Source organism: Talpa europaea (assembly GCF_964194135.1).
Source record: "Talpa europaea genome assembly, chromosome: 5".
NCBI classification, from domain to species: Eukaryota; Metazoa; Chordata; class Mammalia; order Eulipotyphla; family Talpidae; genus Talpa; species Talpa europaea.
Window position 1 is genome coordinate 25,589,358 of NC_140071.1, and position 205,900 is coordinate 25,795,257.

Consider the following 205,900-nt stretch of genomic DNA (forward strand, 5'->3'; position numbering starts at 1 on the left):
TCTCCTTAGATGTCCAACTAATATGGAGATGATCACCATTGATAGAACATCATGGTTACTTGACATTCTGGCACTCAAGTGGATGATCCTGTGGTTTTTCTATAATGAATTGTATTTTTTATATACAGTTTAATACCAAATTCAGGAATTTATAAATTGACTCCTTACATAGTGGCTTTTCTTTGGGGATGTGCCTACTACTTCTTCCCAGGCCTTCTTCATGTCTCCTTAAAGTGCTGAAGTAATAATAAAGTGATAAAGTAACAATATCCTTTCCTTTCTAGTTTATCTTTCCCTGATATTACAGTCCACTTTTATCTAGATTTGGTTCTTGCTAATCACAAAGCCCATCATACTTGTTTCATTTGACATATCAATTCAGATTTTGATATTTCAGATTTGTTCAGAGGAGAGTGCAAACGTATTGAGTATTTTTAAAAAAGCTAATTATTAGACAGATATACAAAATGATGCTAATGTGATATTGTTACAGGACAGGGAGAGGGGCACCCCAGACCCCACAAACCTGCCTGCTTGAAATAGGTTCTGCCATCCTCCGCATCAACAAAAAAAATATGAGACTCTAATGAAAAGGAACTTTAATACAATTAGTAAACAATTTAATATAATTAGTAAACAATTAGCAAAGAATATAGTTTTTAAATCAAGCACCCAAAGTTACCCATCCCCTCGTGGGTAAAAGGCTACCCAAACAGGATTAGCCCAGAGCAAGGCCCAAAAGCCTGCCACAAGTCTAAAGCACCTTTTAGTGGAGACCCACAGAAGGATCAGAAACAACTAGACAAGTCTGGGAGTGTTAGGGGGAAAAGGATGTCCTAAAGCTAATTCCATACAGGCTTTGTGGACTCCAACCCCACTCCAGACCAAAGCCTGCATAGTCACAGGTGGGCAGAAGTATTGCTGCCCTGAGCCTGTGCAGACACTGTACTGATATAGTCCTCTTCTCTTTGGGAGGGGTCACTCCTCCGTGGAGTGGCTTGTTTCCTGCTGATTTGGGATAACTAGGCAAAACCAGGAAGGGACCAGAGATTCCAGGGTGGGCCCAATCTCCATATCTTTACCCTCAGGTCTGTGCTCCACTCCCTGTAGCATCTGATACTGCTTGGTCTCATGCCTTGTGATAAGGCCCTGGTGCCTGAGGTCACAACCTCCACAGCTGGGTTAATGGTCATGTTAGACCTCCACAGATGGGTTAATGGTCATGTTATTCCCCTCAACCCCCACCTCCTTGTGTGAGTCAGGTTTCAGTCTTGTGAGGCCTCCTTTCCAGTTTTTCTATTCTTGTCCTCCTTCAGATGCATTGGTGAAGGAAAGTCTATGGGGACTACACCTTACGGGGTGGAGGAAGCGAACATTGTTTAAAAATGAACAATAATTAAAAAAAAAAAAAACTAAGTTTTTTTTAAAAAAAGGAAATGTATTTCTTACTCAGACACACACACATACACACTTTTATACCACTTTCACACAAAAATTAGTCTTAGAGTAAACAAAATGACCTTCAGGTAGAGATAGATTCTGAGGCTGCAGAGTAGCAAGGTAAATATCACTTAAGAATGTGACCCCTCCCCGAAATGTCTACCTTTGGTCTTACAAAAATAAGCTTTCTTTAAAAACTGGTTTGTCCACAGAATGATTGAGAAGGCCTGATCTCCCTTTAACTGGTCTCTCTTCGACGTCAGTATAATTTGGGTCACAAACTTTACGTGGCCTGTTCTTTGGAAAACCTCTCTGCTCCGCTAGGTGTGGAGAGTAGGAAGGATTCCAGAGAACAGAGCCAGCGTCACTCTGAGTCAGAGACTGAGGAAAGGACTGTGGGAAAAAAATCTCTCCTCCAGGGCCTTCTTAGCTAAATGCTCTTCTAAACTACCTCTTTATCCCACCACAGGAAGGAGGGGGCTGAGTCCTGCTGCCACCAGAGGAGATCAATCAGGATCCCTTTGGGCAGGGACAGACACACACCCCAGCTTGCCAATGAAAAAGGATGGATTTCAAAGGGACAGATATGGCAAGTCATCAACAAGTCAGTCCACATGTTTGTTTGTTTTTTAACCAGAAAAATAGCTTAATTTTAAGTTAAAAACTATCATATGTTTATTATACAAAATTCAAATAACACAAGGACAAAAGTGTGAGAAACTTATCTGAAATAGGCATCTAAATCCTTGAGAGCAGTTTATGCGCCCAGCTTTATATTAAACACTACTAGTAGGAAGGAAGACATATAAAATGATCTCAAGAGATTTATAAGCTGGTGCAATCCTGGTGTTTGAGAAAATATCAAAAAGATAACAAAGGAGATCACAAGACATAAATTAAGCCCTCAGGTTATTTGTCAAATCATCCCAGGACTGACTGAATGCCAAGGGAGCAGGAGGCATTCTGGGTAATTTCTCTTACTCCTCCCAAATAGGACACAAACTTGTAGAAACCCAGAATGGGGAGAGAGGGCACACCAGCTTGTCCTCCATCTACCTGTATATTTTTAATGACACTAAGGAAACATTAAAGAAGCACTGACTCCTCTACACATAGAAGTGTGACTTTTTTTTTTAAGATTTATTTATTTATGCATACAAGAAGTGGGATATAGGCCAGAGGTGTGGGGGGTGAGAGGATTCACCAGAGACAGAGGGGAACAGAATAGGCAGATTGACCGAAGTACACTGCTGAGGAGAACAGTGGGTGTCAGGAAGGATCTGCTGCGCCACGTGGGTAGCTCCCTGGCAGGGGATCGAACTCATGCTGCAGTGGTTGCAGACAGCTTCATAGGTTGTGTCTTAACCCCTTGCACCACCAGGGAGGCCCACCAGTGTGACTTTAGATGCATCTCTTAAATTGACTTTGCCTGATTAGTTAAAACAAGTATAATAAATCTCCACAGAATTATAATAGAAGTCATTTAATCTTCTGTGAGGTAACTACTTTGCTATTGCCAATTTATGCGTGAAGAAACTGAGGCACTGAAAATCTGTGTAACTGGAGGTAGGTGACATACATAATAAGCAGTGGAGCCAGCGCTTGAACCTGGGCAGGCAGCTCCAGAGTACATGCTCTGTAGTGTGGAGTACATAGTCACGACTGCCTCTTGCAAGTCCCACATTTTAATAAAAGCCCAATAACTGTCATTAGAATCATAGTTTGGTTTGGTGAAAAGCAGATGGAGTGATTTTTTTTTTCTTTTGAGTCCAGGGAACTGGCACCATAGAATAAGTTTTATAAAGTCTAAAGTAAACAGAATAATCATAATATTTGACATGCTTTTCAGAAAAACATTATTTCAAGTAATGGAGGTAAGGGAGCATTCATGTGTGCAAATGATCGTATTTAATCCTCACAAAAACCTATCAGTTATGATTGACTTTCATTGTTCTATAGTTGTAGCAACTGGAGTTCTGTGGGTTTAAGTAATTTTCTAAAGTTAAAAAGTATAATACAGAAATTAGGATTGAGGTGTTTTTGACCAGATTCTCAATTCTCTCTCTTTTTTTAAGATTTATTTATTTAATTATACAAGAACTGGGGTACAGGTCAGATGCATGGGAGGGTGAGAGGATTCACCAGAGACAGAGCAGGAAACAGAACAGGCAGACAGACCGAAGACACTGCTGAGGGGAGCAGTGGGCGAGACAGGAGAGGTCTGTTTCGCTATGTGGGATTCTCGCAGGCCGGCTGGGATCGAACCGGCGCTGCAGAGGCTGCGGACAGCTTCACAGCGCTGCGCTCAACCGCCTGCCACCAGGGGAGGCCCCAGATTCTCAATTCTTGATACTAATTTTTTTGAGTTGAAGTGATATGCAGGTACTATTAGAAGGAATTAAAAAAAAATAGGAATGGAAAACATTATCTTCCTACAATGTGTAATAGTGACTTATAGTGACACAAGGATGCCGGGGTACTGATCCTAAGTCAATCATTCATGAACTCTACAGTGATGAACAATCTATCAGTGTCTGTGCTATGGTTTCTCCAACCATCTAGTGAGCAGGGTATAAGAGATTGCTGCTTCTTCATTTCTTGTTGTTCATAAACCACTTCCATGAATCCAATGAAGTTAACTTCCAGAAAAATGCATACGAGAACCATAAGAAACATAAACCACTGCATTCAATTCAGTGGAGGCATCGCATTATATATTACTTGATGGTTTTCTCATGGAAATGTAATATCCATGAAGGCAAAGGGCACATATATATCTCCATTTACTATAACAATACTTGGAACATCATAGGCTCCCCAAAATTATCAATTAAAGATAATAGGTAAAACCTGGAAACAACCCAAATCCCCCCAAAATAGATGACTGGATCAAGAAGATGTGGTGTATATACATAATGGAATATTACTCAGCAATCAAAAAAGATAAACTCATGCAATTTGCAGCAACATGGATGGAGCTGGAAGGAATTGTGCTCAGTGAAATAAGTCAGAAGGAAAAAGAAAAATATCAGATGGTTTCACTTATAGCAGGAATATAGGGAAACCAAATAAGACATCAGTGTAAAAAAATAATAACAGTACAAAGCACAACAAAGCAAAAACAGACAATTATAAACCAGAGACATCCTGCAGGGGAGGAGGGAGAGGGATCAGAGGGAGGGAGGGAGGAGCACAGGGGACTGAGGTGATGGTGCACGGGTGCCTTGGTGAAGCAAATTCTATGGGAACTACACCCGAGGGGGGGAGCAAATATTGTTTAAAAATAAACAATGATGTAAAAATAAATTAATAAATTATACAAAAAGAATGGATTGATGAGGGCTTCTGGTCTCTTTAAAGATGATCCATATTAACCTCAGGTTAAGAAGTCTTGGACTGAATTATTTTCAAGGTCCTTTTTGTTACTGAAAGATTTTAAATTGAATCAAATAATATTACTAATATACCATAGCCTCTGATCAATACAAATGAAAATAATAATATATTTTAACCTAATAAGTTAACATATTACTCAATAGCCAATGTGTGTATATGCACTTAATACTAAGTACCAAATATTTTTGTTCTAATCTTTTTTATCTTGACAGCTTTACCTTGCATTACCACATGATAAAACCCAGGCAAGCAGTTAAATAGGTAGTATTTCCTGCTTCTGTACTGCTTATGAATGCCAACAGTCCATTTCCGTTTGAGAGTCAATTCAGTTGTAGTTTTTTGAAATACATGATTTGAATTTATCAGTGCTTATATAATTTCAAATAGCTTCTTAATGAGGAAAAACTAAGCAGGTTAAGAATGGATTTCATAGAAATAAATCAAACTTCTGGACTGATTATTAAAACCAGAAGTAAAACTTTGAATGCAAGGCAAGTTTAGACTTTGCATTTGTTAAAATTAGAATTCACTGTGTAATTTCTATATTAAATCATAAAGCATTGTGCTTAACATTTATTCAGAATTCTAGTATCTGATAGCATCTCATATCCACCATTCAAGCATTATCTATTATGAATTTTTACAAGTAGTTATGCCTTCTTTGGTATTAAAATTTAAAAATAAAAGATTGAACAGAATAAAATTTGGTGATCTACCTTGCAGTTTAATTGTGGCACTATTTCTGACATATGCTATTGAATATGTTGCCTAATTAAGTCTTACCTATTACTTACCAATGGCAATATCAATTTATTTGGGTTTATAGAAATATATCCAAATGGAAGTCATATTGTATGTTAACACTTCTGCCTCTTCTTAACCATAACATTTAATTAGAGTGTTTCGATGAGAACTTCATCAGCCTCCAACAAGGAGGCTTTTTTTCTTCTCTAAAGGACTGTTTCCAGTAAGATAGGTTGAGCTCAAGTCAGGTAGAATTAAGATGAAAAGAATAAACATAAGAAACTTCCTGCAAAAAAAGTGAAAGCTAAGAAAAGTCCAGTGTGAGGCAATGCCTGCCACATAAAAGAGGAACAGAAGTAATGTGACATGAATACGATAAGCGTATCATGCATTCCCCCAAACCATTCCAACTATCTGCTATATTCATTAAGAAGTTCAAAGTGGGGGAAGAAATTATTTTTTTTCATCTTACTTTACTGGCTGCAGTTTTCAAATATTTGGCCTGTCCATTGCTAGTTGGAGGTGCCCAAAAAATGATAGAATTGAATGAAAGCAACAAGTACTTGAATCCTAAAGCAATTCAAATTCCTCAGTGGTGTGTATGTGTGTGCATGTGATGTAAGGGAGGGTATTAAAACAAAGGCAATAAACATTGTAAGCAAAATATTAACATTAAATATAGCTATTCCTCAATTGAACTAGTAAATAATAGAATTATCACTATTATCAAAAGGTACTGAATAGAAAGGAAAGGAGAAGCGGAGAGATTGGACCATCTTAACTGAGATTGACCCTACTAGCAATCTTCCTTTAATTCTCTACAATTGTTTCATTATCATTTTGTCATGTGGAAGCAGATCTGAATCTATTTTCTAGAAAGTGATAAGTCATCATACACATAACTCTAAGATTGTTCTTTCAAAAAATAATATCACTATGTAGACTTCAGTACCCAGTAGGGTAACATTTACGTGGACTGACATGACCAAAGGGGGAAATTGATGGAAATCAGATTTACTTATAAAACATTCTTAGAAGAAAAATGATAGGGAGAAACCATTGACTACAATGAAGTTTGTGAATTATTTGTTAATTTTAAGTATTCTCTGTATTATCTCCTTTATTACTGATAAGGTATTGTCTATACCTGATACAGGTAAATGCAATTATTATGTCCAGAATTTAATTCTACATTTACACCAACAAAATGCCTTTCAAAGTAGTGACTAGGGTTCAAATTGTAAAATTATTAACTGCTTTATTGGTGTATGTATTGCCTACTGTTTTAAGAGCAGTGGCCCAGAATTTCTTCTAGCCTCTAGTCTCACCTCTCACAGATCTCCTTAAATCATTAAAAATTCTGGGAAAATATGATAAAATTAAGTATTTTCTTTTTAAGCATATCAACATTCAAAATCATTTTAAAAATAAAAAGCAGAAGGAAGAGAAAACTAGGAAATAGGATTTTTTTTTCTTCATTGGAGAGAGTACAAGAACCACAGAGTTCTGCTTCTGTGAGGTCATGTGTGAAAGCAAAAGTATTTTTAAGAAAATTCAATATTTGCAGAATCGGAAGTCAGAGCATGGGTCTATCTGGGACAGTGCTGTCCCTCCTCATTATCTTATTTCCAATGTGAAACAAAGCAGAAACCAAGGCCAGGGTCCTGCCTCAATCAGAAGCCAGAAAACCAGTCATAAAGAAGAAAAGACACAATTACCCTGGAGGAAGATGTTTAGAAGATACTACATTGTAAGTTAAGATTACCAACCAGAACGTGTAAAGTTTGCATTAAAGGAAAAAAAAAGTCTCAAAAGTATCAACAAAAGAAAATGGGAAAAAAGAAAAAAAAATACTTTTCTAGAAAATAAAATGTGAAGCATACTAGACTAAAAAAGTCATTTTATATGGCCATATGACCTATCCAAGCATATAGTCTTGATAAAAGATAGATTACTCTATTTTAAGTTGTTGGAGCCATGTACTGCATTAATTTGTTTTGTGGGGGACTCAGGCTTATATTTATATGATAATTCTTTACACTTCCAAAATAATTCTTCTCATCCTTATTTCTGATCTAGAGTAATTGCCTCAAGCATTTGGCCTGAATATTTTTAGGTAGTCCTAATAAACATATTTTTCCTCCTGTTGTCAGATTCTATCTATCAATATCTATCTCAAAATAAACCAACATGACAAATTTTTCCTTGGGAAATATAATTACAAATCAATATATACCTTTAAAATAGCTGACTTATGGCCTCCCTGATGGCTCAAGGGGTTAAGATGTAAGCTATGAAGCTATCTGCAGCCACTGCAATATGAGTTCGATCCCCAGCCAGGGAGCTAAACCACGTGGTCTAAACCTCCTGTCTTGCCTGCTGCTCCCCTCAGCAGTGTTTTCAGTCAATCTGCCTGTTCTGCTTCCCACTCTGTCTCTGGTGAATACTCTTACCCCCCACACCTCTGGCCTGTACCCCAGTTCTTATATGCATAAATAAATAAACAATAAAAATAAAATGACTGACTTAATCTGAGCATCTCACAGGGACCTTCTGCCCTAACCATATCCTCCCTACCCTTGGGATCTATTAGGATGGTGATTTGTTGAGGATGGTATTGATATTAACCTTTAAGGCTTTGGGATGCTTTTGCTCTGTAAATTACATCAGTTCTTTCTTGCTTCAGCAAGGGAAGAGATTTCCTGTGAACAATACTGTGTCTTGGTTTTAAAGCTCTCTTATCTCTTAGGCATGTATCTGTTGCTTTCCTAGCAATTTTTCTGTGACTTGGTCTTGAATCTTGAACTCTGGTTTTTACCTGTTTTCTTGCTCCTTTTACTCAGCTACAATATCCTAGTTTTGATCATCAATTTTATTTATCCTCATTTCACTGGCTATTCCATTTCATGCGTCTAGTCTTGAAAAGTTTTAGCATCCTTACTCGTGACTCAGACTAACTCTCACTTCCTGCTTTGAAATTCTGTGCCATAGTGACTCCCACCCACAGACCTTATCATACCCTCTCTTCCCAGCTCCAAACACCCACCCCCTTCTTTTAAGCTTCTGTTTTAAACTTTGATTTTTCTCTTCCCTTTACATTCTCAATATTTCCCTAGTACATGTCTTACTATTGAAGCTACTAGTAACAAATTTGCAAAGAAATGAATCTCCCAGGAAAAATGAAAGTAAACCTGGGAGAAATGATGATATTTAACTCTGAGAAGTTGGAGCTCAACTTCAAAAACTTGGGGCTACACATGAAAATTGAGAATTTTCTCATTCACATACCAGTTGAACTGTTTTGATTTGTTCTTCAGTTAAAACAAATATTTCGTTAGTAGAGAGTAAAATTAAGCATTTAACTGACATGGGTTTTTTAAATCAATTTTTTTTTTCAGACAATTTGATAGGAATACTCAAACTTGGAGTCTGTTATAGAGCATTTTTTAAGCTATTAAATGTTAGTTTAAATTATTACCCAGGGGTCTCTCCGGTGGCGCAGCGGTTGAGCGCTGGGTGGCGAAGCTGCCCTCAGCCTCTGCAGCGCCGGTTCGATACCTGGCTGCTCCCCGGCCACCGGAGGAGGGTCCCTCATGGCGCCAGACCTCTCCTGCCGCCCGCTGCTCCCCTCAGCAGTGTACTTCGGTCCTTCTGCCTGTTCTGCTCCCCGCTCTGGCTCTGGTGAATTCTCTCACCCTCCCGCGCTTCTGACTGTACCCAGTGCTTGTATAAATAAAATAAATCTTTAAAAATAATAATAATAAATTATTACCCAGAAAAAATAATCAGGTACTTTCCAACTTTTTGAATTACAAATACATTCCACTGCACATATCCTGCTTATTACTGTTTTCACCACTTCTATTTAATATCTAGTCTATCATTCAAACCAAAAACACTGATGCCAACACCCATTATTTTACACACCACCATGATATGTAAATGAGGTAAAAATGCTATTTCCATCTAAACAAACCTCTCATAACAATGATATTATGGGGCCTCCCTCATGGCACAGCAGGTTGAGTGCTGTGCTGTGGAGCTGTCTGCAGCCTCTGCAATGCGGGTTTGATCTCTGCCAGCCAGGGAACTACCCGATGGCGCAGCAGACCTCTCCTGTCTCGCCCGCTGCTCCCTCAGCCATGTATTTCAGTCAATCTGCCTGTTATGTTCCCCACTCTGTCTCTGGTGAATCCTCTCACCCTCCCGCGCATCTGGCCTGTACCCTGGTTCTTGTATAAATAAATAAAAATCTTTAAAAAAATTATATTAAAAAATGATAGTATGATAAAAACTGAGAACTTTTCCTTTGAGAGCAGATGTCTATTTTCACCACTTCTATTTAATTTAGAATTGGAGTTCTTACCCAGAGGAGTTAGACAGCAACAATAAGTTAAAAAGTACTACAGATTAGAAAAGAAGTTTAATAATCATTTGGGGATAATACGATAAATATAACATAAAACCCTAAAGAGTTCACAAAAAACCTATTAGAAATATGACGAATACAGTAAAGTGGCACTACAACATCATTACACAAAAATCTTATATGGAAATAACAAGTGAGAAGAAAAGGAAATTTTAAAAAGATCCCATTTACAACCACATCAAAAACAATTAAAATATGACAGGATAAATATAATAAAGGATGTGAAGGATATATACTTTGAAAACTATAGGACACTTAAAAAACAGAATCAGACTCAAAAAGAAGGAAAGATATCCTGCATTCATAGCACTTCTTTGCCAAGACTTGACTTCCAGGAGCATTGAGAAATGGATCCTACCCTTAATAAATACCAGGTGTCAATTTTTTATGGAATCTGGAAAGCAATTAAGAATAGGAAATATGAGATCCAAGGAGTTATTTTGGATTGGGTAGGAGTTATAAATTTCAGTTTGGCACTATACCCTGGAATATGGCCAAGGAAAGAGATGATATTTGTCACTCAGTCTTTCCATCGGTGTTCAAGAATCCAAATCCCTGTGAAAACATAAAGCCACCATGGTGCTTAAAACCCTAGCCTACAACACTTCAAGAGTTGCCTATGGCTCTAAGATTTTATGGCTCCCTCTCATTGTCTCCTCTTCATTACTTTTAGCCACCCTACTGTCCGGTCATATTCAATTTCTTGGCAAATTCTTTATCTTTTCCAAGCCTTGGTTCTATGCTTTGCATTCTTGCTGGATCATTCTCTGCTATATTCTCTCCATTAACCACACAGCTACTCTGGCTTGCAAGGACATCACCGTGCCCAAGTATTCTTCCCTGATTCCCCAAGTCTATGTTAAGTTCCTACCCAGAAAGCCCCACTTTCTCTATACTTATAAGAGTTTATTGTAATTGCTTGTTATATAGTTTCTTTTAACAACCATACATTTTATAATGGCAAATACTTCTTGCCAACAATCAAATATTTGTTGCATGTCCACTCTCTGATAGACATTTGGGATACATGATAACCTGAATGTATAAGATTCTCTGTCTTCCTTGTCCACTATTACATCCTAACATGAAGCACATGCTTTTTTCCACAGACATGATGTATTTATGAGGCAGGAGAACATCTTGATGATAAAATCCTCCTCTCCTAGAACGTGGAATCACAGTGGTCTAGAGGGCAAATATTGGAGATTGCCTCTTGTCTGGGGGTGCATCAGGCAATCCCAGTGGTAAAACACTTTAGTGGGTCTTGGGAATACTATTGCCGAGCACTATGCTAGGAACGAGAAAGATAATGTCCTTATCTTCACGAAACCATATGTTTCAAAATACTCTAAGCATGAGTCCTGGTAGACTTGATATTTTTTCCCCACTAACATTGAATTCATTAAATAGAATTAATCCATCACAAGGTAACTTTCCTTAATAATAGCTAATTTATTTAACAGAACTCTTAATATGTGATATATACACCAGTAATCGGTAAGACTAGAAATGCAGCAACTTAGAAATTTTAAGTGTAGAAAGAAGGTTACCATTTCTTTTTTTTTTAAAGATTTATTTTTTTATGCATACAAGAGCTGGGGTGCAGGCCAGAGATGTGGGGGGGGGGTGAGAGGATTCAACAGAGACAGAGTGGGGAGCAGGTTGCCATTCCTACCCCATACATTTACACATTTACATTTAGACTCCATCTCTCAGGTTTTATAACACCTAAACTAAAGTAGGCCTCCTATTTGATCATTCAAATACACTGATATGTAGATCAGGCCAGTAATGAAAATGAAGTGAGATTAGCCCTTCAGCACTCTGAACTTTGACAATTCTTTCTCTTCTTGCTGTAATATGTGCTGCTTTATTAATTCAGAAACTATTTGCCAAATATGTAGTGAGGTAAAGGAAGTCACTATGATCGAGATGATTCACTCTAATTTTGTGTTACAGTAACTCATATAGGTAAGAATATTCACCCATTGATCATGTAACAGAGTGATCCCTACGAAGGGGGAAGGTTCCAGGTTTCCTGCCCCACCCAAAGAAGGGTGGAGCTAAGTAGAGAGAGAAGAAGCTGCAGAAGAGACTGAAAAGGAAGGAAGCAGGATGGAGAGTCAGAAGGAGACCTGGAGGAGGCACATGGAGCCGAGAGACACGTGAAGAAACTGCGCTTGCATTTTGGTCATGGACTGGGTGACACAGATGTGGGTGAGAGACCCACAGATGTGGGTGGGGAGATAACAAATGACAGCTTTTATCCTGATTTTGATTTTGCTCTTTTCCTTCCAGACTTGTCTGGTTGTTTCTGATTCTTGTCTGTGGGTCCCCACTGGAAGATGCTTTAGACTTGTGGCAGGCTTTGGGCCTTGCTCTGGGCCAATCCTGCTTGGGTGGACTTTTACCCATGAGGGGATGGGTAACTTTGGGTGCTTAATTTAGAAACCATATTTTTTGCCTTTTCTGTATTGTTTACTAATTGTATTAAAGTTCCTTTTCATTAGAGTCTCATAGGTTTTTTGGTTGATGTGGCGGATGGCAGAACCTATTTAGAGCAGGCAGGTTTGCCGGGCCTTGGGAGCCACTCTCCCTGCCCTGTAACAATCAGATAATATCATCTTTACATCTTTCACTCAATCTAAGGGTCACTGATAAAATGGAAAAGAGGTTGGAAAAGATGGAGAGATGGACAGAAAGAAGATGAATAAAGAAAATAGAATATTATGCTAGATGCTTGAGATGAGAACTAATGAGGTTACCTTCTGGGTGGCTTGGGGCGTTATGCCTATGTTAGTTTTGAGTCCACAAGAAAAAAAAACGCATGATTTTTTAAGAGAAGAATTTTATTTTTGAATGAAGAGGATTTACTGTTTTTCTATATTTTAAAATATCAATCAGAATAACATATGGGTTAGGCATTGCCCTCTCGGTTCATAAGTTCTACCTCCTTCATCCACAAATTGCTTACCAAGAAAATTAAATTCGCAGATACACCACCTTGAACTTGCTTTGTTCTCATTTCCATTTATTAGTGTTTTGACCTTGGCTTCACCCTGGTTTTGATCCTTAAATGGGAGAAAATTTGGCAACATTCCTAGTTATATTTAGCTTTTGCAAGTTGAGACTTCCTTAGAACTTCCTTTCTTCCTCCCTAAATTCTCAATTCAGAAATAGTTTACTAACTACCATTTTTTTAATGTCTATACATTTTTTTCAGCAACTATTTGTAAGACCCCCCCCCCATGTTAACTAGGCATGCTGCTTAGGTAGTGGAAATATATCAGTGAGCAAGAAAGAAACTGACCTTGTAAAAAACCGCCTGGTACCTGGTTGTGGTTTACAAGAATCTAAGTGTAACCTTTTGTGGCCTCATGTTTTGGTTATCTTCTTTTTGCTGCAAATCTACTTGGTGGCTTTAATGATATCCCTGTTCAGGCATGATTAAGTATCTCTTTGGTACAAGGAGATCCTGACATACTGGGTATGCAAAAGTATGGAATCAAGGTTTTTTCCATGCTGATATCCCTAGTATCCCAGCAACCCAAAGGCACTTCTTTGTTTTTTTATTGTATGGGGGTTTTTTTTGTAATAAATGCACAGTTTAAGACAATTTTCTTGTTGAAATTTTCAAGAATTTTCCTATTGAAAAGCTGTGGTTCTTTTTCTTATCCATCCTCCAGAGACTCAGTTTAATAGCTTTTTTCTTTTACTATTTTCTATATGTTTATAAATAATATTCTTAAATGATATTTCTTGATATAACAATTCTATATATGGTTTACTGACTTTCTGATGTAGCAATTGAAAATTTCACCTTTTTAGCCCTCCCTTATCATACCCGTCCCAAATTTCTCTTCTTTTCAGCCTCCCATTATAGTTCTATCACACATTTTGGTTAAACAGGCCTGTTAACAATGTTATAATTATGTAAATAATGGGTCATTGTTGTTCTAAGTTTCAGCAATCAGTCCTACATCTACATAGTAGCATCAATTGTGGTTTTTTTACATTATAATTTTAAAGAGATCTGAAAAATAAAAGAAAATCTAGAAAGGAATGAGTCAGATCTCCTGATCATCCCTTGTCTTATGGAGAAGTCGTAGGACATCTTGGGACCAGGACTTTGTGTGATATACATAAATGTAGATTGTTCATTGTTAGTTTGTCTATTGCTGCTACTGTTGCCAGCTCTAGGCTGTGCAGTCAGTGAAAGAGCCGGCAAGAGAAGCACTCAATGGATCACTAGGAAGGGTGTGAGTCAAAATCAAAACCACAACTTCTATCGTTGACCTAGTTTTAAGAAAAGAAGATAGTGGAGTTGGAATGTAAGATATTAATCTTGGTTTTACTGGATAGTGCTCAATGTACTTAATTTCATGTGGAAAATGAACTAATGTCTATGTAAAGTCTGTTCTCTGTTCAATTTTATGTTACAATATTTTTTAAAATACAAGGACAAAACAATTATAGAAGCTATTTGACATTGCCATATCATTCTCTTGTTTATTCCAGAAATGTTTGATATAATTGTTTGGCTATTTTTGCTCTCCTCATTACAATATTTATTTCATCAAATCAATGTTCATCACTTTCCATTCTCTGAAAGGCACTAGTGTAGTTTGTGCTCTTGTACTCTGACCTTTGAAATAATTCATAATTGAAGTAGTGAATATTGTTCCCTCATTTTCCAGTCTCAAAGCTGGTGAGAAACTGCTAGATTAGTCTGTGACCTATAAGAAAGAATGCTAAAAAGTTTATAATTACTGAAAAATGGTAGTTTTCCACAAAGAAACTAGACACTGAACTTCTTGTTCTAGAGAAAGTAAATAATAGGACTAAAAATGATTCCTCTATAAATTTCTTTATAATCCATGACTATACTTTAGCTCATTTAGAAAATAGTTCATCATTTATCAAACTTAATATGTCCCTACTAGCTATCAGCTCTGCTTTAGAAAGAGATTCAAAATGGCAAAGTATCTCGCAGCTTAGTGTTGGAGACAGACATATAAAAAAATTTTTTTTAAAGATTTATTTATTTATGCATATAATAACTGGGGGACAGACCAAAAGTACAGGGGCTAAGATGATTCATCAACAGAGTGGGGAACAGAACAGGCAGATTGACTGAAATACTCTGCTGAGGGGAGCAGCAGGTGAGTCAGGGGAGGTCTGCTGTGCCATGTGGGTCACCTCCCTGGCTGGGGATTTAACTCGTGCTGCATTGGCTGTGGATAGCTTCATAGGGCTGCATCTTAACCTCTTGAACCACCAGGAAGGCCCCCCCCCAAATAAATTTAAATTCATACTGATAATTTCACAACATAATCGTACACAGTGTGGAGAAGGGAGTGTTTAGTTCTGTAGAAATGCCAAGGAAATCTCAACTTGGCCAAATTTCCTAATTACAAGCTCACGGAGCACTGTGACTCTATTGGTGGTGGCCCCCAATGCAACTTTCACTTCAGCAGTGGACCTTTGACTAAAATGCCTATCTCCCCCACTAATATGTATGTTCCCTTTGGGCATGAGCATCTGTTCAGGCCCACTATTAAATTTTCTATTTTTTTTTACTATTAAATTTTCAACAATCAGCATAATATGTATAAAAAACCACCTTTCAATATCTCTTAGCCATCGATTGTTCAGTACCTGTAGGAAAAAGGAATACATTAGCATACCTGATTTGACTACTGAAAGTAGATTAAGAGTTTGACAGGAAAACTAGTAAAAAGCAGGAGGACATTGTGGCAAAGGAGAGCAGTATGGCAAAGAATGAAGACATGATATGTACATTAGAGTAAGCGTGGTAGAGAGCAAGAGAACAAGCACACAGATTTTGAGTCACATGCTGAGCAAGCTTTTCTCTCATAGGTATAAAATAAGGAGTCATGAAAGGATTTTAGACAAGTGAGAAACGTTGGGGGGATTTCCTTATAAAACAGACCAGGGCCTCCCTGGTGGCACAGGGAATTGGGTGTTGTGGTGTAAATGGCTTTCGAGCTTTTCTGCCCTCCCACCATTAGGATTGCCCTGCATGATGGGGCACCTGCAGTTGTTACATTGTTATAAGCTATCTTGTTTACTTCTGTGGGCCATGGAAAGAGTATTTAGATAGTCACCAAGAGAAGCAGAAGCAGGAGAGAGGCAGGAGAGAAAAGGGGAGAAAGAAAGGGGAGAAAGAAAGCCAGAAGAGAGAGAAGTCCAGAGTGAAGACTTGCTGGGGGCTTGGAGGCCTACCAGCCTCCTGGCCCTGGGGACCCCTGCCTGCTGTGTACCTGTTTGCTGTACTACATGTAAATGCTCAATAAAAGCCTGAGAAAGCCACCGAGGGCTCCAGGACGCCTCCTTTATTCGGTCTGTTTGAATCATAGAAAATCTGCTCAGTGCCCTTCCTGGTGCTACAGCATCATGCACCTACTGTGGCATGAGTTCGATTCCCAGCCAGCCAGGGAGCTAGCCCTCATGGCGCAGCAGACGTCTCCTGTCTCACCTGCTGCTCCCCTCAGCAGTGTGCTTAAGTGGATCTGCCTGTTCTGCTCCCCACTCTGTCTCTGGTGACTCCTCTCACCCCCTGCACCTCTGGCCTGCACCCCAGCTCTTGTATGCATAAATAAATAAATCTTTAAAAATAAATAAATAAATAAATAAAACAGACCAGATGTTTACAGCGCTGACTTCATTAGGAAGTTGTAAGTTGCCAAGAACACAAGTTTACTTGTATTACATAGAGAGGCTTATTATAAGAACAATCATAAAAGGGGATTTTCTGAAACAATCAGATAATGTAGAGAAAAGATAGATGTCTTCCATGACTTGACAAGAGCTATTTCATTGATAGTGTGGGAGCAGACACTTGATTGCAATTAGAGAGCTTAATTGTGAGGGAAAATAGAGACACTTAAAATGGACAACTTATTCAAGAAACTTGAAAAAAAGGAGGCTTCTAGGTCACCATGAAGCAGAGAATTTATGCTTCAAATAACACTCTTCTCAATACATAGCAATAAAGTATAAAATGTTAGATATGCATGTATTCCCAAATAGCTTATAGGGACAGGAACTTTAAATGTGATTATAACCTTTAGTCCTACACTGGAGATTCGAGTTAGTACAACGGCAACTACAAAGTCTACCCACCCTTGCATTCAATCCACTCACCACAGTCACACTCACATATACACTCATGTACTCAAAAACACATATATTCACACTTAGATACACATAATAGCTCTTGTTCAAAATGTATTTTAGCTGTAATGACAAGTGAAATTGGAAGAAAAGTGAAAAACTTGATTAAAATATGTTAGTCAAGGGCCTCCCGGGTGGCCCAGGGATTAAAGTCTCAGCACTATCAAGCTATCGCCAGCCGCTGCAGCATGAGTTCCATCCCTGGCCAGGGAGGTGACCCACATGGTGCAGCAGACCTCTCCTGTCTCGCCCACTGCTCCCCTCAGCAGTGTATTTCAGTAGCTCTGCCTGTTCTGCTCCCCACTCTGTCTCTGGTGAATCCTCTCACCTCCCGCATGTCTGGCCTGTACCCCTATTCTTATATGCATAAATAAATAAAAATAAATCTTTAAAAAAATATATTAGTCAAATAAGTTAGCTATTGACTAAAAATAACTTCTTAACTTTAAAAATAAAAAACCCATGAAATTGTAATTCTAAGCAATGATGAGGTGAAAGTGGTGGAGGAATATTCAATGAGTAATTAAAGCCTGCTAGAGCTCTTGTCATGAGAAAGGATAGAAATAATGTATAGTAATAAACCCTTTAGATAGTTTTACATTTAAATATACTCCCACAAATTGAAGTTTAATTATTAAAAGAAAAAATAGAAATTCAATCATGAGTCAGAATAGATGACACATTATCACTGATCTTCTCCAAGGTTTCTCTAGGTTGATATGTGATTTCTCAAAAAGTATTGAGATCATCCCCAAAAAATATGATTAGCCACAAAATGACACATGCTTCTGTCAAAGATAGCAAATTTAAGGGATGAAAGTTTCTCTTCACAAGTGAATGAAGCTGGCCCTGCAGGGCTGTATTCTTGGCAATGGCTAATACTGTAAGTCCTAGAGTGGAGTTTTGTATACTTTTTTTTTTCAGGAAGTGGGAAATTCCCTCCAAGTCTTCCTGGGCCAAAGTTGACAGCTCTTTGGACGGACTCTTGGATTTTCTTTTCAAATCCTTAATCAGGGCACACACAGTTCAGTCGTTGGAACACTAGGTCAGAACTGGACCAACATCTACCACCATAGTAAGACAGAAATACTGTTCCCTTCCATACTTCTGAAAATCCATTTTTTTCACTGGAGTCAGGCCAAAAGGATCTTTCTGTGGTTCTCCCATTCCAGACTCTCACATCAACTCACCCTATATTTCCCTTACTGAAGTCGACTCTCTGTGATGCCAGGATGACATTCTATCCTTGCCTGTAGTTGGATAGAGGGTTGCATATCGTGCTACGTTAGAGAAAAGTATAAGCAGGCTCCTATCCAGGCTTGGAGAACCCATCCCTGATGACGGTACTGGACCCAGCTGGTTGCAAGCACGGAAGGGAGACAGAACATTATTTCTAAAGCATGGAGTTTAAAGCCATAAGGCCCCTACAATCCCCAGGTCAAAGAGCAGTACTGTGCAATGGAGACAACATTAAAAGAAGGATATTTGGGACTGAACTTGATCCAAGTTCCCAATTCTGATTGGGCTGAATGCTCCCAAGCCTCAGGTTCCAGATTGGTGGGAGTGATAGGAAGGCGATTCCTACTTGAGCACAGAAGGTATGACATGATGTACAAGACTGAGGGTTTTTAAGATGAGAAAAACAGGATGCTTCAGTTTCAAACTCATTGTTGTTATTTTGCATTATCCCATGATGTTGATTACTTTAGTGCTCATGTCCAAGATTATACTGAATATGAAAAAATTGATTGCTACATCAATAGGTGCTATTTAGTTATTTTGGCTTCAAAAAGTTACAGGAATATTTAATAAAATAGAAGGTTTGACATGGCAATATATTTTTAAGGAGCTGAAGCATGCAACAAATGGTGACATGAGGTCAAATGCCAATAGCTTTATCTCAAATGAACTGTAAAAACTGCCCTGAAATGTACTCCTCAGAATTTGCAATTGTAGTGAAATGGAATTTGCAGTTAAGGGAAAAAAAACTAATATAGTGTACAGAACTGGAATAGAAATCGTCAAACTCCAATTTATTTTTAAGTATAATACAAAGGTAGATACAGAACTAACAGTAACCTGAAATCTGCTGAGAGCTTACTATAGATCAGAGAGTATATTAGGCCGGTTTTCTTTTAGCATTTAATTGGAAGTCATATAACACAATGAAGAATTAAAATAAGTAGGAGATATAAGTTTTAAAATCATACCATCATTATTCTTCAATGAACAAATTTATTAAAAGGGGTTGTGGTGATAAAGAACACCAAATATTTTCAATAGTCTATAGTCAGACGTATTGGAGGACAAATCCAGGATACTGCAACATATTACAATCAGATCTCAGGGAAGATTAAAATTCTTCCAAAAGCACATAGAGAATTTCCTAATAGGAGGTAGTTACTGAAATTAATGAAAAAAAAATAAATTAATAAAACTTTCGGGATAGAGTTTGATAAACTCCTGAAATGGAATTTGTTGAGACAACATTTACATGCATTCAAATTGTTTCACTTGTCCTCAAATGTCTGTTTTTCAACTTCAATTAACAGAAAGTAGCCCACAACTATATTTAATTTTAAAGAGAAATTCTCCCAATTAAGAGTACATGGATCTTGTTGGGTCACACTTGAAAAGCATAGATGCATGGGGTGTTACAGCTGTACAGGGCTTTAGGAACCCACTCCAGGGTCTTAAAATATGTTCCCACAATGGCTAAACCAAAAATTTCCCACCATAAAATTAAATAATGTAGTATTTTTTTGCTATTTGAGGAAACCGAAAGTGTAGAAAAAAATTTTCTCAATTAAATTTTTTCTTAAAATATTGGCAGTACATTTATCAACTAATAAGGACTAACAGATGTCAAAAAGCAATAAATAAGAAGCAAACATAAGAAAAAAGTAAAACCCAGAAGTTTTCATTGTAATAGCTTGATTTATCATGGGTACAAAGAAATGGTTGTGATTACATTAGGCCTCTATAAATCATATTTTCTATTTTTTATTTTTATTTATTTATTTTTTTATTTATACAAGAACTGGGGTACAGTCAGAGGCGAGGGAGGGTGAGAGGATTCACCAGAGACAGAGTGGAGAACAGAACAGGCATACAGACCGAAGACACTGCTGAGGGGAGCAGTGGGCGAGGCAGGAGAGGTATGCTGTGCTATGTGGGTTTCTCCCTGACCAGCCAGGAATCACCCGCTCTACAGAGGCTGAGGACAGCTTCATAGCGCGGCCCTCAACCCGCTGCGCCACCGCAGAGGCCCATATAATCATACTTTCTACTAATACAATTTCTCTTTGACAAATTTAAGATCACATTTATAAGTTATTCCACTAAAAACTATAGTATCTAGAAAAAAGAATTCTAACTGTAGATTCCCTAGTATTGAAAAATTTTGAATTTCCAATTATGTCTAGTTCCTTGAACAGATTCAATAACTTTACCCAAAAGAAATGACTTGACCAAAGTCACATGGTGACAAAAATATATAACTTGACAAATGTTTTCTGCTAACCTCTTTTCTCCTTATTTCAAATCTCAAGGATTCAATCCAGTTTTTTAAAAGTTCTATCACTTACTTTATTATGCAGTGGTCATGTACTCAAAAATCTATTATGTAGGCTGGACATTTCTTTGCACTCAACTTCCTTTCTTTTCCCCAAGCAAGTCTGTTATGAGTAATATCTTTTCAAAAACAGCACGTTACAAAACTTGAAAATATAGAGAAAAAAGGAAAGTTTGACCTCATCTTTTCCTAGACATAATCATAAACTAGAGACCCGGGGACAGTTTCCAACCCCCAAATAGGTTTTCTTTGAAGACTGTCGACTAAAGAATTTGGAAGAAGTTGAGGGAAACCAGTATATAAAAATTAGATGATCTTTCAATTTTAAAGTATTTTAAATTTCTGACTTCTCTTAAAATACTAAGAGATATTGGTACACAAAGCTTATATTCTTGAATAACAAGTAACAGCTATTTCCTTTATACAAGGTTCCTTTCGTTTCCTTTTCACCCTAAATCTTTCTACCCTTTTACCAACAAATGTCAGTTTCCATTTATCATCTATTTTGGCCTGCATTTTTATTACATAATAGTAAAATATTTATCACCAAGTCACCATCAAAATTGAGGGGAAAAAAAACTAAAATGGTAATAAATTGGAAGAATTGCATTTGTTTTATGAAAATGAAGAACATCACTATATGTTTCAATATGTGTACGATGTGCATCTGTTGATGACAACTTAAGATGGATTTTGTGCACGCTCCAGTCCATAACCTTATTTGAATATATGGTTTCTGTCTGATAGTCACGATTGCTAATTCACTTCATAAATAATAACAGAAAACCATTGATTACTGCTTGCTTTTCTCTTCTGAAAAATCTTACAAGACTGCTAGCCCATATGTGTCATGTCTATGTCTCTGAAACTTCTTAGCTCACCACCAATCCACTTCATAACACAAACACCCATAAACTACAAGTTCAATGCATTATCATTAAGCTGTTCTCTACAGAAAAACAGTCATTCTCTGTGGCATTTCTGGGTCCTTAACTCAAGAGCAGTGTAACTTGGATTAAACTCTGAGTCATGAAGTAGCTTGAATCTCACAAAGCTACCAGACATGGTCCCTTTGGAATTTTTGATTTTGGAAATTTTCATTTTTTATATTTGTAAAGTTTCAATTTTTAATTTTATGAGATTGGCCAGATAGTAATGAGAAAAGAAGAGACAGAAGCAAATGGTCTCAAATGAGACCATGAGGGCTGTTTAGGACTTAGTGTTCTTTAAAGCTGCCTCTGTGCCATGTGATTTTTCCTTTTTAGAATGTGTGTGTGTGTGATATGCATATTAGCTTAAATTACGTCGTAGTAATAAAAAGAACCTTATTTACTTTTTAAAAATATCTTAGGGAGCTCTCTTATGCCAAGTGACAAGTGATTCCTACCTGGGTGAATGGCCCTTGGTTTTTTTTTTTTTCTCTATAGTAAGTCATGTGATCAAAAATCCTCAAGTGTGGCCTACATGAAACTTTCATTGACATCATTGGTAAAATATGGCCTAATAAAATAAATGGGCAAAAACATGCCAAAGTAATCCAAAAGTGGTTTAATTAATTTCTTAAATTTGTAAGTTTTCTATGATTGACTCAGTGTTACTAACTGATAAATTTTGATCAAGTAATTTTGAGAACGCAGTGTTGATGATTAAAGAAAGTAAAGCATTTTAGGGAAGGTTCATTCACTTCTGAATCTAGGTTAACTTCATTAACTGTGACTTTCAGAAAATTTTGGTAGTTTTACTAGGTGTATGCCCGGTTTGATCATAGAACTGAGTATTCCATTAGTTTTAAGATTTATATATTCATCACTAGAATTCCATAACTAGTGTGTCATCTTGTTAAGAAAAGTTCACTTACAGCTTCATAGATTACTTTGGATGCTGAGGCATGCAGCTCAACTAGATTGGTGATTATTTAGGAAGATCTTAATCATTAGTTTTTTCCTGTCTCTAGCTTAAATCATAATGTTTAATTCTCATCTTGTGAGTTTCTTTACTTCTTTACCTTCTGATATATACTATTCTTGTGTTCTCCTAACTACTGAGCCCAGTTCAAGGTACACAGGGCAGTGCTGATTATTTCTATAACCCATGGTCACTTCTTGAGGATCTGTGGGGAAGATGACATTAAAGATGAACTTTAAAGCTGATTAAGATTCTAGTGAACATCAATTAGGCAAAGTTGAATTTTCTATTTTAAAGATCCTCCAAATATGCATGTTTCCTGGCGGTCATTAGGTGATCTTATTTATCACTTGTAAGACTTACCTTGTAAGCCACAGAACAGATAATCTGACCAGTTTCCTGGTAAGGATTTGCAGGCATTGATTTCACATATGAAGTACAAAACTTATTATTAATTATTAAATTGCTATGCCTGATTAAATGAGACTATTCTCAAATATGGCACTTCAGAAAATCCAAACAATTTCTTGCAAATCAGTCTGTTCAGTTATATCTTGAAAAAAGTTAGAAAAGTTTTATTGTACTTATACAAATAACTACATTATTACTAATATAGCAGCAAAAGAAAAATTAGTCAGTTGATTACTTTCTGAATTCTGATGGTAAGTTAGAACAAGAAACCATTTAAAGAACATTCCACTAAATTACAATTAAAGAATAAAGAGAAAGCATGTTCAGCTGGAGTCTCATGCATATTTATTATTACAGATGGGCTTCTCAGGTCTCTGTTTTTAGGTGTCAGTTTAGAGGTTGAAACTTCTGAAAACTTTACATGGACCTCCTGACCGGTTTATGTATCCATCATGTGTGTTTTTATTGCACTCTGTTTACTCCTGATTTGGTCCTTTAGACATTGTTTATAACAACACAAATTGGAAATGACTCAAGTGATCAATGGAAGAGAATATGGTAAATCTATGCAGGGAAAAAATAATTCAAAAATGATGGTGGCGATGCATACTCAATGGCATGAAAACATGTTCATATTGAAATACAGATTAATAAATAAAAATAAAAGATGTGAAATTACATAATGAAAAAATAGATAAGAATATATTATGCATAGAATGATCACAATTTAATAAATATACACATGTACACAGAAGTAACTTAAGAGCAATTAAATCCTTTATTCCAAAAATAAAATTCTATAAATAGCAATATAATGTGACTTAAGTTATACACTTAAAATGTATTATTGCACTCCCACTAAGTCATCACCACCCTAAAGAATGTCCACTGTTAAATGACAGCTCCTTCTAGCAGGAATAATTTGGGAGGCAATCATTAAGCGAGGCATTGTTATGGTTCTTAATTCTGATTCATAAAAAAATGATTAAATATACACTTAAACTATGAGTGCAGATTTTAAATAATAAAGTTTGGGGGGCACCTATGAAGTATTAATCTCTACATCTGGATAGTTTCATAACAAAACATTTCATTGGTTTTTTACTTGACACTGATACATTCTATCTATTTAAGATATTTGATTTCCTCTAAATGTAGCTCTAGAGATTTGATCCAAATACTAAGCATCTTATCCAGTGACCACCAGTTATTCAGTGTCACACTGCATTTCAACAAAAGCCATTACATCCTGTGTCACAGGAAAATGGGTGGAGGCCCTTGTATATCAAACTTCCAGAAATCCTTGTTTACAAGGCTGACTTTTTGTATTACTATGTAGCTGTCCAAAATTTTTCAGCAGGTCGTGACTTTTTTCTAGGAAAGTTATCTTTATAAAACATTGATAATTCTTTCCTTTTCATATTACAAAATATGTAACACACACACCAGCATGAAATATTTATTCAATTAAAGGTTCTGGACTAGGAAGAAAGTTGATACTAAATGATAAATATTTTATAGTGGCTTATAATGCTTTGCATGTGGTAAATATTCCACAAGTATTTATTAAACCACTGAATGGAGAAATTAAAACACAACTATCCATACAGTCTTAGCTGTTTATATTCTGAACAGTTCTTATAGTTTCATGAATAAAATCCTTTGTTAGCAGAAGAGGCAGATCTTCCTGATAAGCAGATACAAAGAAGATATATACTCATTAGTTTTAAATCGCACTTGCAAACTAAATTTAAAGACAGAAACTGTCGCCCTCCAGCTGCTCCATATTCTGTCACAAGAATCCTTCTGCCCTGACAAGTTGACTTGTCCTGTGTGCCTCTCTGTAGTTCAACTTATTATCAGCCTCACCCAAATAGATAAAGCACTGACTTGTATTCTGTTTGCTCCCCACCCAGATTTTTTCACAATTGAAACAAAAGCCCCAGATTCCTATCCCTGCATGAGAACATTTCATAACCCCTCTTGTTCAGCTACTTAGAAAATGCACTCACTGTTCCATACGTCATGCTCTCACAGTAGCTGTGGAGCCTCTGGTAGCACTGATCTCTCTTCTGTTGCTTTTGTCTCCTAACAAACCAGACCTCCCCTTTACCTGCCTCCATTCTGCTTAATCATTCTCCATGCCCATTTCTATCCCTAACCCTATCCTAACACTTAATAGACAACTTACAGTATATATTGATAAATGAACCATTTAAAAATGAATTTAAAGACAAAAGAGACTTTGTGATAATTTCCTATATACATCTTGACCAAAAAGATAATTTTTGGTACTAAACCATCAATTAGCAGAACATCAAGGGCAGCTCACTCTATAACAAAACAATTTAGGGCCTCCCTGGTGGCGCAGGCGGTTGAGTGCAGCATTGTGAAGCTTTCCACAGTGCTGGTTTGATCCCTGCCAGCCTCAGAGCAACCCACATGGCGAGCAGACCCCTCCTGTCTCGCCCACTGCTCCCCTTAGCAGCGTATTTCGTCAGTCTGCCTGTTCTGTTCCCCACTCTGTCTCTGGTGAATCCTCTCACCCTCCTGCGCATCTGGCCTATACCCCGGCTCTTGTATAAATAAAAAATAAAAATAAATCTTAAAAAAACAAACAAAAAATAATTTAATATTCTTATTTGCTTAAATTTGCAAATTTCCAGTTTTCTTTTTAAGCATTCTTTTATTGCATTTTAACTTCAGTTTTATCACTCCATATTTGACATATGGGAAAAACTACAGAATGGTGAACTGTAGTAATAGTATTCATAAATGTTGGTCATAATTTCCTCTATATTTTGAAAGTATTAATTGTTCTAGAGTCTCATTGAATCAATGGTGTCATTCAGTAGAATGTAGCAATTAATTCCCGTGTGTTGGTCATAATTTTGTTCCTGACCCTCTTAAAGAGGTGAATTTAAACAACATTCAAAACATGGGAAAATAAGATTCATTAATAACATTTAATATTGTTTAATTATCTTCATATTCTTCCATGTCTACATGATACCAAACAGATGGATTTTTAAGGATGATTCCAGGCAGGGTCTTTTGGCAAGAAATTTCCTTTCCTAAAATGAGAAAAAGAACCGCACACAAATATAACATAGGAAAACTTGTTGCAGATGTATTTTTCCACCTTATTAAAGAGTATATATGAACTAAATCTACAGTGTTAACCTGAATTGAATACTGAATTTTGAATATTGAAGGATTTTCACTTTAAAGAAACATACTGTTTGAGAGTTTTGAACAAGGGCTCTTCAAGACTGATGAATTTTCATCTAACTGGAATATGCATGCCAGTATTTTGCACACATCCAGACTCCCTGGGGACCTATGAGGTGGCCCTGCCTCAGCTGGAGACATAGATCAACATGATCATGAAAGTCCGGTTGAACTGAAGTGAGTTCTAAGGGCTGTCACCTACCAAAATGAAACAATACCAAGTTGTGTATAAGAACCCCCAGGAACTCCCCTCCTAGTTAGAGCCCTGACATTATTCATCCTTGAAAATTAATTCTGGGACATAGCTTAAAAAACAATCATTGCTCCCAAGCAGCACTACCACCAATAATATGAAGTCCTAGGGGTTGAGAGCAAGGGCAGTTTGAGTGGTGGGCCCTACAGAGAATGCGTGGTCCCAGTGCAGGGAAGGAATGTTTAAGGTAAAGCTTTGCACAATCGATACACCTAGCAAGTTAGGCAGTCAGATCAAGGAAATGAATTATTGGAGATGGGGATTGGTTATTCCCCACTTGTGCCCCGAGGGCCCAAGTTTATTTTTGCCCTCCCCCACTCTTCTTGGTGTACCTTGGGAAGACTGCCCCTAAGGGTGTCATCACCTGTGCTTCCAGGCCAGTGAGAGCCCTTCATAGGATACTGGAAAGCAGAAGTGCCCTCTCTGGTTGCCTGTCATCTTAGACTCTAGACCCACCTACCTCCCACAACACAGACTGCCTCTTTCTCTTTGGACAGCTTCTACTGAACACCAACTCCCTTCCCTGCTCCAACTCTCACTGTTAATGCTTTCTTTTTCTTTTTCACCTTGAAACCTACAAGTGGGAATAGCCCTCAACCCTAAATACCTTGCTGGTTCACTTGACTTGAATGCATGTCTCTATAAAACATGACTTTTAGTGAATTTTATTTGAACCTCCCAGTTGATTGTTAGTTCTGTTATCTTCTGGGTCATAGCCGACATGAAAGATGAATGATGAATGCATGCATGCATACAGGCATTTATGCTTGTGACCAGAGAGGCCTCATTCCTAGCGAGGGATCTTTGCTTTCAAAAAATGCAGAAAACGGGCCTCCCTGGTGGCGCAGAGGTTGAGTGCTGGGTTGCGAAGCTGCCCGCAGCCTCTGCAGGGCCGGTTCAATCACCTACCGCTGGGCGAGGGTCCCACGTGCCCCGTAGACCTCTCCTGCCGCCCGCTGCTCCCCTCAGCAGTGTACTTCGTCGGTCTGCCTGTTCTATTCCCGGATCTGGCTCTGGTGAATTCTCTCACCCTCCCGTGCTTCTGACTGTATCCAGTGCTTGTATAAATAAATAAATAAATCTTAAAAAAAAAAAAAAAAAGGCAGAAAACTTCCCTTGAAGGCAATGAGAAGAAACTAACTCTTTGCCTTGCACATATTTTTCTTTAATTATTGAAGTCTTAATGTGTGTTTAAATGTTACTTTGACTCCACTTCAAATTAGGTAATTAGAAATGTTTTTCCATCAAAGGAATTCTCATTCTCAAATCCTTCATTTAGATTTTTAAGATCTAAATTAAGATTTCTAAAATTAGCAAATTAAAATCATAGAGGGATTTTATTAAATTTATGTCCAAGTCAAAAGATAGTAACCTGCCCCAAATCTAAGATTATTTAAAAGCTGTGCACCATTTAGGTAGAAAATGTGCTCTAGTGCTGCAACTACCCATATTATCTGAAAGATAAAATAATATGTGTTGCACACAAAGAATCAACTTGTAACAACATCATAAAGTTAACAGAAATCAGTATGAAGAAAGTTAGCATTTTTTTAAAAATCACTGAATGATTTGTTAAAATTCTATTGCTATTAGAAGCCATATCACTTCCAGGTTTATTTACTGACTAGTTTTCAAGGTTTGCTTTATTTTACAAAAGCTTTGAGATAAAAAATCAGTTCCCACTTACCAACATGATCCAAAAAACATCATCATTGCTGCTATTGTCATTTCTTGAGGTTTTCCAATGTCACTTTTCATTTCAAAGCTTACAGCATGATATGCACAATGAACAGGAAACAGATGTGTCCTAGAGATTTATTCCCATATTTGTGTTTATGATAGACAAGAATTAAAATACCAGCTTAACATAAATTCTCTAAAAAATTATCTTAAAAATGTTCCCAGATTGTGGGTACACAATAAAATGAAAACACACACACACACAACCAAAATCTCCAGAGCTAAATTTCAGTCTTGGCGATTATATTTATTGTAGCTCTAAATTTAAATAAAATTTAAAAAATTATAGATAATTTTTATATTAAATTAAATTATAAATGCCTAAAAATCCTTTTTAATGGAGAAATAATAAAATTCAAATATAATAATAAATGGGAAAATTCTCAATAACTATAGAGTCATACAAATACTATTTATGAAGCTTTTCTTCTCTGTGAGTTTTTTCTTGTGAAGTATCATCAAAATTTCTCTTACATTTTAAGAGACTAAATCTTTGCAAACAATGGCGAACGATAATCTCATTTAGAAGCCTATGAAGCTATAATGTAAATGTAATAAAGAAAGCTAAATTCTTCCTGAGTCCTGCACAGACAGGCGTCCTATTGTGGGTGATGTGAAAGTGTGTGAGTGAGGACGCACGCTCATAGTCACACATGTGTTTTAAACATTAGGACACAATTAGACTCACTTTATTCACTGACTTCATTAGTTTTTAACTAAAGCAGTCTTTTTTTTTTAAGCCATTGTCAGAAAATCTTAAGACTTCCCCAGAATACATGGTCCCTTCAGATCTCTTTCATGTTGTCAACTTTGGATTTCAGTTAATTGTTTTATAAATAAGATAGAAATAAGTCTTAAAATAAGCAACTGGAGTTAATTACAGACAGAAGTTGCTTACTTGTTGGAGTTTTAGCTCCAGTATTTCTTCCTGTTTTTAACTTTAAGGCATCTAATTTAGTAGGACAGCTATGATCACCGATGCAATGGCCAGGCAGAGAGCAAATGGACAGACTTTTTCTGTAATGACCTCTTTGTCCATGGCCTCATGTTGATATCTGGACTTCTTTCCCACCGAATATGTTCTGTCCTTTTTGTTTTCTCATTTACTCCATGTCGGTGCCTTAAAGTTCTGTCGGCAACAGAGAGATTCTGGGTAAATTTTATTTTATCCAACACTCTGTTCTAATTAGTAGATATTGTTGAATTAGTGCCTCAATCAATCTCTGTCATTTAAACAAACAGACAGATTTTACTTTGAAGAAGCTGTGATTTGTTTTTCCTGTTTTATAACGCTTGTCAATATAGTACTTCATGCTGCTCTCCAGGATTTTTACATGCATCAGTTTGAGAACTGAAAAAGCACATTATTCTTCACTTGTTTTGCATCTGTATGCATAACAGCCAAATTGTGGCAGAATATTTTGTGGTACAATTTACAATCAAGCTATTCTGCTGTAAAATATCTACACATTACCAAATAGTATAAAAGAGCGATTGTGAATCACTGACTATTCCTGATACGCCAGTGAAGACACAGCCTGATTAGTTTCACCAAAAGTTAAAGAAGACACAATTCTTCATTAATTCTACTACTATTCTTGTAGACTAGGACTCTTGGGTACCTACCCTATCGTGGTTTGTTAGCAGGATATTATGTTTTTAAATAAAATCTTTATTGAGATAACTAAAACATAACCCTTTTAAAGTATAACATTCCAGGACCTCCCTGGTGGCGCAGCGGTTGAGTGCTGGGTTGCAAAGCTGCCTGAAGCCTCTGCAGTGCCGGTTCGATCCCTGGCTGCCGGGCGGCCCACATGGTGCACAGACCTCTTTTGCCGCCCGCTGCTCCCCTCAGCAGTGTCCTTCAGTCCTTCTGCCTGTTCTGCTCCCTGCTCTGGCTCTGGTGAATTCTCTCACCCTCCAGCACTTCTGACTGTACCCAGTGATTGTATAAATAAATAAATCTTTAAAAAAAATAATTAAAGTATAACATTCCAGTAGTTCCTACTATGTTCACAATTGTGCAGCTATCACCATTATATAATTTTAAGATATTTTCATCATGCTAAGAAAAATGTCTCCTTATATATTGATAGTCATTTCTGATTCACTTCTTCTCATCCTAACAATCATTAATCTACTTTCTTTCTTCACAGATGTACCCATTCTTGATACTACATACATTGAATCACATAATACATAGTGTTTTGTGTCTGACTTCTTTCACTTAGTGTGTTCTCAAGGTTCACCCATAATGAAGCATATTTTAATATTTTATTCATTTTGATAGTTGAATAATAATCAAATGTGTGAACAAACCCCCATTTTATGTACTCATTCACCAACTGATGGACACTTGGATTACTTCCAGGGCCCGGTTATTTGTTATTCTGAATAAGGATACTATGGACATTGTGTATAGTTTTTACCCACGTGTGCAGACATATGTTTTCAATCCTCTTGTGTGTAATAAAGATATATATGAAAATTACTTCCTGAATTGCCATTTATATTGTTTTAAAAGTCCAATTTCAACAAAAGGAAGACATATAGAAAGAAAAAGTAAAGTATTGCCTAATAAAACCCACTCTTTTGGTATATTTTGTATATGTTATATACCCAATCAGTGGCATTTCTGAGTCATAAGGTAAATTTATCTTAAACTTTCTGAGAAGGTGCTTAACTATTTTCTAAACAGGCTGCACTATTTTACAAGCTATGAGTGTTAATTTCCCCCACATTCTAGTTAACACTTGTTCCTGTCATAACCATACCCGTAGGTGTGAAGTAGTAGCTCGCTGTGGTTTTGATATGATTTCCTAATAACTAAAGATATTTAGCGTCTTTTCATATTTTTTATTGGTTGGGTTTTTCTTGTCTTTATATAAATGTATATTCACAGACTGTCAATTTTTAAATTGAGTTATTTATCAGATTTCTTCACAAAAATCACTGAGTTGTAAAAGTTCTTTACATATTCTGGGTCCAAGAAAACAATTATTTGTTTTATAAATATTTCCTGACATGTAAGTTACATTCTTGGGCCTCTCTGGTGACACAAGGGGTTAAGACACAACCTCTGCAGCATGAATTCGATCCCCAGCCAGGGAGCTACCCACATGGTGCAGTAGACCTCTCCTGACTAGTCCGTTGCTCCCCTCAGCAGTGTATTTCAGTCAGTCTACCTGTTCTGCTCCCCACTCTGTCTCTGGTGAATCCTCTCACTCCCCACACCTCTGGCCTATACTCCAGTTCTTGTATGTATAAATAAACAAATCTTAAAAAAAGTTACATTCTTTATGATGTCAGGTGAAGTATAAAAACTTTAAATATTAATAAAATCATTTTTTTCTGTTTTTTTTTTAATTGTGTTATTGGTGTTGTAATCTAAGAAACCATGGTGTAACTCAAGGCCATGAAGATTTATTACCATCTTTCTAATAAACATTTTCACATTTTAATTCTTACATGTAGGCTTCTGAGTCATCATTTTGAGTTAATTTTTGTGCATTGTATAAGGAAATTTCTTTCATTTCTACATTACTGCCTTTTTGATATTTTATAGTATATCATAATTATTTCATTTGTTATTTTATTCCCATTTTTTTTAGTTATTTTCTTCATAGTTATCCTAGGAATTACAATTAGCATCTTAATTCACAAAGTCTAGTAGGGAATGATCTTTTTGAAACATAAAAATACTTTGTGATTTTCAAATATAATAAGAAGTAATCTTCATGTTTTAAACTCTCCCAAGACAGTATCATTCTTCTCTCTCTTAATCAGATGTGTTTTTCTATTTTTTCCTATAAGATTAGGTTAGGAAAATAAATAGAACATATTTGCTTACTATAAATATAGATATTCCAAAACTGTGTAGATATACATGTTGGTGCCAGTACCACCAAGTTTCTGGGCCGTGAGGCGCTAGGACAGAGAGTCATCCTCATGCTCATGACTGATTTCAGTATTTTGCTTATCCTGGGACTCAGCAATTCAGTATTTCAAAAAGGGTTTTGGAAAAACAATTTCTAGAGCAACATTTCTCAAGTCTGGCCACACATTAGAATCATCTGAGCAGAATTTTTAATTCCAATACCTAGATCATACCCTATATGTATTAAATAAAAATTTAGTTGGGAATCATTTTAATAGTATACAAAACACTGCTCCAATATAGCCCTATTCCTTCCTTTCTGTGTGTGATACTATTTTTACACATATTGTATCTTATTAATCAGAAATTTATCACAGCTTTATAATTATCACTCTAAAAGTAGCTTTTAAATATGACAAAAGAGAAGCAATAAAATATATTTGTAGTCTTTCACAGTTATAAATACAGTTTTCTTTATTGGTGGTCTTTAATTCTTCACAAGAATTTGAGTTACCGGCCTCCCCTGGTGGCGCTGGTGGTTGAGCGCCGCACTGTGAAGCTGTCTGCAGTCTCTGCAGCGCAGGCTTGATCCCGGCCAGTGGGCGAGGGTCGCACGTGGCTCAGCAAACCTCTCATGTCTCGCCTGCTGCTCCACTCAGCAGTGTATTTCATCAGTCGGCCTGTTCTGTTTCCTGCTCTGTCTCTGGTGAATCCTCTCACCCTCCCGCGCATCTGACCTGTACCCCGGTTCTTGTATAAATAAATAAATTAATTTTAAAAATTATTAAAAAAAAGAATTTGAGTTACTGTCTAATGTCTTTTCATTCAGAATGGGTTCTTTCACTATTTCTTATGGACAGGTCTGCTAGCAACAACATATCTCAACATTTCTGTGTGTGGGAATATCTATTTGTCCCTTTAGATTTTGAAGGACAGTTTTGCTGGATCGGATTATCCTTTTCTTTCAGAAATTTGAATATGTCATTCTACTCTAGTCTGACCTTAATGATTTCTGAAGAGAAATCAACAATCTTACAGAGAATTCCTTGTACATGTTAGGCAATTTTCTCTTAAACTTTGTTATTCTCTCTTTTTTCTTTGATTTCAACAGTATGACTACAATGAGTCAAGGTACGGATCTTTTTGGATTTTAAATAGTTTGTGTCAGTAAGCATCTTGGATATGAATATTACTATTTCACATCAAATTTGTAAGCATTCAAGCATTATTTATTCAAATATCCTTTCTGGCCTCTCTTTTTCCTTCTTCTGGAACTTCCATCATACATATTTTGGTATAGGTGATGTCTCATAGTTCTCTGTTTACTTTTTTATTCTTTTTTTTTTTTTTTCTATTCCTCAGACTGGATACTTTCTTCAGCTTCAGATTATATAATTTCTTCAGTACAAATCTGCTGTTGAGCCCCTCTAATCAATTTTTTATTTTAGCGATGGTACTTTTCAATTTCATTATTTCTATTTTTTAATAATATCTATTCTTTACTGGTATTCTGTATTTGGTGGGACATCATTCTCATATTTTATTGAATTCTTTAGAGATAGCTTCTTCATTTCATTAAAGACTTTTATTATAACTCATTTAAAGTTTTTTTCTATTATGGCCAACATCAAGATTTCTAAGTGACAGTTTCTATTACTGCTTTTTATGTGTGTACATACTTTATTGCACAAAATTTTCACCAACACCAAAAAAGTGTTTTTTTTTTTTTGTGGAAATGAGACATTTAAGATATTATAATAATATCTCAATTCTAGAAATCAGATTTTTCATTTCTTAGTGAGACACAGGGCAAGCTAGAAATTAGGCAGTTTTAGGGACAGTGCAGGAGGGGACCTCTGAAGAATTTAGGGAGGCTTCAGAGATAAGGACAACCAAGGGAATGTAACCAATTCCACTGGGAAAAACAAACATCCCAGAACCATTGTTAACAAAATGGGAAAAACAAACATTCCAGCACCACGGACAATATCCAGGATGGTCCTGGTTTTCTTCAGGTGATAAAGTGTGGAGATGCTCTCCCAGAAGACTAGGCCATAAAGATAAAAATGTAACAAATGGGGAAAGACAAACCTGTTAGATAAGGAATGTGAAGATTCCCCCACTCAGTAGCAAATTAAGTGAGACAGCCGAGAACTGACCAATCACAAAGAGACTAGTGGAGCTTTAGAATAATCAGGGAAAGAAAGTATATATTCCCTGAGACACGACTCCACTTTGGCTTCCTTGCCTCTCCCAGGCCTGGTTCCCTGGCCTGGGAGTCCCACTTTATTTCTGCTCTTTTTCTCCTCAATAAACTTTTTCTTTCTATAAACGAACCTGCCTCTTCTCGCTTGCTTGCCTGAGCGTCTGCGAAGTTCCTGCTGCGGCTTCGTGAGACACCAACCCTTGGGGAGTCTAGTGGCTGGGGCTCTGGCGTTGCCCTGTAGCCTGGGATCGGTTCCTGGCTGAGAGACTAGACCTGACAATTCCGGTATCATTAGGGTTTTTTGTTCTTGCTCACTGTTGTTGCTGCTGCTGCTATTGTGTTTATTAAGTGACTTTCCAGGACTAATTCCGTAAGGTCCTTATTCTTTGTTTTTTATGATATCTGAAATATCTGATTAGCTTAATGGTCACTTAATGGTTAAACAGATATTTCTGTTTAATACCTTGAAGCATTAATTCTTTAAGTTTTTGCTGAAGCAATTTCTCTGTGCAAGTTAGGACACATCTTCAATGATCTAGTAATTCACAACTCTGCCTTAGCCTTCATTTCCTAATTGCATGTTTTAAGGTCAATCACAAAGCAAAATTAGGCTCTTTATAAGTTTTTTTCCAGAACATATATGTAGCCCTGCACATGCACATGTATCTCCAGAGTCTGAGAAATAGGTAGAATCTGCAAATTTCCTACAGATAGCTAAGGCCCCAGTTTTTCCTATTATGTTTTTATCAGCTTCTTGCTACCCCTAACTGGATTGGTGCCTCTGGCTTCTCTAGTTTTAAACAATGACCACTTATTTTTTTTAACTGATGTCCTTGAGATAAGTCTCCTTTCACAGAGACCAAGTCAGGCCAAAAAAAGATAAGTGTTGAAAATGAGGCTTTAGCTGGAGCTGCCATTCAGGTCAAACAGGGGTAAAGCTCTTGGGACCCTGCTTTGGGAGGGATCCAAACTTGCTCTGCCACCTACAGTAACAGCTCCACTGCTGGTTTTCATAGTTACTCCAGTTGTGAGGCCTTTTACTTCTAAGCTACCACAAAGCTGCTGAGGGGAGGTGGGGGAGCTTGTGAAAAGTGAAAATTAAAGTGCCCTAGAATTTGCTGTTTTTCAAGAATCAGCTATTTTTCTTGGCTTTTTTCTCGTTTCAAACTCTTAGTTTAATTCCAGAATTCTAAAGAAATTGATTTTGACTATTTTTACCAACTTTCTTATGGCTACCACAGAGGAGTAGGTCTTGGAGGCCCTTACTCTATAATGCTGGAAATACTTCTCCCTTTTCTTTGTTCTAATATTGTACACCTGTACCTATTATGTCCATACTAAATGATCTCCTTTCAGTAAAGGACCTTTAAAAGTAGTCTTGTCACATAGAAGACTTGTATGATGATGCGTTCATGATTCCTTTCATCCCAGCAATTAGCCTTAGATCCAAAAAGCAGACAATTGCCTGTACCACAGTATATCTTTACTAATATACAAATACCTATTATATGATGTACAACTAAAATGTCCAAAATTCCTTTAGACATCATGGTAAGGGACTTTATTTTCATTTTCTTCAAGTTTCTAAAGAATCACCAAAGATTATTTTTTCAGATTGTTTATGATTTTTTGTCAGAGACAAATGTCAACTCTTCCATCTTTATTCTGGTAATGCATATAATTGTACTTATTGATGTTAAAAATATAAATTTCCTTAAAGAAGGCTTGCATAAAAATTAAGGAGATAAAATTTCATAGTATGTTTCCTGGCTTTAATCTGTTTCATTTCTTCTATAAAAATGAGATCACATCAGGGCCTCCCCGGTGGCGTAGCAGTTGAGCGCTGGGCTGCGAAGCTCCCTGCAGCCTCTGCAGCACCCGTTGGATCCCTGGCCTGTGGTGAGGGTCCCACATGGCGCAGCAGACCTCTCCGTCTAGCTCGCTGCTCCTCTCAGCAGTGTATTTCATCAGACTGTCTGTTCTGTTCCCCGTTCTGGCTCTGGTGAATCCTCTCACCCTCCCGCACTTCGGACTGCACCCAGTGCTTGTATAAATAAATAAATAAATCTTTTTAAAAAATGAGATCACATCAAGTCACTTCAGCAAACAAATAAGATGAAAAAAGAGAAACTGAGCAAAAAAATATGTCTGAATGTGTCATTCAGACTGTGAAAATACTCTATGCTTATAAAAATTCCAAATTTCTTGGCAACCTTTTAAGATCCTTTCAAATATGGACTCAACTTCATTTTCCTTGCTTCACTTCTATTTTAATCTATTCCCCCATTTCACATTGTGTCTACTTAAAGTGCCCAAATACCATTTTTCTCTGTCCATGAACTCCTTGTCTACTCTCTGCAAGGTTAAATTCTATCTCTAAATGACTTTTACCTCCCATTGACGTTGTCCTCTATTGCAAGGGGCTCATCGTTGTAAATAGAAAGATCGTTTACTGCATGTATCTAGGTAGCTTGTGAATTTTCTTGAGGATATGGCCAAGCATTATGCTTGTAAAGGCAGAGAATCCCCAGAACATAGATGTCCTGCTGCAGAGAAGCAACTCCATTGATGTTTGAATGAATGAATGACATTGGGGCAGAAGCCCCAGGTACTGAAAATGAGTCATTGACTGTCTTGGTATAGATTATGGTCTAGCAGAGAAAATGAAAAACAGCCACATAATTGCAAAAAAAAAAAAAAGCTACTTAAGTGTTATTATTTCAGAGGCAAATAATAGACTCCCCTTTCCTTGATATAATTACTTTCTGTTAAACAGGGTGTTTTCCCATGTATATATTTAGTAATGGAGTCTTACTGCAAGGATACCAATCTTTTTGGTTTGATTAATAACTAACCATTTATTTGTTGCAATCTTGGCATTTTAGGGCCCATTTACTTGATTTATTTTTTTCACAAATTAGTTAAAATAACCAAATCAGGCTGCCCAAATAATCTGAGCGTTTACCTCAGCTTAAACAGCTTAAAATATAATTAACTCCTATTTCAAATTATGGGATCCAGTAATGCAGCTCAAATGTTCCTGCCCATCAGAGATGGTTATTCTGAGTCAGAGAGTACCACGAACTGAAAATTTCTGCCAGGGTACCACCCTGTTTCTCCCTCCCCTACTGCAGCCTTAGTGTGTCATTCATTTTGAAGTCTTCCAATAAATTTTAGAGAACTTTCCTACAGTTTTAAGAATTGTGCCTCACCAGGACTCTAAAGTCATTTTTTTTTTTTTCATAAGCACCAGTTGTCCAAATGTCTTTGGATCAGGTTTCTGGCACATACTTGTTCAGGAAATAGGGTGGAGGAACACCTATTTTATATTTTAAGTGAAAAAACATTCACACAAGAACATTATGCAACAACAAAGAAAAAAATAGTTGGTTGGTAGTGAAGTTCAAGCTCCAGATCACTGGGACTTTATTTTGGTCATGAAAGAAGCAATAGGAGAGTCTCAAGTTGTAACAATTAATACGGTAAGTTCAGTAGACTGTTTAACTGAGTTAAACTCAAACATGTCAGTGTTAGAACTGAGAATTATACTGTTTGTTTTCTGTTACTAATTACAAATGAAGGAAATTAATGGGCAGCAGATTTCAGTAGAAAAACAACTGTCCTACCCATTTTTTGCCTTTGCAAAACTTAGCCCTGGAGTCAAGTACATAGCAGAACTTAAAAATTATTGAACTAGACAAGGCTTCCCATATGGGTTAGACCTTTGAGTTAACATCACTGTCTTGGAGTGTATCCTCCTGACTACAGAATAGCAGAATCTCTAAATCTAAATTTTTGTGAAATCTTGGTAAAAACAAAAGCTGCTGCAGAGCTGTGGACATCATCTCTCATTCCAAATATTTCACAGTGAGGGAGGGAGGGTAAAAGCTCACTTTGATGCCACCTTAAAATTTATTTGAAATTGCATATATAACATTGTTAAAGCATCATTTTGCATTTTTCTTATAAAAATCTGTTATTTTAACATACAAAAATTTAAAAAATATTTACTATGGAGTAAAATTTATACCATTCCCCTATCCACATGCTGTTGCTTATTTATTCTGTGGCTTTAAAAATCCATGATCTTGCCACCAAAGAACCCTGGCATATACCCGAAGCAGATCATAGATCCTCTTCTATTTCCAAGCCCTTGGTGAAAATTTCTTCTCTTGTTTTTGGTTTTTTGTTTGTTTGTTTGTTTGTTTAAACCCTTTGACAGCTAGCTAATTTGAAAAGTAAATCCTTGCTAATATCATAAGGTGTTCTGATATATTAATGTGTACCCACTTTATAGGGATATAATCAAGATACATCCCTAATCCAAAGTAAATATTCTAAAAGCAAAGACTCCAGAAACAATAGTGGGAGTTGTTGGAGATGTTTTCAGCCAAGCATTCAAGTTCTATTTGTGACTTTAATCAAATTAGATCATTTCCCATATGCTCAGCTTCATTTCTCCTCCTATTTTCTGAAGGGCCAATCCTCATCTGGGAAAAAAGTCAGCCTCACAAGAAGGGGGAAGAAGAGTAGGAAGGAAAATGAAAGGGGGAAAATATATATATATTTATCACTTCCTATAGGGCTTGCCCCACACGGGGCTTGCCCCACACGGGGCCTGCCCCGTATTTCCATTGTATATCTGACATTAATTCTCCTCCTACTGGGAAAAAAGAATGATTCATTTCTACTAAGCACTTATTTTAACAGGGGCATTGTGCCAAGTGCTTTTGTTTGTGTCACTTAATCTTCAAACAATCTTCAGAGAGAAACAATATTATCATCCCCATTTTACAACTGAGAAAACTGAGGCTTAGAGAAATTAAGTCACTTTTCCTGAATCACACAGCTATCGCATGGAAGTTCCAGGATTGCAGTGCAAGCAGGGTAACTCCAAAGTCTTGCTTATTCCAGTCATTTATAGCATATAGCAGAGCACCTCCAGTGAGAATACAGACCATATGGTTTTGGTACAGAATATATGGTTTTAATTCTGAGATTATTTGTCAGTGATCCCAATCACTTTTACCTTACTTCATAAACTCTACTTTCCAAATTCTTAATCAGTCCACTCTCTAGCCAATTGGTATACTTGTTATTTTTCATGGGGAGGAGAGAAGACATATACTTTCAACTTTTTATTAAAGTAGCATTGCATTCTAAAATTATATGAATGTTAGATGTGAATCACTATAAATCAATGCTTGCCTATATTGTACCTTTAATTTTCACTCCTAATTCCAAACCCTAAAAGAGATTTGATTAGATTAGATCTCATCTATAATAGAAAAGCATATGCTGAAAAGTCTAGAGCTTAACATTTGCCATCAAGTGACCTCAACTAAGTTCTAGTTTGTTAGCCTAGTTTTTAATTTTCTTTTGGCTTCAGTTCACTCAGTAGCAAGGCTTCTTATCCATCAGGATAAGACTGGTTAACAAAATAGCTGAAGTGGCATTGAGTTGTGTTTAGATTTATTGAAGTTCAGAAAATAAGCACTTGTTCTAAATATCAAACATCAGCAAGAGCTTTTATCTCGATCTCTACATTTGCATTGATTTTACATTAAGATCAATAGATGTTGCCAAAAGATTCACAAAACATGAAAATTAACAACCACAACAGTGGTAGTGGTAGTTACCATTACTTGTTTGTAAGTTTTAGCAGAGATATTTTAAAAGTTAGAATTAAAAATATTTGTTAATCCAAAAAGAAGGTAAAATTCCCAATAATGATAACCTGATCATATCATATCTTAACCCTATTATATTTCAATTTAATGTAATTTTGTAATTTCTCTTTCATTTTTCTAGTTCAATCTATTAAAATTTTGTCAAATTCTACATATATGCACATGTATGTATATATACATACGTATACACACATGTACACACACATACACACTCATCTGTTCCTGAAAACTGAACATTTTTGGAGAAATATTTTTGGGTATTTATTGTGATTTTTAAATGTCCTTACTGATTATCATGCAAAGTACTATGGACAGGGACAATTGACACTATAGACAGGGAGATGAGATGGACACAGGGAAAGCATCCCAGGCAAAGCTTTCCCAAAAGGGGAACAGTAGGAGGCAGTTTGTTGATAGCAAGTTAATGAAGCTGGGAGAGAGATAGGAAAGACAAACTAGGCTATCAGAGCACTTAAACGCAGGCAAAGAAGCCTAAATAATCTCTAAGCAAAGTTCTCTTTGGCAATCTAATTCAAGCAAGCTTGTGTGCTTTTCCTTGCCCTTCCATTGGGTTACCTGTGCTCTGCCACCTGTGTTACGTACCAGTCTATGTGTCCTCCTTTGGGTGGCACTCTTGTTCTGCCTAGCCCTAGTCCTGCTCCACTGAGATACTCAATTAGTTATTGCATTTCACTGAATTTTATTGACCTGAATTGAATGAAATGTATTCTTTCCACCACCTGTGTACACAAATCCACTCATTGGCTTCTTCTACCAAGACACAGCTGCTTTAAAAATAGCAGTAGTCAGTGAAGTTTACATGTGGCTGTGGCTCTTGACTCAGGGAGGCTGTACAACTCACCAGACAAGGGAAGCATTGCAAAGCCCTGAGCACTTCTTCTGGCCTCATCTCCAGGGAAGGATACCAACCCCAGCATCAGTCAACTGAACTTCCCAATTCTTTGATCCCTACAGTGGGGGGGGGGGGGGGGAGAGTGGTAGAGGACAGAGTAACATGAATACAATTTAATACACTCTTACTTATAAAAATCTGTGGCAAGAAGAAATGAAACAGTGTTCTGCTTTCTTTATTAAGGTCAGTTCCCATGTACAAACATCCTAATTCAGCTTAAACAAAATAGCCCACACACATTCCATTTTAAGGAGATGGTTTTCCTCTCTTCCTTTCCCTCTTGCACCCCGCTTTTTTTTTTTTCTTTTTTTCTTCCAAACTTGTTTCTCTTTTTCTTTGGCTTACCCTAATCCTCTCTCTCTCAAAAAAAAAAAAAAAAAAGAGAAGCTTATCTGCAGGAAAATCTCAATAAATGCAGCAAATGAAGCATAAGGGAAAAGCAGCAAAACCCTAAACAGAGCTGGACAGGGTGGATGCCCCTCCACTTAGTGGGAGATGATGCCACAGCGAAGTTCGAGTGAAAGGGACAGTCAAATCTGCTCACTTACGCAGAAGGTCTGATCCTTGCTGCGCCATCGGATCCCCAGAAAGCAGCCTCCCCCTGAAGGGCCTAGGAACCCCAGCACTTGCTAAGTGCGCTCCGGGCCCGACCGGAGAGAAGTAAGGCGTGCAAAGGCGGAGCTCCGGGCTGGCGACACCCTCCGAACGTCCAGCCTACGCCCGCCTTCCTATCACCTTAGGGATTTGGCACCGAGAGGGGGACACCCTCTCAATGAAAGGCAGATGTCCCTTTAAGGTTTGTTTTGTAGCTCATGGACTTTAGCCTAAACACGGACCCGCGAGGCTGGCTTTATTTGTCCATGTCTCGAACAGACCCTGGGAAGCTGCCAGTGGAATTGCAGAGACCCGGAGCTCGAAGGGGCGGCGATGTGGCAATCCTTCTGGGATATGAAAAGCGTGGAGCGAACTTAAAGGCATTTGTCTAAAGCACAGGAAATCACTCTGCGGCTTCTGGGCGCCGCGGCTGACAAGGGCCGGACACTGAGTCCCCCGGCGCAGTGACCAAGAGCGCGCGGCTCCGGCGCCCAGCCAGCTCCAGCCCTCGGATCCGGCGCGTCCTCGGGCGCTGCGCCCTCCCCGACCATGGCCCCTCCGCGCCGCCCCTGCCCAGGGGTCGCTGTCGCCTGCTGCTGGTTCTTCACCGGTGAGCCACCCCGCTTTTCTCTGAGCATCTTCTGCGCGCGGTCCTCGGGCTTTAAAGTGGGGAGGGAGGTACACAGAACTGAGACCCAGAGAGGAGTTGGGGGGCGCAGATCCGCTTTCTGGCGCTCCAGGTAGTCGGGGCAGGTTGGGGTAACAGAAGGAGGCTTTGCGCTTAAGTTTTGCCAGGCATTCGTTTTCCTGTTTTCAAAACCCTTCCCCATTGCAATGGCAGAAGAGAGTATTGCTGAAAACTTTATAAGGTTGAATCGACTTTTCCAATTAAAGTTGTTTTGACAAAATGCATTGTATTTTAGGACCTGGTGGATGCCTCCTCCCACGGTCCCTTTTTTGGAGGGAGGTAATGCGAGGGCGCCTGATTCATAGGCAGAGTTCCTACCCTCAGGTTGCTCTAGAGTAGGCATTTTCCTGCTGTCAAGTACTGACGATCTTTGTGTTCCAGAGCTAGGGAAGAGGGACTAAGCCCAAATTTTCCTCTTACCGAGATAATATTTCTATATGAAGCACCCAGGAGGAGGAATATTTTTGAAATTGAGGAAGTAAGAGCCAGCATTCACACTAAATATCTTTTAGAATACAAAATGTGGTGGTGTTAATTTCACTTAGTTAGGTACTTTTAAAGAAAGGACATGAAAATACTAGATTAGATTGGAGATACAAAGTTATATCCACTTTAGAAAAAGGCTGAATCATAGCATTTTCTCAAGGTTTTCCAAATTATTAACCCAAGATCAGATCTTTTTTCATCAGTTACCGATTAAGGGGGGAAAAGTTGCAATGGAGGAAGAAAGAAGGCAAATGAGTGAATCTTTGTGTGAAAGCAAATTACCTGGTTAATAGTTTAATTAATGGCAGACTTGGTATATCATCAATATTCATTTGTTCAGTGTTTCTACTGCTGTTATACTTGTTAGTACATATTAATTTAGCATTTTAGCATTAAAAATAGAGAGGATCCAGCCAGTTTAGGCTGGGTTGGATGATCAAGCGTTGTTAACTATTATGAAGATCATTTAGAAATGAATTATGGGCAAGCAAAAGTGTTTTTCATTGTAAGGTGGCGTAAAAATAATTAATAATGAGCTTCTGGCTTTTCTTCTAAACATTTTCCACTACTCAGGAAATGTCCAATAATCCAAACAGTGGTGAGTTCTGAACAGCTTTACAGCCAATGAATGATTTAACTTCATGAGCTACTGTTACTGTTAGGGGGAAAGGATTAACATTACTACACTTTACACATATTTGAACTGTCCAATTCCAGTTTTTTGGAGGTTGTTTGCATTTTTTTGGTTGCTGTTGCAGTGAAAAATCTGGATAGTTTGCTAAATACTTACGTTGTAACTTTTTTATTCTACCAAATCAACAGATGCTCATACTGAAATGTTCAAAAAAAGTTTTCATATCCTTTGAAAGGACAAGAATGAAACTTTAAGAAAGAGGTTGACAAGTTATAATTTCATATATGTGTATTTTTTTACAGTCACAAGGCATACTGTAGGTTTTCTACAACTGTTGGGGTAGAAATGTACCTTGCTGAATACAGGAAGGGACTCAAAAATAATTTATAGATATTTCTAAATTATAATATTTAGTTCCCTTTTGTGTATAGGTAGATATCTATTTATGCTGTTCAATTATATTGAAATTTAAAATTTTAAATGCTATTGTCTCAGAATCAACAGGTTCCTCAGATAGTCTATATTTTTGCCATTTTATAATGCAACAGTGTCAGTCATCATATTGGTTTCCTTGGAAATTCCTCGTTAATTCATAGTGTCCACACCTAATATGCAGTCACATTACCACATCCACCCATGCTCACCACTGTAGAGCTCATTTTATGTGTCCATTCTGAACCCAACCACTCATCCATCCTCCAGTACACAATTTTCACTATATCTTATTATTCAGTCAAAAGTCTTTGATGGCTCTTTGTTATCTTTCCGATAAACTACAAAATTCTTCACTGACCATGCAGAGTTTGCATTGTTACCCTTTTTCTTACCTCCTGTATAAGAGTTTACTATTACTGTTGTAACAAATTGCCACAGATGTATTGGTCTAAAATAAGACAAATTTCCAATTTTACAGATCTGTTGGTCAAAAATCCCACTGGACTAAGGTATTAGCAGAGCTTCATTTTTTTTCTGGAAGCCCTGGGGTCAAGCCCTTTCCTAATCTTTTCCAGCTGCCAGAGGACACCTGCATTTCTTGGTTTGTGGCTCCCTCATGCATACCTATAGTCAGCGGAGTAACATCTTCAAATCTTTTCTTATGACCCTGCTTCATCATCACATCTCTTTATCTACTGTTTCTTTCTAAGAACCCTTCTAATTACATTGGATCTACCACCTGGATAATCCACGATGTTTTCTGCATCTCCAGATCTTCAATTTAATCACATCTGCCAAGTGCCTTTACCATAAAAGATAACATAATCGCAAATTCCAGGGGTTAGGACATAGATGTATTATTCTGCCTTCCAAAGCCCCAAAATATAAACTGTCCGTGATAGCCAGTTACATTTCCTTACCTTTCCCATAATCCTCATGCTCACTTTGCTACCATGGATATGATCTTGTTTCATGTATCCAGAAAAGCACTCCACCCTTCCTTTCCACCACCCCCTGCTATCTAAACAAACACTCTCCAGCCTTCAAAACTGACTTGACATCATAATAACAAACTACCGACATCCCAGTAAACTTCCCATTAGATTTAAAACTATATTGTATTTGTTTTTAAAAATAATTCATCTAGAAAGATATCTTTAGTTATGTCCCAATGAAGTCCTTTTTATTTATGTATGTTAGAATCTCATCAGAAAAAATGGCATATAAAGAGTTTAACTGAAGAAAATTAAATAAAGGGGCTTAGTGCAGAGGCATTTAAAGGAGTGACCAAAAATAGTGGAGTGCCTACCAACGATAATTAGCAGTGGGAGGAAATGTCATTCCCACACCTAGGTCTAAAGAGGTATCAGTATCAGCTTGACTGTGAACTTGGGCTCTAGGAGGGAGGCCATGGGAAGGAGCTCTGGTCATAAAAGAGCATTGCAGCTAGTTCCAAAATTGACGTATGTCTAGCTGGGTGAGAGTAGGGGAAATAAACATCTCTCTTTTCCCTCCCACCCTTTAATGTCTTGGTCAGCCCTCCCATTGGCCGTATTTAAATAGCAGAATTCAATCTCCCAGGGAACAAAGGTCAAGACAAACAATAATGGAGAAAACTAGCATAACTTCATGCTGACAACAAGACATATTTTGAGAATGTATTGTGTGTGAGAACCCAAGCCAAGAACTGGGCATGTATTACTTCCTTAATTCTCAAACAAGGGAAAATTTTGGAATGATTATTGATGTTTTTGAGATGAAGAAGCCAAAATGCTAAGAGGTTAAATTAATTTGTCCATAGTCACCCAACTCAGCTCAGAACTCTGGCCTCAAACTTCATGCTTTGAAATAATATGCCATTTAGGCTTGTAATACGTCCACTTTCATCTCACTCAATCCTGTACATGTGAAATTCAAGCATAAGTGTCCAGAAGACTTTGATAAAGATCTAATTAATGATGCAAGTGGGTCTGTTATTTCATTTCTTTTAGGTATATAGTGAAATTAGAAGATGTCTTACCGTATATTAATTATAACTCAAATAAGACTACTATTGTTGGTTATTAAGAATATAAATATTGGGGGCCTCCCCGGTGGCGCAGCGGTTGAGCGCTGGGTTGCGAAGCTGCCCGCGGCCTCTGCGGCGCCAGTTCGATCCCCGGCTGCTCCCCGGCCACCAGAGGAGGGTCCCACATGGCGCGCAGACCTCTCCTGCCGCCCGCTGCTCCCCTCAGCAGTGTACTTCGGTCCATCTGCCTGCTCTGCTCCCCGCTCTGGCTCTGGTGAATTCTCTCACCCTCCCGCGCTTCTGACTGTACCCAGTGCATGTATAAACAAAACAAACAAACAAATAAATAAATAAATAAAACATGCCTCTATAAAAAAAAAAAAAGAATATAAATATTGGGCCTCCCTTGGTGGCGCAGGCAGTTGACTACAGCACACAGTCTACTACAGCTGTGCGCAGACTCTGCAGTGCAGGTTCGATCCTGGCCGGCCAGCGAGGGTCACACGTGGCGCAGCAGACCTCTCATGTCTCTCCCACTGCTCCCCTCAGCAGTGTCTTTGTCCATCGGCCTGTTCGGTTCCCCACTCTGTCTCTGGTGAATCCTCTCACCCTCCCCACAAATCTGGCCTGTGCCCCGGTTCTTGTATAAATAAATAAATAACTCAAAAATATATATATATAAATATTGAACTACACCCCATTGAATTATATGTCTCCTCTCTCTAGAAATGTTTTGATTTGTCTAAGATCAAGGATCTTCTTTTGGTACTTTTTTCACAGACAAAGTTTCCTATGTAAAATGAAGTCCATTGAGATGACTGATTGAATGTGGGAAGTCAGTCATTTATCCGTAGTATGGAAGTGACCGCTAGTAGTACACAGTGGATTGTCAGGACTTACTGAAGATGGTGATACTCTTTAGTTACTTTGATGTCTGTACATGCAACAATAAATTCATAGATTTTTTTCTGTTTGTTTAGTAAATAGGCAATAAGAATAGAGAAAAAACCTATATGCTAAATAGTTTGCCTATTTTTCTTCCCTGCTGCCATGAGGCTATTTTGATTCATGGACTTTTGGACCTCAGATGTAACTGTTGATATTACTTCCTTAGAGGGGTGCTATTCTGTATGCTCCTTCACCCCCAACCTAGCAAATTGCCCATGAGATTTAGAATTTGATGAGTTTCATATACCCCTTGATAGATGTTATAAAGTAGCTAATGTTTAAAATATGTTCACAAAATTAGTGATCAAAATGCTATTCTTTACCTACACGGCCCTTCTGTGTATGAAACACAAAATAGTGTATTTGAATGATGCTAAGAAATTGAAGTGAAAGATATTTGGTATTGTGGCCACAATGTTAAAGTCAGAATAGATGGCTTATTCGGAAGGGTCTGTGACTGAGTAAGTGTATGCTGTCTCAAAGAAAGTAAAGTGTCAAGAAATGTAGATGAACTGAATACATTCCTCTCCTCAAGATTATTGAGCTTCTTTCAGATCCTTTGTTGTGTTCACTCTTCTGAAATTTCTGGACCTTTACATAAACAGCTACTTACATTGCTACTGATCCTATAGTCCAATGATGAATGTCATTTCCAATAAACCCACAAGAGTGGATTGAACTCCCTTCTTTCCATTTGTGTATACCCCAACACCTTTGCTTCTACAATACACCACCTGATATTATAATTAAATATTTAATTGTCTGTTTTCCCATCTTGCAATATATTCTGTGAAGGCAGGAATTTTGTCTATTTATTATACTTAGCATTTAAGAATAATGACACTTGAAAATTTGATTTAGAACCCATGTTGAGTCAAAAAGAATAGACTATACACAAATTCATAACATCTTAAGGGATCAGATTGTGTTACTGAATTGTATTCCCAGCTGGACTATTTACATTTGCCCATATTTATTTATTTAAAGATTTATTTATTTATGCATATTAGAATTGGGGTATAGGCCAGTGGTGAGGGAGGTGAGAGGACTCACCAGACACAGAGTGGGGAACAGAACAGGCAGATTGACCAAAGTACACTGCTGAGGGGAGCAGCGGGCAAAGCAGGAGAGGTCTGCTGCGCCATGTGGGTTGCTCCCTGACCGGCTGGGGATCGAACTCGTGCTGCAGAGGCTACAGACAGCGTCATAGGTTGTGTCTTAACCCCTTGTGCCACCCGGGAGGCCCCCATTTGCCCATATTTATATCAAATTCAATGGAAGACAGCATCAATTGAATGATGCATCATTTTTTCATGCACTGAGAAAGAAAAGGTCTGCCAATCCAATTATAATTACTAAATTGTTAGAAGTCTCCTAGTTTCAGAATTGTTGAAATATGGGAAAATGTGCATCTAAAAATTTAATCAATAACGTATAGTATATGTACATGACAATCTTTTGTTGTGTTTCTTTGTATTTTGAATATCTGCATGGAAAGATTTCAAAAACACTCTTCTGGATACAAAGATATGAATGATGTTGTTCTTTAGTTCTCTTCTAGAGCCAGGTTTATATCTGATTCAGGGAATAATTGCTTGTCTGGCACCAGCAGCCTCACCAGATCCCCAGAGCAGAGCTTATTCTGAATACTCTACCTTTAAAAGGAAGCTTTAGGAGAAAGGTGACAACAAAGTAAATTAAAGGATGTTCCAGATGCATAGGATCAGCGCCTCTAGTTTTGGCAAACCCTAACTTTCTCCTTTCATGCTGGTAGGAAATGCTAAGGATATATTTGTGAAGAGAACTAATTTTTATCTAATATCTTCTATAATTTAAAAAGTTTAAAAAGCCAATTAGCTCTTAAGAGATTAAAATAGATGTACTGGTTCGTGTTGAGAATTCACTTTATGTGCAAAAACATTAATATTATTTTATACAAACAGTAAATCTCTACAAACAAGTAAGAAATCTGAATAGAAAATCATTTTATTCAAAGGAGTGAAGACATTTGTCTCTTTAAATGATTATCTGAAATTTGTTGCAATAGATGCAAATTCTCAAATATGAATAGGACACCTAGATCATATTAGAGTGGTAAATGATTAAGATGAATGGTCCACATATTTTATTATAAATCATATATTCTTAATAAAAATCACAAATAGCAATGGACTTTCAAAATTGTTATGGTAACTATACATTAGCTTGCCAAACACTGAAGTTTGAAAATACATGAGTATTTAATAGTCCTTACAATTATACACATTATTGTAATATTTTTGGTAAAATGATTCTGTACTGTATAGGGATACATACAAACACTCACAACCACACTTCTGTTGATGAGCTTTTGTTTATTTGGTAGCAGGTTTTGTATTGTTTTATAACAATTGCAAGAAGTATTTTTAATCACAGGAAATTTAGATAGTGAGTACAAGGTCCTTTAGAGATTTCCCTTTTCCCTTTTACCCTTTTGCCTGAATTCAAACTGAATAATCCTCCCAGTTGTCCACTTAACTTTTTGTGGGAGGTCACAGGGTATCTTTGTACAATCTGAAGTTAGCACATTCTCTCTAAATAAATGATTGCATTTATCACTAGATATTCATAATCAAAGATCTGACTGTTTATTCTGTAAAGATTTTTTTCCAAACCATATATAATAAAACTTAAGGGGCCTCCCTGGTGGCGCAAGGGGTTAAGCACTGCATTATGAAGCAATCTGAAGCCTCTGCAGCAGGAGTTCAATCCCTGACTGGCCAGAGAGCAACCCATATGGCGCAGCAGACCTCTCCTGTCTCTCCCGCCTGCTGCTCCCCTCAGCAGTATACTTCAGTCAGTCTGCCTGTTCTGTTCCCCACTCTGTCTCTGGTGAATCCTCTCACCCACCCCCCCTGCATCTCTGGCCTGTACCCCAGCTCTTGTATGCATAAATAAATCTTTTTAAAAAAGTTATGCTTTATTTTGAAACATTTAAGATCCTTTTTTCAATGTTAATAAAAAGAAGACATGTTTAGAATAATCACTTTGTTGGCATGAATATCTCAAAAACTGAAAACTTACATAAAAGTTATATAAAAATTTAAAGGTGATCCTGTTTTGAAACTTTTAGTAACATTATAAAAGAGAATGGAATTTCCCAATGTCAAGAAGTCAGTGATAGATTAGTTAAAAACTGAATTAAAGGAGAATTGGCTACTCATTCTTTCACATAGTAACTAAGTTCATGTTATAATTGTTGTATATTCCATTCCAAAAACACAAAGACAAAAGGTAGTCTGTGCTCTTAAAAAGAGCATGGCCTGGAAAAATAGACAAGCAAAGAAGCAATGATGGAAGGTGCTTCTAAGATGCTGTGAGCAGAGAAAAGAATAGTTTTTTGTTTCAGAAAACTAAGTCTTGCAAAAAAGTACAACATGGAAACAAAAATATATATATGCCGCTGCTACTATTTAATGGCTGCTATGTTAAGTACAAGGTTTTCACACAAGAGTTCCCTCCTTCAGAAGCCTATAACCTAGGTCTTTGTCATAAAAAAAATTTTAAACATATTATTATTATAGGAAGGATTGTAAATCAATTAGCAATAAAGTGCTTGAACTACTCTGTGCAGTAGGAAAGCCTTAAATATATCTTGGAAAGAGATGCTAGCATAAATAAATGCCCCCAAAAGATTTACTGTTGGTGAAGTATACTAAATTAGGTATTTTTTCTAAAACTGAATTATGATCACATTAATATGAATCCTTGCCCCTTGTCTTTTCTAACCAGATTTCTCTTTTGAAATCAGGTTTTCTTAGAGGTTTTCATAATACCTTAGAGGTATATAAGCTCTATAGTTTACAAAGTGTTATAATCTCATTAGGAACTCATAAAGATTTTCCAATGAGAAAGAGAGGACAGATAATCTTACTTACAACATAGGCCGAAAAATTTAGGTTTATAGAGGTTAGACTTATCTGAAGTTGCTAAAATCCAACTATAAAAGACCATAACTCAGATCTACTGATTCTCAACCTGCCAGCATTCAGTTTAGAATCAGTCTTTTACCTTTAAAATGGGATTAAGGGAGTATTGAATTCAAAAGGCAGTATACAATATTAAAAAATAATGTACTAGGTGAAATTATGGATATCATTTAAAAATTTTAAATATTATTACAGTACTATTAAAACCATTTTAATTCCTGAATCCAAATCCCTCTGTTTTCAAGTAAAAGAAACTGGGTTTCCATGAGACTGAGTTCTGCCACAAGTTGCAGTGAAAATGAGTGACAGAGTAAGAATTGTAATCCAGGCCACTTGACTTCTACCCCAGTTTTCTTTTTGAGACATTGGAAATGTATGAAAAAATTCTAATTGAAAACTTTTGGAGATTAGCAACACAAACATTTTTTTTTTTCCTGGAGAGAGTAATAAAAATAAAATGTTATAGGACAAACAGATAAAAAGTTACTGATATAGAGGTTTCTATTTTCCAAAAGCCAGTAAATAAGTGAAAATTGGATTTTAAAACAACAAAGCTAAATCATGATTTTGCTCAATCAAGCTAGCAATGATTTTGCTAATTTGAGAAAAGACTGAAAATAACATTTATTGCTGTATACCATATAACTGCTATAAACATACTAGTTTTAAAATAAGTGGAATTACTTTTTAAATATCATTATTAGATTAAAGGAGCTATGGTTGATAATAATACCAGTGCCTTAAGAGTTGTCTGTGATATTATCATTATAACTGCCATACTTTACATCTAATCTACTTAGCTTACCATTCATATGCAAGGGACTTTTCAAGAAATAGTGGATGGATCCATTCAGAATTCAATAAGTAAGAAAAGATAGGTGTTCCAATGAATATAATGCATGGTTTCAAGTTTGAGATAATATTTAAATTGGTCCTTATGGATAAATAGAATTTATACAAGTAGGAGTGAGAAGAAATGAAATTTAAGTAGGGACACAGCAAAGCAGAAAGATCCCAGGATGTATGGGGAACGAAGACTAGTCTAGTGGAATGTAGGATGCCAAATGGGACAAGAGGGAAATAAAGCTTGTAAAGCCAGATCATGAAGGTCTTAAATTAGGAATTTGGATTTTAATTAATAGAGAATGGGAACACCAATTTGAAATAAAAGATAACAATTGCCCTAGAAATACCACAGGTTACAACAGAAAATATGAGAGAAAACGTGATCATTCAGCAATTAAGTGCAAGTTATTTTTAAAAAGTTCTGCTACAGATGTTTCAGATCAAATAGTGATTCTATGAAAATTTTGCAGTATGTTCAATCACTCGAGTACATCTGCATTTAAAAAGATAGCCCAAAGCAGTTTGCCCTCATAGTGAAATACACACACACACACACACACACACACATCTTACCACAGGTTTTAAATGTAGAAATATATGTATTTTTCTAAAATAGTAGATCTTTCTCAAGCAGATTGACCTAGACTGGGCAAATTGATAACTATGTTGGAAAGAGGAATATTAAATATTTTTTAAATAATAAATGTGCAAAGAAAGGACTGGGGCTTAGCAAATTCTTTAGGTTGGTTCCTAAGCTGTTGGACTGTAACTGGTAAAGGTGACAGTTAAGGGGAGGTGGTAGTGGATAAAAGAAAGTAATTTATGATTGTAGAGATGATTTCAAGCATCCATAATAAAGTATTGTGGTAGTGGAAAGAGAAAAGAGCGTGGTGTTAAGGAGGGCTGAATTTGAATATTGGTTGTGTGATCATGAATACATTTCTCCTCTGTAATTCTCTTTCTTAACATATAAAATAAGGTTAACAAATATTTACCTTTGAGGTAAGGATTAGAAAGAGCATAAGAAAGTACCTGGTAAATATTCAAGAAATGATAGCTGCTCTTCTTTTACTGATGAAAATAATGTAGTATGTACACATGTTAATTTGCAGTGATGCACAGCTGAAACTTGTATGCTATAATGCAGTACTACTGCAGTAAAGAAAATTAAAGAATTTTACAGTTTATAAAAAATGATACCTCGGCAATAAAACCTTAACATGGATTAAGATCCTATGTGCCTGCCTTATGATTTTTTAATCCTTGGCATACTTTGGAGTAGAAATTGTGTGGAAAGATATTCAAGGAACACCTAAAAGTGTGCTCATTCTCTCTCTCCCCCTCCCTCCCCCCCACCTTTGGAAATGAGCTAGGAACTTTGTGAGGGCACTCAATATGGTGGGAAGGTGAGGAAGGAAGAGGTAAAGCAGTTAAGGAGAGGGAAAGGAAAGACAACAGAACCATGATTAACTGTTCTAATGTGCACAAAAGCTGTAAATAGGACTTTTCTGTTCTCTTACAATCTCTGAGGAAAGCAACTGTCACTTGACTATCAAAAGACTTGTGCCAAAGTCAGATACCTCTGTTTTAACCCTGTCTCACAAGTCCAGGGTGGTAAGCTTCCCTTTCATGGCATACACAGTAAAGTAAAGAAGAGAATGGGAAGATATGTATATAGCACTCCCCTGGCCTCCACCTCATTTTAATTCCCTAAGAAACTTTGTGGGCTTTTTCAATTCATTGGTCTTTTTAAGAGGCAATCCTCATTTCTCAAACTCCAAACTCCCCCTCAGTACCCCCGCAGGAAAATAATCCTAAGTGACCTAAGGAATTTTTTTTTTTTTTTCTTTTCAGATCACATCTGTATGGCTAGATGCAGTAGATCGGGTTTTCTCCACTTCCCATAGCTCAGCTCTCAGCTCAGCTTTGGAAGTGAAGCTCCCGCCCTAAGCTATTGCGACCCAACCCCCCATCCTTAACATTTCACAGGCTACTGAGCTGCGGAAAGCTGAGACTGCCAGCTTTGGGTTCTGGGATTCCCAGGACATCAGGTCCAGCCACTGAGAGGTCCACCCGGGGGTAAATTCCACAGATAGTTTCTTTTCCCTCTGGGATCAGTGCCTTAACTTGTGGGTTAATTAGATCCTGCAGACACGGTAACTAAGCGCAGAAAACAGCTCGGCAGCTTGCTCAGAGCCCAGAACGTCCATGAGCAGTTATTTTCAGGAAACTTCTGGACACCCCAACTCCATTAAACATGGAATGTCTGAGTGAGGATAAGGCAGGAGCAAAGGCGACCATCATTTGATGCTAGGGCCTAAATCTGCACTTTTGAGTGTTCCTTTTACTTTTAGTTAAGTTTGCAATTGGATCGGAGAAGAAAGTGCAAAGTGTAAAGTAGCAGCTGTATGCGGCTGAAAAAATATATATATATATTTGCAACCGCATACTCCCCAGATTCCTCACTAATAGGGACACAAAAGTCAATTCAGGAAGCCCAAGCTCAGCATCAGAGTAAAAGACACGCCGCCAAAGTCTCCGGGCACTGCCCTCACTCTCGGGAGCGCCTCCTCGCTTAGTGCGCCTGCGCGCCCGCCTCCCTTTTGGGGACGTAAAACGTGCGCCGAGAGGCGGGACGCGGCTGCGCCTGCGCCTTCGTTGCGTCAGCAGCTGGGTCCCTGCTGGCTGCTGAACCGCAGGGAGGAAAGTGTTCGCCGCCGCGTTTCTCGCCGTGGCTCGGCCCGCCGCTCCCGGAGGCTGAGAAGAAAAGGGCTAAAGTAAGTGTTCCCCGGGGCCTCTTGCGTCGGAGTTAAGAGTGTTCCCTTCCTACCCGACAAGTGCCTATTGGAGCCGGACCCCGCCCCCTTCCGGGCCTAGACTCCCCATCCTCTCCCTGCCCCTTCCCGGTTGGGGACTTCTTGGGTTCTTCCAGTTTGGCTCAGAGCCTTGCCAAGGTCATGAAGCTCGTGAGGAAAGACATTGAGAAAGACAATGCCGGCCAGGTGACCCTGGTCCCCGAGGAACCTGAGGACATGTGGCACACCTACAATCTAGTGCAGGTGGGCGACAGCTTGCGCGCTTCCACCATCCGTAAGGTGCAGACCGAGTCCTCCACCGGCAGCGTGGGAAGCAACCGTGTCCGCACGACCCTCACTCTTTGCGTGGAGGCCATTGACTTCGACTCTCAGGCCTGCCAGCTTCGGGTCAAAGGGACTAACATCCAGGAGAATGAGTATGTCAAGATGGGGGCTTACCACACCATTGAGCTGGAACCCAACCGCCAGTTCACCTTGGCCAAGAAACAGTGGGACAGTGTGGTTCTGGAGCGCATTGAGCAGGCCTGTGACCCAGCCTGGAGTGCTGATGTGGCTGCTGTGGTCATGCAGGAAGGCCTTGCCCATATCTGCTTAGTCACGCCTAGCATGACCCTCACTCGGGCCAAGGTGGAAGTGAACATCCCTAGGAAACGGAAAGGCAACTGTTCCCAGCATGACCGGGCCTTGGAGCGATTCTATGAACAAGTGGTCCAGGCCATCCAGCGCCACATACACTTCGATGTTGTAAAGTGCATCTTGGTGGCCAGCCCAGGATTTGTGAGAGAGCAGTTCTGTGACTACATGTTTCAACAAGCAGTGAAAACCGACAACAAAGTGCTCCTGGAAAACCGGTCCAAATTTCTGCAGGTAAAAGTCTTACCTAGGGATAATTAAAAATGGGGAGAGGGATTGGTGTAAACTGCTCCTAAAGTTTTAAAACTGGGGAAAATAAAAGGAGAGAGAGAGAGAGAGTCATTGTACTTGATTGGTACTGTGAGATTAAAAAAAAAAAAAAAAGAACTGTAAAATATATGACAAGTTTTTAATAATAATTTTGCTGAAATCTGTAAACATAGAAAGCCTCATTAGTGCTTATGGCTTGGGGCCATTTGTGGACTGATTAATTGTTGCTCTAAGAGATTTTTTTGTCTTAACTTTTGTAATTGTGATTCCAGGTACATGCCTCCTCTGGACACAAGTACTCCCTGAAAGAGGCCCTTTGTGACCCTACTGTAGCTAGTCGCCTTTCAGACACTAAAGCTGCTGGAGAAGTGAAAGCCTTGGATGACTTTTATAAAATGTTACAACATGAACCTGACCGAGCTTTTTATGGACTCAAGCAAGTGGAGAAAGCCAACGAAGCCTTGGCAATTGACACATTGCTAATCAGTGATGAGCTCTTCAGGCACCAGGATGTAGCCACACGGAGCCGTTATGTGCGGCTGGTGGACAGTGTGAAAGAGAACGCAGGCACTGTTAGGATATTCTCTAGTCTTCACGTATCTGGGGAACAGCTCAGCCAATTGACTGGAGTAGCTGCCATTCTGCGCTTCCCTGTCCCTGAACTCTCTGACCAAGAGGATGATTCCAGTTCTGAAGAAGATTAATGATTGGAACTTGAAGTTGAATCAGCCTTGTGTCTCACTCCTTCATTGTTTCAATAAATTTTCTCAGCTTCCTGATGACAGAAAGCTGTCAGAGTGGCGCTTTGTGATTCTTACAGGGATGTCTCATTTACTTGGTCACACTAGGTATTTTGTGGTGGGCAGGGCTTGTATTCAGTTGGCAGGATATGTATTCAAACTAAACAATAAACTAAAGGGAAACAATTTCCATGTATTACAATGTCTTTTAATTGAAATGTTTTTATAAGGAATTAGGAGTTATAGTACTCAGCAGCAAAAGTTTTATGTATTTAATACAAGTGCCTATATATTCTTAGGAATAGGTCATGAAATCCTGTACTTCATGCTATGAAAGCTTTCCTTAGGAATACTTTAATAGATTATACTCAGTTTACATTGTGTATTTTCATTCTGCATGGTGTTTTTGCACTGTTTAGTGCTCCTTTTTCTCCCTGCTTCTACATTCCATCTTTCAGAAATTTTATTTAGTATTTTAAGTGATAGCCAAATGATAAGTAGAACTTTTCTTGAAGAGTAAAATGTTTTTCTTAAGAGAATTGTTAAACCAATGTTGCTAAAAGTATACTCTTGGTGATTTTTTTAAGTATTCAATGTGCATTTCCAACTCTCAGGGAGGAGACTTGGAATGGAATTGCGTCTTGATCTTTTACAAACCCCCACTTAGCAAAATAATTAAGAAAGGCTGTATAAATAATGATACAGTTTATAACTCTAGGATCACTGTGCCTACTTCAAATAGGGATACTAGTATACTTTTGATTGTTCTTTCTGTGTGAGCCTTTCTTCTGATAAAAGTGCCATGATGGGATATTTTATGAATTTTTTAATCTGAAATTTTTTATCAGTAATTAAGAAAAGATGTTTCTGTAGACTTTAAAATCCTGTATTTTCATCTGTCTGCCTCCTAATCTAAAAATAGTTCAGATTGTCATCTGATTCCATGAATATTTGACTTTAAAATATCATTAAAAGTACATTATAAATTTGGTATATAAAAGTTTCAAAATGATACCACTAAGATTCTTAACATTAGCATCTGATTGATAGTCATATTCTTAGCAAAAATTTGGAGATTTGGAGCATCTAATACTCATAGCCTGTGTAATACTGATTATTAACATGTTTGTATTATTCCTGTCTTTATTAACTATAGTAATAGAAATCAGGAGAAATAAAATCAACTGATAAATTTAACCAATATGTCAGGCACAAATTTAGCTGCCTTTTAGCCTGACCTGAGGAACTTTTAAAACTCAATACCCATATTGGACCCCAGACTATATAATCATCCCTAGAAATGCGTTTTGTTTTTTTTTTTCCTGCTGCTCCCCAAATGATCTAATAAGCATCCAGGCTGATAACCAGTGACTCAAGCCTTGCTATGCGAGCCTACTTCATGAACCAGCATCTCCCGAGAGCTTGTTAAAAACTAGCATCCATAGTTCTACCCTAATTCTACACAGAGACGCAAACTGGAATTTAATGACCTCTCCATTTGATTGCACAATAAAATCAGGTAAACATAGGCAGTATCTTATACAATCTGTGCTAGTAAATCTCTGTCAGGAGTCACCAATCATAGAGAAAAAATTTGCGTTTTAAGCTCTTTTAAGAAAATTAGCTAGCCAATATTCAATTTACTAATAAAACTAAATGAAAGCCTGTTCTTTTGCCTGTCAAGTATTTAGGACATCTTTTAAGATTGCCTATTTTTATAAACATGTATTCTCTACAATTAAGACTATAAATCATTCTAGATACATAAGTGATAGAATGTGATAAATAGTGATAGAAGCATGTAAGATTAGTCCATTTGAGTATTTTTTTTTTACAATTTAAAAAACAAAACCATAGGTCTTTAGAATCATATATATGTAACAGTCTAAATCCAAATGCTGTAAATAAGCAATGGCGGTGTGGTAACACTATCAATAATTAATATACTTCTTAAAGTAATGTTCTATAAATTTCTGTTTACCTGAAGGTGCTAGTAAACAAAGGTTTGCTACCCCCAGTAGGCCCAATTATGAGACATTTGCAAATTACTTTGTTTTAGATAGGATACAAATCAAATTACATTTTGTTATTCCCGGTGCCTATTTATATGTAAATATTTTGCTAACTTTATATGTATATTATTGGTTCTAGATCTCCTTTTTATTGCCTTCTTATTTACAGTGTGGCTTTTTCCCTCTCAAATGCCATTAGAGTAGCTTTGTAAAGCTTTTATCTCAACTTTCTGTCACTAATTTTACTTTCCTCTTTAACCTCTATGATCAGTTCTTCAATTTCATATCTGTTACAGAGATGACTCAATTTCTACAACTCATATTCTAGAACTGAAATTCTTTATTGCATATATATATATATATATATATATATACTTGCAGATGACACTGAGTATATGTAAAATTACTCACAAAGCAGAGTAGTAGTAGCAAGCTGTTAGTGGATACAGCTCAATAGAAAGGAGTGCTCTACTTTTAGATCAGATGGCTTTCCAAGTAAATAAGACTTTGTGTTCTGTATAATGTTGAATTGGGGCACCCATATTATTAAAAGCAATACTTTAATTTTAGCTATTAATTTTTTAATGTCCATTTTTGAACCAAATACTGAGCTGGGTTTTAGAAAGATGAACATTAAACAAGACTTTTAAATCTTTTTTTATTAATTTGTAAGTTGTTTACAGTCTATATATGTAAACATATATTTTTATTCCTCCATAGGAGCATATGCTTTGCTTACTCTCCACTAAACCTCCAATGCCAATGTCTTATCCTTTTCCTTCCCTGAACCCCTTCCTTCTGGTAACCAGTATATTTTTCACAGTCTAAGAAAATTGTTTTTGCTGTCCTTTGCCAGTATGTGGGGTTTTTTTGGTTATTTCTATCCCAGAGATAGTGAAATATGCAATATCTATCTTTCACCTTATTTATTTCACTTAGCATAATCACCTCAAGGTCCACCCATTTTTTTTTCCCAAAAGGCACTATTTCATCCTCCTTAATAACTGAATAGTATTCTACTGAGCATATAATCCACAATTTCTTTGATCCAGCTGTCTGTTGTTTGGCATTTAGGTTGGTTCCATGACTTGGCAATTGTAGAAAATGCTGCTGGAAACATAGAAATACAAAAGTCTTTCCTGTTAGTGTTTTTATAGTCTTTGGGTAAATACATAACAGAGGTATTGCAGGTCATACGGAATTTCCATTTTTGTTTTTTTAAGGTATCTCCATACCATTTTCCATAGAGGCTAAACGAGATTGCATTTGCTTCAACAGTGGATGAGAGTTCCTTTTTCTCTACATCTTCATCAATATTTGTTGTTTCCATTCTTTTTGATACAGGCCATTCTCTTAGGAGTGAGGTGAAATCTCATTGTGGTTGTGATTTGCATCTCCTCTGTTGTAATTGAAGTCACTGTTACAAAAGTAACTTGTAGAAAGACAGAGTTAGAAGGGGCCACTTGGTGAAGAACTTTCTGTATGGCCACTAAATTCACTTAAAATGGTAAGGAGAAACTTGGAGAGGTTATACAGAAGAGCAGGGGGGACAAAACTAGTGTGCTAGTCATATTAGACTCTACGATAAAGAGTGAGTTTTACCGTAATAAGTAGCTACTAAAAAATTAAGCAGGAAGATGTCATAATAAACTTTGCATTTCATAAATACTGTTTGCAACATTAAGGATGGATTGGAGGAGGCTACAGATTGTTGTTAAGAATTAGGGAAATAGAGTCTGGGGGTAAATCTCAGATTTTTTTTTTTTTTTTGAGTGCTGCGAGAAATGATGGCATAATTTATAAAGGAATTTGAGGAGGAGAAGTTGAACTTTGAAGAAAAAAATAATAAGCTCAGTTTTGAGTATCTATAGGATATTTGGAATGCTTTTCCACCAGATTTCTCTATACTCCCTTACTCTCTTTAGGCCTTTGCTCATATGTCACCTTTTTAGTGAGATCTTCCCAAACCAGCCTTTAAAAAGATGCAGTTTTCTAAGATTCCTTTCCAAGTCCTTTCTTGTTTTATTTTTCTCTATAATGCTGATTTTATTCATTTTGCTTATTATCTGTCTAGAATGTAGGTTTCATGGAGGAAGAAATTACTATCTGTTTGGTTTGTTTCTATATCCCAATGCTCAGAACAATTCCTGGCATAGAATAGATTTTCAAAAGCTTTTGACTAATGAATGACAGTGAGTTAAACTACATGAGAAGATACTTTGGGCTATTGTGTGCACAGGTCTGAAGTTCGGAAAAAAGCAGTTGGCTGGGGATAGAGACAAGAGTTGTGACATGTTTGGAGACCTAAAAAATCATGGAGAAGAATAAAATGACCTAGCAAAGATTAACAAAGGTGGGAAAAAAAAGGGCCTGGCACAGAAGCATTGGGCAAAAGCACTATTTAAGCTCTTTAAATGCTACTTGGCTCTGTTATCTGGAACCATTTGAAGCAGTGATGTTTATTTAGTTTAATGATAAATAAAGTCACATAATTATTTTTCTCTATAGACCTCTCAAGTACACTAGAAATGTACATTTAGAAGAACAAAAATGTTGATTTCATAGAAGTTGAGTTTTCAGAATTTCTTAAGATAAAAAGTGCCTAAGTTTTGGGGAAATAGCCAAATTGGCTTTTGTATATGTATTTTTTTAAGTTGTTCAATGTACATGTGCTTGTATAGATTTAGTATTTTAGTATATGAAAATTCCAGTTTAAAAAAAAGTGTATACTGAATACATACATATGCATACATATACACACATATATATACACACACACACACACATAAACATAGGAATGTATATATTAGGGAATGATGATTGAATTTAAGATATTTATTCAGGGATTCCCACAGCACAGCACAGGGATTACTAACCCTATCTGAATCAGGCCAAAGGATTACTACTATTAGGTTACTAATCCTCATGCTCCCTGTCCTAATGTGGTGTCTATGATTTCCCTCACCTCTTTCTCTTTTACTCCCTGGATGTCAGAAATGTGGCATAAATTTCTCAATGTTCTATTTATAATTGTGTTAAAAATGAATTTTGATCAGGTGGTCATTTTGTTATTACACATTTTTCAGTAAATGAGTTCCCAAAGGGAAGTTCCCATAAGAGTTGCCTTAGGGCCTCCCTGGTGGCGCAGCGGTTGAGCGTTGGGCTGCGAAGCTGCCACAGCCTCTTCAGTGCCGGTTCAATCCCCGGCTGCTGGTAAGGGTCCCACATGGCACAGCAGACCTCTCCTGCCGCACCCGCTGCTCTCCTCAGCAGTGTACTTTGTCAGTCTGCCTGTTCTGCTCTCTGCTCTGGCTCTGGTGAATTCTCTCACCCTCCCGCACTTCTCACTGTTCCCAGTGCTTGTATAAATAAATAACAAATAAATCTTAAAAAAAAAAAAAAAAGTTCCCTTAAGGAAAGACTTGCAGAGCAACTTAAAAAAGAATCAGATTTCAGATAATTTTAAATTCCTAAATAAAATCATTTTCTTCATTTTGATATAAGCATATGTGAACTTGAATACGTGAACTTTCATTTTATATATTCTAAGAGATTTAGTGTTTTTGAAAACTGCCATTCAAGAGTGTCTTAATACATTATGTGTAGCATTGATAAACTGTCAATTTGGAAGTTTAGTGCAAAAGTGTCACTGAAAAATAAAAGTGATTTCTAAAGGAGTTGAGATGCAAGTATAATTTTGTGTGTGTCTATAATAACCTTAGAATTCAGCAAGGAAAACAATTTAAGACGTTATTTAACATAGTCATAAAGTAGAAGGTAAATGCCACTAAAAATAAAAAATAAATTGACCAAATTCAGTGAGGAGATAGATTAGAAAGCCTAAGAAAGACATTGGCAAAAGATATATGGTAAAGTGAAGTGGAGATTGTAAAATCTCATTTTTTTTTTTTAGAGAATTCCTCCTTTTTAGGGAGCATTTGATATAGTATCACCATTTCTATTCTTATACATATTTCAGAATGTTCTATATATAATTCTAAGTGTACTAATTTGTAAAATAGACTATTTAAAAATTAACTTATTTTAAGAAACTTGTTAGTATATTCTGTTGTGATAAATAACATGGGAAGAACCTAAGAAACTTGGAAATTTCTTCATTTAAATTGAGGAGATATGAATGTATTCCCTCAAGGAAAATTCACTTTTCTGTGCATTACTTTCTAATTGCATATAAGTTCATGGCTAGTTTTTTTGCTTTTGACAATAAATATTTTAATTCTATAATGGAAGATCTTACATTACCAGAAGCCAGTTTCTAAAGATCATGACATTCATGATTAATTGACTGGAATTATCAGTCTTTTAAATTTCCTTTCTTTCATCCCTTAATATTATCCACATTAAAATCCCATTCTTCACAATGCTAGTGTAATGGAAAAGCCTATTTTCTATAATGTAGGAGACTTAAAGGACTGAGTTTATTTTGATTAGGGATATCACATTCATTCCAAAATACCCAATACTGAAGCAGGGCAGTACCTGTTAGGCAGCAAATATAGCAGCAAGTGTCTTTGCAGCCAGGTTGCCTGGCCATCCACAGAGTGGACACCATTGTCTCAAACCCTAGGAAGGGCATCATGCTACAATTAAAGTAACTATATACTTATTAAGGACTACGTAGGCCTGTGGTAAATGCTTTAAAATAAGTTATGTAATTCAAGACTCTTGTGAAAAAGGTTTGTAGTTACTATTTTCAGACCAAAAAAAGTGAAATTAAAAGAGGGTAAATAATATATCCAAAATCACGTAGTTTATGGATGTGATGAAGTGATTCATCAGGCAAGTCCCTAAAAAAATATAAGGATGCCAATTACATTCCTTAGTCCTTTGTTTATAGTAAGTCAAACATGTGCCTAAAAGAAGAAAAATTTTTAGATAACACTAAGTTTTATATAATTGGTAAACATTTCATAAGTTGTTTTTTTTTTTTTAACTTCCCACTATTATTTTTCATCTGTCAGGAAAGTCAGTAATGAAATCCTTAGGTACTCTGTTCTATCTGGAATATACATGAGAATTAGAAAGTGTACAGAAATTGTTGCAAGCTTATATATGTATTCAAGAAAGGCCCTGAAGCCTTTATTCACCACCTGTTATTCACACCTAGTTTTAGAAAATTTGGTTTGTTGTTGGTTTTTTTTAACCTACTGCATCAATTCACACATTATTTCAACAAATATTTACTAAGTACCTTAAGTAGCAGGAATGTTTGGATATATAAAATTGAATTAAGAGAACTTTCCCTGCCTTTATTCAGCAAATTAGATATCAATGAGAAATGACCACAAGTTGCGAAGTTGACAGGGAGGTGACAGCAGTGAGAAGTAACAACTGACAGCAGAGGTGGATCTGGAAACACCATCAAAAGAGAAGAGACGAGGGCACAGAGTTTTTCACTGGGGTTTGAGTACATTACTATGTTGTAGTAGAACTGGTGTTCATATGGAAAAGCAGATTGAATTACATTCAGTGAATTTTGGTAAAGGAGTCAACAAAATATAACATGTTCAAAATGATTTTCATGAAAAATTGTTAAAAAATTGTTAAAAAAGATTTTCATAAAAAATTGGTTCTTAAATCTTTAGCTAGCTGTCACGTCTAGAATGGTAATGACAAATAGCCTTAGTTTTACTATATCATAATAATGTCAGTAAGAAAACTACAATAATTGTTGAAAAATGATTTCTTATTAAGGAAAAAAATCCTAGTAGACTTTAGCTATAAAATTTATTCAGAGGTGGGAGGTCTTCTGAGTTCAAGTCTAAGTTCCAGAAGTTTTATGTCTGGAATTTTTCATCAAGTCCTAGTGTAAACACAGCTAGAACTTTTTGTCTGACACTGTTGTGAAAAATTGCTCTGTGGATATAAAACATTTTAATCTAGTGTTACAGCTCATTTGATCCAGTGACCATAGTTACAGCTTTTTTTTTCTCCAAGTCTATTGTTGGAAGTGGTAGAAGTCACTTGGTTTTCTTTTTTGTTGTTGTTTTTGATGAGATAGAAAGGAGAAAAATGGAAAATACATTGCAATACATGTTTCAGAGTCATTTAGAATCCTAGGAGGTTTCTGCTGTAAGGAACCTTATTTACCATTTGACCTTTTCACTTTACAATTCAAATGCAAACTGAGTCCCTGAGGGGCTTGGTAACTTGCTCAAAGTCAACAGGTTTTTTTGTTTTGTTTTGTTTTGTTTTTTTAAGATTTATTTATCTATATGAGAACCAGGGTACAGGCCAGATGTACAAGAAGGGTGAGAAGATTCACCAGAGACAGAGCAGGGAACAGAACAGGCAGACTGACGTAATACACTGCTGAGGGGAGCAGTGGGTGAGACAGGAGAGGTCTGCTGTGCCATGTGGGTTTCTCCCCTGCCGGCCGGGATGGAACCTGTGCAGCAGAGGCTGCAGACAGCTTCACAGTGTGCTGCCAACAACATGAGGGAGGCCCAAAGTCAACAGCTTTTTGTAGGGTATACATTGCTGTGTGATCCATCCCATTCCAATTTCTTACCCATTCTCCTGTCACCAATGCATGTTGGGAAATGGTAGGGAATGGTGTGGCATTTTAAAATACCCTAAAATTGATCAAATAACTCTTTATCTTGGGGAAGAGAGAGTTTCTCTCTCAACAACTTCACTGAGACACAAACTCAGCTTTGAAGTCCAATTGTCCATTCCTTGGAAAACTATCTTCTGCTCAGCAAAAACTGCCCCTTGCCTTTCTTCTGAGGACCATTTCATTCTTCTGACATTTATTAAATACCTTCTATTTAGTAGGCACTCTGCAAAGCCCCAGTAATACAAGATGAATAGAGAATACAGTTCCTTCCTCCTAGGGATACCCAGTCTAGTATGGATAGGAAGCTTAGAGGGCTCTCCTAACTCAGCTTGGCTTCAATGAGAAGGTGGTGTCTGGACTTAAACTGATAAATTCCAGAAACTCACATTGATCATCCATTATGTCTGGAAAGATAAGGCAAAAGGAACTTAGAGCATTTGTTCCTCTTTTAAAGCCTCTCTGATATCCTTGGTAATGTGTTTTCTTCTATGCAGTGGCCTCTGGAATCCCCAAGCTTTCCAGGTGTTAGTATTTGAAGTAGAGTCAACAAACCAAAAAAGAGACGACATGGAGAAAGGAGGTTACATCGCTTCCTTCCTTAAAAAGAAGTGAAAAAGGCATAGAGTGGTTCCATACAGTGGAACCAGAGACCGTGACTGAAAGGGCTTTGAAATATTTTGGAATTCTTCGTATTTTCATGTTTTTGTTATCTCCTGTTTCTCTCTTATGACTAATAGCAAAACAATTAAACCAGAAGAGAGCTTGTGTTTTTCAGGACAGCTAGAAAGGAGGTAGTGAAGAGGGAGTATGGAACGTTATGTCCCACATTCTTGGAAATGAGGATGTCCAGAATCAAGGGGGTGGTGGGGCCACCTTAGAGCAAGTAGAACTGCTGGGCCTGCAGTCAAGAAGGAGGTAACAGGGAGTTAGCTTGGACCTGGGGAAGGCACAGAGGCCCGCTATTAGGAAGATCTAGTATGTTTTTCTTTCTCGTTATTCCTCATTTTCTCCTTAGTGTAAAGGAAAAGCACCCTTAATAAACAATAACAATCTCTCAGTACTGTGTGAAATATGGATGTAACATTATGGCGGAAAGAAGAACATTTTCTGCAAAGGGAGAAAAGAACACAATCAATATATTTTATGAGGAAAATGAACTCTGGAAACAGTCCTCTGACCCTGCGTGTCTCTGGCATTCTCAGCCTGGGTGAAAGGAAATGGAGAAACATGTGGAATGTGGGGAAGTGGGAAGAACAGAGACAAATGAATTATCTTATTAAATGTAGTCATACATTTTTTAAGAAAATGAGTCTTATCACCACTATAAATTTCTCACTATGGAACTACTAACTGTTTGCATAGAACTTGATAGAGCTTAGTAAGTGTTAGAATTCTTCCTGGCTTTTCATTTTCATCTCTGGCTCCTATAATTTACTTAGGTCACAGTAAAATATAGTGGAAAATGGAGTGAATAGGCATGAAATATGGAGAAAGACACAGCTTTTTAAAATTTTATTTTATTTTTTAATTTTAAAGATTTATTTATTTATGTATACAAGAGCTGAGGTACAGGCCAGAGAGGCAGGGCGGCGGGGGTGGGGCTGGGGCTGAGAGGGTGGTGGTAGTGAGAGGATTCACCAGAGACAGAGCGGGTTGCAGAACAGGCAGACTGACTGAAATACACTGCTGAGGGGAGCAGGGGGTGAGACAGAAGAGGTTTGCTGCGCCATGTGGGTTTCTCCCTGGCCGGCCGGGATCAAACTCGTGCTACAGAGGCTGTGGATTGCTTCATAGCGCGATGCTTAACCCCTTGCGCCACCAGGGAGGCCCAGACACAGCTTTCTTTTAAAATAATAGTTTGTTATATATTGAAAGCTCTTAGATTTGCATTCGATGCATGGGTTCACACATGTCCATCTAAATGAATTAAAAAGTTTATCAGTCTTAAAAATGTAATACAAGCAGATTTTATATTGAGACAATGAAAAGGATACCACACACTAAAATTTATGATTTAATTTACATTATATTTGCTACAGTTATCAATGATGTTTTATAAGCATTTGGAAGAACATTAAATTTATGAATAACCAAGGAAAAATCACGGAAGAAAATAATCTATGCCACTTTCAGAGGACTCTATGGCTATGGGTGGGCAAACATGAGATCTGGTCTGGGAATCAGAACAACAGTATAAGCCTAGGTCCTGCCGTAATTGTGTGACTTGAAACCACCTCATCCTTTTGAGCTTCTGTCTCAGTAGAATGAGGGAAGACATTGACCTTTTGATTCCATAGTCACTGTTGCAGAACCCTGCCTCTACTTGGTGCAGTAGCAGGAATTGCTTGTTATTTTTAAAAGTTGTATCTTTCCAACAAAATAAATCTTCAGTGACTCTCAGGTTTTAAAAGAATCTATTTTGTACCATATTTCAAAAGCTGCCAAAATTGGGTTTGGCTGACAGCTAAAGAGAGCAGTCTGCTAGAAGGAGCAAATTCCAGAGATGAGGGACATTTATTTAGAATGCTTTGCCAAATACTCCCATATTTTCAAAGGTTGGGGGTGATGGTATTTAAACTTGAGCATGAGGGGAGAAACAGTTGTTCAAAGCACTTTGTCAAGGGGTGCATAAAATTTTTGAGGTTTCCAAATATTTTTTAAGTTTACCACATTCCAATAGGCATGCCAAGTCTTATTGTCCTTTCACTTTCCTCCTTGTTATTTTGCTCTCTTATCAACTTTGCTTGCTGCCCCAAAGAACTTGGTTGTGAGAAAACACAGGTCTTTATTTTTCCTGGAATGTACTTTAAGTATGGCTGGTAGTTTTCAAACCAGGCAGCACATTAGAATCAAGAAGGACTTTTAAAATCACACTGACATGTGGGTCACACCTCAGACAATTCAGAGTATTCAGGACAAGATCCCAGACATGTGCATACACAAAAAGTCTCCAGGTGCTTCTTATCTGCAGGCAGATCAAACCATGATGCTTCAGCACCAAGTAGATCATTTGGCCTTATTGTGTTCTGTGGCCACAATACTACTCAGCAGTCTGGCAAAGAATAAAGAGAGCATAAGAAAAGTTGTGAAGTTGGAGAATAATTGATCTCCATTGCTGAAAGGGCAACTTAAAAAATGTTGACAAGGGGAATATATTTCTTTAGTGTTAATGTTATAATGTGGAATTTGTCTACACTTTTATGTATCTTGGACTTGCTATAATAAATTCACAATCAGAAATAATGCTGATCAATTTGTGATGCATGCCATTTGCATGCATCATATATGAATGTGAAAGATGTTGCTGGATACAGTGAGAGTGGGTATAACATGTAGGAACGGTTCCTACTCCTTGAAGGATGGAGCTTATAAATCTTGGAATGCAAGAATTATGTTAGATAGAACAAAGCTGCAACATCATACGTAGTGCAGAGTTAGAGCTAAAATTGTTGACAACAGAAACACATTATCATTGGCTGGAATCACCTTGGAAGATGGTATTTAAGTCTTGGTCACCTTCTAAATGTATCTGCTGTCACTAGAAAATCTTTTTTTTTATTAGATTTATTTATACAAGCACTGGGTATAGTCAGAAGCGCAGGAGGGCAAGAGAATTTACCAGAGCCAGAGCAGGGAGCAGAGCAGGCAGAAGGACCGAAGTCCACTGCTGAGGGGAGCAGCGGGCAGCAGGAGAAGTCTGTGCGCCATGTGGGACCCTCCTCCGGTGTCCAGGAGCAGCCGGGGATTGAACCGGTGCTGCAGAGGATGCGGGGCAGCTTTGCAACCCAGCGCTCAACTGCTGTGCCACCAGGGAGGCCCATGAACTAGAAAATCTTAGCTCTGCCACCTCTACCAGCACTGTGATCCTTGACAAGTTATGTTACACTCATGATTAAATTTAGACTTATGAGTGCAATCTGTAAGATGGGAAAATGATAAAACTTTCCTTATAGAGTTGCAAGAAACAAATGCTATGATTTAAGAAAAATACCTGCAAATGAGTAAGAGCTCTATTTAACTTAATTTTATTCCTCCTTCGTATTGCATCTTTTTACCATATGTACCACCTGGCACCAGATCAGACACTGGCGTATGACTCAAAAGAAATGCCTCATGACTCTTCCTATCATAAATTCCTACCATCTGTCAAAGATGGTGTTAAAGCCAGAAAAAGTAGACCCACTTCATCTGGAGTTACCCTCGGCAAGAGGTGGAGTAGCCAGGTCATTCTCTGTCTTCATAATATTTTCATTTCTTTTTACTAGGATACATATGCATATCCCACTTTATTACACAAAGGATGAAGATGAAAACCTCACTTTTGTAACTGGTACAAGTCATTAAGGAAGAGAAACACAGAAGAGCACATTTCAGTTGTGTAATTCATGCTGGTTCAGCCCCTTCTAGGAAACCATTATGAGCACATAGAGAATCTTAACCACTCACATAGGAGGTCCTGATGATGTGTGCTGGAACCAGAGAAGCTCCTGCCATTTCACAATGCTGAGGTTGGATTTTATCAGCCATAATCCGTCATTAAATTTCCAATCAAGTAAGATTAATGTTAACTCTTAGGGAGAACAATAGGTGTTGTCTTTCCCTCCATTTAACCACCTTCAGGGTATCTTTAACGATTATTTACATTACTTAAATGCTTCTTTATGTGGGTGTTTCAGACAGACATAAGTCATCAACAAAACTGCAATTCTGTTACTGATTCTTAGTTAGCTGCTAACAACAGAAATCAAACCTACTGTAAGCAATAAAGGAACATTTCTGAGGAAGACAAGGAGTCTCACATAAGAAGAGATAATTCCTGCTACAAAAATCATCTATGTATGACAAGGCAACCTAATGGAATCACCACTCCCAGACAGCATCACTGATCCACTGGACTTAAAACTCTACCAGGTTTCCAAGAATAATCACTAATGGACATGAACAACCGAGTGGTCATCTGGAGATTACATGCTCATATTCTGTGAGTGGAGAGGCAGGATGAAGAACTGTTATACACTCCTATCCTTGGAATCCTATCCCCTTCCCCAATTGAGGAAGCATGTGTGGGTTCTGGAGAGCCAAAAAAAAAAAAAAAAAAAAAAAAAAAAAAAAAACTAACCATTTCAGAAGAGTAGATGTAAGAAAACCAATCTCCAGCGTCCCTAAACCAGATAGTCACCATCTTGGTGGTAGGGGCACAGGCCTGGCAGCCGACAGGCATTGTGTAAATTCCAGCTTGGTTACTTGCTGGAAAAAACAATGATGGTGCTAAGACTGGAACCCAGGTTAGTCTGACTCCAGAGCCTGATGTCTCGTCACTTGTTCATCTAGTCTAATAGATATTTTTTAACTCTTACGTTCCTTATCAGAGCAGAGACATTTACTAGTTAGGAAAATTTTAGACTGTATCTCTTTCAGGCTTCATAACTGCTAAAGAAAAAATACCCTGGCCTTTTAAACTAGATGAGTAAGTGACAAAATTATTTTTTTTCCTTTTGCCTGATTTTTCTTCTTAATAATTACCTTAACTCTTGACTTTCATTTATTCGTGGGCTCCTGATATTGAAATGGATATCTGATTCACCAGCAAGATCTATAATCCATTCCTATTGGTAGATTTTTAAGTAGTAACTCATTTAAATACTAAAAGTCAGGAAATCTATGAATTTTTGGCCAGGGCAAATTCGCAGCCAGAAATTCAGCATGAGTTGTGAAGCTCAAAGGAAGTGCGGGAGACTTAAGGAACACTTGGCCTTTACTGTGCACCCTTATTGAGGTCACCTCAGGTCACTTGCATCTCTTATCTCTGCTTTTCTCCAGCTGATATTTGCTTCTGGAAGGAAATGGGGGCCAGGAAAGAGGAAGATGTTGAGCACCTTCCAGCTCCCAACTTGTCCTTAGCCTAAACATTGTTTAGTCCAGCTGTCAGACTCCCAGCATGGAAGAGGAGGTCTTAGCAAATAGATCCACATTTCCTGTTGAGTACTGGATGCTGGGTTCAGTGTCTAATTCTACTTCAGTGACTCACTTCAATTTCCTCACCTAGAAACTCAGTGGAAACTAATCCAGTTTTTTGAAAATTAAGTGAGATGATTAACACTTTTTATCATGACAGACTCAGAGTAAATGCTCAAGATTTTTTACCTTTTTCTACCTGATGCCGAAAATTTATCTCCTTGGGACTCAGTACACATCCATGAACACTGGACATACTTTTAATTCTGAAAGGAAATCAATCTGCCAGTGGAAATAAAACCAGAATCCCTGTATTTTTTTTTTCCAGATAAAGACAGTTTCTTTATGGGAAAGATGAAAGCTGCTATCTAACTGACAGTTGATTATGTCAGCTATTCATAGTTAAAAGCTTAAACCATGGGCTAAAGGTTTATTTCTATTGTTTCTGACCCATGGCATAAAATTTTCTTGTTATTTGTCCCTCCTCCCCCCATATCCCACAGCAGGTTAGGAGGGTATAGGGCAACCCCAATGTGAAATGGGTGGCCTGACTATGGATCCTCACCTGCATGCTTACAAGGGACTTATAGTGAGACTCAACTACAGGTTCACACATGAAAGGGAAATAAAGTGTTTATTTACAAAAAATGGGGAAATGAAGAAATGAATAACTCAGGGAGAAAGAAAGAGAGATAAATTGGAACCCCAATAGCACACTGAAAGCCAGTGAAAAACCAAGGACTCCCAAGGCCCACATGTCTGGTTATATACCAAATCTGATTGCTAACTCCAGCCCCAGTTCCCAGCAATCCTCACTTCAGTGTTGAAGACATTATGGGATTTGTAGTCGTTGGTGTCTTGGATCTCTTTGGTCTGGGGTGGGGGTGGGGTCCATAAAACCTATTTGTGGAGTTTGTTCAGAAAATCCTTCCCCCCAGTAGGAGGGGTAGGGAAACTGGGTTATTGAACAGACTGTTGAGTGAGTAGATAGTCAAATAAGGAACTCGAGTATAGGCTGAAAGAATGTTGGTAGGCCCAACATCAGGTGCCCAGCCATCCCCCTCTTAAAGACCAGGATCCGGGGTACCAAGAAAGGCCCATATGACTATGTTCAGAGGAGAGGAGCAGGTCTCAGAGCCTACTGCCTTGCACATGTCCTCTGAGAGTGTAGTGTGGGAAGTTTAACCCCCCTGGAAGAGAGCTCTCTTCAGCATTCTGCATTTCCAGAAAGTGGTGTATTTATCCCTCCCTCCCCCCACCCTTTCACTTTTCTTCTGAATCAAGGGGAAAATAATAGTAGTAAAATTCTGACTATATTATGACTGGCTATAACACGTGGGGGTTTTCTTCAAATTGTTTTCAAAGTAGTGTCACCTAGCAGCTGGATTCATTTGCCTTCATAGAATTGGCACCCTAAATATAAGAAAAAATGGAAGATAAACTTCTGTCAGCTTGGAATCAATTTAGAATAGTTTAAGCCCTCTCAAACCCAACAAATTCTAAAGATTTAAATGCTGTCCGCTAAGAAATAATATCTGAGGAATTTTTTCCGTTAAACATTCAATCTGGTTTAAACCTGATAAGATGCTAATCTTTTTGAAACTTGTTCTCCCTTATTTGGCTTTCTTATTTTTATAGAAGTTGGAGTTTAATATACCAGAATTGCTGAAGTGCAAGGAATGAAATAGAAAGTGCCCTGGGTTTGGTTTTCAGAGACTACTAGGTCTGAATCTGGATTCTGTAACTAAGTGAATTTGTAACATGGGCATCTCTAAGGCATAGTGAGCCTCATCTATAAAGTGGGGATGATACCATCTGGAAATGTGAAGATTATATTATGAAAGCTTTCTATAAGTATTCTCACAAAGTAGGTGCTCAATGTTTTAAATGTTTTAAATCTGTGACCTGAGGAGGATCTGGCACAAGCTTTGTTAGCGCTCCTAATATAAAATGAATGTTATTTTAAAGCTTTTATATTCTGACCAAAGAGAGATTATCTTCCTCCCAAAGAAACAAAAATGGTTGCGAAAACATATCATTCTAGGATAATAGAAATCTACAGTGATACTTTAATATACCAAAGACTAATACCATGCAAAGTCAGAATAACTATTTCTTCTGCCAGAATGTTACCCTATATCTTGCCTTGATTAAAGTAAAGAAGATTCAAATGGAATAGACTTATGAAGATCTAAAAATATTTTTAAGTATGTATCTTTGCATATGCAAATCATAATGAACATTTTAAAATGTTTCATCTTTATTTATAGCAGTGGTAGGCATTCTTTATTAGGGGGGCAGAGAGTAGATTGTTTTTGATTTTCAAGTCACAGTTTCTGTAGTGACTGCTTAACTCTGCCACAGTAGTACAAAAGTGATTATAGAAAATAGGCAATGTTGTTGTAGGGGCAGGATGGTCACTGAGCAGGTTTTCTGATTCCGCAGATCTGGTAAAGGAGACTCCTGTAGCCCTCAGTGGCTTTCTCAGGCTTTTACAGAGTGTCGGCCTCCAAGCCCCTGGCAAGTCTTCACTCTGGGCTCCTCTGGCTTTTTTCACCTCTTCTCTATCCTGCCTCTCTCCTCTTGCTTCTTCTGGTTCTTTTGGTGACTATCTCAATACTCTGCCCATGGCCCACAGAAGTAGATAAGATAGTTTACAACAATGTAACAACTGCAGCCCCCCCTCCCCCCATCGGGCAGGGCAATCCTGATGCTGGGAGGGCAGAAAAGCCTGAAAAACCATTTACCCTGAAGTTGTGTTCCAACAAAACTTTATATACAAAAACAAATGGTGGATGGCTTTGAATCCATAGGACACAATTTACTGATCTATGACCTAGAGCATGATATTGAGTGTATTTACAAATCAGGGATAATTAATAGAACTTATCTAAGCAAAAAATGTGTATGAATATAAACTCACAAGTTATTAACTCAGCAGTTATATAAACATAACCTCAGTATATCCAGCTATTCTTTTGGCATCGTGGCTTTTTAAACTTTTTTTTAAAAAAATAGTGTGGTTCTTTAAGTATATTCAATCGAGACACTGGTATGTAAATCACATAATCAGCTTCCATCTCACCAGTTCTTTTCAAGGGGCTAACACAGAGCTACACATGTTTGCACAATAAGCTTTACTGTTTTTCTGTGGTGAGAAACTTTCAGAATTGGAATCAAACCCATTACATGAATGTCCAGTACAAGATTTCCTTCTGCTGCACGAGAATATTTTGTGAATTTCCTGGGAATAACATTCAAGGATGGCTTACCTGAAAGCATCTGAGAATTTCCTGTAGGTGTTAAATCGGTTAGGCTTAGACCTCAGTCTTTTATAGCCATTTTCCACATTCATCTTTAAAAATACCATTGAAGAATGCTTTTGTGGGATTCTTTTCTCCTTTCTCCAGGACGAGGTTGAAAGTGGTGAAATACCTTGGCCATTAGAGAATGTTGAGAATTAGAGAAGGCTAGTGCATTCCTTTTTAGGTATAATAATGTAAGAAACCAAGTAAATCCTCACTGCCTTAGCAAAGCATCTAGCATTAACATTGTGCTTTGCATGTTATAGTACATCGCCTCACCATTTAGAGATTCTAATTCTAATTATATAAATTATATAAATTATATAAATTCTCACTCTATTATATTTTTTGAAAGTATCTAAGAATCAAGCTTTTTGCAATAGTAGTAATAGTATAAATATGGTTCACAGTTAAAGGCTCCAAAATGTCAGCTCATTCATAACTCATGAATAGGGCAATGGTGTCACTATATGTGTCACTGTAATGCAGTCTTTCCTAGCATCTCAATATTTATGTTGCCAACTACCAGCACCTGAATACCACGCACACTAAAAGCAGGACACAGCAAGCTTGGACAATATATATGCAATGCCCATTTTCCTTACCTTCTTCCTCCCGATTTAGTTTTGCATATGTGTGATTTTTTGAAGGGGTTATTACATGTTAGTCTCAAACTTAGTAGTTCATTTTCCCTGTAACTCTTTTTTTTTTCATTTTTTTATTTATATATAACTCTTCAGCTTCAATATTTTTTACTTTCCTCCATTGAAGTCCTATATTTAGTGTAGTGTTTATTTACTAGGAATTTAATATGCCTTTAAAATCATGCTGGTATTTTTATTTGGGTTGTTATTGGCTCTGTTTGTGCTTTGACAAGAAAAAAGAAGTTGTGTAGGTTTTGAATAGGTAGCCCCAAATCTATTTTTACTGTAAACGCTATTGTTTTACATGTGACTTTGTAGAAAACATGAAGTTGCTTTTAGGAATGACTAGAGCACATTATAGTAGATATGCCTGTATTGTAAGAACCGAAATTTCATACATTTTGTGGAATGAAAGGATGTCAATAGCAAAATTGGCACTGCTATTTGACAAGTTACCACATGGAGGTAGTTTTCTGATATTTTATTTTTTCTGTTTTAAAGTGCTTTAGAGTTCCCAAATGGTGTTCATATGCAGAATCCCATTTCAAAACCACAACAATACCACAAGAATTATTGTTAGCATTTCTGCATGCTAAACTTGGAAATCCAGGCTCAGAGGAAAAAATATTTTGCCTAAGGTAGATTGTTGACAAAGTCATGTCTGTAATTAGTTATTCTAATGAAATAAACATATTTTGGGCATCTGTCTTATGCAAGGCCCTACAGATACAGAGATAAAATGAAACACAACTCTCCTCCAGCTGAATGTAGGGACTCTTGTCAGCTTGAGTTGGGCAGGACTAGGCAATTTATCCAATCCCAGAGAAGTTGCAAGTTTCCTAGAAGAACTGGCAGCAGAGTACCCTGCCTGCTGTGCACAGGGCTGAAGGACACTTGGATGGCTCTAGGCCAAGGGGCCTAAGTCTCTTGCCAACTGGAAGTCTGTCACTTGACTCTGCTCACTCACCACTTGCTTTTCTAGTTTACCTCTGACTTTGTCATACTCTGAGGAAACACAGCTGCAAGACTTGAAGAAGTCTTGATGCCTCTAATCTAGCTGCCTTGTATGGGCTGTAATTGCTTCTTAGGGATGTGCAGTGAATATGGCTCATCTTTGTTTCATGAGCTTCTTAGCATGGGATAGTGGACAGGGAACTCAGATAAGAGCAAGGAAATGGATTTCTCTAGGTTCCATCAACAAACTTGCCATGAAATTGTAAGCAAGATATTTTAATTGTTTAGGCCTCAGTGTTGCCATCATTTAGATTTTCTAATGAGATGGTCTAAATAGGCCTTCTGAGATTCTTCAAGGGCACACTTGAGTTCGTTCAGTGTGTGCTCCAAGAGGGTTCCAGGGAATCAGGTCCAAAGAACTGTATCATGAGTCCAGACTCTCAGTGGCGCTGACTTTCCTGAGGTCCTTCTGACTCTTAGACAAATCTCACAGCCAGATACAGAATGAATGATCAAAATGGCAGCACTTGATTTCTGTGATATATTTAAGCATTTTAAATGATCATGAATTTTTAAAAATAATGTTGTAGGGCCTCCCAGGTGGCACAGTGGGTTGAGCACAGTGCTGTGAAGCTGTCTGCAGCCTTTGCAGTGCCGGTTCAATTCCCGGCCGGCCAGAGAGATTCCCACATGGCATGGCAGACCTCTCCTATCATGCCCGCTGCTCCCCTCAGCAGTGTATTTCAGTCAGTCTGCCTGTTCTGCTCCCTGCTGGTGAATCCTCTTGTATAAAAATAAACAAATCTTTAAAAAAATATAACGTTGTAGAAATTACAGAGCTGTTTAAGATAAAGAGACATTAATGAAGATACATGTTTGCTGCCAATTCAAATTATTTTGATGAATAAAACATTGATGAAAACAGGTCCTCCCTGGTGGCGCAGGCAGTTGAGCGCCGCACTGTGAAGCTGTCTGAAGCCTCTGCAGCACGGGTTTGATCCCGGCCAGCCGGGGAGAATCCCACATGGCAAGCAGACCTCTCCTGTCTCGCCCACTGCTCCCCTCAGCAGTGTATTTCTTCAGTCTGCCTGTTCTGTTCCCTGCTCTGTCTCTGGTGAATCCTCTCACCCTCCCGCGCATTTGGCCTGTACCCCGGTTCTTTTATAAAACTAAATAAATCTTTAAAAAATTGATGAAAATAATTTTTAATCATTTACAAAGTATCATATTCATATTACTATAAATTTCATTACTTGATTATAGATATGTAAATCACACATGTTTAAATGTACCCATTTATATTGAGTGACATTGAAAGCTATCACATTCTCTCTGACATCCTAGTCTTTTTCAGCCTTAGGAAAATGGAGGACACTCTTGAGATCTCTTCCAATTGTAGTTTTGATCTTGTGACCCTGCATCAGCAGAACCCACACCAGTTAAATGTTTATTTACTTAGTCAGTGTTTAGCCTGTGACTGAGCATTTAAATATCCCAATGGAGACTGAGAAAGCAGTGCAGACAGTAGTGATATACAAGCAAAGGAAAAGAAATAATTAAAAGCTAGGAGAAAACAAGGGAAAATGAAGGGAAAAAGGTGACTAGTGCGTTTACCACTTCTTTTTGCATTCTCCCTCATGCTTAGAAAATAGAATTGGTTTTTGTATGTCTAATAGCAGTCTTAAAAAAATTAAACATATCATAGGCACTTGCCAGTTTATTTCACAAGTATACAAAATATCATTAACACTCCCTAGACAGATGACATGTTAGATGTTTGAAGAATTATAGCTTGAAGAAAATGTGCCCTATCTTAAGAGTATAATATTTGTTTTATATTTTCATGCTTCATGGCCTGTGACCTAATAACCGTCAGCTTTAACTGTGCTTTATTCTGTGGGTTAAAAAAAAACCACTTATCAGGGCCTCTCTGGTGGCAGAGGCGGTTGAGCGCCGCACTGTGAAGCAGTCTGCAGCCTCTGCAGTGCGGGTTCGATCCCAGCCAGCCTGCGAGAATCCCACATGGCGAAGCAGACCTCTCCTGTCATGCCCCCTGCTCCCCTCAGCAGTGTATTTCGTCAGTCTGCCTGTTCTGTTCCCCACTCTGTCTCTGGTGTATCCTCTCACCCTCCTGTGAATCTGGTCTGTACCCCAGTTCTTGTATAAAAATAAATAACTATTAAAAAAATCACTTATCAAAGAAATTAAATAGGGAAAATATATTTGAATATGTACATGACTCATCCAAATTTTAATATCCTAATTTCTGTTTTCTGTTGTTTCTCATTAAAGAGAGAATCAGCTGGGAAGGTTGTTCTTTTTTAATGGGCTGATAAGTAACTGAGTAAAACATATTGTGCTTTTACCCAGTTCTCGTGGCAAGAAGCCCAATTTGTAGCTGCTCAACTATAAAATTCTATATTTGCCACCAAAGTGAAGATTTTTAAATTTTTTTTTGTTTTAAATAGCAAAAATAAGGACAGGAGATTATTTAGGAAGAAATTGGTTAAAGACTACCTGGAAGTCTTATGTATTATTTATTAAAATTGCACATAATCTACAAGTACCTCAAAGTAAAAAGTTTATTTTAAAAAGAAGCATATTGGGAACTCCCTGGTGGTGCAAGGGGTTAAGACACAATCTAGGAGGCTATCTGTAGCCACTGCCGCACTAATTCGATTCCCGGTCAGGGAGCTACCCACATGGCACAGCAGACCTCTCCTGACTTGCCTGCTGCTCCCATAAGTGCCTATTCTGTTCCCTACTCTGTCTCTGGTGAATCCTCTCAACTCTGGCCTGTACCCCGGTTCTTGTATGCATAAAGAAATAAATCTTTAAAAAAATAAAAAATAAATAAAAAGAAGCATATTGTTGCATGATTACAGAAACTAATTAAGCCACTTTCTAGTTTTTTTACTGTGACAAAATATACACAAAGTAAAATATACCATATTAAAGTTACAATTCAGTGGCAATAAATTCACTTACAACGCTGTGCAACACAATCTAGTTCCAGAATTTTCTCACCATCCCAAAGAGAAACCTTATATCCATGAAGCAATCACTCTCATGCCTCCTTTCCCTCAGGCCTTGGAAACCAAAACTCCGCTTTTTTGTTTCTATGAATATGCCAATTCACTATTTTTCATATAAATGAAATGATACAAGTGGTGGCTTTTTGTAACTGGCTTCTTTTATTTAGTATAATGTTTCCAAGATTCATTCATGTAGTAGTATGAATCACTTCTTCATTCCTTTTTATAGCTGGTAATATTCTGTTGTCTGAGTACATCATATTTTCTTTATCCCTTAATCAGTTGATAGATTTTTAAATTGTTTCCACTTTTTGGCTACCATGAATAGTACTGCTATGAACAATCATACAAGTTTTGGTGTGAAATTCTGCTTTAAATTCTTTGGGATATTGAACCTGGAGATAGAATTGTTGGATCATATAGTAGCTCTTTGTTTAGCATTTTCAGGGACTGCCAAACTTTTTGATAGCATTTGCACCATTTTATATTCCCATCAGTGATGTACAAGAGTTTCAGTTATTACAAATCCTTGCCAAAACTTATTTGCTGTGATGTTATTGTTGTTGTTATTATTATTTTACCATCTGACTGGGTGGGAAGTGATATCTCATTGTGGCTTTCTATCTGCCTTTTTGTTGTTGAGTTACTTTTATCTTAATAGGATATAAACCCAAGGGGGCTTCAGCTATGCTGGAAATGTTCTTTTTCAGACTTAGGTAGTAATTAACATGGGTGTGTTCATTTTTGTACTTATCTATATTTGTCAAAAATGAGGATGAGTGCCCTTTTCTAAATGTATTTGTTTCCTCTGACTGCCATAAGAAATTACCACAAGCCCACTGGCTTAAAACAACAAAGGTGGGGCCTCCCTGGTGGCACAAGGGGTTAAGACACAATCTGTGAAGCTATCCGCAGCCACTGCAGCAAAGTTCCTTACCCAGCCGGCCAGGGAGCAACCCACATGGCCCAGCAGACCTCTCCTGACTCACCCGCTGCTCCCCTCAGCAGTGTACGTCAGTCAGTCTGCCTGTTCTGTTCCCCACTCTGTCGCTAGTGAATCCTCTCACCCTCCCACCCCCCACACCTCTGGCCTGTACCCCAGTTCTTGTATGCATAAATAAATCTCTAAAAAAAAAACAGGAAAACCCCCAAAACAACAAAGGTACTGTCTCTCACAGTCCTGGAGGCCACGAGTCCACAATCAAAATATTGCAAGCATTCCATTGCTTCTGAACGCTCAAGAGGAGAATCCTTCCTTGTCTTTTACAGTCTGGTGGCTCCTGGGCTCCTTAGTATTCCACAGCTTGTAAACATCTCTCTCCACACTCTGGCCTTTGTCTTCATATGTCCTTTTTCTCTGTGTGTCCTGTCCATGTCTCAAGTCTCCCTCTTCTTTCTTTTATAAGGATACCAATCTGTGGATTTAGAGCCTACTCTAAATACAGGATCATCTTGTCTGGAGATCGTTACCTTAATTACATTTGCTATAGTCCTATTTCCAAATATGGTTCCATTCATAGATGCCAGGGGGTGGGACTTATTTTTGAGGGGACATGGTTTATCCTACTCTACTGAATATATGCCATGCTCTAGTTATTCTTTAAGTTTTAAGAAAAGAAATGGTAAAACAGTTTTACAAAAATATAGTAATCTTAACTTCTGTGTCAAAAGATCTGTAAGTTAAGAGATAAAATAGGGCCTCCCCGGTGGCGCAGCGGTTGAGCGCTGGGTTGCAAAGCTGCCCGCGGCCTCTGAGGCGCCGGTTCGATCCCCGGCTGCTCCCCGGCCACCGGAGGAGGGTCCCACATGGCGCGCAGACCTCTCCTGCCGCCCGCTGCTCCCCTCAGCAGTGTACTTCGGTCCTTCTGCCTGCTCTGCTCCCCGCTCTGGCTCTGGTGAGTTCTCTCACCCTCCCGCGCTTCTGACTGTACCCAGTGCACGTGTAAACAAAAAAACAAACGAATAAATAAATAAAAACACATGCCTCTTTAAAAAAAAAAAAAAGAGATAAAATACATGCATAATCCTACCACCAAAAAGAAGAAAGTTTTGATCAGCTTTTGAAAAAATTCTTCACTAATTATCCATCCTGAAGAGAACTTTCAAATAAGGTTTACAAAGGACATTGATTTTTTTTTTCTCAGTTCTTAAGAAGCTAATGAGAGCAATCACACTCACATGAAGAGAAAATACCTGTGTGTATTGAGATACTAAGGAGGTTTTTTGTTATTGTTGTTTTGCCAAATACAGGTATCTATTAAAATGTCCAGACGGCATATATTTTTTTTTGTTGATACTTTTGCCCATGATGCACTATTGGTTTTAGGTTTTGGTCCTTAAATCATCGATAATGCTGAGATTTGGGCCTTTTGAATATTGTAATCCCCAACTTTCATCTGTTTTCCACTTGGCTGAGGATTCAAGTCACAAAAAGAATGTCATAGTTAATGCTTAGTTAGTTCCAGCACCTTTTTATTTTAGCATTACATGTAGCTTATGACAAACTTGGTTGGAGTCTTTTCATGCTTCAGTTAAATAAATATGTAAATAAAGAAATCCTTTCTTCTCAAGAGTGGTACTTGATCCAATATATTAAGTTATTTGAGTTCCTAAATGTAAAGTTACTGATAGAGTATGGTAGTTCTGTGAAAAACTGTTTTAGTATGAGAACATACAAATTTAACCATTCAAACAATAGTCTTATTCAGAAGACTGAAAGATTAGAAGCCCACTTTTCTGACTCTGCTGCTATTCTGGATTCTTTTGTTTTTTCTTCTTGGATAATGCTATCTGTTAAAAAATAGATGAATCACCACATTCTCAAATTGCCTCCACTATAAAACATGTCTTCACAGATAAATTTGGGAAGCTTAGTTGTGCAGGATTGTGTGAAGTTTTAAGTAAGTCCTCATTATTTTACCAAGAAATATATCTTTAAAAAAAGCAAAACCATTTTTTTCTTTCTTTGCTTAACTAGTTTTTTGTTTGCTCGTTTGTTTGTTTTAAAAGAACCTAAAAAGCACTTATGTACATCCAGAAAAGTCATTATTCGTTGGTAAAAGGTTAAAAACTAAAGAAGTCCATTTTCACAAAGCTCTTTATATACCTCTAAAGTAGTAAAAGGCCAAGTATTTATAAAATGTTGACACAATTTATTTTACTCATCTTTCATCATAATATGGAATAGTAGTTGCACTCAAGACATGAAGGAAAAATATGCTTCAGATGTTGGCTGTGAAATAACTGACGTGCAGCAGGATCACTCACCCTAGTAGATTTCCCCTCCAGACACCAGGCGGGGTGTCAGTTTGTGGATGGGCAAATCGGTGCCTCTTTCAGCTCTGAACTCTTAACAAGACCAGCCTGACACAAAGCTGCAATTATTCTGTGGTGACATCATCACCATCCTGCCCTTTCACTTCTATTTAAATGAATTATTTTTATGTTGCCTAATGGAAGATTTCAACTTTAAATCTGACCTGGCAATGAATATCAGTGTGAGTTCTGTGCCATGCTTTCATCCTGCTTTATTTTTACCTTCTGGCCATGCTTCTAGCATGGACATAAAGTTCTGTAAGTACATGGAATGTTGAGTCCTCTCAGGAAGTTTTTTACATATTTAATCACTTGCTTAATCGTCTAAAAAAAAAAACAAAACAAAAAAAAAAAAAAAAAAAACGAGCCACACGTTTACATAATACATTGAGGATTGCCCAAGTTAAGTCCCAAGATAGCCGTTGGCAGATTTCTTTTAGATCGCACAGATCTTTTTAATACTTAAATAGGAAAGAAAAAAACACCCAAGACTGTTAAGATTTATAAAATTAGCATAAAATTATAATGATTATGATTATAGTAAAAACATAAAGCCCTTGAATTTTTTTTTATTTTAAAACTCCATGCAAATTATTTGATAATGCCTAAATGTCTCACAAGTGACTAAAAATCTTGAGAGGAGAGCTGAAGATTTTTTCACCTTTTAAACGCTCAGCTCTTTCACATTACCTGTCCCATGGTGGACCTTTATTACCACCATGGATATATATATATATATCATGTTCCTAATGTAGTCATAGGTACTGTACATTTCTGCATATAGAGCAGCCCCAGTCCTTCCCTCCTAAATTCTGTGTTTTTAAACTTTTTAATAGCTTTTGGAAAAAAATAGTAAAAAGTAAACATTGAGTCAAGTCATTGTGGCCTTCTGTTTTTCTGCCTCATTCTTCCCATCTCCTTCCCCCAGCCACAGTGGAGCAATAAAGCTGGCAAGAGACCACTAATTTGGTTAGACAATCTTTCGGTTCCCCTTTGCATGTTAGAACTTCCTCTGTGCCTCATCTCAATGTCACTTACTCGAACTATAAACTTGCTTCCTGGCAGTAATCAAGCTCAAATCAGTTGCTGAGTCTCCACCAAGACAGGAATCTGTCTATGCGAGCTGCCAGCCTGAGCTGAGATCTAGAGTTAATTCTGCTGATTGCCCCCTAGAATTAACCAGCTGTGCCCAGTAGGGTGGGACTCCAATGTCTCATCGTAGAGCTGATACTCATTCTGAAATCTTTGGTTGGTGTTTAAAAAAAAGGTGCCAATAGACAGTACTTGCCAACCTTTGATGAGATGGCGGTGGGGAGGGGCATATTAAACAGTAAGAGAGGAGTCACAGATTTTTTTTTTCCACTAAGATAGTTCAGTATTAGGAATTCATAATTCTATGAAGATCCTCCTAAACTCAATGGTTTGATCTTGGATCAATCCAATGAACTTCTTTTGCAGGAATTACAATATAGAAACACATTTGGATATAACCTATGTTAAAGTAGAAAATTAAAACTATCACTGAAAATGGATGTGACAAATATTGGAGATGTTGACATCCTTTTTATTTTATCAGAAATATCTAAATCCATGTATATTATATATATATGCCATTACTCAAATGCCGTTATGCAAAAGAATTTATTTTTGCTTTTTTTTTAAGTTTTTTTTTTTTTAAGATTTATTTATTTGTTTATACAAGCACTGGGTACAGTCAGAAGCATAGGAAGGCAAGAGAATTCACCAAAGCCAGTGTGGGGAACAGAACAGGCAGAAGGACCGAAGTACACTGCTGAGGGGAGCAGTGGGCATGGCAGGAGAGGTCTGCGTGCCATGTGGGACCCTCACGCGGCAGCTGGGGATCAAATCGGCGCTGCAGAGTCTGCTTGCAGCTTCTCAGCCCAGCGCTCAACCACTGTACCACCAGGGGAGGCCCATATTTTTGCTTTTTTTTTCCTTAAATTTTTAGTTTACTTTTAGCTGTCAACAGCTTTCAAATTGGAGTGCATTGTTACCTTTGTGTTGTATAAATAGATGGAAAAGACTATCTTTGAAACAATTGTAAAATGGCCTTTAACAACAATAAGCTACTATAAAGAACCCTCAGGATCCTATTGCACCTAAAAGAGTACATACGGTCTAATGCCATTAATTATCTGTGCATTTTTATATGATGTACTCTTTCTACAGGACTTTAAAAACTCCTCATAACATAATATAGTGCATGTGAGCCCCATAAAACATTATGGCAATATATTTTCTGGAAAGATGTTTCCTAGTGAATATGTATATACCAAACACATTGCCTTTCTCTTAAATTATTCTATCTGATTTTACTACCCTGATCTTGGCCAGAGTTAAGAGTTTTCTGAAAGCTGTCCACTAATACTTCTTTTCTAGGGCTATTATTTAGGTATTGAAGTTTTTTTTTTTTTTATGTGATCATAAAGTTGTAGTTTAGTCCAAGGTTATTTTGTTGCACAAGTCTACTTGCAACAAGTTTTTAAAGTAAATTGAAGTTCTATAAATGTATATTTAAATTAAAGTATAATTTAAATGAATCAGCTGTTTAAAATGGAGGTATATTAACTTAATTTGGCTGAATTTTACCATTGAAGACAAAAAAGACAGAAAAAGAAAAAGAATGACCAGGTAAGGAAGTATTGAATCACAGAATTACATGAGATAATAAATAGCCTCAGTAAGAAACCTTTTTATTAAAGCAAATTACTCATTCACTCAATAAGCTTGTTTTAACACTAATTATATAACAATGAATCTGTTAAGCTTATGTTTCTCTGCAACTGACAAAACTGCGGCTGTAACTTAAATAGTGTAAAACAGTAACTTAACGAAGGGAATTCCATTTGAAACTAGTTCAGTCATCACAATTCCATGCTATTATTTTTTTTCTACTTCAATACACTATTTCCACCCAAGATTACCCAATAGTCCAGCATAGCAATTGGAATTTATATTAGTTTCCTTGGGCTGCTGTGACAGAATCCCAATGATTTATGGATTTAAACATCAGAAATTTATTTTCTCATAGCTCTGGAGGCTAGAAGTCCAAGATCAAGATAGCAGGGTTGATTTCTGGTGATGCCTCTCTTTCTGGATTGGTTCTGTAGTACTAGGGCCTCAATTTAATCTTAATTGCCTCCCTAGAAGCCCCATCTCTAACCACAGTTGCAATGTATGAATTGTATGAATTGGAGAGGGCACAATTGGAGAGGGCTTCAATGTATGAATTGGAGAGGGCACAATTCGGTCTGTAAGAGAGCTCTACTGATTGTGTAGAAATTCATAATTCAGAAAGGTGATGCGCAAATGAATGATAAAATGGAATGGCAAAAAAGGGCAAACCTTTCAGGTGAGTCAATTCTGCTTGATGAGCTTCCTGGATGTCTCATACAATTCTTCCATTTATTTTCATTGGCCAGTATATAGCTACAGATCTCCCCAAAACTACAAGTTGTCTTTTAACCATGTGCACTGCTGCCCTGAGTAAAGATCTTATTACAAAAGAAATGGAATTAGGGTCAACAAGTCATCTTTGCCGTATCCAGAAATAGTGCTGGGCATTGAGGATAAGAATATGAGCTCCTAACCTTTAAGTAGTTTATAATTCTTCGAGGAAATAGAGTATGTACAGTGCTTATCTGTAGTATAGCATAATATGTCCTCTGGGTTAAATATGTAAAGTTTCCATGGAACACTGAGGAAGAATGATTATCAGTGGGGGCAAGCGGGGAGAGGAGTCTTCAGATGAACATTGAAAGCTGGATAAATGTTCATCAGGCTAAGAAGTAATTCAATATATATTAGGAAACTGCACATATTAAAAGGGGGCATAGTTTGATATTCTTAGCCAGAAGTGGTAATGAAATTGGAAAGGTGACATGAGGGCTCATTTTAATTGGTATAAAATGCTATTTAGGGGGGCCTCCCCGGTGGCGCAGTGGTTGAGCGCTGGGTTGCGAAGCTGCCCACGGCCTCTGCGGCGCTGGTTCGATCCCCGGCCGCTCCCCGGCCACTGGAGGAGGGTCCCACATGGCGTGCAGTCCTCTCCTGCCGCCCGCTGCTCCCTTCAGCAGTATACTTCGGTCCTTCTGCCTGCTCTGCTCCCCACTCTGGCTCTGGTGAATTCTCTCACCCTCCCGCGCTTCTGACTGTACCCAGTGCATGTATAAACAAACAAACAAACAAATAAATAAAAAAAAACATGCCTCTATAAAAAAAAAAAAAATGCTATTTAGGGAGTTGGACAGCATGTACTGGATTCTAGTGGATTCTAGAGAGAATAAGATAGTGTTATAACCAGATACGTGTTTTAAAAATATACGTCTGGCAATAGATAGGAAGGTAAATTGATGAATTTATAGACAAGTGTGTGTGGGTCTTAACACAAGAAATGCATTTGAAGAAATTAGATATTGGAATCCATTAATGGTTTAGTTTTGTTGTCACTATTGATTGAGTTATGCTGGTTTCTGCTCCTTTAAAGATCCTAATAATAAGAGCAGAGAGTAACAAGAATGGTGAGAAATGATGAGGTCAAAATTCTTTCTACAGTTATAATACTTGAGGAAAATCATCAAGCATTCATTCTCATTTATCTATCATCATCTTGCTATATTCTGCTTAGCCTTGCTTATAATTCTAAAACTCCTAGATATTTTTTCCTAATTGTGCTGCCTTCTATCTTCTGTTAATCCCCTATCCCAATTCTCAATGTTACTGAGAGCCATGAGATTGTAGGAAATTGAAAATGGGTAGAGATGGTTAAGGTCATCCATTCAAATTCTTTTATGTTGTGCGTCTTTGTAGCTCTAAGAAACAAGAATGTCATTGCATTTGTTCTAATTTTTTTGAGTTATGAAAATAGCAAAAATAATTAGTGAAATTCAAAGGAATTAGAGAAGTCATATCATGTCAGTGCATCTTTAAACATATGATAATTATAACACAGAAATGTATAAACTTTTTAAAACCATGAAATACATCAAACAATTGAGAACATTAAAGGAATAACATAATACACACAATTATGACCAATACTCAGTTTTGTGAAATGTAAACATTTACCCATACTTGTTAAATTTTATAAGAAATGAAACACTATTAGGATTTTTGAGAAAGCCCAATAATGAGCAAATCTCTTCTTCACTTGCATCAGAACCAATTGGGAAATGACAATCAGAATCAAACCCAACTGATAAATGAAGTTCCTATTATTGATCTTTGGGTGAAAATGACTTTCCCTCCAGCCCCAGATGAGAGGCTGATATGGGAAGAATAGAACAAAGCTATTTTATTCAATGGATAGGTTCATTCCTATAAAAAACTCATAGAGCTCCTTACAAACTCATTCATCATTTAAGTGTGAAAGGAGGGCAGACATACAAACAGATTAAGAGTGACAGCAAGTGAAGCTCCTGCCACATGAAAGGAAACATCAGAAATAAGAATTTTCCTCTAAAAAGGCAACAAATTAAAGTCACATTTTATCTCCTTTTCTATCCTATGCACTTCCTTTTCAGGTAATCTCTACCTGAATTTTTAAGATCCTTATAGTTAACAAATACTTAGTCACTGGAGTTGTGATTCTGAATACTAGAATGCTTCCATTTAAGGAAAATATTAGCAGCCAGTTCTTGGAGTTATTGATATAACATCTGTATTTACTTGAATTTCAAGATACCGTAGTGGACTAATGGAAAGAATGTAAAAGATGATGCTACCAGATAGGAATAGAGTTTGGATCCAAGGATGTTACTGTTCAACTAATGTTCTAAGTGCTAGAGATCATCATGGTCTAAGAACAATTATAGCTGAGAACACAAGTTTAGAGCTATCTCAAAGCAGAAAAAAAGACATCAAAAAATTATCTCTTTTCCCTGAAAAGAAAAACAGTATTCCACTAACCCTTGCCATCTGAAATATTTCAACATTCCAGGCTACTGAGATTTGCCCTTATAAACAAACCCCAGTGTCCTTTCAAATAGTTTCTAATTTATTTTCCAATAGTTTTCAGGTGAATAACAAGTTATTTTCATCTTGATAAAATAGCTTACCTTATTTCCTCTTGATAGTTTTAAATTGAGGAGAAGTACCAAAAAGCTTTGTGTGAAGAGAATGTTTGGTAGTGAGTAATATAATGAAGAATATAAATAACAAGCAGCTAGGGAGGGAGAAAAATTAAACAGAATCATTTTAGTTTAAGTGGTAATGTATTATTAGAGACAGTACTCAGCCATCAAGAAAAAAAAAATTAGCCTATCCAACAGTATGAGAGAATCAATAATGGCATCTTGTATATCCGGAGTTTGAAATTGCCAATTGAAGCTATGGGGTAACTCTAGGATGAGCAATCGTTTTCTTACACATTTTGATTTGGAGGATGTACTATCGGAATTGACACATTATTTCATTTTGTTAATGAGTTTCATGAAGCCTTAACATAATAATGTTAATGACTGACCACTGGTACATTAAATAAAAAAATATTTAGAGAATCATATTCCTTCAGAAAGGAAATATATTAAATCTGCATAATTTGCCTCCTGCTTCAGAGTAATATGGCAAATTAAAAAGGGAAAGATCCAGGCAAACTAAATGTTATATCCCTTTGAGTTCCACAGCAAAATAAAAATATATGAGACTTTATTTTATTTATTTTTTTTAAAGATTTTTTTTTTAATAGAGGCATGTTTTTCTTTATTTGTTTGCTTGTTTGTTTTTGTTTTGTTTATACATGCACTGGGTACAGTCAGAGGCGCGGGAGGGTGAGAGAATTCACCAGAGCTAGAGCGGGGAGCAGAGCAGGCAGAAGGACCGAAGTACACTGCTGAGGGGAGCAGCGGGTGGCAGGAGAGGTCTGCGCACCATGTGGGACCCTCCTCCGGTGGCCGAGGAGCAGCCGGGGATTGAACCGGCGCCGCAGAGGCCGCGGGCAGCTTCGCAACCCAGCGCTCTACTGCTGTGCCACCGGGGAGGCCCGAGACTTTATTTTATGTGTTAGTTTTGATCTTGAAAATATGCATTAAGACATTTTTAAAAGTCTAAGCTAGCTTGCTCTTTGAAAGAGTATTATGACTGGTAAATGCTGGTATTACTTTCTAGTCTAAATAATTTAACTGATTTGTATTTTCAAGTTTCACTATATGAGGTATATCTTATGTCTTATAGGTTATAGCATATTATGGTTATAGGTTATAGATTATAGCACATTTTTAAATAAGCTTTAAAGTTTACTCCTCAAATTTCAGCAATCTAAATAATGCTTTCAAGTAATGTGTGTACTTGAAATTTCTATGATTATTCTTTTCCATTAATTTCTATTTTATTTTCTGTTACACCTGAGTTTTTACATTAGCAGTGTTAGCTACAAACTCTAATTTGTACAATTAAGAAAAAGAGAGTGTACTATTTATACATTAGGTCAATTGATAATCCTTTTTTCACATTTTGGTATGTCCTTGATTCAATCTCAAAGTTAAAACTTATCCTGCTACCATTATGTAATCTGTTCATTGGTATATTAGAAGAAAGAACCCGAATAAAAAGCTGTGCCTTTATTAACAGATTCTCTTCAATGTATTTAATTAATTTATATATGTGTTCTCAGTGATATATATATATATTTGTGTTTATATATATATATATATATATATATATATATATATATATATATACACCACCTTGCTAACCCTAAGATTATCTTTGGTGGCAAGTACAACAGGTTATTTCAGGGGTGAGAAAAGCAAAGTAGTGTGTACACTGATATGAGTGATGTTCAATTCCTGATTTTCACTGGAGCAATTCAACTTCCAAACAAGCAAGAAAGTAGGATTAGCACACTGTTCCCAGTGAAGCAATGGAAGTACTTCAGGTAACTGTGTCTCACACTCTAAGACAGGTATATGGTCTTCAAAAGCCAGCACCCAAGAGATCCAGAAAAATGAGCCAATTCAGTAGTACGGGAAAATCAATCAATTCAGTGCCTGGAATTCAAAATGATTAACTACCAGGCAAACTGAAAATTACTTTAGAGTGTGTGCTATCTCTTTGATTTCCTGGTCCTCAACAATACCTACTGGGCACACTATCAAAATGAACCGTAAGGCTGGCAATGTCTTCCCTTCTCACTAAGAAGAAATATGTCAATTAATAAAAGCATAGAGAAGTTTTCACTAACAAAAGTACAACTTTCTTCACATTATTAAACTTCCAAATATGTTGTATCTTATATTTCTGGGTCAGCACTTGAATAGGATGCAAGCCTGCCTGCTTTGAAGTGGAATATGCCTTTCCATATGCAGCGTCCATGCCTTGTAGTCACAGAAAATAATGAGTTCAACTCTCAGGATTGCCAGGGCAGCTGCAGAACAGAGCTCTGTGCTCATGTTGCTTCCAAAAACACACGAGTCAGTGTTTCCCACAGTGAGATCCAGGGACCCCTGAGGTTCTGCAGCTTTTTTATCCTGTAATACACAGAGCCAGAAGATGATGCCGATAGGGTGGAGGCAATGAGTTCTGACACTATTTAAGAATTTCAGGAGAAGGGCAGGCTGAGAGAAACTGGCAGAGATGGCAGTTATTTGTGGTGGGAGGATATGGGAAAAGAGCAGATGTCTGTAGATACTACAAAGGAAAACAAACACTGTGGAAGAACAAACTTATGTAGAAAATTTAAAAGGGGATTTTTAACAAAGGATGTTTGGGAAACACTTAATTGGAGTTTAGCATTCTGGGCAGCACTTATGAAAGGGGATAAGTTCTTACAGCCAGAATGACCTTTATTCTCGAAATCTTCATTTCTCTGTTTATTACATCCTGCTCATCTAGCAAACTTGTATTAAACACCTACTATGTGCCAAGAATTAGAACTCTGTGCCTTTTCCCCATCAGTCATACACAAATACACACGTATATACACATTCACTTTGAAGTTCAAACACCATTTGTCATAACTGGGGGTCCATAGGATATTTCTATTCAAAGCTAAAACAATTGGCTCACTAAAGCAAGCTGAAGTTAAAAAGCAGCTTGCTGGGATGGAACTTGGAAAATGCTTGAATACCGAGGTGTTTATTTGGATTGGCTTTTCTGCACTTGCCGATGGAGGTAGATATCTTGCTGGCATATTACATCATTTCTGATGAAAGAACTTTAAATGGTGAAATTGATTGAGCCAGATTTTTTTCTTATATAACCACAGGGAAGTTTCAGTTGTTTGAAGGAGATGCTGAATTTGATGCAGTATTTTTTTTTCCCCACAAAATATTGACTTCCTGTGTTTGAGATTTTGATGTAATTTCCATCTAATATTGTTTGTTTTATTTTTGTTCTATTTTTATCACCTGTGTGTTCACCATTAGACTCCTTTAGCTCCACCCCAAGACTACAGTATTGTAAAAATAACCATCTCTGATTTCAAATGAACTAGAATGATGTAGTACTATAACTTTTTTTTGACAGACTCACATACTATTGGTCAAATTTTATCTTTTAAAGCAACCATGTATGCCAAAATTGAGATCTGTTCAGCCTATTAAGAATAATTTAACCAGTTAAACATACGGATAGAGCTAGAAGGGATCATGCCCAGCGAAGTAAGTCAGAAAGAAAAAGGAAAATACCGGATGGTCTCACTCATAGCAGGAATTTCGAAAGCCTAAATAAGGGACCAGGAAAAAGACTAATTAATACAAAGTAAAAATCAAAATCAACAAGCAACTATAAACCAGAGACATACTATGGGGGAGGTGGGGTGGAGAGGAAGGATTAGGGTCAAAATAAGGGGGGATGCAATTGGGTTTTTTTGTTGTTTTTTATTTTGTGGGACCCTTGCCAGTGGCCGGGGAACAAACTGATGCTGCAGAGGCTGCGGGCAGCCTCGCAGCCCAGCGCTCAACCGCTGAGCCACCAGGGGAGGCTCTAGGGGGCTGCAATTGTATGGGGATTATAACCAAAATGAAAATGCATACATTGTGCAAAAATGAAAAATCATGTAAGAATTATATAAAATAAAATATTAAAAAAATAAAAATAAAATATCAGATCCACAGCACTGATATTATAAAGATGGTTTACTATATATTGCAAGGTAAGGAAAAGGGTTTTCAATTTTTCCCACCTCTTGTCATTAAGATGTTTTTCTTTCAATTCTCTGGAGTGCTTCAAAGTTGACTATATATCATCTAAATTTGAGAAAAAGCAGTAAGTTTAGAGTCATATAAAGTACCTGATGGATCACATCATTAATTATCATGAGCAAAAGTGACTTTAGCTATTCATATCCATTTGAGTAGGGGTGGATGAGCTCTTTCCACAGCAAAGGTAAGTGGTACCCAGATTGTACTCAGGTTTAGGGAATATAGTGTCTCTACACCCCTGTAGCATAGGGGTTGCACTGCCTAGGTGTACTTTCTGATTTTCGGGTAGTTCAAATCAGTGACTTAATTATCATGACTGAATGTATTAGAAGAGTTGCTGTTAGCTCATCTTGCCCTCGGAATAGACTTGTGATATTTGAAGTGAAATAGGTTATGGGGGGTGGTTGTCACTGGAGTCAGAGAAACCTTAACTTGCTATTGATTCAGAACCTGGGTGGTATCATAAATACAGAGCACATCTGTGAGACTGACGTGAGTGTCCTAAGGATCAAATTGGAAGGCGGGGGATGACTTAACACTCCTCCTCAGCTCACTCTTCCACTTGGAAGACACTTATTCCAGATTTTCTTTACATATGTCATTGCAGTCAGGTTTAGAAACAGGAAATTCTCTTTGGAAATGAGTCAATGAGTCCACTGTACTACCCCACTGATCCCTCACATCTGTATCACTTTTTAAGATATAAATGGTCATCAGAATGGGGGGATATCCTCTTTCCAAAGAAAACTCAACAACCAGATGGTACCCTGGCTCTGGAGTCCACCTATGAAAGCAGTTTCACTCATTAAGCATTCTTTACTCCGACATGTGTAATTTGTATTCCTCAAAGCAGTTAATACCGGGAAGGCTGTTGTTAACTCATTTTCAATATGATAAACTGAGGCCCACTTGCTATATTTTTTTCTTAGCTGGCCGGTAAGATCTCTGAAGGCAGGAGCATTGTCTTTTTATAACTATATTTCCAGAGCCTAGCAGATGTCCAACCCCAAATAAAGACTTGATTAATGTTTGTGGAATAGTTTAATACATATGAATAACTAACTAAATAATTAAGTGAAAGAGCCAGGTTTAAGTCCCTAATTATGTATGTCTAAAAATCACCATCTTTCTATACTGCTGGGGAATTTACCCTAAAAACTAATTAACTGCAATCACGCAATTATTATTTCTTATCCTAATATTGTGTAATCATTCCACTCTTTCATAGTGTTAATGGCATGATTTTTCCTGTTATTTCTAGATTGAATAAATGTGTGTAGGAAGTTGTTGTAAGAGCAATAACATTTTAATATGATCCCTGATCACCATTTATTTGATACCCTCTTGCCTTGGGCTTGGAATTTAAGATACTCAGAATTCACTTAACTTTTAAATACTCCAATCTGGATATGCCTAGTTTAAAATTTCTGAGCCACCCAGTGAAAGACAGACTTTTTTCATTAAGAAGCAGATAAGAGGCAGCGATGACTTTTCCTAAGACTTAGAGGAGTCTATGTCCTCTGGAGGTGCCCAGACTTTGCCCCTTCAGTCATTTTTTTCCTGCTGGTCCTACCCTCAAATATTCCAAAGCATTTGAGGGTTGTGCTGAGCTGGGTGGCTTATTTTTTATTAATCTGACCAACACAAAAACACTATAATCACAGGAAGTCTATGATTTGACCTTAAAAAACCAGAGCTGAAGTCCATTTCTGCTACTAAGACAGACTGATCGTGGACAAATCACTTAGCCCCTCCATGCTCCAATTTCCTGACACATTAAAAAGGAAGATGGAACTCCATCCTGCCTAACTGCCAGGGTTTATTGATGATGTCATCACCATTATTTACCTGAAAATATTTGCAAGTGGGAAAATGTTTGTGAGCAGAAAACACTGTACCACTGTAGGTTACGTCTCCCTCTCCTTCGTTCAGTTATCTCACACATCAAAATTCTATCCTGGAGTTATTCACAAAATGATCTTTTTTAGGGCCTCCCCTGGTGGCGCAGCGGTTGAGCGCTGGGCTGTGAGGCTGCCCGTGGCCTCTGCAGCGCTGGTTTGTTCCCCGGCCGCTGGTGAGGGTCCCACCAAAAAAAAAAATCTTTTTTACAAGAAACAACCTTCAATATTGACAATCTCATCTTCCTTTTCAGTCTCAGCCCTTAGATACATAACACATAAAACCATTTTTGAAGAGGAGCAAACATGTTCATTTCTTTTCTACCAAAAAATATGATTTACCTGAAATCCCTTCTGAGGCTTTGTCTGGCACTCAGTGGCCATGATTCTCTCCTTTCTCCAACTTTCCTTTCATTGCAACACCCTCCTAGCCCAGCAACACCACCGAAGAGTTTCTCCCTCAATCTATTTTTGGGGAGGTGGAAATACATCAACTAATATAATCTCTCCTCTAAACTTATTCCCATGTCACCTTCTACTAGCTTTTCGCAGTTTTAGGACTGTATATAAAAATTGAACAATGTCAATGATTTGGAAATCCTGGGGCAAATTTCTCTGCAATCCTCATCTGAGAATAGCTTATTGAATGGTATGGTAGTTGGCAAATTAAATTGAGTAACACACTGTAATGCAACATAGTTGTTACTATTAGGAAGGGGGCAAAATCTTTTCTAGTACATGTGAAATCAGAATTTACATTTGGACTCTTGACTGTTGTTTATGTTTTATGTTTTAATTCATTTTAACCCTGTAATGCCCCATAAAGCACCTTTGTATGTTGAAACATTTTTTGTTGTTGTTATTTTGCTTCTATTGAAAATAAGTTTAATTGCTTTACTTCTGGCACTTAACGTTCTGAGACAACTTACTATAACAAAATGAACATTGAACTAAAAGTTATGAGAAGCTGCTTTTACTGTTTATACACTCCTTTAAATCAAAAGAACAAGATGTAAACTATTTTTTTATGTCATCTCTTGTGCTTCAGTCTCTTTGGTGCCTTAGGAAACATGAAAGAGATTGATTTACAATCACTTTGGGCAAATTGCCTTGTAGAATTCTGAGGACAGGAAATGAAAAAAAAAATAAGTACAGCACACACCCCCGGACATTCCACACAACATGTAGAATAAACAAACAGGCCCAAAAAGGAAACCAAAGCTCTTGTTCTTACGTTGATGGGTACCATGAATGGCCTTTGGGAGAGCAGACACTAAAGATGATGAAGTACTGGAAAAATCCTTTGAGAGGGGTGACATTCATTAAAGTGAATCCATCTCCCTTTTTGCCTAAAAGTTGGTGAATGCTTTTAATTTAGACAAATTCTGTAACCTGTATCACATTATGATAGAGGGCTACCATATTCCATGTGCTTCTGAAATCTTAACAGGAATCAGACTTCCTTCCTGGGGATCTTGTTGGGATAAAGATACCAATTCAAGAAATCTCTGTGGGGCCTGGGATTATGGATTTCTCACCTGCTCCTGGGTAAGGTAGATGCCACTAATTTGCAAGCCACTATTGGTTTACTGTCTGTCACCTTCTTCAGCAAAGTCACCAGTGATATTGTTCTGGTCCTTATCTGTTGTATAATGGATTTCAACAGGAGATGAATTTGGTCCCTGGGAAATTTAGCAGTTTCTGGAAATATTTTTGTTCTGTACAACTCGGGAGGTATTACTGTCAGGTGTATAGGTTATATGTTTTAGTATAGATAGTCCCTCATAATCATGGATTTTCTTATCCAAAAGGTACATAGCACCAAAAATGAGAAATTCTGCTGCAAAAGAACTGGTTGGTTTTTTTTTTTTTTTTTGGTATTTCATATGTTAAAAATAATCTATTGAAAGTGTAAAAAAAAAAGAGGAAAGATGTAAGTATAGCTTAGGAGAGTGAAATGAAAAGTATTTAAAACTATCTTCAACTATATGAAAGATTATTATGGAGAAGATGGAAGCCAGCTGTTTTCCCTCTCCCTTGAAAAATGATTGGGAAATGTACATAAATGGACCTGGGCTACCCTTCCCTTCTTTGTCGGCATCTTCCACCAGGCACATTTGTCTCATCTTATGTCTCATCACTGACAGACTCTCCCAGTCATTATGATATGTTTTTGACTCGCTGCCAACTTGCCTTCTCTCCCACCCCTTAAAAATCTAAGTCAAAAACTGCTATCTCCATAAATCTTAACTAAGATGAAATAGATCCCAGTTTGCCTCTGACTATAGCTGTTATGCCTCCTTCTTCCATGGGTTGTCTTTCATTCTACAAATATGTTGCTGTCCATGTGTGAAGGAGCTGTGCTAGATTTGAGAAGGGACAAGAAAAATAATTTAGAGAGTTCCTGCTCTTAGGAATTTTCCAGTCACTGAGGGAGAGGGAAACTTCACCAATAACTATAAGATAGATAATATTTAATGATTATTTCTGAGAAAATTTTTTTAAATAAAAGAGGAGAGTTTAGTAGCAAAAAATTATTCCCAGGTGGTAAATCAGGAAAGACTTTCTAAATAGGTATACAGAAGTATCTTTTTTTCCATAAATAAATATGCATAAGTATTTTTGAAGATTAAATTTTTTAAGTTACATATAATCCTATGCATCAGATAAGTACTTAATATTGTCATTAAGATTTGAAGATATGAATTAGAGCACAGGATGAATTTAGCATAGCATTTGGACTTAAACTATATTTATGAAAGAGCTTACAGTAAGAAAAGAAATTTTCAGAATACTTTTAGTTAGGTTATGGCTTTAACAAAGGAGAGTGAATTTAATCACCTCTGAATATACCTGATGACACTGTGATTTTTAAGTGCTCTTACACTCACTGGGAAGAATTCTTAATTTTTAATTGCATGTAGGAGGGGAGTACTTTGGAACTTCACAAGTACACTTGAAAATCCAGTACCAAAGGCAGAATTTGAAACTATTCTGAGACTTTCTAGGAGTGAGTTTCTTATAAAAAGAGTTTCATTTACTTGAGCGACAGAAATTAAAGAGAATAAACCCTCATTTAATAGGTAAAAAGTGTCAAACATTGAATAAACTGCGTAGATATATCATCTGATTTAATCTCACCAGTAACCTGCAAGGTTATCACTGACAACACTTTACGGAGACTAGTGTGTATGAAGTTCCACTCACTGTTTGATAAAAAAAGAAAAGAAAAGCCAATCCCAGTTCTGCATAGGAGTCCATCTCTGAGTAGAAATAATCAGCTTGCCTTCTCTTTGGAAGCAACAAAGAAAAGCTTCCTCTCTGAAGGCTTTAAATGGTGATACTTGCATCCTCTGTAATCAGAACAGGAAAAATTAAGTCGTTTACATTTCATAGAGGCCATGGTTTGCTGTAGGACTCACTACTTGCACGCTGTCTACAACTGCTATAGTCATATGTAAGCCCTTTTTCTCACTCATTCTGAAATCTTTAGCTTTGGGAATGGTACTAGAACTAAATCACTATGGGATTTGTTTGAATGTCAGTACTTGTATTTTTCAGTCATTATGTTGATTTCCAGTCAGCAATACAATTAGTGTCATAGACCTTCCTTTAGTTCTCATTCTGTGAGTGGCATTGCTCTTTTTGATAAGAGCACAGTTATCAATGAGAACTTCAAGAATGCATGCCATAATTCAAACCCTGCTTGGCATCTTAGTGAACTCTGTGTAACTGGACCTTATCTTCCTTCTTAGTTGTTCTAGGCTTCTGCATATCATTCAATGTTGATGTGAAAAATTCAATGACTTTCAGTGGCCCAGTGGAGGACATGTTTGGATATACTGTTCAACAATATGAAAATGAAGAAGGGAAATGGTAAGCCCTGGGATTTTTGTCATTGTTATGATTTGATGTTTTTTGGTTTGTTTTACATGATAATGGAAAGTGTTATTCAGCTGTAGTTGGTTTTATGAATGAGACATCCACAGAGTGAATCACTTATGGCAGAAAATGCCAGCTAATCATTTGATAATGGAAATTGAAAAATGAAAAAAAGAAAAATTCCTTGGCAATATTAGAGGAAGTCATTAGTGATTTCTGTTGGAGTCTGGGTTGACCTCAAAGAAGGTCTTTATCCAAAATATTCTTGTTTTGTAATTATGCTATTCTGGCAAGAACTCTTTAATTGTTCTCATTTTAGAGTGGCTTAAATTCAGCAAGAGGGATTGGAAAGCAGAATAAATGCTGTCTTATAAATTTTAATATAACTTCTATAATATGGGCTTATATTTTGGTCTTTACTGAGTTTGGTCTATGAGTCATAATAATCCTTACTAAATTTCTTTCATACATTTTAGTATCTTTATAATGACTAAGTGCACTTTAGACATGACTTTTAAAGCATATTTAACTTATTAAAAAATACCCCAAATTAATATTACAGTGTTTTTGGTTGTTTTTTTTTTTTAATAGAGGCATGTTTTTTTTAATTTATTTATTTGTTTGCTTGTTTGTTTGTTTTGTTTATACATGCACTGGGTACAGTCAGAAGCGCGGGAGGGTGAGAGAATTCACCAGAGCCAGAGCGGGGAGCAGAGCAGGCAGACTGACGAAGTACACTGCTGAGGGGAGCAGCGGGTGGCAGGAGAGGTCTGTGCGCCATGTGGGACCCTCCTCTGGTGGCCGGAGAGCAGCCGGGGATTGAACCGGCGCCGCAGAGGCCGCGGGCAGCTTCGCAACCCAGCGCTCTACTGCTGCGCCACCAGGGAGGCCCACAGTGTTTTTGTTTTATACTTAATGTAATTTTAGTATATTTTAAAAAACTGAGCCTTATACCAAAAAAAGAACAAAGTTAGTTAAACTTTGTTTCAGTTTAATAACTTAAACTAAACAAACCCATTTTTCTACTAACTATAATAATAAACAAAAAGGGATTTATCCCTACTTGGAAAACAGTGATTTATTACTTTGGTATATTTGGCAAATGAAAGATTTTTTTTAATATTCTGCCTTATCTTTTAGACTTAATTTTGTAATAATCCCATAAATACTATTAAAATGAGAATTTTATTTCCCACATTTTGTATGTACATATATTACATCCTAGTTGTAAGCTAGGGGGTGTTTCATATATCTTATCTCCTCATAAGTATCTCAGGTAAGAGATCCAGTCATAGACCATAAGTTTTTAAATCCTTCGTATTTACATCCTATAGTCCTACTCCCTCCTCTTTTTTAAGGTTAGACAGGTAAAGTCATCCCTTTAGACACCAGTCTCATTGTTTTAGGCATTATACCTGCAATTCATGTAGCTCTAAAGGTGGGACACAATGCTGAATTGACTAACTGGCCAAATTTCTCTGTGTACTTAAAAAACTCTGTTTTTCTTAAAGGATTAGCATTTATGACTAAAACATATAAAAAAATTTTCACTAATTACTAATAGTACATACAGTTAAAAAAAACAATATACTAAATAACAAGCCGTGAAGACTTAAACTACCTATTTAAAATAAACTGGCTTTTTAAAATTGTATTATTTTTTATTGTGGTACCATTGGCTTATAACACTATATTCTTTAGGGGTATATGTTCATATCTCTCAGATGTATGTTACTATAGCATATCTACCACCAAAGTAACCATAACTCTCTACCATTGAGCCTTCTCCCTTATGTATACTCCACCCAATCCCCTCTGGTAGCCTCAGTTCTGCATCAGATTTATAGGGTCTGTTTGGCTTAATTTTGTCTGTTCCTTTGCTTTGTTTCTTTATAGTCTACATTTGGGTGAAATCATCTGGTATTTGTCTTTGTCCTTTTGACTAATTTTACTTAACATAATCCCCTCCAATTCATCCATGTTGTTGCAAATGGAATGAATACATCTTTTATATATATATATATATATATATAAACTAGTATATATAGGGTAGCTTAGAACAAATTATATATATATATATAAGGGTAGTGTGTGTGTGTGTGTGTATATATATATATATATATATATATATATGGGGTAGTATTTCATTGTGTGTGTATACCACATCTTTCTCCACTCATCTGTCTTTGGGCACTTAGGTTCTTTCCATAACTTGTCTATTGTTAATAGTGCTGCAATAAACATAAGAGTGTATATATCCCTTCAAATTAATATTTTTGTGTTCTTCAGATAGATATCTAAGAGTGAAATAGACCTATGGTAGGTCTATTTGAGAAACTTTCATACTATTTTCCCTAAGGGCTGGACAAGTCTGTACTCTTATCATTAGTGTACAAGGCTTCCTATTTCTCTACACCTTTGTTAATACTTACTGTTTCTGTTCTTTCTGATATGGGCCAGCCTCACAGGTATGAAATGTTATCTCATTGTGGTTTTCATTTGCATTTTCATGATGACAAGGATGAAGAATTTTTTAAAATGTGTTTATTGGCCATCTATATGTCTTCTGTTTAGAAGTGTCTATTTAGCTTTTCTGGCCATTGGTTTTATTAAGCCTTTTTCTTTTTGTTGAGTTGTCTGAGTCCTTTGCAGATCTTTGATATTAGCAGTTGTCACTTGTATGATGTTCACATATATCCTTCCATTCAGTTGGTTGTCTTTTCATTTTAATGTTTAAGAGGTCTTAGTTTAGGGCAATTAGGCAATAGAAAGATATAAAAGGAATACAAATTGTGGAAAAAGAAATAAAGTGATCACTATTTAGAGACAATATGATAATATACACAGAAAATCCTCAGTACATCACTTAAAAAACTATTAGAATATATCAATACAGGAAGATGGCAGGCTACAAAATCAATATACAAAAACTGGTTGAATTTTTTATATGCAAGCAATTCACTGGAAGATAAAGAAATAAAAAAATCCCATTTGCAATTGTGTCTAAAAGAATTAAATACAGAATAAAGTAGGTAAGGACCTGTACAATGAAAATTGGACTACATTATTAAAAGAAGTAGAAGATTCACAGAAATGAAATCATTCCTTTTGCATGGATTGGAGGAATTAACATTATTAAGATGACAATTTTATCCAAATAATATACAGATTAAATGTAGTCCTTATCAAAGTTTCAGTGACATTCTTTAAAGAAATAGAGCAAACATTACTGAAATTTATGTAGAATCACAAAAAGAGCTTGACTAGTCAGAATAATCCTACCAAAAATGAAGACCAGTGGTATCACACTCTTGATTACCACATCTTTGTCATATAGTTTTAAGTAAAACAGTATGGTATTGTCATAAAAATAGAAACAGATCAATATAATAGAATTAAGTGTTCACAAGTAAATCCATAATTATATGAGCAATTAATTTATAACAAGTGAACCAAGAGTATATAGTGAAGAAAGGAAAAAATCTTTTAATAGTTCTGGGAAAAACTGGAGAGTCACATGTAAAAGAATGAAATTAGACCACTATCCCACACCATTCACAAAATTTTTCTCCAAATTGGATTAAAAACTTGGATGTAAAACTTGAAGCCTTAAATACATGGAAGAAAACATAAACAAAACTTTCCATGATACTGGCTTCAGTGATGTCTTTGGGGAATTGATTCCAACAGCAAGGAAAATAAAAGCAAAAATAAATAAATGAGATTACATCGAACTAAAAATATCTTATGCAGAGAGAAATTATCATTAAAATGAAAATGAACTGTGTTTTTATTTTTCTTTATTTTTTATTTATACAAGCACTGGGTATAGTCAGAAGCACAGGAGGGTAAGAGAATTCACCAGAGCCAGAGGGGAGAGCAGAGCAGGCAGACTGACGAAGTACACTGCTGAGGGGAGCAACGGGCAGCAGGAGAGGTCTGCGCGCCATGTGGGGCCCTTGTTTGGCAGCCGGGGATGGAACCGGCACTGCAGAGGTTGTGGGCAGCTTCGTAACCCAGCGCTCAACCACTGTGCCACTGGGGAGTCCCGAAAATGAACTGTGTTTTTAAAGGATAGTCAAATATTAAAATATTTTATGAAAGTCTGGTTTTTGATCTCTTATATAAGGAAAACCTAGCAGTTTCCTTTCTCATCCAGCCCCATCTTTCTTATTTTAAGGCAGTCTGATATCAGCATTACTTAAGTATTTGAGTAAATCTTAGTAGAGTAAGAAGTGGTTCACAGTTTTTTGTTGTCCACTTGACATCAGGAATGGGGCCTGAAATATACTATATTTTCAGTGATTACTTGATAATAGCACAACAGAATCTACTTTAGTTTCCTATTATTATAGGTGAAAAAAACAAATGCATCTCAAATAAAGTTAAAAGTGACTCTCCTATGATTATTTAAAAATGAAAATGATAACAAATGTTGGCAAGTTTGTAGAGAAGAGAGAACATTTGTAAACTGTCAGTGTGAATGCAAATTGATGTAGTCACTACAAAAATAAGATAGAAATTCCCCAAAATTGAAAAGTAGAACTACCATGTGATCTAGCAATCCCACTTCTAGATAAGCAACCAAAGAAACTGAAATCAGAATCTTGAAGATATGTCTGCACTCTGGTGTTCATTACAGCATTATGACAATAGCCAAAATATGAAAGTAATCTAAATGTCCATTGAAAGACAAATAGGTAATGAAAATGTGTTATATGCATATAATGGAGTATTATCCAGCCTTAAGAACAAAGGAAATCTTCCTATTTGAGATAACAAGGATGATACTAGAAGATATTGTGCTAAGTAAAATAAAACAGACACAAGACAAACAGTACACAGTACCACTTACATGAGAAATCTAAGGAGGTATTTGTCAGAGGGTCCTCAATTGCAGTCATATAAGATAAATAAGTTCTAGAGATCTTTAGTTAACACTGTATTGTGTATTATAAAAAATGCTAGAAGGGCAGACATTATTTTATTATCATAACATAATACTAATACCAGCTAAAGAGGACAGAAAAACTTTTAGAAGTGATAGGTATGCTGATGGTATCCATTGTAGTGATGGTGTATATAATTATCTCCAAACTCACCAAGTTTTATACATTAAATATGGACAGCTTTTTATGTTATTCATACTTGAATAAAGTAGTTTTTTTTTTTCAATAAAAATAATACCCCTAGGGAAATGTAACTACTGAGGGCCAGAGTTGAAAACAGAACTCAAGTCTCTTCAGTCCCAGTATAGTACTTTTTTCTTTATTAGAACTATATTAAAAAGTAACCATTAACAGTAACTATCTTTGTGGTCAGTATCAGACTTTACATATTAATATGTGCATGTGTGCATTTGTGAGCATTTAAAAACATGTGGATGTTTAATTCATTTACAATGATTTTGTGGAAAAGATAAGAAAGCTCAAGGCAACAAAAATGATGAGGCCTACTGAAATTATAAGTAAGGAAATTGTAAAAATCAAAATTTTAAACATTTAAGGGTGGTATGGCAGTGGCGTATTGTTCTAAAGAGATCCAGGCACTGCTAATTCAAAATGAATTTTAGAAACATGTTTGGATAATAATCTGTAAGTGCTTATAAAATCAGAAGCGATGCAGACGTGCTTTAAGAAATAAACTATAAGAATTATATAAAATAAAATATTTTAAAAAAATAAGATGCTTTCAAACCACAGGCATTATTAAATTCTTGTTCCTAACCATAAAAAAAAAAGAAAGAAACTATAGAATAATTGACATATTTGGGGGAAGATGGATTTTGTTGTTTTATTTTCTCATGAGGTAGTCACCTTCTTAAAAGCATATTTACTGCACTTGTTTTTGGAAGTGCATCTTTCTAAGTTACTTTTTAAAGTCTTTCTGACCCATCTTACATCTGAGCCAAAGAACATTCCTAAAGGAGTGCTCAGTCCATTGCAAGTGCAGTCTTTTCAAAGAATTGAAAGCTAACAAAAAGGCAATCTCATGCCCCCTTTACCTTTCAGACATTACTGTGAAATGAATTTTGCTTTCTATCATTGGATCAGAAACCACGTTTCCTCAGTAACACATGACACTTCTGATCAAGATCATTACTGTTTGTTATGGTTAGCATGAGCTGGCACAGCCAAGTACAAATTGCAGTGTGGTTCAGAAAAGTTCACAATAAACATAATTGGTTTAATAATTTTGCTTTGAACAGATGAAACTTAAATGTGCTCAGCATTACACAAGCCTTCCAGATTGTGATAATTGCCAGTATGGCAAGGACTTGGCCAAATGGGAAAATGTGAGATGTTGGTTCAGGGTTTTCCACTCTTGTCCTTTTGCTTCACCCTTTTGTGTGTGCCTCCACCCTTTTAATTGCTGTTCAAGCAGCTGTGCTTGGGGGCTTCAGTGACATCAGTAGACTTTGTCATCTCAAAGTAGATTTTCAAGATGGAGATACCAATTGGCAATGGTGTGTGTGTGTGTGTGTGTGTGTGTCAATTGGCAATGGGGTGTGTGTGTGTGTGTGTGTGTCAATTGGCAATGGGGTGTGTGTGTGTGTGTGTGTTTCATGCCCTTTCCCTAAAAAACCCCTACTTTATGCCCTACTTTTTTTTCTAGGGGGTTCATGTGATTGATGCCCTGTTTCCAATGTATCATGATTTAAATAAAGCCTATTCAAGCTTGGGGTAAAATGACTTTTTAAAAGTTCTGTCAAATTTTCTGTTACAGATTTAAATAGAACATTTATTGTGCATTGTTTATAATGTCTTTTGAAGCTGAAATTTCCTTGTTGCCAAACTTGTCATTTCTGTGGCTCACATCCTCTACCTTTCATGACCAAGAGAGAGCCAAGCAGCTATTGGGGCCACTGTTTATCTTCATTCCTGAAAATGATCATTTACTCCAAATATACTTAAACAAAAAAATTGGTGGGCAGGGGGTGACTTACCCTCTGACTTTAACTTTGATATCAAGAAAGAGTTAGGTGGAATGTGTATTCATGAATAATGTAAATTTGAGACAATGATCCCTAGAAAATTTTTTTACAGAGGAAAAATAAATATGCAGCAGAGAAGTCACAGATCAGCTAACCTTTAAAATAAATATAATAGTGGTGATAATGACTATTATGAATAGCAAATATTTCTCAGACTTTGTTGTAACTGGAGCTTTTTATGGAGATGTTTCTCTTACTTTAGTGATTTTTTAATTCATTAGTTGTTTCTCTAGAGACCAGTAATGAGACCCAGAACTTTCTTTAGTCTCTTAATTTTCAGACAAATTGTGGCAAAACACGACATTAAAAGCAAAAATCAAATGGAAATAAAATATAATGAGCAAACTCATTAAACTGGAAAATAAAAGCAAACCTATTAAACTTTGATATAACAATATCTATAGTTCATGAAACAACGTGCCCCAGGTCTTCACATGGGCTCTGGGGGATTGGGCGAGAACATTGTTATCACCCTCATTTTTGAGACAGAAAACTGAAACTGCAAGAATGAATTGCCAAAGGTTTACTATGTCAAGGATGTGACAGGGCCAGGATTGGGATGCCAGCTTTCTGACTTTCAGCTTGTTCTCTCTCTCTCTCTAACATCGAGATTCTCTAGCACCTCGACTGGCATTTTGCTTAAGTAAATATCCAGTCTCTAATGACTTCACTGTTGGGACATCTTCGCTGGTCACATGAATCTAAAATTTCCAGGTTTGCCTTATCCAGACTCTTAGATTATTTCACAAAATCATTCATTCATTCATTAAATAAATATTCATTGAATGCCCATGTTGTAGTTAAAATTGTTATAGATACCTAGGATATATGAGTAAGCACAGCATATTAAAACTTCTGCTATGGTGGAGCTTATATTCTATTGGGGAGTGGGAACCAAAAACAAACAATAAACAGGAAGGTTATAAATTTATAAGGAAATAATAAATACTATGAGAAAAAAAAATAGAGCAAGATAATTGGGATTGAAAATGCTGGGGATTCCTGAAATTTCAGAAACTCCATGCCTATACTTTCTGGATCTTGTTATTTTTTATAAATTGGGAATGATGAGGATAATTTAGGATGAATTAATAAGATGTATGTACTTTCCAGAGCTGCAAGTTTGACATCAGAATAAACAGCTCCTAGGAAAATGCACAATTGTCTTATGTCCCATATCCTGCTAACCTGTTGTTTATAATTGGTTCCAAGTCTCAAACCCTTAGTCTCAACCCAGGCCTGCTCTACTGGACCACTTTCTGAATTCTCACATCTCCTTCTGTTTATCCAGAATGCACAATAAGTCATGGTTTTAGTTCTTTCCAATAATCACTATACTCTTGTGGCTTTCTGTTGCCCTAGAGACCCATGATAAACTCCAACCCTTTCCTTCAAAGTTCCCTGATTGCCAATCTCAACCACCCTGTTCCAGTTCATACAAAAACTTTACCCTGTGTTCCAGTCACCCATCCTTCCTTATCACCTCCTCCTACCAGCCCTCAGTCTCTTGTTTCCATGATTACCCTAGATTTCCCCCAGTTAATGGTACACTTTTTCCAGCTAATCAGTTCTTGTTTACACATTTGTAATTTTTTTTTTTCTGTTTACATGATGGAATCTTAAATTGGAAGGGTCTTTGGGGGGCCTATCTTCTGTGTAATGTGGAAACACCTTCCAAAACATCCCTTGAGGCCTGTAACCTGCCTCATTTTGGCCAGAGGGCTGCCTGACCAGTCTGTGTATGCCTCATCCATTAAAATATTTATTACTCTCCACAAGTCCACCACCCTATTACTTCTCCTAAATCTCACTAGATGCTGACAAGTACTATTTTCCAAAGAAGGGAAGAACTATGGAGGGAGGGAGGAAAGAAAGGAAGGAGAGAGGAAAGCAAAGAGTGGAAAATGGAGATGGAAGGAGGGGAGGGGAGAATAAGGGCAGGGAAGGGAGAAAGGACCAACTAATGGAGCTTCCTGTTTCAATTAGCTATCGCTGCAAAATAAATCACCCCAAAACTTACTGATTTAAAACAACAATAATGTGTTACTTTCTCATGATTCCAAGGCTTGCATGGTGCTCCCCTGCTGCCAGGGGCGCTGCGTGAGTGCTCCTTCTTTCTGTAGCTGCAGTCCTCTGGTGTCACAGTTCTGGCTGGAGAGTCCAAGATGGTTTAACTCACACGCCTGGCAGTGTGTGCTGTCTCACAAAATACTGCTTCTCCTCCGTGTGCCTCTTCTCCTCCATTAGGCTAAACTGAGCTTCTTCATAGCACTGGTGGTCTCAGATTTCCAAAAAAGGTAAAGCAGAATCTGTGAAGCCTTTTAAGGCCTAGCCTTGGAATTCAGTGTCTCTTCTGCTTCTTCCTATTTATTAAGTAAATTCCAGTTTCAACAGGAGAAAAAAAATAGATTCTGCCCCAATGAAAGACAAGGGGGACAAGGTCAAATCACAGAGATGCACACAACTCCTACCACCTACCACACGTGTAGACCTCTAGGTGCTGGGCTATCCAGAGTCCTGCCTAGGAGCCTGTGGCCTAAGACAAGCCTGTCCTGAAGCCATCTAAGTGTTCAGGAACTCCACTCTCTCTCCGGTGGTTTCAATTTTTCTCTTGTTACTGGTTCCTCTCACACTCATTAGCCAGATCTTTGTTTCTTCCATAATAAAGTTGAGCTTTTCACAAACCCTTAATGGTTTGTCTGAAAAACAGAAGCCTGTCTATGGCCCACCTCCCTTATCTTTGACCAAGTTACTTAAAGTGAAGTCTGCTTTGCATTCACAGTGCCCACTCTCAGCTCACATTCTCCATGCCCTTCCTTCTCTGGCTTATATGGCACCGCTGTTTTCTGATTCTCCCTCTACCTCTCTCATCACTCCTACTAGCTTTTTTCTTTCACTCATTAAAATCTTGTGGTATTTCCTCCTTGGTGGCCACCTTTACAGAGTTCTCATTTTACTCTGTTCTCTTGAGGTGCTTGATCAAAGCTTAGGGTCTCAACCTTGCTCATAGCTGCCCATAATGTACCATGTAGTTTCTGAGATGTTCCCCAGCAAGAAAGAGCTCAGATGCTCGTGATCTTTATAGGTCTTTCTTCTGCTCTCTATCATTGATCTGTGTCCACATTTGTGCATATATGTAATTGCTGTCCCCAAAATTACCTGTACCAAGGTCTTTATCTGCTTTGGGGGAAATCCAAACTAATACAGTTTATATCCTAAATATTTCTAGAACTGATTGCTCCCTTCTCTTCACTTCCTTCATACAGATCTTCTTTTTGAATCTGGATTACTTTAGAGACTCTTACCTTTCCCTCCTGACTCTAACTTGCCCTTTTTTTCCAATTTACTGATGACATTGCAAGTAAATAAGCTTTCTAAATTAGAGTTGATCATATCACAACCCTCTTTAAAAGCTTCAGTAGTTGCCAACCCCCCCTCCCCATCCACTGTAAGATAAATCCAAAGTTCTTTGAATGGACAGTAAAAACATTTATTATCTAGACACTGTTTACCATGCCAGGCTTAACTTCTATTCCATCTATGCAGAGAGAGCTTCTTGAACCTATCAAAGAAGCAGCGCTCTTTCTTACTTCTGAGACTTTGCTAAAGTGTACCAAGTTCAGACCTATTCAGTATGATAATATGTTTACAGTTTTGTTTCCCCACTAAGGTTTAAGCAATCTAAAAAAATTTCTGTTTTATTATTTTTATATCCCCAAGGTCTAGCAAAAATGCCAAGTATGTAGAATATTCTTAGTAAACATTAATCTATCAAGCCTCAATTTGAATACTTTCCATAATAATAAGCTCTCTGCTTTTCTCTAAACCATTTTAATTATTAAACTAATCAATCACATTACAAAATGTTTCAAAAATATTGGAAAAATATCTAAACACAACCTTTTTAATATAATTTGTCATGTTTTTGGTGTGCTGTCTTTTATCTAGATGTAGTTGATCATTTGAAAAAAAATATATATAATAAAATAAAATAACACTTAGCACATTCTATAAACCAAATGTTGTTTTACACATTTTATATACATTAACTCACTCAGTCATTCTGATGATCCTCTTTTCATTTACATTTTACAGATAAAAAAACAAATGCAGGGTAATTGACTTGTCCTAAAAAACCCAACAGCTAAGTCAATGGTAAAACCATAATTTGAACTTATGAAGTCTGGCATCAAAGAGCATACTGTATTCATAGAGAGGATTAAATTATTTAGTCCATGGGAAGCTCTTAGAACAGTGTCTGGCACACAGTACAAATTCAATAAATACTAGTTATTATTATCATGCTATTATAGTGAGTAATATACTTTGGTGTCTTTCACTTTAAATTTGTCATACATTTTCACTAAATTAGAAAGGTTTTTACTTTAAATTCAGTCATACATAATTTTTTATCCTACCATGCAATCTTATTAACTTATTGCTTCTTATGACTGCACAATAGTCTATAGATTGACCCTGTAATAATTAATTAGTTCTTACTGTAAATCACATTTCTTTTAATCTTTTATTATTATATATAACCCTATGAGTTTTATCTTTATGCATTAAGCTTCTTTCCCTTAACTTAGGTAATTTATTAAGATAGATTCCCAGCAGTAAGAATTATACATGAAGGAGTTTGTACATTTTTATCATAATTTATGTATGCCAGAAATGACTTTGCAAAGGCATTAGATCATAACTATGGTTTAGGAATCTGTTTAACAGCTCAATATTTACAGTTCTTATAAAATTCTATTAATATTGACTTTATCCAAAGGACCTACACATAATAAACCCCATCCATTTTCAATATTATAGACTCTATATTTAAATTTTTAATGTTTACCCGATCTGCCTGTACCCCTAAATGACCTCTCAGTTCCCCTTCAGACATTTTTTTCGTCTGTGCTAAATATTTCCAACTTTCCCTCAAGTATCTCTGGTCTGACAAAATTATCAGTTCTTAACCTTCTGAATCACAATCTCCTAAATGCATTCCATTGTGCCTCTGTCCCTCTTAATTTGGAGATTCCAGACATGGCCTGACAGCGCAGAGCAGAGGGGCTATCACTTTCTTGACCAGGGCATCTATTTCGAGCAATGCTGCCCAGGGCCACATTAGCATTTTTGGCACCAAAGTACCCTGTTGGCTCATGTTTACTTGCTGTCAACAAAACCCCCTGTAACATTTTTCACACAAATTCCTCTTAAGTCAGTATTCCCACGTCCTTACTGATGTAGATAATAAGACACAGATAAGTGAAATTGTTTACATAGCTCCTTATATAGTTTTCTTTAATCAAATTTTGCTGATTTGCCCTTTGTTTATAAAACTATATAATTTTGGAAATATAACTTCACTGCTTACTATGTGCACATGCTTCACAAGCCCTCCACCAAAGCTCTAGCAGCAGAACACACTATCTCATTGCCCCCCCACCCCACCCTGTCCCACTCCTTTCTCCCCTCTTGGAAACATATTTTTCATAGAATCTAAGAATTAGTTTTGTTATGTTTTGCCAGTTTGTTTTCTTTGCTTATTTATAGTCCATGAATGAGTGAAGCCATCCAAGAATTGTCATTTATTTTCTGACTTATTTAGTTGAGTATAATTACCTCAAGATTCTTTCACCTTGTCCCAAAAGACACTATTTCATCTGTTTCAATAGCAAGTAGTATTCCACTGCGTATCTGTAGCACACCTTCTTAATCTACTCATCTGTCAATGGACATTTAGATCACTTCCATACTCATAGAGATGAGGTGATATCTCATTTTTTTTAATACCACATTATAAGAGATGTTGAACAGTTCTTCATGTACCTGTGGACCATCTCTATGTATTCTTTGAAGAGATTTCTGTATATGTCTTTTCTCCATTTTTTGATAGGGCTGTTTGTTTTTTTAATTGTTGAGTTGTATGATTTCTTTATATATTTTGGAAATTAACTCCTTGTTGGACATGTGATGTGCAAACATCTTCTCCCAGTTCATAGGTTGCTTTTTTGGGGAGGGTAGGTCTTTTGCTATATCAAAGTTTTTTAGTTTATATAGTCCCAATTATTTATTTTTATTTTTCTTTTCCTTGTGGTTGGTGTTGAATCTCCAAATACACCTCTGAGGCTGATGTTAGGAGTGTACCACCTATGGTTTACATAGGTTCCTATTAAAATTTAAGTAGTTTAAATTTCTTGTTCCAGAATGTTCTGAACACCCTAAATTTGTATATTGATTCATTCGTTGAGTACCTCTATGCTTTCTGTAGCTTCACTAAAGTCATTAGTAAAGATACAGGATAATATAATTCCAAGTGCAGCGTCTTTATGGAGTATAACTAAAGTCCTTTGCTTGCTAGCACTCAGTGTCTTTGGATATAGTAGTTCAACCAACAATGAATCAGCAGCTCTAGATCCAAGTATTTTAACCCTTACCCACATTCATCTATCCTATTCCTGAAGAGATCATAAAAAAGAGGCCTTTTTAGTTGGTTTGCGATGATTGAAATAAATCATAACTCTGTTAAACACCAATTATTATTAGGGTGACTTTATAATTGGATCTTGAAAGACAATAAGTGATTTTAACCTGGGTCTCATTTCTATCCTTATTTCCAAAGTGCTTACAAATTAGCTTATACTAATATTAAATCTTATTATGATCAAATGTTTTATATTCCCTAACTTCTCTGAAATTGAAGTTAAGAACTTCTAATAAAATATCAGTTCCTCATAGGAAAACCTCAGTTATACTTTCATGAATGTTTTGTAAACTAACACAATAATCAATAATTATCATTTTCACCCCCAAACAAAAAAATATGATAAAGTAATAGATAATACAATATAATAAAATATTCTAAGATTCTCCTCTACATATTTTTGGCCTTTGTATTAAAATAATCTGCAACTTAGAGAAGACACTGCTTATTTTAGAAAATATGAAATTACTATCAGACGATGACTATGAGAATTACTGTTAATTGTCTTGGAACTCGCAACAAAATAGCTAAAATAAAATGTTTTCCATTACTCAAAAATATTAATGGAATCATTTAATTTCCAGGGTGCTTATTGGTTCTCCTTTAGTTGGTCAACCCAAAAACAGAACTGGAGATGTCTATAAGTGTCCAGTTGGGAGAGGTGAATCTTTACCTTGCGTGAAGTTGGATCTACCAGGTATGTAAAGTCAAAATGTCAAAGTCTGACCTCTAATTATGCCTATTATACTCATTAAAAACACATTTCAAGCAATTCAAGAAAGTATGAGAATCAGTTTATAAATATCCTTCAGTTCTTATTTCTTATAATTCAAATTCACATACTCACATTTTGATTCCCTCTGCCTTTGCTGTAGGAATACAACATAAAGTAAGGCAGCTCTCCTGTCCACCTGTGTCTATAGACAGGTGTCTCTCTTTTCCTTTCTCCTTTTCCTTATGAACCTGTCTTTTTAAAATGTAAAAAAAATCTTCATAATGTAGCCATGGATGTTATAGATCTTCTATTTTTATAATGTGTAACTGCCTCCATTATTCAGAATCATTTGTAAAGCAGTGGTCAAATAAAAGAATTGTAAATCAGAGACATCCTGCAGGGGAGGAGGAGGGAGAGGGATCAGAGGGAAGGAGGGAGGAGCACTGGGGACTGAGGTGATGGTGCATGGGTGCATTGGGGAAGGAAACTCTATGGGGACTACAACTGAGGGGGTGAGGAGGAAGCAAATATTGTTTTAAAATGAACAATGATGTAAAAAATTAAAAAATTAATTAAAAAAAGAATTTTTCCAGGGCCTCCCTGGTGGCGCAGCAGTAGAGCGCTGGGTTGCAAAGCTGCCCGCAGCCTCTGCAGCGCCAGTTCGATCCCCTGCTGCTCCCCGGCCACCAGAGGAGGGTCCCACATGGCGCGCAGACCTCTCCTGCTGCCCGCTGCTCCCCTCAGCAATGTACTTCGGTCCTTCTGCCTGCTCTGCTCCCCGCTCTGGCTCTGGTGAATTCTCTCACCCTCCCGCGCTTCTTCTGACTGTGCCCAGTGCTTGTGCAAATAAATAAATAAATAAATAAATAAATAAATAAATAAATAAATAAATAAATAAAAGGAATTTTTCCAAATGCACCTGCCTGTCACATTCCTGCAAAAAAAAAAAAAAAAAGTTGCTTTTTCAAAGAAAATAGCACAAGAGGAATTGTAATGGATTATTTTTTAAAGTAGCATGAGGCAACTTTATATCAAAATATATACATTAGATCGAAAAAAATCACAACAGTTAGGATATGACTAGAAAATTCCTACTACAACTGTCTAGGAATTAGAATCCTCACAGTGTTCTATACAATATTAAATATCATAGAAATGCTCGATAACTCTACAGGTTTATTTCAGCTACTGTTTTTTAGGTTTTCTTTTTCCAATTTCTGATCTGCTTTTTTCTCTTTAAATTCATGGTCATAATTATAATAACTGATTTATTTTTTATTTTTTTAAAGATTTATTTATTTTTCATACAAGAGCTGGGGTACAGGCCAGAGATGCAGGGGGTGAGAGGATTCACCAGAGACAGAGTGGGGAACAAACAGGCAGACTGACTGAAATACACTGCTGAGGGGAGCAGCGGGAGAGACAGGAGAGGTCTGCCTCGCCACGTGGGTTTCTCTCTGGCCGGCCAGGGATCAAACTCGTGCTGCAGAGGCTTCGGATTGCTTCATGGTGTGGTGCTTAACCCCTGTGCCACCAGGGAGGCCCATAATAACTGATTTAATATCCTTTCCTGACAATTCCAATATTTGCAGTAGCTCACATCACTTTCCATATATTACCTTTCTCCAAAGGTTGTGTGATATTTTCCTGTTCTGGTTATGTTTAGTAATTTTGGATTGTATCCTGTATTATACAATACTTCTGAATTTTAAGTGTGAAGTTTCTAGATCTGTTATGTGCCTTGATTAGTCTTAACATTTTATCTTAGCAAACAGTCTATGTGGCTAAACCCATTTTCCAAGCTGATTTTCCTGCAGTGGGAAGCAGGTAATTGCTGTTCTATTCTGGTTTTAGCAGGTTATTTAAAGTTTACCCTGAACATGTATAAGTTAGGTCATCCAGATATTTGGAAAGAATATATATGCTTATTTGGAACTCTCCTTTTGTGACTCTGCTTTCTAGTATTTCCCCTCACTTGGCAACTTCTGTCATTGCCCAAATTTCTGGCCTTTGTTTCTTTAAGACAGTAAAATTCTGTGTTCTGTTTGAGATTTAGCTACTTGCTATGGCCATCCCTTAGTGAACACAAAAACAGGAAACTAATCCAGTGCTAATTTCCTCTTAGAATATAGACTCACCTCCAATTTCTGCTTGCTTTCCTGTGCCTTCAGTTGTTTCATACATTATTATTTTTTTTCCTTTTCCTGGATTTTGTTGTTGTTATTTATAAAAGATTTGTTCTAGATAGAAGCTATTCTTCCATTAGTGGAATAGACTTTTTTTTAAGATTTATCTATTTATACAAGAACTGGGGTACAGGCCAGAAGTGTGGGAGGGTGAGCGAATTCACCAGAGACAGAGAGGGTAAGAGAACAGGCAGACAGACCAAAAACACTGCTATGGGTGAGACCGGAGAGCTCTGCCGCACCATGTGGGTAACTCCCTGGCCAGCCTGGAATCGAACTGGCGCTGCAGAGGCTGCGGACAGCTTCACAGCGCTGCGCTCAACCACTGGGGAGGCCTGGGTGGACTTTTAATGTTAGCATGGAGATTCTAATTACATCAGGAGCAGTAGGGAAGTTTATGCTGTAGTCCTTAATGTCCCAGGAATGTTTATAATGGGTCAATCCTAGTATTAAAATCTCTAATCCAGATTATTCAAACTATAATCTGCAAACAAATCTACAAATATGTGTAGATAGACAGCTCGGTTCTAGGTGTTTTCAAAGCTAACCAGACTAAACTCTGGGACAAAGACTACTGCTCTGACTAGAAAGTCAGTGTGACCATTCAGAAATCTTTGCATCCATTTTGTATCTAATGCTACATAAGACCTTAAGGTAGGAGAAACTTCCAGGCAAGAACAGTGAGATGAATCCTTCCTGAATTTGAGATTTGCCACTTTAAAATGTCTCAGCTCTCTACTAAGCAGAGTTTAGAAGCTTTTGTTTTTCCTGTCCAATTTTTCTACCTTTCCTTCTTTTTTGAAATGTGAACAGTGGAACTCCTTGCCAATTTCACCAGGTTGGTGTGTTTTAGGAACCAATATTTCTATTTGGAATGTCAAATGTAGTCCCTCTATCATGTTTCTTTTAGCCAAACTTCCTGACCGCTGCTCTAATCTTGTTCCAGTTTTCTTTGTAATCCTCACGATGTCCTTATGATATTGAAATTAATGGTCAGAAACTTACATTTGGATTTTCTTTACTTCTTGTTTAAATCATGTTTCAACATTGGTCATTTATAGCACATAGATAAAATATCTAAGATAGCTTTGTAACCTTACATTGTATCTACAATGTTATGAGACTAAACATTTCATTTTTTTTAATTAGCAGAAATGTGTGATGGGCTATCCCACATTCTCATTGCCCCATGGGTTCTGAATTCTTTTATAGTTCAGTAAAACTATTTGAAACAGGGATCCAGGCATAGTTTCTGGGATATAAGCCAAGTAGTTTTCGGTCTTAGCTTGTTCATTATAATCCTTACTAATACTTTGAAGACTATTTAGTTGAACCAAAAGAAGAATGTGCTATGATATGAGCAAAGCAAATAGAATGTTTTATTGGGAAGACACTTAATTTCACTGTGTTTTCCACCTTCATAAAATTTTGTTCTATTTTTAGTGAACACATCAATTCCCAATGTCACGGAAGTAAAGGAGAACATGACATTTGGATCAACTTTAGTCACTAACCCAAAAGGAGGGTTTCTGGTAAGAGAGGATGAGTAACAGCAGTTAATGAATTGGAAATGCTATCATTTTTAGATTTTACAAGATCTGTTATTATAATTTTTAATCTTATGGCTTTCATTTTTTTAAAAGGCATGTGGGCCCTTATATGCCTATAGATGTGGGCATTTGCATTATACAACTGGAATCTGTTCTGATGTCAGCCCTACATTTCAAGTGGTGAACTCCATTGCCCCTGTACAAGGTACAGATTTTATGCAATGTTCTTGCGTGTTTGAAAAGTATAAGCAGTGAGTGAGACATATGTATACACTAGAGCATACCAAAAAGCTTGAAATACTTTCTCAGCTACCAGCATTACCAATTTAGGTAAATGCTTGCTATGCCAATATATAACCAAACCTCATTGCTATTTTCGGAATAGATATTAGTGTAAATAACCTTTACAGAGACATGTTTAAACATCATAGCTAAAGCTGTCACATTGTTTTTATTTAAAGGGTGACTCTCTTTGAGGAAAGTAACCTCTTTTGAAAGGCACACTGGATGAGAACTGTTATGTAAAATTCATATAGAAAAAAATTCCAAGCATAACTCATGCAATGCTAATTGAAAATAGAGATGGTTTAGTTTGTATGAACACCAAAACAGTTGTTGCTGAATGCAATGAGAATTTATCACCTTTACTTTTTCCAACTGTTTTTTTGAATTATAAAAGCAGTGTGTTCATCTTGTAGAGTATCAGTTGAGTTTTTAAAGATAAGCTTCTTCCGGCCATAATATACCTCAAAAACTGTAGACTCCTACTTCACATAATTGACTCCTTTTATTGCAGAATGTCCCACTCAACTGGACATAGTCATAGTGCTGGATGGTTCCAACAGTATTTACCCCTGGGAGAGTGTGACTGAGTTTTTAAATGACCTTATAAAGAGAATGGATATTGGTCCTAAACAGACACAGGTAGGTGACTCTATTTTGATTTCCATTATCCTAAAGATAAAAATGCATGAATGTTTATAAAATATTCTAAAAATAAATTAAATTTAAAAGTCAGGATGAATTCTGTGTTCCACATCCCTGTTCTTAAACCTGGTAAAATATTTTCTATACAGAAAATATTATGGAAGTTACTGTTTTCAGTGCTTTTGAAAAAAATAAACCCTATGAATCTCTGTAAAATCATTATTTAATTCATTTTAAAAAAGGTTTATTTATTTATGCATACAAGAGCTGGGGTGCTGCCAGAGGCGTGGGGGCATGACAGGATTCACCAGAGACAGAGTGGGGAGCTGAACAAGAAGATCCACTGCAATACACTGCTGAGGGGAGCAGTGGGCAAAACAAGGGAGGTCTGCTACACCATGTGGGTTAGCTCCCTGGCCAGGGATCGAACTTGTGCTGTAGTGGCTGCAGATAGCTTCATAGTGCTAACGCTTAACCCCTTGTGCCACCAGGGAGGCCCCTCATTATTTAATTGTTAACTATAAAATGAGTACAACCAACTTTGGTAATATCAGAGAAGTGTTTCAGAATTATAAAAAACAATTTGACACCCCAAAGAACCCATCACATCATAATCTCCTTTTTATGTATTAATTAGGAATTGATCACAGGATATTGCTTAAAGTCTGTTTTTTCCTATATTTAATCATTTCTTTCCTTTAGCAAAAAGCAACATTTCTTGCTTTAGCTGTATTAAGTTGACCAGTTCTGCACATCAGTATCTGTTTCTAAATACATCCCCCTTTTTTGCAGCCAGATGAAGTGGACCATGTCACATGACCCATCCACTTAGACACTGAATTTGGGTTTAATTAATCTAATTTTGTTAAATTTCTATGGCCATGTGGTTTAAAACATAGAAAAGTCTCAATGTATAACAGGCAAATTAAATGTCAAAATGAGGTCAGTGCCCTCAGGGCAGGAATTAGGACTAACATGAGAGTCAGAAAGGCTCTGGTCGGTGTGGATGCCGAGTGTGAGTGAGCTGGGACACCTGGGCCCGCACTGCACACCGATGTTGCTCCTTTTCCTTCTGAGAGTTGTTCTTTTGGAGAAATTTCTGAGGCACTAAAAATGTAGGCTGACCACATCAGTGTTTGTCACCTCTACTTTTAAATTGTGACAAACACACACACACACACACATCTCTATATGTAAATGTTTACATATAAAACACATTCATGCCCCCCCCCAAAAGGGCAAACTAGACTCAAATATCAAGGTGAAATGTCATGGTCTGTCCCAAGACTACACAGGTGTCTTCAGCAACCTGTATGAGGGGTAAATCTTACTGGACAATAGAGAACGTCTTAAAATCAGTGTAAAATTATTGAAAGAAAATGGACTTTTACACATCACAAAATGTAAGTTTCCATGGGTGCAATCCTCTCGGCAGTGATCTTCCTAAGTGAATTCCTAGAGATTTGGGAGACTATTAAGTCTCTTCTTGCTACAGGGCATTCTGCACCCACTGAAAGAGCACTCAGAAATGAGTTGCTCCTCCTCATTGTACATGTTCCACGTGGATCGCGTTCGTTTTCCCCTTCTAAGGATTCTCCCTTTCCCTTTTCCTCTCTTCTCCTCTCCTTGCACTTTGGTCAATAAGATTTTATGGAGCCATAAAATTAAAACTGGAAATACTCTTAGAGGTCACTTAGCCCCAAATCTCAGTTCATAAAGGGGAGACGAGAGGCTACGTGACTTATTCAAGGTCACTTGTTTGTTAGCCGATCAGAAGGCACAGCTCTCCAACTCCAGGACAGCACCCTTTCCTTTCTGGCCGCACTTTTTCTGGAGAAGTTTCACAGTGGGGTCCCATCTCACACCCCTTAGTAGTAGATCTCCAGTGCTTTCCAGCTCTTTATGATGTCCAGAGACTTCCTTGGCCAGTTCTTGACTGGAGCCAGGCCAGGCGTCTTGGTACTCCATTTCCTGCACTGTCACCCCTGAAATCACAGGCTTGATCACATGGTCCCCCTTGCTTACCTCTTTTCACCCCCATCTGCTTTCTTCCCTCCCACCTGTTTTGTCCACCCCATTTTACCTTATTATTCTTGAAATATTTTAAGTTTCTAATATTTTCTATTCATCTGGATATTTGATTTTACTGTAACATTCATTTATCTGTTTTACTATAAAAATGTTAATTCATGTGTAGCTATTTGTGGCAATCAGTGCAGCTGCAACTTGTGTGAAGTTACTCTACAACTTCAGAAAGAAAATCTACAAGGCTATTTTGGAATTATAATCACTGCTTCAGGCGGGATCTGTGCCAGTGACTCAGTTCTGCAAAGAAAGAAATAACAATCGATTGCTTGTATGTGCCAACCATCCTGTTCAATTTTGATGTTTCTAACTGTTTAGAACTATAACTAATTTTACAGTTCTGTAGTGAGAAATCTAATAGAGGAGCTATTCTGCTTTGCCACCAGAGGAATTCTAGCCTGCAAGGGCGGGCTTCATGGATTTGTATGTCTTTCTGGGAGGGAACAATATGTCTATTTAGTGGACTGGGGACCAGTTCTTGGGGTGAATAAGAGGGAAATGAACTTTAATTTAATTTAGGTTAAACCATATGAAATTTTTTCCATTTGACCATTGTTTTGACCTACAAATAAAGCATTTTCATGTGGTACAATCTAGATTAATATATAGAACTTTTTAAACAGCCATTATATTCTAAGCATCACAGAAATCATAAGACATTTACCTTTCAAACAAGGAGAGTGGAGAATGTCACCTTAAATAATTTTTTAAATTGATGGTAAGCCAAAAAAAATTTGAATTCTGATTATACCATGAGTTCTTGTTTCCCATATTGATGAAAGTCATATATTTGGCATATTAGGTGAAGTCAAATGATCTATTCTCTGCAGTCATGGATTTGCCCATTTAGTAATTATAAATGTTGAAAGGCAGTCTCAGAGATATGAAGTAATTATCACCTCCATATGACAGTTAGTATATGAAGGAAATACCATGCAAATGACAATAGTATCAACTTTAAACAACTATTCAAAATTTCTTCCATGTTTCTGTGTTGCCCCATTAAGACTTTTGCAAACATAGTCAAGGAACTTCTGTAATCCAATTTTTTATCCAATGTGGAGTAAAGGCAATAAACTTGCCTTTTAAAAAACACCTATAAAAACAAACCTGAAACACTCTGAGCTTGCCATAAAAGATACGATGGCATAAACATTATGGAGGTCTTATTGATCCTCAATACCTAAACATCACATTGCTTTTAATAATAAATGAGAATGATATAAATATGCCAAATACAAGTGCATTATCCTAAATAAAACCAGTAAATTTTGAGACTTGATATAAAAGTGAAATATACTAATGGAACAATGTCTTGATTGTTCCCATCAAAAGCGTAGCATAACATTAAGCCAGGCAAAATGAAAGAGAGAAATTAATTAAATTTTAGGAATATTATTTATCTTTCTTTTTACTGCACATTTATGGCCCTTTTCCTAGAAGCTTTAAATATGAGGACTGATTCATCTTTTTGAGGTCTGAAAAGAGGCCTGTCTGAGCCCTGCAGCCGTATCCTGTCAATCAATCTATAGCCTCTCAATGTGGTGCTGTGAATGAGGTGAATGTTCTTCTTGTTTCTGGACTTCATTCTCCCCACCTCTACCCATCACTTACCCAAATTATCAGTCTAGAGTAGAGGTTAGATCATGATTTTTGCCTGGATAAGAATCTCCTATTGATGGAGAAGAGTAGAAAATTTGGGAAGGAGGCATCACAAGACCACAGATCACTATTTCTCCTCGAGGCTTTCACAAAAGTCTTTAATTCTCTCCCCACCTGCCTCCTCACCATGTATATTCATCACTTGGCTCCCTTTTTATATTATTATTTAATTCTCATATGAGTCTGTTAAACGTGCATAGACACACATTATGTTAGTATGAATCTGTTTCACCTGCCTTCAATTAAAAACTAAGCTGGGGGGCCTCCCCTGGTGGCGCAGTGGTTGAATACTGGGCTGTGAAGCTGCCCGCAGCCTCTGCAGTACCGGTTTGATCCCCGGCCACCGGTGAGGGTCCCACATGGTGCGCAGACCTCTCTTGCCACGTCTGCTGCTCCCCTCGGCAGTGTACTTTGGTCTTTCTGCCTTTTCTACTCCCCATTCTGGCTCTGGAGAATTCTCTCACCTTCCTGCACTTCTGACTGTACCCAATGCTTGTATAAATAAATAAATAAATCTTTTAGGGGGGAAAAAAAAAAACCTAAGCTGGGACCAAAACCATTGCTGTTAAACTGGATCACACCAGTACTCAGCAAACCATTACGTATGTTTGCTTTGCACTTGTATCACTTTCCTGTGATGACAATTAATAAATGACACCCTTTTCTGGGGACGATACAACAGGCCTTACTTTGTCTGCTTCCAAGGGAAATAAGCATCGAGTAATAGCCAGTGACCTACACGGAATGTCATTTCCTTAAGATTTGAGTTGCCATTGCGCACTCTTCTCATTTCTCCCACTACTTTGTATCTCTTCTGCTGCTTATCATTATTTTCTTGCTATCTCAGTTTTATTCTTACTTATGTGAAATGTTACCGTCATCTACTAAGAATGTATGCGGGTCAGCTGTGAGCAAAGCAAAACACTGGTGAGGGAGAAGAGAATACCAAGGGCTCTGACATACTCCATGCCCTTTACCCATGCTTGCCCCTCTTGAACTTGTAATGTAGCTGGGGAGATAAAGCATGCAGACAGAGCAGTGGAGAAGAATGCAGTTCTCACAGGAGCGGGACAGACAAGTATGCTTCAGCGTTGGGAGGAGGAGATCAGTAAGGCCTGTGCTAGGCAGGAGGTGTGGAAAGTTTTGCAAAGTGAAATGTATAGAATTTCACCAAATGGATATAGAATGTAGTTTAGTTGGAAGAATAAAGAATGGCATTTGGTGGTAGGGGTGCAGTACATCCTGGGGAGTCCTGAAGATGGGGGTGAATAGAGAAGGTAGTATCAGACCTGTAGGTGATTGAAGTTTGAAGGAGAAACTGAATTTTATCCTATAGGTCTAGTCTTTCAAGGAATAGCTTGAAGTTTTATCTGTTTTCTATTTTAATTAGAATAAAAATTCTCTTTTAAAGTATATTTGAATGTCATTGGTATACAGGTTCTGGAAAGTTATCAGAGGTTTTCGAACAAGGACAGAATGTGATGAAAGCAGAAATTCTAGATAGTTAATCTGCCATTGATATGTTGAAGAATTTGAGGAGAGCAGAAATATAATGGGGGAGATCAGCAGTGGAGAGAACAGCCATTGCCAAGGCAATAATGTCTGGGCTCAGCTACAGTAAAAATGCAGAAATGTAGGTAATAGCTGTCTTAAGCCCATATTCCTAGAAGCAAACCCTAAAAGGAGAAATCAAATGACAGTGAATTACTAAAAGAAAATAGGTAGGTCTTCCAAAAGAAAATAGGAAGGGATTTGGGGGAGCAGGGAAGAGAAGCCACAGAATGTTATTTCAGGTGACGTCTGGGCTCAGCCTTCTCTGGGAGGGGGTCCACATTGAATGAAGCGCTGGTCTTTCATTGCCTGTACTCAACCTTTGCTGAGTGCAGGGGGGTTTGGGGAATGGGGTTGGGGGGATGGCAAATTGAGCGAGGCGGGGTGGGGTGGGGGGTTGGCAGCTGGAGGGGGAAGGAGGGAAAGGTAAGGGTCAGAGAAAACTCCCAGGCAGTTCTGACTCTGAACTTTGGGTGCAAAGAAGCTTTAACACTCGAAGGGCAATCATCTGAAGAGAACCTCAGGTGGGGTTGTGAGCACCAAAGTAATAGAAAGGGCAAGGGAAGAGGCAGTGGTAAGTTCTCTTATATCTTAAAATATACAAAAAATTAAAACATATAAAGTATATAGAGAGATAAGATATAAAGCACTGATCCGACCTACCAAGTTGTCATATTTTCTGCTCTTTTTGGTGTGAAGGTAATTTGTTTGTCCTGATAATCTAGTAGTTCCACATATGACATGTAAAGCGCCTGGTAAATGTAAAACATTATGGCACAGAGCAGCCTTGTTTAGTTGGCATGGCTTCTGTCTTTTCTCCTGTGAATACCTCCCCATGCGTAAGTGGGATTCTCTCTTTCCCGAGGAGTTAACAGTTAGCAATTGATGGAACTCAAAAAACAGTTACAAAGTACATTCATTAGTAAAAAATAGTGACCCACTGGGCTGTGCTCTGTGCAACCACATCTGAGATTCAGGACCATAACTTGGACCTGAAACCAGCCTACAAGCTGTGTGCTTATTCTCTAGCAGTATTCAGTGCCACAGAAACACACACAAAAGAAGACATTTGGATTTAACAGAGTTGGAATTTAGCCAAGTGAGTTAATGGAGGGAAAAAAATGGTTAACATAGTTAAATGTTGGCAAGTAAATGATTATGGTGACTGACTATGGAATCTGGGCTAGGTCGAAAACAATGGGGAGTCTTGATGTGGTCAAGAAATTGATGAATTAGATATGCAAGGTAAATGAGCCAAAGTTAATGGTCAGAGAGAAGAATGTTTGAAACTGAGATTGAAGTGCTGACATTTTTTCAGATGACAAAGTCAAGGGTAAGACCTTGGGAATGGATGGCAAATGTGAATGGGAGGATAAGATTACTGAAGCTGAGGAAGTCAAAAAAATGAGAGACTAGGATGTGTAGTAGATTTAGTCAAGTAGTACATTTTCCAAGAATAATGAAAGGAATGACAATTTTCAAAGTTCTCATGCTTAATCAAATAAAAACAAAGGGAAATAGAAACAAAACTAACTCTGTAAGGTGTCCTGAATGGATTAGCAATTAACTTCCATAGCAGCCTTTATTCACCCTGTTACTCAGAATTAGGCAAATGATTATCTAAGCAACAAAATAATTTCCCTTTTATTTATACTGAACATTTAAATACACAGAAACAATGGCAATAAAGACCTAACTGTTCATAACAATCAATTGTATGTCAAGGAAATAAACTGAATTGGAGTCATGACTCTGTCCTCATTTGTTTTGCTACATTTAGTGTAGTTAGTTGGTTGTATCCTATCTTGTGCCCAAAGAAACTTCTGGTCATTCTATGTAATTATAATATCACATTGTCTTGGGACAGAAGGTGAAAGATATTAATTGAATGATAGATTCATGGAAGAAGAGGACTAACCTGGAAATTGTTTGAGCAGATCACATGTCAATTCAGCTTATGATGTCTCTTATCTTACACTTGCATGTATTTTTCTTCTTTTTTCATAATTCTCATTTGTCTAATACTAATCACATGACAATCTTAGAACAATACCAACATGTTCACTAATAATATGATTTCCAAAAACAGGTTTTTATTTTTATTTTTAGCTTATAAAATAATATACTAAAGTAATTTTTAATATTATATAGGTTCCAGGTGTATAGCATTTTAATTCAGTATCTCTATAAGCTACATTATAATTGTTACCAAAAGTTTCATATCCGTCCTCTACCATATAACTGATCCCCTTTCACTCAGTTTCCTCATCACCATCCCCCCTTCCTTTCTAGTAAACACCATTTTGTTCTTATAGTCTAAGAGTTTGTTTTTGTTTAGTTTTATTTCTTTATCTTCCACATATAAGTGGTATTTATCTTCCTCTGTCTGACAGTTATTTTTTTACCTTATGCCTGCCTAAGCCACTCTAGGGACAGATGATTATGTTCTTTTTTTTAAAAAATATGATCATTTATTTTTAGTTTGTTTTATTATGATCCCTAGTGTATCTTAGTTGGCTAGCTGGCTAGGTGAATTGATTGAGTAGCCATGAAATAACAGCAGTTTTTACCGTAAACTAGTGGGGTGAGGTGAGTAAGGAATGCAGGGGTTTTAAGAGGTGCATTTTTGTTTTTTTTAAAGATTTATTTATATATTTATACAAGAACTGGGATACAGGCCAGATGCGTGGGAGGGTGAGAGGTTTCGCCAGAAACAGAGCAGGGAACAGAACAGGCAGACTGATGAAATACACTGCCTCAGGTAGCAGCGGGTGAGACAGGAGAGGTCTGCTGCACCATGTGGGACCCTCACTGGTGAGCCGAGATCAAACCAGTGCTGCAGAGGCTGTGGACAGCTTCACAGCACTGCGCTCAACCCCCTGTGCCACCAGGGGAGGCCCAGGAGGTGCATTTTTGTTGAGAGATGGGGTGAGAAGTTTGGAAAGAACTCTGAGCTATGGGGTAGGTTTGTTAGACCAGACCTCCATCTTCCTCTTTACTTTAGGTAGTAAGCTTTTTAAACTCAGTTATTTCATTTAGAAAATGCAATAGTAATTCCTGGTACAATAATTTGAATAAATCAAGAAAGTGAGTTTTAAAAAGCATTGAAAATATAAGATACTATTCTTGTTTTGGCATGGCAGCATAATTAATCCAAGATGTCTAATGCATTCTAGAAGATAGCCCAAGGATGGTGATAAAGATTATTTTTTTAATTAATAAATTTTATTTTTATATTCCCCATACAATAATATTTTAAATGGAGGGTTCTCATTTGTTTCTTCAAATGCCAGAGTGTGGGTTCCTATGAGCTGGCTACTAGTGGGCCACTCATGGGCAATGGTGACCTATTTGCTATCTACACATCACATCAGATCATCCCTTGACCACCCAAGGAGTATAGCTCATATCACGAGGCAGGTCCGGGACCCCCAGACCACTGTTGACCTGATTACATGACTGTCTCCATGGTGGTCTCGGGATAACGGCCTATGATAACATCAAATACTTTGCTGACTCAAATGACTCTTGACATATGCTCATGATGTCCCCTTTCCTGTCCCTTGTAGAACTTTGTCCCCTGTTCCTATCCCACCCTCTGGACTTATTCCTCATACCTTTGTCGCATGATCAGCTTTTACTAGCCTGTGCCATTTCAATAAATGGCACAAGAACTTCCGTTACGTAGCAAAGTCTTGCCTTGCAAACCTGCTCCACAACTGCTGTGTCCCTCATAGACTTTCCCCAGCAAAGAGGCAACAAAGTTCCTGTCACAACAAAGTATGTATGTTTCTGGTTTCCAAAAAGAGCTAGCTGAGGAAATGTATCTAAAAACCATATGTCTAATTGAACCTAAATATTTGTCAGGGGAGGCATCAGCATGGACAGCTAGAAGGTAGATGCTGATCCTTTGTGTCACTGGAAAGTCTGTAAAGCAAGCCCTGGAGCTAACTTTAGCAAAGGACAAAATAGGTAATTGCCTGGAAAGAAGGCATCCCTGTCTGCTTCCTCTACCTAAGAAATGAAATATCTGGAACTCTCACATTAAAAAGATATTCCTTTGGATAATGAATTGAGTCCCTAATTTGGGGGCAAAAGGATCAAACAAAAAGTTATCTTCAGTCACAATTCATGGTGTATATTCCTGGTTCACATCAACTTGTAGTAAAGGAAGTGGTGGAAAAAACGGTTAAGAAAAAAGGGCATCTGGAGGGACATGGAATATGGAGCAAGGAGAACCAACCCTGGAGCATACTTACTCTTCTGTGTCATTCTGCTGCGTGCGGACTCTGTAGATAACTCTTCTGTGGAATAGAGGGAATGAGAGGAGGGAATTGTGGTAGAGAGGGAAGACGGACCAAGTAAAGAAGGGCTGGTGGGGAAGGGCAAATCTGAGAGAAATGAAATAGATAAAGCACGAAGGTGTATGTGTCCTTGTCAGGTGCTTGCCCTGCTTATTCCTCCAGCCTCATCTTGCTCTTCCCTCCCCACACAGCCTGGTCTAGGCTCCCTGACTTTCGCTCCATGCTTGGGAATGCCTGCGTCTGTCCCATCTCACCTTCTCCACACACACAATTCCCTGCAGGTGCACACCATCCTCTATCTCAGTCACCATCCAGAACAGGGCTCCACCCTCCCTGCATCTGTCCTGTACCCCTAGCCTTCACTAGAACTTCTCAGAGGCCTTATGTGAGCTCCTGTTTTATTTATTTTTTTATTTTTTTAAAAGGTTTATTTATTTATGCATACAAGAGCTGGGATGCAGGCCAGAGATGCAGGGGGTGAGAGAACTCACCAGAAACAGAGTGGGGAACAGAACAGGCAGACTGACTGAAATACATTGCTGAGGGGAGCAGCGGGCCAGACAGGAGAGGTGAGCTGCGCCATGTGGGTTGCTCCCTGGCTGGCTGGGGATCGAACTCGTGCTGCAGAGGCTGTGGATTGCTTCATAGTGTGGTGCTTAACCCCTTGCGCCACCAGGGAGGCCCAGTGAGCTCCTGTTTTAAAGCAGGCTCCTGATTATACTTGCAATTTATACTTTTCTGTCCCTGCCCTTTTCACAATTTGCAATTGAACATGCATCTGGATGACTATGTATTTGATCTTTCTCTCCCTCTGGTTTTGAAGCTTCATGAAGTCAGAGACTACAGTGTGTTTCAGATTCTACCCCCCAAAGTCTACTACAGAAACATTTGATAAAACTACTGAAGAGATTAATGAATCATTTAGGAATTTTGTAACAGTGTTTTCATATTGTTCTTTGGGCTATGAATATGTATACACAGAATGACTACTGCTGTCAAAGTGGAAGGGTTTGCATATTGACAGATTTTTTAAACGCCTCTGAAAAACAAATGCATTACATCTAAGTTGTATGTTTAAACTGAAGAACGTTGAAACATAGAATCTTACTTGATGGATAACTCATAATGGCTTGGTGTTTCAGGTTGGAATTGTACAGTATGGAGAAAATGTAACCCATGAATTCAACCTCAATAAGTTCTCATCGACTGAAGAAGTACTTGTTGCAGCAAGTAAAATAGTCCAAAGAGGTGGTCGCCAGACTATGACAGCCCTCGGAATAGACACAGCAAGGTACATGGATAAACTAGAAGCCATAGTGAATAGACTGTGCACAAAGAACTGTTCACAGTGAGCGCTTTGCAGCTTTGATAGAACATCCACCTGGCAATATTTAAGCCAATTTGCTTAAAAGTAGATTCAGCTGATTAGCTAGTGGTTACAGGATCAGGTTTTTCTCTAATTCTAAGGGTATAATTGATAGAGAATCAGTCAAAACATCACTGTGGTCTACCAAGCAGTGTTTTTGGTACTAAGACATACTGTTAGTGAATATCTTCTCTCTTTATTCTTTTTTTTTTTCAGATTCAAAGAATCTCAATCTAAAAATAAAATGAATTAATATTAGTCCACATCTACTCAACATTTATTTATATCTTACTATGTCGGCAATTTTACAGAACCTGATTTTGGGTTATTGAAGCTCTTAAATAAGAGTTTATAAGAGGCCAAACTAGATATTGTCTTCTTTAAAATCAATTTCAGTGAATATTAAAAGAATTGGGAAGGATTTTATTATTTGTAATGCTTTGTCTTTCTTCTCCCTGTCTTTCTCTAAATTCCCTCCATGGGTGTCCCATCTCTCTTCTCTCCTGCAGTACCTTCACAGACAGCTTGTAACCCACTCTTGCCGGACTTAACTCTCTAAGAGCCTGCAGAACTGTCCTTTTCTTACAAGCAGGGCATTTTTTTTTTTTTATCTCACTCAGACCTTTTGTCTTGCTGTTTCTCCCCTTAGTCACCACTAAAGCTAGTAAGTTTCTGAACAAAAACTAAATACTAAAATTATAACAAATCAAATCAGTGTGACTAATGTGAAGGATCCTTCTGTTATGTGCCTTCAACTTATGGACTCTCACCTGATTCTGAGGGGCAAATCACCTGCACGCTCCCTCACCCTGCCCGTTAAAATCACTGCTTTAAGGGAGTTGACATAATGAATATGGATATGTCAAAGAATGGGTTGGATGTTCAAAAGTTTAAAATTGCATGTGCAGCTTTAGACTCTTAAGTGTAAGGAAAGCATGTGGTTCTAGTTATATGGGGCCTAAGAGAGAATAACCACAAACAGATGGGGTAACTTTACATTTACCTGCCCGTAGGATCGCCAATTTGAATGCACAAAGAGTGCACATGTTTGGGTGTACTGAATGCACCGCTTAAATAATTGACTAAATGTAACCACACATTCAAAGCAAATCAGTGTTATTTGAAAGCTCTGAGCCTGAAGGGAGCTGTGCTTTTTCCAAAGGCAACCACTTAAGTATGAATATTCATCTTTAAAAACTAACTGAAGAACATTCTGGCTGCTTTTGCTTGTGCATAAATACCAGTCTGAATACCATGGCCCTATATGGGTTTTGCCTACATGTTTCACAAAGGGTCTGGCTGTAGAACATAGAGTTTATTGAGTTTAAAACAAATAAAGCTCATTAACATGATATTGCTAAGTATTCTTGTGCATTAGTTTTTCATATTTAAGCATATTTTTAATTGTTCTTCATTCCTTTGAGAGAGGGCCAGTTGTAAACAATATTTTTAATGTTTAGAATTCTTTATTCCACTTTCAGTGTCTCTCTGTTCAAAATACATTTTGTGTTCCTTTATCCCTATTTCTTTTTTTTTTTTAAGATTTATTAATTTATTTATACAAGCACTGGGTACAGTTAGAAGCGCGGGAGGGTAAGAGAATTCACCAGAGCCAGAGCGGGGAGCAGAGCAGGCAGAAGGACCGAAGTACACTGCTGAGGGGAGTAGCGGGCGGCAGGAGAGGTCTGCGCGCCCTGTGGGACCCTCCTCCAGTGGCCAGGGAGCAGCCGAGGATGGAACCGGCGCTGCAGAGGCTGCGGGCAGCTTCACAACCCAGCGCTCAACTGCTGTGCCACCGGGGAGGCCCCCTTTATCCCTATTTCAAATTTTCTTTCTTGTCAAGAGGCTCACAAGATTTAGTCATAAGGCCTGAATTCTCCTGTCTCAAAGAAAGGGATTCTTTTGGGATATTTTATTTATTTTAATTTTTTTTTATTTTTTACATCATTGTTCATTTTTAAACAATATATTTGCTTCCCCCCACCCCCTCAGGTGTAGTCCCCATAGAGTTTCCTTCACCAATGCACCTGTGCACCATCACCTCAGTCCCCTGTGCTCCTCCCTCCCTCCCTCTTTCCCTCTCCCTCCTCCTCCCCTGCAGGATGTCTCTGATTTATAATTGTCTCATTTTGCTTTGTTGTGTTTTGTACTGTTATTATTTTTTTATGCTGATGTCTTCTTTGGTTCCCCTATATTCCTGCTATAAGTGAAACCATCTGATATTTTCTTTTTCCTTCTGACTTATTCATAGAGCATAATTCCTTCTAGTTCCATCCATGTTGCTGTGAATGGCATGAGTTTATCTTTTTGATTGCTGAATAATATTCCACTGTGTATATATGCCACATCTTCTTGATCCAGTCATCTATTTTTGGGCATTTGGGCTGTTTCCAGGTTTTAACCTATTGTAAATAGTGCTGCAATAAACATGGGGCTACAGGTGTTCTTTTGAATTAATGTTTTGTGTCCTTTGGGTAGGTCCCTAGGAGTGGAATTGCTGGGTCATATGGTAGCTCCATTTTTAGTAGACTGAGGAATCTCCAGACAGCTTTCCATAGTGATTGGACCAGTTTGCACTCCCACCAGCAATGTAGGAGAGTTCCTTTTTCACGACATCGTCGCCAACATTTGTTGTTGCTAGTCTTTTGGGCCATTTTAATGTTTAAAAGCATGAAGCAAAGTTAGTGCTTAATTCAAAGAAAGGATACTGAATGTTGGTATTTGGGGGTCAAAGGAATTTTGCTAAGGAATAATCTTGAGACAGAAAGGGTATATTTAGGAGTTCTGCTAATGAGTGCTTTTATGTTTTACAAAGCCAGTTCTGGTTTCAGAGACACCAGATTTTATAGAAAATTCTTTCAATCATTTCCTTCAGCAGATATTCATTCAGGTATGGCCTTGATCTTTGAGAGAATAAGGAAATTTTAGTGATCCTCTGAAGAATTAGAACTGTAAAAAGGACTGAATCGCATATGATATCCATATCACTCACCATCGTCTTGTATTTCTCTCTGATTGTCCCCATACCCAGAGCACTCTCAAACCAACTGAGTGTTTTGCTTTCTCCCTTCTCCGCTCCCCAGCTCAGAGAACATCCAAGCTCTTGGATGAATGTCATTGTAGGTGTGGGGAAAATGAGGGCTAAATCAAAGTTTCTGCCAAAAGCAGGAGAAAGGGAGCCCATCACACCAGAAAAAGAGTGTTTCTAGAGAAAGGAGTGGCTGGAAGAGTATTTAAGATCTGACCTTCTCTAAATCTGATGTCTGCTCTTTGGTCACACCCTTCTTTTGAAGATTCCAAAGAATTCAGTGCTGCTGCCTTTTATATATGGGAAAATGTGGTGAATAGCAAAATGGTGACCTCTCCATCATCTGGAATAAATCTAAAATTATTTCAACGAATGATCATCCTACCTCCCAGCTTGAACAATGGGTGTCAATGATGATCTTGGAGGGGAAGCCTTGGTTTACTGAGAGTTTTCAGGGTTTTTTGTTTTATTTATAGTTTCTACCTGAACTTGGGGTGGTATTTTACTTGCTTCTCTTTTTTCTGTGACTTTATTAGGAAGGAAGCTTTCACAGAAGCCCGGGGAGCCCGAAGAGGGGTTAAAAAAGTCATGGTAATTGTGACAGATGGAGAGTCCCATGACAATCACCAACTGAGCAAGGTCATCAAAGACTGTGAGGATGAAAATATTCAGCGCTTCTCCATAGCTGTAAGTACAAGGCTAGAGAGGGCTTTCGAATTCCAGTGTGAAAGAAAAACCATGTGTGCTTCAATTGCCTCTTTATGAAAGTTGCACAGACAGGGGAAATGGAGACGCATCTCTATATGGAGGGAAACTCTTGCCCCTTTTGTAGCCTCAGTGCCCAGCACAGTACCAGAGGTCAAACAGAGACTCAACAATCATGGAAAGAAAGGAAAGAAGAAAATATTAAAGATGAAGAAAGGAAAAAGGGAGAAAAAATATAAGAAGGAAGAGCAGTACGGATAAAGAAAGTGACAAAAATAGGAAAAGAAAGGAGAAGGAAAAAAGAATAAGAGGGTAGGAAGAGAGAAAAAGTGGAGGGACAAAGAGTCAAAAAGGAAAGGTAAGGAAGAAGAGAGGGTGAAGGGAAGGAAGGGAGGGAGGGAGGAAGGAAACATAAGATAACAGCTAGATGGCCTGCTAATTAGTAATTTTTTCTGCAATTTGTGAGGGTAGAAAATCAGGACAAAGCTCAATGTATAAAACTCAAACTTATTTTCCATACCCACAATTCTTTGATTTGTAGAAAAGAAGCAAAAGTCATTTAATGTCTGTCTACCCTGGACAGTCTAGGTAGGAGAAAATAAAGCCGTTGTGGCAAGACTTTCTTATGGGCTTCTGTAGTTGCAGCTACCTCAGGTATTACTTCTTAGTATCACTAATGGAAAGGGAGGAATCAGGATACACTTTGTTTGCACAATACACCGTGTGCAAACACCTCCTGTCCCTAAACTGCAACCAAAGTGAAGCAGCCTGCAGCTATAAAAATATGCTTTTTCTGTAATTGCACTTAAGCTGGACAAAAGGCGGGAGCTGTGGGGAGAGGGAGGGCCAGAAAAGCCATTTCCTTTGGTTTCAAGGAAAATCCTAGCCTGCAATTAATGATGTAGAAAATACTACATAGAAAGTATTAAGGCCCTTTCTAAGCAGACCTATATAAATACAAAGCAGTCCATTATTAGTAAAATTTATCTATAAAAATGCAAAGTATAAATGACTGTCTGAAAACATTCCAGCTCTACTAGTGATTATTTTCAAAATCAACTTCTCAGTAAATTTGGTTAATTCAGCTTTCATGGTACTGCCCCATGGAGAGGAACACTCAAAACAGAGACATACAGACTCCACCATTCAAACAAGGAAAATAATTTAAACTGCCACTTATAACCCACATCGGTTTTTCTTGGACCTTTGTCCAACATATCCTATTATATCCCTCATGACACCACAAAGAAAGTAGGGCAAATTTCACTTTCCTTATTTTATGATGAGGAAACTAAGGATCGACAGAAACATGGCTAAAAGTCACATGACTAAGGCTCCAGACTTCACCCTGGACTCCCCTATGACCCTCTGTCCTGGGGTCTTCTTCATTGAAGATTATGACCCAGACCCTATTTTCTCTTTCCTGCTGTCATAGTCACTGGGTGTTGCCACAGACCCACCCGCATCCGTGTCTACCCTTTCTCCCATGCTCTCACGTCACCACAATCTTCTCCATCTCATCCTCCCTTCGTACCAGAGCAAAAGGGGCACCAGCACAGAGGCATTGAGCTCATACCATTATGTGTTGCAACCGTATATGGTGAAGGACCAGGGACGTTTTCTAGAAGTGAAGAGTAGAAAGAGATGGGAGAAGGACAGAGATATTTTAGAGCCAATAATAGCTTTGTTCAAATTCTGGCTCTGTGACTGCATAAGTCATTCAGTACTCTGAGTTTCAGTGTCTTCATCTGTAAAATAGGGTAATTCTCTGTCTCTCTCTCTCATTCTCTTTCTCTCTCTTTCTCTCACACATACGCACATACAGAACAGGCAGTTAACATTATTTCCCTTAAGGATCTTTAACTCAAGCATTTTGTAATGTGGAAATAATAAAATCATAAGGTTTTAGAGATATATGGACTCTCTCTTGAGATGGATGGACTATCTTCAGGTATTCCCCTACAGACGATGAAATTTGTTCTCAATTCCTGAACCTTAATGATTGTGTCCAACCTTCCTTTCTAATCTTCAACCTCACCTCTACAGGATGTGCCTTTAGTCTAAGGGGAGGGAATCTTCTTAATATAAATTAATTTTTAATAAGTCAGAATTCAAAGTCACTGGGAATCAGAGTTACTATCATTTGTTAAGTGTTCAGCTTCCTCCAGATGATGTGTTCTGCCACTACAGGTACCATAAATTCAGGCCATGAACTAAATTAACCATCAGAAGCAGTAACAATATTTGAAAAACTTCAGTGAAAAGGTCATACCTCTCAGTAATGGACTTCTTAATCTGAGTGTATCTTGTATCACTTTCACATTATATCTACCTACATATTCAGCATTTCTTGCCCTTAAGTCATTGTATTTCCCTTTGTTGGATCCTTAGTTGATATTTTATACTTGCCTCCCATCTAGTGAAAAGAGGTCTATAATTGCACTAATCTTCCTGGAGAATCATAGAACATGAGATTCTTGCCCATTTTAATCAATGAGTTATTGTCAATTTGCTCTTTGAAGTGGTATAAATAAAAATGTATAGAAAAGACTAACTTTTAACAGTTACTTGCTATTTTCCCAATTCCTATTTTTTCCCCAGTGAACCCTGTATTTTTTATTTTCTACCAAACTAAGATAATTTTTTTTACGTCCTCTCTGTGCATTCACACACAAAGTTCTTGAACATTTTTTTAGGTCCATTTCATGTTTCACAGCTTTAAATATACCCTGGGGTCTGGCCAGTTATTATCTGGACTGTGCTTTCCATTTCATTTTCTTTTTACCCCCCCCATTTGATCCTGACACCATAGAGATGCATTTTGAGAGGAAACAACACCCCACAATGATTAATAATTAAAAATATAAGCCCCCGGTATAAAACTGCAAACACGTCCTATTAAATTCTCAGATTTGACAAGGGTCCTGAGTTGATTGTAGTTCTCATTACATCATTTCTATTTCTGTCAATTAAGAATAATAGACTTTCTTACAAAGCCCTGTTTTATATTCAGATTCTAATCTTAAATGATAATGATTGAGATTATAATGGCTAAAAATTGTGTCTAACATACAGTATTCAAATAACAAGAAGAGAAGTAAGAAAGTATTTTAGAATTTCAGTTATTTAAGCACAAAAGGCACTGTACCTCAGGTAAATGAATTGTACACTTTACATTTGACTTCTCTGCCTCAAGGGAGCTTCAATTCTGAATGTCTATTACAGGTAAATATTAGCAGAATACCAAATACCTCTGCTTGACATGTTTGTATTAAGTGAAACAAGAGTAATTTTAGGTGCTATTTTGTATTTTTTCATTCCTAGAAAAAAAAATGTTTTTGCAAGCTAGCAGACCCTTGGGTGCAGGATCAACATACGTTTCTTGCTTTTTTCTCTTATATTCTGTGATGTAAAATATTTCAAAACTATATGCACATCACATGCAAATAATTTCTTTTATATTTTCTTATAAATATTTGCAGTTATACATTTTCTTTTTATTCCTAATAAAACTTGGCATTAGGCACTTGGGTATTGTCCCCACTGAACTATCTATTTGTCTCTGTCCAATCCCAGAGCACTAAAGCTCTGATAATATTTATGTCACAACTAGGAACTTCTATGAGGCAGATTCCAAAGATCCTTATAATTTTCATGTGCATTTTCAATGGCATCAATTTATAAATGAAATGGAAATTACATGTCAATATGTTAGCAAATCAGTATATGTTAAATAGAAACCAAGGAGGAAAGATGGCAATGTTTCAGACCAGGATGGCATATGATCTACAGGATGAGTCAGGTAAATCAATACTCCAGGACTTCACATGATGAAGTTTGTATGCATTTAAAAAAAGTCCTTGACACAAATTAAAAAAAACTAGCAACAACAAATGTTGGTGAGGTTGTGGAGAAAAAGGAACTCTCCTGCACTGCTGGTGGGAGTGCAAACTGGTCCAACCACTATGGAGAGCTGTGTGGAGATTCCTCTTTATGCTAAAGATGGAGCTTCCATATGATCCAGCAATTCCACTCCAAGGAATCTACCCAAAGGACACAAAAACATTAATTCCAAAGGGCACCTGCACCCCTATGTTTATAGCAGCACTATTTACAATAGCTAAGCTTTGGAAACAACCCAAATGCCCAAGAATAGATGACTGGATCAAGAAGATATGGTACATATATGCAATGGAATATTACTAAGCAATCAAAAAAGATAAACACATGCAGTTTGCAGCAACATGGATGGAGCTAGAAGGGGTCATGCTCAGCGAAATAAGTCAGAAAGAAAAAGAAAAATACCAGATAGTCTCACTCATAGCAGGAATTTAGAAAATCTAAATAAGGGACCAGGAAAAAGACAAATTAATACAAAGTAAAAATCAAAATCAACAATAAACTATAAACCAGAGACACACTATGGTAGGGGGAGGGAAGGGGAGAGGAAGGACTAGGGTCAAAATAAAAGGGGGTGTGCAATTGTATGGGGAATATAACCAAAATTATAATGCATATATTGTGCAAAAATGAAAAATGATGTAAGAATTATATAAAATAAAATATTAATTAAAATTAAATTAAATTAAATTAAATGCTCAGAAAAAAATTTAAAAAAAATAAAAGAAGTCCTTGATTAGCAAAACCCTTGACAAAAACAGAGTCCAGTGGTGTGCCCAGAGAAAAATCCCAGGTGGAGAGTGAGGTGCTGAGCATATTACCCATGGTCCTAAAATCAACACCAGAGACATAGTGGAGACTGGAGCTTGGCGACTTGGAGCTGCCTTTGCCACACTTACTCTGATGTGATGAGAGATCAAATGAAAGAAGATTATCTTAATATTGTTTTTAAATATGAGAGATGAGTTTTTCAATATAATTAAAGCAAGTAGCCCTTAGGGTTTCTTTTCCTATCTGGACATTTCTCTACTATCCTTTCCATTAATTCACTTTCTCCATCAAGTAACTAAAGTAAGAAAAAGCACAGGTGGTCTCCTCAAATGTGAACAAAATGTGATCTTTGGCATTTGCTTTTTATCCAAATTGACAGGAATGGGGCTTTTGTGTTTGGTGCAATTGGAAGCCCCTGGTATAGCCTTTTCCACCTGAAGTCTGGACATAGTATTGGAGAGTAGCTCAAAAGTCAAAAAGCTTTCCGAGTAGTATGCTGAATACTTATAGCCAGTTCTAGTTTTAATAGCTTGCTTCCTCAAAGAAAGTCCAAGTTCCTTACAGGTAAATTTAGGGCATTTTATCTGAGGAACCATGCTCAAATATTTATGACAGATTTATTCATAATCACTTGAAAGTGAAAACACCTCAATATCCTCAACAGATATATGGCAGTGGGCTGTGGCCTACTCAGCAGTAAGAAAGACTGAACTTCTAGTATGTGTGGCAACACAGACGAGTTTCAAAAGTGAAAAGAGTCAGACACAAAAAATCATGTTATGTGATCCCTCTAATATGACATTCTGGAAAAGCAAAACTATCAGATCAAAAATGGTTGTGAGAAGGTGGGGGAAGGATGAAATTACTACACAGAGGAAAGAGGGAACTTTTGGGAGTGATGAGACTATTATTTATTTGGACATGGGAGTAACGTAACTGTATATTTTATCAAAACTCATACAATTGTATGTCTGAAAAGGGTGAGTTTCACTATATGTAATTTATATCTCAATAAATCTTTCTTTAAAAAATAAACTGTTTGAGAAAGCTTGCTAGGAGATCTAAATAATACAGTTAACCATAACATTAATTCCTGTCTCTCTTCTCTATTAAAAAAGAATGGCTCTGTCTTGAGCATTTGGCTTCAAACACAAATGTCTAGATTGCCAAGTTAGATTACTCCTTAGTCCGGTATCTGTTTTAAAAATATAAGTTTGGACTGCCCCTTAGTAAGATTTTTAGGAACTGCCTATTCAGGATCAAGCAATTCACTTGCCAGTTGCTCTTGCCAACAAATAGTGATGTCATTGGCTAGAATAATATAAAAGACCATCAGAAACTTTAACATTATTTTTGAACTGTCAGATTTTAAAGATACAGCTGTTAATAAACAAGGACACAGGAATGCAAGAGAAGAAACTTTCACACACATAAAGAGTGTCCTTTATATTCCCCTACACCAATTACAGTAACAGTTAATGTTATGGAATCTACATTTTCTAAAAATTACTCTTCCAGTATGTAAAAGAACATAAAAATTACATTATGCTAAGTTATTATGCACTCTCTTGTTTATTGACAAAATTCTTGAGATCCTTATTTAACACATAGAATTTAAAATAGATTCTTGCTGTTTTTGTTGTGTCTTAGATTCTTGGCAGCTATAACCGAGGAAATTTAAGCACTGAAAAATTTGTGGAGGAAATAAAATCAATTGCAAGTGAGCCCACTGAAAAACATTTCTTCAATGTGTCTGATGAATTGGCCCTAGTCAATATTGTTGAAGCTCTGGGAGAAAGAATATTTGCCCTGGAAGGTATGATTATTTTACATAATCCCACATGTTCTCTCTACAATTTGAACTCAATGTCATGGGTTTTTGGTGTTTATTCCTACTACATGGCTAATGCATTTTCACTGCGTACATGAGCCAGCATGGAACAATGTCCTTTTATAAAAATATCTTTTTGAGAGAGGGCTTTTTCACATAGCACTGTGTCTGCAGGAAGTTCGCTTTGTAAGGATGTGACTGTGCCAAGGAAGAGTCAGACGAAGACCATGTCAGTGTACACGTACAATAACAAAACGTGCCTATGAGTTCTGTTCCTTTCCTGTGACACAGGTTTAGAAAATGGAGACACCAGTTCAAGTTTGTTTGTTTTGTTTTGTTTTTTTTTAATTTGTTTGTTTCATTGGGTACTATTGTGAGATTGTTCTTAGGCAAAAACTTCTTTGTTCTTTTATTTTTTCCATATTTTGTTCTCTGCCCACTTTAAAGGTCTTCATGGAATTCTGCCTCAAGTCCCATGGCAGTAAAACATAAGTTCATTATATTTGTCATGTTTCTTTTTGTAGAATTTTTTCTTTAATTTTGCAATGGCAACTGTCTACTGGGGATAATGAGTCATGGTGTGTCTGACTCTGTCTTAGGTGGAAGATGGCAAGTGACAAATTACTTTGGAACTAGATCTTTTGTGACAAAAAGTCTCCAGAATTGCTATACCAGGCAAACTGGCAAAGCCTCTTTCTTCATGTTCTTTGGTATTCTTATTCTCAGAATACACACTGCTCAAAATCTTAAGAGCAGAAAACACTAGAGGATTCTGCCCAGATGCTCTGTCTACATCCACTTGACTCTGTCCTTGTGAAAACACACAGAAAGACTGTTGTTTTTGCTTCTTAAACATAGAAATTTAAAAAATCTTCATATTCTCCAGCTCAGTCATCCTTAATAATAGGAAACAAAGATAAAATAGGAGAGAACTAAAAAAGAGTGAACTATTTAGACTGAGTATCATGTGGCCAGGAAAATTCAGAAAAATGGGTAACAGAGGACATTTAAAAGTATAGAAAGGAAAACAAATGATTTAGAGTAACAGCTGCCAAACTATTTCGACAGCTATCCACAATAACAAATATATTTTGCTTTGTGACCCAGTGCACATATTTGTAAACATAAAATTAGAACAAAACTTTATAAAATAACCCTTATTATAGGAAATGTACCCTGATAGTTTCTCATCTCTTCCATTCTACTCTTTCAATTAAAAAAGAAAATGCTGTTTCTGACTCACCTTATTTACTTCCTAACTAATGACAACCTGTAAGTAGAAAGTTGGATTTAGACATGATGGACCCAGCCCTAATGAATTTCTCTGGTTGCTTTTTGTTCTGGTTTCTTTTCCCCGGTTCCTTTAAAAACAGAGTACTTGAATTATTTATCAGTCTGAAGTGGCAGCTGCTTCTGAAGAACTTGGCTTTCGTGTGTTCTATGTACAAGTCACTTGTAAGTGGTTCTGGTCTCACAACAGCTATCCAATTTCATTCACTAATAGGCCAGATCATAACATAGCTGACTTTGAGGAAATAGGTTTTCCGGGTCATTGTGCACATTTAACTTTCAATAACGTGGGCCAAGACACGATAGAAACTATCTGTGAAGATCATTTAAAAGAAAAAATTACTTAGCTATATGAGATAGTTACATTTCTAAATCTCATTTCTGAACAGTCTCATTTCTAAATCTCATCTTAAGTATATTATTCTAAGACAGAGAAATGAGGCCAACATCAGCTGTTGGCTGGCGGAGGATCAATTTGCCTTAAATGACATTTTCAGATTGTTTCTAACCTAACTAACCATACCATGAGTTAAAGACACATGCATATCTCTTACGCTCACATAAGCCAAGAAATCTATATTTAAACACAGAAGTATTTTATAGAGGATTTGGCAGGTTATAAAATGTCTCCCACATCTTTGTTGCTTCATTTTCAGGCCTAATCAAAAGCAGTGTTTGGACTAGTCTATTTCTGATTTTTTTTTTCATAATGAGATTAAAAAGAGATTCATTTCCTTGTTTCTTAGGAAATCTCCATTTCATCTAAATATTTATCTATAAATAGTAAATAACAGCAATTATGAAACCCCTGGTTGCCACAGACGAAACCTCATAGGGAAGAAAGAGTGCCATTGGCTTTCCCCAGTAAAATCAGAAATGTTCTAAAGTCTTCTTTCCTAGTAAGCACTGGATGGGAGAAATGCAGAAATCCCTAGCCAGAGGGCATACAGTGACTGGATTGGTTATGTCAGCACCCATAGACTGCCCAAGGAGGGAAGGATTCAGGGACATACAACATGCTAGTAGCATGACACCTGTTCAGCAGGTGGAATGTCACAGAGCCTTCCTCTTTCTGTTCTCAACTATGAGCAGAACAGCCGCAAGGGAAGGTCCTGGAAATATGCAGGTCTTTGCTGCTGCTTTTTTATCATAGATCTTGCAAAGGCAAATGAGACAGCACCTTAAAACAATGTGGACTTGAATGTTCACATTAAAGTTGAAGTGTATCTTATTTAAATTAGAGGGCAATCCATGTATGAAATTGAAATGATAGCCTTGAATTTTTGATTGATTGTCCATTCAATCTAGTCCCATAAAAAAGGCCATTGCTGATGTATTTGTTAACAAATTTATGTCATTAGGTAACTAGTAAATAAGTTTGGTTTCACAAATTTGATTATTCTCATGCCTCAATGAATAGGCACACTGACTTACTTAAAATTATGTGCTATTTTTAATGTAACTGCTCTGCCAAATAAATCAGTAACTCCTGCTAAAAGCAAATAAATAACATTCCCTCAATCCCCTCAGGAGCCTGTGGTTTGGGGTTAGTGAATATTTTGAGATTAGCACATTTCCATAGAATCCTCTGGATTATCTCTGCATTTTAGTAGAGTTTCAAAATATGTACAGGATCCTTTTTAGATATTTTATATATGTGATGGAAAAATATGTGATTAAATGAGGGTCTGCCAAAAAGTCCCCTTCTGATCTGTGAGTGGTACCCACAACCAGAAATTAGAGCAAATACAAACCCAGAATTCCTACATCCTTTATCAAACAATGGAATGCTAAAAGGGGCTACAGCCAGAGATATGGGTGGGGCTGGCAAAATGGAGAAAACCCTCCTTAAATATGTGGATGAATTTTTTTCACCATGTAGCATTTCAGGTAAGTTTAGCTTAAAGCCTCAGCAGGATACTGCGTGCATGGAAGTGAGGCAGAGGTGTCCCTCTGCAGTACTTTCAGCTCCACATCAGAGGCTTCAAAGCACCATGGGATCCACAAACTGGAGTAGAAGAATAGCAGCATGAATGGAAGAGTAACCCACGAATGGAAGTTCATGGGCAAGAATGTAACACACAGCCCTTCTTCAGCTACCCTTGTCTATCCTCTACCCAGCCCTACCTAGGAATTTTGAGTTGAAAAATTTGTGGTTGAAAATGCCCTGAAGATGTTAGTTCTGGTTGTAAAGACCATAGACTATCCTAGTTCTCTGTCTTCTGCAAATCAGCAATGCGCTGAAAGGTATTTCTTTTCCTATTTTACAGCTACAGTTGACCAGTCAGCAGCTTCATTTGAAATGGAAATGTCTCAGACAGGCTTCAGTGCTCATTATTCACAGGTACATTGACTGCTTGGTAGAAAATGAAATCCTTTTTCTTTGAAGTTTCCCTCCCAAAGCTAACACGAATGTATCAGCATCACCAGTGCAATTAGCAGTTCATGACTTGAGAAATTATTCAGACCACAGTGACATTTTAATCCATATGGGAAAAAGGCATTTCACAAGCTTCTTTTTAGGAAAGCATGGTATCTCACAGAGCTCACAACATTGTACAAATAACTATGAATCAGGCAGTTTGAGAGCTGCTTTCTATAAATGTACATCTGGCTAAAAGAAGTACTTGATTTAAAATATGTCTAAAGATTTGAGAAACATCTTTTTCTTAGTGTTAAGGTTTTTAAAAGTCTTGCTAACATTCCATATTCAAGACCTAGGATTCTGGGCTCCTTAATAAAGCAGAAAGTCAAGATTGGAAAATATGGTATTTTCAGTTAATTGATGAAAAGGCAGTTTTGATCCCTGCAAAAGAGTATTAATATTGCAATGTGCAATTATAGAATATAACTTAAGGTTAGTTACTTAGTGGGGATGGTAATAATGACATCTAGCTTATAGGGTTATTGTGAGGATGATGTGAATTAATATATGCAAAGCTTAAGGAGTACCTATGACATTGTTAATGCAATGTATTTACTTTTACTATTTTGTTAAATATCATTGTTTTCTCTATTTGAATATCAGGACTGGGTCATGCTTGGAGCAGTTGGAGCCTATGATTGGAATGGAACAGTCGTCATGCAGAAGGCTAATCAAATGATAATCCCCCAAAATACGACCTTTGATGTTGAATCTACCAAAAAGAATGAACCTCTTGCCTCTTATTTAGGTAAATTTTGATGGAATTAATAGAAGTTATTTTTTTTTATTTTTGTTCTTTTTCTAAGTTTTAGGAAGGGGGGAAAAAAGGAAAAGAGATCTTTTAGATCTCTTTTAGAATCTCTCTTTTAGAGCTCTCTTTTAGAATGCATATAGTCAAACATCTAATTTTCCAAATTAAGAAATTGAGGAATAGAAAAATAATATCAGAGCTAACTATGGCAGATCCCAAACTAGAATTTAGTCTCTTTATTTTTATCTTAGTCTTCATTTCATCATTCTAAAATGACTGACTGTGGGTTGCTCAAGAAAACACTTATAAATAATGAGTACTTACAATGGGCCAAACATAACATTAGAAATTGATGATGGCCATATTGGTAAGGCATATCTGTCCCTGCATTGAGGAAATTTACTTTTTTGGATGAGCTGTGATAGATAATGAACCAACCAATGCTAGGCCTTAGAAACCCTGAAAAGATAACAGAGGTTAGATTAGATAGCTTCTGAATATTCTACATATTCTAAAATTTTGAGGCTATTTTATGGGAAATACCTTAGGTTCATGAACCAGTTTAATGCTGAGGTTTCTTTCCATCCTACTTAGAAAACTCATAGAACATTTACCCTCATATATGATGGTGGCATATAAATCAGTAAAACTCTTTAGGGAAGCTATTTCCAAAGGTGTAAAGCCATAAAAATGTTCAATTCGGGCCTCCCCGGTGGCACAGCGGTTGAGCGCTGGGTTGTGAAGCTGCCTGCAGCCTCTGAGGCCCCGGTTCGATTCCCGGCTGCTCCCCGGCCACCGGAGGAGGGTCCCACAAGGCACGCAGACCTCTCCTGCCGCCCGCTGCTCCCCTCAGCAGTGTACTTCGGTCCTTCTGCCTGCTCTGCTCCCCGCTCTGGCTCTGGTGAATTCTCTCACCCTCCCTCGCTTCTGACTGTACCCAGTGCATGTATAAACAAAACAAAACAAACAAACAAACAAATAAATAAAAACATGCCTCTAAAAAAAAAAAAAAAAGTTCAATTCACATTGTCCCAGAAATTTTCTTTCTGAGAACCTAAGCTCACCTAAGGAAAAATGCAATAATTTAAGAATACCAAATCATTGTATTGTTATTTATGGTGTTAGGTGAACTGGCATATTCTAAATGTCCAAAATATTAAAGTAGTTACATAAATAGTATCTCCAGTTAATGGAATATTATGCACCCGTGAAAATTAAAAGTATAAAACCATTAATCTATGACACTAAAGACTTGAAATGATTATGGCATTTGATTATACATTCAAAGACACTTTGAGGTCATAAAGATTTTTTTCTTTTCTATTTTTTTAAATGTCTAAACATGCCCTTTATTTATTTTTTTAAATTTATTTAAAGATTTGTTTATTTTTTTATTATACATTTTATTTTTATATTCCCCATACAATTGCGACCCCCTTATTTTGACCCCAATCTCTCCCCTCTCTGCCCCCCACCCCCCCATAGAGTATCTCTGGTTCATAGTTGTTTATAGTTATTCTTTTTCCTGGTCCCTTATGGGTATGGCTTTAGGTAGTTACTATGCCTCAAAACCTCAATTTGCATATTTCTAAAGTACAAATAATAAATATTACATATAATATATATCTTTTATTTATAACATCAATTTACTGTAATATATAAACTGTGTAATATACACACACACACACACACATATATATATGGGTTACTATGAATAGAAATTAAATAAATAACTATGTGGCACTTAATATTTGCTTGACCACCATACTCCATAGGTGTTGTCTATTTTATTATTATGTAATGTTATATAAGAAGCATTCCTCTTATTAGTATTATGATAGGTAGAATAATAATGACTGCCAAAGAAATCCATGCCTTAATCCCCAGAATTAGGTCTTATGTGGCAAAAGGAATTTTGCAGATGTGTTTAAGTTAAGGATTTTGAGATGAGGAGATTATTCTAATCTAATTACATGGGTCCTTAAAATCACTGAACCAGTGATTAGGGTCAAAGGGAGAGAGGCTAGGCTGATGGCTTTAAAAATGGAGGAGGACTACACACCAAGAAATGTGGTCCTTTTTGGAAGCCACAAAGAACAAGAAAATCGATTTTGCTCCATAACATCCAGAAAAGGAACACAGCCCTGCCAACATGTTGATTTTATTCCAGGTAGACTCATGTTGAATATCTAATAATTAATTTTAAGACTATAAATTTGTGATGTATTAAACCACTGTGCTTGAGGTACTTGGTTACAACAGCAATAGGAAACTATTATCAGTATATTGTATATTACACTAATAGTAGCTAACATTAATTCTGCTACTGATTATTACTGAGTTTTCACAAAATTAAAGATAGTCATGAAGTCCACAAATATGTGTCTGACAATGTTACTACTCCCAGCAAGTTCATACATTTCAGTTAGATACAATAACACTTGTGTTTTTGGTGTTCTAAGCTACCATTATGTGACTAAATTCCTTAAAGACAAGTAGTCTTAAAGAATCCTAAAGTTATTCTTCCCCCAAACCATGAGTTATTGGTAGCTTAAAGCCAACTTAGATTATTCAAGATTTAAAGATTTCACTGCAAACAAAAAATAAATAAATAAATAAAATAAAAAATAAGAGAACTTTCCTTCTTGACCATTGTGTTTAAAACGTATGACTCCTCGGGCCTCCCCAGTGGCGCAGCGGTTGAGTGCTGGGTTGCGAAGCTGCCTGCGGCCTCTGCGGCGCCGGTTCGATCCCCGGCTGCTCCCCGGCCACCGGAGGAGGGTCCCACATGGCGCGCAGACCTCTCCTGCCGCCCGCTGCTCCCCTCAGCAGTGTACTTCGGTCCTTCTGCCTGCTCTGCCTCCCGCTCTGGCTCTGGTGAATTCTCTCGCCCTCCCGTGCTTCTGACTGTACCCAGTGCATGTATAAACAAACAAAACAAACAAATAAATAAATAAAAACATGCCTCTATAAAAAAAAAAAAATAAAAAATAAAAAAAATAAATAAATAAATCGTATGACTCCTCTCAGCCCAGAAAGGAAATTTGGGAGTATATTGTCTATAAAGCACTAAGATAATGTTTTTCCTGTTTCAGGAGCCATTTCATTCACATAGTCACAGATTAGTCCATAATACATTTTATCAAAACAAAGTGTAATATATGTAAAATTTCTTTCAGAGTAGAACAGCACCCAGAAATGGAGAGGGGAGGAAAATGTTTTGTTTTTTTCCCCCCTAATTATTCTAAATCTAAAAAGAGGCTTTCAAAATAAAATTTATTTAAAAGAAATTAAAAAATAAAATAAAATATGCTAATAAATTTTAAAAAAGATGGAAAATATACATAATAAAAGAAAAGAAAAAAGAAAAAGGAAAACATACTGGATGGTATCAATTATATATTCAGTTATATCAATTATATATATATTACATATATATATATCAATTATATATTCAATTTTAAAACCACTGCTTGAAAGCTGACCATAGACCTGAGGCAGCCAAGGAATGAGTGGGAGGGCGAGGTGGAAGGAGAGGGTGAGTCTGGGAGGGGAGCATAATGGGTGATGGTGGAGCACTGTGGGTGCGTTAGTGGTGGGAGAGCTACGGTGACCACATCTGAGGAGAGAAATCTTATATTGTAAAATATTAACAAAGATATAAAACAATGGTATTTCATTAATAAAAAGAAAAGAAACTAAAAAAAATAAAAATAAAAAGAGGCTTTCAAAATATTTCCTTCTGTGGGATACAAATTAAGAAGTACTCAACTTCGTTAGCCTGGAATATATGTGGATTGAAAGTTGTTATAAATCTTAAGGAGGAATCAAAATAAAAGGTAGATTTCCTATTAAAAATATCCATATTAATCAATTATGATCAGAGAGAAGGAGTGACTGATGCTTTGCAACCTCTCTCAAGATATAGTCACACCACCATCTTTCTTTAACCCTATCTCATTCCAATAGGCATTTAAAAAGTGACTTTGGTAGTGAGAATACAGTGAGGTTCAGCTCTACAGTTATTTCATTCTCAATTTTCTGAATTCTAATCATGCCAGACAGATTCTAAAGGAATAATAAAGATGTGAAGCTGATGCAGGAAATCAAGACCTATCATAAATCTTTCACATTACCTCAGCAGAGCCTAATACTGTTCTCAAGAAGTGAATCAGGAGATCTGACAGGATTTATTATTTAGAAATCCAGGCTTAGGGTTCTGCTTAGTTTTCCTTTCTCTTCTATTTTGTACATTGTGTTTTTTTTTTCCCCCAATCTAACAATAGAAACTTGCTGTGATTTTAATTTGCATTTGCTTGATTAAAAGTGAGCTTGAATAATTTTTTATGTTTAATCATTCCACTTTTTAATGGGCTTCATGCCTTTTGAATTTTCTAATTCTGTCTTTGAGGCACATTATTATTAATTCTTGAATGACAAATTAGATTTATGCCTTGTCTCTGTAGAGAACAGAGTTAAATCAATGGATAAAAGTTACCACATACAGTTTTCAACTCTATAGAAGGAAGAAATATCTAATAACCAGAGCTGTCCATCAGCGAAGCAGAAGGCAAATTATTTTCTGAAATGACACAGAATAGCATTTCACAATGAGAAAAAATATATTAATAATTAACTTACCACGTATTTTATTGTAAGGTAATTGTACTTTTTTTTTTGAAAGTTTAAAAAGGAAATAGATATTTTTGTACTAAAGCATGTTTAGTCTTACAAGTGGTAAAAGAACACCATTCCTTGGGCAAATTTGCATTCCTGTCTCCAAAAATTTAAATAATAGCAATGATACCCAATATGTCAAAGAGTTTGATGAAACTAGTTTTTCATATGACTGTTCAAAGAATAAATTAGTACAAATGTTCTGGAAACAATTTATCACATACCTTTATAAAAAAAAATTTTTGATCCAAATTTTGATTCTATGCCAAAAAAATTTAAATTCAGAATAACTTTGCATGCTTATATATAACACCAAAATTCAAAACCACCTAAATCCAACCATTCCTTTAAGAATAGTCCTACAGCATAACACAGTGAGTTTATACCTTAACTTAGGGAAATAATCCTCAACCATTTAAAATCGCAATTTAAAGTCTAGGCTGTAACACATTTGCTATGATTATATCTATATAATATTATTAATTTCTATGGCACAGATACATGCATCCAGATGATTTATTACAATGTGATAAAACTGGTATTTCAAATTGGTATTTTAAATCCCTATCAAAGTTTTAACAGTATTATTCTAAAATAAATAGAGCGAATATTACTGAAATTCATATGCATCACAAAAGACTGAATCACTGAAAAAATACTGACACACGAAAAAGGAAGAGAGTTGTCATACTCCCAGACTGCAAACTATATTACAAAGCTGTAGTAATCAAAACTATTTGTATCAGAATAAAAATAGACATACAGACCCAATGGACTAGAGTGGATAACCCAGAAATAAACCCATACTTATATAGTTAATTTATGACGGGAACTAAGGGTATAGTACAAAGAAAGGGAAGAATCTTCAGCAAATGATGTTGGGAAAATAGGTCCACCACAAGCAAAAGAATGAAGCTAGACCACTATCTCACTCCATACCAAACATTAACTCAAAATGGATGTAAATCTGAAACCATGAACTAGATAGAAGAAAACAGAAAACACTTCATGACATTGACCTCAGAAATGACTTTGGGAACTCTACTCCAGTGGCAAGGGAAACAAAAGCAAAAATAAACAAATGAAACTATGTCAGATTTAAAAGCTTAGGCACAGCAAAAGGAAGTATCATTAACCAAAATATCACTCTTCTGAATGGGAGAAAATATTTGCATATGATTTTTTTGACAAGGGGCTGATATCCAAAATCTACAAAGAACTGACACAATTCAATAAAAGAAAATAAATAACCCAATCAAAAAATGGCTGAATAGCTAATAGAGACTTCTTTAAAGATATACGGATGACCACCTGGCACAGGGAACAAAATGCTCATTACCCCTAGTGAAGTGCAAGTTAAAACTACAATGAGAGTCCATCTCACACTCATGAGAATGGTTCATATCCAAAAAAAGAAAAAAAAAATCAATCAAACAAACAAAAACAGAAGCAACAAGTTTTGGTGAGGGTGTGGAGAGAATCCTCATACACCGTTGGTGGGAATGTAGAATGGTCCTATTCTGATGGAAAATAGTATGGTGAGGCTTCTCATTAAAAATAGATCTATCTTATGATTCAGCAATTCCACTCTTGAAGAATACAAAACACTAACTTTAAAAATATGTGCAGTCCTGTGTTCATTGCTGCACTATTTACAATAGCCAAGGTATGGGAACAACCTAAGTACTCAACAACAGGAGTGGATAAAGAAAATGTGGTACATCTGTATAATGGAATACCACTCAGCTGTTTAAAAAAAAAATGAAATCTTGCCTTTTGTAACAACATAGATGGAACCGGAGGGGTATATGCTGAAACCAGTAGATGGAGAAAGACAAATAAATACCAGATGATTTCACGCTAAGTATAAAGGAACAATACAAAGGAAGAGACAAAACTAAACCAAAACAAACCCTAGAAATCCATCTTTAGAACTGAAGTTTCCAGAGGGATAGGGTGGGGAATTGAAAGCAAGGGTACAAGGGTACCTGAGTATTATGTGTGCTTTTGTGGTGGGTGTGATGAGGGTAACATACATCTGAAAAAATGTGAATCTATACTCCAAAATCCTATATAGTGTTGTAAATCAATGTTACCTCCGTTAAAATAACAATAAAATAAATAAATAGATATTGCGTGTGTTTGGGGATTTTTTTGTGAATTTTTTCCTCTGTCATTGTTATTTCACCTTTGCCTTTAAACAGGGACGAAAACAAGCGCGGGAAACAAACACTGTACAGGACAAATACTTTCCAGGACAGAGCAATTGTGGTAGATAATCAGAAAGTACACCAAGACCTTCTGCCCAAATTAATTTACCTGCATTATTATTTTATTATCAAAAAAGGAGTTCATGTAAAAATAATTCTCCCAGCCATTTAAAGTTAATCTTAATGTATTCCGTGCAGACTTTAAGGGGTCAGAGATTATACAGGCGCCATCTCTCTCTTGTTAGGTTACACGGTGAACTCCGCTACTGTTTCTGGAGATGTGCTCTACATTGCTGGGCAGCCGCGCTACAACCATACCGGCCAGGTGGTCATCTACAGGATGGAAGACAGTGATATCAAAGTCCTTCAAACACTTAGTGGAGAACAGGTAAGCTTGAAGATTGTTTTAGATTAATTCATGCATTCTTTATGTAAATTTCAATTATCTGTCTGTTGACCTAAACTTGAAAAAAAAAAAAAAAAAGAAAACAATATCCCCAAAATCAGCATCGACTGAGAACAGGGATATGAACTGGGTCCTTGGAGGGGATGTAAGATGTCTGCATCTCTGCCCCCAGGATGTCTGCATCTCTGCTCCCCATTTGGATGGGAGTGGAGATGTACAGAGGATGGATGTAGATACAAATGTGCAAGGACAGATATAATAAAGGAGCTAAAAGATTAAGAGGCATGGCTTAGATAATAAACTCAGAAAATGGAGAGGTTGCTTTAAGCTAGGATTATACAGAAATGCTTACTAAGAGAAAAATGGGCTATTCTAGAAGGAAAGACAGGATGCAGATAGGTAGAAAGTGGTAAAAGAGCCAATTTCTGATTATGAATTATAAATGCAGTTTTTTTTTTTAAATAAAATCATGGGGCTCATCTGTGGGAACCATGGGCTGGGCTGCTTGTGTACCAGCTAAAGGTTTAGCTCAGCAATAGAGGGCACTGTAGAAATGAAGGCCAAGGCTGCCAGGTCTTAAAAAATTTTTGCTCATGTTTATAATTATTTCAACTTAAAAAAATGTTTAAACCATTCATAAGCCTGTGAGGAAAGAACATTTAAAAGTCAATGTCTAGCAGTTGTCTAAATGTCTAGCAATGTCTAGGAGGACAGAGTGAAATTTGCAGTTTGCAGTAATGGAAATATTTGAGGGAGAATTAGTCATTTAGAGTAAGAGAATGGAAAAAAATGTTGTTCTGAGCTTAGGTGACGCCAAAATTTAGGGGATAGAAGGAGAAAATAAGGAACAAAGATGAAAAGAAAGGGTGGTCTATGATGTAGTAGCAGAATGACAGGAGCAAAACTGAAGTGGAAATTAACATAGGAAGTTTCAGTAAGAGAAATATCAGGACCTCAGACATGAACATAGATCATTATTTCGGAATGTAATTGCATTTAAATAATTAAGTATAACTCTCCCTCATTTTCCTAAAACACATCCCTGTGTTGAAAAGAGAATATATATTACCACAAGGGGATGCCCTACATCCACGTAAATGTTTCATATTTTTTCTGTCTCCAACTGCTGCTCGGACAAATACTAGCCATTTTGTTGGTACTGCTATTTCAAGATAATTCAGTTCTTCATACTGTATTTTATTTCATAATTTCATTTAAACATGAACTGAAGTCATTCCAGAATGTCTTCTATTTTATATTCTAAATTAGTGCAAGAAAAAGAAATACAGGTTTTCACTTCCTTGAAAATTTCTGATGTTCATTCGACAGGGTTTATTTATTTATTTATTTATTGTACTTTAGATCGGTTCCTACTTTGGCAGTGTTTTAACCACCCTGGATGTTGATAAAGATTCGAATACTGACATTCTTCTAGTTGGAGCTCCCATGTACATGGGTACAGAGAAAGAAGAACAGGGAAAAGTGTATGTGTACACTCTCAATCAGGTAATGGCAACTGTGAGCTGGCTAGAGATCCAGGAAACTTTCCTCTTCTTGTTCAATTTCTAATAAATATTGTAGTTCTGATTTTTCACATATTTTGGAACCAGTAAAGAATTTTCAGGGCTCATCTATTTTATTACCCCCTCAGTTTCTAAATCAACATATAGAATTCTAAAACTGTTCAAATCCTTACATATTTTCTGCTTGAAAATGTGAACTATATTATAATAAAATATACAGGACATAGGTAAATGTAAATCTTACTAAACTATTGAATGAATGCATAGGGAACCAATTATTCATGGTCTCTGGCCTGAAGGTGAGTAATATTAGCAGATTAAGCTGTGTTGGTGGTGGGTGGGGTGAGAATGGAGAGATTGTAGGGAAGTAGTGATTGCCAAAGTAAAGGCACTGGACATTTTCACCAAACTGCTGCAGTCTTTGCAATACTTCACTGGGCTGGAGTGAGATTTTATTTTCCCCTCCTGATGTGAGTCATTATTTGTTAGGCAAAATAATTGATTTATTCACTAGAAGAGTTTTTTGCTGTTTACAGCAAAGTGAATATTCATCTATTCAGCTTTTTAAATCCTTAAAGTCTCCCATATTGATTATTTTAATCATAAGTTATATCTTTCTTCCTATCCTTTTTTTTTTCACTTCTTCCTATCAACTTTTTTTGGTCCTGTGCTATTTTCCTTTATCTTCCAAGAAGGTGATTCCTGTCCATCAATGCCAGTACTGGATTTTTTAAAAAAATATTCACACTAAACATCTTTGGGAAAAGTTTGCTTTTTGAACAGAGTAAGTTTTCTCTTTGCTCAGAATGGGAGCACATATAAATTTCAGAGAAAGGATAGTGACACAAATTGATTTTAAAATTCCATTTTTTTACCCTTTACAAAGATGCTGTTATATACTCACATTAAAAAGCGAATCCATTAAGATCCTTAATGTCTTCTTTCCATACCTCCACAATCTCTTCTTTAAAGTCTCTAACTTTGCTCTCAAATAGGCACACTTTTTAAGAAATTTTACAAATTTTACCATTGATGTACAAATGGTTTTTAATAGCCCTGATTTAGTATGTACTTAAAAATTCCACTCTGCTGTAGTAATGATAGAAATCCGTAAGTATCCTGTTTATCTTTTTTCCAGACAAGGTTTGAATATCAAATGAGCCTGGAACCCATTAAGCAGACTTGCTGTTCATCTCTGAAGCACAATTCATGCACAAAGGAAAACAAAAATGAGCCTTGCGGGGCCCGTTTCGGAACAGCTATCGCTGCTGTGAAAGACCTCAATCTTGATGGATTTAATGACATTGTGATAGGTGCTCCCCTGGAAGATGATCACGGGGGAGCCGCATACATTTATCATGGAAGTGGCAAAACTATAAGGAAAGACTATGCACAAGTAAGAAGTTAGATCTCTCATTCTCACCCTTCAGTGATAAGCGGCCTTGGTGTAAGGGTCACCCGTCTTGCTTCATGGGTTATTTAACTTCTTTCTTCTGACTTTATTGGGGAACTAGATTTAATTCTGTCATCAGTGGTTTTTTTTTTTAAGATTTATTTTTATTTATACAAGAACTGGGGTACAGGCCAGTGACGTGGGAGGATGAGAGGATTCACCAGAGACAGAGCGGGTGGCAGAACAGGCAGACTGACTGAAATACACTGCTGAGGGGAGCAACAGGCGAGGCAGGAGAGGTCTGCTGCGCCATGTGGGAATCTCTGAGGCCGGCTGGGAATTGAACTGGCGCTTCAGAGGCTGCGAACAGCTTCACAGCACTGCGCTCAACCGGCTGCACCACTGGGGAGACCCTCTCCTCAGTTTTTAAATGAGAGAATTATTTTGTGTTTTACCCTTTCATCTATTTTTTTTTCTGTTGTTGTGTGCCACATCTCCACATCTTTTGAAATCACATCATTTGACATGGTAAAAAACAAAAATAAACAAAAGAACTTCTTAATGATGCTATTTAATACTTGCAGTTGAGTCTAATCCTAAATAGTGGGTACCGCATTCTCAAACATGGAACAATAATGATTTCTCAAAAAAGAGATTGTTCTTTTATATTCAAAATAATAAAATTACATTAAGTTTACATTTATAAATTAAATTAGTATATTTTCCTCTAATGAATTTTGTTTTCTGAAGGTTTATAAATTTTTTACAAGTAATCCCTCTAAGAAAAATGTCTGAATAATTAAGCTTAACTTCAGGGGATTTTTGTTGTTCCTGTTTTAAATTTATTGTCAGTTAACAGCTCAAATCTATTTTTCCTATCAGAGAATAATATTAATCTATAGAATTGTCTAATGCACTATAAAGAAGGAGAGTTTAAAGGAACTCTTTCACTGTAATTGTCTGTTTTTAAGCAATCATAGTTAGGCACTGAACAATTACTTATAAATAAAATAGAATTCAACACTTTCTAACTTTATTACACAAAAACAGAAGGCATAACATTAATCATTTTTACATATAACAGTTCTCTGTAGTTCTGTTGTCGACAGAATTTGCACAATCTATTCATGTAGTGGGATTTTGTGATTATTTTTTCATAAAATCATAACATTAATAGTGAAACAAAATAAAAGCCATATTTTAGTAACAAAATTCCTATCCACTTAATACTTAATTTGTTTTTGTAAAAAAAAAAAAACATGATATTTACCAAACTAGCAATGCAATATTAACCATTAGGACATGATGAAGTAAGGAAATGCAAGGAGTTTCTCTCTTGAGTTCTACCACTTTATTCCTTCGGTGTTGATCCTGCAGATTTAGTGGAATGGCATTTGCAGTAAAAGAAGCATATTTAAATCATTAATAAATGGAATATATTGTCACAGCAATTTATTTTGGAAATTGGTAGTAAATTAAAATGCCACTGTAAACAAAAACAAAAAAGAATATTAGAGTTGAGTTTGCTGATTATCTGCAAAATGCTTTCCCAAAGATAAGTGAGGATATGATCATTCATTTCTATGGCAAACAGAGAAGCTACTTGTGTGAGGGATCATCCAGAATCAAATTGAATCAACTCATCCAGATCCAGTGGGAGCATGAAAAATGTTTGCACTTGGATAGCATAATTTGGCTTCTTATTTTATGATATCTTAAGTGGAAAACAAAAGGTTGAGAAAACCGCCAAATTTAAGAAGAGTCAGTTTTGTTTCCTTGCTATTGGCTCTATTAAAATACTATCAGCTTGAACTAAACCTAAGTCAGGAAAATGTATTGGATGGAATGTATTATTTTTACCCAGACCCACACTGAACCTGGGACAGTTTTCTACTCCTCCTCTTGCATGTTGATAGGTTTTCAAGGTTTCCAGTACCTTAAATATCTCTGTGTAACGTGATTGAACGGGAACTAGAAAGCAGAGCCATTACTCATAATGCTTTCCTTGAGGAATAGACAGGATGACGTTATATAATTTTCCCTCCTCTCTCTGGTATCAATTGTGTCTGTACCCAGAAAGCAATTGTGTCTATACTAGAAAAGGCATATCCTTTGGGAATATCTGAGCACTTCTGATGGGCCTGTTGAGCAAGTTTCCAGATCTCTAATTTAAATTTTTTTGATAACCAATCCAAATTTTCAGATATATTTGAAACTGTTTTTGAAAAGACTCTTCTGATATGAAAGTTTTTTCTTGGAATTTTCACAGCGTATTCCATCAGGTGGAGACGGTGAGACATTGAAATTTTTTGGCCAGTCTATCCACGGGGAGATGGATTTAAATGGGGATGGCCTGACTGATGTGACTATAGGGGGCCTTGGTGGTGCTGCCCTCTTCTGGTATGTATTTTAATAACATCCAAAGTTCCCAATAATACTAAAATAGCTCCAGAGCTTGATCAGAGCTCATATTATATCAAATATCTACTTCCGTTTATGCTCCATTATGCAGATAAAAATATGCATTTTTGCACCTTTGAAAAGTCAATAATTCTTAAAGATAAAGGGATCCTATTAAACAAGTTGTGTCGATATTTTTTCCCTGGGGTATCTATTATCTGCTTGGCTCTAAGGTAGATACTCTGTTGTGGGATAGGTATAGGGGAGAAGAAGATCTCATAGAGGATGTATATAAACAAGAAAGCATACCAAACTCTGAGTTACTTACAAGCTTTTAGGAATAATTGACTCTTTTTGTTTACCTATTACAATGTGTATTATTGTCTGATTGTGTTTATATTGTTGGTCAAGCATAATAGCATGTTCAGTAAAATCTTTTTTCAGTCTTTAAAATGCCTGAATCCCAAATTAATTTCAGTTAATTGTAAAATGCTAGTTAATGAGCAAATATATGTACTTGTATACCATCTATTTATAAATAAATACTGATAATAATTGTTATTAACAAGTATTAATTGCTTATCAATTTATTATAATTAGCAAAGTATTCATTAATATCATTGATAGCTCTGGCTTTAGTGAAAAACATTACAATTCCAAAAGGGGTTCTCTTTGGGGGGAAAATTGACTAAAATATTAAAAATAATTTTCATGAGAAATTTGTGCAATAATTGTGAAAACATTACAAATTTCATTAAGACACATGAAAGATTTAATAAATAAAAAATATATTTATGCCAGGTATCCTGATGGAAAGTCCACATGTCAGGTGGAAACATATCTCCATGTTTTTCCCCCCAAAATATATCTAGAAGCTTAGTACAGAAAATTGTGAGATAAAGACAGAGACCTAAAATAGACAAATTTGGCATAATTTAAGGTAATGCTTAAGAACCAATGATCAAATAAAAATTATATGCCAGAAAATAGCCTTGGTGTCAAAAAAATTAACTGTGTACAGTAAGGAAGAAGTAACTGAAAGGGGATGCCTACCAAGGGGGACTGCTGGGTGCAGGTGACTGTGGCTTTGGGGAGGACCCACCTGAAACCAAGCTCCAAACCAGGAGTCACAGGGTTAGGAACAAAGGTACATTTAGTTTTCATTGAAACGCTAAATAATGTGTGTGCCTACCACAGTGCTGTACATGTTATTTTTCTTCTCCTCCCTTGACATAGGGGCAGGATTGAACCTATCAGAAAAACAAAGATCAGAGTGCAGAAACATTTTCCAGGGACCTATGAACTCTTTCCAGATTGGGAGGAAAGTGGAAGATTCCCCAATTAGGGCTTTGGTTCTGAAGTGGCGCCTGGGCACTTGGTTGCATTTCTTTCCATCATGAGCAAAACAGATCTTTGGCTTATAAACTGTTAGAGATGGAGAATAATTTTTCCTCTGCCCTTCTGAGTTCTTCTTGGCTGAGTCCCTGTTATGCAAGATAGAATAATGAGAGAAAAATAAGCAAAAGTTTATTAACATAGAGTTAAGTCCTCATTTATTCCTTTCTTTTAGTCTTTGAACATTATTGCATTTTCACCTTGATAATTTGGCAAAACATTCATGGAATAATCTGCAGACAACAAGTTTTAATAGACAAAGAAACTTTTCAACAGACAGGATGGTGCTAAATTGTTTATTAGATAGGTAAGAGTTTCAGACATTGCTTATTAGCAATTAAGCTGGAACTGAAGAGCATTGTGCCTTCTCCAAGCTGCATGGTGAGAACCACCAAGAGTGTGGGGGAACCCATGACCCTTTCCAGTATCGGCTCTTGCAGCCTGCGGGTGTCAGCTCCTGCACCTTCCTGTGCTTACAGACCACGTTAGTGATGCACAGGGTATCAGGATTTCTTCTGATAGCTTTGTGAAATGTATGGATGAGGATAAACTCAAAAAAATTGTGTGTGGAATCTTCACCAACCCAGTAAGAATTCAGGACTCTCGGAGCCCACCATGGCATCCAGCAACAGACTGAAGGCTTCTAGCAAACTTCAGCTGATTGACACCATGAGGGACAGGCTTGCCATAGGCTGCACCCTTTGGAATTGGACATTTGTAGCTACCACAGTGCACATGAATCCTATATGTGACATAACCTTGCTTGGCCTTGTATCCCAGTCTGTGGGCTTTATCCTGCCCAGTAGGGTGGGTGCCCTGTGGAGGGTGCCAGAAGGACACCCTGAGAAGCAAGTGCATCACATCAGACTGTTTTTTCTCCATGACCCCTGGATGTACTTGTAAGCGCCCATTTTGGCTTTCCTAACGGCTGCTGCCACATGGAAGGAAAAGAGCCCTTCATCCACAAGCCCCATTTAGTAAGTACTCAAAGTCATCTGTAGGTTCTTGGAAACTGTGGCTTTAACTGAAACAAAGTAAGGAAACGCGAGTCCTCACTGTTTCCATCATGGGATACATTCTCTTTTGTCTCAACAATTCTCCAGAGAAACTGAGTCCTAACAGCCGGAACTGTACTTGAAGACATCTCTTGCAGGCACTCAATTGCACTCCCAGAATCATGGCATTCATGAAATGTGAAAGTGTGTGAGTAATCACCATTGTCAATGTGTTTGTAGGTCCCGAGATGTAGCTGTAGTTAAAGTGACCATGAATTTTGAACCCAATAAAGTGAATATTCAAAAGAAAAACTGCAGGATGGAGGGAAAGGAAACAGTTTGCATAAATGCTACAGTGTGTTTTGATGTGAAATTAAAGTCCAAAGAAGACATGATTTATGAAGCTGGTAAGTGTAACATATATAGCTAATACTTTGGGGCAGGACGACAGCATATTTGCTCCAGCATGATGAAATCCAGTAAGAAATTGGGGTCTGCACATCACATTTGCCCCTGCAAATATGTTGAAGGTAAATTTTGGAGAGAAATGATGTGTTTATGTGATGGCCTCAGCATCCCATCTTTCCCTTCTGTGGCTCCCACTTTTTATGAATAAATTGGTGCTTGGAGGGAAGGGGGAAGAGACACACACACACACGCACACACACGCAGATGGCAGTTCAGAGGTAGAGCCTGGAAAGTGAGCTCCAAATGAGCCCTATTTTCCTTGCTGTGGGTTTTCAAAACCTCTTTTCCTGCTCTGCCCTCCATCTGGTAAGACCTACTGCGAAGGACACCGATGCCTGGCCACCCCCATCTTCCTGAGATGCCTTTGCTCCAATCGGAAGGTGACCCTGGTGTTTGAGTCAGACACGTTCTGTGTGTTCTCAGGCATACCACATACCACTTCTCTCCACACACTATACTTTCTATGGTCTTTTATAATGGTGTTGAAATATGTTGGAGTGAAAGCGATGAAGGCCATTAGCTACAAAAGAGTCGTTTGCTTTGCAAACCAAATGAGTCGTTTGCTTTGCAAACCAAATGTACGTGGAATGAGAAAAAAACAATCCTTAAAATCTATTTGTCTTAGTTTGCTCTACATGTGAATATTTATGCTCCAAAATAGGCCTCTGACTAGAAGATAAATGAGGTATAGGAATGTAAAATAACAATTTACATTTTCATATCCAGCATTATTTCAATCTTATTTAATTTTTATAAAGTAACCAAGTGATCATATGAGGATTGTTGCCTTCATAGAAAGTAAAAGGTTTAACTTGTTTTCTTTATGTAACATGCTTATTTTATGAAACATATCTGTTAAGCTTATTTTTATGTGCTTTCAACAATTTCTAAAATGACATTTTTTCATAAAATAGGTAAAATTATCATGAATATATATTTTTCAATAGAAAATATGACATAATCATATTCTATATAGGGCTCCAACATTTCTAAACTAAAAACATATTTTAAGTGACAACCCCATAAGTATAGGCATGATCAGGAAATTAGGTAAAATGTGGGGACACAGCTATGTGACTACATATGTGTACATTATAAAATAAGTGTAATTAAACATTCAAAGCACAGTGAACTCACAAAGTCATTCTGTAGAGTTGCTTCAGGTTATTTTCATGACTGGGAACACCATTGCACTGTTGAGTGTAGATATACCAAATGTCAGAAGCATTTTGCTGACAGATTAACCAAGAGATTTTTTCCTTAATATTAATTTATTAGCTGGATCAAAGGGGGGGGGAAAGAAATAAACATTTTTATCCATTTTTTTTTTAGATTTGCAGTACCGTATCACACTGGATTCACTAAGACAGATATCACGAAGTTTTTTCTCTGGAACTCAAGAGAGAAAGATTCAAAGAAACATCATAGTTAAGAAATCAGCATGCACTAAGCATTCCTTCTACATGTTGGCAAGTAAATCATATATTACAGCTGCCTTACACCAAATCAAGAATAAAGTGTAGATATCTTATTGCAAGTCAATTCAGGTCTTACTGTTTTATTTCAAAAGGCACAACATGAAGTAGACTTGATTTTGTGTGTTCAGTTGTATCAGAAAATCACAGGTCTGATGTTCTAATTCCGAATACATTTTATAAAACTATCTTTCATCTTCCTGTGTGTGTTACCAAACATCCATATCTTAGCAAAGAGTAAAAGACACTGCATTATTGGCTCTTCATACATTTATTCATTTCTTTCATCCATTCATTTATTCTTTCAACTTGAGATTATTATCTAAGTTCTGTGGGCCTTGTCTGGCAAATATGGATGCTAAGTGGTTAAATGCCACAGGCAATATGTTTTCTGAGGTCTCTTCTGTTCACAGAACTATAGATTGTACTCTTTGACTTTAAATTGAGGGGGAGGGAATCTGGTTATTTTCTATCATCTCTAGGCTTTGTGCTACCTGAGTTTCTTTCTACTTAAGTGTATGTGAAGGCCTTAGAAAGCAAATTATTAATCTCTAGAGATGACTAGTAAACCAGTTTGAAACTTTTTAATATACTTTGTTGGGTCAGTGTATATGTAAAGCAAGTATCCAAGAAAGGGCAGGAATTTCATAAAATATATATGACACTCATTTTTAAAAAAGCAGACAGGATATAATGAGTTAACACTGATGTCAGTAACTGAGATTGAGACTTAGAGACTTGAACATGATCGTGGAATTTTAAAGAAAGGTGGACAATTTTGTCCCACTTCTGACTTGTTTCTAAATTGATGTATTCTATATTTTGAGTCAATCGGGATGGAATTTGAACCCCAAATTCCCTACATTCTAAGTGATTTTAGTCTCAAGCTCAGTCTTCATCTGTAAAATAAATAATAGTTATTCATCTTGGAATATTGTTGAAATAATTCCCAACAGTGTGCATAAAGCTCATAATTCTGTACATACCATAAATGATGGTTGCTATTGGTAATAGTATTAAGAGTATTGATCATATCATGTCATTTACATATCATTTCACATTATGTAAATCTTACAGCTCTAGGCCTATATTGAATTAGTAAAATGAAACTAAATTTAAAGAAAGTTTGCTCTTCTGAAATTGGGAAGGTTTCCTAGAAGTGTTGTATAGAGATTTTTATTTATCTTGAGATCTCAAGAGAAAGATATTGTTATAACGGAAGTAGCTCGAAGTGGTCTGTCTGGACATGGCAAGGCACTCACCACTCCAGCTGGTCCATTGAGGAACTGGAGGAGTGTCAAATGGTCATCATCCAAAGGCATTGCATTCCAGCTGCTTCCCTGTCAAGGCAGATGGGTAATCCTTCTCCAGTGAAACCAAAGCCCATGAGGTCCTAGATAAGATACAGGTGTCTGAGAATGTTCTAGTGCACTTGCCTCCAGGAGACAGAAAAAGAAAGTCATAACAAGGTCAGATAATCCAGTAAATATAATACCACTGATATATTTTGTTTCAATCTCTAGGACAAGCATGACTTCCGAGATTCTGTGAGAATAACTTTGGACTTTAATCTTACTGATCCAGAAAATGGGCCTGTTCTTGATGATGCTCTACCAAATTCAGTACATGAATATGTAAGTTGGACTTTTTAAAATTCAGAATAGCTATTTGTGAATACATTGGGAAGAAACCTGAAACACATAAACATGCACACATGGCCCTAAATCAATTATATTTCTTAAAAATTAAAGTTTTTCCCAACTCATTTCATATTATTGGAGTTTAAAGGAACTTCTAAAGGATATCTACTCTTGTCTCGCCTGATATTCAGGAACAAATAAGAGAAAGACATAGGTCGGCCATTGGAATTCCCTTCTATGACTAGTTAGCCCTGGATGGCAGGAATGTAGGTATAACAGATGTCCTCACATGAAACAGACTCAGACCCCAGAGAACCACAAAAAGCAGCAGCAGCACTCTGCAATCCCAGACCTCTTCCTGGGGGGGGTGGGGGGTGGCGCAGCTACCAAAACTTATAGAAGGGCGATGTAGGGCAACATAGATGCTTCCAGTGGCACATCACTGCCCCAAGAGCAGAAGAGACAGAAAGGAACTGACATGTTTTCTGTCAGTTCCTGCTTCCAAATTCACCAGTCTACACTCTCAATGCTGAGAAAGTGGGAGTGAGCATGGGGGCACAAATGTGGCACCAATGGAGGGAACACCTGGAATGAGGAGTTAGTTTTCCCCATGCACCTCACTTCCACCCCCCCTTTCTTCCTTCCAAATACATTTACTGAGTCTACGGCCATAGCACCCTGAATGCACCCGATCTCATCAAACATATTTAGGAAACGGGTTTAGTCATTAGGGTGCGTGCTCTGGAAGACGTCACCACTGTTTGGGGACTTCTCTCCAGGCTGAGGAGACAGAGAGCACTTACCTAAATTAATGACATGTAGTTGAGACCAAAGCGTAGATAATTCTCCATTATATTTAGAGAAGTGGAGGGAGCAGTGTTTCAGGCAGAGGGATATGTATCAAAGTTCTGAGGTATAAATGGGATTAAACTAAACACATCGAGTGACTGAAGTGTGTATCAAGGTGAGAAGGTGACGTGGGATGAGGTGGGCAGTGCTGGCAGGAGCAGGATCTTTCTAAGACTGTGTGTAACTGCACAGATTTAAAACTGTTTTGAAGAACAGTTTAACGCTACTGAAGGCTTTCAGTGGGTCCTATGATAGGACCAGATGAATCATTTTTAAGTTTTACTTCAGTTGCAATGTGGAGGATGATTGGAGGGACACACACATGGTACAGAAGACCAGTTAGGAAGCTGTTACCTTAATTCAGAGAAAGTATGGAAAGCTGGACTGGGGGGCAGGGGGGAATAGAAATGGAGAAGTGAGAAGAGATTTGGGAGATATATAAAAGAGAGTAAAATGGGCAATTTTTGGTGGTGGATCAGATAGAAGGGAGGGTCTTGATGAACAAGAGGCTTCAAGGAAGCCCAGTTATGTGACTTAACCATGTTCTACCTTCTTGACAGAGAGCTCTATTATATCCTTAATATTTGATTATTTTTTTAAAGATTTATTTATTCATGCATACAAGAACTGGGGGACAGTCCAGATGCATGGGAGGGTGAGAGGACTCACCAGAGACAGAGCGGGGAACAGAACAGGCAGACTGACTGAAAAACACTGATGAGGGGAGGAGCGGGGGAGACAGGAAAGGTCTGCCGCGCCATGTGTGTATCTCACCAGCTGGCCAGGATCGAACCCGCAGCTACAGAGGCTGCTGACAGCTTCACAGCGCTGTGCTCAACCGCCTGCGCCACCAGGGGAGGCCCTATTTGATTATTTTTAATAGAAAAATCTCACAATTGGAGTTAAATGTTAAAGTGGTCTTCCATGGATTTAGGTAGAGTAATTGAGTGGATTTTTTTTGAAACCTTCTACTTTAGAAGACTAAAACCAGTGAAAAACATCTGTGAAAACTGTGCATTCTTTAAAGGACTGGAAGAATTTATATCCAAAAATAACAGTTTATTTTTTTCCTCTATAAATTATAGGAACAAATACAAAATTCCTTTTGACTTCAGCAATGAAAGTTGTTCTCTCTGAGTTGATTAACTTATTTTGGCTATATCACTTCTTTTCTTCAAATCAATAGGTAATTTTTAATAATGCCTAGCTAAATTTTGAAAAATGCTTTTCTGTGCCCATTTCAGATTCCCTTTGCCAAAGACTGTGGAAACAAGGACAAGTGTATTTCAGACCTCTCTCTGGATGTGTCCACCACGGAAAAGGGCTTACTCATAGTCAGATCCCACAATGAAAAGTTCAACCTTAGCCTCACCGTCAAAAACAGAAAGGACAGTGCCTATAACACCAGAACCATAGTGAATTACTCTCCAAATCTAATTTTTTCAGGAATTGAGGTATACTTTTAGTTTTTCATGTACTAATTATCATAATTTGTTGAACCTACTTTTTATACTACTGAGCAAATTGTTTTTATTATATTGACTTTAGAAAATAGTGTTTTGCACAAAATTAGTACCTACTAAGGGTAAAAGGACCAAGCTCTTCTTTAAAGCTTTTCTTTTGATATAGTTCTTTATATATACTTATGTGTATATATACATATATATAAATGACATATTTTTGAGTCCTTAAGTCACTGAAATTGAGATTGCATTAAGGAAAAGATAAACATAACAATCAGCATCAAATGAGTTTAACAGCAGTGTAGAGAGGGACTAGTGCATTGGCAGAAAGAAAGCAAATACGTGCAGAAAAATCAAGATACCATTTCTTTTTTTCTGTGGAAAATACACTCCCAAGAGAACTGTGTTAAATGACTATGTCTCATTGTCAAGACAGAAGTTTTCAGGTTTTTTTTTTTTTTTTTTGTAATAACAAATAGCTGAAGGGGATGTTCTATCAAAGAGTATTAGTACTTCAAATTTGGACTTTGCTTTTTATTCTGATCTCTAAATGAACCCTAGTGTTAAAATTCTGTATACATTTATATGAATTAATAAAATATCATTTATATTAAAAATTAATACACTTGTTATATATAATAATATTAAAATTATTGTCAAGCTTCTGTAAATTCATATTTTCACTGGCATTTCGCTCCAAATATTAGGCTTTCACTTAGGGATATGATGACTACAAAAGACTTGAAAAAAATGTCCTATATCAGCATGGCATATTTCAGATTCGGTTAAGAATGTTAATTACAGATCCAGATGTACAGAGAGATGTTGGGAAAATATTACCACTGAATTTTCTCTGGAAAGAGGTCTGTGTCATAGCCCTGTAAAGTCCAACTCTAAATCCTTGCCTGTATCCTTTTCAGCTGATTTCACAGCCTGGGGAGAGAGGCAGAACTATGAAATCAATAATGCACCTTCTCTACTGTTATAAATAACAGCAACGATAATGATGGCACTTTTTCTTGAGTCATTTTATGTGCCAGGCTCATCTAAGGGCTCTGCTTTATTTATCTTTTCATTTCATTTATTATTTTCTAAGTTGACTACAGAGATTCTAAGATAAACCCTTTCACATTTTAACATTTCTGTAGCTGCATTTTACAATTGATATCTTAACTAGCAACATTATTTTTTCACTTACTTATAAATAGAGAATACTACTCCCAATATTTATTTCAACTTATTGGTATGTAAAATAGCAGTGAGTCTCACCTGCAGTGGTATTTTTTATTTGATAAAATGGAGTCCAACTAACTCTTCTAGGGAGAGAATCAGACCCAGAATGGTGAGGAGTCCAGGAACGAAAGAAATGACAGTGAAGAGCTCAGGCTTCAAATCTCTGTGTCCTGGTCAGAGCACGGACTCTGACCATGCTAAACTCCTCAATGACTGCCACCGACTGTGGATATCCACTGGGCAGTCCAGAACGTGTGATTCTTTTTCCCAGCCACCAGATCATCTTGCGAGGCAGGTGCTGTTCATATTCCCATTTGTTGGTGCAAGGTCTACGACAGGAGAGTGTGATGTGCTTTGTCCTCAGTCGCCTTCAACTAAATGACGTTTACAGATTTCAATGGACTGTGGGTAATCCCCAAATGTTGTCACTCTACCAACTGATTTGAGAGACAAATCTTAGTAAGGCAGAGTTCAATGCACAGCTGGGAAAATTCTAGAAGACCAAGGTCAAGTATTTGACCTGCACGTTTTCTGTTTTAATTCTGTTTACTTTCTCTTCCTAGGATATTCAAAAGGACAGCTGTGAATCCAATCATAATATTACATGTAAAGTTGGATATCCTTTCCTGAGACAAGGAGAAGTGGTAAGCATGTTATACAAAATAGATGTGGTAGTTGAGTATGAAAAGTGATATGCTCAAAATCAAATAGAAATCCTTCAAGTGGTAGTTTAGCTTGATATAGATGAATAAGGTTGATTTTAAAATTTTGAGACCTTGGAATCAAAAACCATTTATTGCATGAGTCAAATGCAAACACCAAGACAAAATTAAAAGTCTTATCTAACAGAACAGAACTGGGGAATTCCGGTATTAGAGTTTTCTATCTAGTAAGCTTTGCTGGAAAAAGAAACTTTCAAATAGACTAGTTTAGGACTTGTATAGAAAATTATTTCTTTCTACCTTTTAAAAAATAATATCCTCTTTGAGATATAATTCACATGCCATAAAATTCATAAAAATGCACAATCTAATGAGTTTTCATATATTTACCAACTTGTGAATTATATGAGCATTACCATAATCTTAGGACATTTTCACAATCAAAAAAATAATCCCATAACATTCACCAGTTACTTATCTTCTTTCCTCAACTGTTCCTTTCCCAATCCTAGGGGCAACTACGCATCCACTTTATTTCTTTATATTGCCTATTTTGGAAATTTCATATAAATGGAATTATACTACCAGGTGGTCTTTTGACTGGCTTCATTTAGAATACTGTTTTCAAGATTTACCCATGCCCTCTACCCACCCTTTTAATTTTAATTTCAAATAACATTCAATTGTGTAGATATATTATATTTTACTTATCCTCTCATCAGTTGATAGGCATTTGGGTTATTTCCACTTTTTGGCTACTACTGTGGATATTTGTGTTTAAGTTTTAGTGTGGGTATGTTTCAGTTCTCTTGAGTATAAACCTAGGGATGGAATTGCTAAATTATATCTTTGGAGAAATGCCTATTCATATTTTACCTATTTTTAAACTGGGATATCTTTTTTATTATTGAATTGTAAGAGCCATTTAACTTTTCTACAGTCAAGTCCGTTATCAGATACATGACTTGCAATTATTTTCTCCCATTCTGTAAATTGTCTTCTCACTTTCTTCTTGGTTTCCCACAGCAAAGTTTTTTATGTTGTTGAAGTGCAGTTTGTGTATTGATTCTTTTGTTATTCATGCTTTTGTTGTCATACCAACAAAGGCTTTCTCTAATCCAAGGTCACAAAGATTTACTCCTATCATTTCTTTCAAGAGTTTTATGGTTTTAACTCTTACTTTTAGATCTATGATACATTTTGGTGTATAGTATAAACAAAGAATCCAGCTTCATTCTTTCTTGGTGATATCCAGTTGTCCCACATTATCTGTTAAGACTATTCATACCCCTATTAATGTGTCACGACACTCTTAAAGAAAGCTCAAAGTATATGGTATAACCATGCAAATCTCATGACCAAGGAATTTCAGTCATCCCTTCTGTAAATAGTGCCTAACTTGTGTGGCTAGTTGCCGATATTTAAATTTTCCATGTTAAAGAGGCTTTAATTTTGACTGTTTAGTGATTCCATTGTTTATGATTATGATCTTGTAGATCTTGATATAAAATTATATACTGTACCATCATGGGATATAGTACTGATTTATGATTGATATGTGATTTTATTAATATAATTTGAATAAAGTACTTACAATCAATCTTAATGTGCGAGGGATACCACATACCCACATTTAAAAGTACATGTAAACCATTTATTCTGGTTCTAAGATGTGATGAGAAGTTTTATATTTCTTAAACACATAATTTGAGTCTAGATAATATTTATATAAATGAATGTTTTAATCAAAGTAAACATTTTATCTGTTACTAAACTAAAAATATATACTTTTTTCCATAGGTAACTTTCAAAATATTATTTCAATTTAACACATCTTATCTCATGGAAAATGTGATGATTCATTTAAGTACAACAAGGTTGGTTTATATGTATGGATAGGCATATGTCTATGAGAGTATATAATTTTCTTTCATGTATTTAGAGTATTTTGCTTTATAGACTCACTGGAAATATCTCACAGTTTGTTTGGAATCAGTAGAATTAGAAGAAAATGAACCACTTTACCTCCCCAAAACATCCTTAAGCACAATTAACAAAATAAATGATCATTTAATAGAAATCATACATCTAACTGGACTACTCCACTGGTTCTGTGAACTGTAAAACATGCTTTAATTGCACATCACTTTTATCTGCCAAACTGCATTTAAATATATTTAAAATTTTATAGCCTCTATAATTTAAAAGCTTTTACTGGTTTATTTACTGATCAGCAGATCAATGTCAACTGAATCATGAGATCAACTTAAAATTTTATAATACCCACTTGTCATTTAATAAATGTTCCAAATCTCTCAAAGCTTCTGGAAGAGAGCATAGAAGTAGACTAAAGATTGCTAAAGACTAATAAGGAAATTGAAGTAGTGGTTTACCATTCTTTTAAGTGTCTGTATTTACAAATCATAAGCTCCCTGAGATAAAGTTCTATTTTTAGTCGCTTTATTCCCCAGTGATACTATAATTACCATAGTGACTGACACCTGATAATTATTAAATAAATGTAAAGTGAATGAATAAACAAGAAAATGAGTTAGTGAGTGGGTTAATTCTATATGATCAATTCACTTCAACTTAACATATTTATTTGGCACCTATGGACAAGATATTCAATCAGTCACTATAGGAATGTAAAACTTAATAATGACATGACCCTCCTCATGGGGTGAATATTATAGTAGGAGGCTGAGACTAGTATATAAATTATGCTATCACAGGTTGAATAAGGAAAAGTCATTACAGAAATATATAAACCATGTGTAAGAGACTTAATGGAGGGTGAAATTACATCTCTTTGACAATGTGAACACCAGAAGAGTGTTCTGGTGTTCACAATTATATCAGGGAGATTATAATTGAGATGAACCTTAAAGGATGGATAGCAATTCATAGGCAGAAAGGTGTATGGACTGCATTGGTGTGGTTTTAATCTGTGCTACACTTCCAAATCAACCTGGAAACTTTTAACAACACCCATCTCTGACCTCCCTCCCCAACCTTAATAAAATATTAAGAATTCTACTGTTTTGTCCTTTTTTTTAATTTAGTTGCCAAGATAAACTTCTGTTTCAAATGCTCAGAAATGTCTCTAAAAAATGACCTGATGATTTGTCTGAATATACTGTTATTTCAATTCTAGTGACAGTGAAGAACCTCCAGAGACCCTTGCTGATAATGAAGTAAACATTACTATCCCAGTAAAATATGAAGTTGGACTGCAGTTTTACAGGTAGCAGGAAATAGTGTTATTATGTTGATGCTTTTCTACTAACCCATGATTCTCAAAGTGTGTCACTGTTCAAGAGCATCAGAACCAACTGGGAGCTAATGAGCGGCAAATACTCAGGCCCCTCATATGTACTGAATCAGAAACTCAGGTGGGGCCCAGACATCTATGTTAAACAAGCCCTGCAGGTAACCCTCATGCACTCTGAGTTTGAGGACCAGCACACTAAATAATCCAAAATGTGAGCTGCAAATGGTACTGGATTACATTAGCCATCCAGTCTCAGCAACTAAGGGCAAGTGGAAACCCAGACATCCTTCCCAACCTCCCAAAAGGTCATGTGTTAGAGGTCACCGGCACATTTCTTCGGTGTCACTGTCATGGTGAGTGCTATGACCAGCTGCCCATTCAGGACATAAAATCAGATTATTTCTCATTAATAGTATTAATTTCCTAATAATGTTAATTAGTACTATTAATTTCTTCCCTTAGTATTAAACTATCTGTTTTCCTATGAAGCTGTCATCTGTCTACACACCACTCATGTTCACAAACTTTCCCACTATAAATTCCCCGGCTTGAATAGCTCTCTAATTTTTTGCTAAATAAATATATACAATGTATGCAAAAAATATATATAAGCATCAGCAGCAAGTTTATTCTAAAATCTTATCATTTTCTTTCTTTTTTTTTTTTTTTTTGTGGGACCCTCACCAGTGGCTGGGGATTGAACTGGCACTGCAGAGGCTGTGGGTAGCCTTGTAACCCAGCGCTCAACCGCTGTGCCACCAGGGGAGCCCCTCGTTTTCTTAATTTATCGTCTATAGCACTTTTTGTTGATAATAGATCATAAAAATAAGAGAATTATAGGATATACAGGTAGATTTTTGCAAATATTTCTTAGCCTTTAAATATATTGACTTTTCTAGTCTGCTACATCTAGTTTTCTTGGTACACTAATTTTTCCAAGAATTCTCCCTTTGCTTAAAATCATATTTTGACAAACATTTAGGCATTTTTGAAATCTATGCTCCCCTAACTGAAATGCTGCTTAAAATATGTTTATGTTTTATTTCATTCTATGAAGTTCATCTGAAGAGAAAATGAAAATTTTAAGTTTAGCAAAAATACAGGATTTTAAATAGAGAAAAGGTGATAATTTTTATAAATCTATTTAAAAGTCATTATTTCTAGAAATGCCAAGTTTTAGCCTGATTATCCATTGAATGTAAATAACATTTGTGAATTCTTGGGAATTTTTTAGTTGGTAAAAATTGGGTTTTTATTTAAAAATCATACTCATTTTTGCATTTTAAGGCCACATAAGTATCAGTGACTAAATTATATATACCTTCTCACGCTTCTCAAAGATTTAATTTCAGTTTTCATGGTAAAAGAATTTGTCTTTGATTTGAAACTTTCATAGGATTACCTAGTATAAAGAAATAAAAAGAATGAAGTCAAATAAAAATTAAACTTTGTCATATTTATTCCCCTGCCTATTAATTCTTTAAGCTCTGCAAGTGAATACCATATTTCTATTGGTGCCAATGAGACAGTCCCTGAAATGATTAATTCTACTGAGGACATTGGAGATGAAATTAACATCTTCTACTTGGTAAGAAATCACTTTTAAATTAGTATTATAAGTATTTGTAAGTTTATAATTTTTAAAAGTATTAATAGATGAACATGAATACAACATGTTGGTTCTTCTGTTATTCTCTATATTCCAGCATACATTTCTTTATAGTTTCATTATTTTTAAATAATTTTATTTAAACTTTATTTAAACTGGTAATTATGCTTTGAAGCACTTTTAAAGCCCCAACTCTATAATTTCTTCCAATAAGACACAATTCATGAAAACTGTTTCCTAGATAAACTATGGAACTAAATAGATACTACCTAAAAAACCTATGTACTTTGTTTGCATTCTCAGTATTATTGAGAAAAGCAGTTGATAAAAAAGTAATTATGACTATTTCAAATTGTCTTGGTAATATTTTCTTTTACTTGACAAATAAATATATATCTGATTCTGCTCATTGCTATCTGTCTTATGTATTATACTGTAACTTTTATTCCTATTACCACTGTCTTAAGTTGTGTTTTCTATTACAAGATTTATTTTTCTTTTTGAGTCTTTCAAAATGAATTTTTCATTACCATGATGTGGACACCTTGAGGTTGAGTCAGACTTTTATGTTAGGTAATTTCTACTTATAGACATAGACTCAACTTAATATTACTAAAGTAAAAGAAGATCCAGTTCAAATGATGGATTTAAATGTGTATTCAAAAATACGAAATCATGAAATATTATTATAGATGAGGCTGGCATTTATCCCTTTGAGTTTGATGACAAAGATAGTTTTCTTGCAAAAGAAAAGAAATGTATATATACTACAATGTTCTTTTCATGGATTTCATTTGTACCTTTTGTTGAAATTCTTGGTTCACAATTTAACTCATTAATTAAAGTCAAAGTCCTACATAAAACAGAAAGAGGAAAAAAAAAGTCTATTTTTTCCCCTACAGATTGCAAAAAGTGGACATTTTCCGATGCCAGAACTTAGGCTCTCAATTTCATTCCCCAACATGACTTCTGATCAGTATCATGTGCTGTACTCAACTGGATGGTCATCTTCTGATGTAAGTCATGTGTGACTTGGAATCATATCATTAGTATCACCTTTTTCAGTTTTTAAAAATATTTTTATACATGCCACTTGTTTTGATGAAGAGCTTTACCAAAATAACATGAAAAGACATTTACAAAATTACAAAAAATAAAATATCAAGTCCCACTGGTTATTTAATAAATGCATTAGTTGACTACAATTGCTGTGGTAACAAACTGTCACAGAGTGGGTAGCAGAAAACAACAGAAATTGATTCTCTTACAGTTCTGGAGGTCAGAAGTCCAAATAATCCATGTTCTGAGAGTGTTGGTGCCCCCTGGAGGCTTAGGGGAAGAATCCATTCCTGAAGCTCTCCTCGCTTCTGGTGGCAGCTGTCAATCCTTAGCTTGTAGTTGAATCTCTGCCTGTCTTCACATGACCTTCTGCCCTGTGTCTCCTTTTCTATTTCTTACAAGCACACTCATCAGTGGATTTTTTAAACCACTCTAAATCCAAAGTGATCTCATCTGGAGATCCTTAATTTAATTTCATCTATAATGGCCCTACTTCCAATTAAGGTCACAGTCACAGGTTCCAAGTGTTAGGTCCTGGGCATAGCATTTAGGCGTCCCTATTCAATCTACTAGTGTGAATTTCAGATAATTGCTGATTTCTTCCTGAAATGTTTACTACAACATTAACTTCTTGAGATGAATAAACGACTCTGCAAAAAGATTTCTTAATTACTCCTAGGTGCACACAGTTGCACCTCAAACAGTACATCTAACCTAATATTGTTGAGATTTTAAATGAAATGATAACAACAAAAGCAGACCCTCAAATAACATTGCTGTCAGCTGGGGTATTTTTTCTCATCAGTGTTATAATGAAATAACATTGAAGTAAATGTTATTGAGAACCTGCTGTAGCATATTTACTCACTTATTGCAAACAATAGCACACTGATAGCATCGAACGAGCCTATATGATACTCAGTTATTATGGTTCAGTCCCTAAAATGTTGAAAATTGCAATAAGTATTGAACTAATGTATGCATGATTTCAGAATTTGACAATCTGTCTTCAGATATTTTCATTAAGGTATTCTCAGAAATCAAGAAATATCAACAGTGATCGTTGACTTGTGACATTTAATAATTTTTGTAAAAGCAAGGAAAAAATAAACCTCTAGCAATTCTTTCTAAAATTTCCCCCTAAAAATGCAGGCCTGTGAGAATCTGTGCTTTCCCTACAGTTCCTTATCAACCATTATTCTCAAAACCTATATAAAGGATATAGAGAATCCTGGGAGAGAAAAAGTTATTAGATTAAGTTTAGAAAAACAATCCATGAACTAGCTACCAGCATGGTATTTTAACATATATAAGACTGTTTAATTATATCTTCATTGATACAGACCAAATGTCTTACCCTTGGTGTGAAGAGACCCCAAAAATATTAATGGATGAATGCATAAATGCAGATGAAAGATCCCCTCTTATTTATTGTTTCATAACCCATTCATATGTGTTACATTAATAACAAATGCTAACTCTTCTTTTTCCTCAGTAAGAGTTTTAATTGTTTTTCTTTTGGTATTATGACAATTTGGTATTATGACAATTTACAAACTAATAGTTGATGAAAACAATAAATTAATGAATGTATTATTTATATAACAATAAGTTTAACATCCTTTCTTTTCCATAAGAACCTTACAGCTATTTATTACAATTGGCATGGTAACAGTAATGGCTATTTGGAGTGGGTGTATCTGAGTGGTGTTTAATAGCTTTCTCCATATTGCACACTAAAAGATATGCATGGTCACATAGAAGAGTGACTGTCATTCCCAGATTCTTTTTTTTTTTTGAAGATTTTATTTATTTATACAAGAACCGGGGTACAGGCCAGATGTGCAGGAGGGTGAGAGGATTCACCAGAGACAGAGCGGGGAACAGAACAGGTAGACTGACCTAAGCACACAACTGAGGGGAGCAGCGGGCACCATGTGGGTCTCTCGCTGGCCGGCCAGGATCGAACCCGCGCTGCAGAGGCTGCGGACAGCTTCACAGCGCTGCGCTCAACCACCTGCGCCACCAGGGAGGGCCCCATTCCCAGATTCTTCATGTGACTGCATCAAGGTATTTTCCCCTCTGATATCTGGCAACGTTTGATGAAAGAAATATTTTCACTTTCTAGAATGCAAACTGCAGACCCCACAGCCTTCAGGATCCTCTTGGTATCAAATCTGGGAAGATCGCGAATTTAACCAAATCTAAATATCTCAAGAGAGGCACAATTCGGGTAAGTTCAGATAACCAAGGCAAATGCTAATTTTACCTCGTGCTTTCCAAGTGAATTAATTCGATATTGACCTAAAAATAACTATCTTAACTATTTCAATATAGTTTTTCTTATCAAGTGTTAAGAATACTAATGTATAACTCTGGATATTTAAACAGGACTGCAGTACATGCAAAATTGCTACCATCACGTGTAATCTGCTTCCTTCTGACATGAGCCAAGTGAATGTTTCATTTATCTTATGGAAACCAACTTTTGTAAAAGTAAGTGATTATATTCATCTTTACAATTATTAAATTGTACTGACAAATACTTGTTCATTGCTTAATATACACAAATCAGAGTGCTTCTGCAGAAAGAACACAAATCCAGACGTCTTAACATTTGTGGAACCACCCCCAGCTCTACTTCTGTGTCTGTTAGTTGACCAACTTCTGTGTCTGTTAGTAAATTATCTCCAAGATCTTCTTCTACATATATGCCATTTTTCAGTCTCTTATATCCTTTTTCTTTTTACCTCAAGAAAGTAACCCTATACAGTACCAAAATTTACACATCTTAATATTTTGGAACTCGGTTAAGGACCAAAGAATTATAGTATGGCAATCCTTTGTGCTGTGAACAAAGGACAGAGCTAACATATTATAGACTCACTGTGTTAGAGCAGACTTTATAATAATTTTGGAGGATATCTTTTAACTCCCAATAATGTCAAATCCATCTGACAACAAGTTGCTTCTACTATATTTTATACTATTTGGAAGTACTTCGGTATTTATATAAAATTTCTAGTTTCAATTTGTTCATAAAATTGCTATTTTTGCAAGTCACCAATTGCCTGCTATTGGAAACTTCATGTTTTATCCTGAGCTAGACCCTATATAAACCTCATTACCAGAAGGTAGTTATTTCATATTAAACTAGATGAAAGCTGGACAAGATTTGAGGTTTGATTTTGCTAAGGGTAATTAGGAGTAGAAGTTGCCTAGAAAAATTTTCCATTCTATTACAAGGATTGAAGTAAGAATTTGAGTGCAGAGGGGAGTGGGAACACACCCATTATTTGATACCTCCTGTTCCACATGGATGTTAACAAAAACAACATTTTTAATGGCTCAGAAAAATCTTCATTTTAAATTTGTACTATTCAAACATAACTGGCTTTCATTGTGATTAGCATAATATATTGAAATTAAATCCTGTTTGATTTTCAGGCACATTTTTCCAGTTTAAATCTTACCATAAGAGCAGAACTTCAGAGTGAAAATACATCACTCGTTTTAAGTACTGGCAATCAAAAAAGAGAGGTAAGTGCAACTCTAAGTTTTGAAAACATTAGATATTCCACCCAGAATTTTGTGACATGATGTTTCATAATTGCTGATCATCCCAGAAGCCGTGTTGCTCTCAATAAGTGACAAACACTTTTTGCTTCAAATTATACTTGATTAGCTCCAAGTGTGATCTCAGTCTTGTTCATCCTTGTAAGAAACTGGGAAAAATCACAGTATTTACAATTAACATGCCATGTTTGACTTTATTGCTTCTGTTTTCACAGTAAATAGATGTTTTTACTTTCACCTTGATAACAATGATGCATTTGCAATTTCCCCCCTTAAAAAGTGACATTATAAAAAAAGCAGTTGACATGTAAAGAGCAGACTAGAAAAACAATTTCTTTACAGAAAGTGTGCACTGGACAGGAATACATATATGTACATATGTAGATGTAGATACATAAATATATGTTTCTTCATTTAGTCATTGGGAGGTTAGAAACAAAATTGAAGTATTATTTCCTATTACAAGTCCATGCTTGACTCCAGTAAAAATACAGTGTTTTCTTCTTGGCATTTTGTAAAATCAGGACACAAAACACATCATAGATGTAAGTACTTCAGCATGACTATACCTCTTCCTTAGGAGAGTTTAAATAACCCAGGTGACTATAAGTTTATGAGTCATAAACTTCTATTTGGAAACTACCTAACATTTAGGTATCATGGTAGAATTTCTTATTTCAAAACAGTGCTTATTTGAAATTATTCCAATGTTATTAGCCTCTAATTATGTTCACCTTTTTTTTAGTATTTACCTTTAAAAATATATGCCTATAATACACATAGTATGTGCAAAATATATACATACAGTATTTACTTACCTTATACTGAGTACAGCCCAATAAATGCAAAGTTGTTCCATATATAGAAATAACAAATTTGCACCAGTGGGCACCATAGAAATATGAATATGTATTATATTTGAAAACAGTGCATTTGATTCCAATGTGTGTTGCATTAAAATTTTATAAGTAGCTTTATTTTAAAATTCCCCATGATACTACTTATTTTATATTTTCATCATTAGTTTAAAATTCCCCATGTTACTATTTATTTTATGTTTTAATCCCAAAAGAAACAGTGTGTATCTAAATTTAAAATTGCTAAAAGTGATCATTTTATAATGATATAATCTCAGAAAAGTCACTGATCCAATCAGACTTCAGTTTCTGTACCTGCAAGTTCAGAAAATTGTTTCAGATGTGTTGAAAATCTGTCTTGACAGTTATTTTTGGTATATACCTATACTCCTGCTAGCGCTATATTCCCAGTGCATCAGCAGAGACTTGCCTGGAGTGATTTGAAGTGTTGGATCAGTATCCTCTATATGCAAACATCTACTCCCTTAACCTCCTGTTTTACTATTCACTCCAGCTTAAGCATTTGAGATGTTCCCTGTGAAAGGCAAATGTCTTTGACTTTTACCCTGAATTTGTTTTTTTCTCAGAAACCTACAGGGTGGGACACAGATTATACAAGGGAGGTCTGGGTGCCATAGTGAGAGAACTTGAGTAGCTGTGGCACTAAAAGCTGTATACAGATGTCAATCTTAATGTGGCACAACTGAAACTTATGCAATTCATAAATATGTAGAGCCATGATAAATATCTATTTTTTTTTAATTTATTGCAGCCCCAAACTGCTTGATAGTTACTGACAGGCTGATATAATAAAGAGCATATTGGGGGTGAATATATACAAAAATTCTTTTATCTGTGCACTTAGGATTTGTACATTTTACTGCATGAAAACGCCTCCTCAATTTTTAAATAACAAAAAAGTACATTACAATTAGAGTAAGAAGATATACCCGGGTTTTCATGTCAATAGCCTCTGGCTGTTTCAGCCTAAACTCATACTATTGTGATAATGCACTAACATCAATTAATAAGTCTGTAAAACATATAATACTTTTGGTTCTCCCTGAGTTAAATTTACTCCTATGCTTCAGTATTCTTATTCATCAGCAATATGCTCTTTATATATAAATTTCTGATGATTATATTATAAATATTTTATAAGAATATTATAAATTATATTTTATATTTTAAATATATTTTATATTTAAATATATTGAAATTGTATTTTATAAGAATATTATAAATATTATACGATTATAAATATTTTTGATAATAAATTGGAAATGGTTAAAGATTAGGATATATAGAGGATATCTTAAGATACAAAACTCAGTGATTTCTCTTTATGTAGTGATGAGATAAAAAGTACACTGATAAAATTAGGGCCTGAAAGAACTGAATATATTGGGAGTCCTAACAGATGTTTTATCAATGTTTAAAATCTTGTTTAATAATTTTCAGCTTGCTATTCAAATATCCAAAGATGGGCTACCAGGCAGGGTGCCATTATGGGTCATCTTGTTGAGTGCTTTTGCTGGCTTGTTGCTGTTAATGCTACTCATATTAGCACTGTGGAAGGTAAGCACCAAAGTTTCTGTGACTTTCTATTTCAGTGATCAAAGTCAAATTGTTGAACTAAATTATCATTTATCTATGCTGTGGAATACAGTATCATAAAGCAAGGAAAATATTGAAATTGTGACAGTTCTCAAATATTGTGCACAATTTAATCCATTTTTGTAAAAGAAAAAAATAGACAATCAAAAATCATGGAGGCTCTCTCTTAGAGATTTTTAATTAAGTATACATTATTGATATGAGCAGAGAACAATGAAAACTCTTTTATAGAAAAAGAAAAGAATGGATTTGCCACTTGAAGAATGTGTAAGCACTAGAATCATGCTGAGGATGAGACTTATCCTGATCATTTATCTCTGTGTATCTTAAAAATCAAATTCTTCTTTAATATATAAACAACTATACCACATGGTATCTAGTAGATGTGTGCCCAGGAGAGAGATTTACATTTAGTTGATGTATAAGATATTTGTTTACATAGATGTTTTGCTTAAAGCATGAAAGATTTTTCAAATTCTTAATTGTATGATTTTCAAATTAACCCACATTAAGATGAAGGATTTTAAAGTAAATTTAATAAAGAACAAAATCCTATAGAAAAGTTTAATTTAATGTTATTTCAACTAAACATTAAGCTGACATTTATTCTAGCAAAATATCACCCTATATTTCACCTGTTGTTTTATTATGTTTTAAAAACTAGAGTGTGACTAAATAATTCATTTTAATAATACCCAAACCACAGAATTGTTTTTCAATCAAAATATTTAGTTTCTCCTCCACTGAATTATCAAGTGTTCCTATTTGTTTTGAATCTCCTATCACTAACTTCCTCTATTGAGGGGTTACTCTCAGAGGTGAAGAAGCCATGTTAAAGCTGTAGGTCAGTAGCAATTAGATCAGTAAATAGAATCCAGAGCTTTCCTTCAGCAATATTCCCAGGACAGGATTCTCCACTCCCCTAAACTTCCAGCTGCTCCTCTTGCCTTACAGGGGATCAGTGCCCTGTCTGTAATACTGAGCTTTACCACACTGTGGTACTCAAGGCCTGGTTTCATGGTGTCTAGGTTGTGCATAGTGTAAGGAAGGGAGTTCCTTCACTCACTATGTACATGTGCATTAGAAGAATGTGCTGCTTTGCTTTCTCTCAGGAAAATCTTCTATTCTGAGTACTGAACTTCCCCATAGAGTGTTAAGAAACTACTGGCAAGGGAAGGGAAAAGCCAAGGCTAGTATTTGTTACATTCTCCCTGGCCTCATACTTCTGTTTAAACAAACAAGTTTCATCCGCCTGTTTTTCAGTCATCCGTCTACAAAAGGACAGATGTAAAAATTAACATATTCTTCTATCCAGTAAACTTTTTGTTGATATATTCCGATGCCCTCTTAAATGTTCTTTTTAGACCCCAAAGAATGTTTTATTTATTTACTTTTTTCCCCATTTTTGGACTGTCCTGATTCATAGATATAGTTAGTTTGACTCCTCAGTGGAAGGACTGGCAATCAGAATTGGGGGTCCATGGCGTAAGGGAAGGGAACTAGCCCTTACTGACTGTTCACTATGTGCCAGGAACTGTTCTCAGCTTTTCCACGTGAATAATAGCATCAAACCTATGAAGTAGACAGTATGATGAACCTATTTTTATACATGTGGAAACCCAGGAATAAAAAGTTAAATAGGTTTCCCAAGACCCCATGGATTGTCAGGTTGAGGTTAACGACCTGAATCTGGCGCATTTTGCTTCAGGACCAACACTGTTAACCCCTTCACTCAGTGTTCTCCTGGCTTTTATTCACTCTTGTCACTACAGCCTTTTCAAGTAGTTTAAATACATTTTATACTTAAGGACACCAAGTCAAAGAGAATTTAAATAGCTCTGCCAAGATTACCAGCTAGTAAGGGGCTGGCTTCAAGCAATGACCCTTTTGCAAATCCGTCCCTTTCCCAATATATCCCTACGCTGCAAGCTATGGGGCAGGGCTCTTTACTCTGGAGTTCCAGGAATTGTTCTTTGTTCAAGAGGGTCATGAACTTTTACATGAATGAAAGTATTTGGTTTTGGAATGAAAGTCTCTGGTTGGATTCAGACTTTCAGCAATTCCATTCCATCAAAAAAGATTAATTGCCCCTCCTCCTGCTTTAAAGCCATTTGGAACCTCTCTGAATCTGGCGGGCCACTCTCAGCCACAGGCATCACTTTATACTGATTAATCTATAATAGAAATCTCAGGGCTCTTCCCAGCGCCCTCCTTCTAAATCCCACAACTCCAACTCCGGAAGTCCATTGAAACTCCCAGTCTGAAACTCCATGCAGGGAACAGGCCACAAGATGCTTAGTGGAGCGTGATTCCATTTCAAAGGACACTGTCTTTGTATCTTTATCTTATAGTTTACATAACAGAAGATAAAGCATGACCAAATCATAGTAGATCCTTATTACCCTTGGTTTTGAGGGGAGACATCTGTAAGAGGCACAGTTTAAATAGACTGAGAAATATCTCCTGAAATATGATATCTCCCATTGAGGGAGAAACCCAGGCAGACCAAAATAACCAATAGAGCAGAATGAGACCCATGCACAGAGGAACACAGAGAGCAAAACTTTCCTCTCTCCCAATGTGACCTCATACTGATGACTGAAGTCCCATGCTTGATTTGTTTAATTAATTCTAAAATTAAAATTTAGAATTAAATATTCTAAAAATTTGTGTCTCATCCAACATGTATATCTTGAAGGGCGAGAGTGGTATGGATGAGGAATAACATTTCCATTTTTTAGTGTTTTTATACTTTAGCATGAATTTATTCATTCAACATTTATTCCATATTATAGTCATTAAGTGCATTTTCCACCAGGGAATGTTTAATGAAGTCCTTTGCTGTCCTTTGCCAAGATCCTTTGGTTTTGAATTAAGGGAACATAAAGAGCATCACTAAGCAAATATGGAAAGAAAAAGAATAGAAGCAAATGCTGTGAGGAAAATCTGAGGGCTCTAAAAATAAACTTGTTTCAAATTTTGGTTAGTATTAATCCAGCCCAGATTGAAGCTACAAACTATATTATCTCTGGTCTAATCACCCAGCTTCTTCTAAAACCCCAATGTCAATAGAATTGATTGGGTGGAAAAGTTTGAATAACAGTAGTTAAGTTTTTAAATAGTACATTTAATTTGTAAAAGCAAAGGTTGAAAAGAAGCAAAAAAAAAAAAACTTGAGAAAAAAGAGACGGTCATGAGCGGTGGAGCAGGAAAGAAATGTCTTATAATTCACCACCTGCATTTCTGAAAACCTTGTCTGATTTATTTTTGACTCAGGGCATGCAGGCACAAGTTAAGAGCCCTAAGGGTTTGTGAATCCAGAACTTTTATAGTTGGCACACAGGAAAAGACCTTGAGACGTGTAGAGGAATTGGAATTCTAAAGAAGACAAATGTACTGGGTTTTTTAATGTTCAATTTTCTGTTGTTTGCAGAACAGGCAGTTCTACCTTTCCCCCATCTGCCACCAACTAGATTCTGGCATGGTGGAAGACAAAAAGACCTCCATAAAGTTCTCTAATGGCCTCCACCATGGTCCTTTAGGCCCTGCTACACTTTGCTCCCCATCCCCCCGCCCCAATCTGGTCACCTTAGTTCTACAGTCAGATTTCTGGGGTTTGATTTTGGTTTGGTTTTGTCTGTTCTTTTGCTTTGTTTCTCTGTGTTCCATGTGAGTGGAATCATCTGGTGTTTGTCTTCCTCCTTCTGACTTGTTTTGCTTGCTGTGATTCCCTCCACGTGGTCGCGGGCAGTGGGATTTCATCTCTTTTTGTGGCTGAGTGGTGTTCTTTTGTGCAGATATACCACTTTTTATGACCTGTTGGTTGTTTGGTGCTTTTCTCCCACTAGACTCGGACCTTTTTTAGAGCAAGCACCTTATCTTATTAAGCTTCATGTTTAATGAGCAACTAGGATATGCTAAGTACCCTTTGGAGATGAGCAATTACCTGTTCTTAGCTCCAAGAAACTGCAATTTTATTTCCAAGGAGAAAAGATGGTTCTATAGAATAGATTAACCAAGGAGGGTAAGGAGCTTTTAATGGAAGAGGCGATTAATTTCTCTATTTTTTTAAATAAATTTTATTTTTATATTCCCCATACAATTGCAACCCCCTTATTTTGACCCCAATCCCTCCCCTCCCCGCCCCCCACCCCCCATACAGTGTCTCTGGTTCATAGTTTTTTGTTGATTTTGATTTTCACTTTCTTATAGTTATTCATTTTCCTGGTCCCTTATTTAAGTTTTCTAGATTCCTGCTATGGGTGAGACCATCTGGTATTTTTCTTTTTCTTTCTGGCTTATTTCGCTGAGCATGCCATCTTACACCAGTGAGAATGGCACGTATTAAAAAAACTAGCAACAACAAATGTTGGCAAGGATGTGGAGAAAAAGGAACTCTCCTGCACTGTTGGTGGGAGTGCAAACCTGTCCAAACACTATGGAGAGCTGTGTGGAGATTTCTTGACCTACTAAACATAGAGCTTCCATATGATCCAGCAGTTCCACTCCTAGGTATTTACCCAAAGGACACAGAACATCAATTCCAAAGAGCACCTGCACGCCTATGTTTATAGCAGCACTGTTTACAATAGCTAAACTTTGGAAACAACCCAAATGCCCAAAAGAGATGAGTGGATCAAGAAGATGTGGTACATATACACCATGGAATATTACTCAGCATTCAAAAAAGATAAACACATGCAATTTGCAGCAACATGGATGGTGCTGGAAGGGATCATGCTCAGTGAAATAAGCCAGAAAGAAAAAGAAAAATACCCGGATGGTCTCTCTCATAGCAGGAATCAAATTTCTCTATTTTAAAAGTGCATATTTTTGAACATTTACCCCTTTAACCTCTCAAGTATTCAAGATTATTTAAAAAAATATATATAATTTCCTTGCATAATTTATTCCTCTTCATTATTTAAATGATATGAATGTATCACACTTTCAAGAACTTGACTCATTGTCTTTGCTTGAACTATTACAATCTACTACCAAATTAAAAAAATACATATTACAAAAACCAGTTCTCTTAATTTCCTTTTTTAAAAATATGCATTTTATTTTTTTAATCTTTTAAAAGATTTATTTATTTATTTATTTATTTATTTAAGAACCGGGGTACAGGCCAGATGCGCAGGAGGGTGAGAGGATTCACCAGAGACAGAGTAGGGAACAGAACAGGCAGACTGATGAAATACACTGCTGAGGGGAGCAGCGGGTACAACAGGAGAGGTCTGCCGCGCCATGTTGGACCCTCGTGGGCCGGCCGGGATCGAAGCAGCACTGAAGAGGCCCTGGACAGCCTCACAGCGCTGCGCCCAATCGCCTGTGCCACCAGGGGAGGCTCAAAAATATGCACTTTAGATGAGATTATTACAAAGGGCTCTCTAACCTCTTATTTTTATTATTAATTCTGTATAGTAGGAAATAAATGAAACCACTTATAATTTTTATGAAGCCTCAAATCACAAGATATAATGAAAACTGACCCACAGTCACCTCTATGTGAATAGTTTCATCTTTTTCTCAACTTCATTTTCATTTCCAAATGATACAAGGTGTTTTCAAAAGGTCCTTCCTGTTAAACCTATATAGGTAGAGGTGCTGACATGTTTAAAGTTAATTCAGACAAATCAGAAATCTCCCAGCCCTACCCACAGTGGACCTACCCATATCTCCTATCACACTAATGAGCTCAGCTTGTAACCACGGTTATTTGATGGAAATTCTCTCTACATTCCTTAATTTAAAAAAAAAGATGATAGCAAAGTGGAGAGAATGCTGAACTACAGTTTGTAAGTCTCCCCCAATATTTTCCCAAGTCCTTTTAAGTTAATTCATGACATGTGCTGGTATTTGCTGGTATACATGACATATTTAACCAATGAAAAAGTTAAAAATAAAATAACAATTTGATAAATGTTATTTCTTGACAGTCAATATTAATAAGTAAATGAAAGAAATACCTCTTGATTATATTATTTGTTTGCCCAGAATTGCTAACATATTATTCAGTTAAATTTTATCCAAGATTAGTGTTTATTATCTAAATTAAAATAATTATATTATGTTTGCTATTTTCTTAACAGATTGGATTCTTCAAAAGACCATTAAAGAAGAAAATGGAAAAATGAACTGTTTTTCAAGAGAAAAAAAATAATTATTCAAACATCTATGCTCAGGTTTGCCTCAAATATGTGACAAGAAATTTATAAATATAATTAAAGACAGTCACATAACTTTATATAATCCATCAGGGATTAATCACTCAGAAAATGACAGATCAAGCAAGATCCAAAAACAATACCATAAGTATATATTTTATAAAATGATGAAAAATATTTTTAAATACTCATTTTTGTTGAGTAAGCAAAATTGCAATGTCTTGAAGACGGAGAATAACCTATATGTTTATATATTAAATCACCACTCAAAATATTTAAGAAATAGAAAAAGATTTTTATGATTATTGAAACATTTACTTTTAAAGCAATATAAATTAAGCTTTTTCCCTTGATTTCCTGATGGATATCCCATTCAGCATGGCAGTCAACATTTGTAAGTGCCAAGAGAGAAATTACCTGAAAAAGATCACTTCTCCCAAACTCAAATAAGAAAAATTCCCTTTTAGAGTCAATATACACTATGGACTGAAAATAGAATTAAATCAAAGAGAATACATTCAGCATCTTTGTATTGGGTTTTGTACTTGGAAATTTTTTTTCCCAAAGTGTTTGGAAGATAGTGCAATTGAGCTGAGATTCAATCTAGAATGGAAAATCAAGAAAAACTTGTTTACAGAACACGTTTAATTTTGATATGTCATTCTAAAACTCAACATTCTTTTATTTTGAAAAACATGGCAGTGATTTGTCACACAAAAAATATATATGTTGTGAGTGAAATGTGCAAAAATGGTTCCTGATTGATTGATTGGAGCGTGGCAGCATAGTTAGACCATGAAATGCTGAAGCCATCTTTGCTGGGAATCTTTTGAATATAAGGGGTCCTAGGATAGAATACAAAGTAGGAAGTTGCTCAGCTCCTTGGTACATGGTTCATTCAAACCCGCAAGCTGTGAGAGTGTGTCTGTTTTAAATTTTTTTAAGGTATTTAATTTTCCAAACACATTTTTCTTTTTATGAAAACAGTATTCTACTTCAGTAGTGCATTCTATCCAGAAGTGACTACTTTTTGACTGTGGCATATCAATATTTAAATAGAATTCCAAATATGTTTTAAAGAATTTCAAGTTTAAGTCCTCGCTGCCAACCAAAAGATATCACACCTTCGTTACGTGCTTCTCTGTTCTTGAAGTGATTGTCATGGTGCCTTGGACTCTGCTGTAGCATAAGCACCTAGATTGTTCCATTTATTAGGAAAATATTAATGAACGAATGTATAGTAGCTGCATGTGTGAACTACTGCTGTAAAGTTTGCTGATTATTCTGCAACTTTGTTTCTCCACCTGATGTGCCATCACAAGACCAGAACTTGTAATCATTCAGAAAATCTTTTTCTCAAAAAACAGCAAATCAACAGAGAAATGAAATGCCATGGGTTTGATTTTTTTTAACTAATTTGCAAGAAATTATCTGAGGACTCAGAGTCAGCCTACCTCATACCTCTCCATGTCAACATCTAGTATCCTAATGGTCAAAGCCATGTGCCTGGGGAGGACTGAGGTCATCAGTAACTGAAAAAAATGCTAATTCTTTCCAGAGATTTGATATCCTTCTGCTGGCTTGCCATTCTTCAGAAATGTCCAGCGGAAATGCCTTCATTCTGTCTCTCTCCAATTTCTTTCTATCACTTTCTCTTTTTATAGCTTATTTCTTCTGCAAGTTCCTATCAATTTATCAATATTATCAATAAGCCTGTCATGATTTTTAACATGTCATTCCTGGTTTTGAAATAGAATATGAACCAGATATACCATTTCCTGATTATTATAATTTGTTGAGGCTTACGTGTGTGTCTGTGCATGTGTGCATATGTTTATTTATAGACACACATGGACACAAGTAGCAGAATTTACAAAAATGAACACACAAAAGCTACACCAACAATAAAAGTTTTCATTCATCCACTTTTCATATAAAATTTTTCATTAATCTTTAAGTTTAGCTTACATATTGCAACTATATAAAAATCAGGTTTTGATTTTTAAAAAGTCAAAAGAAGTTCCAAAATAATTTTGTACAAATATTCTAAAATGGGTAATAATTAAGTAGTATACTACACATCATTTTATTTTAAAACACTTAAGAAGTGTGAACGATATTTAAGACTATGAGTTTATTGGATAAGTTGCAAAAAAACCTTTGTTTTTTTGAAAAAACTTAATTATTGTTTCCACTGTAAACTGAACTATGTATGAATTCCTTTTCCTGACCAAGCCTACAATGGCATAATGGTAAATACTGGCTCTCCACAAGAAAAAAATCTCTAATTTGTATCCTCTGACAATATTCATGTCTACATAATTTAGCCATATCCATGCATGGGAGGGTGAGAGGATTCACCAGAGACAGAGCGAGGAACAGAACAGGTGGAGTCACCGAAATATACTGCTGAGGGGAGCAGTGGGCGAGACAGGAGAGGTCTGCCGCGCCATGTGGGTATCTCCTCGGCCGGCTGGGACTGAACCCACACTGCAGAGGCTGTGGACAGCTTCACAGCACTGCGCTCAACCACCTGTGCCACCCGGGAGGCCCATCTTTTCCTTTTATAAAACCAGTGTCTAGACTCAATTGGAAAAGAAAAATTTGCAATTAAAGGAAATGGTGTTACATAGTGATTGAGTCAAGCTGGGTTTTAGCAGAGGTTGTTTATGTTAGATACCTGCTTATGTTCTCTCCAGGTAAGAATGACAAGCCACCACCCCCTCCCCACAGATTTCATGGAATGTACTTTCCTATAGAATAATGTCTTTGTCAAGCATACAGCCTACTCCATATAAATTGACTATCTTGCTTTGCACAACACTGAAAAATCTAGGAAAGACCCAGGACCATGGTTCATGTGCCTGGTACAATCATATCATTGTTCAAATATAGAGGTTTCTGGAAAATCAGTTTAAAAACACAGATATTATGCATTCTGTTAATTTGCTCTGTAAATTTGAACACTTTTCAAATCTCTCCACTGGTGTTCTCCCCTAAGGGAGATTTTCAAGTAGACTACTGGAGAAAAATCTCTTCAAAATGTGTGCTGTTTGCTGTTAACTGGTCAGCTTCAATGAATGGATAATTTGTACAGGATGTCAGTCCTCAGTTCTCCAGTGGTGTTCTGAAGAGTTGGCATGGTATAATGCAGTGGGGACAAAATGCAATTTACTGCAGCAATAGACCTTCTTTAAGAGATTAACCAACTTTTGTAGGAAACTCAGCAGCTGTGCCAGTGGGGGAGGGGCTGGCAGGGTTCAGCCCTTCAGTGGGTCTCCATCAGCAACCCTCAACCCCCATACTCACCCAAGGAAATAATAAAGATTGAGAAGAAGGACTGAAATCCTCAAACTGGTCTGTCTACATTTTGGCTAAAATATATGATTTAACTGTATCCAGCAGACTTTTTCATGCACGCACAGCTTTGAGGTGAGTCTTCTAAGCCCTTGCAAACAGACTGCTGACCCAAAATCCCTTTGACACAGAACATCTGAAACTATCCCTGGATGTTAACTCTGCAGTGAAAGGAGAATTGAAGTATATTTCAGAGGTCTAAAGGCAGCCGCCTCCCCAGTGGAGCCATGTTTGTGCAACTCTAGTGTGTAGAAAATTAGAGTTAAAACTTCAAGTTGTAATCTGATAACCAAGTAAGAAATTCCAAGTAGCCATCTTTAACCATCAACCTGGAAGAATCACGAAGGAACATGTGCAGGCTTGGAAGCTCCAGACTTACCGTCACCTGTGACATCTAGCACCTAGAACTTCAGCTCTGCACTGATAAGAATGGATCCTGGGCCTCCCCAGTGGCGCAGCGGTTGAGCGCTGGGTTGCGAAGCTGCCCGCGGCCTCTGCGGCGCCGGTTCGATCCCCGGCTGCTCCCCGGCCACCGGAGGAGGGTCCCACATGGCGCGCAGACCTCTCCTGCCGCCCGCTGCTCCCCTCAGCAGTGTACTTCGGTCCTTCTGCCTGCTCTGCTCCCCACTCTGGCTCTGGTGAATTCTCTCACCCTCCCGTGCTTCTGACTGTACCCAGTGCTTGTATAAACAAACAAATAAATAAATAAATAAAACATGCCTCTATTAAAAAAAAAAAAATTAAAAAAAAAAAAAAAGAATGGATCCTTCTACCCTATAAAGCCACTGACCTAAACCTCTGAATCCACTATGTTCCAGCATCAGCCTCCCTCCCCCCCGCCATGACCACCCCCACACATATGTCTTAGATACACATATAAGCACTTCTTGTTGAAATTTTACCATACCAAGGAATATTGAGTTACCACAATGTTAGACTCCTAACTTTGAAATCAGTTTTTTTCATCTTTTAAAATATACAGACTCATTCCCCTGTAGCTAGTGGGTTCAGAACTTTACATAAGACTCCTTGCACTTTCCTCCTCCTAAGTTACAGAATTTTAATGCCTGAGAGCTGGGCCACAAAACCCAGGGCCCATTTGCAGGATTTCTCTGCTTTCTGCCTTCAATTGGTTTCTCCTCTTCACAACTGCACAGGGGAGATGTTTTGTTTGGATTTGAGGCTTTCCTGAAAAGACCATTCTAACTCTTGGCACGTTCTCATTGGTGAGCTGACACAGCATGGAAGTCACAGCAATGAACTAAAGACTAGCAATGTGATTTTGTTGGACCTGACTGTTTCAAGTAACTTATTTATGAAAAAACTGTAAGTCTGGAATTTTAGGAGCTCTTCTGTAAAAGACTAAGTTTAAATGTTCAATCTTTTATTTCATTCACTCTATCTTTATAGGTTAGTACAAATTTTTGTAAAGAAATCTTCCAAATTATACAGAATGGAAGTCAGATATCCTCTTGAGCCACCCCCTGGTGACATTACCAATTCCCACTCTCAGAGGTGGAGAGAGTTCACGTGGGGAAAAGGAAACCCCACCAGTGTTGCTTTCCTCCACAGAGTAGCCAGACAGAAGGAAGCCACCACACAGAATTCACTGTGGCTGCTGACAGACTGTGGCATCACATCCAGAGCCTGGGGGCAATCTTCCTGTCATGCCCCTTCAGCTTTTGCATCTTGAGAGACAGAAAAAAATGGGGAAGGGAGAAGCAGATGAAGTTATTTATCTTTTATGTATACATCCTTACTCCTTCCAATACTGTAAGCTCCCTTAAACTGCGTCATGCCCACCACAATACTAACACATGTACTTGCACAAGTAAATTGTTGATTAAATAAGAGCAAAAGTATATTCTTACCTGTCTATAAACCAGGACTAATTTCCTGGAGTTTAACACACTTTGGGCTCAAGTGAAAATCATTTGAAGCAACAACAACTCAGACCTCCTGCATAGGAGAACCTTTTCACACAGGACATTCTGATGCTAGTGTTTGATTTCGGAGACACCTCCTGCACTTCCTCAGGATGCAGCAGCCCTGCTCTGCGTTTTTTGCTAGGAAACATTGGCCTGTAGGGAGAATGGTCTACTATGTATTACTACTGTGAGGTTGTAAAATTGTTCATGGACAGTGTAAAGAATTGTATCCATTTTATTAAAAAGAAAAATATTGTGTATAAGGATTGTACTGAAACATGTAGCATTCTCACACCAATAAACCTTTCTGCATGGTCTAACATGAAGTACATGGCTTCATTTGTATGGTTTCATTTTTATTTACCTCAGAATAAACTCATTAAGGTCAATGACTTAAGGGTATGTGCATTTCTGTGAGACTATTATTAGACAAACACATTACGAGAAAGTATTTTGATTATATTCAAAAACAAAGAACAACACTTGTGACTCTAGTTATTCATTGGGTGACTTCTTAAACCCATTTTTAAGAGAAATCAGTTAACAGGTAGCTGTCCTTAAACTGATAAAACTAAAAATTGCTGAGCAAGTAAAAGAGTGTTTGGATGTCTTACATGTGTGTCTTCTGTACACTAATTTGAGGTCAGCAGTTTGTTATTATTGTAAAATTCTCTCTTATCTTGTGCATCAGCAAGTGTATTGAAAATTTTATGTCAAGGTAGGTGGGCATGCCATCTTATTTTTTAATATTTTGTTTTAGATAATTCTTACATCATTTTTCATTTTTGCACAATGCATGCATTTTCATTTTGGTTATATTCCCCATACAATTGCACGCCCCCCCCCCTTATTTTGACCCTAATCCTTCCTCTCCCCACCCTGCCCCGTAGTGTGTCTCTGATTTATAGTTGCTTGTTGATTTTGATTTTTACTTTGTATTAGTTAGTCTTTTTCCTGGTCCCTTATTTAGGTTTTCTAGATTCCTGCTATGAGTGAGACCATTGGTATTTTTCTTTTTCTTTCTGACTTATTTCACTGAGCATGATCCCTTCTAGCTCCATCCATATTGCTGCAAACTGCATGTGTTTATCTTTTTGATTGCTGAGTAATATTCCATTCCTTATATGTACCATATCTTCTTGATCCAGTCATCTATTTTTGGGCATTTGGGTTGTTTTCATAACGTAGCTATTGTAAATAGTGCGGCTATAAACATAGGGGTGCAGGTGCCCTTTGGAATTAATGTTTCTGTGTCCTTTGGGTAAATACTTAGGAGTGGAACTGCTGGATCATATGGAAGCTCTATGTTTAGTAGGTCCAGAAATCTCCACACAGCTCTCCATAGTGGTTGCACAGTTTGCACTCCCACTAGCAGTGCAAGGAGAGTTCCTTTTTCTCCACAACCTTGCCAATATTTGTTGTTAGTTTTTTTAATATGTGCCATTCTCACTGGTGTAAGATGGTATCTTATTGTAGTTTTGATTTGCATTTCGCTGACTACAAGTGATGTTGAACATTTTTTTCATATGCCTGCTGGCCATTTGCATTTCCTCTTTGGAGAAGGTTGTTTTTATCTCTTCTGCCCATTTTCGACTGGATTATTTTCTTTATTTTTGTTGAGTCTCATCAGCTCTTTGTAGATTTTTGTGATCAGTCCTTTATCATTAGTGTTGTGTGCAAAAATGTTCTCCCAGTCGGTGGGGTGTCTCTTTGTTTTTGTTATTGTCTCTTTTGCTGTGCAGAAGCTCTTTAATTTGATGTAGTCCCAGCTGTTTATCTTTGCCTTCACTATCACTGCTTTGGGTGATGTGTCTGTAAAGATGTCTTTGAGATGCATGTCATGTAGTGTTTTGCCTGTATTTCCTTCTATATATTTTATGGTTTCAGGTCTTATGTCTAGTTCTTTAATCCATTTTGAGTTGGTTGTTGTGCATGGTGTGAGGTAGTAGTCAAGCTTCATTCTTTTGCATGTAGCAACCCAGTTTTCCCAGCACCATTTATTGAACAAACTTTCTTTGCTCTGGTGTATATTCTTTGCTCCTTTGTCAAAGTCTTATATGTGAAATAAGAGAATGACCCAAAGAAGAAAGTGATGTTTGTGATTTTAAGTACATGAATTTCATCCAAAATTAATACTTCTTCCAAAGCTCCTGTTTTAGCTTCTCAATAAGTAGTCACTGTGATGCTTTAAAAGGAAAAACACAAAGCAAATGCATCTGTCTCTGGTGTTTCCTGTGCACAATAAAGTAATGTGATTAATCTTTTGCAAACTTGAGACAGAAACCACAGAATCCATTTTACTACATATCTTCACCTAATGAGAGTTAATAATAAATTATATCCTGTATGATAATAGATTGGATCATATAGTGTGAAACAAACAAAAATAAGAAGTAAAAAAGTTATTTTTTATTTGATCTTTAGTTTAAAGAAATAAAATTATTTTAATATTTAAGGACTAGGTTTACTCATATGTGGAATATAAAGAAACAACACAAAATAAAAACAAACCCTTACACTTTACTCTGAAAAGAAAACTGTAGTTATCAGATGTGGTGGGAGGAACAGGTAGAGGGCTCTACTGGAGCGTGGTGGAAGGTAACTAGACCTTTGATGGTGGGAGTAGTGTGATAAATACATATCTTGAGGTATAAAACTGTATTTTTTAAATGTATAAGTATTGCAAACCAATGGTTCATCAACTAAAAAATAAAATTAAATATAAATATAAAGGCTAGAAGAAAATACAGAAGACATTTCAGTAGCAACAGCATATGTTTCTCCTGTAAAGGTTAAATCCACAAACTATTCTGTAAGGTAAGTTGGAGAGGTTTTTGTTTTTTTTTTTTTTTTTTTTTTTTTTCAGAAAAAGCAGACTTAGCCCTAGAGAGGTTATACATAAACCCTATAGCTAATCTGTAGCAGTATATCTTCCCAACATTCTGCCTTTTCTTTCTTACTGTGAGATAGATAGTTCTGCTCCCACTTTAATCTTGTCCCAAAATGTGGATGTACTGGCTGTAATTACTAGAAAATAAGTGATAAACATCAAGATTTATTATTTGTAAGTCTAGGACCAGGCACAGAACTTGCTTTCTTTTTATAATTTTTATTTTTAATTTTAGTATTTTTCCTTACATCATTGCACTATCTCATCTTTTGTTATGTTTTGTTTTGTTTTGTGATTGTAAAATTTATGTGATAATCACAGGCTGGTATCATGAAGGTTGTTCCCCTAACAGAAGGGATCATTAAGAAGACTAGAGGTAATTTTTATTTTCTTCATTAGAATAGTTATATTATTAAAATTGTTGTTAGTTAAATGAGCATAAATCTTTAAATAAGGAAAAAATTATTTTAGAATGAAAGGGAATATATACACATCATAGAAAACTTGGAAAATATAAATGATTTAAAAACTGCCATTTTACCAGCGTCAGAAATAAACATTAAAGTATCTTTTTTCTGAGCATGCATTCTTCTATTTCTGCTTTAACATTCTTGAACTCACAGAGAATATTAAGAAAACAATACTTTTTTTAATTTTTCTTCAGCATCATAGAAGGTGAGAGTCATCAAATATGTTCCCTTTCTCTGGAGCTAACAATAAGGGAAAAAATTATCCCTCTCCCACCCCCATTCTCTCTAAATCAACAACCATTATATATACACATATACACATTCCATGCTAGACTGTTCTATAGTCCACATCTCAAGTAATTACTTCTTCGGGTAGGGGTGGAGTTAGGCAGAGGGCAAGGAGTGGAGGGGAAAGATACTCTCACTAAGAATAGCAAAAGTGGACTCATTATTAAAGAAAGAATTTTTGCCAGAAAGAAAACATAGCATCGTTACATTATAAGCATTAGGAAAATAAGCCAGTGAAAGGGAACAGAGGAAAAAAATGGGATAATAGATATATAGAAAACAAATACCAATATGGCAATATAACCTTGATCATGTCCATAATTACATTAAAGGTAAATGATCTAAATCCTCAAATCTAAAGGCAAATTTTGTCAGTCTAGCTAAATAATAAAGTTTTATTTATATGCCCTCCAAAAGAGACAGACTTAGATTCAAAGATCCAGAAAGGCTGAAATGAAGACAATGGAGAATATTATAGGCCATGCAAATAGTAATCATACAAAAACTGGAAGTGACTATATTAATATCAAACAAAATGAACTAAGATGTGTGACAAGATTCTAATCTAGTAAGGGAGACAGAGGCCCTTGAAATTCCTCTATGTATATAGAAATCTGGGCTTTGTACTTGAGTTGACTTTGATGTCCTGCAGATATTCAAGGACTCGGCATACATGAAATGAAACTTCTGTGTGGATTATAGCAGATTCCATGGAGTCATCCCGCTCAGATTTGAGTCTTACATCAGTGTGTAGAGTCTCTGACTTGCACAGATTCCAGTTACAGTGGCCCAGTTCCCCCGGGATGGCAGGGGTAAAAGGACAAGCACCATTGTCCCATAAGCACCCAGACTGCCAGCCACTTCACAGATGAATGAAGTTTGATCATGTGCCAAAGTTCTACTTAATACTTAACTGGCAAGTACTGGCTTGAATTAATAAAAGCAGCTTTGAAACATCTGCAGGTTTGGGTTTTCGTTTGCACTTCATTCTGCTATTTTAAATATTTTTTAGTCTCTTTCAGTCAAGTTTTTGTGACATAAACTCACTTAGATACATAATCCCCAATTGCATTTCCAAAGGCAAGAGTGGAAATGCCTCAACTTGGTAAATAAAGAATAGCATCCAGAATTGATTATCAGATCGTAATTAGTGAAATTGAATGTTAGCCGCCATCGTGGGGACTCTTAACTGTCCTTAATGAAATGTACAGGACTCTTTAGTTTCACATGCTGTCTAGTTTTCTATTTTCTTCCTTCCTTTACCCTTAGACTTTTCTAATCTATTTGCATCCAAATACCATCTGTCAGTCCTTTTCACACGTTTTTCAAACTTTTCTTTCATTCCTGCCCACTCTGCATACTTCATTGTTAACAGGAAGATAATTCTGTAGACTCCAATTAGTATGTTGTTGACAGCATATTAGTTTTTCTAACTTTCCACCTTCTAGGATGAACCAATCTTCATGTATGAAGATTGTACATTTGTACTGAAAGTAAATTGTATTCTGCAAAACGTTTACAACTGAGACGTGAGGTAATAATGCAGTGGAAGTTAGTATTTTTGAATGACATTGATAAGACTAGGTAAAGTCTCCTATTTCTTCCTCCAAAAAGAGAAATAAAAGCAGGGAGGAGTCTAAGATTTATTGCCTACATCCCCTGTGCCAGGCATTGGGCTACATGATTTTCCAATATTATGATTTTTAATTCCATAACATTAAGTGTTGGCATTTAATATTATTTCTCTTTTACAGATTATGTGACTGACACAAGGAAATAAAGAGGTCGGTTCAAGGTAAAAAAGCTAATAAGTGATGATGCTGAAATAAAATTCAAGATCAATCTGATCCAAGCCATGTACCCTTAAGGTAGAGACTTGAGGGGAAGGATTGAGAAGAAATATCAAAATACAGAGATACAGCTGAGCACACATGTATGCATGTGTCTGGGACATGGTACACACCCCATCAGCCCTTATTTTTGAATGAATGCAGGAACTGATAGTTTATAAACTGTGGAAAGTTTTTATTTACCTATCTATGATGTCCCTTTAGAAGGAAAGCTATGAACATATAGTGTGATTACTAATCATAGCCTTATTTGTTTGGAGGCAATTTAAACATCACCCATCACTGGAAACTTCTTTACAACATTCCAAAGCATATATGACCCAGCCGGTGTTTAGACCCTTACAGAAGTGAGGTTCTTGCTACTCCAGTGCTGATGCTGCTCTGCTTCTGAGAAACACGAATTGTTTGAAAGCTCATCTTTATATTTCAAATTCTAATATTAACTCTGCAGCAACTGAAGTGTTTGTGCATTTATCTAAATTTTCATTATCCCATTAGTCATTATCCTAGAGTAATGAGCCATAAACATACATCTGTGAACAATAATATTTCAGTTTTTCTGTCTTCATATTATTTTAACATCTAAAATTGCCTTTCCAGTTAATGTTTCTCAATGTATTTCCCATCTATCAACTGTTAGGACTCTTAGGCCAGAGTTTTAACTTAACCAAAAAATAACAGAGCCCAATTAATAAACATGATAGCAATCTTAGGCTTATTACAATGATAAATGATAAAATCAAGACGTGACAGTGCAAACATCCAGTATAACACAACTATGAGGCTTTGTGAATCTGCTCATCTTTTCTCATGGTGAAAATACAAGTGGGTTCTTGATACATCACAGGTTAAAAGTATATGTATGATCCTATAGGTAAAAAAAATGAGTGCAACTTGTTTAAGATCTTGGATCTCTGTATCACTATGCTTATGGGTAAAAAGTTTTGAAAGAAAGCCACTTGAACATTAGCAAGCTCCTTATGTCCAAAATGATAAAAAGTAACTAAAACACAACCTAAAAATGGCAAAAAAAATGGTATTTGGAATGGGAAATTAAGATTGTGAAGAATTCCATCATTGAAAGTTACCTTTAAAGTTTTCCCAACTAAAAATCATGGTTAAAATACTCAAACATTGTTAATTCTAAACATTAAAATAATTCATCTTTCATTGAGATAAAAATATAAATATTTTATATGCATGTTCCAGAATAAAAATTATTTTAGGATAAAAAATAATTCATGTACAAATATGAAATACAGAAATATCAGATATTCCAAGACACACAAATCTGCCACCCATGGGCTTGTTTACCCTAGAAAAATAAAATACCTTAAAATGACAATCTATTCCTGGCTCTTAAGAATATCCTCCTCCAATTCTTTGTGGAAACTTCTAAAGGACTGCTTCATGCTTATGAACACAACATCTTGATTGTCAAGTTCTTGCTCTGTCATCTCCTGCTGTTAAATTCCTCAATGCAAAGGTGCTGCACCATCTCAAATGAGCATGAAAATCTCTCTCTCTCGTGTGTCATTATTCTCAGTTACCTTGATGCTTCCAGTCCAAAAAAAAAAAAAACCAAATGCTTCCTGTTTTAACCCATCAAAAGCCAGTCTAGACACTTTTCTCTAATCAAAGTTGTCCCCTTTAAAAGATGCTGAATCATTGCTCTATCTATCTCCTCCATTACAGTAACTTTGTCTATGAAGAACTGCAGTCCTGATTGCAAATTGACTCCCATGAAATTTCCTGTGAAACTTCCAGACCTGGCAAGGTCCAAGCAGGGGTCCTATTGTGTGAATATGCCAGAAGCCACAGGTTCACTGCCAGCTTCTGAGATCAGGAGGTACTGTATTTCTGTTTTATCTTCCCACTGCTTTCTATGCAGAATTTGGCCACAACAGGTCCTTAATAAACATGTGCTGGATTGAATGTGATAAGACCTACTCAGCATGAAGAGAGGATCTCTCCTTATGACAGAAAAGTTCAGAAATTGCTTGAACTCAAAAATAAGAATGAGCACCAGATTTCCTAAGGAATGTTGGCTGAGGGGCCTCCCTGATGGCACAAGGGGTTAAGTCTCAGCACTATGAAGCCACAGCCACTGTCCACAGCCACTGCAGCACAAGTTCGATCCCCAGCCAGGCAGCTAACCCATATGGTGCAGCAGGCTCTCCTGCTGCTCCCCTCAGCAGGGTATTTCAGTCAATCTGCCTGTTCTGTTCCCCACTCTGTCTCTGGTGAACCCCCTCAGTCTCTGCGAACCCTCTCACCCCCTGCACCTGTGGCCTGTACCCCAGTTCTTGTATGCACAAATAAATATATCTTTAAAAAAGTAAATTAAAGAAAAGAGAAATGTTGATTGAGTTGCACTTAATGGCATTATCAAGGAGGCACCCTTGAATGATAAAAATAATAGAGAAAGAGAGACAGTTCAGACATCCCTGGGGCCACCTAGGTCTCCACTCATGCATTTGCTTTATGTTTAAGTATTATTCCCATTGACTATAAAAGGAAACGAAACATCCTTTCTCTTTAATCAATTCTAGTAAAGACAGCCAAATGGGCTTGAATTGAAAATACTTTTTAAAAATGTAATTAAATATGAGGAATCCGTCTCCCTCCTTTCCTAGATATTGAGGCATGAATATTGACATTTTATTTCCTTAAATTGCATCCTAAGGTCCACTTCCATCACCGCTCTCCTTCACCAGATGGCATTCTGTAGCCCAGATTTTATCTCACTTATATCCCTTTCTATAAATGTATATATTTTTAGTTTGGATCTAAAATTTTTGTCATGATTATTGAAATATTATTTACATATACTAAAGTTCTTTTTGAAAATGGTTCTAAAAAATATTGGTTCTAAAAAATATTGCTATCACTCTAAGAGTTTCCTCAAGCACCTATTAGTCACTAACCCCCAACTTTAGTTTTGCCCTTTCCAGAATGTCATATCAATGGCTTCATAAAGTATATAACCTTTTTATCTGCCTTTTCTCATTTACCATAATACATTTGCAATTCATTCATTTTTATTGATGAGTAGTATTCCATTATATGGATGTTTTTTGATTTTCCCTTGCCTTTGATACTTGTGCATGTGACTGATAGGAGGGGACAGTATTTGTATTATGCTTGAATTTTTAAGCTTGTATTTCCTATCAGATAATATGGTCCTTGAGAGAGAATCAAGCATAGTATTGAACATGTTTACAAGCCTTGTACTGCTCAAACTTATTGAAAACGTAAATGTTAAATGCCAACTTACAAAACTGTACAACTTAAATAAGTTAATTATACTTCACTGCAGCTCAAAGGAAAACAAGTATAATCCTCATTGAAATCTTATACTACAATGTTTATGCTACAGCTAAAACTGAGGTTTAATCTTATATGCCATATGGAATTAGGTAGTTGGAGGAGAAGGTGGGAATGGAAAAAAAAAAAACAGAAGTCAAATTGCATGGAAATATGGAGCAAAAAAATTCTGAGTCAGACTCAGAAACAGAGCCAAGGGTCAGAAGGAAGTAGCACTTCTGGATATAATATGATAAATGGTTGAAGACTGTGACTCAGCTACCTGCACCCCGAGGAAGGGGGAGAAAGGAATGACCATAGGTGAATCTCCCTGAATAGGTTAACAGGTTGGGACACACACAACTCTCCTAAGGAACTCCTCAGAGAGAATGTCAGATTGAGAGGAAATAGCAGCCTCCTCATTTTAAAGCAGACTCACCAGCAGAACTGGCGCCATTAAGTCTGAAGTCATCAAAACTGTGAAAATGGAAAGGGATGTACACATTTAGTGGTGAAGGAGAACTCAGAGGAAGAGACCAAAAGAAGCCAGAAGAGACTTGCCAGCACATGCGTGGAATTCACAACGCAGGCACTCAAAAGATAGTTCTAGTTTGAGGGCCCTACAAACACAAATGAGACAGTGAGACAAAGACATTGGGCTCTTGCATGAATGGGTTCTCATCTGTACTCAGATACTGGCAAAGGGGACAAGGTTTGATATACAAATGCATGAAAGTCATTGCCTCTGTGTGTAAGTCATGGGCCACTGTGAGTGAACTGTATTAATATAGCATAGTTTATGAAAATATATGGTCTAAGGGCCTTTTGAAATGTTAGGTTCCTGCAAATTTAAGCCTTGAAATGTCTTCACTTGCATTCAGATCTAGAGGTTGTTGGTATAAGCCACCTTCCATATAACTTCACTTTTACAAACGTTCATGTGATTCTAAGGGAAATTAGCCTAATTTACTGCCATGCTACTGAATAAACCAGACTGATCTTTCATATTCCCTACTCATAGACTGCATCTATTTTCAGCCAAAGTAAGACCAAAGCAGAATTTGGTAATGAAATTTCAAATTCATTAAAGGCAGCCGGTTAATGTAGCATTCTCATCACAGCGTTAACTCCAAAACTTTGTACCTGGTGAGTGCTAAATGAATATATATTAAGTCAATGAATAAATGACAAAAGGGAAGTTACTTCAAGAATCTCAATCCAAATGAAGAATCACTTAGAAATTATAAGAATTTGTGAGAGAGATGCACAGTCTGGAAGAAAATTATGCAGAAAACTTAGAGACAAATATTAGAAAGCCTTAAAATGGGCACAGTTTGTGAGCCAGGAGTTGTGCTTCAACTTTCTCATAAAGAATAATAAGGGACATAGCAGCAGAAAAAACTTAAGTCATGATGAAGTCTGAGCTTCCCGGCAAACTTTAAGTTCAATGTCTTTTGAGGTTCTCCCATCTTCACTGATTTCATTCTTTTGATGTAGAAACAAAGCTTATTACTGCTCCACCAGTCAAACAAATCCTAATGGTAAAATTGGTTTGGCTTGACTTTTTTTTATGTTAAACATTTGAAATGTGTTTCTATCTGAAAGGACAGGCTCCAATCTAAATGATACAATCAAAATTGCATCAAAAAAATAAGTTAGTCTTACTCCCAGGATGCATTGTGCGAGGACAGTCCTTGGCTTCTGAAAAGAATATTATCTGCCTAAAGAATCAAATATTGAGGGCCTCCCCAGTGGTGCAGCGGTTGAGCGCTGGATTGCGAAGCTGCCCGCAGCCTCTGCAGCGCCGGTTCGATCCCCGGCTGCTCCCCGGCCACCGGAGGAGGGTCCCACGCCCGCTGCTCCCCTCAGCAGTGTACTTTGGTCCTTCTGCCTGCTCTGCTCCCCGCTCTGCCTCTGGTGAATTCTCTCACCCTCCCGCACTTCTGACTGTACCCAGCGTTTGTATAAATAAATGAATAAATCTTTAAAAAAAAAAAGAAATTAACATCATCAAAAAAAAATCAAATATTGAATATTCTTGGCAGAGGAATTTAAGAAAAGTTACCAATGTGAGTGGTCTTAGGAAAGTGTCACACTGAAGAAGATCTTTCACTCAGTTAAAATTCGGTCTCATAAGATAAGGGCCAGAGAGCAAACAGGGAAAATTAAGAAATATGTAGAAGTTATGGGGCAACAGAAGTGCTGATGAAAGAGTTAGTCCTTAGTGAAGGCAGAAGTTGGGGGCAAAGCTGAGAACTCATACATCCTCAGAAACTATGTCTAGTGGATTGTTTCTTGTTCAGTGTCCACTTCAAGGCCCTGAGGCCAGGCTCTACTTTAAGTTTTTGGTCTTCTCTGAAGTTTCCTCCTATCCTGCCAATTAAGTATTCTTTGGCCTAATGTAGTTTAAGTAAGATTGATTTAATGCCCCTGCTTAAAAAATAATTGATTCTGATATAAACAATCTAAACAATCTCTCATGCATTGTGCCTCAGTTTCTTGATTTGTTATTTCTGTATCTCTATTTACTGTGAATAACTGCAGATTGTTTTATTTCTAGACTCATTAAAGAAAATGACTGTTCCAACTTTTCCAGAGAGGACAGCATAGCAGGTAACCACACAGCTGGCTTGATGATACTTTTTTAAAAAACAAACAAAGGATGTATGTACAATGTATCCCCTTTTTTGAGGATCTCCATGTTCTAAAGATAAACCTGTTTTCTTAGTTTCAGCTTGTTAAGTTAAGAAGTTAGTAATTAGTGAAACTCATACCTCTGACCATCAACTATATGTCAGGCCCTATTTTAAGGACAGTGAGTAAAGGATTATGAGACATGTTCACTGTCCTCAAGGATTTTCCATAGGAGAAATATATATGTCTTAAAGGTAAGCTAGTACAAGGAATAGGAACCTACAACAGATTAAGAGAAAAGCAAATACTGGATGATTTCAGTCATATGTGGAATATAAAGAAATAGAACAAAGGACAGAGAAGCCTAAACCAAAACAAAACCCTAGAATTATGACTATAAAATTGGGCTAGTAGAGAGGGTGTGGGGAAGAGAGGAGCAAGGGGGAAGGGAGAAGACCCAATGTGTTATGTGAACTTTGGTATTGGGTATGGGGCAGTAGCATGCATCTGTGAACCTATAACCTTGAATTATATTTAAATACATAAAAAATGGAATATTACACAGCAATCAAAAAAGATAAACTCATGCCATTTGCAGCAACATGGATAGAGCTGGAAGGGATCATGCTCAGTGAAATAGCCAAAAAGAAAAAGAAAAATACCAGATGGTTTCACTTATAGGAGGAATGTAGAGGGTCCAAATAAGGGATCAGGGAAAAAAAAGTAGTTATAATAAAGTAAAAATCAAAATCAACAGGCAACTATAAGCCAGAGACATTCTGCGGGGAAGAGAAGGAAGTAGGATCAAAACGGGTGGGAAGAGCAAAAGGGACTATGGTGATGGTTCATGGGTAAATGGGTGGTGGGACTTTCACGGGGACTATAGCTGAGATGAGAAAGCATACATTGTACAAAAATGAAGAATGATGTAAAAAATATATAAAATAAAATTAAAATACATTTAATTTAAAAAATAAATAAAAGGATACTGAGGAATTCCATGGAATTAAAGGTAGGAAGGAAAATCAGATCTTGTAAATGGCTAGAAATGGAAAATGGAAAAGAGAACGGAAACAATCTCTCATGCACTGTGCCTCAGTTTCTTGGTCTGCCGTCTGTATCTCTGTTTAGTATGAATAACTGCAGATTGGTTTTTTCTAGACTTATTAAAGAAAATGACTGCACCAAGCGGACACAAATTCCTAATGCATATAGTTTTAACAAAGAGTCTCTAGAATCCCTACACCCTGAATACAAATCCCTGGGAAAGAGAATCTGAACAATCTCACTTAGGTTAACTGTCTTACCCAGAGCAGGGTTATGTGACTCGATAATTTGTAGAGCGGTGTCTTTGCAGACTCAGAACAAGTGTGGGCAGAGCTGCCAGGCTGCTTTGCCTGACTGCCACACACATGAAAACAAATCAGGACTGTCAAACAAGTAATGCTAGAATGGAAGTTTTAATAAAATATGTATGTATATTGATGAGTCCAGGAAGCTGGGAAACAGAATTTGTTTTATTTTTGTTTATTTGGTTTTTTTTTTAAGTTGGAAGCGTCTCTTTTACTCTTGGGCATTATTCACTTCAGCCAGTGCCTAGAGACAGGTGAATGAGTCAAGCTCAAAGTATTCTGAGCTACACTCCGTCTTATTTTGTATGTCACTGGTTACTTCATTTCAAATTTTCCAGCACTGGCACAGAATTTCACAATCACTACCTTTTTTAGGTCTAGGGAGAATATGGAACTGTTAAGAAATTGATTTTAATTTACTATTTTTAGGACTATGTCAGGTATAGCTCTATAGGACTAGACTCATGATATAAACATGATTTCAGAGATCCAACATTTCAGTGAGAAAGTATAGACCTATGACTAAATTCAAGTCATATTATAATACATATACAATATATACATACATGTATAATACATACTTTTTTCCTAACTGAATCAGGAGACAAGGAAGAATAGTAAATTCTGCATAAAGGAGCTAAGAAAGATTGGGCAAGTAATTTAAAATCAATTATAGCCTTGAAGCAGAATTTTATGAAACAGAGAAAAGGGAGAATGCCATTCTAGGCAAAAAAATTAGCTAAGGAATTAGCAAAGAATAGAGAATAAGTGAATTTGACCTGAAAGCAGCATGCAAGAGAGAGGAACGTGAGGTGGTCTGCAAAGGCAGTTATGATGTCAACCAAAACTTATTGAACAAACTAACCATAACTTAGTGACCAGTGTATCATGGGACAAAATCCTACATGGATTAAAGACCTCTTTGAACTCTCAATAGAAAATAAAATTTAATACATTAGGGTATGAAAAGTTCATTGATATGGTTTCAGATTTCACATTGCAACTAGTTTTTAAGAAAATACTACTTGTTGAATTTGTGTGTAATATCAGAGAAAGAGCCACAATTATGTCCTATTTTTTGACCTATATATCTGTGTGATGTCAGATTAATTCATGATTTAATCAAAACTACATATCACAATAGATTAAATGCAGAAGCAGATATGAGAATCAAGTATTTTGTTTTTAAACAAGGTATTTAAAAGAGTAGCAAAAATTTAAAACAATGCCATTCTCCTCATGAGTTCTGTTATTTTGAGGAAATAGAGTTCTCTTAATAAAATATATATTATATTATATTAACATATATATTATACTTATATTAACATGTACTAGCTTTGTTCTTATATTTTAGTGAATTAATACATGAATGTTGGAAAGCTTATCTGCTTTTAATTTCTCATATGATAAACACATAGAAATAATCTACATAAAATTATATCCCCAATATTTCCCCCCAATTTATTGGTATAAAATTTACAATTAAAAATTGCATATGTTGGGCCTCCCTGGTGGTGCAAGGGGTCAAGACGCAACCTATGAAGTTATCCACAGTCACTACAGCTCCAGTTTGATCCTGAGCCAGGGAGCAACCCACATGGCGCAGCAGACCTCTCCTGACTTGCTACTGCTCCCGTCAACAGTGTATTTCAGTCACTCTGCCTGTTCTCTTCCCCACTGTCTCTGGTGAATCTTCTCACCCCCTTGCACACCTCTGGCCTGTACCCCAGTTCTGTATACATAAGTAAATAAATCTTTAAAAAAATTGCATATGTTTATGGCACACAATATCACATTATGATATACATATGCACTATAAAATGATACCCACAACTAAGGTAATTAACACGTCTACCACATCACATAGTTACCCTTCTGTGTGTGTTGTGAGAAGACTTAAGCTCTATTCTTTTAGCAAATGTTAACTATATAATACAGTATTATTCACTGTAGTCACCATGTTAAACATTTGAAGCCCAGATTACTCATTTTATAACTAAAAGTTTGTACCCTTTGACCAATACCCTTCCAATTCCCTGTCCACTCAACCTAGCCCCTGGTAGCCACTCTTCTTACAAGTTTAATTTTTTATACTCTACATATAAGTGTGATTACACAGTTTTCATCTCTGGCTTATTTCACTTGGAAAATATTGTCCACATTCATCCATGTGGTTACATATGGCATGATTTCTTTTTCATGACTGAATTGAATAATATTCCATCATGGATACATTACATTCCATCCATATATGATTTCTCTGTAGATCTTATAGATGTAGATGTAGGTGAGAAAGGTGTTGCTATAGATCTAGCTGTAAGTATAGATGTATAGATATCTTACATTTTTTATATCTATCCTAGGGATCCTCAATAATTTTAAGAGTATAAAGCATTCCTAAAACCAAAAAGTTTGTGAAGCCCCATGTTAATCTTTCTTATTTCCTGCTCAGAATGTGGTGTCCAATTGTAAGGGCAGGACTGGACACGGTGCAGGTTTTCTAGGATCCAGCAGACCGGGTAAAGGAGGAGTCAGAGTCCTCAGTGGTTTTTTGCAGGTCTTTTATTGGGGTTCACCAGGCATATGGCAGGCAGGGACACTGGGGGGCTGGGAGGCTGGCAGTCCTCCCAGCCCCCAGCAAATCCTCACTATCTGGGCTCTCCGGCCTTCTCTCAGCTTCTGCTTCTTTTGCTTCTTTCTTGGCTTCTCTTTCGACTTCTTCTGCTTCTGCTGACATCCCCGTGACGCCGCCCTTAAAAGCCCAGTCTTAGCCCAGGTGAATCCCATCTACCTATGCCCACACCCTACTCCAGGTGCCCGCCATCAGGCATGCATTCAGGACCACAAGGATCCATCATCTATCCTGATGACGGGAGGGCAGAAAAGCCTCACATTTTTCCTTACCCTACACCAATGCAATTACTTTTTAGACAGAATAATTCCTAGGAAGATTAAAGCAAGGGTTCCCAAACTTTCCTCTTAGGAATCCTTCACGCTCTTAAAAGTTAGTGTGGAGTAGGAGGAATTGACTCTTTGTTTCTTGAAATTTGGAAGGTTTGCCTGCTCTGGAAAAATATTGTTCCTAATTTATTCTGTTTTTCATGCCAGCATAATGTTCATTTATCTTGTTCTGAGCACAAAGCAAAGAAGAGTATATTTTCCTTTGCAGTACCCAAAGACAAAGCACAGATTCCTGCCTCACATGAAGGGAACTATCCTGCCTCCCAAACAAGGGTCTGTTCCAAACACTTACTCACATTTCAGTGAGTCAGAAGGAAACAAAGATATTCATCTCCCTGAAACCTGGCTGGCAGGCTTCCTTCAGGAAGTCTCTGAAGAGTGAAGGTGGGGTGTCAGGGTGAGTGAGTTGCCACCTAAGAGCTCTCAGGTAATAGGGGGAGTCTTAGTAAGCAGGTGAGCGCTATAGACTGGACAGGAATAAAATGCCTGCAGGTGTAGTCAGGATTAGTAAATTGAGTTAGTAATTGACAGATAAGAAACAGGAAAGAACTGGGGGCAATAAACTTTTATTTCACAGGACGTTGCATTTATAGTCATGGTTATAAACTGCAGCATCTGATGAATACTGACTTAGTATTTAGACTCCAGCCCTAGCTATGGTAAAGGGGAGGATTTGATTTCTACCAACTGTTTAAGTCCTTCCACTTTGAACCATTTTTCATCTTATTAACAGTATCTCAGCGTCCAATTCTGCCTCACAGTAACTGCTCTATAAAATTTAGAATAGCAATAACCATAATAATGATTAGATTAATAATAATGAGTCTAAAGTACAAGAATATTTGATTTCTTCACAAAAGTAGACACTGGAAGAATTCTGGCTTCAGCAACGTGCTGGAAATTTGCCAATGAGCTTTTGGAGGAAAAATCCAATTTACAGAAAATCAAATGTCCTATTTCTTGGGTTTAACAGTAAAAAAAAAAACACTTTCGATATGTTTTAAAATGTTCTTTTTCTAGATTTGAAGCTGAATAATGGAAGAAAATGGTCATGGTGTAACATGAACAAAAGAGGAAGAATCATGAGTTTATATATGGGCTTCCACTCTGCTGTGAACTAAATCACTTAAACTTGGAGACCAAATCAGGTCCTTATTATCTTAAAGGTAAGAGAACGAGGATTTCTGTCACACACACACAGGGCTTGCAGCAGGTTTACTTAAATATCACTTTGGATAATTGTGACTGTGAGCAGATCTTTCCTGTTGAGTTAGTTTCTAACCTGGTCATTCTGTGGTTATTTTTGTCTCTTTCTCCACCCACTTGAGAAAACAGAGAAAGCAATGCTCTGTGCAGCTCCCTAAAGAGTGGGGCTTAGGACCTTCTAGGACCGGGGTGCTAGCGGGCAAGGAATGCAGATGGGTCTGGGTTCTCGGGGGTCTCCAGTGGAAGGGCACCGGGCTGGCCGGTTCTCGCCCCTTCGGAGTTCCTGGCCAGTCCTGTCCAGGGCAGTAAAGATTGCCAGGCGCTCGCCTCCTTCCGCAGGGCGTGTGGCACCCCTGCGGGTCGTAAGGAGCGT

The 205,900-nt window shown here is 36.8% G+C and overlaps 2 protein-coding genes and 1 pseudogene across 3 annotated transcripts; 2 read left to right on the forward strand and 1 right to left on the reverse strand.

Annotated features, from left to right (window-relative positions):
• Nucleotides 1–42,149: 42,149 nt before the first annotated feature.
• ITGA1 (integrin subunit alpha 1) lies at nucleotides 42,150–183,255 on the forward strand (the record flags this gene model as incomplete). Its single annotated transcript, XM_084233401.1, has 29 exons — nucleotides 42,150–42,210; nucleotides 97,686–97,806; nucleotides 111,872–111,984; nucleotides 115,632–115,720; nucleotides 115,832–115,943; nucleotides 116,535–116,662; nucleotides 127,410–127,558; nucleotides 131,198–131,348; nucleotides 137,688–137,853; nucleotides 141,429–141,502; nucleotides 142,187–142,331; nucleotides 149,467–149,609; nucleotides 150,990–151,133; nucleotides 152,289–152,546; nucleotides 154,813–154,943; nucleotides 157,574–157,740; nucleotides 159,134–159,270; nucleotides 160,800–160,910; nucleotides 163,010–163,219; nucleotides 165,025–165,105; nucleotides 166,924–167,000; nucleotides 168,281–168,370; nucleotides 169,883–169,985; nucleotides 170,909–171,022; nucleotides 173,194–173,298; nucleotides 173,457–173,561; nucleotides 174,513–174,605; nucleotides 176,960–177,076; nucleotides 183,211–183,255. 29 exons carry the CDS (start codon nucleotides 42,150–42,152, stop codon nucleotides 183,253–183,255), a joined length of 3,540 nt encoding a protein of 1,179 aa, XP_084089527.1.
• PELO (pelota mRNA surveillance and ribosome rescue factor) lies at nucleotides 54,571–56,036 on the forward strand (the record flags this gene model as incomplete). The annotated part of the gene is made up of 2 exons (XM_084233402.1): nucleotides 54,571–55,296; nucleotides 55,605–56,036. 2 exons carry the CDS (start codon nucleotides 54,571–54,573, stop codon nucleotides 56,034–56,036), a joined length of 1,158 nt encoding a protein of 385 aa, XP_084089528.1.
• LOC311171190 (large ribosomal subunit protein eL15-like) lies at nucleotides 156,669–157,249 on the reverse strand (annotated as a pseudogene). Its single transcript has one exon. The product of its transcript is annotated as a large ribosomal subunit protein eL15-like (transcript).
• Nucleotides 183,256–205,900: the final 22,645 nt, after the last annotated feature.